Source organism: Lucilia sericata, unplaced genomic scaffold (assembly GCF_015586225.1).
Source record: "Lucilia sericata isolate MDLA Ls3-8-SP2 unplaced genomic scaffold, ASM1558622v1 Contig000031F_arrow, whole genome shotgun sequence".
NCBI classification, from domain to species: domain Eukaryota; kingdom Metazoa; phylum Arthropoda; class Insecta; order Diptera; family Calliphoridae; genus Lucilia; species Lucilia sericata.
In genome coordinates this window covers 451528-739885 of record NW_023994069.1, presented here as the reverse complement: position 1 = coordinate 739885, position 288358 = coordinate 451528, and the positions used below count along the sequence as shown (strand labels likewise).

Sequence of the window (288358 nt, the reverse complement as noted above, 5' to 3'; positions counted from 1 at the left end):
ATGAATTAAATACAAAATTTCGCTTATCTGGGAAACTAATAGAACAAGATTCTTCAAATATTATTATACATATGAACATTTTGGAGAAAAAAGGGCGGACTTTCATCTGAGAAACTATTAGAGATAGAATCTTCAAATTCAACATGAAGATCTTTGACATTAATGGGAACATTTAGAGAATAACGGGCGGACCTTCAATGGGGTCTTGGCCTATATGAATTAAATACAAAATTTCGTATATCCGGAAAAATATTAGATTTTTTTAATTTGTCATCGATTACATTAAAATCTTAATTAACGTTCGGAAAAAATGTATCTCGGGAAAACATTACAGTTAGAATCTTCAAAATTATTAAAAAGATTTTGTATTTATATTGCTTTTAGGGTAGCAAAGCACACTGGGTATAGCTAGTCTATATATATAAAAATGAATGTGTGTCTGTTTGTATGTTTATATGTTTGTATGTTTGAACGTTATAGACTACTAAACGGCTGAACCGATTTTATTCAAATTCTCAGCGTATTCCTGTATATCTGGAATAGGTAATAGGCTACTTTTTATTTTGAAATTCCAAGTGGGCGAGGAGCCACGCCTATATAAAGAAAATATTAAATCCGTATATTTTAGATAATATAACAGTTAGAGTCCTCAAATTTTGTCGGAGCAACTTTAGTGTCAATATAATTATTTAGGGGGCGTGGCGCCTCCAATGTAAATTAAATACAAAAATACGTTTATCTTGGAAACTATTACAGTTAGAATCTTCAAATTTTGCACGAAAATCTTTAACATCCATCTAAACTTTTTGGGTAATAAATTGGCGGACTACCCATGAGGGGAGCGGCACCTCCCATATTAATTAAAGACAAAAATTCGTTTATCTGGAAAACGAATGGAACTAAATTTCGCACGAAGAACTTAAATATTCATCTGAACATTTTGGGGGAAAAAAGCGGACTTGCATCTGGGGGGTCTTGAAGCCCCCACATGAATCAAATAGAAAAATTCGTATATCTGAGAAACTATTAGAGCTAGAATCTTCAAATTTTTCATGGAGAACTTTGAAATTCATGTGAACACTTAGAGCATAACGGGACTTTCAATGGGTGGCTTGGCACAACATATATGAATTAAATACAAAATTTCGTGCATCTTGGAAACTCTTATATTATTAATTTTTTTATAGATAGATAGAAATTGGCGATGGATAGAAACTGGCGAACTTGCAATAATTTGCTTGACATCTTTATATAATAATCCTTTTAGGGTAGCAAAGCACACTGGGTATAGCTAGTTATATATAAAAATAAGTTTTTTAAACATAATCTAGAAGCCTTGACTTAAAATATTTCAAATTTATTTTTATTTTACTATTTGTTATAAAATGTTTGAAATTAATGGACTTTTATGAATTATTTCATGAATATCATTGAAAAAATTCAACATTCAAAAAATTACCGTCATGTATAAGTTCATACATCTTATGAACTTTTAATATTCTGAATGAAAATGGTTTGGGAAGAAAGTCATGCTCGATTCATACAATTTATTACCCCACAGAAAATTTTCAGAGTACTCGGAATTGTAACCAATGTTGTGTTTACTTTATGTTACATACAATTTGATTTACTTGTATATAAAATCTGGATATGAAGTTTACATTTTTTTAAAAAAATTTTTTTTGCATTACATCTTAATATACTTGTGATAAACATTGTTTATGAGAACAGAAAATTAAAATATAAAAAAATCAATTTAATCAACAAAAATTGTTTCATTTATTAAAAAATATTTTTGGATCAACATTTTTTCAATGTTTAGATGAATTTTAAGCAAAATTTGTTGCTTAAAATTTGGATCATGATCTAGCGATAATGAAAACGGCCTTAAACTTATGAATGAATTTGTAGATACATGTATATGGATAGCATTTTAAAAAAATATATATTTAGATACTTCTTAATACTCATGCATGTAAACTAGAAAGTTGTTGTAGATACTTTTTGATACACTTGTGTTCCAGCTAGAAAGGTGTTGTGAAAACAATTTTACTTAATAGGTGTATCGGTAAAGCCCCCTTCAAACGAGCACACAAGTAATATGATCTGTAAAAATTTTGTGTGGAAGAGAACGAATGGGATCGTCTAAACGCAATATGTAATGAAACCATCACACATTGGGAGAAAATACGAATGGAAAATTTGACAGTCGTATGGCTCTCTTCATTTTTTGAAATGATTCAAAAAACAAGCAAGTCGCATTAGATCAGGAAACAGCTGTTTCCATCTTACTTTGTTATTGTTTTATACCAATCGTGTAAACACGAAAAATATAAATCAAACGACTTTTATTCCCTTTTTTGTCATTAGACTTGTCGTAAGTGTGATCGTCTCAAGGGCCCTTAAGAGTGTAGGAATAGCTACTTTTCCCCACAAAAGTATATAATAAAAAAAGTATAATCTACACACCATATCGCTAACCAAGTATATCAGTTAGTGTGTCATTTTAAAGCGGCCATATCCTGTGTAAAGTAAGCCAGGGTGTGTGTAAGTTTGTAAGCACTACGGTGATCGATTATTCGACATTTTTCCAAAAACCGGTTTTCGGAATCCTAACTTATTCTAAAAGCCCTGTTTAGAAAATTTTCATAGGCATTCCAACGCTTCCATAATATTTCAGCCGTAAATTAATTATTGTAATTGGAATATAATCTTTATAAAATGTTTTCAAACAGTTATCAATTTTACAAATAAAATGTTTTAATTAATTCGGAAAATCAAAAAAGTTTATCCAAAGGAGCTGTAGAAAAATATACGCTAGTTCCTCGACTCGAATATTTTTAAAATTTAGACGGGCCGTATTATTATTTACTTCAAAATTTCATTTAAATATTCTTTGAATACAAAGCAAATAAAAGTATTCAAAACCGGTTTTTAAAAAGTAAAAAAACGGGTTATTCGATATTCGAAAAATCAACATTTAGAAAAAACCGACACTGGTAAAGCAGAAAAAACGGTTTTTAAAGCGGTTGAAAAATCGAGTCGATCACCCTTGTAAGCACTTTCGAATACAAAATAAGCAACACAATATCAATTTAGCAATCTATACATTTTCTGTGGGGTATTAAATTCATTCCAGTTAGGCATTATTTTTTCTGTGAAGTTGAAAAAACTGTATTACCTAAATTTGTGTCAGAATTTTTTAATATTTTTGTATTTCTTATGCGTTTTTATGTTAAACTGAAAAAATAACGAAATACTGAACAAATACAAAACACTAAATAAAATACAGAACATTTTTACGTTTTTTTAACAAAGAATAAAGGCCCAAATAGACTACACAAACAGCTTGACAAACATACCAATATTTTACGTTTGTGCAAGCCTGTTGTGTAGTGTATGAGGGTGTTTCGTGTTTGTACAAGTGCTTGCTGTTTGTTTGTACAAAAATTAAAAAATTTTGATTTTTACACAAACATATTGAATTTTTGTCAAATCATTTGTATGGTTTATAATAATTAATAACAAATTTTTCAAAAAACTTACATTTCTAAGAAAAATTGAGATCTGTATCTTTGAAAGTCCACAAAAACGTGAAAAAATAGGTTTTTGTACGAGCAATGTGTGTGTGCGAATGAAAAAAGTATGTTTGATAAGCCGCTTGTGTAGTCTATTTGGGCCTTAATTTATACAGAACAGGACTCTAAAATACAGTGCTGTTCTGTATAATACAGAACGTCTGGTCACCGTACCTATACTATATACATCGCAAAGAGCCAAATGGCGACAAAAATCCTATCAAACCTACCAGTTGAAAATGAGAGTGCTCCAGAAACTGCCGAAATTCCTAGAAAAAGTTCTCCCAGCCCTAATTACAAGTGACTTACCTGTTATTCACATTAACACCGAATTTCTGAAAAAAGATCCTTCAACTTGGCCGCAGAACATCAACTACCAGGTGGGACAAATTATGATAAACAACTTGAAAGTTGTGAACGACATGGCGGAGCAAGGGGTCATGCTAGCTCATCACAGATCCAATTACGTACAAAGGGCGTGCAACGAAAACCACATTATGTCAGTCACTTGAATGAATTTAAGTAAGAATAAAATGAAAAAGACTTGATTGATTTTTTCTAATACATAATTGTTTTCATTCCAAAAATTGATAATAAAAAGAAAAGAAAATGGTTTTTATACCCCTCATCTTCGTGAGAAGGGTATATATAAGTTTGTCATTCCGTTTGTAATTTCCAAAATATAATTTTCCGACCCTATAAAGAATATGTATATATTCTGAATCCTTATAGATAGCGAAGTCAGAGTCGAGCGTTTTTCTAAAAGGAGCATTGTATGGGGCCTCGAGTCAAATATGGATCTATACGTACAAAATTTGTTTGAAAACAAAAACAAAATTTTAAATTTATTTGTTCTTTTCAATATGTTTGTAAGAATGAAAATGTTCTTTTGCATTTAGAGAAACCAGCAAAAATATTGGTCTATACCCACCTTAAAGTATACCAATCGGCTTAGAATCATTCACCTAGCCCCCATACAACAACGAATAGGGATTTCAAGTTTATAATTATGTTTAATATAATCATACCTCGACAAAAAGCTGCAAAACCAAGTTCTATACTAGCCTTGATTACTCTCATGAATTTTTTAATTATAGGGTCTCATTTGACCATAGCCCTTATACAAAGCCCACTTTAAAATTTGACTTAAATTTGACAATAAATGGCTTAAGTATATCTGAAACAAGATACAATAATTTCTTACTTGTTAAAAGATTAAACTCATGCTGTTATGTTGAGGTCCCCATGAATATTACTATTGCGAATGTACCACGGAGCACCTGTTATTGACCTTAACAGCAGTGTGACCATTTTGGCATTTTTGCAGCTAGATTTAGCATTTTTTATTTTGATTTAGCTGTAAAATTTTAATTTAGCATTTGGCATTTTATTTAGCATTTTTATAAAATATTTTTAGCATTTTTAGCTTTTTTTGCAATTTTAGTATACAAACAAAAAAAAAAAAAAAGACAAATTTTTGCAAAAAAGATTTATATTGGAAATAGGTTTAACCGGAAAAAAATCAGAATTAAATGTCTACCCAAACTCTAGCAACAAGAAATATGAGAAATGTAATAATTTACACTGTAATTCAAAATAATGCAAAAAGATTCATAAAGATAAATAACTTAAAATTACGCCAATACAAGTGAATGAATACTTTAAAATGTTGCATTCTCAAATATTTTTCTGGAACCCAATGCTTTTTTAAATTCGAGGTGATAGAAATAATTCAAGAGATTTCATATATTTTTACAAATACGTTCAGTACGCTATTTTACAAACTAATACTTTTTGTTTGCTCATGGAATAAAACATATAATTTTGGAAAAGGCTATATATGACGGTTAATTAACAAATTTTATTTTTTCCTATACGAAATAAAGAGGTTTTAATTTTTATCATCCTTCAGGAGTTCTTGTTAATTTATTGAAAAAAATTAATAATATATAATTAAGACTTTCTCATCCTACCTTCTGTTCTTTTTATTTTTACCAAATTTTTAGTATTTTTTTTGTCACGTTTTTTTTTTTTTTTTTTTTTTATTAAAAAAATACATACATTTCGAAAATATTATTGACAATTTATTCCAGAATTACAAACTTACGGATTTGAATATATCTCTCAATTCATTTCATACATTCTCATATATATTTTTCCGAAAAACTAATCGGTTAAGAATCATTTTCTGAATCGATTAAGCCATGTGAGTCTGACCGTCTGGTAGAGGTTGAAATGTTCAAAACAATAAGCACGTATGCTTTTTGATCCAATCACAAAACCTTTTAAAAATGGTTAAAGTCCGTCCTTTATTTTACCTAGCCCCCATACATATACAAATGTATAAAGCCTTTCTCAGAAAATTAGTTTAAATATATCGGAACCAAGGTTCAATTCAACATAAATGCTTTATTACGAAAAATAAATCAAATTTTATACTCATATGGTCAACCACGGCAGAATATACTTTCTTACTTGTTATAAATTACAATGAATTTCAGTTACAAATTAATATGAATTCTTCATAAAAACACTTAAAAAATTTTAGCATTTTTTTGGCATTTTAAAATCAATTTAGCATTTTTTCTAGCATTATTTTGGATGGGATTTAGCCGCAACATTTTTGAGACCTGGTCACACTGCTTAACAGTGCTGACTGCTTTCTTTGTAATTTTTCAACATTAGATGAGGAGGCTGTTCCCCACAGTTGAATGCCGTATAGCCATATCGGTTTTATAACTGTTTTGTACAAAAGCACTTTGTATTCCAAGTCTAGAGCTGACCGTGGTCCAATTAGCCAGTACATTTGAGCTGACTTTAATTTTATTTGTGTAACCTTGGCTTCAATATGGTGAGTCCATGTTAAGCGGCGATCAAGGTGGATACCAAGATATCTCACATGGCTTTGTTCAGGAATTTTTATATTGTTTATCTGTACGGGAGGACAATTTTCTCGTCTTAAAGTAAATGTAACGTGAGTACATTTTGTTGCATTGACCTTTATTTTCCATTTGTCCAGCAACTTTTCCAATTCGCCGATGTGAAGCTGGAGTTGTTCAGAAGCTATTGAAGGGTTATCATGTATGCTTACAAAAGCGGTATCATCCGCAAATGTAGATGTGTGATTCAGTGCGCTCGTTGGCATATCTGCAGTATATAAAATATATAGGAACGGACCTAGAATACTCCCCTGGGGTACTGCTGCAGATATTTTTCGACGTGAAGAGATCACATCTTTAGATCTGATTTGAAGAGATCTTTCATATATATAATTTTTAAGCAGTTTGTGAACATTCGCAGGTAGTAATGTGATAATTTTGTGTATTAGTCCGTCGTGCCAGACTTTATCGAAAGCTTGAGAAATATCTATGAATAATGCTGAGCAATATTGCTTGCTCTCGAAGGCCTTCCGAATAAGAGTAGTTATTCGATGTACCTGTTCGATAGTGCTGTGCTTTCTTCTGAAACCAAACTGATGGTCAGGAATAATGCAATTATCGTTAAGGTGTAGTATAAGGCTTTCAAGCAATAACTTTTCAAAAAGTTTTGAGAATATAGACAACAGGCTAATGGGACGGTATGATGTCACTTGAGTGACATCTTTTCCCGGTTTTGGTATCATAACAATTTCGGATACTTTCCATGAGGTAGGGAAATATCCAATACGTAGCATCGAGTTAAAGATGAACAAAATAATTCTCAGTGCTGAATTGGGCAGGTTACTTATCATCGTGGTAGTAATTTTATCTATACCAGGTGATTATCCTGCCTTTAGAACCGGAATTTTATTGGGCGTGGAACCACATTATTTATAATGTTAGCACTAATAGAAGAATCTGTGTCATTTTCAGTAAACACATTCTCCAAGTGATTGGCGAATGCTTCAAGTTTTTCTGACGTATTTTTTGCCCATTGACCATTCTGGAGGCGTATGGGTGACTCATATGCAATAGGGCATTGCATATGTTTAACAGCTTTCCAGAGACTATATTCTGTTTTCTTAGTAGGGTCTAAGTTTTTGAGATAATTTCTCAGATTAGATTCCTTATTATTTTTTAAGGCGATGTGAAGTCTTCTTTGGCACTGATTAAGTTTAACCTTTATGTTTGGAGATCGCGATTGTTGCCATTGACGCACAGTGGTATAGGAAAAAAAAAGAGGGAAATAATTCGGTAACTTCTAAACGGTCAATCCGATTTTGATGAAATTCGGTTTTGAATTTGGACCTTATAGGCCAACCAGGGGCCCGGCGGGGGGTCCTCAAATTAGGGCACCTCGGCTATGTTAAATTTTTAAAACGATCCTATTTCTTCATATGAGTTCCGATTTAAAAAAAAATTTCGTATATAGAATCTACTCATCGAGCACTATAAAATTTTAATTTAAATTTTACCGTCCTTACTTTAGTTTTTTGATAATAGCGGGTCCAAATATTCCTGATTTTCGCCATTTTTTTTTATTCGCTTAACAACAAGTTTATATATCAAGCAGTGAAAGAATTATGTAAAAATCATGACTGAGTCCATTTAAAAAATTAAAAAAAGGCGATTTTTTGCCATTTTTTTTGGGAAAAAAGTATCTTTTTCTTTTTAAGTTATCTAAAAAGTTTCTAAGAAGATGTATATAGAATTTATACTTTTTGGAAAGCTGACTTTACATAAAATAGGATAAATGACACAAAACCTAAAAATTTTTGATACCGAGGGGACCAGGTCCATCCAAAAAAAACCCTATTTTTTATGGAAAATTCAATTTTGAGCAAAAATTCTCAAATCGCATAGTCGATATCAAATTATAGTGACCTGTTTTATATGACCCAATATGTTCTTAATCATTTTGTAACGGGTTTCGATAACACCGCCCCTGGTATGGATATAATAGGCAAAAAACCAAAAAATCCCATTTTTGGGATTTTTTAAAACTTTTTTGGGAATTCCGGGATTTCTAATAAGAAAATTCGAAATTTTTATTTAATTTTGGATTTTGAGTAAAAAAATCTACCTAACTGTAAAATTTCATCAAAAAATATTCATAAATAAAATTTTTATTGCAATTTGAAAATTTTGTATCTTCGCAAAAACTGAATAAAAAACATTTTTTAATTTTTTAAAAAAAAGTATTCCGCGAATTTTTTAATTGTTATAGTGCTCGATGAGTAGATTCTATATACGAAATTTTTTTTAAATCGGAACTCAAATGAAGAAATAGGATCGTTTTAAAAATTTAACATAGCCGAGGTGCCCTAATTTGAGGACCCCCCGTCGGGCCCCTGGTTGGCCTATAAGGTCCAAATTCAAAACCTAAACTCGACAACACCTCCTCTTTGTGCATACCGAATTTCATCAATATCGGATTGACCGTTTAGAAGTTACCGAATTATTTCCCTCTTTTTTTTTCCTATACCACTGTGTGACGCCTGAGTGTTCTCTTTTCTTTAATTAGAGACTCAATGTTCCTAGGACATTTCGAATTTTTGTAGTATCCCAAGGTGACTGGGGGTGTAGAAACTTTGACAGCATCTTGTAAGATATCCGTAAATATATCGACAGCGGATTGTATTTCATGGTCATTTTTCAATGAAATGTTTTGTGGCAAGTGTGAGCTGACATACATTTTATACTTTAACCAGTTCATCATCTTGTTAGGGAAACAAGAACAATAGTTTTCCAATTTATTTGGGGTTTCTAATAACGTTAAAACTGTAGGCGAGTGGTCTGACGAGAGGTCCAGTGAAGGGATCACTGAAATAAATTCTCGTTTTATGTTTTTAATTACAGCAAAGTCAATTAGATCGGGAATCTTATTGAGGTCTGTAGGCCAATAGGTAGGTTGGCCACTAGATATGGCATCTAGTCTGTTATGCGATATTGCTTCTAGCAATTGTCTGCCTTTGGGAGTAATGAGGCGAGAGCCCCAAAATGTATGTTTTGCATTATAATCACCAGCTGCTATGAATCTTGGTCCAAGAGTTTTAAAGTAATCGAGAAACTGCTCTCGATTAATATTATACCTAGGAGGACAATATATTGAAGATATTGTAACTCTGCTATCAGGTATATTTATAGAGGTGGCCTGGATATGGTCCTTTTCTGGCATAGAGCTTTGAGAATTTGTTTCGGGTGCGGGTACACCCTCTAACGTGGTATTATTTTCATTATTTGTTTGCAGATTTTCATTATTTTTATTTGTAAGACTTCTATATTGGGCACTAGAAGTTTGTTTTGCATTACTTTGGGTAACGGAACCCTCTTTTGTCGTATGGGCATACGATTTATTCTGATTGCTTTTATTTGTGATACTTCTATATTGAGCACTAGAAGTATTTGGAAGACTTGGGAAGTTAGAAGCTTTATATTGAGCATATAAAGGTCTTCTGGCCTTATTTAATTGTTGAATGTGTATATATACTGGACATCCGCAATAGTTAGCAGTGTGATTTTGACCACAGTTACTGCATTTTCTTTTATTGTTATCTGTTTTTTGGTGGGGACAATCTTGGCTTTTATGGATGTCTCCGCATCTCACACAAACTGATGGTAATTTGCAGAAAGTTCTGGTGTGACCGAACTCTTGGCAATTTAGGCATTGAGGAGGACCTCTGCGTTTAATGGGTTCCTCTACAGTTGTTTTGCGATTAAGAAGATATCTTAAACTATATATGGGATGAGTATCACCCTTTTTCTTCAATTGTGAAGAGTTAAAAGTAATTTCAACTCTAAACATTGGTTGAGGAATTTTGTCCTTGTTAAATATATTGTGAATGGACTTCACTTCATAACCTTCAGTCTCTAGCGCCTTTTTAATGTCATCATTTGGTAAAGAACTATCTACACCTTTGATAACTACTGCCAAACCCTTTGCACTTTTTAGTTGATATGTGTAATAATTTCTTTTCTCAGAATCAAAACTATCAGCTATTGTTCTAAAAGACTTTTCTGAATAAGTCTTTATTTTTGTTTCCTGTTTTCTTTGCCTACAAGTTGGGACAACTTATTAACCAGTAGATTTGTGGTAGGTTCGCGCAAATAGAGGGGAGGTGGCTTGTGGTCTTTTAGAGGCATGGATGGTGCTTTTTCACTTTCCTGGTTGTCAAGGAGTGCAAAACGATTTTGACTTACCGAATTTGTTTTCGCCTGTTTTGGATTTGGTTCCAATTTTGAAGTCCTAGGGCTGGACTTACGTTTTGTATAAGTGACATAACGGTCCATTCCAGTTTGGATCTTTTCCGTTTTATGCGAGCTCAATGTATTTGGCTTGTTTTTTGGTATGGCACCAGTATTCTTTGACATTGGGCTTGAGTGATCTTCCTTATCATTAATGGTTTTTATAGTGTTAATATTGTTATGTCCCCATAATACGCGAGGAAATCAAATTCTCTTGTTTAACCTACTTGTCGAAACTAATGGATCACCCAAATCCCCTTGCCAGGGAGTTGCTGTCATTTGAGGGTCATAGACGACTGAGAAGAACGGAAACATTGGATTTTGCCAAATAATCAAATTATCGAGAACTTTGGTTAAAATTGCATTGGCAATAACAACGTTAGTTATAATTTAGGTTAAGATTTTGATACTTATTGTAAATTTCTACATAAGAAAGATTCAATAAAGAATAAATAAAATTAAAAAAAAAAAAAATGCTGTTATGTTGTTATCATTAAACAATCTTGTATATTTTATAATTTTAATTCAGAGATGGGATTTTTTTAAATCAGAGAATTTCATTTATATAATTATATAAATTATTTATTTATTTTATATATTTAAATATTGGTAGAATTATTAACGCTATTCAAAAATATAAAGTATGGTGAATAAACATAAATGTTATTTGGCCCATTTGTATCGTTAAGTTGGTTTTCATTCTGTGGCTGATTCAGTAATTGTGCAATATGTAGATGTTTTTCTAAATCGCTTACTTTAAATTTTTGAAGTTGTTTTTGTAAATTTTCTAGTTCTTTCTGTAAAATTTGTTGCTTTGTAATTTCAACTTGTAGCTTCACTTCATGTTGGTTCCTTGTTTCCGTTTCTTGTTCTTTTAACTGTTTTATTTCATTTTGCAATTTTTGTATTTCCATTTTCAAATCTTTTTCTATTTGCTTATTTTGTTCTGTAAGATTTTGCAACTGTAGCAACAATTCATTTTCGTTATCTTTCAAATCTATAATTTCTTTCTGTAAGTTATTACACTCGGTTTCTTCTAGGTCGTCCAATGCATTTAATTCTTCCTCTTTAAATTGTGGTTCATATTCCAATTTTTTTGGAATTTCCATTTCTTTGCTGTATTCACACACAAAGCCAAGCCTATTTGTACAGTCGATATCATTCCATTTCCAATTTTCACGTTTAATCAATTCGACACAAAACTCATCATTTCTGTTAAAATCTGGATTGTAATCAATCCAATTAGTGTAACTGAATTTTTCCCCTGTATACAGCCAAACAAGGTTCCTACTCGGATATAATGTCCAAATGCCGCCAATCCAAAGATTGCCTATATTAGTTTGTTTTTCAACATTTTTGAGTACCATGTTAATTTCATGGGATTTTGATTCCGATTTTATTTCCAGCAGATTCATATTCATTTGTGTGCAGGCATAATTAGCATCGAACCAATTAAACTTTGAAAATAAAATGTTATTTAACACTTATTTTATAATTAATAATTAATTTTAAAATAATAACAAACTAATAACAAATATTTTACAACAAAAAAAATTAAGTACCTTTTGATCAAAATCAATGTAATAGTTTTTATTTGTAAATGAGGTATAAAGTTGTCCAATTGCATTAATCTGAATAATTTTCAAAATTAAATTTATGATCAAGAAATAGTAATAACTTTCAAAATACATTTTAGTTATTTTCTGCAATTAGTTCCAATTTTAAATACTCGTGCTACTTTGTCAACAATAAAGTGTCTAGTAAAATAAAAGTGTGATGCACATTGAGAAATACCGGAGAAATGTGAAATACATTTTAAAACAAACTTATCAGTTCCCTGTCAGCTGTTAATACAATAAGTAAAAATATTGAGTATGTATGTATATTACTGAAAAAAAAGTATTCTGTATTTATGCTGACATTTGTGACGCCAAAAAATAATTGATTTTATAACCGTTTTAAATCACTTGCCTGTAATCAATTAAAATATTGTGTGTAAGATACAGGTTTCAACTTTTAAGAATTCGTGGTATATTTGGTACATACGTTCTACTGAAAGTTGACACAGTTACTCAGATATAAGGATCGCTTCAGAAAATTAATTTAATGTCAATGTTAGTGTCGTATCAATATTCGATTGGAATAAGTTTTTTAACGATCCTTGATTGATTGATTAAGGGGGGCACCAAGCACTACGACCCATACAGATGGAATTTTATTTTACTTTTTCATTAGACTTTACGTCCGTAAAGTGTGATCGTGTAAAGTCCCCTTAAAATCGACTATAATTCTACAAAAGTAGAAATACAAAATATTTTCCTATGGAATCTCTTAATGAGTAAATTGAACTGATAAGTTGTTTTGTTGTTTTCTTTTATAGGATCGAAAGATAGTGATACAATGTAGAACAAGTAAGAAAGTATAGTCGGGCGTGGCCGACCATATGATAACCTACCCTAGTTATAAATATTAAATGTGATTTAATAATAAAACATTTATCTTGATATTAACTTGTTTCCGATATATTTAATATATTTACGGACGAAAAACATATTTTCTAAGACAGTCTTTATATGGGGGGCAAGGGGCAACTATGGATCGATCCCGATAACATTTAGTGCATAGATTTATATTTACATAATATATATTTTTGCGCGATATTTGTGTTTATAAGTAAATTGTGGATATTCAAGTAATTTTCTGAAGGGGTCTTTGTATGGAAGCTAGAGTCAAATAAAGCCCGATCATTACCAAATTAGTCAACGTCATCAATTCTTGTATAAAACTTAGTTGTACCGCTTTTTATCGAGATACAAGTATATTTAACATAATTATGAGCTCAAATGCACTTTTCAGGGGGCTCTGTTGTATGGGGGCTAGGTGAAATAATCGACCAATTTTAACAATTTTCAATAGGCTTCGTCCTCCCCACTAAAGAGTTGTAGGGTATAAAAACCTAATTAAATGTACATGTTATTAACTTACACCAGCAATGATTTAGTTTAAAGTGATTTTCTTAATTAACAAATATTTTAACGAATTATATATTACTATAAAATTTATGAGCTGTTTACAAAACATAGGTTTTAAAAGAGTCACAACTTTTTATACCCTACACCACTATAGTGGGGAGGGTATTACACGTTTGTGCTGATGTTTGTAACACACACAAATATTGGTCCTACACCCACCTTTAAGTATACCGATCGACTCAGAATCACATTTTGAATTGATTAAGACATGTCCGTCCGTCCGTCTGTCCGGCTGGCTGTCCTTGTAAACCTTGTGCGCAAGGTACAGGCCGCAATTTTCAAGATAATTTGATGAAATTTGGACCAAGGACGAAGCCTATTGAAAATGGTTGAAATCGGTCCATTATTTCACATAGCCCCCATACAACCGTACCTCCCGATTTGGGCTTTTTATGCCATAATTACGTCAAATATACTATTATCTCTAAAAATTGGCACAAATAAGTTTTATATAAGTATAAATGACACTGCAGATTTTCGTAATGATCGGCCCTTATTTGACCCTAGCCCCCATACAAACCCCCCTTCAAAAAATTTCTTAAACGTCTAAAATTGACTTGTAACCATTTGTATCGCAATGAAACTCAACATAATTAACATTAATAACCTATACTCCTATATAAAGCCTCATTTAGAAAATTTGTTTTTTATAAATAAATTGCTTAAATACTTTGGAATTAACGTAAAATTCAACATAAAAGTTTCTTTGTGAAAAATAAAAATTTTTAAAATATACTCATGGTGTAAGGTATTATATGGTCGGCCATGCCCGACTATACTTTCCTACTTGTTTGTTTATTAAAACTTAAATACTTTATGAAATCATTCAAAAACATATTTTTTATTTATTTATCTACAAGACAATTCTGCAAGGAATATTTCTTATCGATTTTTGACTACAAATACTTTTTGAATTTTTATAGGTCATTAGAATGCTCAAGTGTTAAACAGTTGTTATAAAAAGATATAAAGGTTTATTAGAGTAGGGCGACAACGATATCATTTAAAAGTACTTTGAAAGCATATCAGGCAGCAATCGTGATAAAAATTTTCAAAAATTGTTTTATGCTTGTTTGACATATATGATATATGGCGGACATCGAACCATAATTGACTAACCCCAATATAAGGCCTACTCAGAAATGTACTCTAACGCTCATAACTGATCTAATAATATCAGTATAGCGAAACAATTCGACACAAACATGTATTATTGGAACAAAAATCTCTGTTTCTGTTTTCAAATAAACCACGTTTTACTTCGAAAAGCACGAAAATTTCGTAGGAGCGCTCATATGATACCCCATTTGTTTATAGAGAACTTTTCGATTAAAAATTTAAATAATTAAACAGTTTCTTACAATACTAACTTGTACATAGAACAAATACATTGGGAGTGATAGGTTTGTATAGCTTCAGAAAGTTTGGATCATAACTTGTTGTTTAAAGTTTCAAAAACGACTATAAATTTTCATTTGTTAGTTGGCTTCTTACCTAACTCTTCCCACTTGCATTTAAACTTGGACAATTTTCCACTACACAAAGCTTTACTTTTTAAATTAATCAACTGCATTTCTAGAGATCCGGTACCGATTCCAAATGGCTCAATGGGGATTTATTCTCAAATGTACGATTGCCAGGGCAAAAAAAAATCAAGGACATGAGTGAAAGCTAATGGTGTTGTTTCCGTTCTTACTCAAGAAGAATTTTTTTTGTTTTGTTCATGTACAGAACGATTAAACAAAGTTGAATAGTTATGTATATTGTAGAAACGTTTGCGAATTGTTTTTTAGTTTTAATACACTGCTCTTTAATCGATTCAGAAAGATTTTAAATTATATAAATATATTTTTTTATAAAATAAATAAAATGTGTGTATGGAACTAAAGAGCCGCAGCTCCACATCTAAAGAGCCGCATTTGGCTCGCGAGCCGTAGTTTGCCGACCCCTGTTCTAGGGAACAGAATACCACAGATTTTTATTGAGTTATAAATTTTTTAGAATAAATTATTTATGTCGTTTATCTTAATATGTATCTTTGTATGTATATTTAAACGATTTTTAACAGATTTTGTTTACGTTTTTTTTTCATCTATTTTCTTTAATATTCATTAGTCATTTCTGAAGTGAACCTTACTTGGAGGTCAACTATAACACAATTATTGCTATACTTCAAAGTATGATTTTTTTATACATATTTAAAAATGTTATTATAATTTCTGCACAATCAACATTTTGAGAACCAAAGCCTATTCGGGGGTTCGATTGTAGAAATAATGAACCGATCTGAACCAATATCAATATGGTTCTCAAGCCAAATGTGGTATAGGACCAATATGTTCGCGCGTTACAAACATCAACACAAAGCCATAGCACCCTCCTAAATATAGTGCTCTAGGCTATAAAAAGTCTGCCACTTCTTATCGGTTAAATCATGTAGAACAAATCATATATTTTTGCCACTATAAACAGAATTTGCAATAAATACTTTTAATGCACATTTAAAATTAAAAATTATAACAATTCGCAATTTTTCACAGTTTGAAACGTCAAACCAGGGTGCACTTATAAGGTGAAGTCAATTCTACAAAAACAACAAAAGTAGACACTTCTGTCAAAAAATTTACATGTTGCCACCGTGTTTTTTTAATTTACCTTACAAAAAGACAATCCCACATGCCCAAAAATCTTTTCACGTAAGTAAATATGTATTATAAGATAAAATTTATTAAAAATCTCAAACAAAATTTTTATTTTATAAACGGTATTTTGTATGGAAAAGAAACAACATTTTTTGAATTTGATAATAATTGTGTGGAGAGCATAAATTTAAATAATTGACTATAACCTCTTGTCAACAATATTTGTTTAAATAACTTTTATATGAGGAAAAGTTCTGGTAAGAATAAAAAAACTTAATTAGTAATAACAATCAGTTCTAATGAACGTTAATTAATATTTAGGAAAGTTGCGAAGAATAATTTTTATAGAAGTTCCCTGCCTTTTAAAGAACGAAACCGTAGGCGCACACCACTGGCTGGAGCAGGGCCAGCCAAAGTGGTTTTTAATGAAGATTGATGCTATTGAATCTTAAATACTAATCCTCCCAAAGAAAAGAAGACTCAAACCAACCTCTGGCATAAAGTAAACACCTTGATTGAGCACAAATAAAGAGTGAGGAAAAGTGTAGCCAAGTGGGTCGAAGTAATATAAAGAGAAGATAAGAAAAAGGACAAAAATAATAATAATACATCCCTATATAACCATAAAAAATTAATAATATTATATTCTATTGTCATAGTATTTACGTAGTTTTAAATATTAAGGTTAGTTTGTAAGTGAATCTGTTGAGTGTAGTCCCAAATATTTGTTTGTAAATCTCTTGTATGTATGCCAATTTTGAAAACCTACAAACAAATAGGATACTTTAAAGGAGAGTTCAGTTGGTAAAGTAAACAGGATATACCATAGAATCTGTGAGTAGCTTTTAGTATACTGAGATAAATTAATGATATCTGAAAATCCAGTTGAGTGAGCTCATTCAGGTGTAAAAAAAATTAGTGATTTGTGACGGTGTAAGTTGTGTATCGAACATTACTATTGTGAATCAGGTTATATTTTCCTTCCCCTTTTGATAAGAGTGAATAGTAGATACTCTTTGTTTCGGTGTTTTCCCCTACATATGTGAAAGAGAAACATTAGAATTGTAATTTTTATGTTTGTAACGATAATTTAAGTTTTTTTTAATTATTAACATATTATTAAGAAAAGAAGAATAACAAAAAGGGATATTAGAAATATAATATAGACCGAAAAATTTAAAATTAGATTGTTGTTTCAAGTCCAACGCCTGTAAAACAGGATTCGATTTAATTTGGCCATTTCGGCCTGCAAATAAAAATAAAAGAAAAGAGAATTTTAAATAAAGAAAAAAAGAACAACCTATTGTTAGATTTAAGTTAAGAAATAAGGAATAAGCATTTAATGAGAAATTATAATAAATAATGTGAGACTAGATTAAGTGAAAGATGAAGGCTTAAGTATTTTTATATGGGTTGCTAATATGAAGTAAGGGAAGAGAAAATGTATGACATACGGGGGTCGTCCGAAAATATGATGGCATAGAGAGACGACCAAGGTTGGGAAGGGCGGTTGGAGACTTACACCTGTCTCCCTATTCTGCTGCATGTGAGTGTAAAGTAAATTCTTAATGTTTTCATCAATTTTTTTTTTTATTTGTTTACGGTTCGGGACGAGAGTGAGGGAACACACCCTAGAAGATACCAAGTGCATACTAGTCGGCGGATCACTCTACGTCCGAATAACACGTATCGTAACAAGGTACGTAGGAGTAGGCCATCACAACATATTATTATTTTCTTACCTTTCCTTTGCCTCATAAACCAGTTTCATTAAAAAGTTTGCGTCGAGTTAATTCCATGTTCAAAATGAGTTAATTTCAGAGTAAGAAGAGCGTTCAAATTGATTTCTCTCCCGGGGATATTAATTCAAGCGAAATTCAACCGGTTGCTTACAGAAGCTGTAAAGGAAGATGGGCGAAAATTTCAAAAGAAAATTATGGTTAATTTTTTTTATTTTCGTTCAAACTGTTAAATTATACTTTTATTGAATTATAATACATATTAACTTTATTTGATGATAATTTTTAAATAAACTTGCATAATTTTAAAATTAATATAAAATAAAAATATATATTTTTTCTATAATAAAATCTGAAGGCATGGTACTTTAGCTTACAGATGCAAATAGGATTGTAATCTACATACATTACATTCTTATTTGCAAGCGTTTTAGGCGTCTCATTAACTTCGCTTAGAACTCCATACATTATATAAGTATAATTTTAATTTGTCCTAATGATATTGTGGCTTACATTCTAAGCGGGAGCACACTGATGAGGCAGCCTAGCACACTTTTATGTTAAGTCTAAGTGGAAGAATAAGTGAAAGCATCACCACTGACTGCCACGAATTATAACATAATGTGTGAGTACATAATGTGTATTTTTACCGCTGGTTTATTGTGAATCAGGGATGGAAAATGAGATTTTGTTTCAGTATCAAAAAACATTTCAGAAGGTACTTTTTTGGATCTGATAGTACCTAAATAATATTTTTGCTAGTATCGATTGTTTATTGCCAATAAATCGCTTCAATATGTGTTATTAAATTAAAATCCGAAGTATGAGTTCATTTGTTAAAAAATTTATTATCAAATCAAATTCGACACATTTCGCTCCATGACGTGAGACCTTACTTAGGATATTTACTCGTACATTCGATTCTGAATATGACATGAAACAATAATTTGCTTTAAAGTCCAAATATTTCTAACCAGAAACTTCTAATATTATCTTTGGTTGAATGCTTTATTTCAAAACATATCGTTTTATATTAAATAGAAATTGAATCCTTCAAGTTTCTATCATTTGGAAATCATTTGTTTTAATGCCAAATATTTTTCCAAAATTGAAATGGTAATTTTCTCATAAAATATTGAGAATGAAATTTTAATTAGATTAATATATTCATATAATGTCAATCAAGAAAGAAATAAATACAACTTCCGATTCCAAAAATTTTAAATTGACCAATCCTAAAATTTAATATGCAAATTAAATTTATATTATTAATTGCATCTATTTGAAGTATACATATGTACAAATGTTTTCGATAAAACAAAAACTTGAAATATCAATTAAATGCAAATGCTTTAATAAGAACAGCAAAAACAATTAATAAAATCGTATACATATTTATAATATTTCGAGTTTTCGGGACCCATTGCATTTGTGATGTAAGACTAATGGATGTATGCACAAATGGAGTGTGTCTTATTCGATATTTCCCCGGCTGGTACGTATTTTAGCATTAACTTTAAACAGAACTTTAAAATTATAATAATGAAAGACTTTAATGAAATAAAAACAGGAAATTTGAAATAATAAAATTTTGAAATAATAAATTAGTATAATATATACATATTCTATAGACAACCACACAAACTTTAAAGATTATTCTACTTTTTAAATTTAATTTAACTTGGGGCTATAAACCAAATTGATATATTGAAACAAAAACTAATCTGAGGAAATAAGTCGTATTTTCAATATTCGACACTTTTTAACTATCGGCACATTTGAATGGTTATGTTAAGTTGATATGAGGATGTGTCTACACTAAATCCGAAGAAATACACCTAGGCCCGTATCGGGCCTGTTGTACGTTCCTCTTCGTGGAAAATGTTTGTTTGTAAGAACAGAAACCTTATATAGTATTCACTGCATGTATTATTCGATGTTCAGAAACTCAGATTCCGGGATGTAATTTCTAAAAATTATCCAATCAGTGTTCGTAAGGGATGTTATATCCGGAATAATATCACTCCCGAGATATTTGAATATAATTACTATGAAAGCTTGGCAATGTCAAAGAAAGTTCTACATAGCAAAGAAAGTGCTCTAAATTCGTCTAAACTCGCACGTCCAATTTTGTATAGCTGTGACGACAATCCTGTGTCTCCACTCAGAATACGTAACCTCATACTTGCTCATTTTGAGGAGACTTCTCCTCCTGCTCTCGTTAGGGTCACCCCATCTTTGTGGTTCTACCCACCGTTTTAATATTCCAAGAGGCCTTATGGGATTCTCTCACCCATATCCTTATACCCTTCATCTTCATAAGAATTTCTATTATATAATTTTTCGACCCTATAGCGGAGTCGATTATGCTATGTATGTTTGTTGAATTCATTTTGCTGAAGATCCCAGATATCTTCCTTTTTAAAATTTCTGTCAGATATGTTTTCGAAAAGTTAGCTATTAATTAAATTAAACACGCATCATACTGATTTAATTAAAATTTATAAAAGGGGAGTTTCTCGTACTTATGGCCGATCATATGATACCCTACATCAGTGGGTATGTTACATATGTATCTATAGATAAAAGTATATTAAAGACTTTAATATGACAGATATATATTTTCTAGTACTCCGTTCAAAAACCCCAATTTTGGATTATTCCCGTCTTGTATTTCGCTACTAGTGCGAAATTTTCGAATAATGGCGTAGTTATAGAATCAACATAATTACTTTGATACGCAATATTAAGATAAGCGAGTATCTAAATATAAATATGGTATAACAAATTGTCGTATTATATAAAACCCCTAAAGACTTTTTTAAAACATTGTTTTTTTTTTTTCTAAGAAAGAAAAAAAAACAAATTAATTTAAATAGAAAATAAAATTAATAGAATTGTTTTTTAATCGTAGAAATTAGAACTATAAAATCAATAGTTTGATACGCAATATTAAGCGGTATCTAAATATAAATATAGTATAACAAATAGTTAGATAAATTATACCAAAAACCATAAAAAACAGATTTAAAAAACAACACATTTTGTTTTCAAAAAAGAAATCAACAAATTGATTTAAATAGAAAATAAAAAATTAATAGAATTGTTTCTTTTTTTCAATCGAAGAAATTGGAACTAGAAATACAATATCAGATCTTGGTAGACGATCTTAAACTTCAAAACAGTTAATGTTTCAAACCATTAATTAATTTTAAAAGAAGCATGTTACGAGTATCTGCGTCGGTTTGTCTACAAACACGTTCCGATATTTGATTAAAAAAAAGAACAATAGCTTCAGTAGAATTTCCAAATTGTTTGTTTGTATGTATGTAAGTATGTAGTATAATTTAACTTACTATTAAAAGGGGATTTGCATAAAAAACAAATAAATTAAAACAGGTTCCAATCTAATAGATATTTTTCTTTTAGTTTTTATTTGTGAATTGTTGTTTTAAATTAAACTTGTTTAATAGTAAATGTCTTTTTAAAAATGAAAATAAAACGCGGATCCTCAGCAGAATTAGAAAAGTCAACACACGAGTAATGAATGAGACTAATGGCAAAGTAAATGGTAATAAAAAATCGCTAAGTCTAATCTTATAAATAGGATTTGTTTCCTGACAGGAGCAGATGATGTTGAAATACTGGAGCACATTCTTTGTCATTGTCTTTGTCGAAATTTGTTCCAAACACTATGGGAACCATGTTATACCCAATATAACATTGAAAACATGAAACTTCAAGCCTTTCTTCTTGATTTAAATTTTGCTATCCTAAGAATTTTCCAATCAGTGTTCGTGGGGGATGTTATATCTGGAATAATATCACTTCCAAGATATTTGGATCTAATTTCGGCGAAAGCCTAACAATGGCAAAGAAAGTGCTCCAGATTGTCACTATCCTCTGTACATGCTCTACATTCATCTGAATCCGTAATCCTGTGTGTCCACTCAGAATACCTGACGTGTCCTTAAACTGCTTTTGGTCTGTTCACCTAAAGTTATGAACCGTTTGGCTGTAAGTGACGCCTTATATCTTAAATATGTTTCAATGGGTGGAATATCTAGCAACATTTCCAGAGCCTTGATTTACGTATTGCTCATGGCACCAATTGTATCCAACTGAACTCCCTGTAGTAGTTGATATTACACGTTTTGTACAAAGAAGTCCACCAGATTATTAGCATAAGTTAGAATTGATATTATTACACTTTTGTAAAGCCAAAATGTCGTAATAGAACTCCAAGCACCGATGTGCCTTGTTGATCCTATCCTCAATACGGTGCCTCCATTTTAATTTTTCTCCAAGGATAACACCTTAGTACTTAACTCTGCTGGTATTCCCTTGCCCAGGAAACAGGGTTTAGTAGACTTAAAAATGTTTGTCTTTCTTGTGAAAAGACAGATTTCCATCTTCGACGGGTTAACATTGAGGACTCATTGGTCTCAACCCCAGCTCATGGCCGTATATATAGCCTTTTCAGCTCTTCTACACAAGAAGTACTACGACATCGTCTGAATATCAGACAGGTCTAATTCATTTCTCGTTTAGGGTCCTTAGGAGGCTATTAATTGTTGCCCAGAGTAAAGTTTTTGTATCCTTTACTTTGGGTAACCACCTTGTGCGGTACCGCGAAATACCCTTTTTTTTTGATAGTTATATTGTACATCTCGCAGGTTTTCCTGGTTTGGGTATAAATATTACCCTGGCATCCTGTCATTTAATTAGTGTATATGTCAATTTTAAACATGCAGTGAAAATCTTTGATGTACGGAAACCAGTCCTGCCTCCATCTGCAAAAATGCCGTGAAAATTCCATCCGGTCCTGTAACTTTATAGGGTACAAAGCTCTCCTTAACCATGTCAGATGTATTAACAATCTCTGTTCATCAAATATCGGTTTATCTATTGTAAGCGATATACCAGGTGGAAATGAGAGTACATTAGGAGTTTCATCGTTTCCTCCTGCCTCCTGCCCATGTCATAGAATCCGGTTGGGCATAAGTTTTGGATAGGATTTTTTATTTTCGTTACTTCAGAACGAATCAATATAACAAAGAATTATCATCTGTAATATAATGTAGTTTTCAACTTTCTGTTAAATTTGAAACATAATTGTGAATATAGTAATATTGAATATAGTGTGCTAACTCAGCTACAGCATAAAATGTTGACTTAGAGTCCCCAAACCTTTGATAGCTGTTATAAAAAATACTTGTTTTTTTTAATATTAATAAAATTATTAATTAAATTTAATAAATATACATAAATAAATAAATATGACTTTAATATTTACATACAAAAAAATATATTATCATAAGAATTGAAGTTATTAGTAGCGGTACTTTTTTTTAAATTTGAGATATGTATTTACAGTATTGTGCGAAACCTAAGTAAATCTTTCTACTATTTAAGTGCGTATTGAAAGTCTGATATATTTCAAATATTTATGAACATTTATTATAATTATATTTCATTTATTTATAATTATATTTCAATAAATAGTTCCGAACTTTGACAGTTTATTTAAATGAATATTTTTGAAAATCTGTTGAGGTCTAAGCAAATAAGCCACAGCAACTTTTAAAGCCGACAATGGTCAAAATCACCATGATTTATGCTCCAGAATAGAGAAAAATTTAACATTTTAGGTTAGAATTTATCTTATTATGTTCAGATGGAATATGTCACGCACAATGAGTCGCTCTTCGTAAATCTTTAAGATAATGATAATATAAGACATAGAATTTGATTACTTATTAAAAAATGCTTAGTTTTCGAACAACACTGCGTACATAAAAATGTGTACATAAAGATGGCTGGCGGTAGTTTTTATGACATAAACGTTAATATGTATTATTTATTACAAATATTTATGTAAATTTATCACAATAATAACAGATATCAGAGAGTATTAACTAATATTACTAATAATATTTATTTCTTAATCCAAGCTTATGAATACAAGCAATTATGACGTTAATGGAAAATTAAATTTGCGTTTTACAGTGTCGATTTATTTACTTACATGATAACAAGAAAACATGCATGCTTATATTAAGAAGGCCCCGTTTGTTTATATGCCCTTTAAATATTTTAACCAAATAAGACACCAGAGTCCTAAGGTGTTTTCAAAAATACACACTAAAGTGAAGAAGTGTACAGTAGGACAAAATCAAAATATTTTAGCAATGAATAAAAGGATAAAAAGGTAAATAAAGATAAATGTTTCTATGATTATTATACATATACACTGAATCAAATAAGTCTCCGTACAGAATGTACATATTTATAAACATAATTTGTAATATTTTCTAAAATATTTGTCCGATTTACAAAAAATTTGTTTATTATCATAGGTAATAATGTCCTAAGTATATCTTTAATATCGCTGTAAATGTGCCATAAATTGTTTCTGTTCAAAATGAGTTCAATAAGATATGTATAACGTTTGTTTTAACCCATTTGGTCTTAAGCATAAAGCAAGTAAGATTTCAGTACCGAAGTAGATAAGGGAGACTTATATTAATATTGAACCAAATGCAAAAATATGTTTCTCGTGCAGAAATAAACATTCTGCCCAAAAAAGCACAGAAGATACCACTAATAAAGAAAACCCTGACTTTGAATTCATCCCAAAAGAAGAAGCTTTATACCACCTTAATCAATGTTTACAGTTAATTGGGGAGGCAAAAATAATTAAGGAAGTTATTTTCGAAAAGTACATACGTCACAAAATAAAAAATGTTAAAAAAAATATTTGGATTTGACGAAATACTTAGTGATGATGAAACTAGTTGCACTGCAATAGTACATGCTATAAAGGAAGTACACAACGAAAATACTGAAAAAAATGTGAAGGCAGACTTAAAGTTTTAAGTCATCAATGGTCCAACAAAAGGATTAAGAACGAATTACCAACTTCATCCAATTATTCCATTAAAAAGGCTAAAAATTGTTCAAAATCAACTAGCATCGATCAAGAAAAGAGAAATACATATTCGTCATTCTACATAAATAGTTTAATTTCAAGTTTTTATTGCAACAATGAATATAGCCGTTAAATGCCGGGTAAGAAAGATTACAAGACTGTCAAGGTAAACAATTTTTATACCAAGCAAAATCTTGTCATTTACAATTTCTTATGCAGGTTGATGGTAAAAGATTTCAAATGCAAAAAAGATTATTACTTTTAAATTTAAAAGAATTGTATGATCAGTTCAAAACACATAATCCTAACGTCAAAGTTGGATTCTCACAATTTGCATCATTAAGACCAAAACAATGTGTTTTAACGGGGAGTAGTGATACTCATTCGGTGTGTGTGTGTGTGTAATTCATCAAAGCTAATGTGTGAAGGAGGTTTTAAGAAAAAAATTAATGAATTTGATTTAAGCGATTATCATATATGGCTTAACCTATGCATTTGTGATTAACCTATATATATATAACAGGGTGCACTTATAAGGTGAAGTCAATTCTACAAAAACGACAAAAGTAGATACTTCTGTCAAAAAATTTACATGTTGCCACAGTGTTTTTTTTAATTTACCTTACAAAAAGACAATCCCACATGCCCAAAAATATCTTTACGTAAAGTAAATATGTATTATAAGATAATATTTATTAAAAATTATACATAAATTGAAAAATAAGGGGGCTTACCTTATTCAAAAACAAAATTTTTATTTTACAAACGGTATTTTGTATTGAAATTTTGTTTTATAAACCTTTAATAAAATAAAAATGTTATTTGTGGATAAGGGGGTTAGAATATTATTTATTATTTACTTATTAAAAAAGTAAATAAATTATCAATTAAAATAACAAAAAATTAGTATTAGATTACAAAATTGTAAGTATGTAGTAGCAAAAATACAAATTATATACATATTATTTTTTATCAGTCAATATTGGGAACTTATAATACCGTGTAGGTCTCTACTATTGTCGTATAAGAAATATATAATGATCTTTATAGAAATGTGACCAAACCACTACCATGGAAAGTTGTTAAAAATTAAATAAAAATATCTATGATAAAATCAAGTTTAAATAATTTTATTTACAATTGTTGGATATTTGTACTCTCAATTGATTAGTAAAAAGTTCCCAATAATTGATAAAATAGATGCATATTTAAGACAAATAGTTTGTGCTATTTTTGAGTATTTCGCATAAATTTACTACGGATTAAAATGAATTTAAAATTTATTTATTAATTTTTTGTCCTAAAAATATAATGAATCCCTAGATAGATGTACATATTTTTTCGGACTGTGGCAACTCTAAATGGTGTACATTGACAGTTGTATCTACCTCAAATAAAAAAATGAGTGATCAGCTGTTGAATTGACTTCACCTTATGAGTTCACCCTGATATATAATATGGGAGAGTGTCCAAACTGCACTAATATTGAAATTTTAAAAGCAACTATGCAAAATTATTTTGATAATTTGGATATGGAAAGAATAGAATACAATATGTGGACGGCAACTGATAGGTCAGAACTTGTTTAAAAAGTCGATAACCAAAAGTACTAAAACATTCCTTTATAACTAAAAACAAAACAGCTATTTTAATTATAGTAAGGAAAATTTGAAATCGGATGAAATTTTAGTGGTTTTAGATTTTTCCGAAAACTACAGTTTTCTAGTGCAGTCCTATTACTGGAGCAATAGTGAAGCCACTGTTTTTGCAAAATGTTCTTAAATTGTATCTATGCTACTATCCGGGAAATTTAGAAACGTCAACATATAGAGGCCGCTGAAAATTTATTGATTTCCATTTGGAGCGAAAATTTGAACAGATATGAGACGTGATTCAGAAATTAATTTCATGGAAATAGCCAAGAGTTGTACAGGAAGTGAAAATGTATCTTCAAATGCACTAACTAGACAAAATTTTCATCATGTGAATCAATATAAGGCATTTGTTACACCTAAGAAATTGTTTATTTCAGTAAAGAAAGTGGAATACAACTGGAAAACTATATTTTTTGACATATTAAAGTATGTAAAACATTTTCGGATCAGAAAGCCGAAGATTTGTATGGCGTGAACAAAATATCGTTTGTGAATTAAAAAAATAATAAAGCAAATGTGAAATCTCTTGGTGGTATAGTGATGGTGTGGGGTATAATGTCTGTAGGTTGTTTCGGAAATATCATATTCGTGAAAGGACAATGGACAATATAATTAATTAAATATTTTAAAACAGCACTTGGAAGCCAATGCAGTAAAATTAGATATAGGAGACGATTTTCAGTTCGTTTATGATAACAACCCAAACCGCTCATTGAGAATGTAAAGTGAATGGTTACACAACGTTAAAGAAGTACTTCCTACCCTTCTCAGAGCCCAAATCTTAATCCCATAGAACAAATATGGGGAATTTTGGAGAAAAAATTAGTCAATATACAATTAATAACAAACCAATGTTAAAAAATGCAATTTATGCGGAATGGCGGAATTTTCGCACTGAAATCAATAGTAAATCAGTCGCAATCTGTGAAAAATAGTTTTTGAGATCTTATTCCAAGGCGAATTTCTTTGAACTCGCTATTAAAACGACACGTTTAAGTTTTAAGCATTATGATGTTCCGAAAATTTTTTTAGTTTGATTATAGAGGTGTTGCACTTAAGAAATAATTTACAAAAACATAGAGTATTATTTGAAATTTTTGCATATTAGGACATTATCACCTATGATAAAACACAAATTTTTTGTAAATCGGACAAATATTTTAGAAAATATTACAGATTATGTTTTTAACTACATACTGTACGGAGACTTATTTGAGTCAGTGTAAGTACAATAAAATATGTAGATTAATAAGATTTCAAACAATTATAATATATTCATAGATTTAAAAACAATTATAAATTCCCTTGCATCAACATATAACGCCAGTTAAAATTAGATTTTAGTTTTGTTTTACTACTAACTAATGTTTGTGTGAATTTATTTCGCATTATTTAACTCTTGGATTCTTATTATAATAAATAATTTGTTTATTTTTGCATTATGTTGTGACGGCTATGTATTGCCATCATCTCATCTAAATATTATGGAAAGTTGTTTGTTCTACTTGGCGCGAGCATTATAATTAAAAATTTAACTTCAATAAATATTAAAAACCAGAATTTTATGAGAATTTAAAATATTATAGAAGACAATAAAACAAACTCTATGGATGTATATTGAGTTATTCGATTATCTGGTATTTTGTACTGTTAGAACGGATTAAAAACGCTATCTAAAATCAATATTTTATCTATCCATCCATCTATCTATCTATCTATCTATCTATCTATCTATCTATCTATCTATCTATCTATCTATCTATCTATCTATCTATCTATCTATTATCTATCTATCTATCTTTATCTATCTATCTATCCTATCTATCTATCTATCTATCTATCTATCTATCTATCTATCTATCTATCTATCTATCTATCTATCTATCTATCTATCTATCTATCTATCTATCTATCTATCTATCTATCTATCTATCTATCTATCTATCTATCTATCTATCTATCTATCTATCTATCTATCTATCTATCTACCTATCTATCTATCTATCTATCTATCTATCTATCTATCTATCTATCTATCTATCTATCTATCTATCTATCTATCTATCTATCTATCTATCTATCTATCTATCTATCTATCTATCTATCTATCTATCTATCTATCTATCTATCTATCTATCTATCTATCTATCTATCTATCTATCTCTCTATCTATCTATCTATCTACATATATTCCTTAAATATATCTAAAAACTCAGTTTTTGGAACACATTTTCCCCGCTTTAGGAATTTTGGTATTTGTATACAGAAAATTATAAGAAAAACAACAGCATTTTTTTAGAAACATTTGGATCTATATACATATGTATTACACTAATTCAAATTCTATATTTGGATATCTCCATTAGTTCCAGAGATACTGAATTATTTCAAAAAACAAAAGTTTCTCAACCGCTGTGGGACTCCTAATAGACACAACATCTTCGTTGCAAAATGTTTTTTTTTTTTTCAAAAAAATTTAACCAAAAATAAAGAATGATGTGTTCTGTATCAACGCAATTTATTAAATAATTTACGGATAATTTCATTTTTAAATGAATTCTAATTAAAATTTTATAATAATTAATTTAATGTACTATGTATTATTTTGAATCAAAGCCATTCTGAACAATAGATAACAAAACAACAATTAGTATAAAAATATAATTTCCAAATGCAACCGCATTTAATTTAATTTGCATTTAAATTGCAAATTTCAAGCTTGTGTTTCTACTAAAACTGGGTCGATTTCCCTAAAATATGTATATTTTATTAAAAATTGGACAATTTTTCAAAAATATATAAGTGAAAAATTAAACGCAGCAAAAGTGTTTTAGAAGAATAATAAAAATCTAATCAAATGATAAAATAAAACTTATAAATCTGTTATATTAGTATGTATAAAAACGTGTGTTGAATAATTATTAAGGATTTAAACAAAATTATATGTTTTTCTTTGCTTAATTAGAAACGAAATAAAATTTAATATTATTCCAGTAATTTATTATTAATCAAATGTGTCGTTATATCGGCATCTTCCATAGATGATAATGTTAAATAACGATCCATAATACTAATTGTGTACCTTGGATTGGATTTATTTATACGTTTTATTTGTATGATTCTATTTCATGTTAAATTATAAAAAACCGGTAGAAGATGTTAAATTAAATTCATTATTAATTTCATTTGTTGTTGATTAACACCGTTAGTTATTTGCTTAGTTAGTCAGTCAGTCCATCAGCCAGCCAGTTATTATACACTATCCATAAAACTAACAAACACAAACACATACACATACAAACATACGCTACAATGTGCCATTCACCAAACTCTGAAAGAAAACAAAATACGAAAATTTAAAATTGAAAAAAAAATTTAACTAAAATTTATTTCATTTAAGTTGATGAATTATACCAAACATACGTTTGTTCTTTAATATATACTATGTATATATGTACAATAGGTCTGCCCTTAATAAGTTGATTGGTTTTGTTTTGCGGGAATCTAAATATAATTTTTAGTCGTATAAACTAATTGAAACTGATAATAGACCAAATGTTGTAAAATAAAGTAAATATTTGAATCCTTTTTTGATTTCTTGAAAAATAAACTATCCACGAGCTCTGAATATATTAAGAGCTCGTTCCACAGACTATGTGGAACCAGAATTATTCTTGTTACCCAGTGTGCTTTGCCACTCTAAAACAATATTGAAATAAAAACTTTGGGATATTTAAGGATTCTAATTCTAATAGTTTTCCAGATAAGTATACGACCCTTTGTATTTACATATTTCAACTGAACAGATGCCCCGTCAACATCTACGGTACCATAGAAAATCATTTGCCAAATTTCATTGAATTATCTCAAAAATTGCGACCTGTAGTTTGATTACAAGGTTTACAAGCCCTATTCCCCACTAAAGTGGTGTAGGGTATAAAACTCCATAGACCCGCCACATCTAAAAAGTTAAAATAGATTAAAATTTATCAACGTATTAAGTGTGTAACTGAGTGGTATTGTTACCTCGTCCCAAATAATTTGTTTCGCCTTTTAATCAGATTTGTATCAACTGAATTTTCCCGCAAAATCAAGTTAGAAAAATCAGTTAAATACACCGGATATTTAAACAGAAAGTCACTTACCACGTGCCTTTTTCTTTTACCTCTCCGCCCTAACAGCGGATATCACAAATCCAGTTCAATGTTCATCTTTTCCTTGGTCCGTACAACATGCATATCAATTTTCATATTTCTAGGACATTCAGGGCCATCTAAACTAGTTAAAATGTAAAAAGCTCTGGATAGACAAAAAAGGGAACAAACAGTGAATTTTGACACGCCCCTTCTTCCTCCTAATTATCCGCCCATAGACCTAAATCACCGGTTACTTCAGGATTAGACCTATTTTACTATAACTATGTTAAGTTTTCTAGCCCATCTGTGGGCTTCAATAAGCTTAAGATAGAGGAAATTTAGATAGATAGATAGATAGATAGATAGATAGATAGATAGATAGATAGATAGATAGATAGATAGATAGATAGATAGATAGATAGATAGATAGATAGATAGATAGATAGATAGATAGATAGATAGATAGATAGATAGATAGATAGATAGCTCGCTCAGCTTCTATCGCTCGCTGCTCTCTCGCTTCCTGCTCGCTCTCTCGCTCGCTCCTCGCCCGCTGCTCGCTCGCTCGCTCGCGGCTTCTCGCTCGCTGCTCGCTCGCTCTCGCTCAGCTTCTCTGCTCGCTCGCCTCGCTCGCTCGCTCGCTCGCTAGCTCTCTCGCTCTCTCCCTCGCTCCCTCGCTCCTCGCTCCCTCCTCGCTCTCTCGCTAGCTAGCGTCGCTCGCTCGCTCGCTCGCTAGCTCCTCAGCTCGCTCGCATCGCTCGCCTCCGGCTCGCTCGCTCCATCAGCTCGCTCGCTCGCTCGCTGCTCGTCTCGCTCTGCTCGATTCGCTCGCTCGCTCGCTCGCTCGCTCGCTCGCTCGCTCGCTCGCTCGCTCGCTCGCTCGCTCGCTCGCTCGCTCGCTCGCTCGCTCGCTCGCTCGCTCGCTCGCTCGCTCGCTCGCTCGCTCGCTCGCTCGCTCGCTCGCTCGCTCGCTCGCCTCGCTCGCTCGCTCGCTCTCTCGCTCGCTCGCTCGCTCGCTCTCGCTCGCTCGCTCGCTCGCTCGCTCGCTCGCTCGCTCGCTCGCTCGCTCGCTCGCTCTCTCGCTCGCTCGCTCGCTCGCTCGCTCGCTCGCTCGCTCGCTCGCTCGCTCGCTCGCTCGCTCGCTCGCTCGCTCGCTCGCGCTCGCTCGCTCGCTCGCTCGCTCGCTCGCTCGCTCGCTCGCTCGCTCGCTCGCTCGCTCGCTCGCTCTCTCGCTCGCTCGCTCGCTCGCTCGCTCGCTGCTCGCTCTCTCGCTCGCTCGCTCGCTCGCTCGCTCGCTCGCTCGCTCGCTCGCTCGCTCGCTCGCTCGCTCCCTCGCCCCCCCCCCTCGCTTCTGCGTCTTTCCGCCTTCCCTTCCTTGTCCGTCTTCCCCTTGCCCTTCCCGGCCTTCCGCCTGCTCTCCTGTCCGGCCCTTTCGTTCTTTCTTCTCGTCCCTCTCTTTCTTTCATGGCCCCCAACACCTATTCACAGTACTGTATGATATTATTTCTTTAAATTTTATTTCAATCAACTAATAACAGCGCACGTTTTTCTATTTTGAACATCTGTACAGATTTAAAAATTTGCTGATGGATTTTTGTTTTCTAACAACTTTAATTTCCAGATATTTCATTAACTTATTTTTAGTTGTTTTATTTGTTAGATCCAAATTCAATCTAAAAGATAGAATTGAACTTGTTTTAGGAAAACCTGAACTTAAGAATCGATAACTAAGTCGCATGCTGATAATTTCAAAACCCTGGAATAATTACGCCATGTTGGAATATCTTCGGCCTGTTTGAAATAATTTGTTTTGCTGTAAAATTGTATTAATTCAATGTATCCGGTTTAAACTTTATTCAATCTAAAGTTATCATTAAATTCTCATCTAATAGATTCAGGATTTTTTACATTATAATGTATGACTTTTTGATCGATAGGACAGATAAGCATTATAATAAAAATTTAAAATATAAACGTCTTCTTTCATGTTTAGATTATATTCTAATTGCTCAATCAAGTTTTTGTCATTAACAATATCACATTTTGCCAAAAACTTGATTTTGTTAGGAATTTTTTCTTTTTATTCCTTATACCGAGTATAAAATTTCTTAAACGTTCGCTAAATAAGGTAGTTAATGTTAAAAAATTGTCTGTTCGTTATATCGGATTTCGTTAAAGTAAGATTCGTTATACCGGGATTTGTCTGTAGTTGTGAATCACATACATAAATTCAAATAAATCTCTTAAAATTTCCAATTTCTTCACTATCGATCCACAAATAATCATAGAACTCATATCAGGACCAATTTAAAAAAAAAAAGCACTTCGTCTTGTGTAAAACGATTTAATATTTCGGCATCAGGATAAAATTCAACACGAATGAATTCTATATGTATTTACGGATTTTTTCGATTATAGATCTATAATTTAAAAATGCCCCACTAGTTTTTAAAGATGCAAGGTATCGGTAATTATTATTTGTTTTATCCTGGAAAAAATTTAAGATTTTTTAAACAGGTTAATTTTTTGAGTAATCAAATTTTGACAGCAATAATCGATTAATGGCCATAATCGAAGTCCGTTTACTGACAGCAAAATTTTTTAAAAATGTTTTACAAATCCTTTATAGACATAATTTGTTCTACTTTAAGGTGAAAGTACACAACACGCGTTGTACGCGGCAGCGCGTTATAGGCTTCTGTCAAAAAAAGTTAAAATAGTGTATTTTCATTTAACACGTTACACACTGTAGTTTGTAACGCGTCTGCAGCGGAAAGTTCAGCAACTTTCAACTTTTGACGCGTCAGCAGCTGATCAGGGTTGTATTTTGTTTTGTGTAGAATAAGAATAAACTAAAATGAAATAAGTTTCACCAACAATGAAAGAAAACTATTAAAAAATAAACAAAAACTAAAAATTTTGATTTTTAAAACAGTAATATTCTTAAAAAACATTAAAAGAAAGATCAAAATGACGCGTGGTGTGTAACTTGCTGCTTGTAAAGCGCGAAAAGTTTGCGTAAGCGTAAAACACATTTACATACTCGACGATTCCGTAATATCTATTAGCAAAATAAAACTTTATTCCCACTCTTAAAAATCTCTTTTTAAGGACCGGTCTAATATAGAATATTTAACGTATAAACTTATTATATATAAAGAAAACATATTTCAAAAAAAACAAAAAAATTATACAGTAATGTTTTTATGAATAAAAAAAAACACATTTTAATTGGTTTATTTATTTAATACAATTATTTATTGAGAAAGACGAAAAACAAGAAATTTCACTTGTTATATTAAAAAAACACAAAATGAGACAATAAAAAAAGAAATCTCTTCTGTATAATTAATTTGAAAAAATAAAGTGTTTACCAAATCCCCATTTAATTAATAAACAAATAATAATTTGTTTTTATTTTTTTCGCATAAATTTGTATACTAGTTTATACTGTACATAACTTTTTCTGTTTTATTTCACAATTCGTTCAAAATATTTTTTTTTCATATTTTGTTTTTAAATCCAGAATACAATACACAGATGGTAACAGAAAAAAAAACAAAAAATTTTGGTAGTCGTTGGGTTCTATAAAAACAAAAATATTTATTAAAAAAAAAGAAAGAAACAAAAACCAGAAACTTTTCAATATGATCATAACTTACGTCAATTTTTTCGAGTTTGTGTTTTGCTCTCTCTTTAAATCACCAAATAAAAACAATTTTTTATTTTGACATTATTTATATGTTTATTATAAATTTGTTTTCAAAATTAATTACATACACGACGCAAATAATATATTTTCTACGCATATTATCCCGGATATGACGAAAGGGACTAAAATTATATACATATGTACATACATACATCCATGTATAAAACATACATATTTTTATATTTATTTCTGTTAACAATTCCATAATAAACATACTATTTAATCAGTGGAGAACGTATTATTGGTTTGGGCTGGATGATGTTCAGTATTTAACAAAAATATGGATTCTTAGCGATGTCCATCCTTTCAAACTACTTTTGGTAATTTTCAAGAAACTTTGATTTAATTTGGTACATACGCTGCTTTTGACTCAACGATTGAAAATGTTTGAAATCTGTCTATTATTGAACCTAACAACCGGACCTTCTCAATTGGTCTTTTTAGAGCATAAGTACATGAAATATACTAGGCAGAGATGGGGGTAGTGCACTATTTTTTTAGTTAAATCAATATTTCACTAGCACTAAATATTATTTCAAATAATATATTTTTCACTAATTTTCAGCAGCTTAGTGATAGTGAAGCTTATATTTTTAACACTAATATTTTTTAGTGATAATTTTATTTTTTTAACTATAACTCAATTGAGTGGTAGAGTAGAAAAAAGCACTACACTCAAATAGTTAAAAATTTGAACAGTAACTAACAAAAGGCTGCAATAATTTTCTTTGCACTAATTTTTTTAAAATGAAAATTAAAGAATTTTTAAGACAATAAATGATTAAATTTTTGTAAAGATACATCTATTAAAATAGAAAATACAGATTTAGATAGCCAGTTGCAAAAATGATGCGGTTAGTGGATATTTTTTAAGCAATAGCTTGGAAATGTTTTAAATAATGAAAGCTTTATTCATTAATAATATTCGTCCAATGAGTTTTTGGTTGACTTGATCCATTTCTAGACTGACCTATTAACTTAAACTTTCAATTGAGTGAAACATTTCTCCGTAGAAAAAAAATAGTGCAGGAATATTTTTTGAACTAATTATTTAGTGTAGAAAAAATTATTTCACTAGGCTGTAAAAACAAATATTTTAACTATTTTTAAAATATTTTTAGTTAAAAATTTTAAATATCACTATCACTATTATTGAATGAGGCTTATATTTTTCAATTCATCACTAAACATAAATAAAAGTAGTGAATAATTTTGAACTACCACTAATTATTAGTGATAGTTAAAAATTAGTGCACTACCCCCATCTCTGATACTAGGATATCTTTAAAAATCGAAATGTATGATCGATGACACGGGTAGGATGCTGGAGGATATGGAAGAGACCATCAAACTCCTAATGGAGTTTGATGGTCTCTGATATATCGAGTACCATAGATGAATCGATATTGGAGAAAAGGGTTTCTAATATTTATACCCAAACCAGGAAAGCCTAGTTACGCGACACCTAAGTTCTATCGACTGATAAGCCTTAATTACTTCTTACTTAAAACCTTGGAACGGATAGTCGATAGTATGGTTAAAAGCAGTATACCGGACAAAAACCTCAAATATAAGCAGGATGCTTAATGGGACGATCGATGGAACCGCGTAAAACGAAGTTGTCCACTACATAGGTGAATTCTTCGATAGCGAACTGTATACACTAGCGATATGCATTAACATCCAAGGCGCCTTCAACTGATACTTTTATCCAATTCTTAGACCAGTTTTGTTCTTGACTGGGTGCTCAGTAACTGGATCAACTACATGCTAAGGAACAGTTGGATTAGCTGTGTATGATATAACTCTCCGGAAAAGGGTGTTTCGAGGTACACCACAGGATGACATTTTGTCTCCTTTATTCTGGGTTACCACGATTAATAGCCTCCTAAGGACCCTAATCGAGAAAGGATTTAGACTTGGCTGCTATGCAGACGATGTCGTAATATTTTTAAAGGGAAAGGATCCAAATTACATGACAAATTGGCTTTATAAAACTGTAATTAGACCAATTCTAGCTTATGCTTCAATACTATGGTGTACTGCTTTGAACAAAAAGTGTAATATCAAACTACTACAGTTGGATCAGCGTACATGCTGCTTGGGTATAAGTGGTGCCATATGTACTACTTCAACAAAGGCTCTGTAAACGTTGCTAGATATTCCACTCATTGAAATATAAAAATTAATACAATTTTTATAAATATGTATAAATAATAAAATGTTCTATTTTTTTAGTATACTTTATATACACTTCAAAATACATTTTTTTGTTTTAAAGTTAAGTTTTCATTAATTTTCATATTAAGCTCCTTGGCGACACATCAAAATTGTTTGACTCAAACGGTAAGTTTTTTGATTGTGTTAGACCTGGTCCACACTAGGAAACTTTTGTTGAGAAACTTTTTCTTAATTCTCTTTTGAAGTTTCCTTAATATCCACACTTAGAAACTTTTGTTTCAGAAACTACGTATTAATTGCATTGATTTGGTTTTGTACGAATGAGAAGAATAACAAAAACGAGTACGAGAAACTCCGTACCGCGAGAGAGATGAATGATATTCTTTCTCTTTCTCTCTCACGCAAAATCAAAAGTTTCCCAAAAAAAGTTTCCTAGTGTGGACCGGCAGTATGTGGACCGGCAGTTAGTAAAAACACTCACACCACATATATACATGTGTGTTTTTTCACTAACACAATCAAAAAACTTACCGTTTGAGTCAAACAAATTTGATTTGTGGCCGTGTCGCTTTAAATTTACAATAGTCTTCTTCTTTTTTATAAAACTAATTTGATTGCCAACTCAAAAACCGGCTCTTAGTCAAGCGAAAAAACTAGAGCAAATACCATTAGGTATCCGTTATTACACGGATGGCTCTAAATGGGGGGGATAAAGTGGGCCTGGGGTTCTGTATTGAAGACTCAGAAACAGAAATATACCACCGTTTACCTAATCATAACACAAGCTTCCAGGCAGAAGTCCGAGCAATAACGGAATGTGTAGTTAGTTAGTTTGAAAGGAGGATGTATACACATCAAATCCGAAGAAATACACCTAGGCCTCTATCGGGCCTGTTGTGCGCTCCTTAACCAGTGCCTCAGGTGGGAATCGAACCCACCACCTCCGGTCTACCAGACTAGAACACTAACCACTAACCTACCGGAGGCCAGGTTAGTGTAAATTGGATTAGAATAAATATGTCGCCCACGGGGCTTAATATATGTATTTATCGACAACCAGAAGGCAATTAGGGCGATATCATGTGATAGAATTAAATCTATGACCGTATTGGATTGTAAGAAAGCTTCAACGGATTACGAGCACATCTATACAAAATTGGACGTGCGGATTTAGACAAATATATAGTACATGTGGGGAGGACAGTAAAACTCGGGAGCACTTTCTTTGTCACTGTCAGGCATTCGTCGAAGTTAGATCCAAGTATCTTGGACGTGATGTTATTCCGGAGACAACATTCCTGAATAATACTGATTCGAAAATTCGTATGTATTACGTCTAGGAAACTGAGTTTCTGAACATTGAAAAATAATACATTCAGTGAACTTTTTTTCCTTGAAAAGGAGCGCACAACATTCGAATGACAACCCTATGCCCGACTATATTTTTTTAACTTGTTTTCAATTGTTATTTTTCAAATTAAACAATTTATTTTCAGTTAGACTTTTGTGAGTATCAAGAGTAAATTCTTAAACGGACAAATCTCAATTTAAATAAATATCACAGAAAAAACTGAAAAACGATTTCAATTACCAAAACCTCGTTTTCAATTATTTTATTTTTTGAAGTTCAACCTATAACAAAAATTGTATATTCAATTACTACTTATAATTGATTTCGTACACAAAATTTTTATTTTTTCTATTTTTGTTGTTGTTAAATACGTATTTGATTATACATTTTTATGAATCAAATACAAAATGAATTGAACCCTTTTAAAATTTTTGATTAATCGTTTAATTGAAAATTTTTTAAAATTAATTTTTTCTGTGATTTTTTGAACTCATAAATTTAAATGAAAATGTTTATCGAATATAAAGTTGTATAGTATCTAATTAGTAATTACACTGGTCTGCAATGAAATTCTCCTTAAATAAAAAAATATATGTATTATAGAATTGAAGGGCAATTTCGTGTCAAATGACCCAACTCAAAAAATCGATTTGGATGACCCCCTCAAAATCCGGCAATTCTTGGCCAATAGAGATGAAAATACTATCCAATACTAACTTTGATGCAAATTTTATCCAAATCGATTTTTTGAGTTGGTTCACTTGACACGAAATTGCCCACATTTGTATGTAAATATTTTTTGCTGTTGCATTGGCGGAAGTATTTTCCTAGAGTATTATAAATGGTAATTTCGATGTTTTTATTACAGTAGAATTAAAATGTTAATGGTTGTTTAAAATGTTAAATTTAAAATGTTTTAATTCAACAACATTTACTTTTGGTCTTTGTATTTCAAAATAAATTTATTTTATTACTCTGTAGGTTGCGGTGTTTTTATTTTTCATAAGATTAAGACATTTATTATAATGAATAGCATTATTTTGGATGGAAAAGTTGTTAAGATGTATTTCTTTAAAATAGTTTCGAAAACTTAAGGATTTGAATATGAGCATTTCCATCGCGACGAAGGTCGAACGTTTTAATAAAATGAAAAATTAGGAAAATAAATACATATATGGGTATTTTCGTGTCAACTGACCCAACTTTTAAAATCGCTGTTTTCCGATTTTGATGATATTTGCACCAGGCTTAGTACTATTTGATAGTAGGCCAGAAACAGCTCTATCGGTCAAGAACTGCCGGACTTAGAGGGGGTCAAAGTTGGACATTTTGGTCATACAGGGTTTTATTCAAATGAGTGTAACTTTTCACTGAAAAATTGTCCCAAGCAGTTCAGAAACATAGCTATTTCTTCATTACATCCAAAACCTTTTTTTTAATATTTTATTATTTTTTTTTTTCAAAAAACTCCATTTTTTTGCTCAAAAATTATTTTTGAACTTAAGAAAAAAATTTTAATAAATTGCAAAACATATCGAATTTCGAAAAACAGTAAAACCCATTTCGGTTAAATTACTTATATGAGGTTTATAATGTAATAATTTCAATCAATTACTTTAAATAATTCTATATAAAAATTTTAAAAACTTAAAATTTTTCCGAAAAGTTGCGATATTTGTAATAATTTTTGAATTGTATAGAAAATTGAGTTATGTCATTGAAACTTTCCCCCAAAGACCTTTCATATGATGCTAAATTTGCATATGGTTTATTTGCCGGAAATATGATAAAAATCATAAAAACCTTTTTTTTGTCCTTTGATCCAGCTCACCAGATATTGACGTCAGGACAAAAATTTTCAGAAATGTAAATTTTCGTAAATAGACCCACAAAAGTATATAACTATTATTAAATTCTAAGACGATCTAGCGATGTCTGTCTGTCTGTTTGCTGAAAGCACTAGAGGCCGAACGGAAAGAGCTGGGGAGTTAAAATTTTCTATAAATATTTCTTATAAGTTTGTTTGGTATTGAAAATGGGCAATATCGATCAACGTTTTCACATAGCCTCTATACAAGTGGCTCCCCGAAAAAAAGCATTAACAGTCATAACAGTTTTTAAAATGTGAGTATAAGCGATGAAATTCGATATAAATAAGTTTCATATGAGCCAAATTCTCTCTACCAAATTTTATGATGATCGGTCCATAAATGACCCTACCCCTCATATATGGTCCCCTCCCAAAAATTACTTTAAGGCCCATTATTGGCTTAAAAATGCGAGTTTAGCGCTGAAATTCGATATATGTAAGTATTTTCCTTACGAGCAGAAATCTATCTACCGAATTTTATGAGGATCGGCGTATAACTTTGCCTAAGGTCCGCTTTTGAATTTGAATTAAATTCGACATAGGCAAGTTTCTTTTGAGTTAAAATCGCTCTACTAAATCTCTTTACAAATACCTATGAGGATCGGTCCACAATTGACTCTACTCCCCATATAAGTTTAACGCTCACTACTAGCTTAAAAATATGAGTATAGCGCTGAAATTAGTTATAAGTAAATTTCTTACGAGCACAAATCTCTCTACCGAATTTTATGAGAATCGGTCCATAATTGACCCCACCCCTCATATATGGTCCCCTCGCCCGAAAAACAGCTTTAACAGTCATAACTGTTTTAAAAATGCGAGTATAGCGATGAAATTCGACATAAATAAGTTTTATGTGAGCCCAATTCTTTCTACCAAATTTTATGAAGATCTGTCCATAATTTACCCCACCGCTCATATATGTATGATCCCCTCCAAAAAATGACATAAGACTGGCTTATAAGTATGTTTCTTACGAGTAAAAATCTTTCTACCGAATTTTATGAGGATCGGTCCATAATATACCCTACCCCCCATATAAGGTTAATAGTCGAATATATCTTACTTCTTTAAAATATGTAAAAATACAAAAATAAACAAAATTTCTGTAACTTAAATAGTGCACTTCATGATATTTCAATGCAAATAACAGTTTTTGCAACAAATTGTTTATGGAAAAATTATAATTTTAAATTAAAATTTTTAATAATAAATTTTCAAATAGCACCATCTGTTGGCCACTACTGACATTATAATTAGAAATTAGTTTAGCCTCGATTAAAACCTTTTGTCTTAACCCCCTGGCGTACAGTGCAAGAACTAAAACTTAATTCAATTGCTTAAAAAAGGCTGTTAATGTTTCATATTTTACGCCATCTATGATTAAAAAATGTGCTTACTAAATATCTTGAACACTAATTTACGACATCTATATTTAGAAAATCACAACTGAGTAAGTGTGCAATAAAAGTACAGCCTTAAAGTATGCTATGTTTGTTTAATCTTAATTTTTCTCAACAAAATTTGACATATAGATGACGCTTATTTTATTCGTAAATAAACCTAAATTTAATATTATCAGTGTTGCCAGAAAATTTTTCACCCACAGTGTTGCCAGAAAATTTTGACTTATGTCCCCAATCTTAGGCTGAAAGTCATGAAAAAATCCCCATTTTTAAATTTAAATACCACATTGTTTGCAAAACAAACAAAAAATATTTTTTTTAATATTTCTTGTAACTGACTGTAATTGGTGAATTTTTTAAATTGTAGAAATATTGTTCAAATTTAATTTTATATTTTTTTGGTTAAAAAATTGTGTTTTTTAGTAGTACATCAATGGCGCTTGGTATCAATATTGCCTTATTTATGTATATCATTTAAGTACAAGAATGTTAAAGTGAATAATGAAAAGGACTTAGCAATATGCGCCGATCTTTCACTTAGTTTTATCTATTTTTAAAAATTTTTAAAAATGTCTACTATTTTCGATGTGACAGGGATTTCTTGTTTTAAAAATTAATACTAAAAATCATGTCTTTACGAATATTGATATGTACATAAGTAAAAATTTTATTGAAAAACAAAGTAACCTTTTCTATCAAAATCTGGTTTCATTTAAAATCCCCAAAAAAGTTATGCGGTTAAATGTAACATTTAACATAATATACTGATGCTTCCGCCGAAAATAAATATTTAGTTCATTCTAAAATACCAAAGACGAAGCCTATTGAAAATGGTTAAAAGGCCCATTATTTCACCTCGACTCCTTACAACTGAACCCCCCTAATAGGGCTTTCGAGCTCATAATTATGTTAAATATATTTGTATTTCGAAGGCACAACTAAGTTTTATACAAGCCTTATTGATCTTGATGAATTCTGTTACGATCGGGCCTCATTTGACACAAGCTTTAACACAAAGCGTCCTTCAAAAAATTACTTTAATGTCCACAATTCACTTATAAACACTGATATCGCGAAGAAATTCATCACAAATACATTTTATTTAAGCATAATCCACAAAATGTTATGGAGATCGGTCCATATTTCACCCTAGCTCCCATATAAAGCCTCTTACAGAAAATTTGTTTTTCGCCAATTAATTGCTGAAATATATGTATGTATATTGGAACCAAAGTAAAATTCAACATAAATAAATGCTTTATCACATTTTTTTTTATTCATAACTATTGTAGGGTATCATATGGTCGACTATGCCCGACTTTACTTTCTTAAGCTGCCTACACACTATGAGAGAAGTCGTTAGATTTTTATTTCATACTGACAAAACAAAATAAAATGAAAATTGGTATGATTATCTGCAGTCTGGTCTATAGTCTAGTTTAAAGTGTAATCAATAGTCTGGTACAGTGAAATAGCTCCCAAACGAAATAACTCCCCATGAAGAAAATGAAATAACTTCCAATTGTTCCAAAAATTTACTTTACAATTGAAATAGTAAAGTTTTGGAATTTAAAATATTTAAGTCCCAAAAATTGCGAAATAGCGCCCAATGAAACAAATCCCAAAAAATATGATATAATTTAAAAAACGATGAATTCATTTGTGCAAAATAATTTATTATGAAATAATTCCCATCAGGAATGAAATAACTTCCAAATAACTTCCAGCTATTTCACTGTACTCAATAATCTAGCCAGAAGTTTAGTCTAAAGGCTAGTCTATAATGAAGTATATAGTCAAGTCTATAGTTCAGTCTATAGTCTAGTCAATAGTCTATAGTCATAGTCTATAGTCTAGTATATAGCCTAGTCTATAGTCTAGTCTATAGCCTAGTCTATAGTATAGTCTTACAAAATATAATATTACGAAATTTTAATTTTTCATGACAACAGCTTTCGATGAGTTGACAATCTATGGCCTAGTAAGTTTCGAGCCGTTCCGCATTGAAGATCCATTTGTTGCGGGAGCGACACGTTTTGTTGTAACAGATTGGCTGTGACTGGATGTTCTTTCCTGAAAATATTAAATAAAATTAATTAATATTGGTGTCATAAGATGTTATTGGAAGCTGGAGAAATTGTGCCACCTCAGTCGGTCTAACCCATAGGTCTATGGGAGTTAAGTTTGTGGGCCTATGGGGACAGTTAAAAAGATGCACTGTGTCATGAAGGCTTTGGAGACAGGCAGGGAATCGGTTGAGAGTGCCTGGAACAATTCGTTTTTGGTAGCAATGGCGAATAGTGCTCCAACCGGCAGTTGACTGTGCGACTGTAGAACGAGTTTGCCTGGGTAATTGCCTCTCACTATCCGAAATCGCAGGTGGATGTTGATTTGATCGGTCGATTATGTATGGCAACCGAACTTCAGTTGAGTTGCCAGCTTCAAAATAAGAGAATGATTTCAGTCTAGAAATGGTTTAAGTCAAACAAAAACTCATTGGACGAAGTTTATTAATGAATATAATATTCATTATTTATAAAGTTTACAAGCTATTGCTTAAAAAACGTTCACTATCCACTATGTGTCGAGAGGGATCTTCCATTAAAATTTAATGGATGGGATGGCTGATGACATGCCACAAGGAATTGTCTAGCGAGCAACACAATATGTTGCTTGACAGACAGCATCCTGGTGTAAGTGATCCACGTTTGTCATCTTGACACATCCGGTTGCGATTCGGAGTGCATTATTTTGGAATGTCTGCAATACTCGCCATTGTGTGTCACTGTGATAAGGGGTCCATATTGGGGCGTACGGAGAGAAGTGAAGGAGGCTGTCGAAGACTACTTCTAAAATTTTCGGGTTCTGAACCGTAGGGATACGTCTGCCTTCGCCTGATATGTTGAGTTCCATTCTTACTTCCTTAGTCCAAGAAGTGAATAGTTACACTGTTAATTTATAAGTTGATAACTGTAATTTGCGTTCCTGAAAATGGTATACAATGGTGGCTATGTATTGGGATATTTTGGGACTTATGTCGTCAATGTTAACGCCAGATGAGAATACAGTATAATCATCTGTATATGACACCTTGAGGTGGTTTAGGAAGCGAGCCAAGATAAATGTTGAAGAATATAGGTGATATCACTCCTCCTTGTGGCACGCCCATTTTTATCTTGCGGTAGCTGGACTTCAGGCCTCTGAACTCAACAAACGCTTGTCTGCACAGAGATAATTGGCAATCCAGCCAATTATCTCTCTAATCAATCTATAATGAGTTTTGAGTTATTCAAAACTTAATTTTAAAAATTTTAAATTTTGTTATCTTTTTGTATTAATTTAAACTTATTTTAGGCGTTATTTTACCTGTCCATTAGGAAACTTTGATATTTGAGACCTTTTTATCTGTCTGAAATCTTAAAACTTAAATGCATAATTTTCTAGTTTTTGTTAAAAATGGTATATCCTTATGTGAAACTACTCGCTAAACACGAATTCGCTGATGATTTTTCCAACAAATTTACCGAAGTCTCAAAAAAATCAGAAAAAGTAATAAAAAGCACGATTTTTAATATAAAAAAAAATTATTTTCACAGAATTGCTGAAGTGAAAATTCTTTTCGCTTCAATAATTTCAGTAATAAACTCTATAGGTCTTATTCATAAACATTTATTAAAGATTTATAGAACAAATTTTGTATGAAAATTTGATTTATAAACCTTTGGTAAAAGTTTATGAATAAGGTAGTATGTATATAACTGTAAAACAGGAACCAGTTGTTAAAAATTTAATAATGATCAAAAGAAAACTATCCAATTGTGTTTTTTATCGGAGTTTCAGTTTTCATTTTATTTAATATTTTTTATTTTTTCATACATAACTTAACATAGAATTTGAAATTTACAATATTAAATATTGAATTTGTTTTTATTACATCATCTTTTTTTAAATTTTGTTAATATTGTTTGCTATTTTGTTTGTTTGCTTGCTGGCTTACTTGCTTGTGCTAGTATGCACATGTACATACATACAATACAATTTCAATTATTTTATCTCTTCTTCATACAATCGTATTTAAATATTTACTTAATTTTTGTTTTAATTTCTAATACCGTCTCTTATGAAGGTGTTAGAATATGTATTTTGCATTTTTTCCTTTTGTTTCAGAATATATAAGTAAATAAATATATTTAACGTATCTTTTGATCTTTTGTATGCTTTATATATGCATGTACCACTATATGTATGTATATTTGTTGAATTTTATCGGTCGGTCTGTAGTTTGTATGTATGTATATGTAGAAGTATGTGCAATAAGTATTTGTATTATTAAATGCGATTTTTTTTATTTGTTTATTTTTTTTTTAATTTTTGTTCATGTACCTAATAGACTTTTACAAAATTAAACAAATTTAAATGGAAATATGGAGAATAGATAAATAAAATAGGAGAGGGGGATCTGGTGTAAATTAATAAATATAAAATAAATAACTAATGGTATTAGTGTACGTATGTTTCAACATACATACATATACACAATTAAAAAAATAATAAGATCTATTGATAATCAATCAATCAATGAATCAAGACATAGTACATATAGATACAAAATAATTGTAATATGGAGAAGGAAAAACAATTACACTCACATAGATAGAATAAACTAAAAACAAAAACAAAAAAAGGAATTTTCTCAACTGATCATGAGGAAACAAGCTGCTCAATGTGTAGTAGAGTGTAGGTGAATACATATACTGGTCTATATATGAATTTCTACTACATACAATATATATTTAATTGAATTTAGAGTTTTATTTTTCGTTTTTAGTTCTTTTTTTTTTTTGTTATTTTTTTGAGTTGTTATTGTTGCAATTGCTAGAGTCGCATAAATAATCATCGCAAAATAGTATACATATAAATAATAATAAATATGCTTAGTAAAAAATATATGTATGTATAATATATATTATGATTAACATATAAGTTGGTTTGTTTGTTTGTTTTCCTATACATAAACAAATAGGCATGCCAAGGAGGATTAGAAGGATGTGGAGCAACCTGCACATTCATGCTTCGTTTTAATTATATATGTCTGTATATGTTCATCTTCATTTGTCTCTTATTTATCATCCAAAAATAACATAATAATAATAATTATCTCCTTATTATAACTGCCTCAAACTTAATTTGTTGTCCGACTTTGTTCGTTCATTGAACAACACAACAGCCCTTTTTCTTGTTTTTCTTTTCGTCTATGACAACATGACTAGCCGATGTAGGTCCAGGTACCACTTGCTTTGAGACTTGAGCTGATGATGTAACACCTTTATTTTCTGCTGGCTTTACAGCTCCACCACCAGTTGTTGCCGTAGATGTTGGTATCCTGTGTGTACCATTCGTTCCATTTTGTGCGGACTGATTTGGGGATACCTTCGAAAAGAAATTAACAATAAATTATAAATGAACTATGAATATAGATATTTAATTTTTTTAATTCCACTTACATTCGATTTTGTTATATCTTCTGTTACCACTGTTCCATTGCCAGCCGTACCATTAGTCTGTGACTTTCCATTGCCTATCGCATGTTCTTCTGTTGGTGTTATGGGTTTACCACCTAAAAAAATATTGATGTATTAAAAATGTAAAATGTAAAAAAAATAAAATGTAAAAATTAACGTTAACGTTGTCTAAAGTCTTTCTAAAACCATAACTTTAAAATGGATTCTATTAAATAAACCTGAACAAACATTGCAAACTTTGTAATCTACTAATCTTCTATTTGTCATTGGTACTATGTTCTCTTTGTTTGTGCACATATGCGACACCGGTGTCCCAAAATGTTTTTAGGGACGGCACATCCCTGCTTATGCTAAAACACCTTGACAAGCAGGTTGTCGACAATAGTTTTTAACAACTAAACTGGAAAAAGGGTAGATTGAACCGGATAATTAAACGAGAGAAGGATATGGGAGATGGATAATACTATAGGCGGATATCCCTCCAGTAACCTGTAGTGAAGACTTTCTTCGCACTCCAGCAATTCGCCACCCAGAGGTATTACGAGAAATGCTCAGTACCACCACAAAAACAAACAGATGTCACAGGTCTTAAAACAACAGAGGCCTTAAAAAGATCAATGCTGTCATGAAAGTTAGCCACACCACTCTCTACTAGGACATCCTGCAGTCCAAAGTGGCCAACAATTTATAGAGATAGATAATGAATTATGTAATTGAGTAGCCGTTAATCGTTAGTACAGTTAGGAAAAAAATTATCAAAATCCCATATGAGGTTAGTTCAGGTTAAGAAGAATTATGCACATATTCTCGCAGACATGAGTCCATTGTTATACCCTTCGTAAGAAGTGAATATCCAAAAATAGAGAATAAAATTATAGAAAACAAAAAGAATATAAAGAAAAGGGAGAACGAACCTCCACAAGAAGTGAAAGGGATCTTTGGAACCCTTGTCGGCTACCTACAAGACAATTGTCAATTGTGGGCTGTAACTTGCAAATATCTTCTGAGTACAATCTAAAAGAGAAATCGAAGGTTCGCCCAGGTAAAGAACATAATAAAATGCTGACTAAACATTTCCTTCTGTTGTGTTCCAACAGTATATTGTTTTCTTGTTGTTGTAACAATTCGATTGTGGGCAAAAGTTCTGGAGAATAAACTTTCGGTTGATACAACCTGTCGCTGGGTTGACAATCTTTGGGCGAATATGACTCGAGTCGGTCCCGTGAAAACGAAAAGTATGCTGACTAAACATTTCGTTCTGGGATGTTCTAACAGTATATTGTTTTTTGTTGTTGTAACTGTTCGACTTTGGTCAATAGTTCTTTCCTGGGGAAAAAAACTTTCGGTTGATACAGCTATCCGAGAAAACGGAAGTTGGCTCAGTTGAAGAACATAATGAAATGCTGAATAAACATTTTCTTCCGAGATGTTCCAACAGTATATTGCTTTGTTGTTGTAACAGTTCGGAACGCGTCGTTCCGGAGCGAAGAACCAATTTTGGCGTGGACGAGTATATTGCTTAAGAGTTGCATGCTTCCCTAGGCATGTCGGAAAGGAATCGCTTAAATCATACATTCGTCATAAATACCGAAACATTTCAATAAAAACAATAATCGAGGAAAACAATGGGTCGGTGTGGAGCCTATTGGTCCCGCATAAAACCTGCAGTTCCTAATATATACTACGCATGTGACATACTACTTCAATAAGGTCAATGAATTTATTAACTAATTTTCTTACACGTCTTAAGATAACTTATTGTTATTTACTAACCACTTATCATTTTAACAATTTCATCAGCCTCTCTAGATAAATCGCCACCAGGGCGAAAGGGATTATCCCAACCGGAATCAGTACTGTAATTAATAGAAAATATAAAATATTAAATATTCTATTATATGGACTAATTTGAGTGTTAGCACAAACCTTTGTTGCCTGTCATAGCCAGGTATTGGTGATGCTGTCGTCATGATGTCTTCTAAATTACAGTTATAGTTACTTAATGAATTATCTAAATTATCTTCAAATTTCGTAAAATATTCGGGAGGGCAAATTTGTTGTGGTTGACTACTTTGGTATATTGATACACGTACTATAGAGCGTTCCGATCTGGAAAACGAAAAAAAAAATATAAACAATAAGATAAATAAAATTTTTTCTTTTTCATTTATAACTAGAAAGCAATGAGTAATTTGTGCCAATTCTAATCTTAAAATTGCAAATCAAATCAAAATTAACATATTAATGTCTTGATATGTATTAAATTCATGTTTTCTGATTTTGACAGTGGGAACCGAATACAATTAACACGAATGTCAACAAAATAGCAATTACTTGTTGAGTACCTAACTGCGCCGGTAACTGGTGTTTTTAACTTTTAATTAAAATTTAAGATCATAATTTGCTTCCATTCCAGAAAGAAATACTTTTGATTTTATTCCTGTTTTTCGTTAAATAAAATTTATACGCATTAATTAAAACTTTTTATAGAATAAAACAAAAAAATTTCAAGTACTTATTATAATTTTCAATTTCAAGAAGCTTTTAAACAGAAAAACACAAATACACAAAAATCTCTAACCGCCTAAAGGAGAACTGTTCTTGGCATGGAGTAGGAATGTAATAATTTTTTTTTATTTCAAAGCCAATTTTATATACAAAACAAACAACAATTATACAAACGTATAAATTGTTGTCGTTATAAATTGTATGATTGCAAATAAATTACCCACTGGGTTGATTCAACTGCCAAAGGATTTAGCAATTATAGAGCAGTGGCATTGAATCTACTTGCATTTCCTTGATAGCCTTCCAAATCAGCTTCCAAGTGTGCTTTAGTTGTTGGTATTCTCACTATGTATTCATTTACAATATATTGTATGTTGTTAACCTTGAAATACCTGATTTGGCGTATGAATCTGTGTCAAGTGAAACCAAATAAGGACATTACATTGAATAGTCTCTTTTACACAAGGACGCATTCAATTGTGCAAAATCTTCCATATACTAAATAATTCCCAATTGCACTTTTTTTTGCAAATTAATTGTTGAAATCGTAATGAGGCAAAATATATAAATATAATTTTAAAGCGGCATTTATTTGGAGATTTCTAATAGCGTAACTTGTTATGTTTATAGAAACGTTTGCTGATAATCGTTTATTTTAATGGAAACTACAAAAACAAAAAATTGCATAACTAAAAATTCAGGTAAAAATAATCAAAACACCAGCAGCGCAACAGAAATATGGAGGAGAGTTTATTGACAATTAACCGAGTGGGAAGTGAGAAGGTGAGAGCAGCAGTAAACGAAATGAAAATATTTAGTATATTTATTTAACATTTTAAACAAATAGCGTCATCCATTGGGGAATGGGGAAAATACTTAATGCTCTATATTTTTTTGTATTTTAAAAATAGCCACATTTGTTGTTGTGTATTTATATTAAAATATTTAGTGAAATAAAAATAAATACATTTGATTTTAGGATGACTAAGTTGTTTAAGAATTGATTTTGATGTGAAACTTTAGAAAAATCCTTTTATTAGTTCGTTAATTATTTTTTTGTCTGTTTGTTAAAGGCCAATATCTTAATATCAATCTGTTTATGTAAACTTTTAGAAAGAAATTTAATTTTCCCGTTTTCACCCAGAAACAGACTTCATTGTGAACAAAATTTTTAAAAAGGGAATTAAAAATACCCTTTTCTTGTATCACTAATAGTCAGTAAGAAAATTAAGAAAACCGGATAGTTTTTCATGTAAATATTCGAAATTCCAAAAATTCATCCTTAATAGATGTATGTACTACAGACTAAGACTAGACTATAGACTAGACTAGAATAGACTAGACTATAGACTAGACTATAGACTAGACTATAGACTAGACTAGACTAGACTAGACTATAGACTAGACTATAGACTAGACTATAGACTAGACTATAGACTAGACTATAGACTAGACTAGACTAGACTATAGACTAGACTATAGACTAGACTATAGACTAGACTATAGACTAGACTATAGACTAGACTATAGACTAGACTATAGACTAGACTATAGACTAGACTATAGACTAAACTATAGACTAGACTATAGACTAAACTATAGACTAGACTATAGACTAGACTATAGACTAGACTATAGACTAGATTATAGACTAGACTATAGACTAGACTATAGACTAGACTATAGACTAGACTATAGACTAGACTATAGACTAGACTATAGACTAGACTATAGACTAGACTATAGACTAAAATATAGACTAGACTATAGACTAGACTATAGACTAAACTATAGACTAGACTATAGACTAGACTATAGACTAAACTATAGACTAGACTATAGACTAGACTATAGACTAGACTATAGATTAGACTATAGACTATTAAATGAAAAATTCACATAACATACATCAGGAAATGAAAAGCAATTCATCTTTTGAAGCCCTTTTTTGGAAAGAATGGTTTTTCTACTTCAAGGGAAATGAACCCTGAAAACTAGACTATAGACTATACTATAGACTAGACTATAGACTATACTATAGACTATACTATAGACTAGACTATAGACTATACTATAGACTATACTATAGACTATACTATAGACTAGACTATAGACTAGACTATATGTTAATTTGGTACAATCGGTAAATGTTCAAAATTTCGAGTTCGAGATACATCAAAAGATATTTTTAAATATTTCCCTATTTTGCTTGGTGATCGTGGTAGTTCATTGCGCAAATTTGCAAAATTACAAATTTATCATTGTAAAGCTGTGTAAGTATACAAATCTGGCAGCACCACTTGAGCGTATTTGAAATAATTGAATAATTTTGAACAAGTGCTTGTGTACTTAAAAAATACTACATAGTATTTGTATACAAAACGCAATAAATAAATATCTACATTTTATTTATTCCTCAAAAAAAAAATGACGATGACGATATTCTAGCACATTATTATAAGTGTAAACTAATTCAGATTGTTTAAAAATAAAAATAAAACATTAACAGTTGAAAAGTAATATTTACTACTTTTTATTTTTATTATAAACAGCGGTTTTGTTTGAAATACTTTATTAAATATTTACTTTATTTTTTAGTTGTACAAAAATTTAACGATGGAATAACAAATATTAAAATATAAACGTCATGCTTGAATCATGATTTAAGTGAATAAATACTTAATTGTCATTTTAATTTAAATTGGACAATACAATAATTTGGTTAAATTAAAAATGCGCATATTTCTATAAAATACGAAGAGCAAATTTTTACTTGATACAAACAAGTGAATATAGAAATTTATTTAATAAAAATCGAAGGCCGACACTTGTGAAAAGTATTACAAAAATGCCACGCCCTTTAGCCTGTGACTTGATTTAATTGCGAAAAATACTTAAGCATGAACAAAACCAATATAAATGATGACTATAGTATGAATAAATTTGTTGGGATAGGGGTTGCTTTATTGGATAGTTGGATGGATGTATAATGATTCGTATGTTGGTGGGCTCTTTGCTTTAGTTGGGTTTGATTATTTTTTTGTTAAGCAAGATATAGTAGCCAACTAACTCACCAGCAAAGAGGGTGTAGTTTGTGGTGCCAGTCGTTGGTGGGGTTGAAGGAGGGAAACAAACAAACAAATAAAAAAATGTGAAATATTCACACACTGATCTACTTTACTACAGCAACTACAATAGCAACAGCAATAATAACGAAAAATAATAACAAGACAAGTGAAAAACAAAAACAACTATTAAAATAAAAAAAAAAAACACTGAATGAATAAATGGGTGAATGAGTAAATGAGCGAATGAATATAAAGAATATAATGTAGGAAAATATTTCTGAAAATATGTATTGAAAGGGAAACACGTATGAATACTTGTGCAATACAATACAATCATCTATCCAGCCAGCCAGCCATTCCAACCCATCCCATCCAACCCTTCATACCAAAAAAATTTGTTATAATTTAAGCATTATTTTCGTGCTTCTTCTTCTTGTATTTGTTTTGTTAGCAGTAGCATGCAACATTATTTTGACACAGACTTTAATGGATAGTTTTCAGTAAGTTTTATTTTGGTGTTTTTATTTTTATTTATTTTTTTTTCTTCTTAAATTTTTATGTTTATTTTTGGAGTGGCACACTATAGTATCTATTGGATATGCTTTTAGAACTTTAGTGTATTTTTGTCCTCTTTCTCTCTCTTTAAATGCTCTCACACACAATCAACCAAATCTATGTGGACAACTGTTATACGTGTGACAAAAGCACGCATTACGGAGTTTGCTCACAACAACAAAACCAACAAAAAAAGAGTCAACAAATGTAAACATGGAGAAGTGTGAAAATAACACTGCATGAAAATAATATATGGAAGAAAAATTCATTATACAGTATATCACAAAATAGTTATCTCTATGCAAATTTTTATACAATTTTATGTTCCTAGCCATATTTAAAAACGACTACGACAACACCCACTTTCAATAATGATGCGTCATTTTGTTTTTAAGACATGGAAATATCCGTCATAGACCCATATTTGTATATTTTGGGTCTCTTTATATTATAAGACGAACTAGCCATGTCCGCCTATCTGTCTGTTAAACGCACATTACGTATTGACGTAATGAAAAAAAGCTTTAATATTCTGTTAATTGTAAAATCGGACATCATTTGGCCCCCATATAAGGTCCACTTCAGTTGATTAAATCAGTCAATAGAAAGCCATGTCCGCCTGTCAGTCTGTTGAATGCACACTAGGTCACATACTGGAGAAATTCGAATTTTCTATTTGCTTTATTGTCGTTTATTTCGTAATAAAAATAGACTTGCTCCCACTGAGGGGACTTATCGTTAACCTTTCGTTTAGATAACGATTTTATTCTGATAAAGGTTTGGCAAGGGTCCAGCAGCGATCCGTTCGTCCGTTTGGTTAAGTTGTGCTCTTAGTCCTATATGTCCATTCAGGACCTATATGTCCAGTTAGGACTCGGACTTGCTCCCACTGAGGGGACTTATCGTTAACCTTTCGTTTAGATAACGATTTTATTCTGATAAAGGTTTGGCAAGGGTCCAGCAGCGATCCGTTCGTCCATTTGGTTATGTTGTGCTCTTAGTCCTATATGTCCATTCAGGACCCGGACTTGGTCCCACTGACGAGACTTCCCATCCTTTTTTTCGTTTGGGTCATACGATTTTAGGGCTTCTACCCACCGTTCCATACAGACATGCTCCCACTGAGCAGACTTCTCGTTATCCTTTCGTTACGGTTATAAGATTTTAGGGATGCGCTTTTAAATGTCGTTCTTCAAGTTCCCTGCTATTAAAAGCAAGTGATTTGCATTTTTCATTACCAATAATTCCCGAGTGGTATTGTGCCCATATGAATAAAGACGGTTATGCCTTTCGTACAGTCTAGTATTGTCGTAGACTAAACCTATTTGGCTGATAGTGCCCTTTGGCAGCCGGGCAATAACTAGTCCAGATCAGAAATAGCATGAACTTCCGCCTGTTTTCTGGGTTTTCAATGAAGATTCCCAAGGACGACCGTGTATCAGCTTTAGTCTTCCATTTGACCATGATTTTGCGAGATCAATGTCTTATAATTGAATGATATGTGCACGGGAACGTCTGATGTTTGTATATAACCGTCGAACATGTCCAATATACACTGATGAACTGATCTATGTATATTCGTCTAGAGATAAGAGTAGATCTGCTGCGAACTCCGCCTTATATCATATATGCGTTTCGATAAGCCCAAACCAGTGTTGCCAAATGGGAAAAATTTCCCTTTTGAGGAAATTTTTGTAAAAATTCTAGATTTTGTAAGGAATTTTTTAATTTACGATATTCGATTATAATTATATTATAATTTCGACATGTCTTTGTAGGGGAATTATGAGATTTTTTTCATTAGTTTAAGAATTCTTAAAGATATTTCTGGCAACACTGGACATGGCTAACAAACGTCCAATTTTTGTTTTATTTATTTAATGAAAATCATTACGGTATTATAAATAATACTTGGACAGTGTTCAAATATTGTTAATTTTGAGCACTGTGTAAATATTGTTGACATATGTTGTGCAAAAATTTATATAAATAACAACAAAACAAAAATAAAACGCAAATAATTACCATAATTTTTTACGCCATAAAGTAATTTCAGTTCGTGCTCAGGGTTTTAATGCAGGAAAGCTTAAGAAAAACAGTTAAAATCTTACTGGAGCAATGTTATTTAATTCTTCAAACTTAGGTTTCGTGTTTTAGTTAACAATTAGTAGGATTTTTTATATGTATGCATTACACTACACATTCAGCATATAAACATAAACACATACATACATATTATTAAATATACTTTCATTTTCTAAAATACATTTATATATTATGTTTGTGTATTTATTTCTTTTCAATTTTTAACAGAAAATGCTTTCTTGCATGCTTCAGCGAACCTTGGGTCTCATGAATGAGATTATATACATATATATTTTTTTGCCGAGCGGAAATTGTAAACAAATCTTGTTGTTTAGAAAATGGATATTTGCGAAAAATTTCTTTATGAAATGATTTTTTTGACATTTGCAAATTGACAAAGACATAAGAATTTAATAAATAAACATTAAATAAAATACATAATACAATTTATTTGCCATGTTTATTAATTTGCTAGTTAAATAAGTAAACTAGTAAAATAAACAAATAAATAGTTCAAAATCGAAATGTAAATTATGAGATTATCATGTATTAGGTATACATGATAATCTCAGGTATAGGTAGTTACATATGTATGAAAATCAATTTTAAAAATGAATCGATTGGATTTCTATATAAGTGATTATTATTTAAAATTCTGTTTTTATTGATTTTCACTAAAATTTATCTTATTTTTTTAATAATTTTACAAGAAAATATTGGTGTATAACTTAAAAATGCGGGAATTGCTTGAAACATTTCTTTTTGACAAAACCACTTATTTAAAAATGTGAATTTTACAATTTTAACATGACAAAAAATGTTCCAAATTTCAAAATGAGTTGATTTGATCGGTGTCATATCATTAGATCTAGAGGGCATAGACTTACCCCGACTAGACAGAAATAACCGCATTTATATCACGTTGACTACAAAAAATTTCGGAAATTGTTGTATGTCGAGATAAGTGGTATTGTTAACTGTGACTTTTTTCGAGCCAAAAAAAAAACTACTCATCTTATGAGGACAAATGATTCAAAAAAATTTCGGATTCCCTGTTCTGAAGTGTAGCGTATGCAAGAGAAAGAGTGTTTGGCATTGCTCGAAACAAATAATAGTCGATCGGAGCAAAATCTGGACTACAAGGCGCGTGAGGCAAAACTTTTCACCCACTTCTGTTTAAATAGTTATTAACAGACAAGTGTGGATACATATTTAGGGGTTTATCGGCTAATGCTTGCTTCGAACTAATAAGATGCAATCGGTGCAGGTTTCATGTGGTCTGGTCTGTCCAGATTTTAACAGCTCATAATAGATAGGAACCTATTGGTACCTTGGCGCCATAAAAGGCGCGTGAGACAAAACATCTCAACCAAAATTTTATGCCTGGACAAATATTTTGGGAGTTTTTCGGCCAATAGAATGCAATTGATTCGTTTAGAGAATCAATTGCATTCGGTACAGCTTCCCCGAAATGCTCTAGCTAGATTTTAGCAGCTCTGGCTAGATTTTTGCAGCTCATATTACCTTGGACATATGGATTTGGCTTTGGGGTCGATTCAGCTGTTTGGCCGTGCTTCGCTTACAATCTCCTACGTATCGGGTTATCGTAATGGATCCATTTTTCATTGCAAGTAATTATTCGGAGCAATAATGATATTCTTTTATATCTTTCAAGCAGAATTTCGAACATGCAACATCGTCTTTCAAGTCTTTCGGTTTCAATTCGGACCCAAATTGCCTGCTGGCTGCTTGAGTAGCTTCCAATACTTTTACATGTATTTGTTGAGTTTGACAAGAGTAGTGCCTCCAATTCTTGGTCTTCAAACTTGTTTGGTTGGTCTAAGCGATATTTGACTTCCGTCTCAAAATTAGTACTTTTAACATCCGTTGTCAAAGTTACGGATAGTTGTCAAATTAACAACAAAAATATAAACAAATACACGACTTTATCCAAAGTGACAACGCTATGGTTTCAAACAGAACATTGCGTTTTCAAAATGATAACGATTTGTTGTCGAAATCACAACGATGCATTGCCGGAATGACACAAAGCGTAATCGAAATGACAACAATGCGTTGTTGCAATGTCAACGATGCATTGTCAAAATGATAACTGGGTGTTATTTAAATTTTATACACATCCGTTGTAAAAATGTTAACAAGCGTGGTAAACCCACTTTTGACAACGGATTGTATCAATTTCGGTCATTTTCTACAATCTGTGAATGCTTGGAATTAAAATTGCTAGTAGAAATGAGATCTAAAATGAAAATCCCTAGTCTTTAAACCTAATTATTGTTAAAACTTAGAAATCTCCAAATCTTCCTTATTTTTAATATTTTTCAAAACTAATGCTGTCATTTTTTACTAAATGACGTACACATTTTATTTTAACACAAGCAAAAATAATTAATTTAATTAAAAATTAAATAAAATTATTTATTTTTATTCCACTTTAAAACTGGTAAAGATATGTTAGAACTGAATTCCTAAACATCAAATCTAAACAAAATAAATCAATATAAGAACATTCATGTTTAAAATGCTGATAAGAAAAAACTAAATAGATTTATTTTTTAAAGAAAACTTTAACGACATTGATGATTAATCGCACTATAAATGTATTTAATTTCACGGCCTTGGCAATTAATCAGTTAATGTGGGAAATGGAGAAGTATTGATTTTTTTATTTAGTAAAAAGAAATATAATAAACGATTTTGGAATAATAATAATACTATTGGTCGATAGAAAACATTAAAATATGTATGTATATGATGTATTGGATATTAAAACATTAATATTTTGGTAATTAAAGACACACATTTAATACAAGTTTGACTTTGATTTTTTTTAATGAATGAGGTAATAAGATTTATGTTTTTTTTAATCCATTTAATTAATTATATAGTTTGTATTATTCAAATATTAACCACTGTTACCAGCAGTTTTATAAATAGTTCAGGAATTCATTTTGCTGGTGTCAAAACGGTGTCCATTAGACTCTGCTTGACTCGTTTGCTACCACGTAAACCATTCCTTTCGCTGAAGAATTTTTTTATTAATGTCTGATTACTTAGCTGCTACCAATTTATATAGTTTTAGTTTCTTTTGACACTTAAAGTGACACAAGTAACTAGTTGTGGAGCTAGTTAACACCATATAAACCCCAAGTAATCTGGACCGAAACCATTTTAAAATTATTTTACATTTTACTTTAGAACTTTAGCATTGGAAGTCACTAGTTATAGAGTTAATTCTATAAACACTATTGGTCCTATATAGTAGTTCAAAAACACTGGGGACAATATCTTGCAGAACTGCTGGGTTATTTCTAAAATATTATTTATTGGTGGAATCACTCACACGCACACTCACACATGGAAACTCACACTATTCGTTAGAATATTAAGAGTATAAGAAGCAGAGCAGGCAGTCAGTCAGTCAGTGGTAGATTTGATTATATTTTTTGCGATGAACTCAGCACTCAACACTCACAACAACTGTTTTTTTAATTAAATTTTTTTCATTTCATTAGTTTTGTTTAAAAACGCCCAAAATCAATATAATTTGGAAGCTTGGAAATATAATTAATATTTTTTCCATTTATTCATTAAATTTCTTTTAAATTAATCCATTTTTTCTTTTCAAAATTTAAAACAAACAACGCATTTGTTTTTGTTTTAATAAAACATATTTAGTATATGGTTTTATTTATGTAGATGTGTGTATATATATAATATTTTTAAATGTAAATAAAATACATATACACTTGTAACTGTGTTTTTGCGCCTTCTATTATTGAAGGAAGAAGAAAGCAAGAAAAACTTACACTTGTTTCCAACTAGGAGTATTTTTGTTGTTTGTTTCCTTATTACTTTCTTTCCTTCCGTTTCCTTAGCAAAACGATAACATTCTCAATTCGACACACTAATTTAAATCAATGTTTATAACAGATACAGATACAGATACAAAAAAGAAGTATGTATTTATGTTGTGGTCGTTGTTGTTTTTTTTTTTCTCCCGTTTGTATGTATGATTATATTTAGAAGGTTATTTTGTACAATATTTTATTACTATTGTTAGCAACAACAAAATAAATCCGCTTAAAAAAAGGAAAATAAAACATTAACCGCATTCAAATCGACTTTTATTATAATAAAAATATTTCATTTATTTGATTTTATATTAACCGTGTGTATGTATCTATGTACTATATATTGTGTTGTTCACTTTTTTTATTTCAAATTATAAACACGCAATTTGTTGGCGAAATTGCTTACAATGAAAAGATGATGTTGTCGATGATGACGATTTGAATATGTCAGAAACAATTAATTAATTTAATTTAATTTTATTTGAACTTCGGTTTAATTGGACAATTTGTGACCCGTTCGCGTAGTGTACGTGCGTTCATCTATTGTGAAAAATATAAAACTGTATGTCGTCTATCATGCTTTATTCTCTCTCAAAATAACTGAATATATTTATTATATCCCCTACTCTCTTCATCACTCTCACTAGATTTTTATACGCTTCTCATTATAAAAGTTGCCAGACCGTCTGCTCTGTATAGTTTTTTTTCCAATAAAAATAATATCAAATAAGTTTTATTTACATATATTCACATATAAAGAGTAAATTAATGTTAAATATTTTGTATTTGATGTTAAGTATACGTCTGTCGTCTTGTTTTTAACGTCATGCTACTATCAGTTTGATATTTTTGTTATTGTAGAATGCAACAGGGTGGCATCATATAGCATGACATCACTTTTTTTCTACCACAAAAGATACACACTTACGACAAGTATCTTATAAATTGTACATAAATAGAGATTACACGCTTAGTTTAGAGAGTGTTAGAGAATAGGAGAGAGTAGTTTAGGAGAGCAACTTGATTAATACTGTTATACTAATTTTAGCTACAATTGAAAATTTATTTCAACTTTTATACTCGTTAAGAACAAACATTATTCCCAGCAAAATATTTAACATTTGATATAAATTATCGAAAATATAATGAAGGCCACTGGTTTTCTGATAATGTATGTTTTGCTTAAAAGTATTGGTCTTACATACCAATTGGATCAAAATAATTTTCTGATTGGAGTAAATCACATCCCTGTAAACCGTTACTCATACCACTTTAGTGTAAGAAATAAATATTTTAAAAATGATAGAAACCGATTCGATGCAGACGTTGCTGACAATCTTTGATTAACTATAACTCCGGAAGCAAATGCAATTGCCTTGGGTATAGGTTAGGATAGGTTGATAGTAGGACTTATATTACATCAAATCCGAAGACATACACCTAGGACACTATCGAGCATGTTGTGCGCTCCTTTTCATGAAAAATGTTCATTGGTAAGAATAAAAAGCTTATATAGTTATCAATTAAGGTATTTGGTATTGGAATTTTCCAAGAATTTTTCAATCAGTCTTCGTGAGGGAAACTATATCCGGATTAATGTCACTCCCAAGATATTTGGACCTAATTTTGAAGAAAGCCTTACAATGACAAATAAAGTGCTCCAGAGTTTCACCGTCCTCAATTCAAATTTGGTATAGTTATGTCCATAATCCTGAGTGTTCAATCAAAATACTGTAGGTACCATCATACTAATCTCAGACTTGCTCATTTTGAGGAGGCTTTTCTCCTGCTCTCATTAGTCAATCAGTCTTCGTGAGGGATACAATATCCGGATTAATGTCACTCCCAAGATATTTGGACATAATTTTGAAGAAAGCCTTACAATGACAAATAAAGTGCTCCAGAGTTTCACCGTCCTCAATTCCAATTTGGTATAGTTATGTCTATAATCCTGAGTGTTCACTCAAAATACTGTAGATACCATCATACTAATCTCAGACTTGCTCATTTTGAGGAGGCTTTTCTCCTGCTCTCATTAGGGTCACCCATAGGACCTTTGTGGTTCTACCTATCGTTTCATTAGGCTTTATGGGATTCTCTCGCCCATATTTTGAATTCAGCTTTCGTTAGGTCGAATGGTTTTGCATTCGCCAGAAAGTACATTCGCTCTTTCGTTGACGACTACTACAGATTGGCCTGGTACCCATTCTGTTAAAGCTTTCTTACAATCAAATCGGTCTTATATTTAACCGTATCACCTGATATCGAACGTTATTGCACGGACTTATGTCTGGAAGCTAGTTTCAATATATGTATAACTCCAGTCTCTTTTTGTCCCCCAGCTTAGAGTCATCCGTGTATCAACGGATTCCTACGGATATTTGATCTAATGTTCCGCTTGACCATGACATTCTATCTGGGATCAGTGTTTCAAAGATCCCAACATATTCTGTGTTTGGTATGCGATCAAACACGTCCACTAGAACTAGTGTTAATTCTTGGTGGGTGCTAAAAACGTTATTGCCTTAACTGCAACGTTATTGATACCGTATTGACTATTTAGATATAGTAATCCATAAACTCTGGGATTACAGCAACAAAACGAACAAAAATTTAAACAAAATCTGATCAAGCTGAGCATTACAAAACATCCACCCTGTCACAGTCTATCATATTTTCACTTTTCAGAAATAATTAGAGAGCTTTGAAGAAAACATTATACTAAATATGCAGTTAGGGTAGGTTTCTATGCTTACAAATAATGTACAGACATTTAATATTTCCTATTAATACAATACTTATATTATGTATAATTGATTAATTTCTAACATATTTTAAACTTATGAAAGTTACTCAGGTCAGTTATGAGTATACATATCTATATATAAAATAAAACTAACCGTAAACCTCCAAATATATTCTAATTACTAATAACTACTTACTTAATAACGGTATGGTCAAAATTTAAATTTACTATTAAAATAACTTTGTAGCATTTTATTAATAAAAAAAAGTGTTACATGTGTATTTATTTTATAAATTATCTAAAGGAAAGTAATTTTATTATAAAAAAAGTATTTATTTTACACATGCAACATAATTTCACACGTCATACTTACTATGAAATTTATGTATTTATATAAAGAAAAGTTTATACTATCATATACACACACACAAAATTAATTCAACAATTAAATTCTGTTGCATTGTAATTTAGTAAACACATTTTAATTAGGTAATAGAGTAGGCCACCACCACCATCATCATCATCACCACACTGACCACAGCTACAATAGTATTGTTTGGCGTAGTATGACACAATAACATAAAACTACACCCAATCCTCAGCTGACAATATCCAATCCATTAATGTACAATAGTAAATAAAAATGTTATGTAAGCACATGTCTCGTGAAACTATTCTATGTATTCTAGTTTATGTAAGTTAGAGAAGAAGGATTATAATGATTGGTAATTCACTTAGAGAAAACAGTCGAGTCTAAGAACCCGTTAAGAAAAACACGAAAATATAGGTCCAAATAATTCACCAATGTTGTTATTTGAATTTTTTTCTTGACATCTAATGTCGGGTATTCGCAGAGATGATGGAAAACTGTTTGTTCTTTTTCCATGTCATTGCAACTACAACCTAGAGTGATTAAGTACTAAACAGCCAATGCCCCTTTATAAAGTATCTGAAGATACTATTTCTATTAAGCCTTAAGGGTGCGGAGCATTTCTGTGTTATTCGCATAACATCGGTCTTCAACGATAACCCCCAAGAACCACAAGTCTCATCGCAATTCCGATGTGACCAATTGACATGACAAAGACGGCTGATAACACGATTACTGAACTTAGTGCGCTAATGATCGATTGTTTGAGGAGTTATATGATATGCTGCATTGTCTTGCTGAAACCAAAGATTATAAGAGTTCATATCTTTCATTTCAGTAACGATGAACACAATGGCATTTCCAGCAGCAATATCAAAAAACAAAAGTCAATGATTCCACCTTTTTAAAATCCAAACCAGACTCATACTCTCTGTGGATACATTGTCTTTCTTCAAATATATACCGATTTTTTTGGCCAAATTCTAAGTTCAATTTTCTCAAACTGAACGTCACTTAACTCTAGGCTAATTCAGTTACAGGATTCTTACACACGAACACAAGGCGTATACGTTTTCACGTCGTATACAGGGGACTTGTGTGACATTGGTTCTAGATAGAAGCTCGCGATCAATCGGCCTATTAGAGCAGACCTATGCGGGAATCTATTGTTAAACGGATGCCTCTAAAATTGGGGATAAAATGGATCTGAAACCCCTGAAAACCATTTTTCTAATCGTAACACTAGAATCCAGGCGGAAGACCCTGCTATCACGGAATGTGTAGTATGGATTGGATTGAATATGACTCCAAGAAAGGTTAACATATTTTAAGACGTATGTACTTGTTATAAAGGAAAAAGAGTTTGAGCAAGTTAACCTGACGAATGCAAAACCATTCGCCGCAACGAGGACTGAATGTAAAACATAGATGAGAGAATCATATTCTTTCACTTGGAATAATGGAATGTTGGGTAGAACCACTAAACGAGAGCAGTACTAAAAGCCACCTCAGAATGAATAAGTCCGAGAAGAGTATAATGGTATATATTCTTAGTGGATACGCAGGTTTACGACCACAACTACTTATATTATATGAAATTGGATATAACTGTCTCTATCATTGCCAGGCTTTTATCAAAATTAGATAAAAATATTACATCCCTGATTGGAAAACTTTAAGGAACTACGTCCAAGAGACTGAATTTCTCAGCATTGAATGATAATTCCTTTCACAAATCGATACATAAATATATAAGGTTTGTGCACCAACATTTTCTATAGAAGGAATATTTGAAAACAAACCTGAAATTTAGGAAAAACCCGACCGAGACGATTTTAGATATTCAGTAAAGAAAATGTAAACGAACTTCAAATTCTTGTTAAGATTGGCACTCATTTGAGAAACTTAAAACACATTGTCAGTTTTCGCAGTAAAATGAGGATTAAGTGTGTATTTAGCTATATACTGTATTTAGTGCATTAAACAATTGTTTGTAAGTCATATTAAAAGAAACTACATTCGAAATACAAATAGTATCTAATAGTGTATAAAAATATCTATGTTGTCTGCACAAAATATCCAATCGCCAGACATTCAAACAACGAACGGAACCAACAAAAAAAAAAAAAAAATACAAACTAAATCAACAACAACAATTGAAAACGAACAAACTATGGCAACTATTAGCTGATATTAAGTTTTGTAAATGATTATGTTGATGATAATTTGTTAAAAACATGCAATTTAGGCGCAATACCAATAATTTCATTCTTTTTTTATATACGACTATTTTACTTAAATTTTATTTTATTATTTTCTATGGCAAGCAAATAAATTCATAAAAAATAAGCACAAAAAACAGAAAGACAAGAGTGTTGTAAATATTTGAAAAAAAATGTTTTTCTATCACGAGAAACTCACAGTGACTTTAAGAAAAATGCTTCACATTTGGTTGGTGGATTATTGATTGTCTGGCTAACTGACAGAATTTTAACTTAATTAATTTTTGTTATTGACACATACGCACTCATTTGGTATTTCAGTGAAAACTCTAATTAATTAATTCTTTAATATTGATTTGAAAAGTTTTTGTTTATATACACACACAAAACAAAATAGCGGTATTTTATCGATATCTAGATGTGAGTATTATTGTCTATTGGTTTGAACACAATAAATTATAGAAAATATTTCGAAAAAAACCTTTATTAATTTTTAGAACGACATACTTTACGCTTGTCCACTACTAACTACAATACTATTTTTTGGGTTGGGATTTCTAACTCACAAATGGCAAAAATAGCAAAAAAAAAAAAAGCAAAAACAAATATATAATGAAAATAAATGGCAAAAGTCTTAACTAAACTTTAACTAAATGTAAAAGAAATCTACAACCAAAATACAAAAATATGACAACAATAACAGCCAGTGATGACATCACTAAGCTGAAACGACTAAAACGTACAACAAAAAGAGCAAAGTGAACGAGCGAAATAGCGACGAGTGAGCGAGAATATTAACTTAGTTCACGTGTATCGGTATATGTACAAGCATTTAGTCGTGGTATAGCGTGTTAAAATGAACACAACATTTCTATTTACTAGAACACAAACTATGAGTATACAAATACATACAAATGTTCCTAAATCAGATCTATTAAGGTATAAATTCATTATAGTGTTATAATACTATTATAGTTATAACTACACCATTTCCAATTGCAATCTCAAGTGAACAGGCTCCACAACCGATCCACAGAAAATCCAGAATATTATGGATTTTGGCGTTAAAAAAAAATTCTCAGTATTTATTCATGATAACGATTCATTGAATATCTTGACGATATACTAAAATCATTTATCTACAAAGGTTAGATTTAGACTAAGAAGGGTTAGATTTACTAAGAAGGGACTAAGAAGAAGATATATTCTCAAGGGGTTTAAACCCAGAAGAATTACCAAGTCAATTCCTTAAAGAAAGAAATGTGGGAAAAACACAGTCTCCCTATAAAACCCAGTCGAAGAAATGACAAATTCCCTTTATAAAACCTAGAAGTCTATGAGGGTTAAGTCCCGCAATTTCCTCCAGTTCGTCATGGAACCTATTTCCCAGCTATTTCAAGATTCTGTATTATAGGATCATAATTATATGATCTATCGTCTCAAGCTCCTCTACAGCTTCGCATAACCGATATATTACTGGCAAAGGTTCTAATTGAGCAATGCCCCATTATCATCTTTATAAGAATCATTAGACTGCGTTTATCCAGTCCTATAAGTATCTTGGTAGCTCTCACGTCAAGTATTGACCATAAGGTCTTTGATATTTTCCAATCCATTCTCTCGAATATGAACCTATAATACTGACAGATGGGTGGTTTTTCCATCCTAAAATTCTACATTTGAAACAGGGTAAGTTACCCGGAAACTTAAATCGAAATTCAAAAAACGTTAATAGAGTTAATGCGCCGTATGTAAGGTGAAATCAGAATACGCAGCTTCACAAAGAAAAAGATATAGTAGTGATAGTTACATGATTAGGTAAGTATGTCTGCTGCTTGTACTATTAAGTTGGCATATGTAAACATTGACATGTTCATGAAACATTATTGTAATGAAAAATGGTTAGGATATATGGGAAGTTCGTGATTCAGTGAGAGAACTTGTGATACCCTTAGGATTATTCATCCCTACTTGGGTGGCCATGAGATATATCAGTCTACGCTCTTGTAGAACGGGACAGTCATACAAAATATGTTGTACGATGTTGAACGATTATTCTTCGTCTAAATATCTTCTTCAATAACTTTTAAAAGTACGTACAACACATACAAATTTTCACCCGGAAGTTTTGAAAAGTCTGCCAGTACATACATTTTATCATCCATCACACAAGTTTTTTTGCTTCTAAGTTCTTTATCGAATTGCGATCTGAAATTTTCTGAACTTTATACGACTTGAACCCAGTATTAGTTTTGGCACTGCGCACAGAGCATTTAACTTTACGAGCTGATTTTCTGATAGAAGTGTTCGGTGAATGAACTATTTGACTTCTTTTGCCTTCCCGATTCTGGTTTTCTTTAAATGGTCAAATCTTCCTTATAATGTTAAATGGCTTTTTGAAACAGTGTGACGATGAAACTTCAGATTTTTGTCTTTTTTTTAAGTCCATATTGAATATTATTAAAGTTTTAATTATTTTTTCGCGCACTACTTCTCTTTCTTTTTAGACCGAAATAACAGTTGATTAAACAAATAATAATTTGTGCGACCAAGGATCAATTTTTGCAGTCCTTAAAAAGCTTTGACGAAATAGTATCATGGCCCAATAATGTCTAGGTACTTTTCCATGACAGGTCAGAGTATTTCTACAAGTGGTTATAGTGGATTTTGAAGAATGCCCTTGTGTCCTTAAACTGAATTTCGTCTAAGCAGGGAAAGGGAGCGAGTTCAATTAAGAATACATTTCAATCTTATCACGTCCGAGGTAGGATCTTGAAAGACTTAATGGTTAACGTCTCGAGATTTAGTTCTCGGATGTTTCTAGCAGCCCTATCGAAAGTTTAAATTACAGCCTGAAAATCAGTAAGTGCTGGCATTAAGTAATATGATGTAAAACAAGACACCAAGCTTATTGGATACAATTTTTTTTGAAATGTCAATGTAAATTGAAATCTCGTCGTCCCGAAGAACAATGTCTGCTGCTGATTTGGAACGTCCTATCAAAGCTTAATTAAGCTTGTAATATAATCCAACTGTTGTCCCAATTTGAATTCGATCATATTTCAAAGCCTCTGACTATAGTATATAAATATAAATTATTTATTATTTTGATAAGCCTTCGTCAAGTTTGAAATAAGCGTTAACGTGTTGAAACATACTAACTTAATTTATTCGCAAAAGAATTTATTTATCAAAGCTCTGAAGACATAAAACATTTATATATTTACTAGAATGTTAGTATTATATACAAAAAAAAAACATTTTGTTTGAAACACACATAATGTATGTGAAAAACGTAAAGTTAAAAAAAAAACAAAAGCAAACTTAGACATAAAAAAACACAAATAAATAGAAAACAAATAAGAACAAAACAAACAAAAATATAAAAAAAGATAGTAGATAATATAATTTATTGTAATATGAATGATGTCAGCATCTTTGTAGGAAATAAAAACAAAATGTTACATTTAAAATTAAAAAAGTATTGTGAACTTGTTTCAAAATATGTACCACAGACAAGAACAATACATTCGTTCATATTCCCTGGTTCAATGGCTGCCACTTCTTTTTTTAACCAAATAATATTACAAAAAAATTTCTTCTCTTTAAAAATATAAAATTATATTTATAATTGTTATTTACTGAAAGACTAATGGCATGTAGTTGTGTGGACGGGCATGTTTTAAACAATTTATATATTATAGAAGAAGAAAAAATGCCATAATTTTTGTTTTTTTGTTATTATTTCAAAAATTAAAAACATTAAAAAAATGACTTGTACCAAACAAAAGAGAGTAATACGCGTAACCGGATAAATTCAAGGTTTTTAAAATTGTATAATTAAATTTAATAGGTTTTTATACACATCATACAGTAAGAACAATTATATTGGGACAATGAATTATTGTGGTTTTTTAAATTATAAACAAGTATTAAAATTATTTTATTGCAGAATATAGAAGAATATGAACAAAATTTAAAATATTTCAGACTTTTTATAATTTAAATATATTTTAATAATAAGACAATATAGAATAAAGCATGTTTGGTAACAGGTTTGAAACAGTAAAAAGCGCCAACTTTATTTATTTGTAACTAGAGCAATGTTGATCTCCTATTCCAATATATTAGTATTTTATTGAGTCTTTTTTAACATTTATCTAATTCTTAAAATGTATAAATTGCTCTTAATTTTTAATCCTTCAAAATCCTATTTCGTCCGAACCCCAAAAAAGAACGTTAAAATATGGAGTGACGAAAGACCGCATTGTGATACCTTTCAGAGAATATAAAATACCATGAATAGAGAATAATAAAGAAAAACAGAAAAAGAGAATGAACTGGCACTAGACTGCGGCCCAGGAGAATAAACTTAATTCTTAAAAGTAAATGTAATCCGATGTCCATTGAGATTCCTTAATTAAGAAAACCAGAAAAAGAGTAAGGATGGCACTAGACTGAGGCCCAAGGGAATTAACCTGTATTCTAGGACAGTGGAAGATGATGTGATCAACTGTCTCTCGTTCCTCGACATACTTTCGTAATAGTGTTGGTATAGTGTTGTCCCTCTTACTGACGAAAGCCCTAATAGAACAATGTGATATTATTATACCTGTGAGAGTCATAAAACTACATCTATTTAGTCCAATATGTATCCAATTTGCTTTCGCATCAGCAATACTGTGCAATCCATTTTACTATTCCAGAACTGATATCAACTCATAAAAGTAACAAATGCATGGTCTTAACCTCCTGATCCTTCCTTGTGAGTCAAGATTCAAATCAAATCTAGGCAGTTCTTCAGCTTTCTCATTACCTGGTTCATTGCAGTATGTTGGTACCCCACATAGCCTTATTGCAAACAGTATCATAATAACACTTAGAGAATTTCTTCATAATCTACGACTATGAAAGAATGCATCGTATGTGATATTAATGCTTTATGTGTAGCCTGACTATCGACTGACCACACACCACAGATCAATGTGATTTCGAATCAGTTCCGTCGTTTTCCAGATTGCTAAGAACTCCTCATGGAAGATACTACACTATTCCTCCGAAAGTCTGTAGGACTTTTTTATTTATGAATTAGCAATGTAGATGTAGTATCCATCTTACAACCTCTTGCCGGTCTTGCGTCTTTCTATACCTTTTCGTTCTTTAAGACTCTTATCAAACAAAACATTTATGTATAAGAATGAAGTTATCTACCTTAATATCACAGATCGTAGATCAGTAATTTTGTTTTAATACTAACGCTACTTTATCTTCATAGGCAACGATCTTTAGATTCAAAAATCCATAGAATGGTGTTAGCCGCTAGTAGTCGCAGAAGAGGCGATAAGTCTTCTGCTAGTAAGCATGCAAACTATACACATCACCAGGAAGTCTTGAACTCCTAGCTCTACAAGCCTCAATCTTTTATTATTAATTTCTTCCTCAATATCAAAAACCGCGGCTAATTGCATCGAATTTACCTTTAAGGTAGGCCTGTTGAGCACTGCTGATGAGGCGAGTATAAATGTTAACTCTTAGAGATCTATCAGTCTCTCAAGTGTCTTCAGTACAAATAATGATAAGCTAATACTTCTAAATACTTCGAGTTTTGGTGACTCGTCCTGCCGGACTTGGGTATAAAAATTACCCTTAAAACCCTAACACAAAAAAATTATTAGCAATTTCAATTTGACTCTAAAGAATGTATTAAAAAGATCCATATGTTTCTTAACTTATTAATTCCAATTATAAAAATTAGTGTCAGGAAAATAGGACAGGAAGCCACAGTTGTGACAGATATAGTATTATAGACAGTGCGCATGTATACAACATAAGGAAAAATAGCAAATCTATATCAGGCAAAATGATTCTACTCCCAAAGTATAAGAAACTCCGTATTCCCAGACCATTGTCGATCTAGTATGCCCAACTACTGACTATAATTATATATTCAAATATATCTCGTCAGATATTCTAAAATGCTAAATTCAAATAGATTAATTTTTATACTTCTGCCTGAAAAATACATAAAAAAATCTTACATTTTTAACAAAATTTAATATCGAAACTATATTTGCTATCACTGATATTTTAAATTTAATTTAAACGCATTAAACATACAGACATCGAATGGTTAAAACAATAACGTCATAATGCATTAATTGATAATAAAAATAGGCTTGTGTCGTAAGATTATAAAAAAGCTATTACATTTGTGGTATCGATAAAGTCCGCTCCTTATATTATTAGCACACATAATAAATCTTAATTTTAATACATTAAAGCACGAAAAAGAAAAGAAATATTAGCATTGATTTAAATTATTAACTTATATCAGACATCAATGGAAATTGTGAAAAGTTTAAGATTACCTACTGTATTATACAAAAGTGGAAAGTTGAGACAAAATAAAATACACAAACTTATTTATTACGTTCTTTCGGCAAAACGAATATATCGAATTTAATATGTGTTTATCTACGTAAATATACAATCAATGAGTTATATACACATGAGTTTAATTAAAAAACACATATTTTTTGTATTTTGCCAAACCGCTTTTAACCAATCAATTACTAATAAAAATTGTATTTTAATTAAAAACAAGATTTTTAAATAAATCTATAAATAATCTGCAATCGAAAAAAAATAAATTAAAAATAAAAAGTTGTATACAATTGTCTGTTTATCATGTTTTTTTAAAAACTTTTATCTATTTTTAAGTTTTTAATCCTTTTGGAGATATTTATTATTACTTATAAGGAGGGAATTTATTAGAATTAATTTATATATGTACGTAGCGTGTATACAATATACTTCAAATAAAGTCTTATTGAATACAAAACTGAAATAATTCAAAATTTGAGATTTTTAACAAACCATATGCATATCTCAACTAACTAATGTTTAATTTTTACTTTAATTTAAATTTACATGAATAACATATTAACCTTTACTACCTAAGTCTGGTTATATTTCAAATTCCATTATTTGTTTAAAAGTTATTTAAGAAATTTTAAAATGCCATAAAGCATTCCAAGCAGTTTTTCTCGAAACTACCTTTTTTTGAATTATACCATTCTTGTAGTAAATGAGCCCTACTATTACAGTGTTTTATTATGTCCAATGTCTGTAAACAGGATTGAAGTCGAAGTGCTTTATGGAGTACCTGCCGTGTTGGCCTATCTCATGGTGGTCTTTTTCAACCACCGGGTGAGCTTTGTGACGACTCACCACCGCCCCTTCAATCTTCAATGAAGAAATCAGGTGGCAATTTCTGTACATGGCTAAAGCCGGTCCATGTACAAGCACTTTGCTCAAGTGTTCGAGCTATCTAATCTCTGACCATTGCTGCCCCGTTGTTTAAATTCCGAGCTGTAAAACATCTCTTCCATTTACAACCACGCAGATGGGATGGCCTCTGTTGATTCGGCAACAACACCGTAACCGCAGACGTAACCGGTAGACCGAAGTACGAATCCATCAAATAAGCCTAGACTTTGTTCTTACTCACAGTGACACACTGTGGTAATTCTGATATGAACAGAGTTTACTCTGAACATATCTGGACAAGGAAGGAAAATTCAATGGTATCATTTCTATATGATACCTTTCATCCATCATCATACAATCCAGCACACTTCTCATTCATCCGACACATTCATAAGAGAAAAACATACGACACACTTATTCTAGGTAAACGGGTGTGTGAGGCCCGCATACCCCACATTCATCCCGTACCATATACAATTAACACCAACTCATTCCCAACGCTTAGTCCCACAGTCACTCCTCTGTGGGGTATCTGTAGTTTCGGCAACAGCACCGAACTCATCCCGAAATATTGACTTTACCTTACACCAGTCCTTTAACCGCCACTTACTCTTCCCGCGAATTTGGGTTTAAACTACAGCCACTACGTGGATCCCGAAGGAACCTCAACCAACTGACCAGCCAGGCGTAGTTTCGGCAACAGCACCGAACTCATCCCGAAATATTGACTTTACCTTACACCAGTCCTTTAACCGCCACTTACTCTTCCCGCGAATTTGGGTTTAAACTACAGCCACTACGTGGATCCCGAAGGAACCTCAACCAACTGACCAGCCAGGCGTGCAACTGGCCACCAGAGTTGGTCAGTTCCCAGATTATGTGGTTCTGTCAAATCATACCAAGAACAAGCCGAGGAGTGAAGTGACATCACCAGTTTATAGTTCCGGCAGACTAGAGGTACTGGTAGCACCTCTATACCCCCGGATTACAAAACACCAAGATGGGATCTATCATCAAGGAAACATGCCCGCGGGGGGGCTCTGTAAACAGGATAAAGAATGATATTTCTCTAAACTTTACATGGAGTAAAAGTGATTTTCCAAAGTCCGTCAGTGAATTGTCTAATCAATTCTTTCTGCCGCCATCTTAAACAGTATTATTGAGTAATTAGCTTGCCTGGTTAGGCTCAAAAAAATACTTATAAATTGTACACATATGTTTATACTCAAAGTAAATTAAAAGCAAATAAAGTTATTACTTATAAACTTTAAAATTTGTATTAAATTGAAAAATTAAGTGGAATTTTTTTAAAGCAAATATATCGTGAAATAAAACTTTTATCTGTTCATATTGTTGCTAGTTTTTATAATATTTCAAAAATGCTGATTTGATTTAATTCTTTTACTTACTCTTCTTGAACCTCTATTCCACTATCATCCATATTTGCTTTGTAGTCTGTGTCAGATCCAAATCCAAAATTCGGCTCCACATGTTCAGACAATGGTGTTGGCGTTTCAAATACCAATGTCTCAACCATGGAGCCTTTGGAGGAACCAAATGATACCCTGTAAAAAAGAAAAACAAAAACAAAACTTTAGAATGTTTGCAATATTACAAACTGCAAAGAAATCCTAGAATAAATATACATATCTATGTGTGTAGATATACTTGTTTGATTTTAAACGCAATTCAAATAAATCAAAATTTAAATAATTAAAATCTTTCAACAGTTTGATGTTTTTGGTCTTTAAATCTTCCCTCGAACTATGTAGTTCTGAGTTCTGACAAATTTGAACATAAAATATTGATTAAAGAAGGGCTTTCAGAATAGTTACATAGAATGAATTTCGACACTAAAACGCTTTCACAGAACCAGTTTCGTAGATTAAAATTCGAGCAAAAATTATGCTTTTTATAACTATTTTTCCTGGGAAATTATATTATATTTTTAATAAATAAACATTATAAAGGATTATAATGAAGAATCAGAAGTTACAATGAAATACTGTAACTTGGCAACCATTACAGACTTTTTTCTGGAACGCAAACTTAGGTTATCTGCTTCTAAATCCTCGGTATCACTTTTCACCTCTTGGAACAAAAAAGTAAGGGCTCCGTCGAAGGACGTATTATCCCCACAGTTCAAAACCCGAAAATATTAGGGGTAGTCTTTGACAACCTCATTCACTTCGCAAGGCACGCAGACTACATCAATCAAAAGGTTCGAAACAGAAACAAGGTCCTTAAAGATTTAGCTGGCACCTCTTGGAGTATGGATAAAGAGACGATTGTAGCGACATTTAAGGCTCTCTTCTCAATTATGCTGCCCCAGTATGAACCTCTTTCCTCAGTGATACCCAATGGCGAGGTTTACAAACGGCTCAGAATAATCCACTTCGTATGTGGATCATGAACACCCCCACCTGCGATATCGGATTGTGATAGACAATTACACAGGAATTCTAGAACCATCTTGGCACAATTAAGAGCCGGCTGGTACAGTTTTCTCAACTGCTACCGTGAACGTATCGTTCCAGTCACTTTTAATCGTTGCCCTGCCTGTCATCCAAGACCTCATGACACGGTGCATTTATTCAATTGTCCCGCTAATTCTACAAATTTGCGCCCCATAGACCTATGGTTAAGACCGACTTAGGTGGCGCAGTTTATCAAGCTCTCCCTTCCACCCACAGACACAAACTCAAATAATTAAGTTTTTATTATTCAAATTTCAGGAAAGAACTATCGGCCACAGTCGAACTGTTACAACAACTGTAACTGCTGACAAACCTAGCAAAGTGTCTACACAATATTTTTATTTCAATACCAATTTAATTTTACTGTTATTGCCTTTTGTAATGGTAAAATTGTGAAATAAATTGTATAACAATTTAATTCAAGTGCTTGATTGATAATTTAATTTTATTTAATGTCAAACAACATGCAGTTTCGTATGTTTGCAAGACAAAAATAAAATTAATACATAGAATAAAATGCAACAAATGAAATGCAACAATTTCAGATATACATTCAAACATTTGTATAAAGTTTAATATAAGTAGTTGAGTGTACATCTGTCTTTATCTATATGTGTGCTTGCATAAAGTTATTTGAACTTTTAAACAATTTCTATCTCCAACAACAACAACTGCAACAAATGCAAAGAATATCCACAGTAATATGTTATTGTGTAAATAGGTAAAAATAAAGACAAAATTAAATGACAACAACAACAAAAATAAATAAAAAACGCAAACTAAAAAAAAGAAACACAGTAAAACAATATATTTGTATATAGTAGATAATATGTACATATATGTAATGGGTTAAAGACGATCAAACATACACAAACATAGATACAAATTATTTCTTATTTTCTGCATGTAATTTGTAGATATTCATGCGATATGTAAGTTAGTAAAACTGTGTGTTCAGTTTAATGTAATTAAATAAAAAAAAAGAGAAAATAAACTGAAACAGAAGAAAGCAAAGATGAAGACGATGAAACAAATGAAATACATACATATATATTTATATACAAAATGCACTCGAACTTAAATACATACATACATTTAATGCAAAGGTACGTAGTAAATTTCTGGACAAGTGCCAACGAGTTTAACGGAGCACAAACAGTGTACCTATTTTCCCTCCATGAAAAAATTGTATTTATTTTTCTATATTCTACCAGACACATTTCTGTTCAAATACCCATTATTGTGATGTTAGTATGGCCAACTTAAACCTAATGTCAGTCAAAGAATACCCTACAGCAAATGTTTAATTAATTATAAACTTGCAAGTTTTCAAAAGAAAAACCTCGAATATTAAACAATATGTTTTAGGAAAGAAAATAATAGTTAAATCTAGTGTAGCTTTATAGTAATTTATAAATATAGAACATTAGAAATGATATAACGTAAAACTGCAAAAGCTTAAGAAAAAGTTGTTTTGTACATACATACATACATACAAACGTATTATACCAAACAGGAAGTCTAATCCCAGCAATTAATACAAACTTCTCTACAAGAGTTACAGCAAGATGTTGAGGTTTTTTAAACATTGCTCTTAATTATTAGTCACTACTTTTTCCTGAACTCTTTAAACAAATAATTATTTTAATAACTTTAAATTGCAAAGCGAACTAAATGGATTTTCAAGTTTTTTCTTCCTTTTTCCCAAAGCTGATGAATACGTTTTCTGTTGGAGGAATTACTAATACGAAACCAAATTTGGTAATTCGTAGTTTTAAACTTAAATTCAATATTCTTTTATTAAGACTTGATAGTCAGTTTTAAAATTATATACAAAATTGTTTCTTTTATGATCCAATATAGAAATAAATAAATCCAAAGGCATTACATGCTTTCAATGGACACACTGCACGAAAACATCAAGATCGGACCCTAATTTACAAAAATTATAATCGAGCCAAAAATTTAAAATAGACTTGAACGAATTGCAATAATTACACGTTTTGACAAATTAAAAACGCATTATGACCAATTGTATTTTGATTTTATTTATTTTAGTTTCTGAAAGATATTCTAAATGTTACACATAACATTTTGGTAATTTTTCAGATACTATACAGTAAACATAAATCAAAATAATAATATATACAGATCCATTTCTCACATATATATTTTAAGTGTATTAAATTTCCCATATAGGCTTTAAATGAACGTCCGAATTGAGACCAGTTTTAACCGGCTTCGAACAATCTCTTTGTAATATAAATCTTAAGCGATGCGAGAAAAAGCAACACATACAATACTTTACACCCCATTATTATGTAGACTATATAAATTGAACGAGCAATCAAGCGTAAGTACCAACAACTTGTGACGAGGTGCGATTCGTTTCAGTGCACATTATTACTGTGACATTTAATGTAGCAAAGAGAAATGTAAAAAAATCAAAGACACGACAATGATGCAAAGACCCTTTAAAATTACAATCTTAGCATTTTGGTTTTTTTTGAAATCATCTTATCTTTTAGAGAAAAAAAATACTATTAAGAAAGAGAAAGTCTTGGCAACAGTAGCAAAACAACGCAGAAACAGAAACAAATATACACCTAAATATTAGTACATATAGTAGTTAAATCAAATCAAATATGTAGAATCGAGGAACGAATACTAAACGCATACAACGAAACATATAATGTAAAATATTTATACAAATAGATAGAGAAATAAAAACACATGTGGACAAGCAAATAGTTGTGGGATTAAATTCTATTTTAAAGTTTTTTAAAGAATTTGTATAAATTTATTCTATATGAATAACTGCTCTAAAATAATAATGAGGATAGAAATACATATAGGCATGAAAAGGTCTGAAATTTAGTTTTTTGAAATTGTTTTTAGTGTTGGAATTAGTGAAAATCTACAAAATTATATTAATTGAACACAAACTTTAGGATCCATATAAAAGATAGGTAAATAGTTCTTCAATTTCGGTAGCATTCAGACTAATTTAGTTAAATTATCCCTTGGAGTGACGATGGTATTACATATAAAATTTACCAAATACCATCGTAAAACTCCAATGGAAACGTCATGACATCACCTATTTTTCGTTTCACATGTGTATGTACCATATACGAGTAATGTAAATAATTGTGCTGTGGCATTAGAACTTGTACAAACATGAACTCGTAAATGCAAGCATTCATAAATAAGTATGTGAATAAATATTTGATGTGACAAATATTGTAAAAAAACAAAATGCTAAACAAACCTTTTTAAACCGACTGTTTTATTTGAACCCAATTTGCTTAGTTTTTGTTTTTTAGTTGTTGTTGTCATCGTTAGGCGGGGATTTGAGGAGGTGTTCTGATGCAATGACTGTCTATCACTTATATCGGAATCTAAAGCATTCACTGTCATTTCGTTTGCGGTAACAGCATCATCTGAGAACAATTCGTCATTATCAATGCTAACATTTACATTGACAACGTCATCGCAGCCATCGCGGCGATCTAAAGCACTACAACTTCTGTCATTGTTGGCATTGTTATTCAAGCTGAACGAGTTGTTGTTATTGCTGTTGCTAGTGTTGCTATTCTGGCGTTTAATACGTGGAGGTGGTGTAGGATTTGCATCGTCGTTTAACAAATGGGTGCGTTCATCGCAGGATTCGGCCACATTTGCCAGTAGAGCATCAACCTCTGTTGGTTGCTGTTGCTGGTGCATTGAATACTGCTCTCCTCCACCTGCACTTACACCACTGATCGCACTGCCACCAGTGTTATAGGATGAATTCAGTCGTAAACTTAAATTTCGTGGTGGAGAAGGCACTTGTTGTCTAACACTGCCGTTTTCACTCATTGGACGACCATTTGAAGCCGTTGTTTCCTGAGCAGGTATAACGTATGAAAGCATTAAATCACTGTTTGCTTTTTATTTTGTTTTCTAAGGACGTTTGCTTAGCAGGGATGGTTTCCTTCTTTGTCTATTTTTTATTTTATTTCTTGTTATCAGCTTTTTGTTTGTTTATTTATTTACCTTGCTCTTCACTTTGAGGGACTACAACGTGACGTAGTCTTACATATGTACATACATACATATAATTTTATGCTATTACTAGATGTCAGCGACCGGAAGAAATCTCATTTCCGGATTGACGACACAATTAGTTTGTTTTTTCCTTTTCTTGGTTAATCGTTATTTAAAAGTTGTTTAATACTCAGTCTCCACAGCCAAAAGGCGCATCACTACTCAGTCTTTAGATAAAATTTATTTAGATTTTCTGTAAATATTCCAATTAATACTATTTTATTTCTTTTTTCTTTGTTTAATTTTTTCGCATTTTCTTCTTTTTTTTTTTGGTTTTTTGTAATTGTGCAATTCATATATCTTTTAGGTATTGGTTTTATTGCATTCCTCCACTATTTCGCATACACTCAACTTTGTTATAATGCGCCTTTTGTTTTTCTTTTAATTTTCCTTCTGATTGGATTGTGTATAATAAAATGCCCTTTTTAGTTCAGGCGCAAATGAATTTTATAAATAATAATTTCTTTCTTTAACTTGTGTATTTCGTTTCAGTCTGTTAGGAATTACTTGCGAATTGTTCTTGTTTATTATATTTAACATTTCACAAAAACATGCAAATTTGTTTACAACGTCAAACACCAAACTTATAAATTTATTCTCGTCACACAACAAAAAAATTCGTTTTGATTTTTCAATAATTAGAAACAGAGCCCTGTGCCGACAAATTTAACGGAGGCGGCGGCGACTGACACTAAAAATGTCGGCGGCGGCTTTAAATCGACTGGAATCCGTCTAAGTTTCAGTTATTTTAAACGATTTGAAATAATTAGAAGGGGAATCCGAGAGATTAAAAAGTGGAATTTTGAAAGAAAATATTTAAAAAATGTTTTTGTAATACTATTTTATACATTTCTCTCGTTATACAACTCATTTCCACGAGATTTGTTTTTAAACTCACGAGAACTATTTTTATTTCAACTCTTCAATTGTATACCCTTCACCTTTGTGAGAATTCATTTAACTACATCAAAAGATTTAAGAATTAATTATTAATAACAAAGGGAATGAGTTTAAAAAATTGTTAAGTCTTCAAAAGTTTAGGGAATAAAATATTTTAGACTCTAAAATTTAGAGCATTTATAACATTTGTTTTTCGAGCATTATTAACAAAAATAAAGTATTTTCCGTAAACGCAAGAATAATGCATGGCATAATAGTTCTGCCATGAAATAGCGCAACATTACTAACAATTTCTTAATTTACAATCTTCCCAGCAAAAGTATTCAACAGAACTCGCCTGTCACATTTTTAAAGCAAAAAACTTTAACAGCCGTATCTGCAAGAAGAGCGCCATGTAGATAATACGGATTAGATGAGTACGAGATGACAAAAATTAATTTATTTTCAATAGCGGTTGGCGATAACATGGCAGCCAGTAGTTCCCAAAGAGGCCATCCTAAAGGCATTATACACTAGTTCCATGGAACGTATACTAGTTCCGAAACTTCTTAGAATCAGTTTAAAAAAAATTTTAAAAGTTAAAAATTCATAATTCATATTTTTATCGAAATTGAAATCGCATTCATATGTACATATTAGGATTCACGCAATATTTTTTTGAAATTGTGATATCATACCTTTTATGACAGTTTTTGGAACAGCGCTAATATTGGCGTAATTATTTTGTTAAAATTTCAACTCCTTCATCTGCATATCTGCGGCCAAAATACCGATTTTGGGCGACATTTTTTTATAGTCCGAAAACTGCTGTATATATTTCAAATCTGACTTTAGTATACTATTCTACAGGAAAATTTAAGATATATAAACTTAATTTGACAGAATTTAGATGCACTATAAATGCATAAGAGCAAAAGAAAATATGCAATTAAAAAAAAAAAAAAAAAATCAAAACCTGATTTTATCATTCGTAAATATAATATTCAATGCCCTTAAAAAAATAGTGTTAAAATTTTTAATTTATTGTAATCCCTTTAGGAGTTATGATGGTTATAATGTTGGCTTGTGGTTTAATAATTTCCCATTAAACAATGGTGTTTTTCATCATCATCTCCGAATTTAATAAAACTCCATCCAATTAATGTTCCATATATAACTTGTATAATGACAAATTTAGGGCCTTATAACTTTCGTGGTTTTCGAAATATAGCGTTGTAAAGTTTAAAATCTCAAAATTTAAAGTCTCATCACATCTAAAGGGTTAATGATAAAATTTTTGTTTTTGCACCATTTGTCTCAGCAAAAAGCATACTTTGATTATGCACAAAGAAAAACATTTTTTGAAATATTTTTTGAAAAAAGTGCATCTTTGGATAATACTAAATGCACTTTTGAAGCATTATAAAAGTGTGAAATTAAGCTCATTCTTATTGATTTTTCCTATAAAATCAATTATTAAAGCATGATTTCCTATAAATTCTACAGTTTCTGTGCAGAGGAAGGAGTTGGAATTTTGAAAAAATTATTACAGCATAGTAATTACTGATGCAAAAACCTTCTAAAAAGTTGTGATATCACAAAAACGGGAAACATTTTATTTTTTGAAACGAAGCATAGTACATATGTATGTATATTTCTGCATAAACTGAACTATAAGGAATCGAAGAGATCCCCAATTGAATTATTCTGGGAGAATGGACAGTTATCGCATTCATATGTACATATGTATGTATATTTCTGCATAAACTGAACTATAAGGAATCGAAGAGATCCCCAATTGAATTATTCTGGGAGAATGGACAGTTATCGCATTCATATGTATGTATATTTCTGCATAAACTGAACTATAAGGAATCGAAGATATCCCCAATTGAATTATTCTGGGAGAATGGACAGTTATCTGCTGGATTCGTATATCCTGTAAATATTTTAACAGACTAATGGTGTGACACAATAATTATGAATTTTTCATTAGTGTGTACATATCGTCATATGAAAAGCAAAAAGGCTAAGTTACATTAAACAAAGCAAAAAGCCTAATTACATTAAACAATTTTTTCAGGAGAAGCAAACAACCTTCTAATATTATAAATAAACCAAACATTTTCCACATTTTCTCACGTTAAGCTTTTTTATTTACATATTACTATTTGAAGAAAAATTTGTAGTTTGTGTTTTACTTACGGAGATATGAAACTTACGCCCTTGAGCCAAAGTTTTTTCTGAAATCCAAAAGGGCGTAAGTTACATAAAAAAATAGTAAGGCTCAACATTTTAAACTAAATTCAAAGCAGTTTTTGTTGCTCAAATAGTCCGAAACTTGACAGGAATAAGGCTTCTTTGTTTTTTATAAAGATTTTCGAAAATTGGAATTTTTCTTTAAAAATATTTCAAAAGAATTTGCAATTTTTCATAAATTTTAATGTATTTCTAGAACATAATCATTTAGAAATTCTTCGATAGAGACGTTATTTTTAGTGTAGAAGTTTAGCAGGAACATGTATTTTTATACGGTACATCAAAATCAGTCAAAAGTCGAAAGTAACTTAGGGCTTTTTGGATTTCATATGACGATATGTACGTGTTTTCTAAGTGCCGGTTCACACAGGCAAACTTTTTATGGGAAACTTTTGATTTGTGTGTGAGAGAAAGAGATGGTTGATATTTCTTTCTCTTTCTTTCACACGCACTAAATAAAATTGGTACAATAATAATTCCCCAACTGTTTCTCAAATTTTTGCCTAATCATTATAATTTCGAACAAAAAAAAACTAATTTTACATAAAGCGTATATATTAGAACAAATATCATTGATTTAAGAACTAGTTTCAGAACTGCTCTAAAAACGCTTCCTCAGAACCAGTTCCGAAGGTGACAATTTCGAACAAAAAGCATTGGTCTCAAAGCCAAACTAAAAAAAGTTCAGACTAAAAAATGAGTTCTAGAACTAGTGGTGGAACTAATTATATTTTTTACACATGTTTGATGTCCTGGTCCCTTACGGTTTGTCAAGCGATAAATGTATTTTGGTTCCGGACGGTTGATGCTGCCGACGCTTTAAACAAAACTTCTTTCAAGGCGCATAAATTCTAATATATCTTAGGCGAAACACGCCAGCCAAATTTCAAAGATATTAGATAAAAGAAAACTTCTTTAAATTAAAATACATAAATTTTATATTGTAAAATTTTGTAAATTTAGCGAATTTGTTCTGTATATTATTCAAAATACAATAAATTTTCAAGCCGTCATAAGCTGAAAAATTTTCGACGGCGGCTTTGACATTTTGTTCGGCGGTTAGGCTTAATCGGCGCAGGTTTCTGATTAGAAATTTACTCAATATAAGTGCGTTGCCAACTTATTTTACATTACAGAAAGATACAAAATTTTGCAGCGTTGCTTATTGCGCAAATATTCAGTGTTACCATGCAGTTGTAAGTGTTCGCGTTAACCGTTACTAAATATGATATGATTTTTTAAAATAGAAATCAACAAAATACCTGTTTCCAAAAACTATGGGAATTAAACATTTTCCTAACTTTGAAATACAATCTCGACTAATTTCAAAGTAAAATTTATTTATTTTTATTATCAGTTCCTAATAACTCACTTCTGTTCGAACAGAATATAGTGGAAATAAAACTTTGTCCTTCTATTCCCGTAAAAAAATTAGTTAGATACAATACGGGTTGAGTAAATACCAACTGTAACCACTGGTGCCAACTGTTTATTGGTATAGATGTTTCTATGTTACAATGGAATGTGTACTTCTGATATTATTTATAAACAACGATATTCATTAAGAGCGAACACGTTTGTTGTCAGTTGGCCAGGGGAAAACCAATCACTTTACAGGAAAATCGGGTCTTCAACCGGACTGCTGTAATGTAAAAAAAACTTCCTGCACAAGTATTTCTTGTGACTTTCGATGTGAAAAGGTTTAAATTTTTTTTATATAGGCTATATTATTTATTTTGAAATTTCAAGTGGGCGAGAAGCCCCGCCCATATAAAGAAAATGTTAAATCAGTATATCCAAGATAATACAACAGTTAAAGTCCTCAAATTTTGTCGGAGCCACTTTAGTGTAAATATGATTATTTAGGTCACCTCCCATATAAATTAAATACTGAAATTCGTTTATCTTGGAAACTATTAGAATCTTAAAATTTTGCACGAAGAACATTAACATCCATGTAAACATTTGGGTTATAAATTGGCAGACTACCAATGAGGGGAGCGGCACCTCCCATATGAATTAAATACAAAAATTTGTTTATCTGGGAAAATAATAGAACTAAATTCTTCAAATTTTTGCTGGGTTCACAGAAAAAAGTTTCACCATAAATATTATGAACTGCTTTCATTGATAAAAGTTTATAATATTTAAGAATAAGTTGCTAAATTGTATGAATTTTTTAATTTTAATTTTTTCAAACATAATCTAGAAGCCTTAAAAAATTTAAAATATTTCAAATATATTTTTATTTTCTATTTGTTAAAAAATGTTTGAAATTTTCTTATACCCCATTTACACATACACGAAATCTAGTAGATTTCATTTAAAATCTTTTTCCAAATCTAGTCCGTTTACACTTACTATTCTTGACATTTAAGAAGATTTCATTTTTTCTAATATTTCTTGAAAAAGTGTGTGATATGAAAAATAAGAAGGTAAAATGGGATATTTATCAAAATTCCATTTAAAATAAAAAAATAGATATTATAATATAACATTACCTTTTATTTAAGATTAACTTTTCATTCATGTTTTTCAATTTATAAAAATTTTGTCGACATTTGAATATTTTTTTTGTTTGTTTTGTTTTCCTCTTTTTTCTTGTGTAGTGTCGTATTTTTTAGTATTATTTAGGAAAAAACAGAGTTGCATCACTAAAAACTATTAGATTTTGAGTAGATTTTAACGAAATCTAGTTACGAAGTAGATTTTGTTTTGTATGGGAAATCTAGTTAAAATCGAGTAGATTTGGCTCGAAATCTCATAAGTACTAGATTTCGTGTATGTGTAAATGGGGTATTAGGAAAATTTTGTATTTCATTATGTTTTTTCAATTAAAATTCATGAAATCTGCTCGTAATTGGTGGGATGATGATGATGTTTTCTTGTTTAAGATATTGTTTTTCAGCATTTCAATTTCTATTTTTTTATTATACAAAATAAAGGATTACTATAAACTAAATATGGAAACAGATTAATAGATCATAGACTTTGTTAAGCTGTCTACACACTATGAGAGAAGTCGTTAATTTTTATTTCATACTGCCAAAACAAAATAAAATGAAAATTGGTATGATTATCAAAAAAATCAAATAGAAAATATATTTTGTTTTTACACTATCAGATTTGAAATAAAATGAAACTTCAATTTGAAAAAATTCAAAGAAAAAACGTAAATTTTCGTTTTGTTTCTATTTTTATTTGAAATTTGTTTCTATTTTTATTTGAAATTTGTTTCTTGTTTTATGTTTTTCTTTGTTTAAATAAAAATAAAACTCAAATAAAACGAAAAATCCAATCGTTTTGATATTTTTCAAAAAATTTTAAAATATCATGCGATTTTCAATTTTCCATCCGTATTTTCATTAACTTTTATTACATTTTGTATCTACACTATAATATTTTTAATTTTATTTGAAAATTTTGACATGTCGTTTTACTGAATATTATAGTGTGTAGCCAGCTTTAGCAATTTTTTCATGAATATTGCAGAAAAAAAGTAAAAATTAAAAAAAAGTTCATCATGTACAAATTAATACATTCTATGAACTTTTAATATTTTGAATGAAAATGGTTTGGGAAAAAAAGTCATGTTCGATTCATACAATTTATTACAAAATTCATTCCAGTTATGTATTATTTTTTTCTGTGTTTATCTGGGAAACTAATAGAACTAAGTTCTTCAAATTTTGCACGAAGAACTTTATTATTCATCAAAACATTTTAAAGAAAACATGGCGGGCTTTCATCTGGAGGGGTTTGGAGCCCCCATATGAATTAAATAGAAAAATTCGAATTGGAGCTAGAATCTTCAAATTTTACATGAAGAACTTTGACATTCGTGTGAACATTTAGAGAACAACGGGCGGACTTTCAATGGGGGGCTCGGCACCTCCCATATGAATTAAATACAAAATTCCGTATATCTGCGTGGCATTTCCCATATATATCAAATTGTGTATCTGGAAAACTGTTGTAGTTAGAATCTTAAATATCGTTAAGTTTTTTAATTATATTGCTTTTAAGGTAGTAAAGCACACTGGGTATAGATAAGTACCCAGCAAAAAATAATTGATGTCATACTTTACAAACGACATCTTAATCACTTCTAAAAATGCGATTGCATACTTTTCGCTTTTATAAACCAAACATATACTTACAAATTAAAACACAGTTAAAAATGAGAAAAGAGATGTAGAAAAGTCACTACAAACAACATATTCGAAGTACTTCAAATTTTGATGAAATTTACATAAGCGTTTCATTGAAAGAATGTGGTTTATTTTTGACATACAAATATCGGATTTTTACAGCTTCTAAAGATAAGATTAGATGTAGTTCAAAGTTGTCAGAAATGAACAACATCCCTCCAATGACACGCTAATGTAAAATTCATAGGTTTTTCACCTGAATTTGAAGCACTTCGGGTTACTAGTTCCCAGCAAAAAATAATTGATGTCATACTTTACAAACTACATCTTAATCACATCTTAAAATGCGATTACATATTTTTCACTTTTATAAACCAAATATTTCCTTACAAATGAAACCCCAGTTAAAAGTGAGGAAAGAGATGTGGAAAAGTCATTACAAATAACATATTTGAAGTACATCAAGATTTGGTGAAAGAGTAGTGAAATTTACATAAGCGTGTCATTAAGAGAATCTGTTTTATTTTTGACATCCAAATTTCGGATTTTTACTGCTTCTAAAAATAAGATTAGATGTAGTTCAAAGTTGCCAAAAATGAACAACATCCCTCCAATGACACGCAAATGTAAAATTCATAGGTTTTACACCCGAATTTGAAGCACTTCGGGTTACTAGTTGTGATGAAAATTCTACATCTTTTTCCACACTTTTTTTGCTGGGTAGTTGTTTTATATTTTAAATTTTACTTTGCATCCATAACAAAAACACTATTGTGTGTTTTCATTAGACCCAAAATATTGTGATAGATAACCTAAAATAAAACTACTTATTAGTTTAAAACAAATACAATATACCTACATATAGTAAGTATAATTTGCATCTTTCCATATTTTTAGCTGTCTCTAGTCGCCGAGTCGCTATACAACTTGATGACAAAACAGGCGGGTTCCTGTTAAATATTTTTGCTGGGAAGATTGTGATGTGCTAAATCTTATATACCATACCATAATGTTTAATTTGATTTTTTTAATTTCTGTTTTGGTTTCCCGTCCCTGTTACAAAAAAATAAAATCAAAAAATGGTATGGGGTCTTACGGTCCCTGATACATAAGCACAAATGTATGTATATACCCAACAACATGTTGGTAATGTTGCATTATTCATACGTTTACGGAAAAGGCGTTATTTTTGTTAATACTGTCCGAAAAATAAATAAAAAGAAAAATAAATGTTTATTTTGATTTTTTTTTTTTACATAAATTTTTTACAATTATTTCCCTAATTATTTTTTACTGAGTTATTTTTTAAAGAATTAACAATTCTTCAAAGTTTGAAGTTCAAACTCAATCCCTTTGATGTCTATAATTAATTCTTATAGCTTTCGATGTAGTTGAATGAATTCCCAAAAAGGTGAAGGATATAAAAATGAAGAGTTGAAATAAAAATAAATCTCGTGAAAATGAGTTGTATAAAGAGAGAAATAAATAAAATAGTATTACGAATACAAAAATTTCCTACTCAGGTAGGCAATCCCAATTTTTGAGATATTTGCTTCTTTGCTTTCAAAAACCCACTTTTTAATCCCGTTTTTAATTATTTAAAATCATTGAAAATTTAAAAATAACTGAAATCTTAGCCGGGTTCGATTTTAAGCCGCCGCCGACATTTTTAGTGTTAGTCAACACCGTCGTTAATATTTGTCGGCGCATGGCTCTGACCCTGACCTGTGTTGCCATATCGGTGCTTTTCGGGTAATTTTGGTGCCTTTTTAAAATTACTTAGAAAAATAAAAGGGCATTTATAGTACTTTTTCGGGTATTTATAGAGCTTTTTAAAAAGCTATTTTATCTAAATTTTAATAAATTTACAAAAAGAAAAATGTTTTAAGTTTTACATTCTATTGTATTTGTAAAATTATTCAAAATTATAAATGGTGCTTTTCTTTGCACAATTTTTACCCGATTTTACCCGTTTTTGAGCCGCTCTTGGACGAGTTGGCAACACTGCAGTTGACTATAAAATTTAATTAATCGTATTGAAGTATCAAAGGCCTTTGGGAGTGTTTTTAAGTAGCAGACAAAAATAATATAAAAATTCTGTGGAAGAAACTAATCTTTGTCTTTCTTTTTAATTTAAATACATACACATTAAACCAAATAACATGTAAGTAAAACAATTGTAATTAATTAGTTTTCTATTAAGCATATAAAACATATTATTTGTCGGCTCTAATTTACATTTTCTTGTATTTTTTTGGTGATGTGTAAAAATTTGTGGGCTTAATTAAAAGATATCATGTATTTTCTTCCATTACATTTTAATGAATCATCCATCATCTTGGCCTAGTGTCCACATTTAAGAAAAACAATTTAATATTTAAAGAATGAACTTTACATTTCATTCTATTTTTGTTATCAAATAGAATTTCCAAAATGTTTCTCCAATCGACTTTGCATTCTTTAGTAGGTATAAAGTTCGTGTTTTTTGTGTGTGAATTGAATGTTAATGTTATTTTAGAATCTGTAATGAATTTTTACCTTTTATGGTATTTTATTTACAAAGTTTTTTTGTAGATTTTGCAAAAACAAATAAGAAAAATAAAAACATTTTCACCCAAAAGCAATGAGCAATATTTGTTCCACAAATACAATTTGTTCATTGTTTTTTTTCTTATTGCAGCACACAAACACACTTGCGAATTCTTATGCATACAAAACACACACACATATGTTTGAAATATAACAAAAACATCTACGAAAATTGAAGTTATGACTCATTTACTAAAAATTGTGTTTATTATTCGTTCAAAAGTTGTTGACACAATTTACTGATAATGTTTTCTTTAACTATTTTTACTAATTTTGGTAAAAATTAAGTAACAACAACAACAAATAAATAAAAAACAGATTTAGACATAGTTGAATAACAGATGTTTGAACTGACAGACGGACAACCATTTTGTTAAACTTAAGTAAGTAGTGCTTACTTACTAAGTACCTCCTATTCCTTTAAAGATTCAAAATGTTTGTTTCATGTGTAAATCTGTTTATCCTAAACGTATGTAGTGGGCTTCAACTTTGACTGTAGATCTTTAACTTTGACTTACATAGAGTAAAAGTTAATATGAAATTCGATCCACATACATACCTATGTATGTATCTAGTATGTGGTACCTAAAGGAACTATTCAGTTAAAATCAGGTCGCACTGAGCTTTGATGCATCTGTAGTGTAAAAAAATAAAAAAAAAACAAAAGGCTAAAAAGGCACAGATTAATCATAACTTCTATAATCGGACTTTTTCAACTTCTCTGGAAGTGATGTTTAGTAAACACTAACGTCTGTTCGGTTTTGGAGTTGTGCATTAAAGTCCAAAACGATCGTATCCTCTTCAGTGAAACCTTAAGTTCAGTACGTTTTAAGGCTCACATTAGATATCAAACTGTAACAAAGTAACTGTTGTAGTGGAAACATCATTTTCTGTAAACAGTTTCAAAGTTCTAAACTGTGCAATCTATAAAGTCAATATCAATAATAGTTCAATTCTTACAATTTAATAGTGTGTATGCATACATACATATGTATGTATTTATTTTAATAATTTTTAATTGGTATAAGTAAACACTAAAGAAAATATGAATCAAAACCATTTAATTCCCTTTTAATTTTAGAATCAAAATGTCTTCACGTAAAACTGCCGGTCGCCGCGCTACAACCAAAAAACGTGCTCAGCGCGCCACATCCAATGTTTTTGCTATGTTTGATCAAGCTCAGATTGCAGAATTCAAAGAAGCATTCAATATGATTGATCAAAATCGTGATGGTTTTGTCGAAAAGGAAGATTTACACGATATGCTTGCATCTTTGGGTAAAAATCCAACCGATGACTATTTAGAAGCCATGATGAATGAAGCACCTGGACCAATTAACTTCACAATGTTTTTAACATTATTCGGTGAACGTCTACAAGGAACCGATCCCGAAGATGTGATTAAAAATGCATTTGGTTGTTTCGATGAGGACAATAATGGTGTAATTCCAGAGGATCGTTTGCGTGAACTACTTACCACAATGGGAGATCGTTTCACTGATGAGGATGTACGTCTTTTTTTGTTTATCACTATTTATCATTAGCTGTCTTTAACTATATTTTGTTTATATATTTCAGGTCGATGAAATGTATCGTGAAGCTCCTATTAAGGGTGGACTCTTTGATTATATCGAATTTACTAGAATTCTCAAGCATGGTGCTAAAGATAAAGACGAACAATAAATGCCACTATTCGTAAAGACATTCCCCCCTCCATTTTATAACCGAATACTTTTTGTTCATTTTACTGTAAAAATTATCATTAATACAAGAAAAAAGTTGACATTTCTCTACTTGTGAATGTACATTTTTCTCTTCACTTTTAAAGGCATCTTGGTGTTATATCTTGTAGAAATCCTTTAAAATTATGTGAAAATTTATTGATAAAAAAACAAAAGTCACCCTACCCTATTGTATTTATATAAATTATTTTATTTTTGAAATATTTGCTGTCCTACTAATTGATCCACATGTACTATATCTTCAAGTACATTTGAGTACTTAATGTTACTATTATATAATTTACCATTATAGAACTCTGTATGCCATTTCAAAAACAATTTTAAGAATATCACATTTATAAGTATTAACGTGAAAATCATTTATATCTAAATATTGAATAAAATTTTATACATAATCCATAAATACATTTTTCATTTTATGTTTTTATTTTCTTCGATTACTCACACCCATTCGCTAAATGGAAAAGTTCGTAATCCAATGCCTTAAATTAAAATATGTAATTGATTTTTTTATCTGTGAAATTTGTAACTGAAATAAATGTTATAATAAGCGTGAAAAACCATATGTTGTCCATCTTTTACAAATGTTGAACATTTATGATAAAGTATAAATAATGAAATAAAGTAAAGTAGTACTTACAGCACTAAGTACACAGGTATTACCTACAATAATCCGAATAACATTCTATTAAACGATTGGTTTCATCTTTTATATTTAGATATTTTTCATAGAAAATAAGTGTTCTAAAATATTTTGTAGTTGTGTATAGCACAATATCCTCTAATATATAACCAAATAAACCCGGGTTCCTAGTTTCGAAAACATAAAAATTATATATAAACTTAAAGATAAACAGCCAAATGTTAATCATTAATCTAAAAATAGAAACTAAAAACTTGCCATTGAAAGTTTTCTAAATAAACTACTAATGTCCCTTTCGCTAAAATCTAAATCGCCTACAAATAAAAAACAATTAGAAACATTTTTATTTTATAAATTAAACAAAATAAATTTCTTAATAGTTATTCTCTATCCAAAAAGGGACAATAATATGTTCCAGGTGTCGTGAAGAGTCTTCCCGAAGCTGTCAAACTTCATATAAAAAATCTCTCATATATAAAAATTATGGCGAATTTGCGCAAAAATTAATGACTTCACTGTAAAATCGATACATCCCATAGATGACGTCAACGATCTTTGGACGTCTTTTCAATTTTTGTCCTAAAATATAGTCTATTTATTGACTTTTTAAACTTTTTTTTGACAAAAAGTCGATTGTTCGGGTCTGAGTTGGAAAACAGCTCCCGCGTCATCGCCATTTGATAAGTACTCGGAGCGTTTTTACCATGGTAAAAACTCTTCAACTTTAATGGAATCTAAAAATTTAAATAGCGCCGCATAAAGCAAGCATAGTGCCAGGGTAACAATCCAAGAAGCCTTGTCCAAGAAATACCGAAACGACCTATACCTTTGTATAGGAAGCCAGATCGCTCAGAATTAGGTAATAAGTTTTATGGACTCCACCAAAATCCAATGAGTTTTCTATAGTTCTCCACCATGTATCAAAGTAAAAAAAAGTTTGGTTATAAATCCGAATGCATATGGTTAATATGTAGAACTCGAAAAAAACACTAAACCAATGCGGTAGTGAAACGTAAAACTCTCGAAGGCAGAGCAAAAACGACGGCCTGATTACCATTAAGAGATAATGGCAATGATGCACGACGATCTTCCTTCATCCAGAGCTGAATTATGAATTATGCATTGTTTTGATAGCAAACAGGACGTTTTCTGTTGTTTTGTATGGCAATACTGCGAAGTTTAATCTTATACTTAAAAACATCAAAGGGGATTAACATTATAAACATTTATAAATTAATTTATGAAAATAATGGTTACTATATATTAATTTTTAGATAAAAATAATAAATTATCCAACTGTTATATTTATAGCTGAAAATTGTTAACCAATAGGAATACAGATTGTGTGACCTCAGAATTCCTATATGCACAGAAAGTTTGAATCAAGAATGATAAACTAAAGATTACGTCGTCAGGCGAACATAATTTAAACTTTCTGCGCATATAGGAATTAAGCATTAGGATAATAAAGAGTAAAATTAAGCTTATTCTTCTTGATTTTTTCTATAAAATCAATTATTAAAGCATGATTTTCTATTAATTGAGCAGCTTCTGCTCTGAAAGCGAAATCAATGGCTTCTTCCGCAGATAAAGGACTTGGAATCTTGAATAAATTATTACAGCATTGTGATCACTGATATTAAAATCTTCTAAAGGACTTGGAATCTTGAATAAATTATTACAGCGTTGTGATCACTGATATTAAAACCTTCTAAAATTTTGTAATGGCACAAAATCTGGAAACATTTTGAATTTAAAAAAAAAAAAACAAAGAATAATACATACATTAAAACCGTTCATTCAAATGGTAACTTTTTTAAATTACAGATCAAAGTAATGACAAAAAACAGTGTAATTATAATTAAACCTAAAAAATAAGATTAAAAGCATGAATGTTAAGAAAAGACGGAAATTGGCTTATGCGAAAGTCAATCAAACTATTATGTGTATATTAGGGTGTAACTAAAATAACACCATTGTAAATGCATTTATTTATTTATGTATGTATGTAGTATGTACATATTTATAAATTTAATGCAATATTATTTTAAAAACGTATTTCGTTTGTACATAAACAATAAATTAAATACTTATTGGTATTGAAGTCACGTAAATATATTGCATTTAAAATACAATATATTCACATACAGTGAATCAATTAAGTAATTTGCCTATGTAAAATTTTATACATTTTAAGAAAAAACTTTATCTGAACAATTATTTTTAGCAAAATAAAGCAGTTTGTTGTACTTTTTAAAGAATATCTTATATTTTAATTTTCTACGTATTGTTAATTTTTAAGGTCAATAAAGTATTTAGCTTTTTTAGGTTTTTTGTTCATTTTTTTAATATTGCTGCATTATTTTATAAAATTTAATATTTTTATTACTCCTATGTATTAGAATAACATTTTTTAGATATTTTAGTAGTGCAACGACTAAGTTTGGACATTTCTTAACCGATTTAATATCTTATATAAGAATTTTTCAATATTTGACTTAACATGAAATCTATCGTTTCTTTGATTTTATTTTGAGAATAATAAGTAATTTTGAATTGGATACATGATATATTAGGAAATCAATGGATTTGGACCTAGAAAAAAATTTCAGTGGGGTATAAATCTATAGATTATAACAAAAATAATCTGGCTTTTTGGTCATTTTGTATTGATAAACAAAAACTACATTACGGAAACCCCATCTATTAGGGGAGTACTGTGTGTATTTCATTTAGAATTGTATAACATTGATTCTTTTTCAATAAAGCTAACACTAAGTACCATCCTAGCCACTCTAAGTATGGGGATATCACCGTATACCACTATAGAACTATTACATGCTAGAATCTTGATATTCTACCTCATATTTTGAATGCATTATTTTATGAATAAAATACAGTAGGCGTAGTTGGATTTGGATAGTTATTCTTGATTTGCGTTCTAACTATATATAAGTGTATGTATTAGCTGAAAAATATTGCTTTTGTGGATCTTAGGTGATGAGAACCGCCTCTATTTGTAAATATCTAAATGAAGTATTTTTCCCGTACCACACGATAGTTCACTTTATATTGTTTCCAAGCAACCTAAGGTCTGTTTAGAGGTCTAAATTTAAACATAGTGTTCTTTTAAGTTCGTATATGGACTTTGGAGAAGAAAAATGAGGACTTAAATGGTTTTTGCTTGGGTACAAGTCGCTCTCCTTTGGCAGTTAAAGATTTTGAAAGACAACTCAGTGCGTTTTTTAAATAATTCTTTTCTATATTTTTTAATGATTGATTAAACATCTCATAATTGAATTTCATTGATTTATACTTGTCCTAAAAATCTAAACTAATTTTTTATATTGGAATTGCCTCATTATTTCCCTTTAAACATTTTTGACGCAAATAACTACAGTTTTACACAATAAGGATATGATTTTTGAAAATTACAATTGAAAAATACTTAACACGTGTGCTTTTAACAATAAAACAATAAATTCCAAAAAGCAATTAAAAAATAATTTGAAAACCCCAACGAAATTAACTGGAAATTTCAATATGCAAAATACTTTATTGACGTGCAAATTCTGATGAAAAATAATAAAATGCAACAACAAATGCACCAAAATGTTTATTTTAATATTTTTTTCTTGGTTTTCCCATTCTACATAATCTCTATTTTCAATTGGAAAACATAAATTTACTTTTTACCTGTTTTTTTTTTTAAATTTTATTTATGAACAAAAAACAAAATTCTCTTAAGAAAGGTAGGCAAAAAACTTAGTTGATTCACTGTACATACTTACATACATATCTATTATACAAACACATATATATATATATATGTAGTATATAAAATATAGAAACCGCTTATTTCGAAGGTGTTAGGTAAGCTGGTCGTCCTCAAAATGTCATCACTGGGGAAACATTTGGGTCCAGTATATTAATCCCATTGAGGTAGCAGATTCAAACTCTGATCCGCTAGCGCGAGGCAATGGCAGAGGAAAAGAGTGATAATCTCTTCTTCCTCCACGTCCTGACAGCTTCTGCAGAAGTTATTACTGGGTAAGTTTAGTTTTCTTGCATAGCGCCCCAAGGACCAGTGGCCTGTTACTACTGCAGTCAAGTTCCGTAGATTTACTCTCGGGATCGTTGTGGATTATATGACGAAGGTGTTACAGTCCACTTTTCAAAAAATTAAAAGGATGAATCTTCGTAAATAGTTGCAACTATGAGTTAAAAATATTATAACCTATGAAGCTAAAAAGCTATATTCACCCCTATTCTGACGGAGACTGAATCCTTTTTAAATGCCCGAGCAAATACATTTTCCAAAAAATTTCGATTCTAAGTTATTGATAAACCATTCTGATCTATATGTAAAAATATATTCTGACCAGAAGAGTATCTGGAAGATACAACAAAAAATCATAAAGTATTATTGAAATTCCTCACATATTTTAGCAAAATCTATAACAACACTTCAAACTGGTCTTAAACAGCAGTGTCGATAACCTACTTCCTAAAAATCAACTTCCAAACATTTCGATACGAAGTTATTATGTAATATATAATTTATAACTTTATGAATAATAGGGTTAGGTTTTTAACAACCAATCCCCTTCTCACTGCGAAATTTCTATAATTATACACAGCAAAAAGTTACATGACAAAGATGTTGTTTAATAAGAGGTGCAAGTGATGACGAAGTGGTTCGATTTAGGTGAAACATGCATGATTTTAACATAAGCGTGTCATTGGAGATCATATGTTTATGCGAGAATTTCGAATAATCGATTGTATTTTTGGAAGATATTTTAAATATTTTTAAGGAAAATATTATAATAAATGTGGGAAAACGTATAAAATAATATTAATAATCAAAAATATCTCTAATAACACATAAATTTCATTTGATTAAATTAACAATCTCAATTTTTGAAGTTTTAAAGGAATTTTTTAACTGCGGAATAGGCTGATTTTATGAAGGCATTTAGAATAAGTTGTATTAGCACTGTCATTAAAGAAGCTGTATATGAAATCTTCAGCTATAGCTGAAGATTTATTGAAATTCCTCAATTTTTTTAGCAATTTTCATAACGACACTACAAACAGGTATTAATCAGTAGTGTCGATAACCTACCTCCCCATTAAATCAAAACACAATAAAGAATTTTATAAAATTTTGTATGAAAATGTTATTTCTTTTCTTATTTTTTCTTCGATATATAAATATTTATGTACGCAAAATTATAAATGCTTTTACAAAGTAAAGTATGTCTTCTTTCAGTAATATTAGATATTAGGAATGAGTAAAAAAATACGTCAACCAGCAGTGTATGCAATATGCGTTTGCAATTGCTACTGGTACGGCTGCTGAGATTGCCACAGCACCGGCTGCGGCATGTTTTAGATTTTTTTCGCTGTTGTTGTTGTAGTTGATGATGATTTTGTTGTAATTTTTATGTTTTTTGTTGTTGTTTTTATTTCTTTATTATAATTATTATGTGTTTATGATTTAAAGTAGTATTTTGCTTCATGCTTGCATGACTTTCTTTAACCTCTTTTTTCCTCCTCGATTACCTCTTTGGTTGGCAATGGATTCTTTTCGCATGTCTCAGTATGTTTCAATTTTTTCGAATCGAAATTTTCAATGCCAGCAATGAAATTATTTTTCTCCTTCTCCTTTTCAATGGCTGAAAAGTAAAATCGTAATACATTAGATTTGGAAAATTGATTTCTAGAAAAATTCATTGTAAAATTTTACAAAACATATGTCAGTCGTTGAGTACATGTATTCATTTAATTATTTGTTACTGCTATAGAGTTGGGAAAAATTGTAACTACATATAGATGTTGTTGGAATACATTACTATAAATGGTATTCAAAGCAAAATTAAACAAACATTCAACAAGCATCTACGGTGATCGTGTATGTAATAAACAAAATTGTAAATTCCTTATTAGGAAGATTGATTTACGGCAAGATACATACATACGTACGTATACAACCACAAATTTATACTCTATAAGGTAAAATCACCTCAATATTACGAGTACATATTATAAACATTATTATTATTATCATTAGTTAGTCATAGTTGGTTATATATATATTTTATTTATAGATTTGAGGTCAAGATCGAACTACTATTGACACATAATGTCATACGTATGTACCTACCATATGTATGCCTTTAGTTTTTATTATTTTTTAACAACTTACCTTCTTTGTCTGGCAATGGATTCTTCTCCTGAGTTTCAGTATGTTTTAAATTGGATGGATTAAAGCCTTCGATGCCAGCAAAAAGAGATTTTTGAGTTTTTTCTGCTGCAACATCTGCAAAACAAAAAAAGTTAAAAACGAATTTAAAGCATTAGAGATACATTTATTTAAGCAAGAATTAAACCCTTACCTTCTGCTGTTGGCAAAATGATTTTTTCCTGAGTATTGGCATTCTTCAATTTATCAGGATTGAAGGTTTCGAGTTGGCTTTTAAGGGTTTCAGCAACTTTTGGAAGATCTTTTAAAGCAGGTGATGCCATTTTTAAACTATAAGTAAATAAAAGAAAATGTTATTATAATTATAATTGTTATAAGGTTAGCTTATAATAAATTCCATTTATAACAACTTTTTAAATAAATTCAATTGGAGTTTTGCCAAATTGTTCAATAAAATAAAATAAAGAGAAAATAAACATATAACGTCTTAGATATTTGAGGTAAAAATAACTATTAATACTATTTGTAAGCTCAATTTATAACTGTTTAAGCCGAGATAGTTATGCTAAGCATGTTAATTTAAATTTAAAATTTAACGGTAAAAATCCAAATGTTGAAGTACAAAGTTTCTTATTAGAATTCTAATATTTTATGTAATACACTTCCTTCCGCTTGAATAAGATTTTTAAACAATAAAAATAAATAATGAAATTCGAGTTGTGATTGTCAAAGTAATGATTTATGTGATTTATTAAATGCAATAAATATCTTTTAATGTTTATTATTTTAAAACGTTTTAGAAATCAATTTATAATTTTACCGTAATAAATATTTATTTTTATGGAATTTTATGTATCCAATAACCACAGACAGAAAAAAAAAATTAAAAAGTATTTAGAAGAAAAAGTCAACTTCAAATGAAAAAAATAAATGAATACATATATGACTTGGTTAACTTTAAAGCGAAGAAGAAGGAGGATGAGGTGGTTAAGTAAGAAAAGAAACCACTTGAAACAAAGAAGAAAGTATAAAATAATAAAAAAAACAAAACAAATAATAAAACTTCGATGTTTCATACTTTCTTAATCATCGCTTATGGTAGCTGTTTGTTTCTTTCGCTAACGACAACGACCACGGCCAGTGATGGTGCTGGTGGTGGTGTGCCGCTGCTGCTGTTGGTGGTACTTACATGCATGGATGTTTTGTATGATTCATGACATTTTCTTGTGTGTATATGAAAACTAAACCGTTTTTTTTTTTTTGGTTTATTTCTTTACATTATTTTTGGGCATGTCCGTCTGAATGATTGCTTTGCTTTTTTTTCGCTCATATTAATAATGAACAAAGGGGAGAATAAAATAAATGAAGTGTGTATGTAATGTATTTTATTCATATCAATATAATACATACATACATACATACATATGAATCACTTGATTATTTTTCAGTGAATTTATAAAATGTAAGTTTAAGGACAGTCGAAACATAAAGAATAAATTAAAACGGATATGCTAGAGTCTCGCTACAAAAAACCAAACCCTCCTTAGCATAATAAATAATTTTAGAAACAATATATTGTACATAAAACAAAAATGTATAAAATATATACATACATATGCACATATGTACATATGTATGTATGAATAAATGTTCATATGTAAGCACATAAAAGCCGGCATAAACATATGCGCTTTTAATGGTTTTTTTAGTTGTTATTTTATTTTTCCGCCACCACCACCAACGCCAAAAGAGCATTACGCATTTCGGAAATAGAAATAGCAACAACAAATACAACCCAAGTCACAGCAGTTAAAAATAAAATAAATATGTAATGCAGACTTGCATTGAATTTTAAAATATATTTTAGTTAAACAACAAGTATATAAAGAATACATTTTATATTTTTTTTGTACATACACACAGATCCATACTTACATAGATACAAATGTCTATATGTATATATAAATTTGTATACATTTAAGAGAGGGTGCAATGTATTTTCTTTTTGGAATTAAAAAATATTGTACATACAAACGAACACACCACAACTGTTTTAAATAAATTTTGCAAAAAAAAGAGAAGAATTGAATAAAACCAAACAAATACCATATTTTTGTTATTCGCTTTTAAAATGACATTCTTTTATTTTGATAATTATTGTTAAAAAGGGGGAAAAAAACTTTAAAATAAATTTGTTTAAACTCATTATCTTTGTTAGTTTTCACAAAAATATCTAAATGTTTTCAAAAGAATAGAAAGTTGAAATTAATTCGAAACTTAATTGTAATGTAAATAAATATTTTGATAAAGAAACACAAATGTTTACATTTAAAGAGCAGCTTTAGGCAAAAACTTGATAAGACCCACCAAATTAAGATGTTGAATAAAACTTTATATATTTTAAAACTTGGAAATTTTTAAACAATTTATATAGTAATACAGACTTATCTATAATATAATTATGAAATTTATCAAAAGTTTATAAAACTAAATTTTCATAAAAAATGGTTCATAAAGTCTGACTATGAATAAGTTCGCTCAATTTTTATTAAAAACATAATGTTTGACATCGCATAACTGTCAATTTGATGAAATTCTAATAAGGATGTTAAATACAAAGGTAATACTTAAAAATTTCCATTAAAATATCAATCAGCTGACTAACTCAGGCCAACTTATGTTAAAATTATGAGAATTTTCAGAATTTCGGTTGAAAACCTCTTGTATTTGTACCCCTTTAATCATAACAATTTTCAAATTTATTAAAGTTTTATTAAAGAACTGGGAACTTTATAACATAATTTTTGAAAAAATTTAATGATTTACTAAAAAAGTCGAGTTTTTTCATTAAGTCAATTATTTTTCTATTTTTATGAAAAAGTTCTATTATTCCAAGACGGATTTATAATAAAAAAATTTAATTTATATGGGGTTTGACAGTATCAGCTGTAAAAGAACTTTTTATATATGAAGTTTGACAGCCTCGCTAAAACTGTTCAGAAACAAAGAACTATCAGCTGGTGAAGTGAGGTTACCTTATATAAATTCGCCTTAGATTATTTAAGAATTTAAAGAACTCTAATTAATAAAAATATTCTAAATAATTTTATCGAAATTTGTCATTCTTTTGTCATTCCTATATCACCTACTAAAATAAAACAAACTTAGTATACGATACCTACATACATACATACTTGTATTTTAATCAGAATTATCTTTGTTATATTTGATAGGGAGATATCGTTTTGTTTAAGAAAAACAATATTAGTATTAAACTATTTTTAAAAAAGTGACCGCAATTTTCTAATTGCAAACACAATAAAACCACGGTGATTATTAACTATTTGTTTAGAAGTTAAAAGTGTAGGCGGCAAAGGGAAAGTAAATTAATTTGCAATATAAATAAAAAAACACAAACAATTTTAATAAAATTTTTTCTCTTAATTTGAAAGATTCAATTAACAAGCTCTACACAAAAAAATGAATAAATAAAGATATTAAAAAACGCAATATTTTGAAAATGGTTTAATATTTAAATAAATATAAATTAAATAACTTTAAGGGTGCCACCTATTTCAAAACAGATTTTGAATAACACAAACCCTTTCATAAATAAGAAATCGAATAGTTTTTTATCGCTTTTAGGTGGGACAGAAAATACTCGATTGCAGTATTGACTTTGTTTGATAATGACGATGAATCAGACGATTTTGCGCCACTCTTTGTTTAAGGAATTTTTGCCATTTATAAAATACTTCATGCAATACCCTTCTTAAAACGTTAAAAAACCACGCCTAACTTTTATAAAATTGAAATTTCTGAAACAGGTGTAAAATTTAAATAAACAAAATTCTTACTGCGATTTTTGTAAATTAATGATTACGCCCTCAGTTTTATCTGGTGACCCTGTCTGTCTGTCAGTCAGTTAGTCTGCCCATCTACATACACAAAAATGTACATTCTCTGTTAACTGTTCAACCAAATAATCAACCCACTTGGCTTCTGTCTGGTCTGCAAAACTCAAGTTTGTATGTATCTCTCTTTTTCCAAACGAACGTAAACTGCATTTAATAAATGTCATGATCACGTATGAATTAAAACAAAAAAAAAAAGAACGTATTTAAAAAAGAAACGAAATAACAGCAATAGAAAGAAACAAACGTTATAACTGTGCAAATTGGAATTTTTCGATGTATTGTCTTTAAAACATCCATCCGTCTGTCTATCTAATTATCTATTAGAGCACAGCTCTAAATTTCTCCAATTGGAATTAAAGCAAATATTCTTTCTTCATCATCATTATCTGTCTATCTCAAACTGTATACTTCTGCTTCTGTTTCTTTAAACATCATCACCATTAAAAACTCCTCAACACTCAACTCAACATACGCCAATAATATTAAAAAATATAAAAATAACAGAATAGACAACAAAAATTACAAAAAATGGCAAAGAATAGAAAAATATGTAAGTGTAAAAGAAACCAGTTGGAAATAATAAATGTACCAGAATATATACAAGACGAGTGTGTGTATGTGCATATTTAACATTTCTTTTCTTTGCAGTGAACTTTTTCTTCTACTTTTGCAAACTTTTTATGCAGACATCACTCACCACCAATTTGCCGGTATTTAAAAATATTTAATATCGTTCCTAACATCTAATTAAATTTCAAAATACTTTAAACTTTTCATTAACAAAACGGTTACTTTCGAGTCATTATTTTTTTTAATTTCAAAAAAGGTATATATTTTCAGACTTACCTTTTTTAAAAAAATATATATGTATTGCAAATACAGATAAAAAATTATTGTATACTGTTTTCAGTGTTTTAGCGTTAACGACCACTCCTATTCGAAGGATTACTCACAACTTAATACTGGAACTTTAAAATATACTCTGTCGTCGCTTAAACTTAACCAGCAGTAATGGTAACTTAGCTATTTCTTTCTTCATTTATATTGTGTACGCTAATATCTAGCGATTTTTAAAAAAGTTCAGCGGAAATTTGTTGGCGATTTTAAATAATTTTTTTAATTGTCAACATTGTGTATATACAGAGGAGACAGACTAAAATTAACTAATCGGTATTGTCATAGAAATGGTTTTCAAAATGATAAAAATTATACATTGATCTCATGAAATTCAATGATATCGGTCTTTTGTTCGGGAAATAATTGACTCGATTTTGTTTACTTGTTTAATTTTAATGGGTTTACATTCCGTTGAATTAATTCCTCTGAGAATTCATTCATTTTATTTTAGAAATTAATTCAATTGAACGATGATTCTTATTTGCTTAATTCCTTCTGCTACAAATTGAATGAAAGAACATTTTTTTTATTCAATTATTAATATACAGAATGCTTTTGAATTGTAAAACAAAACTTTCATTCAGTCTATTTCAAATTGAATAGCTTAAAAATTTTAAATTCAATTTGTAATTGATTGAATTTAATTAAAATCTGAATTCTGAATTCAATCTAAAATCAGTAGGAATGGTTGAAATTTATTTGATTTTAACAGATTGAATGCAAAACAAAATAAATTCATTCAGAAGGAATATAACATGCTATAGAAATTGATTTACTAGGGACTTATTTAATGAGATTGATTATAGGGATTAAATCTCAGGGAAAATGTTTGAAGAATTTTTAGTTATTTAAAATATGTATAACTCAATTTCAAAAAAAGAATTAGAAAATTAATTATTTTACAGCTTGGCATAGGAATCAATGCATCAGCAAATTCTTGTACAACGAAAGCTTTAGATTTTATTTAGATTTAGAAATTAATTATTTAAGCTTTTGTTGCAAACATTTATCCAATCAATTTCAAATTGAATGTTTGAAAGAAAAACTTGTAATAAATATTGATGTGTAGTATCCCATATCGCAGAACAATTTTTTTTAAATCCAAAATCCAACACAGATGTCGTTGTAACTTCACCAGTTGGGCATGTCTTTATCATCCTCAACGATGGATACATGACAATGTAAAGTCCTGGAAGACAAATGTAGGACATCCGGAACAAATCGAACAAGTGTCGCGAAAATCGTGGACGACTCAATGAGAGACAATGTCGCTCAGTTTGTCGTTCACGCAATAACAGTGAAAACGTCGGCTATATATTCATTGACGACATTATAGAGGATTAAATCCACAACTTGATCGTCAACGATTATTTAGATGACAATGCTCCCAGCTTTGTCGTTAACGAATATATAGGCGACAATATCGTGAACGATTATATTGACGACAATGTCGTATAATAATACATAACTAGAATGAATTTTGTAATAAATTGTATGAATCGAACATGACTTTTTTTTCCCAAACCATTTTCATTCGGAATATTAAAAGTTCATAAAATGTATGAATTTGTACACGAATGAACTTTTTGTTTTTTTTTTACTTATTTTCTTTGATTTTCATAAAAAATTGCAATAAATATCCACATTGCAATAAATATCCAATGTTCCATTTTTTTAGAGAATAAAATAATAATAATTAGCGAATTTTTATGAAAAATAAATAAAAATATTGGAAAACAAAATATGAAATAAAAAAACATCAGCAATATAGCTAAACATCCATTCTTCAGACAATCCTGCAAGTTACGCGCATTTTCATTGTTTTCAATCTAAAAATCATAAAGAAATAAAAAATTTTCCAAAGAAAATTTCAAACATTTTTTAACAAATAGAAAAATAGAAAGAAAATTTTTAATTTTTTAAGTCAAGGCTTCTAGCATAGAAAAATAAATAGAACTGAAACTGAGAATAAGAAATATTACTCTCTCACATGTACAGGTTCTGTGTGAATTTAATATAATTGTATGAGTATTTTTATTTTTGTTTACATAAAATAACAAAAATATGAAAGTACAAAATGTATCCGAATACATCATACCCTACCACATTGCGAGAAAGTAGCAATAAGTTATTTAGTATTTTTTAATGTAGAAGTTATATTCAAGAGATTGATGTTTGCTTAATTAATAAATGTACTACTCATTATAACAATATATAGTCAAAATTTCGTATATATAAAATTTGTTGAGTCGAATTTTATAAATACCCTATTCTTGTATAGCATGTACCGCTTACAAAAAAGTTCAATAGGCTAATTTATGGGCGGATTACATCATTACATCGACGCAGGTGTTACAAACTTTAAGACGTAAACAAAATACCGTTCCCATTAGTGTGGTGTAGGGTGTATTTTGACTGCATTTGGCTGCTTTGAAATTAACAATAATCGTTCATATCAAGCGTTAATTTTAGCATTAGCACAATTCCTTTAACAAAATAGCCCCTGCTGCTGCAATAAACACTGCTAAAAGTTATGTTTTCCCATAAAATTATTGAAAACATTTTCAGAAAAAAAAACAAATTTTTCAATCGTTTTTATTTTTTAATATTATTTTCAAGTGTCAATATTGACTCAACCCAGCAACCACAAAGAGTTTATTTAAAATTAAAAATAATTTTTAATGAAGATCTTTCTTACATTGGTCAACTGATATTGAATAAAAATGGCTAATTCAAACCATTATTTCATAAAATATCGAAATATAATATCAAACAAAAATATAAAAACTTTTTAAACGAAAGAGTTTGTGTTTGTTGGGTTACATATTTTTCAACTAATACATTCTCACGACTTAGGTTTTTGACAGCAGACTTAGGTTTTGTCATACTCAGTTTCAGTTCTATGTATACCTTTTCTATGGCTTCTAGATTATGTTTAAAAAAATAAAAATGAAAAAGTTCCTAAATTGTATGAATTTTTTCATTTTTATATTTTTAAACATAATCTTGACTTAAAATATTAAAAATTTTCTTTATACTTTTCTGTTTGTTAAAAAATGTTTGAAATTTTCTTTAGAAAAATTTTATTTCTTTATGATTTTTAGATTGAAAACAATGAAATATGCGCGTAACATGCAACATTTTCTGAAGAATGGATGTTTAGCTATATGCTGGTTTTTTATTTCATATTTCGTTTTCCAGCATTTTTATTTATTTATCATAAAAATTCGCTAATATGTGATTATTTTCTAAAAAATGGAAGATATTAATAGGTAACGGTTATTTATTTATTGCTTTTTTGATGAAAATCAAAGAAAATGAACAAAAAAACAAAAAAATCTTTCATGTACAAATTCATACATTTTATGAACTTTTAATATTCTGAATGAAAATGGTTTGGGAAAAAAATCATGTTCGATTAATTCAATTTATTTCAAAATTCATTCCAAATATGAATTATTTTTTTCTGTGTATGTATTGATGTATTAATTTTGCTCGAATTTCTTCAGAAAAAGGTGTATCGGTGCGTTTTTCTGAATATGTCGTAATCCATATATTTCAATACATTTTATTAAAATAAGACTACCTACTCTGGGCCAAAAAAAAAAGTTTAATTCAGATGAAGAAGAAAAATTGGTTATGCATTCTTAACCTGGAGGCTTTGGAGTTTTTTATCATTGTGAGTTACTGCTTTCTAATGGCATGAGGTCAAACTGCCATATTGGATCCGTCATTTTGAATTTTTTAAAATCAAATTAAGATTTCTTAGTGTTATACCCCAATATACGTTACCCAAATAAATTTAATTTTTGATTATATGTATTTGATCCGCCATCTTGAGTTCAGATCATGGAATTTTGAAAATCTGTATTCGCACTTGTAATCTATGACCATAGATTTACAAAACAAAATCATTAAAAATTCCATTTAGTCAATTTTAAAATATGAAATCCGCACTTGTAATTAATGGCATCGATTTACAAAACATAATCATTGAAAATTCCATTTAATCAATTTTAAAATATGTTACTGCCATTTTGGATCCACCATTTTAAATTTGAATCTAAATTATTTACTTATTACATAGATCCACCACTCTATTTATTGCCAAAAATTTAATTTTTGGATATGTTTGAAACGCCATATTGGATTAAGTTTATGTATTAAATTTCTAAAATTTCAATTCGCATTTTCAAAACGCGTTCATTTTCGATTCGCCATTTAAAATTTTTTCTCACAAAATTTTAATCAGCGTTCCTTAAAAGCTAAATATTACATATATTTATTTATTACTGTTCTGATTATGGACAAAAATCAATTTACCTGGCCCTATGTGAAATATTCTTATATTTCAATGTTTTTTATATCGACTCGAAAAATACAGAACACAGGCACAGACAGGCATGAAATTTTTTCAAACATAATGATTTTAAATAGGGAGCTAAACGGGACTAGCTTTTATAAATCCCGGAATTCGGGATTTTGGAAATTGCAAACCCGGGATATTTAGTAATCCCCGGATTTATCGGGATTACATAAATTTTATTATTCAATATACGAAAATCTTTAAATCTTCATATTTTTAAAGATAATTGTTTAAATTTGTGGAAATTAAGCAATGTGGAAATTAAAAAATATACATACCTATGTACATATTTAAATTTGATAAAGTTATTTAATCCCAGAAACTACAGACTAGATTAGACTACATATATACTAGTATATAGACTAGACTATAGACTTGAATATAGACTAGACTATAGACTAAACTATAGACTATAATATAAACTGGAAAATAAACTACAATATAGACTAGATTAGACTACAGAATAGATTAGACTGCAGTTTTAAAGTATAAATTAATTTTCCGCTAGACTACAGATCAGATTATAGATCTAGAGGAGACTACAGACTAGATTAGACCGCAGATTAGAATGGATAATAAACTAGACTACATTAGACATAGACTAGTCTGGCTATACTATAGACTAGGATATTGGCTAGACTATAAAATAGACGTTACAATAGAATATAGATTTACCAAATGTTTATAAGTTAGAAAAATTCTCGAAAATGTCAAAAGTACTGCATTATACCAAAACGTAAAAACTTTGCTTGTTTTACATACATATTTGTAATATCTGTAAACGCAGTATTCTTCTTTCATTTCTCGTTTTTCAATACTATTTACGAAATAATTGGTTAATAGTGCCATTGGAGTCTTATGACGTTTTTTGCTTCTCTTGCAGAATTTATTGAAAACGACTTCGCACGTTTGCATGCTAAGCTAACGATTGGTTCATGATTCGAAATACTTGTATAAGCACAAGATCTCCACTGTATCGTGTTAAAAACATGAGAAGGGAAAAAATTCTCCGGGAATATTTGAAATTGGGCGGTATATTTTTTATACCTATAAAGAGCTTGACAGGGTAATCTGATTTTAAGGTAAAACCATTAGTTCAGCTGATCATTGTTTTCTAAGTCTATATTGAGTTTGTGTTGATGTTTATAGCGCACAAAAATATAGACCATATACCCACTTTAAAGTGTACCAATAGACTTAGAATCATTTTTATTTATTTTTTTTTTTTTGATAAGGCCATGTTCGGCTAGCTGTCCGTGTAAAGCTTGTGCGCAAGGTACAGGTGTACCCCCATACATCTGAACCCACCATGAAAGGTTTTTAGACCATGATCATTATAAATACACTAAATATCACTATGTTAGAGTTCAATAGACAAACTTAAGGTGTCCAAATTCCGTAATAATCGGTCTATAATTAAACTTGCAGCGACAAATCCATTATTAGGAAATCTGTTCAATCTAATAATTCTGGCGAAAAATTTCCACAGTATTTCTATAACTAATTTACAATACTATTTTCTTGTACTGGAACATATTTATTTACTTACTAATTATCCAAATAAATAAATTTTTATTAAATGCTTAAATAAACTATTTTAAACTTTAAAAATTCATAAACACACTGATTATTTTATTTCCACTAAAGTCTTCCAATAAGATATTGGAAGTCTACGAAAAATATCAACTCTGCTAAAGCAATTACTCGCTGTTGCCAAAAAAGTAGTCGGTACAATTGTCTAGACGAAAGTGAAAATTGACAGAAAACTGCCGGGCAAATCGTCAGATTGTTCTGGTCTTCTGAGAGTTAAAAGTGTTTTTAATTTGTTGAGAGGTTAAATAATTTTTCTGCACGTTTTAAATCGTGTAACGTGAAAATATAAAAAGAAAAATCCCAACAATTAAATATAAGCTGCAACTTTGAATTGAAATTATCTTTGATTTTGCAAAACACACACAATCAGTGTAAGTAAATAATTTCAAACGTCGAAAAAATTCAAATTTTGTGCAACACATTCCCCTCCAAGTGATTACATAAGAAGTTTGTCCGAAGAATATTATAATGTTTTTTGGAAGAGATAATTTTCTAGAAATTTCATCATAATTTCCATTGTTGACAAAGACTCTGAAAGTGAAGGTCATATTGCAAAAAGGATCGATATTAAAATAAAACAGGTTTTTCATTAATAATTTTTGCATTTTCACAAAGATTGAAATTTACCGGCTAAAGTGATTAAAAAAAACATTGTGTGAGAAGTGAGTGATAAGCAGAATGTTGAGAAAGTCTGATTAATTTTTTTAGTGCCTGCCATGTGTTTTCATGTTTTTCCATTCTTTGTTCTATAAATTGTCTTTAATTTAAAGAAAACCAAAACCCGCAGCTAAAGTGAAGATTATTAATTAAAAATTGTCTTGTGGTTATATAAATACGATTTTTTATTACTCTATATTATTTACCTTTGTCTTCTATATTTGGAACAAAAACTAATGAATGTATGTGTGTGTGAGGGTTTGGCAATCAATATTTAAATTTAATAAAAATTATGTAAAATTATTGTTCATCATTTAATCCACGATTGGACTCGTACATTCTAATAGTCAGTTCATTGAATATTTTGTTATCTTTAAATGTTTATGGCTTTTTGAGAAGATTCTCGAAAATACTATAGATTACAGCGTCAGATAGGTATTTAGTTTAATTAAATCATTGTTAGTAATAAAGTTTTTAATAATATAGTACAATATGTTAGAAAAAACACTTTATACCTATTAATTAATTAATTTTTCCTTAACATTCTAAACTAAAACAAATTTTAAAAAATAATTTACATAACCCTACATCTATTGATTTAATTGAGATTTAATACTTTTAAAATATAAATAAAAATCAAACGTTTCTTTTGTCACAATTTCAGATGTTCCGCCTTCCAGTTACACTTGCCCGTTCCTCCATTGCCCGCCAATTGGCTGTGCGTGGTTATGCAAAAGATGTTAAATTCGGTCCAGAAGTCCGTGCTATGATGTTGCAAGGTGTCGATGTTCTTGCCGACGCTGTTGCCGTCACTATGGGTCCCAAAGGCCGCAACGTCATTATTGAACAATCCTGGGGTTCTCCCAAAATCACCAAGGACGGTGTTACTGTTGCCAAATCGATTGAATTGAAAGATAAGTTCCAAAACATTGGTGCTAAATTGGTTCAAGATGTTGCCAACAACACAAACGAAGAGGCCGGTGATGGTACTACCACCGCCACTGTTTTGGCTCGTGCTATTGCCAAGGAGGGTTTTGAAAAAATCTCAAAGGGTGCCAACCCCGTCGAAATCCGTCGTGGTGTAATGATCGCCGTTGAAACCGTCAAGGATAACTTGAAGGCCATGTCACGTCCCGTAAACACCCCCGAAGAAATCGCTCAAGTCGCTACCATTTCTGCTAACGGCGACAAAGCCATCGGTGATTTGATTAGCGAAGCCATGAAGAAAGTAGGCCGTGATGGTGTCATCACCGTCAAGGATGGCAAGACCTTGAACGATGAATTGGAAATTATTGAAGGTATGAAATTCGACAGAGGCTACATCTCACCCTACTTCATCAACTCCTCCAAGGGTGCCAAGGTTGAATTCCAAGACGCCTTGTTGCTTTTGTCCGAAAAGAAGATCTCCTCTGTTCAAAGCATCATTCCCGCCCTTGAATTGGCCAACCAACAACGCAAACCTTTGGTCATTATTGCCGAAGATATTGATGGTGAAGCTTTGAGCACTTTGGTTGTTAACCGTTTGAAGATCGGCCTCCAAGTAGCTGCCGTTAAAGCTCCCGGCTTCGGTGATAACCGCAAATCCACCCTTACCGATATGGCCATTGCCTCCGGCGGTATTGTTTTCGGTGATGATGCCAACCTTGTTAAATTGGAAGATGTCAACATTAATGACCTCGGTAAAGTTGGTGAAGTTGTTATTACCAAGGACGACACTTTGTTGTTGAAGGGCAAGGGCAAGAAGGAAGACATTGAACGTCGTGTCGGCCAAATCAAGGATCAAATCGCTGAGACCACTTCCGAATACGAAAAGGAGAAGTTGCAAGAACGTTTGGCTCGTTTGGCTTCCGGTGTTGCTTTGTTGCGTGTCGGTGGTTCCAGTGAAGTTGAAGTAAATGAGAAGAAGGACCGCGTACATGACGCTCTCAATGCCACCCGCGCTGCCGTTGAAGAAGGTATTGTTCCCGGTGGTGGCACTGCCCTTTTGCGTTGCATTGCTAAATTGGAAAACCTCAAGGGACAAAACGAAGATCAAAATATGGGCATTGAAATTGTCCGTCGTGCTCTCCGCATGCCATGCATGACCATCGCCAAGAACGCTGGCGTCGATGGTGCCATGGTTGTTGCTAAGGTCGAAAGCAAAGAAGGTGACTGGGGTTATGATGCATTGAAGGGTGAATACGGTAACCTCATCGAAAAGGGTATCATTGATCCCACTAAGGTAATAAACTTTGACAATATTTGCGAGCAAATCGAATTGGAATTTTAATTTTTCAAATATTTTCAGGTTGTACGCACAGCTATCACCGATGCCTCCGGTGTTGCCTCTTTGTTGACCACCGCTGAAGCTGTTGTTACTGAACTTCCTAAAGAAGATGGTCCCGCTGGTATGCCCGGTATGGGTGGTATGGGCGGTATGGGAGGAATGGGCGGTATGGGTGGCATGATGTAAAATATTTAAGTTGCTAATACTGTCTGTTTAACTCTTCATTCGTTAACTTTAATCTTACTATAAATTTTAAATAATTTTAATTTTTAATCATAATTATCTAAAAAAAATACCACACATACCACATACGAGTACATACATAAAATTTATAATTATTAATTAATTTTTATAATTATTTTCTTCTTTTTTTATGATTACTTTTCTATTTTTTTACATGTTATATATGTAAATGAAAATAAATCTAAAATACATATACAGATTAATTATTTTTGTTAGTTGTAAAGAGAAATAATAGAAATTTATTAAATAAAAAAACTAATTTTTGTTAAAAACAAATAACGTTTATTTTTTATTTTTCAAAGCAAACCGAGAAGTTGCATTTGTTTTTTCACAACACTATACATTTGCTTTTATAAGATCTACGACAAAACATTCTGAATTAAATTCGTTTTTTAAAACAACTGAACTGGTTTCCTTAAAGTGAAAACAATTCACTGTATCATCGTTCATCGTGTGGATGTTAAAACATCAAATGCCGCTAAATTGAAAAAAAATGTTTGAAGCCCGGTTTCAATGGTTTTAAGAATTTTACGGAGAATAAATTTTAATCACTCCTATTCTGCATTTCAATTCGAATCGAAATTTTCTCCGTTTGGCAACTTTGGTATTCTACATTTCAATTCAAAGCTCCGCCACTAAAATAACAACTTACAAAAACGTAGTTACGATCGTAATGAAGAATACACACAATCGTAAAGCATTGAAATAATATTGAATTGCTCCTTTTTCCTACGAATCCGTTTTTTGTTTTAATACCAATTTTCGATCGTAGCGTAACTGAATGCGGAAACGTATGTATTTGTAATCTTAATGATTTTCTCTCCGAACAAATGACCACAATGGATGGACCCATCTACTGAAAATGTCTCAAAAATTAAAATTTGTTCAAATAAAACAATTATAAGTTTGTATGTATATTTTTTTTATTTATTTAAAAAAACAACACTAACTTAAAAATATAACGACTACATAGAATTGGCCAAAAGTTGTGCAGCAATAACTTCAGCATCATCAAGGGTTAATTTTGAGGTTACTTTAGACTTTTTCGCTATAGGTCCTTCAAAATCTTTATCATCCTCACTGTCGTCTTCACTACTGCTCTCTTGACTTTGTTGTTGTGGTCGTTTTTGTTGTTGTTTATGATTAGAATCGCTTTTAGCGTCATCTGATTCAGAGTCGGAATTAGATTTTTTATTGTAAACTTTAGTAGGATCTGGAAGCCATGATAAGTCAACAGAAGCATCATCATCATCACCACTATCATAATAATCATCCTCCCCAGCATTATCGTCTTGATCCTCAGCGTCATCTTTACTTTCGTCACGTTTCTTAAGTTTCTTTTTAAGAGCTTTATGTCTAAGTTTTACAAGTTCTCTAAAGCGTTGTTTGTCGTATTTATCTTCCTCCTTTAACAGCTGTCTGGCCATCTCAATGTCTATACCTCCTGTAGGTAGTTCCTTGTTTTCATACTCCTTGGCCAATTCAGATTGCAACTGTTTACGTGGATCTACTATTTCTTGGCCCTCCTCATCGAATTTAACCTTCTCATTCATTTGCAATTTTTTCTTTAGAACCTTTTTCGCTAGGGCAGCTTTTGTTACAAGTTTTTCCTTCTTTCTTAGCACCGGTGGAGGCAGGTCTTCCTCCTCATCTAGGTCATTATTATTACTATGATGATTATCCAATATTTCATGATCAGCTCTTTTAATTTTAATAAAATCATCATCGTCTGAGCCTGATTCTGTATCACTGTTGGAAGCTTTAAAAAGAATTCCATCTTCATCATTTTGTTTTACCGATTTCTTTGCTCGACTTTCGCTTTCATTATCATCTTCAGAATCATCATCCGATTCATTATCTTGTTCGTTTTTATCGGCTCCTTTGTTGTTTAGTTTCTTCAGATATCGGTCTAAGAAGCGCACTCGAGGTGTTACTACAAGGCCCAATGATTTAGCATATCCGTCGAAATTTAGAGCAAGTGCATTAAATACTTTTTTGTTTTTCATAAGAAACACTGACTTTATGTACGCCACGAAGGCACGCTGTGCTGAGGCCTTTAACTCCGGATTCTGTGCCAGAAAAGCTTCAATTTTAGCACGTGGCGAAAATAGTTTCTTAGGATCAATTTGAATCTTTCGTAGACTTAGAAATTTACGATTCAATTCTTCTATCATGCCTTCCTCCTCTGAGGGCATCAAAACCAAAAGGCACTCACCACGAGTCTTGTTGCGAGCTGAACGACCAGCCCGATGGATGTATTGAGTGACGTCTTCAGGACAATCTAGTTGAACCACCCAATTAACTGAGGGAAAATCAAGACCGCGCGAGGCTATGTCTGTGGCAAACAGGACAACATTACTCTTCTTAACAAAGTCGTTGTAAATGGCGATTCTACGATCTTGGTGCAGTGTTCCATACAATGCCAAGAGACTAGTGCCAGGTCTCAATTTGCAAAATATTTCATACACATATTTAACCTGCTTGCAGCTAGAGAGAAAGACTATAATTTTCTGTTTCAGATGATTCTTAATAAAAGACCACAACATGGTTATTTTGTCCTCTAGTTCGACAACGACATAGTTTTGTTGCAGTAAATCGGGTACAACGCTTGTAACTGCTTTCTCCGTACCCACATTTTGTGGTTGCCCGATATAAACGGGATCCTTAAGATTTAATCTTGCCAAGTCTTTTACAGAATTGGTTTGTGTAGCAGAGAACAACAAAGTTTGTCTATCGGGAGGGAAATTTTCAACAATAGCATTTAACGTTTGTTCGAAGCCCATATCAAGACAACGATCTGCTTCATCCAAGACCAACATTTCCATAGTGGTTGCATTAAACAGCGGATTCTCGTCCATGTGCTGCAGCAATCGACCGGGAGTACATATCAAAATATTGCATTGATCCATACGGCTTCTTTCGAATTTTAAATTTTTTCCACCAATTATGAGGCCAGCGGAAAAATCATGATACTTGCCAATTTTTTTTAATGTTTCGAAAATCTGATATGCCAATTCTCGTGTGGGAGAAATAATTATAGCAGCTACTCCATCCGTTCTTGTCCATTTTGAAACATAAAGATGTTCCAAAATCTAATTAATAGGAAATTTATTTTAAACATTTTAATGACTTCTTCCTCTACTTACCGGTATAAGAAAAGCCAACGTTTTGCCACTTCCAGTGATGGCAGCACCTAAAACATCTTTACCCTGCAAAGCAGGTCCAATACTCTCACGTTGTATGTCGGTGGGTTTGATAAATTTGGCATCTATTAGTCCCTTAATGGTCTTTTGGGACAGGGGAAAATCCTGAAATCGTTTTATAACATCTTTTCCGCACGATATTGTCTCATATTGAGATCGTAATTGTTCAATTTCTTCATCTAAACGATTTTTTAAAGATTTTGGTTTTTGAAACGCACGTTTTTTTTGCTTCATTGTGTTGTGAATGAATAATATAAAGAAACTGAAAACTAATGCAGCGTCGTATTAATGAGTAGTAGTAAATAGTTGACAGTTTCATTAACCCTTGAATTTCCGACAGTAATGGTATATTTTTGTATGTACGCAGCAAAAATAAAACGAAGTACTTCTAAAGGCCCAAATAGACTACACAAGCGGCTTGACAAACATACCAATATTTTACGTTTGTGCAAACCTGCTGTGTAGTGTATGAGGGTGTTTCGTGTTTGTACAAATACTTGCTCTTTGTTTGTACAAAAATTAAAAAAAATTTTGATTTTTACACAAACATATTGAATTTTTGTCAAACCATTTGTATGGTTTATATTCATTAATAACAAAAAATTGAGATCTGTATCTTTGAAAGTCCACAAAAACGTGGAAAAATCGGTGTTTGTATTTGGGCCTTAAAAGAATAACATTTATCACCACTTTAAAAGTAGCACTAAGTGAATTTTGTTACCTTCTGTGGAAGTGATGTTTATGACTTCTGAAGAATCGAAAATAATTCTATTTTTTTCAATGCCGAAGATATGTATATGTTTTGTTCTTTAATTTTTATGAGGTAAAAAATTTTATTTTTGGGTTTTTGTATTAAATGTGTCTATTATCCTTATTATTGTTAATATTATTTAAGTCAAATTAGTTGTATTTTATAAAACTAAAATTTCATTCCGAATACCTTCCAAAAAAAGAGCATAAAATTTACTTCTTGAGAATGACTTCAGAAGTAGTGAATTTGGAATCAAATAAAAAGGACATCCTTCCTATGAGAAACCTATGTTAAAATCAATACTTCTTTAAGTCTTTTTCAGTACTTACATGGAGTAAATTCTACTTTTTTTCGCTTCTTTGGAAGTTCTTTTTTTGCTGGGTACTAAAATAAAATGTTTACAAATTTGAAAAATTGGATGATTTTATATTTTTCATTAAATGATGCATAACCCTTTAAAATTTTATAAAACTATATGAAAGACTTCAGTATACGGCATATTTTGTAGCCCTCAGTTCAAAATACCCGAATTTTTGATTATTGCAGTCTTGCAGTAAATGAGCGATATGTATGTACATACATGTATATCTGAAAATGTTTTTTTACACCGTTATCGAAATAAACCACAATACCGTGGTCATTGTTGGGTCTTTAAATTATCGCGTATCTGTCTTATAAGTTACAACTTTAGTTGTTGCAGTCAGTCGTCGCAATTGTAATTTTATTTGGTGTGTGTTGGGTTCGTCATTCGTTATCATGTTTTTTGTTTTGATAAACATTTTCGCTTTCCCAAGAGTTTATTGGAAATTTACTTTCAGTATACAGAAAAATAGCGCCATCTACACACAGCGAGTTGGAATTATGTGAAAATATTTTTGCTTTCTTATTGGTTTTGCTTTATATCTGTGGTTTGTTTCGTGACCTCATCCGTCTGGTGCATATTTTCGTACAATATTTGTCAAAAGAGCAGGAAAAAAAGTTTAAAATAAAAATCAATGAACATATTTATGTTCAATCCGCGAAAAACTACAATATAAAGTGATTAAAAATATTTAAAAATAAAAATAATAAAAAACAAGTGGTGGCTAACTTTTATTAAGTAGTCCAATGTAAAAACGAGCGAAAAACTCCCTCTTATTGTATTCTTTGTTTTTATTTTTGTGCATGTGTTGACAATATTTTAAAGAAAAAATATTTTGAAACAGGTGGGTGCTTAATTATTAGAGCAAAAATTTGATTTTTGTTTTTTACTCTGTCTTCTTTTCCATCGAATGCATTTGGAAAATGTTTTAACAAAAACAAAAATATTGTATCCACAAGCCAATAACTAGGTATTTATTAATAAAAATGCAACCGATGATGCCTCATTATTTTTTTATTTGTATTATAGGTATTTAAAGTTTTTTTTGGAATTTCTCTATCTTTACTCTATAGAGAAATGAAGAAAAACAATCAGCTGTTAAATTCTGTGTTTGTGTAGTACCTATTCATCAATACTTTTGAATTGCTGAAAAAAGTATCTCGTAGTACGTTTGTAACCAATACACTCTAGAGATTTGGTTACAGATACAAGATTTTAGTTAGAAATGAATCACATGAATATTTATTTTAAAGCACGTAAAAAGTTCTATAGAATAGAACCAATAAAAAGATTGAATCATTCAGGGTGCAAATATGTAATGTATTTTTCAGTTATAGAATGTATAAACAATATTTTTATATAAAGTTAGTGCACAGGGATGGAAATGTTCGTATGATCGTACATTTATTTTAATTAACTATAGGTACCTACATACATACATATACATACGTGCGAACATAAACTGTTCGATTCAATATGAAATACTGTTCCCTTTTGGATGTGTCCAAACTTAATTTTAAATGATATTTGAAAGGCGGCCAAAGGGAAAGATACTGGATCCGATGTACCTACACAATTAAGAATTAAATATATTATACCTATATTATAAAATATAGGTACTATGATTAGTATAAGATAGAGATTCATTAAAAAAGATATTATATCCCTTCGCTATAGAAAATATGGTTTGGAGATTTCAAAACTTTTGGGTTGTAATCGAGTGGTTAGACTCGAAAGTGATACGTGAGTTGGGTCAAAAGATAAAAAGGTGCTTTTAAGAGGTTATACCAATTTGTTCATATTATTTCAAAAATATTGAAAATTTCGGAGATATTAAATTTTTTAAAGGTAAAATTAATATATTGACACGTGAAATGCAAAAAGACGCAACAAAACTTTTAAAAATTTTACAGGTGAGACAAAATACTAAACAAAATGAAAGCATTTTGTCTTGTACACAGAGGAAAAAATAAATATACACGCCTGGTACCAAATTAACACCAAATTTTTTTAATAACATCCGTTGTCAATGTATATACATACATACAACAACATCATATAATGTAGACCACTCAACTTTGTCAACATTGCAACAATTCGTTGTCGCAGTCTAAACTTTATGCACATCCGTTGTCTAAAAGTTAACAAACTTGGTAAGCTCCAAATGCGTTGCCAATAGTGAGTTTACCACGTTTGTTAACATGTGTCAATTTGGTACCAGGCGTGTTTATTTTTTTCCTCTGTATTTCATGTAAATAAAGTTGATGTTTTTGACAATAGAATTATAAAAATTTGTGACAACATGTATTTTGATGCAGTGGACCATTTTCAATCAAAAGGTCGATTTCCAATTTTTTGGTTGTTACGCCCTTTTGCACTTCAGGTGACGACATACAACATAAATCTCGTTAAATATTACAGAAATTTTATTTTATAAACGTTCTCTGAAATAAAGGCATATGTAAACATAGCCCGGAAAATCTTACTTAATTATGATGGCAAGTACTGACTGAAGTACGCTCGCTTACAAATAACTACTTAAATAAGCACTTACAAATAGAGAGCTTAAAAGTTATTTTGTTCTCAATTAGAAGGCTTAAATAAAACGGCAAAACTCAGAATAAAGTACTTAGGTTAGGTTGATTGGGGGATGTATAGTACATCAAATCCGAAGAAATAGGCCACTATCGGGCCTGTTGTGCGCTCCTTTTCATGAAAAAAATAAAGTACTTATATATCCGATTGTAAGTCAATATAAGAGTACTGAAAAGTAATGCAAACGGTATGCAGTAGTCATTGAAAAGTAAGTGGTTATGTAAACACAAGTCATTGCCGAGTTTTGAAAATACAAACTTATTTTCGAAGTTAAAAATTTCTAAAAATAATTTGCACATTTTAATAAATAATTTCTCAAAATGTTGAAGCTGCTTTATTAAAGCAATATTTTAAATATGTATGAATTTTTATTTTTCGTCTTAAAAATTACACATGTTTACAAATTTATATTTTTTGTTTGCTCATGGAATGGAACATATATTTTTGGAAAGAACTTTGTCCGGTGGTTAATTAACAATTTTTATATTTTTTCCCAAAACGTCGAAATTTCGATATAAATTGGTTTTTGTTAAGCATCCCTCTTTAGTAGTGATAAATATTTGAAAATGAGAATTGAGGTCTAGATTTTGGTTGAAGATAATTTTTGCATATAGAAGGTTCTGTTGTTTTTGTTAAAACTTTAATAATTTTGTTGTAAACTCTTTTAATTCTAATTAAATTGAAACTCTAATTAAATTGAATGCTTGGGAACATTTAGCACATTTTATTTAAATTTACTCAAGATAAATTTTTAAATTCCCGCAAGATAGATTTAGATTAAATTTTGATTATATTACAAATTTATCATCACACACTCTATACAGCTGTATGTATTCACTCATGTAGATCTACTAAAAACAGATTTTGGGACATTTTAGGGAGTACATAAAATAGGTTAAATTCAGTAACCTTATATCTCCTAAATTAAAAATCATTTGCATTCTCGAACAGTAATTTTGAAAGAGATCCGAATTTAGCAGGAAATGTAGTGAATGGATAACAATATCGGAAGATATTAACAACATATAATACAACTGATGAATAAATATCGCTGACTTGCGATTATATTGTAATATCGAAGCCGAATTCGACCAAACCTGATGAGGTGCAGTTTGCTGGTACCATTTAAAATATTGTTGATAAAATAAATATAAATACAATTTGCTGGAATACTCTATTGTGAACATAGATATTACCGTCCTATTAACGCGCCAAAATATATAACACTTATAACCGCGTCTGTCTGAAGGACAATCATTTTTGAAGCTATTATAATGTGGCTTAGTAATTAAACTAAACTAGTATTAGGTTAAAATAATCGTTTTTTCTTAGAGCCATTTTAAAAACCTTCCATAGTCCGTGCACCCATATAGAAAGGTTAAGAGACGAAGTTTTTCCTTTTGATAATTGAATGAAAATGGGGCTTTCTGGAACTTTTTAAATTTTCTATAATATTGAGATTAGAAACATAAAATTTAATTTAAGAGTTCGTTGTTTAAACGATACTTTTTCAGTTTCCTGCAATATTGAAACTAGAAACAGAAAATTAAACATATAGGGTCCTGATTGCATGAAATCCTATAAAAGGCGACATTCTAGAGCATTTTTATTCTAAGCGTGAACGGGGAACTAGTTGTACTTTTTCGTAAATAAAAATCCTCAAATAGTAAAGCTCTATTTCTTATTATATTTTCTTTATTTTAAGGATAATGCAATACATACATATGTATATTGGCATCACTAAGAATTTACAATAATTTTTCTATCTGTATGGATATACATATTTACATACATACATATGTATGTATGTATATTAAAACCCGTATGTACGTATTGCTATATGTATGTATTACAAATGAAGATGATAACGGAAGTTATAATAGTTACGTAAATAACAAGTTGTCATCTCTATGTACAATAACATACATGGAAAACTTTTAAAATAAAAGCTCATGTAAGAGCTTTATCTTCTGTTATTACCATTGATAACATTTCAGTATATAACAGAATAAAAAATTAATAAGAACAAAAGGAATAGTTTAACATGATAATATGATGAAAACTTAATTGAAGTTTATGCTTTAATAGCAAAATATTTTTTAGTATTTGAAGTTTTATTAGAATGCGAAATTAAATTTTTCAACATACAGGAACCTTTTTAAAAAATGTACTTAACTTTTCCTCCTCCAAAGTATTTTTATTTAAAAAAGATAATTTTTCAAGTCATAATAACACTGGTTTACAAAGATTTTGCTCATGATATAAAACCTATATGGATTTCTTTATTTTGGCCGTCTATGTCCAGAAAAAATATTTAAAAAAATCTAGGACGTAAAATTTTTGAATTATTATTAATGAAAGAAAATGCTAAACGGGTTAAATCAGGAGAAAAAAATTAAATAATTGTTGTTATTTCTTATGTAAAATTTTTTACTGATCTTCCTCACAACTCTCTAACAATGAATTCCTGTCACAAAAATATTAAAAATTACGTTGCAATAATTTTAAATTTTGGTGAATAGATGACATTTTTATCTCTCACATTTCCAAGAGTTTGTCGGAAAAAGTATAAATAGAAATGAACTATGAGGGATAAATTCAGATCTGCAAGTTTGTAATTTACAAACAAAATGTCAATAATATTTTCGAATTTAATTTTTTTTTTTTTTTTTATTTTTAAAAAATTGTATCAAAAAAATTACTAAAAAAATTGGGCCAAAAATAAAGAAATCTCGTAAAAAGTGAGTTAATGAAGACCCAAATTTGATATTATTGAATTTGTTCTGAGTTGATAGTTAGGTTCCCAAGATTAAAAGATAAGATACATATTTGATTGATTATTGTAACCTTTGATATCCAATATCCCGCTAAGCGCTGATTATATTTATGGCGATTTTTGGCGATTTTCGCTTCCCTGTTAAATTAAATAATTCTGATAATAAAAATATGTATGTAAAAACACAAACAAAAACTATACTCCAGCAGATATGTGGTGCACTTCTCCTCTCTTTTTTCAATAAGCTCTTTTGTTATAACATACTCCACTATAGTGGGGAGGGTATTATGCGTTTGTGCCGATGTTTGTAACACCCAAAAATATTGGTCGTACACTCACCTTAAAGTATACCAATCGGTACACTCAGAATCAGAATCACTTTCTGAGTCAATTTAGATTGTCCGTCTGTCTGTCTGCCTGCCTGTCTGTTCGTCTGTGTGTCCATGTAAACCTTGTGCGCACTCTACAGGTCGCAATTTTCAAGATAATTTGATGAAATTTGGCACATACTCATCTTTTGACCCAAAGTCTATTGAAAATAGTTAAAATCGGATCATTTTTTAGTATAGCACCCATAAAACCGTACCACCCGGAGGGCTTTTGAGCTCATAAATATGTTTGTTAAATGTTCTTAATGATATTACTGATTTTCGTCAAAATTCACTTATAAACATTAATATCATGATGACAGACGTAAATCCCTCTACCAAAAGTTATAAGGATAGGACCATATTAACCCCCTGCCCCCATATAACCCCTCATTAATCCATTTTTGTCAGCAAATTGTTAAAAAATTTCTGAATTACCAAGCCCGACTATAAATTCCCGAGGACCAGCCTTTTTAATAATTTCATGTAGGAATACCTCTCAATCGATACATATTAATGTACTGAACACGAGAAAAATAAACAAATATTTTTTTTCGAATGGTCCTCAGTTCCCTACCAGCGATTGAAAATCCTGACCTCAGTATAATTTGTAAAAAATAAAATATTTTCTATTTTTTTGAAATGGTCCTCAAAAATTCCGTAATTTTGAGCTGATTGCGGGAAAAATAATCTTAAAATTTTTGTATAGTATTTTTGGTCCACAATATGATTTTTAGTGGGTTGGAGAGGCATGTTATTTTCACTTTTTATGGAAATAGGTGTCAAAGTTGTCGAAATTTTTAGCTTATACAGAAAAATATTTGAAAAGTAGTTTGGCATTTGGTTTGGTCCATTATAGAATTTTTTGAAATTTATATGCCTTTTATAAAACACTAAAATTCGTTTTGCGCACCAGTAATGCAATAACAAATATTTTAATTATTTTTCCCGCGATAAGCTCAAAATTACGGACTTTTTAAGACCCATTTCGAAAAGATTGCAGAACATTGTTTTTGAACATATTGTACTGAGATCAAGATTTTCAATTCCGGGTAGGGAACTGAGGACCTTTTCAAAAAAATTGTTTTTTATTTTGGTCCACGGGACATCCTAAAGTACGTGTGACTTTAGTTTCTATGTATTATTAACAATTTTAAACGCTTATAGCTACCAAAATTCTGAACCGATCATATTAATATATTGTGTACATCTGTGCACAAATAACTAAAAAATCGCCTTGCCTATTAATTATATAGATAACGGTAAGGAGAGGCTATATCATAATTTTCATATAGGTATCAAAAATTCTGCACTAAATCCCTTATTACTAATACATAATCATTCCTTATTAAGAGGATAGAACAAATATGGCACATTAGTGCCGGCGTTATGTTGGAGTATCATAGGCACAAATACACTGGCTTTACAAAAGCGTTATTAGACCTATTCTGACTTGAGCTTTAATAATCTAGAGGTTTTCTCTGTACCATATATATAATACTACTACAGCGAGTTCAGCGTACACGTTGCATACCATACCTGGGATTGAAGTTGAAGAGCTTTACGTGAGTATGGCCTATCTCACGGTGGTCTATTGCAACCACTGGATGAGTAAAAAATAAACAACTCACCACTGCCCCTTTGTGTATCTTACACACAGGTTGCAATTTTTGTACATGGATGGTCCGGTCTATGTACAAGCACTTTGCTCAAGTACTCGAGCTATCTAATCTCTTGCCATAGTAAACACGTTGGGGAAATACAGGTGTCATTAGCAAGCTCAATCTATCCCGACATAATGTCGCCCAACCACACTTCTATGGCTGTGTTGTTTCGGCAACAGCACCTAGAGGGACGTAATTGGTAGTCCGAAACACGGATCATATTAACTGACAAGACTTTATTTCAGTTGTCACAAAGACCCACTGTGATAAGTTGAGCATGCACTCAACCATGTAGGAAAATCGCCAATAAATTAAAGAAAGGGCAGTGACGACCTTTCACCACTTCTATCCTTCAACTCTTGCTAGACCGTAGTCCAACATCATCATTCCATCCGTCAAATCCATCAATTACTCCATTCTCTCTATAGAATCAGAGTAGACATCAGAAAACACCAGAAAACTCCACCTCGTATACCCAATCTTTCATTACCAGCTCAAATCCAACATTTTATTAATCCACAGTCATGCACTGTAATTTGTACCGCTCCAGCATCTAGGAACGATAACAGAAATGTATCATGCAAATTATATTTCACCTTGTATAAGTCTTTTATCCAAGCACCCTCTTTCCGCGATCTGGGTTTAAACCACAGCCACTACGTGGATCCCGAAGGAACCTCAACCAACTGACCAGCCAGGACAAGTCCTGTTGGCAACTGGCCACCTCGTTAGACCTCTTTTCAATTTATACAAGGACTAGGCCAGGCAGTAAATTGTAAACACCAGTTTATAGTCACGGCAGACTAGAGGTACTGGTAGCACCTCTATACCCCCGGATTGCAATACACCAAGATGCGGTCTATCATCAAGGAAACATGCCCGGAGGGCACTATACCTGGGATGTGAGCACTACGTCGAATAAATTTCTGAAAATATTTCTGTGTATTCACCGAATCGTAACGTTCATTTAATATAGGTCGGCATTCATAGCCGATAGGCTCTTTTTAGTCGAATTTTTACTGGTCTTGATCCAATAACAGATACATCAATTATTAAGTAACCGTGAGTTATTGATCCCAGATGAATGACCATGCTAAAGTGGAATATTAGATCAATCATCCATGGGAGCCTGTTGCTACGCAAATGACTCTTAACTGTAAGATAAAGCCGCCTGCGGATCTACATTGAAAACCCAAAAATCGATATATGCTTTGTCTACCTTCACAACACTATATTCCAGATGGAAGTCCGTGTTATAGCAGAATTTGTTAAATAGATTGGATTAAATATGGCGTCAATAGATATTGACATATTATCGATATTCATAATGCAATTAAGGGACTTAAGGGAACCTTATCCAATTACTCTTCCAGTGGTAAGTTATTCGTATAACTTGAGGAAGTTAACATGACTATTATATAATGTTCGATGAAAGATGGGCGATAGAATTCTAGTGACCACTTGGAATAATGAAACGTGATACAAACGAGAAGAGGATCAGAAGTTTCAGATTGAATACGTTCGAGGTTAGTATGATGGTACATATTATTAGTGGAAGATAATGTGGATAACACAGTGAAACAGTGTTATTGCCATGTTATACCAAATATAACTACCCTCAGAAACACTAATTAGACAATTCTAGGAAACCAAGTTCTGGAGATTATTATTTTTTCATATGACACTAATTAGGTTTTTCCTCCGGCTATCAAAAAATAATTTTAATCAAAATTCGAGTTATGAATATAAAATTTAAATTTATAATGTTCAGTTTCAGGACTTTAGGTATTCCGTTTAAAAACACTGAATATATTTATGCAGCTTTGATTACAATTGTGCAAATTTTATACAATAAAAATGAATAATATTTTATAAATTCACCACTGTACGAATAATTGTAGATACTTTGATTTGAATGTTTAATAAGTTGTCGTTGTTGTTTTGATTTTGGTTTAATATGTTGTTTGTTATCTCGCTGGCTGGTAACTTTTAAGTGTATCTATCTATATAACCAAATAAATACTAATCTGAGAATAAGGATGTGAGCGTAACGCTCTGAAAGAGAGCGTAAAGTGTGTAACTGAGATGAGAGATGAGGAAAATGCATTTATTAGGCCAAATGTGGTAAGTTTGACTATAAGTAGTATACTACAAACTATTTAGCATTTCAGTTTTATATTATCCTTTGAAGTCTGTTGGTGTTATTGAAATGAAATACGCACATTTATAATAAAAAATAGACATATGTACTACATATGTATATCTACAATATATACATACAATATTAAAAAGAAAAAAAAAACATATAAAATAAATACACACAAATTAAATTATTAAAAAAAGTTGTTAAATTAAAAATTCACAAAGAAAAACAAATACATAGTTTTGTATCAAAGCTAATAATGACAATATTTCTCAGCTAAATGTATATTTTCTACGTTATTTAAAGCGAATTGTGTTTTTAGTGCAAATGCCATTTGTTAGCAAATGGCAACAAAATATTATTAACAAATTATATAATGATGGGATAAATTCTACGAAAAGATCTAAATAATTGGTTTTGCAAAAAAAAAAAAAAAAAAATATAAATTCAATGTACGTACCTAAATGTAGATATAAATATATGTATATTTGAATAAGTATGTAGTAGAGTCATGTGACTTGAAAAAATAACAGAAAAATTGAGTATTTTTTTTTTTTTTTTGAAAGTTTCACACACAAATTTGAAGGAAACAAAGAAATTAATTCACCACTCGCACAAATTGACAAACGGATGGACGGACGAAGAACAAATAAAAGATTTGCAGAAAATTCACCGCAATGAAAGTTTTGAAACATGCGCATTTTGGCGAATACCGACACATTAACACACATACTCAAACACTCACTCACTTATACATTCAGCCAACCAACCATCCATCTAGATATACGTGAATATCTTTTCATTTCATACTCTATATACACATTCATTTTTGTGGATCCTTATAATTTGCAACTAAACAACACCAATTAAAATTTTTAAAGATTTTTTTAATAATATTTTCCTCCAATCAAGTGTACAAAAAATTATTAAAATCGGTAGTAAAAAATACCATAAATCTTTCGTACAACAGATACAAAGTTATTTCACCAAATTTCTTGTTATTTATTCAAGTTTTTGATAATTTGATTAAATCTGTTAACTTTTTTTCTTTCTTTCTATATTTGCTCCTTTTTTAGCACAAGTGAAAAAATTTTGCTCACCCATAATTTTTGTGTTACATATCTAAAGTGAAAAATCAATTGATACATATTTTTTCTAAACAAAAGAAGTTTTTTTTTACTACAACTACTACGTATCCTATTTCTAAATAATTTACTTTTTACAAGCATAAAATAATTAAAACTAAATACTACAAAACGAATAATAATATAATAATAAAAAAGTAATAATTAAAGCTTTAAATAAAACCGAATTAATTTACACTACGAGTAGAAATAGAAAAAAAAAACTGCGAAAAAAATACTTAATAAGTATAATATGTTTTAAACAAAAAACTACGCTTTTCTTTATGAGTATTCAAGAAAACGCAATTAACCAACTAAAACATAAAGTATGTTGGAATGTGTAAGTTTTATATAAAAGAAAAACAAATACAACCCACCTCCTAACTCTCCCCGAAAAATAAAATAAAGAAAAACCAAAACTTAAAAAAAATATGCTAAATTACAAAAAAGAAATTAAAAACAAGGTGAACGGGAAGTGTATAGATACATGATGGCATCAAATTAAATATAACAGTTAGGCAGCAGGCAAGCAAACAGCCTTCAACATCATCATCATCGCCATCATCATCTTGTTGTTTCTTTCCTTTTTTCTTAGTTGTTTTATTTGAATATGCCAACCATCACTATAAAACTATGTGTGTATATCAGGGACCCACCATTTTTACACAAAAACAACAGCAACAAAGTCATCGTCATCTTTAAATTCCCCACTCAACTTCCTTTTCAATGTTTCCGTTTCCCACCATTAGCAACACTAATACTACTACAACTACAATACCATAACAAGACTAACACAATGTGTGTGTGTGTGTGAGAGTGTGTTTTGCAAGTTTGTAGGTATTTTTTTGAAATACAATAGGGATTTTACATTTTGTTAGTTGGATGGATGGTTGTATGGCTGTATCGTCGGTTGTTTGTGTGCCCTGTTTGATATTCATACAGCAGCATCTTTTTCAGCTCTGATGATGACGATAATGGTGATGATTATGATGACGAGTTGCCTGTTATATTTTGACCATAATTATAAATCGTGCCATCATTACACGTACAACATATATCATACAAACTCAAACACACATTCATATGTATGTATGTATGTACTACATACTCATACATTCCTATTAGAATGCGTAAACGTGTATCTATGTGTGTGTTTGTATGTGTGTTTGAATATATCTATTTAATGTATTTAAATACGTTTTTTAAACATGCAATTTCGATTTCTCACTCTCTTTAACAATACACTTTTCATTTTTAATTCTCTACTCGACTCTATATTGTCAAATAGAATTGGTGTTGCCATATGTAACGATTTATCTTAGTGTATAGCATTTTTTGTAATTTATGCTCGTTTATTAAAATTTAGGCAATCCAAAAACGAATCCGCTGCAAACATTATAGGTGCACATGATCATTTTAGTAGTCCTATGTAATGCAGGCATGGATCAGGTTCATTAGTCTGATGTAATGCATGTGTGGTTTACTTGGTCATCACCTATAGGACATCGATACTTTAAATGTTTTTTTTGGATTAGTTCCGGATCAGTCTCAATTTTTGAAGAAGAAATTTATTTTGAAACAGTTATTAACTATGACCTTTTCCAATCATTCTGCCAATATATGGACTCCACGCTAAAAGAACTGTTTATGTTTTGATTACAATAACGAATGAATTCAATTTCGCATATACTGTTCTAAAGTCAAGCGTATCCCAGAGAAAGCTTTCTGCAACGATAGAAACAATTAGTAAACGGACGGGGAAAGATCTGGACATTAAGGTGGATGAGGAAAACTTATCAACCACTTCTTTCTTAAAGTTTTTGAATGGAACCGCAATATGTGACTGAACTTTGTCAAGATATGGCCACATATCATGGGTATTTATTGATCAATGCTCTAAAGGAGTTATTTGCATTCGGTGCAGGATCCTTGAGCTGGTGAGGATGATTATCAGTAGATAGAACTCTCTTAGTCCCAACAAAAACACAGCATTACCTTAGCACCATGGATATTTAGCTTTGGTGTCGCTTCGGTTGGTTAGCTTCACATACAGGATATCGTAAAGCAACTAATGATTCGGTGTAAACATGGTTATTATTCATATTGTTAAAGCAGTATTTCAATTTGTATGAACTGTGCAAGCTTTTGTTGAATTTGACAGTAGTTTTCATGGAGCAATTCCTTAAATTTTTTGCATTTAAACTTTTATGGCTGATCTAAGCAATTTTTGTCTTTCGTGTCAAGTTCACCACTTCTGAAATGTGAACACCTGCCTTGAAGACCCAATTGGCCTTTTCATCCGCAGGGTGTGCTTTTTGACCACTCACCCTTTGTGTTTCTTATACCCAGGTGGAAATTTTTGTACATGGTTCTGCCGATCCATGTACAGCACTCTGCTCAAGGACTCTAGGTATCTAATCTCTGACCATTCCTACTCTGTTGCTCAACTTCCGAGATGCAAAGACATCACTTCCGTTTACAGTCACGCAGATAGGATGGCCAGTGTTGAGTCGGCAACAGCACCTAGTGACGTAATCAGTAAACAGAACCACGAATCCTTACTACACTTGACACTAACTCATTTCTAATGTTTAGCCCCACAGTCTCTCCTCTGTTGTCTCGGCAACAATACCGAACTTATCTCGAATTATAGACTTTACCGTGCATAAGTCTTTGAAACAACATTCTCTTCCCGCACACCCCGACGGTACCTCTTCAATAACCAAGACAAGACAAAGTGCGAAACTCTGTCCTATGAACTGCCGGTCCCCTTGTACCAGATTATGTGGTTCTCTGATTCGACCGCATGATCATCACCAGTTTATAGTTCCGGTATAATATAAGACAAAGTCCGAAACTCTGCTCTGTGAGCTGCAGGTTCACGTGGTACCAGATTATGTGGTTCTCTGATTTGACCCCATGATCATCACCAGTTTATAGTCGCGGCAGACTAGAGGTACATTAGCACCTCTTTTCCCCGGGATTGCAATAACACCAAGATGGAGGAACATTAAGCAAGGTAACATGCCCCCGAGGGGTCTGAAAAGCACACGTTGAAACCGAATGATTAAGAACGAATCATTAAGAAACTAGAATTATTTCTGAAACATTGTTATAATTCTAAAATACTTCTAAAGACTTTTCTAGGAGCAAGGTTATAGTTTACACTAGTTATATATTACTCTAGATCAATAGAATTCGAACTAATTCTGTAATAACTTCTTGGAATCAGTTGAAAAAAAAAAATTAAGTCAAGAAATTGGAATAGAAAATAAGATTAAAACATTTGTATTCAGTTTTAAAGGTGATAATTTCGATCAAAAATCATCGGTCTAAATTCCAAAATCTATAATCATTCGTTCTGGAATTAATACATTTGTATTCAGTTTCAAAGGTGATAATTTCGATCAAAGATCATCGGTCTAAATTCCAAAATCTATAATCATTCGTTCTGGAATTAGTTATGTATTTTTGGGAAGTTTTATTTTTGTAAAATATGGCAACACTGCACAGAATACATATCGTTAGAATTTGCATGTATGTATTTGCATACGAGTACAGTATTTTAATTATACAATATGTATTTTTTTTACCTAGATTTCCAACAAGGTTTTCAAATGTATACGGGTATTAACAGCAGCATTATGCAACTTACCTTATAAAGCAATTTTTAAATATCCTTTTAAACCTTCTTCTGACAGAAGGCTGATTGAAATCTTTTATGAAGACTGAAAAGTGAAATACATACATAATATTTTCAATGCATTCTAAAAGCTTTTGAACAACCCATTTCCTATAAATTAATGAAATTGAAATTATAAATTGTCAGTAATCCTTTTTTGTTAATTATTTTTTCGTTTTAAATTAGGGTTCGCATTTTGTAGAATAAGAAAACTTATAATTATTTAATTTAATTATGTTAAACTTTTCCATACAAACTTTGTTTTATAAATCTTTGATACATTTAAATATCTTTTATAAATGGGTGGTTTTTATTATAAATAATTATATGAATTAAATTGTTTAAAAAGTGGGACAGTTTTAATAATATTTCAAACGTCAGGGTGTGAAAGCGCTTAATAAGTTATACATTTCCGTTCCAATTATTAAATCCTTCAATTATATATTGACAACAACACATAAATATAAGTATTTAAACGTCAAATTAAAAACAATTATCACAATTCACTAATAATTATACACATACCATATGTGTGTATGTGTGTACATTAGGGCACTTGGTTATTCTAATAAGTGAAAGTTTCAAAAAAAAAAAAAAAAAAAGACTAAAAAGTGAAAAAATCAAACTAGGACAAGTAAATTTGATAAACGTATTTTCTTATAAACAAATCGGGCCACCTTAATGTACATTTAATGTACAATTATTTGTATATATGTATGTATATTGTTTCGAATTCAATATTTCCGTAAGAGTTCACCTTAAAAATAAATTTGTTTTGTGTTTCACTAATTCAAAAACAATATTTTGTTTCTTCAACCGCATACAAGTGCTTTGGTAACTGACCTTCGCTACCAGGTTTAAGTAGGTTTTGAGTGTATTTTAAACATGATTTTTAATACATAAATAACAATATTATAGTATCTAACTGTTTAAGAAATATTAAAATAAAACACTTAGTAAAAAATGCATATCGACCGTTTTAATGCAAAAGGCCTAAAAAACTTAAAATTTTAAATATAATGTATTTAATTTAAAACCTTTGAAGTAGTAGACTTTTAGTTGATTTATTTTGGGCGTCTAGCAAAAATCGCCAAATATGACTGGAATCTATTTAGCTTCATAAAAGTAGGGTACCGGACAATTTTAATTAAATCATCATTACAAGTGAATAGGGAATAATTGTGTGTTTATACCCTACACCACTATAGTGGGGAGGGTATTATGCGTTTGTGTTGATGTTTGTAAAAATATACTGATCGATAAATCTGCGTGTATCGGGAACAAGATCTCTTATTTTAAAGAACACTTTCCATTGTAGTATCGATAGAACTGTGAAAAGCAACCCTCATTGCGACGGTACTCCAAAGAATCTCTCAGGTACGCGTTCGAGAAACAACAAAATATTCTTTGAAACATACATGAGAGTTGTATTCAATTTTTGTTCGAATATAAAGGGTGTAAATAGTAAGAAGATCAGATGGATTGAAGTATTTCATACACCGTTTTCGAAAGCCGATTCACTTTAAGGCTTCTTACGACACTTGAAAAATGTGTTCGGTCCAGCGGACATCATACTGTATTCTCATGCCTAGAACGTCAAGAGCTTCTGATTCCTTAATATTTACACCATCCATAAATATGGATAAAGCAACATGATCTGACGTGCGTTAGATCTGAAGGGTGAAACACACTCCAAATTGCGACGGTGCTCAAGAGAATCAATGGATACCCTACTGTCACCGATTAGTACCTTCGCTCTCTACTGTACGCGGTCGAGAAACCCCAAAATAGACTTTGAATCACCAACCCATACATGAGCGTTGTATTCCACTTTTGGTCGAAAATTAGTGGTGTAAATAGTAAGGAGATCAGATGGAGTGAAGTATTTCTTACACTGTTCATGAAAACCGAGACACTTGAAGGCTTCATTCGACACTTGAAAAATGGGTTCGGTCCAGCGCAGTCATTCATGTTTTGTCTAATTGCCCCAATCTCCAAAAGCTTTGGCCTTTAATTGAATGAATAGGAATGGCAAACGTTGCTGTCATCTGCAAAAGGGTTGGAAGTATGACATAGAAATTACTTTAGAAATATAAGAAATAGAGTAGGAGAAAATACAGAGCCTTGCGGTACCCCTGAATTAATCTTGAACTCGTTGGATGATATCCCATCTATAACAACTCGTATAGTGCGATCTCTGAGAAAGATATAAACGGAGAGGAGTAATTACCGACATCAAAAGCAATTAGTTTTGATAAAAGTGTACCATGTCACACCTTATCAATCGCCTTGGAGAACCACTAGAGTCACCACCTTACTTTCGCCGAAATGATGACTGGAACTGCACCTGAAGGCTAGTAGGTCTCCCGTAGAATGACTTCTACGGAAGCCATATTGGCGGTCGTTAAGTAAATTGTTGGACTCTAAATACTTGACAAAATTGTAATTTACTATGTTTTCCATAACTTTGGAAAGTGCAGAAAGAATTGATTTTCAGGGTCATTGGCCTCTCCCATTTTGGGGATTGGCGTTACATTAACAACCTTCCAGCAAGCAGGAAATTCACCGGCACCGATATAAGTGCTGAAAAGATTAGCTAATGGACGAACTAGCGTCGAAGAACACTGCTTCAAGACTAGTGCTGGAATGCCATCTGGCCCAGCAGACTTGTAAACGTTGAGATTCGGTAAACCCCTTTTAACTGCACAAGTTCGAAAGAATATTACAGTTCTTAAAAACCTTATATTTTGAAATTACACAGAAAATAGTTCAAAATTCATGAATATTTTCAAAATTATTTTTTAAAATTTCCTCATATTAAAGTTAGAAGGCTCAAGGAAAGTTATCACATAGCATCTCCTTAACATTATTAATAAGGAATTAAGGAAAAGAAAAATTCCACTGAATTTCATTTAAATCGTTGATAGACAGTCATTACACTATGGTCCAGAGAGTGATTCTGAGATAAAACATTTGACAAGCTTATGAATTAAGCAAAATATGTTAAGTTTTAAAAATATCAGAGCAATGGAAAAGTAATGCGCTATAGTTCGATAACAGGATGCAAAATAATCGGAAATTTTGTAACCTTGCTTAGCGTATCTGGATTCAGTGGTAAGTTAATTGAGAACTCAAGACAAAGATCTGTGACAACTTTCTTTCAAAACTCCCTATATCGCTTTTTTCGACTAATTTTGCTGGACTGTATATAAGAAATTGATTTCAAATAGAACTAAAATTTTATGTTTTATGATTGGGCATCGTCATGATTTAGAGATAATTTTAAAATCTTAAATATATAAAAATTAGAATCCTAATGATCAGGAAACACGTTAAAAACTTAAAAATCCGAACAAAACATAGAATTTTCCAAAGCCCACTTTTTAAAAATATAAATAATAGGTTTTGAAAAAGAAAAGTGGGGTTAGAGAAAAGAAAAACTGAATTACTGTCCTGCATTAACCGAAATTCGAGAAATAATATAAAAAATTGATTTACAAATAAAAGCAAGTGACAAAACCATAAAATATTAAATTAAAGTCAATGAAATTCCAACGCTCCTTTTGGTAATAAACAAATTTTTAATTATTTTCTTCTCCCTATAAAATAATCCGAATGTCACGTAACTATGCAAAATAATCCACATGAACTAACTTTATTAAAAAAGCTTAATTCCACAAATAATCCATACATATGTACATACATACATACATACATAAATACATATATACTAATTTATTTTTATAGATGTATGTGTATAACTATGTTTGTTTGTTTGTATGTAATTGCGTCGTATTATACCTTTATAAGGCTTTGATATTCTCAAATTAATTTAATCTACTTAAGCTCAAAGTATTTTCTTCTTCTTATTTTTGTTTCACCTCCTTTAGCTGCGGGTGGTGGTTCGCAGAACTCTATTAGTTTAGTTTTCAACCAATATTCATTCATATTATATCTCAATTATGCTGATGACTAACTAAGATTGGCCAGGTCAAAAAATATTAAGGGAGTGGAAAATTTCATATTATATTTCGTAGAAAGTAGAATCCTGTTAAAATATATTTAAACAAAAAAACGTTTATTAAGCATTTCTTTCATTCGCACACATACACATACATACATACATATTTGACCTTTCCCATGAAAAATAAATAAATAATTGCTATTTAATCGAGCTTGATACTGGTAGTATTTTGTTTATATATGTATGTATATGTAAATATACACACAATATGTTTTCTTTTTCAATCAAATATTTGTGTGAATAACATCCTCAGGGGGTTTATATTACGTTAAACTTAAATCAGTTTGTTTGTTGGTAATTTACTTATTGAAATAAATTAATGCAAAGTATTTTGTATGGAGAAAAATAAAACAACAACAACAACAACTTTTGACTTTTCCTGATTTGATTAGATCCTTTACATATTTACATTTATTAGTCACGCGCATTTTTAAGGAGCCTTAATTGGATATATTCCCTGATGATACTAAATGTTGTTACTTTTTCATTTACTTATGAGACGTTTAAGTTATGAAACGAATTTAGTTATTTGCAATACAAAGTTCTCTCTTGAATTTGTAATTCAGCGATTACTACTGATTTTGACAAGATTGAAGGAATTAATTGAAATCCGGAAACATTATCACTTCTTTACTAAACAATCTTAGAATGTTAGTTATCTATGAAGATATTATCGTCCGATGTTCAGAAACTCAGTTTCCTTGACGTAATTCTAAAGAATTTTCCAATCATCGTCTAATTCTTAGAACACATGCCAACGTACTAACCACATTCTGAGGTGGTTTATAGTCCTACTCTCGTTAGGGTCTTTGTGGTTCTACCCACCGTTTCATTATTCCAAGAGGGCTTATGGAATTCTCTCGTGCATACTTTAATTTAACTACCTCTAGTTTCCTTCCCTTAAAACAAGTATATTTCACTCGGCTTTTTCGTTGCCGATTATTCTCGTTTGGAAATTGTTGAAAAATGTCCTGTCCTAAACGGACAGGTGTCAAATATTTTCCAATTAGTTTTAGAATGCTTCCAAATCTTATTCGGATTCGGTGGTGGCCTTAGTATTTTGGATCTTATGTACCCATCCTATGCGAATGGTGCTACCGCAAGCTACATGGTGGGAGTTAGAATCACAACTTATAACTATTTCTTGCTTTTTCTTTGAGCATCTTCAACCAGTTTCATCAGATCCGACGATGGTGGTAATCTTGGAGTTTTGAAGTTTATTTGAAAGACCTCAATCATGGTCATCCTAAACTATTTTCTAGAGAGTTGGTGATTACCTCTTCGCTCTTTGGATTTGACACCTATATGTATTTTGAAGTAACTACTGATGCAGTGGGTACTATTGTTGTTATTACTGTAAGTAGTGATAACTGTTCTTTTTACCTCACACCTTTACAATTTTAAAAATATAGTTTCACTGCGTTATGGTTTGACTCGTCAACGTTACCAGTAGATGGCTAATGATGCAGTGAGCACCTTTTTAACTGACACCTTTAGGTATTTCAGTGTCCTTGTCGGGGCTTTTATAACAGTCCTTCTAATTGGCACCTTTCCAATTTTGAAGATGACAGTTTTAGAGGCGAAATAAGCCCTAAATTTGTTCTAGCCTTGGAGTTCTGATCTATATCTACCACAAAAAGAATGCTCTCAGGTTCCTCTTTTCTGTGAAAGAAATTACTCCACGGCCAGTCGAGCATTTTAACTTCCAAGAATTTCCAATATGCGCTTATTTGCAATCAGATGTCCCATCTTTTTATGTAGGCAGTAAACTTTGAGAGCATCGGAAGATCCTTAGCGCCGTCACAGTGAGGTGGGATAATTTCCAGCAAGTTCTTCAGGGTACCGGAACATTGGTGAGATTCCAACCTCATCAACATCAGACCCAAGTTGAACTCGCATCTGACGCTCTCTATTGATTGTTAGAAGTGATTGCGTGGCCCACTATATTATGTGACTATTATTTTTTGATTTTACAAACATAATGCCGCCACATAGTTACTGCAGAACTTGTTTTGATGAATAACGTCATACGTCCACATCGGGAGCACAACAGGCCCGATAGTGGGCTAGGTATTTTATCGGATTTGATGTAGTATACATCCTCCTATCAACCTAACATAACCTGTTGTAGTGCGATGGGTTAGTCATGGATCTTATGAATAATGTATAAGTGCAACTCATGCCCGGAACTTTCGAAAATTAAAGTGTAACTGTCATTTATATAAACCTGGTGCGAAAGTCAGTAGCTTTCTTGGTATTTAACGAACTTACGTCCAAAGCACAGCTTAAATGCTTTACATTCTGACTTTCTCAATTTCAACTAAGAAGAAAAACAATAACAAACAACAAGTATGTATTTGTAAATTTAATTTTATTTCAAAGTTGAACATTTATATCTAAATCTAGCTGTTAGTTGTTTTTTTTTTTAAACTGTCTTCACAACATGCACCTTCTTCTGCATTTCAATTAAAATCCAATCAACTTGTCAAATAAATAATGTTAAAAAAATAAACAAATGAATAAATTCTTTAATAGTTGTGAATAGTTTTTAAACCTTTGAAATATACATATGTTAGAAAGCTTACATACATACAGTTAATCTCAAAAATAAGTATACAGAAATACTGACAATTGGTTTTATTTAAAGAAGGATATTATTTTTTCAAAAACCAAAAAAGTAACACATTTATTTATTAAAAAAAATTATGATAATTATTATGCACTACTTTTTTCCAGATTATTTTGGTTATTTGAGCTCTCATTTAAGGTGGAGTTAAATAGGTGCAAAATTTACGTCACAAAAGTAAGTATACAGATCATTTCAATATGTATTTGGCTTAATGATATTAACAAAATTTACGAAAATTTTACCTGTTTGAATGTAATTACTTTATAATAAAATATTTTGTACACTATAACTTGGAAAAAAATCACTTTTTGTTCCGAAAAAATTGAAATTTTTGGCAATTGATCTGAATATTATTTATAGGAGCATTTTTTTCTATTTAAGAAAATCTGACTATTTAAACCCTCAGATTTTTGGTTCGGGTATTCAATAATATCCCTCGTTTGTTCATTATGATGCATTGGAAAACGATATTTTAATTTTTGAAGTAATTATTTCTTTACAATAATTGCAATCCATTGCGGAACATTGCCGTTTTTAACATAGTGTAGCGTTCATATTGGATATTAAATGAATTAAATGATTTCCTAAAATTTATATCTTAAAATGCGAAATTAATAATATTTGTACTAGTATCCATTAATTAAAACAAGTTTTTTGGTTCCAATAATCCATTACACATTCCTAAATACTACCAATAATCGTCAAATGGTGACCATGTCAATAATTTACATTACCTATCTGTTATGAAATTGGTTGTTGTCCAAAATAGTAAGATTTTTATATTAAATCAGGCTCAATTAGTGGTATGAATACAAATTGAATAATTTTGAACACGAATACATCTTAATTTGTTGCTAGAACAAATAAAATGTCCGATCCATAAAACATGGTTATTGTCTCGAGTGTGTCAATATATGATTGGTAGCATTATTGTATGCTTTGGAAATCGGAGGATTTGGAAAACCTGTTTATTTTAAAGGAAATATATAGAATTATCCAAATTTTCAAGTTTATGTTATAAGTCTTAAGAAATCGGAGTTAAATTTCAGTTAATAAGAACGTACTGTGTTCAAAATGGCCAAATCCAAGCATATCACATTAATTTCAAAATAACAACTATTTTCAAAAGTTAAAAATTCTATTTCCAATGCATCATTTGGAGGGTTCAATAACCACCAGATCCAAAATCCGGGATCTAAAGTGGAAAAAAATCGTAAAAATTAGAAAAACTGTTCTACTAATTAATTCTGGAGCCAATCGGCCCAAATTTCATGATTTCGGAACTAAAAGTAGATTTTTTCCAAGTTATTGTTTAAAAAATATTTTATTATAAAGTACACAGAAAAAAATAATTCATATTTGGAATGAATTTTGAAATAAATTGAATGAATCGAACATGACTTTTTTTTCCCAAACCATTTTCATTCAGTATATTAAAAGTTCATAAAATGTATGAATTTGTACATGAAAGATTTTTTTGTTTTTTTGTTCATTTTCTTTGATTTTCATCAAAAATGCAATAAATAAATAACCGTTACCTATTAATATCTTCCATTTTTTAGAAAATAATCACATATTAGCGTATTTTTATGATAAATAAATAAAAATGCTGGAAAACAAAATATGAAATAAAAAAACCAGCATATAGCTAAACATCCATTCTTCAGAAAATGCTGCATGTTACGCGCATATTTCATTGTTTTCAATCTAAAAATCATAAAGAAATAAAAAATTTTCTAAAGAAAATTTCAAACATTTTTTAACAAACAGAAAAATATAAAGAAAATTTTAAATATTTTAAGTCAAGGCTTCTAGATTATGTTTAAAAATATAAAAATGAAAAAATTCATACAATTTAGGAACTTATTCTTAAATATTATTAACTTTAGTCAATGAAAGCAGTTCATAATATTTATGCTGAAACTTTTTTCTGTGTAATTATATTAATACAATTAAAATTTTCATAAATTTTGTTAATATCATTAAACCAAATACATATTGAAATGATCTGTATACTTACTTTTGTGACGTAAATTTTGCACCTTCTTAACGTCACCTTAAATGAGAACTCAAATAACCAAAATAATCCGGAAAAAAGTAGTGAATAATAATTATCATAATAGTTTTTAATAAATAAATGTGTTACTTTTTTGTTTTTTGAAAAAATAATATATACTTTTAAATAAAACCAATTGTCAGTATTTCTGTATACTTATTTTTGAGATTAACTGTATGTACGTGTCTGCATTGTATGAAATTTTATTGATTAATTTTTTCCTAAATCTTAATATTTAATTGTTCCCGTTTGTGGCACTAAGACAGGCTAGGGTTTTCGAGTATCAGGCAGTTGTTTTCAATCATCGACCATTTTTTTAAATTTGTTAGATGGCGTAAAATGCAAAGGAGGTTTTCGAACATGAAAAGTCGATTCTCGACAGACCTAAACTAACACTGCCAACATGAATACACTTACACCAGTACCTCCTGATATTCTTCATAAAGTTAAACTGGGAGAGACGTAGAGTCTCCGAACTATACTTTTCATAGCTGACGAAATCCAAATTTAGACTATGAATTGTGTTAGAATATTGTTATAACGACATTTCCATTCCAATTTCTTAAAACTTTCACATTTACTTTTGTTATGCTTCACTCCCGAACGATTCCTAAACAAAGGTTTTAATGGAATGAAAGTGGAATAGGTTAAAATGTCTTTTTAGCCAGATCACCATATTCATTTGTATGTATACATATGTACATACATATGTATTCTAAATTGTTAAAATCATTTAAAAATTGTAAATTTGAAGGTTTATACTCTCGTGCATAAAAATATTTCTACGTATATTTGCTCGTTTAGAAAAATAAAAAAACAATAAACAAATACAATTGTTGTAGTTCATGCCAAGGATATGAAATAAAATTTTGTACCAACAATTTCGTCAAGTAGTTCTATTGTTCCATTGATAATATAATACTAGTATATAAAGAAAAGTTGAGTGTTTTTTTTTAAATCAACTTTTGTTTGGTTTTTGTATTTAATTCCGCCTCATATAATCTTTGTCATGCTTTTTATTTTAAACTTAAAGGAAAGTTTTTTGAAATGTTTCCCACAGAAAAATATATACTAGGATTTGTTACTGATTTTGTGGGCTTTACTTTGGGTTGTTTACGATTTGATTTAGTTGTATATAAAGTTTAAATAAAGTGAAATAAATTTGTTTTCAATAAAATTTGTTTACACCTTAATATATTTTTGATTAACATTGTTTATGAGAACAAGAAAATAAAAATGTAAAAAACATCAAGTGTTTTGCAATTTAATCAATATAAAAATTATTTTATTTATTGGAAAATTTGGCAAATAATCTGTGAATTTAGAAGTTTGAAAACAGCTTATGGACTCTTATTCATAAGATATAATCTAAACTCGCTTCGGAGACTTATGTTTATCTAATTTTTTAAAACGCTTCTCGATTCAATTCTTGAGTCCACATGTGAACTAAGTATGGCTGTGTCATCTGCAAATGTGGAAATTTCTAATTTGTCTCTTAGGCAAATCAGAGATGTAAAGTAAGCAAAGTATTGATCCTAAACCACTTCCCTGTGGTACACCAGCATTGATTACATAGTCATTCTATTATATATGCCTATTAAAGCCAGGGCAACATGTAGAAAGATTGCCGAACAGTACTTTTTTTGTTCAAATGCTTTTCTAACCTCTCCAGTTAAACGATTGCTCGTTTGTACCGTGTTGCTCACGGACGCCGAATTGGTGATCTGGGATAATGTTTTGGCTATTCAATAATGTTAATATTTTCCTTTCAAACACTTTCTCAAATAGTCCTGATAAACAAGGCAGTAGTTCTATACGAAGATATATCGTCAAATCTTTTCCTGGCTTCGGAATTATTGTTATTTGGGAAATTTCCAGTCTTTTACAAAAACTTTTATAGACAAGATCGCATTGGATAAGACTATAGACTAGACCAGAGGTTCCCACCGGTTTTTACTATAGACTAGACTAGACTATAGACTATAGACTATAGACTATAGACTATAGACTATAGACTATAGACTATAGACTATAGACTATAGACTAGACTAGACTAGACTAGACTAGACTAGACTAGACTAGACTAGACTTGACTAGACTAGACTATAGACTAGACTATAGACTAGACTATAGACTAGACTATAGACTAGACTATAGACTAGACTATAGACTAGACTATAGACAAGACTATAGACTAGACTATAGACTAGACTATAGACTAGACTATAGACTAGACTATAGACTAGACTATAGACTAGACTATAGACTAGACTATAGACTAGACTATAGACTAGATTATAGACTAGACTATAGACTAGACTATAGACAAGACTATAGACTAGACTATAGACTAGACTATAGACTAGACTATAGACTAGACTATAGACTAGACTATAGACTAGACTATAGACTAGACTATAGACTAGACTATAGACTAGACTATAGACTAGACTATAGACTAGACTGTAGACTAGACTAGACTATAGACTAGACTATAGACTAGACTATAGACTAGACTATAGACTAGACTATAGACTAGACTAGACTATAGACTAGACTATAGACTAGACTATAGACTAGACTAGACTAGTGCTGTTAAAGTATTGAGTAGTGGGTATCGAGTATCGAGTATTTGCCCTATTTTTTGGGTACTCAATACTAAAAAGTAGTTACTCAATACTTTCAGACTTGTATATGGATTTAACTTATTTAAATTCAACGGCTATGATGTGAAAAAATACAGCTCTAAAATCTAATATAGACCATATCATTATTAGAAATGCAACTCTTAGCAATATCAAATCAATGTAAAAATAATTTAAACACTGCAATAATAGTTAAAAAGTTACAAATATTTATCGACGCTATCTAAAAAAATAAAATGTCTCAAAAGAGGTGTGATGTCTGGTCTAACTTTACTTAAAAAAAGGAAAAATTCCTCGTTTTTAATTTAAAATAAAACCGTTAAAAGTATCGAGTAGTATTGAGTACCCAAACGAAAAGTATTGAGTAGTATTGAGTAATCAAAAGTAGTAGAATATTACAGCACTAGACTAGACTATAGACTAGACTATAGACTAGACTATAGACTAGACTATAGACTAGACTATAGACTAGACTATAGACTAGACTATAGACTAGACTATAGACTAGACTATAGACTAGACTATAGACTAGACTATAGACTAGACTATAGACTAGACTATAGACTAGACTATAGACTAGACTATAGACTAGACTATAGACTAGACTATAGACTAGACTATAGACTAGACTATAGACTAGACTATAGACTAGACTATAGACTAGACTATAGACTAGACTATAGACTAGGCTATAGACTAGACTATAGACTAGACTATAGACTAGACTATAGACTAGACTATAGACTAGACTATAAACTAGACTATAGACTAGACTATAGACTAGACTATAGACTAGACTATAGACTATAGACTAGACTATAGACTAGACTATAGACTAGACTATGACTATAGACTAGACTATAGACTAGACTATAGACTAGACTATAGACTAGACTATAGACTAGACTATAGACTAGACTACTAGACTATAGACTAGACTATAGACTAGACTATAGACTAGACTATAGACTAGACTATAGACTAGACTATAGACTAGACTATAGACTAGACTATAGACTAGACTATAGACTAGACTATAGACTAGACTATAGACTAGACTATAGACTAGACTATAGACTAGACTATAGACTAGACTATAGACTAGACTATAGACTAGACTATAGACTAGACTATAGACTAGACTAGACTATAGACTAGACTAGACTATAGACTAGACTATAGACTAGACTATAGACTAGACTATAGACTAGACTATAGACTAGACTATAGACTAGACTATAGACTAGACTATAGACTAGACTATAGACTAGATAAATGGGTTCAGATCAATGTAGGGCAAACAGAGAGGACCGTGAGACTATTGAACACTTTCTCCGTCACTACCAGGCTTTCGTCGATAAGGATTCCAAATAGCTTGGATATCCCTCACGAACATTGATAGGGATATTCTAAGGAATAACGTCCGGAAAACTAACTTTCTAAACATCAAATTCATAAAGCACTATATATTTTTTCAGGTATACGAGCGCACAACATGCCCGTTAGTGGCCTAGGTTTATTTCTTCGGATTTGATGTATCCTCCTTTCAGACTAATTATCTAACTAAGTTTATATATAGGCATATACATAAGTATATATGTATGTAATACATATTATTTGGCTTTTAACATCTTAAATGTACAGAAAAGCTTTATATGTATGTATTTCAACAAGGGTGGTCGATTTTATTCAAACATTTTCTTTTTACAAAGAATATAACGTATGCCGTCATACGTTGTTTTAACAGCATAACAATAAATTTCAGTCGCCATAACAATATGTTTTTCATGCTTCTCCAGGTATTTCCTTCCCTTTGGGATTTTACCTCGAAATTTTAATTGCTAAAGGGTAAAAAAAAAACACAACAAACGTGAAATATTTTGGCTCTTAACAAAACTTTGATTTTATGACATACAAATATGGGCTCGTTAAATTGTAACATTCATCATGAATGTATGTATGTATATTTTTAAATATACATTAGGGGGTTACCATTTCTATAAAGTCAAAAAATATAGTTGGAAATATAGAAGAATTTCTTATATGATTGCACATGTGAAATTGGGATCCAGAGTTATAAGGTGCTCCTTAATACACATTATTATTATTGTTGTTATTACTGTTGTTATTTCATTATCCTTTTCGTCAAAGGATTCGTTTTTAGCTGTTGCGTGTGCCATGAGTATTTGCAAAGTGTTGAAATATTAACATGTTTCATTTAATTCTTTTTATTTGCCGTTTTTTGCGAAAAATCGATTCGAATATTTCACAATAACAAAAAGCGTGAATAAATTGTTCTTTTTGTTTTTTGTGTATATCTTACTTTTCGTTAACAATAAATCTATTTAAGCGAATGTCATAGTTTTTGTTTGTGACATTTGATTAAATTGAAGAAAATCATTAGCGAAAATTTGATTTTCTGATTGTGTTTAAAAGAACCTTTAACAAAGAATTTTCAAAATGTCATAGAAAGCTATGTTATGAATTTCTTTGTTTAAATTTCAGTTTCTATGAAATCGCAATCTTCTTTTCAGGCAAATCTGTAAAAAATTGAACATTTTACAAAGATTTTTGTTTATATTTTACATAAATATTTTCTTCTTTCAGGGGTTAATGGATTATTATTGATAAGAACAAAAAGAAGAAAAAAACATCAACAACAACAACAATTAATTGTTAAGCTGAAAATCTTCGACATATTTTCAATAAATACATTCTATATGTAAAAATGAAAAAGTTTACCTTTAAAGGAGTTCTGGATGGATTTCGACAAACTGTTCAGCCCCAGGCCATACGGCAGGAGCAAGAAATTCAGGAATCTTTAAAAACTGAACATTTTTCTGCTCGTAAGGTAACTAACTACTTATTGCATATTAATATATTATCTGCTATTTAATTGTGTATCCTGTTTTAAGAGCGAAACTATAAAATGCAATTGCAATAGTTAGCGTTTGTTTTATTTGGTAGTGTTGAGTTGAAAGCTATCATAAGACACACGCGGCTATTGCAGCTGTCAAAAAAACCGAATATGCAATTCAGAAAGAAAGTTTTATTGTGAAAGTGAAAAACGATAAAGTGGCTAGTTTATATTTGAAAGATTTTTTTAAATCATTGTTCGAGCCTTTAATAAAATCTCTAAAAAAGGTCCATATTCTTCATAATCAATATAATGGCTAGTAATTACCCGATTAGTATTAGGTTAGGCACTTCAATCTCTATTTGAAATGCATTAAAAATTGTGATAAAAAGCGATAATGTGGTACAGTAAAAAGGGTATAGAAATTGATGTGACCGGTAGTTTGAACAATAAAAAATATTAATGGCAACTATTGGTGTAAACTGATGTTTGATATTTCGGGAGGACAACCTGAGGGGAAACCTTGACCAAACCGGAGACTAAGTTATATTTTTCTAAAGGATTGTGCCGCGCTGATTCTGAATAATCATATCTGGGATTTGAGATATGGTGTCCTGAAGTTTAAGAAACACCATTTTTTGAAACGTTATAACAGATGACATGCTTTTTTGAATGAACAGTTTAAATGAGCTAATTATAAAGAGACAGTGGAAATCCATGTATTCATCTGCAATAGAATTGCCTATTTCCATGTTAGCGCTATTATTATATGCGTTAAACACATCCTTCAAGGATTTTTTAGCAACCTTAATATAGGTAGAAGTATATTAAATATTATTGATTTCATATCCTCATAATCTCTGAATTTCAGAGACTATAAAGAAAAAAAGTGCAATAATCAATACTGGAAGGAAGTTCACGATATACTCCAATTATACTTACGTAATTACACGATCTGTATGTTCTGTGGCCTTAGTTTAGGGCTCTTAATTCGTCTGCATTTCAGTTTATCATCATCTCTTTATCGGAGTTGTACACAAAGCACCTGTTTCAGCATTAATTTTCTCCTTATAACTCTTTCCATGAGTGAAAAATTTTATCATCTTGATCAAATAACCTTTTTGAAAATCCAGTTTATATGCATAGGTTTGACTTCCAATCTAATACCTATGAGTCTTTTACATACCATACATTGCGGTTATGTCATTAGGTCTAAATGATAACTAAAGAGCCTGTCTGTTATATCCCATTATAGAAGATTTGAATGTTGAAATCTTCAAGTCTAATCTTTAAGATATTGTACTTAAATATACATGTAGCAGAAACTTCCACTGCGACGTTTTATAGTTTATGGAATACAATCGTAGCTAAGTTTGAAAGAATTTACGGCTCAGTCGCTGACGTTATGGGATGGTCAACTCCCTGTGGATGCTGTTGTCAATATTGTTAATATCCAAAAGAGTGATTGGTCGACGATAGAAGCAACCTGCAGTCTGAGTAAAGTTGGAGAGTGTGGTATTCCGATAATATAGGCGCTCAAATCTTCAGAGCAAGTTGCGGTTAAAGGATTACCAACCAAAGTTTTATTAAGGCGTCCAAGATATTAGGAAGGCATAGAAGACCGGCATAGATCGCTGGGTTGACAACCTTTGGCCGAGTATGACTCGGGTCGTTCCGGAGCGAAGATCCAATTGTCGTGGGAACGCTTTTGCAGTGGTATTCGCTAGAAGGTGGGTAATAGATAAGGCTCTGGTAGTGAGCAGTCTTCCAAATCGGTGGTGTCAAAGTCGCCGAGAACTGCGAAGAGGTCAGGTCCATTTCCGACTAGTGCTCCTAAATGTTACCGTAAGGATACTATGAAGAGAGTCATAACTGGAGATATCTTGTCTATCTCCAGCCCGGAAGGCGTTTAAATAGACAAATGTAGCGGCATTAACACTTGAGGTAATACAGGCTTTCGAACTACCATTAAGGACAATAGTGACAGTTTGAATTCCAAAATCCGTAAGAACCGGGGAAACCATATTGGCTATATTGGCAAAACAGAACGGTAAACCCCTTAATCAACCAATAGAGACGTGTGAAATCATGTTAGGACCAAATAAGATGTATTTTGTTATACATGTACGACCATAGGGACAGTCCTGGTAGATTTGAATCAAATACGGAGTAACAAATGCTAAGTTATTTTGTAAGTCGGTATTATACCATTCTGAACCAGATTTTTAAGGCCTTTCACGTTGAATTAGTATCCAATTAGTAAATATACACAATTCTTATACTACGTTCACATATAGTGTTTTTTAATACAATAGAAATCAAACGGTCCTGTTTAAATATTTTGTTTGTGTGTGAACATGAAATTGAAATTTACAATTATCAGTTATTGAAAAGATTTATCGATCTACAATATATTTTTTTTACTTTTCTTACATTTAGACCTTTCGTCATGGTTTTCCGTATTCTCCAACTGCTTTCGCATTCGATCCTGTTCAAAAATTGCTAGCAATTGGTGATAAAAATGGGAGTTTACGAATGTAAGTATTTTTCAGTAAGACTTTGAAAGAATTAGTTAAATGTTGTTTTTCATTAATTTGTTTACAATTTTAGTTTGGGCCGGCCTGGTGTTGATGCTCATGTTAAGCACGAAGGTGAATCCGAATGTCCTGTTATTTTAGCGGAATTCATAGTCAACGATGGAAAATTGGTGACTGTAACTGTTGATGATACAATTCATTTGTGGAATCTACGTCAAAAAGTACCACAAGTTATTCAAAGTTTAAAATTTCAACGCGAAAGGTAAGATGAAACCTAGTTATGCATGTGATAAATTGTTAGACTAATGTTATGATCCATAAACTTGTCAATAACAATCAATAACAATTGACTCTATAATTGATTACTTGAGGGTGATTAGAAGCAAAAGTTAATGAATATTTCCTATTTCTTACAGAGTTACTTGCATACATTTACCGGTGGCTAGCAAATGGTTGTATGTAGGTACAGAAAAGGGCAACATTCATGTGGTGAATGTTGAAACATTTGCTCTTAGCGGTTACGTTATCAATTGGAATAAGGCAATTGAAGTGTAGGTTTCCAAACAATCTTAATTTCGAGTTAATTTATCAATATTTTAATAAATACCTAATAATTATTTCAGTGTTAGAGCTAGTCATCCTGGTGCTGTGATTGCATTATGTGATAATCCGTTAGATGCAAATAAGGTAAGCTTTAATTAGTTAGTTTAATGATAATTATCAATTAAATCGCATTTTATTGCAGTTACTAATTGCATTCGAATGTGGTCTGCTTGTGTTGTGGGACTTGAAAGGCAAGTTTGCTGAAATGCGATGGCAGTCGGCGGAGCCAGTGAAATCAATTGCTTGGCATTATGAAGGAAAATATTTTGTATCCTCGCATAAAGATGGTTCCATTTGTTCATGGCCTACAAGGCCAACACCTAAACCTCAGTCATTAGTATTTCCTCATGGTAAGAACTATTCTTGATTATTAAAATTTTATTCATATAGATGTTTTTTCAATAAAATTTTGATGAAATTATACAAATGATTATGATTAAGTTCAAAATAACTTATCTTCTTTTCAGCCAAAACATCGAAAGATGGTACATTGGAAAAATGCAATTCCATTTATAAAGTTGATTTAAAAGCTTCTCAATCTGGGTAAGTTTAATTATAAATACTTCTAGAATTTCTTATACATACAAAGAAACCCGCTCCAATTTTTATTACATTAAGGGGATAATCTCAATCTTCGGTTATCCTTTAACCAGTAGATATTCTGTCGGTTAAAATATTTTATTGTTAGTTTTGGAGGTTCTATTATAACACATAACTCTGACAACTGTTTAGTAATAATCTTTGTATTTTTGTTTTTAATTTACAGTGAAACATTTACAATATTTTCGGGCGGGATGCCAACGGAAAAAGGTGCAAAATCCAACTGTATTACTGTAATGGTGGGTAAAACTACCACTGTTTTGGAAATGGAGCATGCTGTTGTTGATTTTATAACACTATGTGAAAATCCTTGGACATCTGGTAATTAATATAATGTTATCTATATAAACAATTGGGAAAATATGTTTTTTTTACTATTTATTGTAGAAACCCAAGAGCCGTATGCGATAGCAGTGTTGCTGCAATATGATTTAGTATTAATAGACTTACTTACACCCGGTTTTCCATGTTTCGAATCGCCTTATCCTATGGACTTACACGAATCACCTGTTACATGTTGCACTTACTTAACTGATTGCCCCTCGGATTTGGTTCCTGCGTTTTACTCTGTAATATAAAATAAACAAGATTCTTTTAAACTAATAGATATTCATATGTATGATCTTTTGAAATAATTTTAGGTTGGTCGTACTACGACATCTAAAAAAACTGGTTTCTCAGAAAGAGAATGGCCGATATCGGGGGGAGAATGGTCACCGGCGTCTTGTAGTTATTCGGAAATTGTTATAACTGGCCATCAGGATGGTAGTTTAAAATTTTGGGATTCTGGTGCTGGCACATTACAGGTTATTATTACATTTCCATATAATAAAAAGTCTATATTATAACTATTGTGTTCCTTATCTATCCCTCTCCCCAGATTTTATATAAACTTAAGACGGCAAAAATTTTTGAAAAATCGAAAAATTTACAATCTGAAACCACTGGTATGGATCATCCCCTGGCAATTCAATTAATATACCTCTGTTCCGAATCAAGACGTTTATGTGTGGCCGGTTCAATGGGACAAGTTTTGCTATTTAAATTTCGCAAAGTCGAATCAACTTCTGACGTTTTAGTTTTAGAAATACCAATACTCTTCGAAAACTACGAGGATATTTATGGTACTAGTCCCGAATGTGATTTTATTCCACATCAAGTTCAAAAAACTGAATCCAGTGAATCGGATAAGGTAATTTTTACTTTAATTAGTATTGGATATTTACTTATATTTATTTTATCTTGATTAGACGGATAATTTATTGCGTGTAAAAACAGGCGCACAGCGTAAACCGCCTGGGTTTCAGTCACAATTGGTTTGTTTAACGACTGGACCAAACCGAAGAATCGTTCAAGTGACATCACTCTGTATCAACTCAAATTATGGACTGTAAGTACAAATTTGGAATTTGTGTGTAAATTATGCAAACGAAAAAAAAAACCGCAGGATTTACTGCGAAAACTGACGTGTCACTTTTTAGATAGATAGATAGATAGATAGATAGATAGATAGATAGATAGATAGATAGATAGATAGATAGATATATAGATAGATAGATAGATAGATAGATAGATAGATAGATAGATAGATAGATAGATAGATAGATAGATAGATAGATAGATAGATAGATAGATAGATAGATAGATAGATAGATAGATAGATAGATAGATAGATAGATAGATAGATAGATAGATAGATAGATAGATAGATAGATAGATAGATAGATAGATAGATAGATAGATAGATAGATAGATAGATAGATAGATAGATAGATAATAGATAGATAGATATAAGATAGGATAGATAGATAGCTATAGGTTGCCTAAGCTAAATTGTTAAGATTCCTTCCTAGATAGTAAATTAAAAAGAATGAAAAATTCTCAGTAAATCACGAAAGTGGAGCCATTAATTGAAGTGCTTTACGTGAACACCTGCTGTGTTGGCCTGTTTCACGGTGGTTTTTTCAACCACTGGGTGAGCTTTTGTGACTACTCATTGCTTTACGTGAACACCTGCTGTGTTGGCCTGTTTCACGGTGGTTTTTTCAACCACTGGGTGAGCTTTTGTGACTACTCATTGTGTTTGTACACGCAGGTGGCAATTTACGTATATGGATGTTCCGGTCCAGTATACGTGCACTTTACTCAAGTACTTGAGCTACATAATCTCTGACCATTGCTTCCCCGTTAACATGTAAAACATCACCGGTAGACCGAAATACGAATCCATCAAATAAGCCGAGACTTTGTTCTTACTCACAGTGACACACTGTGAATGACAAAGTCTACACTCTGGGTAGGGCCCGCACCAACCAACTCTTTTCCAACGCTTAGTACCACAGTCACTACTCTGAGGGGTATCTGTTGTCTTCGGCAACAGCACGAAACTTATCCCGAAATATAGACTTTACCTTACATCAGTCCTTTAACCGCCACTTACTCTCCCCGCGAATTTGGGTTTAAACCACAGCCACTACGTGGATCCCGAAGGAACCTCAACTAACTGACCAGCCAGGACAAGTCCTCCCGACAACTGGATACCCGTAGTACCAGATTATTTGGTTCTCTGGTTAGACATCACCAGTTTATAGTCCCTGCAGACTAGAGGTACTGGTGGCACCTCTTTACCCCGGGATTGCAATACACCAATATGGGATCTATCATCAAGGAAACATGCCCCGGTGGGGACGAAGTGGAGACTAACGCCAAACTTGATATTCTATAATATTTATTCTTTATTGGCAGCTAAGGATCCACTAAGACTCTATGGGTCTTCGTTAGTCAAGCATTGGAGAGATAATCACACAAATATTTTATACAAAAAGCTAGAGTCGTAGTGTTCGTAGTGATTCTCTGATCTGTTGTGATGTCATGCGGTGGATTCTAGATGCAGATTTCTAAAATGCTCTAGGCGACCTTTAGCCACGAATTTGTCACTATTTTAGGATGATCTCTAATATATTCCGGAAACTAAGAGAAGTTATCTGGTTTTATTTAGCAATTAAAATATTTGAGAAGAATTTCCATGTTATTTTACGAAAAAAATAATCCAAAATAAAAATAATAAATCTTGTACATTCCAAATCTCTTACTTTTCACTAATTTGTTTTTATTGTTTTCTTATAGAATGGCTTACGGTACCGAATATGGACTTGTTATAATAGATATTATACAAAAAGTTTGTTTGCTAAGCGTAGCATGTCCCGATCTGTATGGTGCCCATGATCCTTACTCAAGAACACCAAAAAGTCCAAAACGTATTGAAAACAAAGATGAACAAAGTCGTTCGCCCAGTTCTGATCAGGTAAGTTAACTACATGTCGTAATATGTTTTCTTTAATTAAATTACTTTTTTCAAATATAAATTGATGCTCTCTAAGAATATTATTTATTTTTTTAAATTTTGTTTTCGAAATTCTAAATTGCATTCTGTAGTTTCTTAAGGCAGCATATAAAAATGCATTTGTAATAATTAATTTTGAATTTGCTTCTTTGTACGAACTATATTATTTTTTTTGTAATTTTCTTTTAACTTCCTTTTTTGTTTGGGTTTAAATTATGCCTTCTTTTTCTTTTAGTAAGAATTGGTAGTTATTTAGAATTTTTATAATTATGAATTTTTTATCTTATACGTTTTCTTTTTTTTATTATTAATTAATTGTTTTCAATTGGAATGTTTTTTTACTCATTATTCCATTAAAAGTAAAGTGGAAAGTATAGAATATTTAAATGTGTTATCCCCTCTATTCCCGATTTCTTCTACACCCCCTCCCCTTTCTGTGTCTTATTATTACTATACATTCTATTTTTTTTTTTTTTTCGTGAACCTTAATAAAAACAATCATTGAATTCAAATGCTTTTTGACAATTGTGTAGAGTGTGGCTTATTAATAAATAATTAAAAAAATACAAACAATTATTTTTAAAAATCTAATTAAAGCAATAATTCCCTCTTACGCATGCAAATAATTTTAAATGTGTCCATTTATTAATTGATAATATTATTTATTTTTTCTCGTTTGGGGCAACTTTCGCAATTTACAATTTAATGAAACATTAAAAATAACAACAACGCCAACTGAATGATCGGAAAATTGCATTATAATTGATTTACTGTTGAGAAATTAAATAAACAAATATTTGTTTAATTATTGTGGAAGAATAAATGGGAGATTAGGAATTTGATGTGATCTCTTAGATATTATAAGTTGTTTGGGAAACAAATCAATTAGATTTCCTAGCCATCATTCCCTTCGCGGCAAATCGATATTTTATAAATATTCTAAAATTAATATGAATATTGAATTATGTCTAATAGTGTAATCTGCATGGAATTTGGAAAAGGGTTGAAGAGTTTTTCTCCATGCAACTATCTTGGATCATGTATGACACTTGTTTATATCACAAATTATAAATTTTATATTAATAAATTCAAAATTTTCTTTAAGAGTTAATATCGTAAACTTACTTTTCTATACTCTATATAGAATGGATAGGGCCGATTTGATATTGAAACAAAATATCTTTTCAATATCCAAACTGATAAAATTGTACTTCTTTGAAATTGTAAAATTCATATTTTTTATGGCAACAAGGAACAAATTTATAAGTTGTTTTTAGGAATTCAGGAATTTGAATTTAAAGTTTTAAATTCCAATACAAAATTATAGTAAATCACATATAAAAATGTCGATATTTCTAAATTTCCGATCCTATTTTTATAGAAAATTGAAAGATAATATACAAAGCTTTTGTTTTTATTAAAATATTTATAAGAAAAATTTTAAAAGAACAACCCACTATGGGCCTTATTGCAATATACTTATTGATCAAATTTAAACGTAAACAGCTTTTTAAATCTTAATTCTATATTTTGATATTTACTCTGGTCTCTGGCCATCACATCTGATTTTCGAGATATCTAAGACTAAAGTTTGAAAGAAACTATCTCAAGAAAGGAACAAGGTATAAAAGAGGTTTAACTTATATATTGAAGTCAATGCACAGTGCCACATAGAGTTAGAAACCCACCACACCCACTTCGTATGTTAATGCTATCTATGAATCGTGATATCGTAATCCTACTAAAATTATTGGAGTACATGATCCATTTAAGTAATCTACTCCCTAGTAAACATTATTGTTGTTAAAAGCCCAACAAAAAAAGTGGCGGTTATATCATGCTCACGCCCACTTTCTATGTTAATGCTAATTTTGGTATTATAGAGCGCAATAGAAAGCGATAACTTAAAAATACCCAAATTGAATCAAGTCTTATAAGATCAAAATGCTTGAAACAATTGGGCGTAGTTCCAAAAAAGATACGCCCATTTTTTGTATAGAAAATTTAGGCTCATGAGTAAAAAATATATGAGTCAATAAAGCAATAACTTAAAAATAAACAAACTGAATCAAGTCTTATAAGACCAAAATGCTTTAAATATGTAGGCATAGTTTTAAAAGGACACGCCCATTTTTTTCTATAGAAACTTATAGGCCCATAAGTGAAAAAATATAAGTAAATTTCACAAAGTATTTTTAAAACGTTTTAAAATTTATAACAAAGAATAAACATTTATAACATAAACTAACATAATTTTTATGATAACTAAGCCCACAATCAAATAGTTCGCCCACTTTTCGTTATTTTGTTATTAACTTAATTTATTAATTGACTTTTTTAAACATTATAGAACAATTTTAAAATTTTTAAAAGTGGGCGTGGCCAATACAGAAATTTTAATTAAATTTGTTAAGCTTAACCGTGATCAAAAGATAATTAAATCAAAATCCACAACCTCACACATTTTTTAGTGGATTATCACTACGTTTATGTCAAGCAAGTGCATTCGATTTTCGATGATAACTTTAAAATTACAATTCTGATTATTGTATTAATAACTCTAAAATGTTCGGAGTCGAAAACGGTCACAGAAGTTAGCTTTTGAAATACATACTACTATTAGTTCGACAAACACATCGGATTTAATTTTTACGGTGGAATTTCAGCTTCACATTTTTCTATGAGCAAATATTTTATCGAATTTCCTCCGATGTTTTCATACTACTGGAAGTCTTAGGTCACATTTGTATAGAAATCGCGAAAATCGAACACCTTTTTTTATTTTGACTTTTGTCGTTCTAAATTGGATAAATGTGGCACTGTGCAATGGATAGGAGTAATTTGTTAACAAACTAGTTTATAATTTAAAGAATAAAATCGTTAACTTGTTAATGATTTTTTAACTAAACATAAACAAGAATAAAATTAAAAATTACAAAAGGTAATTAGCGACGTTAATGATTAAAATGTTAATATATAAGTAGGTGTCTAATTTTGTTATGGTAGTGTGTATGTATAATATACAAATCAATAATATTCTAAAATTCATGTTTAATAAAAATAAATAAATTGACATTTCCTGAGCTGTGCCTCCCTCTTACTATCTCTTGTACTTATGTATTTGTCATTTGAATGTTTTTGAAAATGTTCGTTCTAATTTCTTTTGTTATTTTGGTGTCTAAATTCCAAAATATTATAATAAGTTTTTTTTCTTAATACCGATATCCAGACTTTTTATAATTTTCAAAAAGGTTTATTCTTAAAATCTAGATTTGTAATGTTTATGAGCCATATTTTTCACAAAACAAACTACTAACATTTTTTTCAACAAAATATTGTAAAGTGTTTGAAGTTGACGTGAATCTTTAAGTTCATAAACAATACAACTCTGTGAAAGTCCTTGTGTGAGTTTTTAATTAAAATGTCTTATCTGCAAAAATTATAATATAAAAACTAACTATGAATGTAATAGTATTTGGTATTATTCGATTCAATATGATTTTGTAGATTTTTGGTAAAAGTACATATTTAATGGACAAAACATGATTTTAAAACTTATTTTTTGTTCTTCATTGAGAATATAGACTATACCATAGACAGACTAGGCTATAGACTAGACTATATACTAGACTCTAGTCTAGACTATACACTAGACTATAGACTAGACTATAGACTAGACTATAGACTAGACTATAGACTAGACTATAGACTAGACTATAGACTAGACTATAGACTAGACTATAGACTAGACTATAGACTAGACTATAGACTAGACTATAGACTAGACTATAGACTAGACTAGACTATAGACTAGACTATAGACTAGACTATAGACTAGACTATAGACTAGACTATAGACTAGACTATAGACTAGACTATAGACTAGACTATAGACTAGACTATAGACTAGACTATAGACTAGACTATAGACTAGACTATAGACTAGACTATAGACTAGACTATAGACTAGACTATAGACTAGACTATAGACTAGACTATAGACTAGACTATAGACTAGACTATAGACTAGACTATAGACTAGACTATAGACTAGACTATAGACTAGACTATAGACTAGACTATAGACTAGACTATAGACTAGACTATAGACTAGACTATAGACTAGACTATAGACTAGACTATAGACTAGACTATAGACTAGACTATAGACTAGACTATAGACTAGACTATAGACTAGACTATAGACTAGACTATAGACTAGACTATAGACTAGACTATAGACTAGACTATAGACTAGACTATAGACTAGACTATAGACTAGACTATAGACTAGACTATAGACTAGACTATAGACTAGACTATAGACTAGACTATAGACTAGACTATAGACTATAGACTAGACTATAGACTAGACTATAGACTAGACTATAGACTAGACTATAGACTAGACTATAGACTAGACTATAGACTAGACTATAGACTAGACTATAGACTAGACTATAGACTAGACTATAGACTAGACTATAGACTAGACTATAGACTAGACTATAGACTAGACTATAGACTAGACTATAGACTAGACTATAGACTAGACTATAGACTAGACTATAGACTAGACTATAGACTAGACTATAGACTAGACTATAGACTAGACTATAGACTAGACTATAGACTAGACTATAGACTAGACTATAGACTAGACTATAGACTAGACTATAGACTAGACTATAGACTAGACTATAGACTAGACTATAGACTAGACTATAGACTAGACTATAGACTAGACTATAGACTAGACTATAGACTAGACTATAGACTAGACTATAGACTACTAGAGACTAGACATAGACTAGACTATAGACTAGACTATAGACTAGACTATAGACTAGACTATAGACTAGACTATAGACTAGACTATAGACTAGACTATAGACTAGACTATAGACTAGACTATAGACTAGACTATAGACTAGACTATAGACTAGACTATATGACTAGACTATAGACTAGACTATAGACTAGACTATAGACTAGACTATAGACTAGACTATAGACTAGACTATAGACTAGACTATAGACTAGACTATAGACTAGACTATAGACTAGACTATAGACTAGACTATAGACTAGACTATAGACTAGACTATAGACTAGACTATAGACTAGACTATAGACTAGACTATAGACTAGACTATAGACTAGACTATAGACTAGACTATAGACTAGACTATAGACTAGACTATAGACTAGACTATAGACTAGACTATAGACTAGACTATAGACTAGACTATAGACTAGACTATAGACTAGACTATAGACTAGACTATAGACTAGACTATAGACTAGACTATAGACTAGACTATAGACTAGACTATAGACTAGACTATAGACTAGACTATAGACTAGACTATAGACTAGACTATAGACTAGACTATAGACTAGACTATAGACTAGACTATAGACTAGACTATAGACTAGACTATAGACTAGACTATAGACTAGACTATAGACTAGACTATAGACTAGACTATAGACTAGACTATAGACTAGACTATAGACTAGACTATAGACTAGACTATAGACTAGACTATAGACTAGACTATAGACTAGACTATAGACTAGACTATAGACTAGACTATAGACTAGACTATAGACTAGACTATAGACTAGACTATAGACTAGACTATAGACTAGACTATAGACTAGACTATAGACTAGACTATAGACTAGACTATAGACTAGACTATAGACTAGACTATAGACTAGACTATAGACTAGACTATAGACTAGACTATAGACTAGACTATAGACTAGACTATAGACTAGACTATAGACTAGACTATAGACTAGACTATATACTAGACTATAGACTAGACTATATACTAGACTATAGACTAGACTATAGACTAGACTATAGACTAGATAGACTAGACTAGACTATAGACTAGACTATAGACTAGACTATAGACTAGACTATAGACTAGACTATAGACTAGACTATAGACTAGACTATAGACTAGACTATAGACTAGACTATAGACTAGACTATAGACTAGACTATAGACTAGACTATAGACTAGACTATAGACTAGACTATAGACTAGACTATAGACTAGACTATAGACTAGACTATAGACTAGACTATGACTAGACTATAGACTAGACTATAGACTAGACTATAGACTAGACTATAGACTAGACTATAGACTAGACTATAGACTAGACTATAGACTAGACTATAGACTAGACTATAGACTAGACTATAGACTAGACTATAGACTAGACTATAGACTAGACTATAGACTAGACTATAGACTAGACTATAGACTAGACTATAGACTAGACTAGACTAGACTAGACTATAGACTAGACTATAGACTAGACTATAGACTAGACTATAGACTAGACTATAGACTAGACCATAGACTAGACTATAGACTAGACTATAGACTAGACTATAGACTAGACTATAGACTAGACTATAGACTAGACTATAGACTTGACTATAGACTAGACTATAGACTAGACTATAGACTAGACTATAGACTAGACTATAGACTAGACTATAGACTAGACTATAGACTAGACTATAGACTAGACTATAGACTAGACTATAGACTAGACTATAGACTAGACTATAGACTAGACTATAGACTAGACTATAGACTAGACTATAGACTAGACTATAGACTAGACTATAGACTAGACTATAGACTAGACTATAGACTAGACTATAGACTAGACTATAGACTAGACTATAGACTAGACTATAGACTAGACTATAGACTAGACTATAGACTAGACTATAGACTAGACTATAGACTAGACTATAGACTAGACTATAGACTAGACTATGGACTAGACTATAGACTAGACTATAGACTAGACTATAGACTAGACTATAGACTAGACAATAGACTAGACTATAGACTAGACTATAGACTAGACTATAGACTAGACTATAGACTAGACCATAGACTAGACTATAGACTAGACTATAGACTAGACTATAGACTAGACTATAGACTAGACTAGACTATAGACTAGACTATAGACTAGACTATAGACTAGACACTATAGACTAGACTATAGACTAGACTATAGACTAGACTATAGACTAGACTATAGACTAGACTATAGACTAGACTATAGACTAGACTATAGACTAGACTATAGACTAGGACTATAGACTAGACTATTAGACTAGACTATAGGACTAGACTATAGACTAGACTATAGACTAGACTATGACTAATAGACTAGACTATAGACTAGACTATAGACTAGACTATAGACTAGACTATAGACTAGGACTATAGACTAGACTATTTAGACTCGACTATAGACTAGGACTATAGGACTAGACTCTAGACTAGACTATAGACTAGGACTATAGACTAGACTATCGACTAACTATAGACTAGACTATAGACTAGACTATCAGGACTAGACCTAGATATAGACTAGACTATAGACTAGCCTATAGACTAGACTGTAGACTAGACTATAGACTAGCACTAAGACTAGACTATAGACTAGACTATAGACTAGACTATAGACTAGACTATAGACTAGGACTATAGACTAGACTATAGACTAGACTATAAGAAGTACTATAGACTAGACTATTAGACTAGACTATAGACTAGACTATAGACTAGACTATAGACTAGACTATAGACTAGACTATAGACTAGACTAGACTATAGACTAGACTAGACTATAGACTAGACTAGACTAGACTGTAGACTATAGCCTAGACTAGACTATAGACTAGACTATAGACTAGGCTATAGACTAGACTATAGACTAGACTATAGATTAGACTATAGACTAGACTATAGACTAGACTATAGACTAGACTATAGACTAGACTATAGACTAGACTATAGACTAGACTACAGACTAGACTATAGACTAGACTACAGACTAGACTATAGACTAGACTATAGACTAGACTATAGACTAGACTATAGACTAGACTATAGACTAGACTATAGACTAGACTATAGACTAGACTATAGACTAGACTATAGACTAGACTATAGACTAGACTATAGACTAGACTATAGACTAGACTATAGACTAGACTATAGACTAGACTATAGACTAGACTATAGACTAGACTATAGACTAGACTATAGACTAGACTATAGACTAGACTATAGACTAGACTATAGACTAGACTATAGACTAGACTATAGACTAGACTATAGACTAGACTATAGACTAGACTATAGACTAGACTATAGACTAGACTATAGACTAGACTATAGACTAGACTATAGACTAGACTATAGACTAGACTATAGACTAGACTATAGACTAGACTATAGACTAGACTATAGACTAGACTATAGACTAGACTATAGACTAGACTATAGACTAGACTATAGACTAGACTATAGACTAGACTATAGACTAGACTATAGACTAGACTATAGACTAGACTATAGACTAGACTATAGACTAGACTATAGACTAGACTATAGACTGGACTATAGACTAGACTATAGACTAGACTATAGACTAGACTATAGACTAGACTATAGACTAGACTATAGACTAGACTATAGACTAGACTATAGACTAGACTATAGACTAGACTATAGACTAGACTATAGACTAGACTATAGACTAGACTAGACTATAGACTAGACTATAGACTAGACTATAGACTAGACTATAGACTAGACTATAGACTAGACTATAGACTAGACTATAGACTAGACTATAGACTAGACTATAGACTAGACTATAGACTAGACTATAGACTAGACTATAGACTAGACTATAGACTAGACTATAGACTAGACTATAGACTAGACTATAGACTAGACTATAGACTAGACTATAGACTAGACTATAGACTAGACTATAGACTAGACTATAGACTAGGACTATAGACTAGACTATAGACTAGACTATAGACTAGACTATAGACTAGACTATAGACTAGACTATAGACTAGACTATAGACTAGACTATAGACTAGACTATAGACTAGACTATAGACTAGACTATAGACTAGACTATAGACTAGACTATAGACTAGACGAGTGGTTCTGTCAAAACGGACATCCTCCTCGTTGCACCATCTGCAAGTAACTTGCGATTATGGCTAGAGTAGCAAAAAATGTTTTTATATTTCTGGACAGAGTATTTCAAACTTCGCAATACAGAAACGAGGTGCACGATATCTCGTATTTACACAAAGACTGTCATAATTCAAAATAACATAGTTTTGATAAAAATGAATCCCGGCTCAGTTTGGCCAAATGTCTACAATGATGTCGAATCGAATAATTACTTAAATTTGAATGTATATTGTTGGTCTGACGGACTAGCAATTAAATAGACAAAATAAAAGGAAGCATGGTAAATAATACATATTTTTTTAAATTATTTTAGTGCACGGAAATATATATTTTTTTGTGAATTTGGTCTTGTTTAAATGTAAACGAACGTTTTTCATTATAACGAGTAAAAACTTTTAAACAGCAACTAATATTTAAATAAGAAAATACTTATAAACAATTATTTATTTCGTGAAAGTATTTCAACAGTTAACAACTAAACTGAAAAAACTAACTCACTTATTAAATGAATGAATTGTATAAATTTCATTGAATAAGTTTCATTTTTTTTTAAATGATTGTTAATTTTCTGTAATTAGCCAGAAATACATAAGTTAACGAAGAATAAATTGTATTGTTATTTTAAATACATACATATAGTACAAAGTAAAGTAAACAAATTATAAAACAAAAACAAACAAAAAAATAATAATTTTTCTTAGGGCAAATTATTGATGGTTCCTTATTTTAATTTGATATGAATGATTTGCAAATCGATTTAGCTCAACGACACCACAAGTCCAGATAGTCCATCAATTGAGTATATAGCGGAGGCAAATGAAACACACTCATCGAATCAAAGTCACAGTCTGGACCAATCGAATTCATCTCGACCAGTATCGCCGGATAATGAGAAGGGTGCTGTCGGTGGTATAGGAACGAAAAGTCCCATGCGTGATGAAGTGTCTGTGCCACCCAAAGAACTACCGGAGAGACGAATGTCCATGTCATGGAAGAAGAATTTAAAGCGTCAATTATCAAAAGTCAATATGAAAATAGGAAAAAATATGAATAATGAAAACGATACGGCTCCAAAGAGCTCGTCCGTATTTTATACTCAAAAAGAATGTTCTCCCGAAGATGATGAGCAATCGCCGCCAAAAGATCCCGTTGTGTTGGGGGTTGAAGTGCGCGAAAGCATGACGGAAAGTAATATAGCTGATGCAATAGATGCTCAGGCTGAAAGCGGTTTCTCCTCCGAGGAGAAAGAAACTGCTGTTACCCCAGAATATCTATTCGAAACGGTACAACTAGCATCGAAACGTGTTGATTTTGCGAATGATATAGCCAATCAGAGTCCAAGACCAAATAATTTACCACTCATGTCTACGGTTGCCTCCGGCAGCGGTACAGAGGCTGTAAACACTAATGATGCTGTACCGCCTACCAGACCTCCGCGTCAAAAGTTTAAAGAAAAACGCGATCAACGTCTACTCTCTGTACCAAACATTAAATATCAAATGCGTGATATGCGCACTCGACCAAATCGTAACGATTCGTCACCTTCGATGGGCGGTGGTGCCGTCGGTGGTGTTGTTGGTGGTGGAGTTGTTGCGAAAAAGACGCGTAAGTATTCGAATTTGCTCTCACTAACTCTCTCGAACACAACTACTCTATATGTGTATGTGCTATTCCTCCAAGCACGACTATTAATTAATTAACAAACGAATGTGTACTTAATTTTTTTTTGTTCAAACTCTGTTCACCAAATCTTCACAGAAAATAATCTTTTTTATAATATTTCGTTATAAATTTAATACGAAAATCTTAAGAAAAGTGTTTCGGGGTTTAAAGAAAAACACATAGCAATCCTTTGATGCTTAGACGTTCATAACTAAAGCATCATTACGAAATAATGACTTAATTCTTAGTAGATTAAATGGGATGGATTAAAAGAAAGAGAACACTAAAGCAAGTAGTAATTAAAGTGTATGTCCGTGTGATGTGTTGTGTTCTGTTTATTATTATTAATTGCATTTATTCATAAATACTTATGTGTATGTATGTATAATGACAAAAAATACTTCTACCATTTCCTCTTAGATTCCATTAAAATGTCATCACTTTCATTCATCCGTTCGTATTCATATTCATTGAAATGCATTCTTTCATTCGTTGTTTTAAGTTTTAAGTATTTAAGTCGAAGAACAAACACAATTTTATATAAATTGCTGATTATTTAAGAAAAGAAATTGTGTTATTTCTAATAAATAGGTAATATACTCTTCTATTTATGATATAGTGAATATTATAAACCCCGGTATTCGGGAATGGAACAGAAACGTGGGATATTCTAATTAAGAAAAAATATTTAAAGATTTTAATTTCATTTTCATTTCCAATGACAAAATAGGGGGGTATCATTATTTTGTCATTTTTCGAGTCCATGTGATCTAGATACATACATATATTTGATACGGTTAGGAGGAAAGATCATAGGTGAGTGAAATTGTTCACTCTGCTGATTACAATACTTCGGTATTAAAATTGTTCATAATCGTCTTATGTAAGATTCGCACCCTATGCCATGGATACATTTAATGTTATCTGTGGCCAAAGGATATAACCGCAAAGTATATATACGCGCGTATCAAAAAAGTAGAATCAATGTATATGTATGCTGCAAGTTACATGTACAAAAGCTTAGGATGCCTTGACGCGTAGAAGGCTTAAAGTAGATCAACTTTTATAAGCGTCACAAGCGGCTCACGAATAGCCGTCTGATTTTGCTTTAGTGTTATTTATAAATAAAACAATAAATTGTAACTTGAAGCCTAGAATTCGAAGAAGGTATGAAAAGCACGCAATGCTTTGACGCGAAAACTCGTTCTGTGGACCTCCAGCTTAAGATCAAATTGAGTTAAATACGTCACCGTATTTTACGAACAATCAGTGACACACAGAAAAGAGCTATGTAATGTTCTTGCGCTCCTAACTTCATGCGTATGTGTACCTACCAGGAATGGTAAAATGAACATTCAAATTGTACAAAACAGCATTTAAAATTTTACTTTTTTAATCCGTTTGTACTAAATCTATATTAGTCTAGCAATAGGCTAGTCTAAGACAAGACGGTAGACATATATACTTTAAGCGTCTAATCAATAATAAATCATTAGTCTAGTCAATAAACAAGACCTCGTAGTCAATTGATTACTCTTTAGACTAGTCAATAGTCTAGAAAGTCGATTGCCTCTCTATGGTCTAGAGAATAGAGTCTATTAACTTCTCAATAGAATAACCTATACTAATACATAAAATAGTCCCTAGTATATACAAGACCATAGAATACGGGTCGGTAAGGTGTAATTTCTCTCATGAATTTTACTTAATTTGTTAGTTAAGTTTTTGCTGGGAACATTTGATTTTATTCGTAACAGCTGTTTATTGTTTATAAAATTCCATCAGTCGTAATTCAGGTCTGAGTTGGGGAACAACTCTAGCGTCATCGCGATTTTTTTTAACGCGTTCAGGCGTTCGCATTGGTGTAGTGTATTACTTTGTATAACTGTTCAAAATTATTCGTTGTCTACATTAACCGCGTGCTTTCGTATCACCTATCAAAGTGAGGTTATGTTTTATTGGTGAAGACCATAGAATATTCAAACGTTTATACGCTGGTGGAGACCATTAAACCTCAACTGTTTATACCCTGTATGAGATCATTAAAACTCTTTAACTCTACTGGTGGAGTACCATTAAGAACACAAATTTTATTTAAGTGTTTAAAGGTTTCCAGTTTCCTGTATGAAAATATAGGTCGACTGGGAGGATAAACTGGCGTTTTGCTTATTAGCTCAGCCAAAAAATTAAATAAAAAAATTCCATTAAAGAATATCAAATCAGGGTAAACGTTGGCGAACAAAAAAAGGAAAAGGGAACATATTTTACGTGAAATGTTCATTGTTCATGGCGATGGGGGTGACTGTGATTGCCACAATGAGATCTATTGAAGAATACTATCGGTCAAGAACTGCATCTGGCCTACTATCCAATAGTACTGACCACGGTGCAAACTTCATCCAAATCGGAAGACGTCGATATTTCTAATAATAAGTTATTTGTGTTAATTTTATGTATATTAAATCAGCACATTAATTATTTACTACAAGATTGGTATAACTCAAGAAACATCGTTGCGAGAAAAATGTTTTATAAACGACATTCAAATATTTTAAAATAACTTTTGAACAAATTGTGAAAATTTAAAAATAAAGCCGGTTCAAAATTGAGTTTCTTATTTGAATTTAGACAAAATTAAACTTGAAAACAAGAGTTTTGATTTAGTCTTGTAGTAAATGAGGGATGTAAATGCGTTAATATAACAGTTTTTTTATTTGGAACCTAAAAATCAATTGGATTGTATGACACGGAGTAAATTTTATTAACAAAATAATATAATAATCATCCATTTTGTTTGTGTTTTTTTCATATGTATTATTGTAAACTAAAAGTCATTGGAAGCGGGAAAAATTGATGAAGAAAACGATGATGAAAATTACAACTGTCTGTATGTAATAATATGGAAAGTTTTTGGTAATTACCAGACCAATATTTACTGAAAAATAATTAAATACCAACATACCATACTATACGTACTTAGTACAAACACTTTAATACAACTTTTTATAGTTTGAATAGTTAATTAATTCATAATTGTTATTTGTAAAGTAATTGTATTTATAAAAGAAAGAAATACAATATAAATACTATTATGAATTGAATAACTATTTGTTTAGGCTACATTTCAGTGTAGCATTTTATATGGATGATTTTGTAAACAAGTAGTAAAACTTTAGTTTAGTTACTAGTTTTGTGTTGAAATTACACTCTTCAAATGTACCTACAAACATATGTACGAACTTTAACAAATAAATATTTAATTACGTATTCAACAGTAGTAATTCCCCCCAACCAATGATTTGACAACAAGCAAATGTGTAGCACCAAGAACAAAAATTCAATTTTTTTTTTAAATGTTGAAAACACTTGTAGCTCTAAATGTATTCTAAATACTAAAGTGCACATAAATAATTTATACAAATAATAAATATAAAAGAAAATTATCAATGGATATTATTCCCTTAACTAAAAAGTGGCACAAACGTATTGTTTTTATCTACACAATTACACCTATCCCTCCCTTTTTGTCCATAAAATATGTACCTATGTTGTTTATGATTACGAATTGAAAATTGATGAAAAGAATTTTAAATTTCATAATAAATATTGCTGAAATTGTGTAATTTTGATGGAAAACTTGAAACGGTTCTATATGTATAATATAAATTTACGTCCGCAGAATGAATATTTATTCAATTGTTATCATTATATTTACAAAATTTTGATAGTTTTTTTCCTTAAAATAAACTTGTTGCGTTATTTGAATATTTTTAGAATTTAGGCTAACAAAATTTTGTAACCCAGAGACAAAGTACAAAGAATTGAGAGCTGGCCTCCTAATTCCGCAATTTTTCCCCATTTTTGATATGTTTCTACTTTTCGACTTTTTTTTAATTTTCTCAGTCTGTGTAAGGCTGCCTTCCTAAACTTCTGATTGCTATGTCAAATGATTATGCGCTTTTTCTACTTGAACAACATATTCCAAGGAAAATACCAAAAAACAAGAATTTTGCATCTGCATAGAAGAAATTTACATATAATTAAACAAAATTTTGTAATTAAAATAATATACCTTTTTTTATCCGCCATTGCTTACAAAAAGCATAAACAATTTAAATAATGCACCAGTTGCGTTTATTTGCGTTGCAACTGAAAAACAAATGTCTTTAGGAATGTAAATGCATTGTCAACATTTGCACAGGAAAGTATCCTTATTCTTTAAAACTGATTTGAAAAGAACTTTCTTCAAAATATTTTTCTTAAATTTATAAATTTGATGTTCAACCGCACTTAACAGCAAAAGTAAAATTTATTTCAATTTTATTACGGATTTTCTCTGTCACATTTAGAGTTGCCATATTTTAATATTTGATATGAACAAAAGTCATTTATTAACTTTCTGTAAATGCCAATAAGGAAGAATATAAAATAAACTATGAAAAACAACAACAACAAAATAAAAATGGGGACAAATCCGCAACTGCACTCCATTTAATTTGCATTCCAGGAATTAGAAACCGCAACCCAAGTTAGCATTTCTACTCTTAAACATAAATTCGAATTTTCGAACAGCCGTTGTATTTAAGAATGTCATACGGACTATGGGAACTGGATCGAATCTAGTTAGAAATTTTAACCTAAATTCACATACAAACTAACTTTTGATTAGATATTTCAAAATCAGCTCAAATCCAATAAATTGTTTGTTTTAGAAGTACTGACTGATATGTAATTTATATAGGAAATAATATATTCTCCTTAAAAGGAGAATTTTAAAAAAATATTTATATAAAAAGAAAAGTTTGAATGTGCATAGATCAGTTTTATAATAACTTTTGTTCTAATTCGCAATCATTTATCAATAAAAATATATATGAAAATTTGTTTTTTTAAAAACCTTTTATAAATTATTATGAATCTTTTTTATCCTTAAGGGACTAAAACTCTTATTTTTCAATTAAAAAACAATTTCTCTTTCCCCTTTATTTTGTAATAAATTGTACAAAGTTTTTGCAGCAAAATAAGAATTGAAAAAATATTTTGTAAATTTTTTACAACTACATTACAACTGTAGTAAGCCGAAGTGTTTAAAATTTTTTTGTAGAACCTATGAATTTTGAATTAATATGTCATGTGAAGGGATGTTATTAATTTTTAACGACTTTTAACTAGATGTTTATGATAAAGATTTCGTTGGAATAAGTAGTACGACTTCCTTTATAGTGGGGAAGTTATTTAGGTTTTGTGCTAATGTTTTGTAGCGCGCACAAATATTGGCTGTAGATCTTATTTGAATCGACACAGTATGAATTCCTGAATCGATAAAACGATGCACGTCCATCTATGTAAATCTAAATTTTGAAGAAATTTCGATACCAGTACAACCAGTTACAACCGAACACCACTTTTTCATATTTATTCTAAAAATATGTTTTATAAATAAACCTAAATGATACTACCGGTTTTCGTAGTCTTATTTGACCAAAGCCTTTTACAAAATCTGCGCAGAAAATGATTTGTTGTATATCATTGAATTGAAAATTGAAATACTTTTTCACAAAAACTTCTTTTTTAAACATTGTTAGTTGCAGGAATGTTCCTCAGGTTAGATCTGATGTATCTGTCGTGCGTTGAATTTTTTTTTACAATTTTGAAAAACCCTTACATATAGATCTATTTTATATAAATTATCGTATAATGTTCAAAAATCCAGTTTCATGGTACATAGGTCCTTAGAATGTTTCAATCAGCGTTCCAGAAGAATGTAATATCACAGGATATTTGCATCTAATTTCGACGAAAGCTTGTCCAGCAATGTTTCTAAACTTTGGTGAAATTTGTGCTGAATTGTAGTGGTATTATGATTTACATTTTGTTCAAAGCAGTCCACCAGATAATAGCAGCATAAGACCTCATTTGTTGCCTACGGTTTTCCTACTCAAAGCCGAACCTCAGCTTTATATATATAGCCAAAGTGGTCTACTATGGGGACCTCCGGATCCGAACTGTTAAGTTTACTTGATTTTAATTGAACATTTTCCCTCCAGATATGTACAATTTTTGAAAAATCAATCGTTAAGAAAAAATCAAAGCTGTTTAAAAAGAAAATGATCGTTGGAAATTGTGTAAAAAGCTTTAATAGTTTCATTACAAAATGGTTTAAATTACTAGTAAACGTGTAAATCTTGTTGACTCCTTTAAATGAAATATCTTGACATTGTTGATCCTATATTTAATTATGTCATCGAGTTTAATTTTCAGAAAAGAAATAATAAAAAGCTTTTAATTAATTTCGAAAACGGGTTCTGACAAATAGAACTTTGAAAGTGTTAATTATTGACATTGGTTTAAGAAAATTATACATAACAATTACGATTATGGCGTTTTTAACAGAATTTGAATGATTTTGGGATTTGGTTTAGAAGGTCCAATTCGATTAATAACCGGTTTGGTAATTCAATCAGTAATAACCTGAATGTAAATTGAATACACCAAATTACTATTTATCACCCCTATCGCCAATCAACATTTCGCGTGAAATCAGTTTCGCTTATTTCGTTCACTAACATTTTTGACGGGAAAAAATTCCCCTGTTGTGAAATTTTCTGATGGAATTTTGTAAACAATGAACAGCTGTTGCATACAAAACCAACTATTGTGAATGAATTGTTTACAACAAGTTCATGATAGCAATTTCCCCTTCGAGGGGAATGAACATTTTAAGGGAACAAAAATTTCACTTCTATTGGCGATAGGGGTGATAATGTTTTGCAAACTATAAGATATAAACTTTAATTAGATACGCCTAATAAATAAAACAGAAAAAATAGCAAAGAATCCATCGGTAATCTTTTATGCATGTTAATTTTTTTTACAATTATTGTAAATACAATTTTTAAATTGTCCCTAATCTGGTCTAATCGAAACAAAAAAAAAAACTATGTATTGTATATTACATTTTATCAACAATTATAAATATTTCTTTTTATTAATTGATTGAAGAAAAAACTGAACAAATTCAATACAGTTTGAAATACTTCTACTTTCTTTTACTGATTATTCTAATTCTCTCTTTTCTCTCTTTCTACTTTCAATATCAATCTCAACTGTTTATCTCTTTGCATCTTTGTTTCTTTGTACATATTGTTGACCACCAACTTATTCTCTTTCTTACAAGCATTTCTCATAAATCAATTATTTTTATTAATATAATTTTTTATTATAAATTTTATTTTAATACAAAAAAAGAAAAAAGCTGAATCTAATTCTTTTCGTCAATTTTATGTTAAATTTATTTTATTATGATTTTATAGGAATTTGTATATTTTAAGCACAATAAGCAAATAAATATCAAATAAAAATTTTATAAAATTGTAAATGTATAAAAATAAAATAAAATAAAATAAGAACAAGAAGTTATGTATTTATCTATAAATATAATCATGCACTATATATTTGTGAATGTGTGTATTATGTATTTACAGTGAAAGTTGGTTAAAACTATCCTTCTAACTGTGTAACTGTCCCAATCATTTACGTCCATTTTCATCATTTAACTAAAAATTTACTAAACTTTGCTAATTTTAATTATAGTTTTTAAATATTAAGAGTAGTTTTATATTTCAGAGAGAACATGCTAGGTTAGGTTTCCAGGTGGGTTCTGTTGGTTCCTTTCTGTTACCATTTTTTTCTTCTTCGAGATTGACGTTCAACAAAACGTCAAATAAAAAAAACAATGTCAGATGATTTAAAAAAAACCCGTGGAGTCCTTTAATGCGGAATTTGATCCAATCCAAAAACGACAGTTCCAATTTTGACTTTCTGTTACCTGTAAAGATAATAAAACTGAATAGAAGAGTGGGTGTTAGTATGAAGTTAAATAGGAAGAAGTTAAGTGTGATATAATTCGGCTAGATGATTTCAAAACCAATCACTAGGCTGAATAATTCCTGAATAACCGCTTTTCTAAGACAATGACATGGAGGGTGTTAGATATATTATTCCTCATCTTTGTCCAGACAGCTTCAACAGAAGTCGTTATATGGTCCAAGACCAAGTCTTCTTGAATGGTTTCCTAGTGTACTGTGTCCCGTAATGACAGCAACTAGGTTGCTCAAATGTGGACGACCTAGTTGTAGGAGATATGACGTGTGTTTACTATCCAGCATTTTCCATATCTTCCTGTTAATGATGCATGTTGGATCGTTGAGCCATTTTACTTGGGAACTTTCATAGAACCTTTTATATAGTCTTTGTTTTAGCAGAATGCCACAAAGGATATCTATGTCCAAATCAAACATTGAGGCTCCTATTTTCGCTAATTCATCACAGTTACCCATCAAATCACACTGTCCCCGTATCCATTTGAGTACGACTGTTGAAGGTCTTGCCATCCTATTTAAGGATGCCCGGCATTTCTGGACTAGTTTGGATGTAGTAAATACATCAATCAGGGATTTGATAGCAGCTTGACTGTCAGGATAAATTTGATTATCTCTGTTTGATATTCTGTAATCCTGCTTTTTTATAGCTGATAGTTCAGCCTGTAGTGGACTACATTATTTTTGTACCCTAAAGGTTTTTTTTATCCCAAATTTAGGAATGAAATTACCACTGCTAACATTCTTTTTTTAACAATCCGTGTATACGGAAAGGTTTCATGGGGAGCAATCTCTTTCCAGTACCAATTTGAAGATCATATAACCGAAACAGTTTGAAAACGCTATTTTCTGTTTAGCAGTGCAAGTAGACATTTAGTTGAAGTTGTTCTCAATGATCCCGTTTTAGGATTGCCACTCCTTTAATAACCTTGTCAAAGAGTAGGTTATTAAAGTTTTTGTCCAGTAGTTTCTTCAAGGCCAGTACTCCATATAAAACAACCGGTTTAATAACCGCTTCAAAAATTCAGTTCCCAAGTTTAGGGTTTAATCCCCATCTTCTACCTATAGCTTTCTTGCACATATACGTTGCTATTATAGCCTGTTTACCCTGGTTGTGAGTTAGGTTTCAATGAAAGTTTGCTATCAATGAAAGTTTGCTATCTAGGTATTTCGCATTATCCGAAAGTGGGAGTTCAGCCCCGTTCAGTCAAGGTAGCGTGAAACTATCGATATTGTATTTTCAAGTAGTTCAGTTTTGCTCGGATTTAAAATTAAGTGCTTCCTTTAGTATTCGAGACATCGTATTCAGATTAAGCCCAAACACTTCTTATAAGTATTATATACATATTTCGTCAGTTTTTCAGTTAGCTAGCAAACTTTTTGTAAAATGAAGACATGATCAATACAATCTGGTCTTAATGCGCCTTACTCTGTGATCCTAAAACGCGAATTATTTCTGTGGATCCCGTGGAATTTTGTTGAGTTCCAAAAAGAAAATTTTTACTTTGAATATTTAAAAAAATACAGATTACAAGTCGGGGAGTTTTCCCGTTTTTTCTACCGAGCGCGTCGAGCGGTGGCGAAAATGTACATATGATTGTGATGCGTAATACCTTTTTCATTAAGGGATATAAAAAAACACCATTTAATTTATTTGATGTTAAAACAAAAGAATAGTTTTAATCCACTTTCAATGCGTATTTACATATCAATTAAAACTTTGCTGTGTTGAATGGCGAACCACAACAAAACAACAAACGAAATGTTGAACTATTAATGCTGCAGTGTTGCACTTTATTTTATTTTTTTAAAGTTAATTTTGTTGCAAAATTATTTTTTCATTTTGTTAATATATAATTTTGTGTTTGGCTTAAAAATCGTATTTATTATAATTTAGTATTAATGTTCACTTTAATTTTCTATAAATGTGCATTTTATTGTGTGTTTGTGTGTGTGTGCAAAATTGTTACAAACCGAACACATACATACAATTTAAAAAAAAATCAATATAAATATCTGTGTATATACTTAGTAAATCAAAAAATAAAATATATATTAAAAATTAAAAAAAAAAACAATATTTATAGTATAAAATATGAATTGAAATATAATGATGATTTCTCATTACTGTCATATGCCCATCTGTTTGTTTGTTTGTTTTGTTTGTTCTGATTCGATATTTACCCCAGATAAATGGATCAACCACAGCACCTGTAGCCAGTGCATGCAGCAGTGGTGGTAACAAAGTAGTTGTTTCAGGTAGCCCCAACAATCATCTTCGCTCAGAGGCAAATTCATTATCTACCGATGAGTATTTTAGCGGCGCTGGTGCTGGTCCTAGTGGCGGTGGTGGTGTTGGCAACGTTAGCGGTAGTGCTGGCACTGGAAGCGGTGCTAATGTTGGCAAAGTATCATTTACGGAACAGGCATCCACATCGTCAATATCATTTGATAATGCCGCCGACGCTCAAGCTGCTGGTATTTATATAGGTGATACAGGTGCGCATCATTTCAAGCACTATTTGCTAACAAACAAAAAAATAAAACAGAGTTCTTTATCAAACCAGTTTATTGTTCATCACAACCTGGAGAGGAGTACATAAATGAACAAAAACAAATTAAAGTTATAATGTACCAACTACAGTCACTACCTTGCCACTAAACACGCGTACATGCTACATGTATCTGCATATGCATTACACATACATTTTTACATACATACATATACGACATACATATTTACATACAATTTACAAATTACATATCGACAATAGGATAAATCTTCTTAAAAAATATTTCACATCTGTTTAAATCAAAACATTTCAGCAGTATTGTGCAGAATATAAGCCACAAGAGTTGGGTAAAGATTAAAATTATTGTAATTTTATGCCCAGGAACTTAAACAGACATTGGACATTGGAAAACGTCTCGAGTTTAATTTCTTAGATTCTTTTCACAACCGTCTTAAAAAGTGTGCAATCTGAAATTGACCAAGTGCAATAGAGAAATGTTTCGAGCTAAAATTTGTAGCCTGGTATGCAGCCCAATCATTTCTCATCTGATACTCTCGGGTCCATCTTATAAAAGCAAATTGTTATTTGACTTTCACGTTAGTTTTATCATACTATTGTTGCTTTTGCTCTGAACTGTGCTAAATAAATTTCAGTATAGTTATTTTTATCATTCACATTTTTAGGAACGAACTATATATTAACTAAGTCTGAACCGCTCACGGACTGAAATCTGACTCTGTTGGGATTTTTAGCAAAGAATGTACAAATTTCGTTGGAGAATAATAGGTCATGACGTAAAAACTGCCCAAAGTCCAACATAATGATTGATGATTATTTTGAAGCCAAAGACATTGTCTTTAAAATGATGTAAAAAACTATTAACTTCAATAGACAATAGAATCGTTTTCGATTTTTATGATAAATGCTATGTATCTCTTTAAATCTTTAACAAATCCGATTTAAATGTACTCCGTTATCACCTTGAATTATGTACTCCGAAAATTGATTTTAAACCTTCTGAAAGTATATAATTTTAGGATTTAGGATTAACTTTGAACGGTTTCAAAGTTATGGGCAATTAAGCGTATATACTTTCAAAACTTTCTTACATATTTTCAATTTTCCAAAATTTTCGATTTATATCGGAATGAATTTTCATTCAAAAATATACTGTTTCGACAAATTTTATTAAAATTGGAAATGTCAAATCCTATTGCTGTCCGGTTTCATATGATTTTTCCACTTTTTTGCGGTAAACATTTATATTTTAATTGCAAGTGCAATAGCTGTCATTATCTATAAGATAATGACCTTTATGTATATGACGCCCCTAGGCTTACTGTTAAGCCTTTATAGGAAGCAGATAAGAACTCTATAATAAGATATTGGCAATCATGTCAGAGATTGGGTCTCGAATATAATGACTACTGCAGAAGTGGTCATAACGAAGAGAAAGTGTGTCATTTTCTCTGCTACTGTCGTACGGTATGGTGGAGCAATCTGGAATAAAACTTAAGAACATCATAAAATTCGTACATGGAACCGGTTGGTTTAGCTCTGGAGGTAGTGAGTGGTACTATAAAAGGACTCATACGACCACTAGGGTATCACAGATAGATCCAAGTACCTAAAACTACTATCTACCCTTTGTACCTAAACCTATCTACAACAGCGCTGCACAGTGGTATAGAAATAAAAAACGGGGAAATCATGCTTCTAAAAGATTTGTCCGATTCTAATGATATTTCTCATGCGTAAAGAGGAAGTGTTATCGAGGTTTTTAATTTGAACTTCATAGGCCCAAAAAATGGAGTAGGGTGGTTAAAAATGTTGAAACTTTAGTTTTCAAATGCGAATATCTCCTAAGCCTAAGAGATTCTATATATGTATTTTATTCAGATCGGAGCACGAACGAAGATATAGGATCGTTTTAAAAATTTAGGAAACCCAAGGATCCCTGACTGGGCCCAGGAGTTCCAAATTCAAAATCCAAACTCGACAACACTTCCTCTTTCCGCATGTTTCATTAGAATATGACAAACCGTTTAGAAGTTACGTAATCATTTCCCTCCTTTATATTTCAATACCATGTGCGCTAATAAAGATATCACTTTACAAGACTCCTTTAGGATCTGAGTCCAACTTTGCGGAACCCTGACTGTGATCCTGGTAGGCCTATGAGGTCTAAATTCGAAACCAGTCTTTTATTATGACTTGAACTGTGTCAAGATGCGTCACTAATCTAACAAAATGTTTTACTCAGGGAATTCAGAATTCTAAAGAGATTTCAACGCTGCGCGTTATCACATCTAGTTAAATGGACACAGTCTGGGAACTAAATTGGGTTATTGAATTTGGAAACAAAATTTCACATTTAAATAAATTTAAATTTCCTGATATAACTTTTATTTATAAAAATGTGTATTTTGTACGTACTGTAGTTTCCACTGTCAACAACCATAAGAATAAAAATTCATCACAACTATTTACATACACACTTACATCTAATACATATGTAATTTTTTACACACACAAAAACAAACAAATGATATTTTTTATATGTTGCTGTATTTTTTAAATACTATTTATATTTTTTTTTTGTAAATTAATTTATTAATAATCTTTATAATTATTTATTTTTGTTGATATCTAAGTATAAAAAAATTGACGAATTGAAATATTAAAAAAAAATATTCGATTAATCATTAATTGATTGAATCTTATAAATACGTGGTGTATTATTAGAAATTTAAGATTTTTGAGAAATCATGACTCTTTAATTCATTGTTGGTACAATTCACTTTCTAAATTTTGTTGCCTTTCTATAAGTAAACTTCTAAGGGACCGATGTGCCTCAGTTTAACGTGTAACATTTTAGTTATAGTTTGAATTAAATTGGTGCTGTGTTCTTACGAATACAATCATGTAAAGTATCGCTAATACTGTTATAGTTATATTTTTATAAATTATTTCTTTTCCATTTCTCTTGCTTGGGGATTCTTTAAAAAAGCGTATCATATTCGTAGAAAATTGTATAATTTTTTAAATATTGCATATTTAATTATAATTTAATTATATATCAATTATACCTTTAAAATCATATTAAAAAAGAGTCACTGAACACGTTAGAAATATTAAATATCAGAACAATGCTCCACAGAACTGGTTCTAATAGTAAAAGTTCAAAAAAAAAAGATTCATGATCAACAGCCTTGTAAAAATATGGAATAATGTTATGATAGTTAATACTTCTTAATAAAATATTTCCTGAATATTTATAAATATTTAATGTCCATGGACGTTATGTTAAACCAAAAAGAGTCATAGCGTCCATAGACGTTATAACACTTTCAAAAGTGTTATAATGTCCATGGAATTTGTGACAGAATTGCTCGTAACTTTGATGTCTGTTGTATTTTGAATTCATTTAAAAAAGCGTGCTAGATAGCAGGAGTTCGCTAAAAAAGGACTAGTTCCAGATCAAAGAACGAGTAACGCTACCGCAGAACTTATTCAAAAGGTGACAATTTCAAATAAATATTATTGGTCTAAAATCCAATTACACGTTATAGAACTAGTTCTGGAACTAATAAAATATTTCCTGAATATTTATAAATATTCACAAACAACATTTTTATTTTATAAAAGGTTAATAAAACAAAATTTTCATACAAAATTGAATTTATAAACCGTTTATAAAATAAAAATTTTGTTTGTGAATAAGGGGGTTATGTCCATGGACGTTATGTTAAACCAAAAAGAGTCATAGCGTCCATAGACGCTTTCAAAAGTGTTATAATGTCCATGGACTTTGTGACAGAATTGCTCGTAACTTTGATGTCTGTTGTATTTTGAATTCATTTAAAAAAGCGTGCTAGATAGCAGGACTTCCGCCGGGCGCAGTGGAAAGTCCTCTTTTCAACTTTTGTGGTTTATGAAAAGTCGTCTTTTCGACTTTTAAATAAATACTTCGCTATATATATTTGTAACGCGACTGACTGGTTCAAATTTGATTTTGTTCTATTCTGACTTCGTTGTATTTCGATATATTGGGTGTTTCTGGCTCAGAATTTCTTCAATATAGCTATAGCGTGTTTTTGTATGAACAACTTTGTAATAAAGAGGGTTTTTCAAGGGACCTCGAAAACAATTCGTTATATTGTGTCTTTCTTAAAACCAGGTTCGCTATATCAAAGTTTTACTATATTATATTAAAAAAACAAAAATGCAAAAGTATGAAGAATTTTGGAATATCATTTAACTTAATTCAAATTGCTTGAAAAAAACTTAAAATTTTCAATTTATTAACTTTTCGACTTTTTCCGAATTTCCCTTCTTCTTCTATTATTTTAAAGGCGATTTATAAAACCCTATAAAGATTCTTAAAAGTAAAAATACTATTGGCTGTAAACTTAAAAATGCGGAATTTTTTAAATTTAAATTTTTTATTTCAAAACATTTGTATATTATAAATTTATTTTATATATTAACCCATAATAAAACAATAATAAGGTAGAATCAGTAGAAAAGTACGTTCTCAATTATACATGCCTTGAATTGTCATAAAAAAGAAAATTAAAAAATACAAAAAAAAAACATCAAATAAAAATTATTGAAAATTTTTTTGTGAAAAAAATAAAATTGGATAATTTGAAAAAAAAAAGATCGCAAAACCAATAAAAATCATAAACAGAATACAGAAGAGTGGAATGCTGTTTGCGTGTGCCGTTCAATAAACATTTCATGGTATTTTTCGTGGTTTTTCATTTGAAGATTTTGAAGCTTTTCCCTTTTTAGTTCTTTTTTGTTTGACTTAACAAGGCAGAGAATTGATAACTCTCCCTACTGATTCTACCTTTCTATGGTTGTATCATGATATTGACCAATGTTGCCTATGAACCTGGCAACATATGACTAACCAGCCGAATCGATACTAAAGCCAAATATCCATGCCACTAAGGTAATGCTATGTAATTTGTAGACAGGGAACCCGTACCGAGTGCAAGTGATGCTTTTGAAGCGAGCAATAGCCCAAAAACGCTCAAAATATACGGTCGGTCACCTGTTAAAAACTATTTCTATCGATCGATGTTCAGAACAGAAGAAGAGATGAGCAGCAAGATTTGATTAAAAAGTCTTTAGGTACATTTTGGTGAGAATGGATTTCTATTCTGAACTGTATAATATTTATGCAATGTTTACGCGTTAACGATATTTACAGTTATTTCGGTAACGAAATTTATTAATTAAAATTGTTTGCACTGATTTAGCATTTAATTGATTTATAGCTATATTTATATACTTATAATTATACATATATTTTTCTGGGTGTTATTGAATCTCTAGGGTCTGCTCTGAATTGATATTAATTCCTACGTGGCAATTTTGTTTATTAATAAACCTGGTATGCCAAAAATGAGCCCCATCGCAGAACATAACTTTGTGATAAAACATCGTGTCAGTTTCGATGATTGAATTCAAAGTACATTTTGGATAAATTGGTGGGTTTTTTAAGCATAAATCAATTTATGATGATTTGACAAAGGCTACTCATCATAAATATCAAAAAGTGAGATGATTTCGTTAATCCTTTTGTAAACTATCAGGTTTAGAAAACACACTATATTATAATATCATAAAATATTCAAAGCTATGTTTCCTGAAACGATGTCTTTTCTTAAGTTAAGTCAGTGGTTTAGTAAATTAGAGGTATTCCAGCAGTTCAACAAAGTCAGCGCATCCGAAAATGACAATAACTTCTATCATCGTTCTAGGACGACGCGAGTCATACTCGGCCATAGATTGTCAATCCAGCGACAGCTGTATCAACCGCAAGTTTGTTTCCCCAGGAAAGAACTATCGGCCACAGTCAAACTGTTACGTACGCGAAGTTCATTGTCATGTATTGACTCCTTTGGATTAGCTTTCCCTTTTTGGTAATCTATGGACTAACGATTGACTTCCACCTAGGAGAAGCACATGTTAAAATAGTCTCTTAAGTAGATGATGACTAGGGGTAACTATTCACCCGAACTGCTGGGATTTATTTACATACAGTGGCGGCAAAAATAATAGAAACAAGGAAATTGTGCAGGGGAAATTTTTCCTAAAACTACTTATTAGAATTTGATGACCAATATTTTAAATGGATGACATTCTATATCCATTATAATTGTATAGGTATTGGGACTTAAATATTAAAATAAGTTGAAATAAAAGAAGTGTCCAAAAATGTCCTAGATAGAATACCTGTTACAATTTAATACCAGCATTAAAATGTGATAAAAAAAAGGTATCCTATAGCTTAAAATAAACTTATTAGACATAAAATGGTAATCAATCCAAAATAAAACATTTTCGAAAGTATTTTAATTGTGAAACATCATATTATTAAAAACATGTTTTTTGTTAATTATGACCCCCTTGTCGCAAATGAACGATATATAATTATGAATATTTTATTTTTTATTAATTTGAACTAGAGCTAGAAGTACCTGAACTACTACCCTTAGCAATTTCCACACGTTTGCACGTAACATAAAATGTACTAACAGATTTTTATTAAATGGGATTTATGTCAGATTTTTTTAATTTAGAGAATTATGAAATAATACGTATTCACCCCTATCAAAATTTCACGTGAAATATGTTCTCTTTTCACTTTTTTCGTTCACTAACTTTTTTGACGGGGAAAAAATCCCCTGTTGTGAAATTTTCTGATGGAATTTTGTAAACAATGAACAGCTGTTGCATACGAAATCAACTATTGTGAATGAATTGTTCACAACGATAGCAATTTTCCCTTCGAGGGGAATGAAAATTTCAAGGGAACAAAAATTTAACTTCTATTGGCGATAGGGGTGATTGTCATACACTTTTTAGAATCAACGATTTTTGAAACTTGAGAAACTCAATGACCCTAAGGGGTTTTCAGATTGAATTTCCTATCAGGCATGGAAAATTGAACATTTTACTAACTTATAACAAATATAGTAGTTTTTAGATTTAGACTATAGATTAGACTATAAACTAGGCCATAGACCAGAATATGCACTAGACAATAGAATAGAATATATACTAGACTAGACTATAGTCTAGACTATATAGTATAGCCTATAGACTAGCGGAAAACTAATTTAGTACTTTAAAACCTAAAAAGTACTATTTTTGTTACAATACGGATGAGGCCATAATAATAGTTAACCAAGAGCCGATTCCAAGAGATCACTAATCGTTGGAGGAACTTGCTACTATCTTGATATCTTTCTGAATTTGACAAGAATTTTATTTACATCAAACTTTCATAAAAGAATAGTTGTGACTCCACCTTGCGGTGTACCTTATTTTACACGGAATTATTCGACCTGCTCTCCTCAATCTCTTTATATTCACGTTCTTAAAGACACGCTCTATAGTACACGAATAAAACATTATATATTCCTTCTTGTTAGATGTTTCCACTGACCTTTTAATCTTTCCACTGTTTTCAACAATATCGATTGCAGACTCATTGGTCTATCATAGGTTTTTCTTTCCGAAGATAATACCATTTTTTCCAGAGTTTTACGATTTCTTTTCGTGAAGTTACCATCCGATTTCATTAAGAATTCTGGTATGATGAGGAAGTACTTTTCGCAGGCTTCCGTAGTATTTCAGAACTATTTCCATGATTAGCATTTAGTCATTCTGGTTTGAGCAGTTCTCTGAACTATTGCGTTTTGATATACATATTTTCCACAAACTATCACTATATTCATTGCCTTGGATTCCAACATACTCCCTATACAAGGCATATAAAGAAAATACTAAAGTTCGATATAGAAAGATCACTGAGCTGTCTAGATTTCAAAGAAACTAATGAATTGGGCTAAGAATTCCGCTTATGTAGTGTAAATTGTATCATGAACTTTAACCTATAATAAACAATTTTCTCGAAATTTAGCTTCAAAAAGTGTTTGATAAAAAAAAATTCTGACATAAATTTCAATTTTTAAATAAATTTAGATTTTCGCCTACAGTACTACAAAAAAACAACAATATTTTATTTTATATTTTTATTATATTTCTTTATTTTTTTAAGTAATTAATTAAAAATATATATTTTTTTAAGTATGAATTTGTTTTAAATGAACACTTAAAAATCGGTTTAATTCAAATACGGCTTTATATCAAACATTTGTATAATTTGTAGTGTTTCATATATAAAGTACGAATACTTAGTTAAAACAGGCTTCTTAATTTTCATATTACAATACATATTATTGAATGAACAAATATGTTTATAAAAAAGCAAAAAAAAAACATTTATAAACAAATATTTATAAACAAATTAAATGAATTTAATATTTAATATTGTTGTTATTACAATATATACACACACATTTGCATTTAGGTCCGTTTGCGAAAACTTACTTTTTTCATAATATTTTGTAATAAATTATTTAAAAAACGTAAGTAAATTTCTTAATTTAAATACAATTATTTTTTATATCATAAAAAGAACAAAAAAATAGAAAAACACAATTACATAGTACATATAAAATTACAAGAAAAACAACAAAACACATTTACATACATGTATGTATTACATACGTATATTTTTTTTTTGGAACATATACTAGTAATATAAATATTTAGAAAACATACATTTATTCATTTAAGTCCAATTATGCATACATATGTAGATAATAGTTTCACTTACAATAACATACAAAATCATTATTAGGTTCAAAATTTTTTAAACTTGATCTAAGATTCCACTGGCTTAAAATTTTAGTGAGGTCTCTGAAATATGAAATAAAATTTTTAACATATTGGAAGTTAATCCTTTTTGAGTATAACAAATTTACAAATTGTTATACTAAAATTTGACCCCATGTTCTATTAGGGTTAATTCTTAAAGTTTTATACTTAATATGTAATTTTTATGTAATTACTTTATATTTTTTAAACAATGAGATTATTTTCTTGCCATTTAATTTTTTTTATTTATTTATTAAAAAATAAATCAAAATTAAAAGTATTGTATTCGGCTATGCCGAATCTTATATACCTACCATTAATATATGTGCTGAATTTTATTATTCGAAATTAAAATACACATCAGAGTGATTTTGGGAATAGGGCATTTAAAATCATTTGGTTTAAATTATGGATCAAGTATGGACTGAGCCTCATAAATTTTGTAAGGAGAGTCTCTTCCTTATCGAATTTGGTAAATAGAATTTCGTTCTTAAAAACTTGCTTATGGCGAGTTTTGCCGAAGTAATTTTCAGAAAGGGATCTTATATGGGCGTTAGGGTCAATTATAATCTGATCCCTTTAAAATTTGGAAGAGCAATTTTTGTTCTTATAAAACGTGCCTGTGCCGAATTTCGTGACTGGTATTATGAGATCTAAAATCACTTTCTGAAGGCACTCGTATATGGAGAGTAGGGTTAATTATGACCTGATTCTTATAAAACTTGGCAGAGAGATTTTTGTTCTTGCAAACTTGTTTTTTTTTCTAATTTCGTGACTATAAAAGTTTTTTCTGAAGGAGACCGTATATGGGGGTGGGGTCAATTGTAAACCGATCCTTACCAAATTTGTTGTATTGAATTTCGTCTTCATGCTGCTATTATTATGTCAGTTATGAACGTTCGAATCATTTTCTGAAGGAGAACTTATATGTATGTGTGTGTAAGGAGAGTATATGTATGAGGGATAGTTTCAATTATGGTCCAATGCTAGGTGAAATCGTGGACCCATATTCAATACCACACAAATCTTATTAATAGAGAATAACTGTACAAAATTCCAACCTTCTAGCTCCTCCTATGTAGTCTCAATTGAGCTTTCAACAGAAAGATGGACATGGCTAGATCGTCTTAAAGTTTAATAAGGTCCCAGAATATACATATATACGACCAATATTCCGATATTTAACAAACGAAATGGCAAAATCTATGTACCTCCAACTCCCCCCCCCCCCCTCACGGGGCATGTTTCCTTGATGAAATCCCTTATCTTGGTGTATTGCAATCCCGGGGTAAAGAGGTACTACCAGTACCTCTAGTCTACCGGGACAATAAATTGGAGATGGCAATGCACTCCCTGGCTGGTAGTTGCTGTTGTTTAACCTCAAATTCGCGGTGCTTGGTTAAAAGATTGATTCACGGTGAAATATAAATTTTCGGGACAAGTTTCAGTTAACGCTCCTGTGGAAAATAAAAAAAATGGTGGAATTGAGCTGATAATGCAAATATTGGGTATGTGATGAAGTAGGATCTACCATTCGAATACTTGTATCTGATGGAGAAGAGGGATCCTGAGTTGTATCTGTGGAGATGTCGAAATGATAGAACGTTGCGAAGTTGTAATACCTTAATCTTTAATATATCGGCGATTTTCCTTCGTTGTTGAGTGTAATGATATTTACTCTAAACATGCTCAACATTTCACAGTAGGTCCTTGTGTCCACTGAAATAAGTCTGGCTAATTAAATATAGTTCCGTGTTTCATACTACCAATTCGTCCCCCAAGTGCTGTTGTCGAATCAACAGAAGCCATCTCAGTAGTGTGGTTGGGCGACTTTAAGAGGTCCAGGAATGCACTGGGGTGGGTCTTTAGATGATGAGAACGATTGTAGGGACAGAGCATTCCTCATAACATCAATGGGGTGTTTTCTCCTGATGTTGGGTCCGCCCCTTCAATCGTCTCTAACCATTCTATTCTTTTGTCAGTGTTAGATTGAGCTTGACTCATGACACCTGTCATTCCCCAACGGAAATGAAAAAAAAATTAAAAAAAATCTTGGTACACCGGTATTCCGTATACGTGGAAGAGTAAACATTGTCCGATTTTTATTAAACTTCAGGTTCTCGAATTGTCCTCTAAATCTGTTTTTAAACTAGAAAATATTTTAAAGATTTAAGTATGCCTTTATATTAGGTTAAATTTTCTGAATATTTGCAATGACACAAATGTTAAGAATAAAAAAATAAATTGGAAAATAATCGAATTATACATTTTAAATGAGTTTCTTTATAGTTTATAATTCGATTAATTGAAGACTTAAAAAACATTTATAAACAATATTGGATAAATATGTAAATACATTTATTCATAACATCAAAAAAAACAACTTTTAAATCATGTGTTTTTGTCTCAAAATTTGTATATGACTAATTTTTGAAAAAAAATAAATTTTGTAATCTAAGCATATGTTTTGTTAATTCAATTTATGTATTTGTTATATTAATTCATTAACGAACAATATTTAGCAATATCAACATATTTTATTGACCATTTATTTACAATAATTATATATACTTTGGTAGGCTATTTGTTAAAAGTTATTTTTATACTATTATTTAGTATTTTTTATTTTATTATTTTATTTTATTACACAAAATCATTCATAAATTTTCATTAATTTCAATAATAACGCTATAAAACAACGCAAATTTATCGTTCTCGTGGACCTAGTGGACTCGGTACTTCAAGTTGGCCACTGCAATAATAATTGGAATTTAAATAAATATACACATGTCAATTAATTACTTTGATATTGTCAATCCCAAATAATAGTTTTCAATTCATATGTCGTCTGCTTGTATTGATTGCATTGTACACATTATATAATAAATAATTTATAGTTCTAAGCTAAGTCTAACTAAAACAAAAATTAATTATGTAGTCACAATTCACCTTCTTAGCATTTCTATCATTTCTAACATTAGTTTACACCAAAACACACCTAACCATCCAACATATTTTCTATTACTATTTACAACAATTAGTGCTACTATTACAACAACTACTACTACTCCTCTGACTATCTAAAACACACACACACGCATACTTATATACCTATACTACTACATCTATCTATTAATCTATCTATATCTATCAATCTTTTAACACATCATACAAATTCGATCTATTGTAAAGAAAACTGCAAAAAAAAACAATTATCATTATCATAAAAACCTCCTCTCTCTCTCTCTGTCTTTGAGCATGCGTCAGTAAAATTGAACTAATATATGTTATTGAAATAATTCCAGACAAAGTGGATGGTTCATTCTCCAGATCAAGATCATCATCTATGTCAAGTATAGACATGTCTTCCGCAGAATCTGTTACATGTTTAGCTTTTATTGAAACCTTTGCTAAAAGAAGTGGTAAGTAATTATATGATGTTTTCATTTACTCTAACGCAGATTAACATTGTTATATTTCAGACATATTATCACTAGTACCCACACTGTGGATTGGTACTAGTTTTGGTTCAATACTTACACTGGTGGTTAGCATGCCCGAACGAGAAGTTCGTAAATCACAACCAGTTTTGGTTACCATAAATGGTATGTATTGGTCGAATTTGTGATATAAGTCTATTAATTAGCCTAGGCTAGTGTTGCCAAAGGTATTTTTTTAAATGCCTATGCTGATCGGAAAATCCCCATTTTTCCTATGCCAAATATTGTAAAAATTGAGCTTAAAATAAAATTTAGGTTAAAGAGGCAGTTAGGCAAAATTAAAGTCGACTTAGTTTAGTTTAAAAGGGTTATATATGTACATCCACTCGGAGACTCACAAAAGCATCCGTTGTGATCTCTTTAAGAAGAAACTAAAATAAACTGAAAGAAGATATGAAAGTTAAAGAGATTAATCTGAAACTAATGAACTTATGCCCAGATAGAGAAAGAATATTGTTAGTCTTGGAAGGGAATTCTACAAAGTCCGACACCGAAATGACAAAACCCAAAAGGTCGCTAATACTACACCTAGCTACATATCGTAAATCATCATGGAATGTTTTTCTCAGCCATTTCCGTCTCAGACTTTGTGCACTGTCTCTAGCTCATCTTCGTGCCCACACAACCTACATAAATCCTATGTGATCCAGACCCAATCGCCCAAAATGGCACCAATTATGCAGTGACCGGCTATCACTGCTACTAGATTTTTAATACTGCTCCTATCCAACCATAATCTTATTCCGGTTGCATCTTGTACACTCTACAATCCATTCTACTGACTGAGGATTGGTTAAAGATCCTGAACTTTTCGGAGATCAACCTATAGTAGTGACAGATAGTAGGTTTCTCCGATCTAACTCCACTATTAGTGTCAGATATTACCCTTGCCTTGGAACGAATCATAACTCGTCCCACTATTAAGACAAATGAGTTTCTATAGTAGGAGCAACAAACCAAAACAACCTGTGGCTCAGATGATCGAATCAATCTTACGAATATCAATTCGGAAGAGGTCCGATAAGTTGTGTAGACAAGGAACGCAGAACACATGCAAGAAAAGAGTTCGTCCGTCTCTTCTTCGTCCTCATTGTTATAACCTTTGCATAATAGGAGAGATTTAGTCTTCTAGCATGCGCTAACAAATTTTTAACCCAGATACCAGATACATTTCTAAAGGATTGAGCTGTGTTGAATCCGAATCTGTCATCAGAATTTCTCCATAAATTTAGAATTTAACCACATTTGAAAAGTTATAGCCTAGCGGAGACATCATTATTTATAAATTCTGTTGTGTTATCTGAATGTCCAAACTTTTAATAATTTAATCTCTGTTATATATTTTTTTTCTTCGATTTGACATGGGCAATAAAAAATACCCTGTCAACAGGCTGTCAATATCCGCATCCGCATTCGTAAAAGCTTCATCCATTTAGACGAACAATCATTGTCATAGAAGAGTCAGGTCAACCTGTTCTGAGTAGACCTGTACTGCTCCTGCTGTTTTTTAACACGTGAACGAGATTCCGACTAAAGTGTCTATATCACTATCATCGATGTGAGAACCAGTTTTAGCCAATTACGAAAAATTATATAACGGGGAATATCAGAGTGACCCTGCACCCATAGCAACTTCAGGTTTTTTCGTACAGTTTGAAGCATACTTCTCTTTTGAAACTAGGAATGTAAAAGCAATCATTTACTCCCTCTTAGACTCGATAGATAGTACCTCGTTCTTTGTCCTTACAGTAAATATTTTGTCAGGGAGAAGAATTGGGATGCAGTAATCAATGTTGATGGGAATATAGTAGATATTTTTCAAGATGGAAGTATGACCAAAGTTGTTCAATCTATCCGTAGAATAAAGGTGCTGTTGTTTGACTGGTGTATTGGCACAAAAGGAGCACGTTTTGGCGTGCTCCATAACTCTTCTGTTATTATAAGGTCAGAGCTTCAAAGTTTTCTCAATAATGCTACTGTGGGTTGGCCAGATATCGAGCAGATATCATTGATTAAAATAACAAATTCTTAAATTGTTTTATAGAATGAATGATTGGTTTCTAAGGAAACCAACGCAAATTTGAGTTTTTGGGATTTTAATTGTTTTAAACGAAATATTTCCGAGACTTGTGAAAAAATTATAGTAGCTGATCCATCCAAAAGTGTTAAAATGGTAACAGTTTTGCTATTGCACCTCAAATTAATTCTAATTAAATCTAGAAACCCAAATTTTAGTCAATTTCGATGACCAAAACGGATTAGAACACCCAAATGTTTTTAAAATATTTTTAATATACTTTTGATTAAAATTGTAATCGCAAATTTAGCTATTTAACATAATTTTATTTATCTTTTAGGAGGCCCTATTTTACGTCTTAAAGGTTCAATAACATCCATGTCATTTTTGGATGCTTTTGGCACAATCATACCCTTTTCGTATGAACCATGGCGAGACGATAGTAGAGATGCAAAAAAAGATCGTATGTGAAGTTAATCCTATATTTTTCTCAATAAAATAAAAATATTTAATAATACACTTTAATTAATTGATTAATTATTTTATTTTTTTTTTTTTTAATAAACATAAAAATAGGAACGCCCACAAAAAGTAGCAGTCGAACGAGTCCTACATTTACACCAACAACTGCCAATACAATATCAAATACAACTGGTGGTAATGTGAGTACTAGTGCTAGTAGCAGTGGTATTAGTGGAAGTGTTAGCACTGGCCTCGATACCATAGCGGATAGACAATATGTCATCATTGCAAGCGAGAAACAAACTAAAGTCTACGACATTGCAAATCAGTGTTGTATCAATCGCATTCAATTATCTGAAATGGATTATGCAGTTAAAGCAGCAACTATCACAATGAAAGGTAGAATTTATTCTCAAAAATTTCCTTAATTTCTAAAATCTATTATTTTTTTATTTATTTTTTTAACATTCAGGTGGAACTTGCTTAGCAACCTATCTTTCGAATGGCCATTTAATGGTTCATAGTCTTCCTAGTCTAAAGATGTTATTGGATACAGAATTCTTACCAATTATGAACTTAAGGTGAGAGAGAAAAATTAGCATTTTCAACTTTTTAACCTAATTTTTTTGTATAATTTTTGTAGTTTTCAAACCAAATGCAAACAGGGAATTGTGGATCCAATGCTTTCCATATGGGGTCAACAAATCATTGTTCATGAAGATATAACACAGTATGTATTTTTTAATTAATTTGTATCTAGTTATATATATTATTTTGACTAATTTATTTTTATGTTTTTGTTTTTTTTTAGAATATCAAAAATATTTTGCTTTAGTAATAAAGGTCATGGTTTGTACATGGCATCACCCACCGAAATACAAAAGTTTACAATATCGTCAGAGTTTTGGTAAGTCTAGTTTATTTAGTTATGCCCACTGTAAAAAAGATTACTCTGTGTTTACTCAGTGATACGAAGAGAGTGAAGTGATACTATTTTTTCAACTGTAACAGTAATCATGGGATTTTGTAATAGTAGATTTTAATGACTGCTATAAAAGTAGTCACAATGAAGAGATAATGTGACTCACCTACTCTCCTATTGACCGACATTTACTGAGAATAGGGAGCGTCACTTTGCCAGTCTTAAATCATATCCACAACTTTATTAATGCAACCGGGTGGTTTAAATCTGAAAACATTGAGTAACTGTTATACAATAGGATCAGCAATTAAATGAACCCAAATGAGCTGTTCATGGATTGACTGGCCTTTGAATCAAACCTAAGTAACCTTGAGAAAACTGTGGGCATTTCTGCAGCAAACATATTATTTCACAATGAAATGGTTACAATGGAGACAATCTATGAAAGAAACATTTAATTACACAGGACGACAAAAATTGAAAACAAGTTGGAACCCTGAGATCAAGTTGTACGGATTGAGCCGCTTTGAATTTGAATCTGATTTTCAGATTTCTCCATCACATCTGGAATTTGAGATATCGCGTCCTGAAGTTTGAATAACGCTGTTTTTAGTCCTTTCTGAGACGTTATAACAGCGCCAAGACAACTTTAGTTATAAAATGTTATATGCCATATCAAAGTCAATTCTTCTTCAAGATTCAATGATGTGATGGAGAAATTCTGAGTGCAAATTTTTTAAAAAAAGTATACTTTGGTCTCTGGGTTAAACATTTTGTGTTTTTGTGAACAATGTTAGGTTTTACTCATAAGTAAAACTTTTTTAAAATTGGTAAACAGTTCGCTTCTTTTATCTTCGTAACTACAGATATTGGAGGTATTTGGCAAATCTTGAAAACAGATTCCCTACAACACTTACCAGAAAATAGTATCGCTTTCCATATATTTTTATCGTTTTAATAACACTTAATAATGTTGATGTTTTATTCATGTACTTTTTCTCCTTTGTCCCTTATTTCACTCACAATCCAAATTACATTAATAATGAATAATACTTGTCTATATGTATAAAATCATAAAAGAACTATAAGATTCTAACGCAAATACTTTATTTACTTTCAAGTCAATTTATATTAGAAATGATGGGGAACTTGTACACAGTTCAAGAGATGCCAGAACAACCGAAGGAAAGCTTTTTTAAAGGTTTATTTGGCGGCGGTGCTAAAAATTTGGATAGAGAAGAATTATGTAAGTTCTTTAATATTATTCTTTATTTATTTCAATTAAACAATTTCTATCATTTAGTTGGAGAACAAAGTGGGAAAGCAAATCGTTCTATTGCTAAACACATTCCGGGCCCTACTCTAGATCAGTTAAATCAAAGAGCTTCAACTGCAGCTTCTGAAATAAGTCGCGCCCATTTATTGGCAATGGAACGTGGTGAAAAATTGAATTTGCTAGAGGAGCGTGCCGAACGTATGGCCAATCAAGCTCAAGATTTTAGTGGAACAGCGCATAATTTAATGCTTAAATACAAGGATAAAAAGTGGTATCAGTTGTAAAATATTTATTATAGGAGCCAATTCTACTACCACAGTTATTGTAATATTGCTTTTATAACAACAAAAACCCAAAAATAACAACAACAAACACTTTCTACTACATTAAAAAAAGAGTACACTTATTTAATTTCTGTTTTCAAATCGTCATGTTATTTATATATTAAACAAAACAAACAAAACCAAAAAAAAAAACAAAACGTAAAGTATATAATGATTACAACAAAAAAATGTTTTTAATAAAATATAGACCAATAAAAAACGTGTTACAGATTTACAATATTTGTGTTTTAATTTCATCGAATAGTCTATAGTTAAGTTTAAAACTCATCAAATGCAAGGTTCCCATCCATTATTTTAGTGAATACTACAGTGACTTGGCATTATATTTGTGTTTGTAAAAAAGTATTAAGCTGCTCCCGCAAAACATTCAGTCATTAAACCATTGTATGTCTCCAACAAATTTAAATAGATTCGTCCAGATCACGAAAGAGAATTGTACCAGAATATCTCAGTCTGCGCTTTTGTAAAGTGGGCCAATTATATAAAAGATATTGTACCGATTCTTCCATGTCTAAAAAACGCCCAGAAAGCGTGTCTATAAGAAGTCTTAAACAATTTATTTAAAAATCCAAGATTGATATTGTTCTTTTCCGTAAAAGACAGGTCAAGAGCTTTTTCGATATTCTGCAATAATGGATCATATAAGTTCCGTTTTTTCGTCAATCATATTCGATACCGTGGTTAGGGGAATATCATCACGGGTTAACGTCGTTTAAAGTTACGGATAATCGTTTTTCCCCCTTATACGAGATCCAGTTACCCTACTCTACATAGATATTAATTAAAAAATTTCGGCCTGAAACTATGCAGACATTAGACCAAGAATCATTCCAAGCCAGTAATAAGCCCCAATTTAATATTTACCGGAAAGAGCTCTAGGGGTCAATCAATTTATTTATAAGGTTCCATAAGAGAACAGATATGTCGGTCTGTTTAAACTGACCGCCTCTTAAGGTGTGCGTGTTAAAGTAGTTAGTTAACGTAAGGATATTTCTAACATGGACGTCAGTATTTTTAACAAAAACGATATCAGATTTATTTGTATAAAGTCTCAGCTATGTGAATTTGGAATTTCCTCCGCAGAACTGTTCCCATTGTTCTCTTTAAGTTCTTCTTGTTTGCCCTTCTATACTGTTTAAACTGTGACAAAAGTCGTTCCATCTCATTGAATTGCAATAATAATTCTCATAAAAATTCCAAAACTTGAGGAATGACGTGTGTTACGCAAGAATATACGGGTATCGGGAACAAGTTCCCTAATTTCAGAGGAACACATTCCATTGTAGTGTCGACAGAACAGTGAAATACACCCCACGTTGCGGCGATGCTCCAGTAAATCAATACAGTTGGATACCCTACTGTCACCGATAAGTACATTTGCCCTCTCCTGTACGCGGTCGAGTAGCTCCAAAATAGACTTCGAAGCTCCGAATAGTAAGAAGATCAGATGGAGTGAAGTATGTTTTACACCGTTTCAAAAAACCGAGACAATTGAATGCTTCTTTCGACACTTGAAAAATGTGTTTAGTCCAGCGGACATCGCACTGAATTTTCATGCCATCAAGTGTTTCCGATTAATATTTGCACCACCTATATATGTATATAGATGGAACAACAATATCTGCCAAGCGTTTATGTGTTAAAAAACAACATTGAGTCTTGCGGGCGTTAAAATCGATTCTGTTAACACGACCCCATTCAGAGATTTTTATCAAGCGATTCAATCACATTGCGCCTCATTGCCCCAATCTGTAGAGGGCTTGGCCTATAATTTAATGAATAAGAATGGCAGATATTGCTGTCATCCGTAAAAGAGTAGACAGAGTTGGAAGTTTGACAGAGAAGGTCATTTATGAAGACAAGAAATAGGGTATGGGAAAGAACGGAGCCTTGCGATACTCCTGGATTAATCTTGAACTCTTTTGATGAGATCCCATCTTTAACAACTCGTATAGTGCGATCTCTGATAAAGCTCAAAATAAATCGAGAGAAGTTATTACCGACACCAAATGCAATTAGTTTTAATACAAGTGCACCATGCCACACTCTATCAAACGCCTTGGAAATATCTAGAGCCAACACTTTACTTTTTCCAAAATGGTGAATGGAATGACATCATTTCACCGAAAGGAAGGCTAGTAGGTCTCCCATAGAGCGACATCTACGAAAGCCGCCAGTATGGTTAAGTAAATTGTTGGTCTCTAAATACTTGACAAGATGGAAATTGACCAAAATTAGTAATAAAACAAAAACACATCGGGTTTTCAACCGGTTAAAAAACGAGTCGAGCACCCTAATATGTATTATGCATGTATCCTATGAAACTATTTTTATGGCAGAAAAGCTTATAAAGCTTTTATAACTACATATGTATGTATTTTAAACAGGGAAGAATATAGACAAAAGTGATTGTGAAATATGTATTGTAAAAGAATTAATTTTATTTTTCAAAAACTATTATTAAAATTTACAATGGTTAGAGAGCACCTTTTCCACATAAAAAATAGTAAATTTTTTCAAAAGCAAAAAAGAATATTAAATCAACGCAAACAAATGTTTAAATTAAAATATTAGCTAAGTAATACAATAAATTTTAAACCATTACACACATCCCAAAGTAACCGTTACATTTCTTGCCAAAATGGCAAAAGCTCCGCATCTGCTTACCCTGACAAATGTATAACTAGTGAAAATGTATTAATGGCATTTTGTTATTGCAACTCCCATATAAGTGAATAATAAAAGCTTTTTATGACCACCATTAGAATATATTAAATATGGTATTCCGTTGACAAGGCGAAGTCGATAGCCCAGCTGTTGCAGCGAAAAATACAACACACGTAAACACAACAAAAACAAAGGCAAATTTGACAGTATCCAAAACAACAAATTGTATCACTTCTCAATTATGCTGCCCCATTATTGACTTCTTTCCTCACTGATAACCAATGTCGAGGTTTACAAACGGCCCAAAATATTACACTTCTAACTGTAACTCGATGTGTCAAGATGGCGAATGTGTATCATCTACATGATGATACACAGTCCCAGCCACATCTGTATAGACTTCCGACGCTTCTGCGTCATTCAAGACGTCATACCATCGGACGTCGACAGAATGTCAAATCGCGGATCAGGGATTGCGAGAGATAACTACTCAGGCATTCGATAACTATATTAGCACAATTAAGAACAATTGTTGCAGTTAACTAATCGTTCCTAGCACTTTAAACCGTTGCCCCGCCTGTTATCAAAGTCCTCATATTGCATTTGTATAATTGTCCCTAAGTATACAAATTTGCTCCTCATAGACCTATGGTTTAGACCGACCAGTTATGAAAGAATAGAAAAAAAGTACATGTGATTGTTTTTTGATTTTTCAACTAAATGGCAGAGCTCATATAAGCAAAACACCAGGGTATTCCACATTGGTTTAAAGGAAATCCTCAAAATCGAACTATATCTTCATATTGGAAGCTGGAACCTTCAAACACTAAGTAAATCTTGAGTTGAGCCCTTGTTTACCACCAGGGCAAAGACGTTTCGATTATTAAATGGTCTCCACCAGGGTATAAACTGTTGAGTTGTAATGGTTTGAGTATGATACAGACAATTCATAATTGAATAGTTACACAAAGAAATGCATCAATTAAGTGCGAGTGAGACGAACTTAATTGATGCAAAAGAATGGCGATGAAGCGTGGGTTGCTTGGTCGATTAGAAATAAGGTTTTAAAACAAAATCATGTCACAAGAACTTATGTTTTCTTCTCTTAACAGGGTTGTCAACTTCGGATACAACGGTACTAAAGCAAGGTAGTGACAACAATTACCTTGCATCTGTTTACCTGCCTACGCTTACGACTATCTTCGAAATTTTTAAAACTAGTTGATGAGACAAAATTAAATTCTTGAATTCAAAAGCCTTTATTACGATGACATTGGCTAATAAATCCACATTTGTTAATATCAGGGAAGAAGTAGTTATCAATCATGTTTAGTGGATCTTAAACGAAGATCCAGGATTGGAGAGTATCGGAAGAAAACTCCTTTGCGAATCATCGGTATATGAGGTTCAAAATGCGCTTTGGCGGTGAGCGAAGTACAATCAGAAATTTAGAACTTTTCAAATGTCTGGCTTAAATCGTTTGAGGGCTGTTGTTCTCATGACAAACCCTTTGTAACTAGTCAGATTCCCGCAAAATTTTCAACCGGGAAGGACGTAAAAAGACTGCAATACATTGGGATGAATATACCAGGAAACTTGGTGAATAAATCAAAATCATTCGACTCCTGGCAACTTTTCTCATTTACTACATGGTGTAACGGGTACAAGGGATAAAAAATATACCCAAAGCTGAAAAGTTGTACACTACATAGAGAAATCCTTCGAGAGTAAATTATACGTATACACTTGTAGTCCGTATTGACCCTAAAAAAAGCCTTTTGACTGGCCTCAACCACAAGACGAAAATTTAGATTGGTGGACTGCTTTGACAGGGACTTCTGCGTGCATTTTGCTTGAGTGTAAGTGCGGTCATAAGCACTACGTCAACTAAAGCTTTATAAACATTGCTGGACATTATTATGATCGAAACACATGTAACATACGAGGCGGAACTCATAGCCGAGCGTCTCTTATCTTAAGGCGAATTGAACAAAGCCGGTTACAACACACGTATACACACGTTACAATACGTACGTATAAAGCTGTGTGTTGTTATTGCCAAAATCAGAGATGGAAAATTGTATGTGGAAAATTAAAGCTTGGAAGGGAAACAATTTTTATTTTTTAAAATTTGAAGAATTTAATATGCTAATAGTGTGTTATGTGTAACTCTGGTACCAAGGACTATTTTTAGTACTTTTTCATTACTTAACTAGTATTTTTTGAGTTTTCTATAATATTGGACCTAAACATGAAATTATGCATGTAGAGCCCGAAGTAAATGAGAACATATAAACGTTGTTTAAAAGGTACTTTTGAAGAACTTATTACTTATTGAAACTAAAAACTTAAAATGAACAAATGAAAGAATGGCACTTGTTCGTTCTTCGACTGGTACTTTTTGGTTTCTCTGCAATATTGAATTTAAAAACATATAATCAAGACATATAAGATCCTAATGGAATGAATACCTATAAGAGTGAATTTGTTGGTACTTTTTGTACTTCAACTGGTACTTTTTGAGTCTTTTTCAACCTAGAAGCACAAAATCTGACATACATATATTATCCTGATGGAATGAAGATCTATAAGAATAAATTTGTTGGTGCTTTTTGTTCTTCAATTGCTACTTTTTGAATATTTTATATTATAAAACCTAGAAACGCAAATTTAAACACAGCATAGGCGCTAGTTTAATGAAAATTTATAAAAGGGGAGTTTCAGACACTTTTCCGTCATTCAAATGGTACTTTTTTGATTCATTGAATTATTGAACAGAGAAACATAAAATCATATACATATATTTATTAGGCTTCGTTTCGTTTGTGATATTACAACTTTTTAGAAGGTTTTTGTATCAGTGATTACTATGCTGTAATAATTTTTTCAAAATTCCAACTACTTCCTCTGCATATCTGAGGCGGAAACCACTGATTTTGAGCGACATTTTTTACAGAGCAGAAACTGTAGAATTTATAGGAAATCATGCTCTAATAATTGATTTTTTATAAGAATGAGCTTAATTTCACACTTTTATAATGCTTCAAAAGTGCATTTAGTATTATCCAAAGATGCACTTTTTTCAAAAAATATTTCAAAAAATTTTTTTCTTTTTGCATAATCAAAGTATGCTTTTTGCTGAGACAAATGGTGCAAAAACAATTTTATCATTAACCCTTTAGATGTGATAAGACTTTAAATTTTCAGATTTTAAACTTTACAACGCTATATTTCGAAAACCACGAAAGTTATAAGGCCCAAGATTTGTCATTATACAAGTTATATATGGAACATTAATTCGATGGAGTTTTATTAAATTCGGAGATTATGATGAAAAACACCATTGTTTGATGGGAAATTATTAAACTACAAGCCAACATTATAACTATCATAACACCTAAAGGGATTACAATAAATTAATAATTTTAACACTATTTTTAAGGGCATTGAATATTATATTTACGAATGATAAAATCAGGTTTTTGATTTTTTTTTTAAATTGCATTTTTTCTTTGGCTCTTATGCATTTATAGTGCATCTAAATTCTGTCAAATTAAGTTTATATATCTTAAATTTTCCTGTAGAATAGTATACTAAAGTCAGATTTGAAATATGTACAGCAGTTTTCGGACTATAAAAAATGTCGCCCAAAATCGGTATTTTGGCCGCAGATATGCAGATGAAGGAGTTGAAATTTTAACAAAATAATTACGCCAATATTAGCGCTGTTCCAAAAACTGTCATAAAAGATATGATATCACAATTTCAAAAGTATTGCGTGAAGCCTAATATTTATGTATAAGATCCTGATGGAATAAAAATGTATAAGACTTAACTTTTGTCGTACATTTTTGTTCTTCAACTGGTTAGTACTTTTAGAAATATTAAACCTGGAAGCATATAATTAAAGACGCAGCATCCTGATTGAATAAAAATTAATAAAAGTCAACTTTCTGGTTCTTTTTCGTTTTCCAACGTATGTATGATTGCTTTTTTAAGATTCGTTTCCAGACTTATCTAAGGCGTCAGTTGAAATAAATTAAGACACATTTTGTTTTTTCACAGTTATCTCAAATTTTTCATTTTATTATTTTTTTTCTTGGCATTTCGCATCAGTGTGGCGGAGATTTTCAATCACACACGCACATACTCACATCTAACATACATACATAATTATATACATTATATATGTATGTATGTTACTACATACATAAGTATATTCGAATATGCGTTGTAGGTGTGTTGATAAAAAAACCGCTATAGTATATTCTTATATGCTTTTTTTATTAACTTTTTCCTTTTTTTCTTTAAAATATCAATACACCACATCACATTAATTAGTAGTAAATATATAATATATTAATTAATTAGTTAATTATAAATTATTTGATAATTGTTTTTTTTTATTTTTTGTTTATGCAATAGACACAGACACATACATATAATATTTTTTTTGTTTTTGTTGTATACATACAAATTACACTAAATTATTTTTAATACTTAATACAATATTTGTTGTTGTTGTTGATTTAATATCTATTTTGAATATGTTTTTTATTCAAATTATTTTTAATCAGGAAGATTATGGTGCGTTTTAGACACATACATATAAAGATTTTATATAAATTATATATTTTATGTATAATTGTTAGTCAATACATTTATTTTGAATTTGTTATTTTATTAATTCAATCATATTATTATTATTATTTTAAGAAATAACACCTATGAATATGTATTTGTTTTGTAATTAATTTTTTATTATTTTTGTTTTCTTCTAGTGTTTATTTAATGCACACACTTAAAAATTACGAGTATAGCATTTTATAAAATATTATTTATATAAATATTTTTTTTTTTAAAAAGTACATACACATACAAAGGATGATATTCAATAATATAAGTCCCTTTTACTACTTTCTAAAAATTTAAAACCCAGATGTTTCATATCTTAACGATAAAAGCTCTCCTCCTCGATTCCATAATGATTTCAAATGTTTGAGAGAATTGTTGTTTCATTGAAAATGACATCTCAAAGATGCATCTCATTTAATATGGCCACACTTTTTTTCATAATTTGAAAATCGTTTTTTTGTTTGTTTGTATAAAAAAATTTCATTAATACTAGCAAATGGCACACACATTATTATTGTTAGTTTTCTTCTCACACTATAAAACTTTCAATGAACTTTTATTTGGTTTTTTAAAAACGTCTGTCGTGTTGAGTAAAAATGTAACAAAAGGGACAATTATAATTATGTATCTTCCACTACACAATAGAGAGAAGGAGAGATAGATAGAGAGAGAGTAATTGCAATAGTTGTTTACAAATAGGAGCAAATAGAAATAACACAGATATAAATACAACATAAACATATGAAACATTAAATAGTTTAGAGTTTCGAACAACTTTTTCCAACAAAATGTCTTCTATCAATATTCGAGTTAATTTGAGTGAGTTTATTATTATTTTTATTTTATTTTTTTCATAGTTTTTGTTTTACTTGTTTTATGATATGAAATTATGTTATCGTTTATCTTCAGCTATACATTTATTTGAAGAATTTTTAATTACTATTAATAAGCGTATTAATTAATTCACGTTTCTTTTTTTTACTTAATTTTTTTCGTTTTGATATTGGAGCAAAAACTATTTCTCAACGATTGAAAATTACAAACAAAATTTATATGAGTACAGCGGCAGAAATAACAAATTATAAAACAGCAATAGAAATAAGGAATAAATTTATAAAATTAATAAAAAAAAAAAAAAAAAACGAGCAGTTGTTTGGAAATTTTTGCAAAATCTAAAAATATTTTGTTGTTTTAAAAATTATTGTCGATTTAGGCTTTATAATAATGTTGTAGCAATATTTGAGCAGTGCAATTTAATAATTTCAATATCGACTTTAATTTGTTTATATCTTGAGAATGTTCCAATTATATCTATAATACCATATTCTAATTAAAAGGTGCTTTTATGTACTCTAAAATTTACGAAATTAAGATGGTTAACAGAAAACTTTAAGTCTGGCTTTTTATAAACAAAATACATCAATTCTGTTATGTTTGTTTTAAATAGTAATAATTTGAATTGGAACGCCTATAAAAACTGTTCATATTGTAGAGAGGTTTCCAATCGTTAATTTTTGCTTGTTTTGAATAATGCTCGCGTTTAATTGTTCTGTTCGGTTTTTTTCGTTTTAAATGTGTTAGTAATAATGAGATTCAATGACAAATTGTAACCAGAAAGAGCAATTGATAGATTAAACTAAATTTGTAAATACGAGTAAATATGTGGATATCCACTGTAAGAGTATTATTATTGACTTTGTAATAGGTGTTGGGGTTCTATCTAGATTGACTTTGATCATGTTTTCAGCGGGAGAGGTTTTAATTAATTTCACTTTCGATTTAACTACAACTAATATGTTTTTTGTTTGTTTTATTTTGTTTTAAATTACTTTCGTTTCAATTCTTTTTTTGTTTTTCACATACACACAAACATTTACATACATTTATCTAATCGAATAATTTATAATTTAAAAATCAACTATTAACTAAAATTTTATGAATTACACATACACTCACGCACAAGCATACATACATTTTCATCTTATTAGCTGAGCATAATTACTTTTGTTTTTTTGTTTTCTCATCAGTATATTAGTTACATACTATTTAAAGTATTTTGTTGTTTTTGTGCTGTTTTTTTTATGTTTCTTTCAATAGAATTTGATGTGTTTGTTGTTAAACAACATTATTAAACATATCTCGCACATAAACATACTCACACGTACACAATAAATATAAAATACTGCTTTGATGTATATTTAAATTATTTATACCATTACGAAGGCATCTTCGCCACAGAATAGATATGGATACTGATCGATCATGGTTTGCACAATATCTTCTAAATAGGGACGTAATTGCTCGAAATGACCCATGTCTGTAAAATCTATAGGAATTAATGTTGGCCACCAGCAAATAGCTAAATTTTTACTATCCATGCTATTCAATTTGGAATTGTCGGAAACACTGTAAGTGAAAAAAAATTCATATTAACATTAATATTTGGAAGACAGCAAAGTGATATTTTATGATTAATAACTTACTGGACAAAATGCTGGAAAATATATTTTAAGATTGCAAAATTAACTGGTGGCAACTTCTCCAATAGTGTCTTTAAAGCCATTAATCGGCAACTTCGATCCGTTTTTACTTCCACATTCATTTTAGAACCAATACCACGGGAACCTAAAACAAAAACTTATAGTTTTATTTTTAAAATCGAATATCAATCGAATATATTGTTGGATATTAGTAAGTCTGTAAGTTAGTAACATAAAGTGCTAAGTTTAAAAGCTTCAAAAAAGTTAATTATGTTATATTCACCCCTATTCTGCATTTCGATTACGTTTCCGCATTCAGTTACGCTACGATCAACAATAGGTATTCCAACAAAAAACGGAATCGTAAGAAAAAGAGGAAGCAATTCCATTTTATTTCAATGCTTTACGATTCTGAAAATTTCGATTCGAATTGAAATGCAGAATAGGGGTGATTATTATACCCTACACCACTTTAGTGGGGAGGGTATATTGGATTTGTGCTGATGTTTGTAACATACAAAAATATTCGTCCTAGACCCACCTTAAAGTATACCAATCGGCTTAGAATCGTTTTCTGAGTCGATTAAGCTATGTCCGTCCGTCCGTCCGTCCGTCCGTCCGTCCGTCTAGAACAGAACCCCCGAAAAGGGCTTCTGAGCTCATAATTATGTTAAATATACAGAACTTCGATAAAATACGGCACAACTAAATTTTATAGCAGTCTTGATGACCCTGCCAAATTTCATAAAGATCGGGCCCCATTTGACCCTAGCTCCCATACAAAGTCCCCTTCAGAAAATTACAATGTTCCAAATTAACTTATAAACACAAATATCGCGATGAAATTCAGCACAATAAAATATTATGTAAATATAAATATATTCACAAAATTTTATCGGGCTTGGTCCATATTTGCCCCTAGCCCCCATATAAAGCCTCTTTCAGAAAATTAGTTTTTCATCCATAAATTGCTTAATATTCATAACTGGTGTAGGGTATCATATGGTCGGCCACGCCCGGCTATACTTTCTTACTTGTTTTATTTTAGTAATGTTTAAATTAAAAGCAATAGTCATCAACAGTTATCTAAAAACTTCGATAAAATTAAAATTTTCTGAAAATTTAGACATTTTTATGCTAAGGAAACTGATTCAAAATTCAGTTAAAATACTTAACAACCATAAAAATGTTATACAGAACGGGTTCCAGAAGTAATGCCGGCATTATAAGTTCCAAGCAGAGTACAAAAATAAAAACGTTTGCAGTTAAACAGAAGCAAAAACACAAGTAAGAAATTATAGTCGGGCGTGGCCGATCATATGATACCCTACACCAGTTATGAATATTAAATTAGGGTTCTATAGTTGAAATGAAAAGTCGACTTTTCGACTTTTTTCATTTAATTAAAAGTCGACTTTTTTCGACTTTTTTTTTCGACATTTTCCGACTTTTTTTTCGACTTTTTTCGACTTTTCGACTTTTTTAGACTTTTATTCACAAAGTCAACTTTTCGACTTTTTTCATAGACGATAGTCGAGTTTTCGACTTTTTTGGAACAAAATAGTCGACTTCGACTTTTTTCGACAAAAAGTCGATTGTTCGATTATTCGAAAGTCGAATTATAGAACCCTATATTCAATATGATTTATTTTTCATAACAAAGTAATTATCTACAATATAACGAGGGACTATATTCAATAGTCTCTATCTAAAATAACACAAGTTTTAAAAGAGCAAAAAAACTGTTTATTTCGGTAGTTCGTGAAGATTTTAAAATTTTTTGTTCTACAATATATTTTTACGATCATGTTCTAAATCGTTATATAAAAAGAATTTAAAATTTTGCATATTTGCAAAATTATTCACAAAATTTATATCAGATAGAGCTTTTCTTTCTACGAAAATTTTTTTACAACCTTCAGATAGAGAGGTTTTCATAGAAATATAAATTGTTTATTTAATTTAATATCAATAAATATTATATTTTATGCAATTTAATGAAATAATATAAACCAAATTGTTGAAAAAGCAACAGATTATAAGATTTTGGACCAAAATCAATGTTATATGGTTAAACACGGCTATAAAACTAATCAAATTAGTGTCATAATGAGCGATATCTCGATAACTATTAGACCGAATTGAAATATTTTTGCGGATTTGTGTTCAGCATGTCGAAATTAGTAAAAACACTTGTTTTGCAACAGAAAATTATCGAAAATAATAGAGTTTGAAGCAATTTTTGGATAAGATAGAGAGTTTTTCATTCAGAATTTTTCTTTTTTTAAGATACAGAAATTTTAAATTGTTATAAAATAGCCAAAAAAAATATATATATATTTTTTTTTTTTTTGAAATTTATGTCACTGATGCGGGATAGTTTGCCATAAAAATCTTATTTTCTTGAAAATGACAGATAGAGACTATTGAATATAGTCCCTCGATAATCTTGTTTCCGATACATTTAAGCAATTTATGAAAGAAAAACTAATTTTCTGAAAGAGAGTTTATATGGGGCTAGGGCAAAATATGTACCGATACCGAGAAAATTTTGTGATTAGATTTATATTTATATAATATTTACATATTTGTGCTGAAATTCATCACGATGTTATTGTTTATATGCGAATTTTGGGTATTCAAGTCATATTCTGAAGGGGACTTTGTATGGGAGCTAGGATCAAATGAGGCCCGATCTTTATGAAATTTGGTAAGGTCATCAAGGATTGTATAAAACTTATATGCGCTCAAAGGCTCTTTTCGGATGGTTCTGTTGTATGGGGGCTAGGTGAAATAATGAGCCGATTTTAACCATTTTCAATAGGCTTCGTCTTTGGGCGCTTGTACCAAACTTCATCCAATTATATTGAAAATTGCGAGTTGTACCTTGCGCACAAGGTTTACATGGACAGCCAGCCAGACGGATAGACGACTCGGAAAATAATTTTAAACCGATTGGTATACTTTAAGGTGGGTATAGGACACCCACTAAAGTGGTGTAGGGTATAACAATAAGAAAGATTTTGTCATTTGATTTTCTATTGTATTTTCTCTCGAACAAAACATGTTCATTAATATGAACTACGAAGCTGGAAAACAAGAATAGCATAACTGAAAAAGTATCGAGCAAAACTATTGGCGAACATTTCTTTATTGGTTTGTTCATTACAAAGAAATATTTAAGCAAAATCAAAAGAACTCTAGCAAAGTTTTTAGATTTTGTTTTGTTTGTTTTCATAACACAGCTTCTGTGAAGTAAAACCACAATATATCCTAACAACTAACAACTTCTAAGAAAATCAATAATAGTTAAGAATTTAGAATTTCAGAGATAAAACCCATATTATGAAATATTCCATTACCAATATTATAAATTAATTAATATTATACATACCAGCAACTTCCTCTAGTTCCTTTATAATATCCTTGCTAAACAATGCTGGTAATCGCTTGGAGAAAAAGTCTTTTAATGCTGTAGCAACTGCATTAACTGGAATGTCTAATAACTCAATCACTGTATTGGTGTCTAAAGTTAATAGAGACAAAATTAAGATAAAATTAAGTTATTTATTGTCTTCAGTTACAAAAGTTAACATTACCTTCTTCGAATTTTTGAAACAATAAATCAACGTGAGCTCGACTGCCGGGTACTCTGTAAATGCCTTCGGAATCAAGCCCCTCTTTTTCTATGTACTCTATACATTTTATTAAAAATATTGGAATTTCCACTTTGTCCGAGATCATTAGTTTATCAAATTGAGATTCTGTATCGGGAAAACCTTTGGAATTCTGTTTAAGTTTTCGTTTAAGTTTCTTTTCTTGTTCTTTTTCTTTCTCTTGCAGTTTGCGTAATCTGGCGCTTTCCTCTTTAAGACGACGTTTTTCTGTCTTTTCATATTCCTTTAAACATTTTGCATTCATATTAAATTCGCTTAGGTTATCTGAAGCGAAAAGTGCCGGTGCTTCTGCAACCATAGTATACTTGAAAGGGGGAAAAAAAGAGGAAATTATATAAAAACTTAAATTAAAATGTTTACAAAATGAAGCTTACTTCTGGTGATTTATCTGTTTTAATAATATCATTAATACTGGGAGGTTCGCCTATTTTCTCTGAAATAAAAAACACGTTAAATGTATACACATCATAAATGCTTTTTGTAAAATTTAAATTTTAACTTACTTTTCTCGGTGCCAACCATTCTCTGATAATGAAGTGGTATTTCCGGTGGGCTTACATATGAGCCAAACATTGGAACACGTGGAGTCTGAACAGGTATAGCAACTTTCTTCTTCTTGGTCTTCTTATTGGCTGGCGGTTTCTTGTTTATCTGCTTGTAATAAGCATTTTGTTGTCGCGCCTTACGTTCAGTAGAACTGGCACAACTATCCGATTCGGTGCAGTCTGAATAGAAAATATATATAAACAAATGTTCTAAACATGTAAAAACTGCTAACATTTTTAAATTACCTTCGTTTTCATATATTTGCTCATATTCAGCTAATTCTTCTGAATCATCTTCATCACCATCCAATTGGGAATGATCGAATTGTGTGTAACGTTTAGGATCCTTATCATCGCAGGGTAGATAAGTTTCACCGCCAAAATTCATTTTTGCTACAGCATCACTAACTAGTTGAAAATTTTTTAAATTTAACTTTCCTGGTTGCTATAATATATAGAAAAATATAGAATAGAAAAACAAATCGCCTAATGATTTTATTACAATTATAAAAATTACCTTTAGGGTCTGACTTGGACCTTTTGGACGAATTTTATTCAAATTAGAGTCTATGTGCCTACGACCAGTTGTGTAAGCATGTGTTGAGCCACCAAAATTATTCCAAATAGAATTTTTATTTGCATTACGGCGAACATCTGTTTTATCATCTAACCATTCTAAAATAAAAATAAAACGTATAAAAAATTAATAAAATAAAATTCATACATTTTTTTCATCGAAATAATGAATAATATCTACAAAATGCATGCTAAGATACAAATAAAAATCTCCCCTACATCCAGAACGGAAAAAGTCAAATTAAATTAAAATTATAGTTAAAACAATAGAATTAGCCATTACATTTATCAATAAAAATCATTCTAGAAATTAAGAGGAAGAATTTTACAATATTAATTGAAAAAGGTAAACTTCCCAGAATGCAATGTTTTGCGAAAAAAATGTTTATCGAATTGACCTCGATGATGATAACATGTACTTTTAGGAAAATAAACCATTTCCAATACTCCATCCATTCCAATTTGTTAGTTATCTTACATTTAATTTCGTGGAAAGTAAAGAAAATTCAATTATCTCAAATTAACATCTATTACTGAATTTTAAATTTTGAAATTAGGACAAATATTGAGATAAAGTGATTGCGCACAGAATTTAATTTGCAAAATTTAAAAAAAGTTTTCGCAGTTAAATTAGACAATCTTATTAAAGTTAGATTAGATTCGAACTTTAATATAGATAATAAAGAAAGGTGGTTCAAACCACCCATCAGTCACTTTTATAAGTTGATATTTGAGAGAATCCGTGACATCATCAACCAGTCTTGGAACACCAGAATGGATTGCAAAATATCAAAGGCCTCATGGTCAACACTTGGTATGAAGGCTACTTATAGGACTGGATAAGCGCAGTTTAAGGATTCTGACAGGGATCTTGGGCCTTTGTCATTCAATGTTACAGTAATTTATTGGGTCATTGCAGATTTTACGAATACGCATAGGAGCACACAGTTGATATGGCTGGGTAATAGGTTCCATGAGGAACTGGCGAAATTGCGGGACTTGACCCTCGCAGTCTACTAAGTTCAATTAGGGAAATTACTCATTTCTTCGACTCGGTGTTATAGGGAGATTCAGATTCTCTTATTCTGTTTTCTTTAGGAAATCGATTCGATAAAATTTCTAGGTTGAAACCCCTTGGAAATCGAACTGTTTTCATTCCCCTCTCCTCATTATTATGTTCTTTTTGTTTTTCTAGTGTTTTGTTTCTTTATCTTTATATCTAAATATTCTATGAAAGGGGATCTCAAATGACCCTTCTTAACTTTAACCTATTATTCTGAAACTACATCAGATCAATTGAAATACACCTACACCGCTCACGGACATGTTGCGCTTTCCATTACATGTTAAACATTGTTGGGAAACAATCTTATATAGTGCTCTATGAAAGTATTATCGTCCGACATTCAGAAACATTGTTCTCTGGAGGTAGTTCCTTATTTACAAATCAGTGATCCCAAGATTTGGATTTCGAAGAAAACTTGCTAATGACAAAGAAAATGTTCCAGAGTTTCACTCTCCTCTCCGCATGCTCTAAATTCTGAATCCCTGCATTTGTATAGTTGTGTCCGTAATACCGAGGAAACTTCTTGTCCAATGATAAACGTACGGCCTTATTCATTATGAAAACATGCTGCTAACTTTTTTGTGTACAAATTCTCGCAGCACGTTTACATTATAAATAAGGCCCTTAATGCCTACAGAGATACATATATCCCATTTATGTGGAGTAGTCGGTTTAACATTAAACTGGATCGTATAGATAGAATTACAAATATTTATCTTGTTTACAAAATTTTATTTACGTTGTTAACAAAGACAAAACTTTCTTTCTTTGTAATTATCTTTAATTATTTTCAGATAACTTGAATGAGCTAAACTCCCAGTAACAAAATTTTCTTAAATTTGCCAAATTTGCGATTTAGAATTAGAAAAATATTTTAACTAAATATATATAATTTGACAAATACTAGTCGCTATTAATATTCCCGTTTTTAGTGATTTGATATGATAGTTTTTCATCTATTTTATTAGCAAACGAAATTAAAATAAAATGGATTACAAAAAAGAGTCAGGGGGTGGTTCAACGGATTTGTATTAAAAACATCTCAACAAATCCATTCAATAGCAATATAGTACAATAGAATTTCTACAAGACTTGGGTAGAAAGAATAACATCTAACGATACCAGTGCTGATTTAGATAATAGACAAATTTAAACTAAAGTGCAACAACTAAAAAAAAATAATTAATTAATAATAAATTGCCTTGTTTTCAAATAAAAACTTTTGATTTCTAAATAATCTCAAAAACAACGTGCATTAAATGAAAGGCTTAGAAAAACTGAAGATGAGAACAAATGTTTCTAATACAAACAAAAAATATTATAATTGACAAGATCATTTAACCTGCATCATGTGTAGCCAATGAATCCTTTGACCCGCTGACATCCGCTGCTTATAAAAATAATTTATTGGAAAAAGAAATGAATGGAATACAAATAAACAAATTAAATAAATAACGAATTTTGTTTAAATTATAGATTAATGAAAACGATCAATTACATGTTATTTCTTCCAAACTAGACTCGGAAGCTGATACGAATTGGCTCTTATATGAGCATGTAATGAGCTGATGATCTGGAGGAGCTGGCTCTGGAGGAGTTGTTGGAGGAGGAAATATCTGGAATCCTTTATGACAATAACATACATTAACATTATTATTTTGTTTTAATGTGCAAATAAAATAAAAATTATCTTATAGGTATTTTCACTGGGGATCTTATGTAAATTAAAAAATAAATTATATCACGGTGGCTAAAAGAATCAACTAAATTATATACAGTAGTATGTATGCCAAAAAAAAAAAAACAAACAGACATACCCAACATTCTGGATGAAGGGTGCGATCGATTGATACATATGCACAAATACGTGGACATATGTTTAATGATTTTATAAATAATAAATGTATGTAGTTATGTAGTATATGTAATGATATTATAGCAACAAACGTAGAATAAATAAGTGTCAAAACATTCTGTAAGTGATCACCAACTTTGTAATTATTCATTTGTCTATCGAACATAGTTTAATTCTTGAAGACTAATATTTGAATATAAGAAAACAGTTTTCCAAAAAATACATTAATATAATAGTAATAATTGACCTACGAATAAAGATATTAAGCCACTTGGGTCCTAATGGTCCCGTTGTGATGCCCTGTAACGGATCCTGCGAAAAGAAAACCTTCCTAAGGACATTAAATGTCCGTTATTGACATGGTATTAAACCAGCCAGATCCACGAATGAACGATTCTATCTTATATATGTCTATATTAGATAGAGCCGCAAGTTTATGAAATATTGGACTTCATATAAATTTAGTCCTGATATTTGCCAAGGCAGGGCAGAGGAATTGTTCTATGGTTTCATCTTCACTTTGACAACTCCTGCAATAGTCATTGTTTGGAAAATTTAGTCTTCTTGCATGCGCACCTATAGTACAGTGCCCTGTTAGGATGGCTACCAGTACACGTAGTCTCATCCTGGAAAGTCCCATCAAATAAATAAATAGACCTTCGCTCATCATAGAGATGCCAGGTCATTCTTGATGTTGAGCAGTGGGTCAGTGATGACCATCTGGTCTGAGCAGACCCCTATGTGAATGATCCGGTACACAGAGCAGTTCCAGGCGCGATTGGTTCGCCATCTCTTCAAGAGACACCCGACATTCGCGAACCAGTCTGGATGTTGTGCAGACATCAGATAAAGATTTTATAGCTGGTTTACTGTCAGTACAAATTCGAATATTCCATTGCATATCCTATAGTACCTCATCCAGTAAACCGCTCTTTTTATAGCTGAGATTTGAGCCTGTAAGACGCTACAGTAGTTGTTAAGCCTAAAACACACCGACTTATTTAAACTGGGAATAAAGAAACCACCACTCACGCCTGTAGAGGACTTAGATCCATCAGTATAGATGTCAAGTGTTATGCCCTCTATGAAGGATGGTTCGTTTGACATCTTAACTGTGAATCTTTTGTCCGGAAGGAGCGTGGGAGAGCAGTAATCGATATTCTCGGGGATGTAAGTCGTATTCCCCAGGATAGAAGCATGACTATGTCAGTTTGGCGTCCATATCCCGGCAGCATGTAGTCTAACTGTCGGTGGGCAACCAGTGCATAAGTGTAAACAGCGCCTGTGATGAAGTGCTTCGAATCATTAGTGCAGAAGCTCGAATTATTCCTTCTGTATGATTGCAATAGGCTTATTTTTCCAAAGCTTTACACCAGACAAGTGATCCATACATGAGAATTTACTTTATAACCATGTCGAAGATCCATTTCGCAGTCTTGGGACTAATTTCCCAGTTCTTATCAATGGCTTTCCTACATGCGTATATCGCGATAGATGCCTTAGAGGCTCTCGCTTTGATATTCAGATTCCATAGTAGTTTAGAATCAAGAATGATACCTAAGTATTTTGCACTATCAGAGAGTTTAAGCTCTACCCTGTTTCGGCGAGGAATAGAAAAAGCAGGAATCTTGTATCTATTCGAGAATAGAACAAGTTAGGTTTTTCCAGGATTAACACTGAGACCACTTTTGACTACTAGTTCTAATAAGGGGAATTAGTCATTTCATCGACTGGGTGTTAAAATCGACCTGTTTCAATTCTATGAAGGGAATCATCTTATAGACTCCGACTAGAGTTGCACTTTTTTATGGTGCATAAACCATCTTAATCTAAAATTGTTTCAACTAACATATGGAGTCGTAGAATGAAGTTGTATATATGTATCCCCAGCAAAAATAATACGAAGTACTTCCAAAAGAATAGCATTTATCACCACTTCAAAAGTAGCACTAATTGAATTTTTTTCCTTCTAAGGAAGTGATGTTTAAAGTCTTCCGAAGAAGCGAAAATAATTCTGTTTTTTCAATGTTGAAGATATATTTTTTGTTCTTGGTATTTTGTATTAAATGTTTCTATTACCCTAAATAATGTTAATATTATTTAAGTTTATTTAAGGACATCCCTCCTATGACAAGCCTGTGTTAAAATCATCACTTCTTCAGGTCTTTTTCAGTACTTCCTTCTTTGGAAGTTCTTTTTTAGCTGGGTCTATTTAAATAAATATTTATTTAATGACATTTAATAGGAGAAAAATTTCTAGCTTGATTGATTTTGAAATTGTAAAATGCTATACATATATTTTAGGCCAAATTATTTAACGTTAGTTTATGCTATTAACGCTTACAAAGAAATTTTAATTAGATCTGTTTCAAATACATGTGTGTATAAATTTGTTGGTGACCATTTGACAGTTCTTAAAAAATGACTTGAGGAAAATTACTTACTTTGATGAAGCATTTTTGGCTTTTCGTTGCTTTCTTCATAGATTTCATCTAACGATATGTCTCTTTCTTCTAAAAACGACAGTGTGAAAGAAAATTCCCCATTGTGTAAGGAGATTTTATAAATTAAACTTACCATTTAATGAATTTAGAGAACGTGTAGGAAGCATTTCGTAATTTTCACTACCAGAGCCATCAGTACCTAGGGTACTTGAAAGCATATAACTTTCGTGACGTGGTGGTGGTCTAGGCAACTGATTTACCGAATTCTCCAGTGTACCTTCTCCTGAATCTAAAGTAATTGACTCCTCAACATGTAAATTTTCAACTTCATACTTGTTATCCCAAGCATTCTTTAAGAAAGGACTGTAGAACGCAACTAAAAAAACAATAAAACCATGAGTAAAAAGATATGTTTTCCTAAAGTTAGTTAAAGTTAATTAGTACATACATTTTACATATTGATCTGCCGAAAACGTCATAAAACTAGCTTTGTAACGATCTGCTAATGAGTTACCTTCCGTTATTAAAAATTGACAGATTTCGCTACTGAAAAATGCATTTGCACCACCACTTTCTGTAATCGCCACAATTTGTAAGGGTATATTGGAGTTTTGGGAGACTAAAACACTGAAATTAAAATTAAGAGAAATAAATATGTATTTATTTATATTTGTAACAAAACCACTCACTTTAAATTGGCCAATGAAGAGCGTCTTTTGGCTGAATATACAAAAATAAAACCATGTATTAATTCATCGCGATACTGATTTATACCGTGATATGATGAAATTATAAATTCGACCCGTTTCTTAGAGTCACCTATGAAAACATCAATTACAATGGAATGTTCAGCTGCTTTGCAAAATGTCGATTCAGTTGTTAAGGGACTTATGATATTTTCAATATCATATTGGTCACCACAGAACATACAAACTAATATGCGTAAATCGGTTTGATTAGGTGGAAATGATTCGAGAGATTTCATTTCTGTAACCCTTAAAGAATCAATCACAATATTCAAGATGTCATACACATATTTCTGATGATTCTGCTGGTGGTCAATGAAATCACAATGCAACATTTCGGCCAATCTTAAACCTTCGTTGCGTAAATAATCTACTTCGTTTTCTTTTAAATCTTGTGGCTGGTAAACTAGAACAATTGGTAGATTTTCGAATTTATCTTCCAACTCTAAATTACAAAGCAATGTTCGTTCTAGATTATCCTTAAGTGTTTCGAACGACTGTTGATTTGAATAAACACAAATTAGTCCTGTGAAAAGGTTAAAGCTCCATTAGATGACTTTATTTCGTTTGTATATCAAAGCATTATTACACTTACCACTTGAATAAACATCGATGGCCTTAAAGGCTTCCATATCGCCATTAGCAATGCGATAGTTAAGATAATAAGTCTGATTTTCATAGATATATTCACCCTTAGAGCCTGTACACATGCGTATGTCATTGAGCAAATCACTGGCTAAGTGTTCAGAGCCCACAATGAGCAAATTAAGTGTTTTGTCAGTACTTTGATTCTTCCAGTTGACACCTCCACCGACACCACCCAACGTTTTAAGATTTCCACCTGATTTGTCAGCTAGTATTTCCTCCACAAAATTATCAACACAACTATGGTAAAACGGGCAATGGTCGCGTATGGGACAATGCATAAAACCGAGATGCTGAAACAAAATAACTCGTCTCTCCTGATCCAAGCGATCTAATATCTTATATCTGAAAACGATATAAGACGATTACATAAAAATGAAGCATAGTTTACTCATTATATCATTACCTAGAGTCATCTTGTAAGACATCTGTAATTTGTCTTACGTCTTCTTGCGTTATAATATCAACATTTTTGAATTGCTGGAAAAATTGAGCATGTTCTAAGAGTAGTTCCACAAAGTTTTGTTTACTTTTTTCGATAATTTCATCCTGGTGAATATCATAAATTTGCTGGCAGTCATGTTCAGATAAAGCCTCAAAACATTCACGCCCCATAAAAAGAACACGTACTTCTGATAGTTGTTTACCCGGGGTAACAAATCCAGATTCTTCCAACAACATTTTAAATTGTTGTTTCCAGCTTGAGAATAAATTTAGAATGTTATTTTTCTTTTTGTTTTATTTTTACTAAATGTATGCAAATAACTTACCCGATTTTCTTTTTATCTTGTTGAACTGAATTTAAGAAGTTCCTAAATACTGTCTCAGCTTCTGATGTTTCCAAAATATCAAACGGTATACGATGTTCATCTTCTGTTTCGTCCATATCAACCAGTTCTTGCCAAGACGCCTGGGGACACTCGAAGAAATATTGATCAAATTCTAAATGATTTCGTATATAACCCTTGGCACATTCCCAGACATCGTCATCACTTGCTGATATGGCATTTATGTCCGGCAACATGTATTCGAGTGTACGAGCGAACTTATCCAAATATTGGTGTAATTTCTTATTCATATGGTCGTCCCTCAATTTCTTCATATGTCGTCTAAATAGCTTCTGTCCAGCATCGTGACCAAATATATTGAGAAACTCCGTCCACTCTCTAAATTGAGCAAGCATTTTTGAGCCTTGTGACCAAAGTATATGATAGTCTGTAATTTGATTACGTATGAGTCGAGTCACGGCTTCTGAGCGGCTTTCTAGCAATTCCTTTCGTGATCGGGCAGCCTCATGATATGGTATAATTTTGATGCGATTTTTTACTTTCTCAATCATTTGCGCCAATACCAAAAAAGCCAAGTCTGTATTTATGGATTCATGTGCCGATGTTTCAATCAATTGCACCATTCCTTTGTATTCCTTACGTTGGCATATTTTTTCGGCTTCTCTTATGTATAATTCACTTGAATCGTCATTTTTTGTTGTCACCAGTACCAGAGGCTTCTTATTCTTTAATATTAAAGTAATGGCATTTTGAACAAACTCTACTTGCTTCTCAATATTTCTATTTGGCACAGGGCTAACGTCGAATACAACAACAAAACCATCGATAACCAAACGTCCTTCTGGCATTATTTTTTGTTCATATTCTTTTTCGATGCCCAATTGATTTTTACAAATGTACATGAGCTTTTCGGCTGAAAATACTTTTGTCGCTGTACATCTCTTTATATAAGGTTCCATTTTGCCAACCTTGAATGGCTGAAATGTCGAGTCATCCATGAATTCTGTTTGCTCGATTATATGAAATGTATATTCCGTTCCCTCGTCGGTTGTTTTGTGTACATCACCCCAATAGAGGAAATGATCATTATTCACAATTCTACCGCTAAAATCACTCTAAAATTTAAATAAATTTTATTGTTTTAATGCAAATTGTTAAGATACGTTATGGTTGGTTGTTTATTTGGCTGCATCTTACCTGACTTAACACTGATATGTGATCTATGAAATAGTCATCAGCCATAGGCCTTATAAATCGATTGCATAAGCATGATTTACCAACGCCTACTTGACCTCTATCCTTTTCAGTCCCGGACAAGCCGATGACCGACACATTAAACTGCTTCATTTTTGTCTGAAAAAGGAAATCAAAAGTTAAATTAAAATCCAAATAAAAAACAATGTCAACAAGCTTATTAAATCCGAAATATCAGAGTTTTTCAAATAACAAAAAAATTAATGCAAATATTTCCGTTTGGCAATGATGTATTGAAATCTCACTTAATGATATTTATGTGATTTGTAATGAATAAGGGATAAATGATTTTTATACTACTCTTGGATTATTTGAAATTACATTGAATTGAATTGTCTTTTAAAGTAAGTCTAGAGGTCGTTTTGTGGGTTTTCAGCAGATTGTAAGTACACATATCGGAACAAAGAAAAGTTACGGAGCGATTTCAGGATCTGTTCAATACTTGTGTTAGTGTCAAACAAACTTGATTAATATTATAATCTTTTGTAAGCTGAGTTTTCTCCACTGGTCTTACTTTAAGTTCACCTCTTTAAATTTTACTTTACTACATAAGCAATAATGTATATAAGACTATCCATTATTAGATTGAAACATAATAATATGATTTTCTTTATGAATTTTATAAGACGATTATAACATCCTTGACAGGTACAGACAATCTTTGTTCTGTTTTGTTTACATATACACACAGGATACGACTGTTGACGATTGATTTCTTATCATTATTATAGCAAAAAATAATAAATAAATATGTATATTTATTTTACTTTTTAATAATTGTAACAATGACTTTTTAAATCTTTTTGATATATAAGACTCTTACCGGTTTTTACGATTTTGTATACATAAGATGCATATGTATGTATGTTGTATTGCATACATATATTCTTGCATGAAAAAGTACAAACTAAATCGTAAAATATACGGGTGTGTTTTTAACAATTATGTCCACGTAAGTACTCATTCAAAATAAAACAAAAAGAACGACAAACAGCTTGAAATAATTTACTATGATACAGAAAACTCAATACGCAAATTAATATTTTTATAAATTATTTTTATATATTTTAGAGATTCGATAACAAATTATAATCTAGCATTAGAAATTGTGTATAGAAAATGAATATATAAAATTATATTATTCCATTTCCATTTCAATTTGCAGGAAAAAATCAAAGTGACATTTGTAGACATCCAGACAAATTTTCACCCTCAAAAGAAAAAACACACATACGCACATATTAAAAAAACAACAACAAAAGGAAGCAGCCCCATTAGAATTGTAATATTGTATAAACTTAATATCTTACTTTTATTTTAAGAAGCACTAAACATTATTTTTAAAATATGATAAACAGTTTTTTATTATTTTTTAATATTCAACAGTTTTTAATATTTTTTGATTAGGAAAAACTTCAGAACAATATTATTTGCGAACTTTATTTATAGACTTTATCTGAGACGCATACACAAAAAGATGTCCTTAACTCTTTGCTAATGCAAATGTTAGCAAAAATATCCTTTTGAGCATGACAGAGAGTAAAGACATTAAAAGAGAGTAATACTAGTAATAACGGAGAAAAACACCTTTGCAAGGATAAAAGTTGGCAACAACAAAAGTAAATTCAACAATTTTATATTGTATGTATTTCAAAAAAAAAAAAAAAAGTTAAAAAACAGGTAAACTTTTAATTCCATTCAGCTCTTGTTTGCTATTAGAATGTTTTAATGTATTATGGGTATGTAAGTAAATACGTTAAATAAGAGTGCTTCATCTATGTACATATGTAAGAAGTAAACAAATGTTTTGGCTACAATTCACCACTTGTGGTGAATGAAGCTTAATAAAGTTTATATTTATAATCTGATACTTTTAGTCCTTTAACAACTGTGGCCATTTTATTGCAATATCATTAAAATTTCCAGGACTACTTGGCTATTAAAATCTATAATATATTTGTAAAACACTAAACGTACGTACATTGGTGACAGAAAAATTGTATACAGCCGGGGAATATACATATGTATACATATGCATTTAAAGATAATATTCTAGTTTGAGGGTTTTATATTGAAATACAAAAACAACATTTTTGAAAATGTCATTATTTTGTAGCAGTAGGCAATATTTGAGGGCTACAAAACAAGTGTCACACTAAAAACGAGCTTTTAGCGCTGTCTCATCCTTTAGAGAATATTGTGCCACTCAGAAGATTAGGGTGGTCAGAGACATCCCTCTCGGAAGTAGGTCGTCCACATGGCGCAAAGGATGCCTACCTTGTTCGCATTTTGATAGGAATGCTAACGGGACATTGCTCAGTTAAGGTATTTGTCAGTAAGTGGAACAGCAATATAACGGACTATTGCAGGTTATGTGAAGATGAAGACGAAGTAGAGTCGATCGAACATATTATTTGCTACTGTCCTAGAATACAGAATCTTAGGCTGAAATAGCTAGGGAAAAGGTTCCATGACGAAATGGGTGATTTTGTGGGTCTTAACCTTCGCAGGTTTTGTCAAGGGAATCAGTCACTTCTTCGACTGGGCTTTATAGGGGTACATAGATTTTCTCTCTCATCTCTTTATTATTTAGGGTACTGACTTGGTAATTCGTCTGGTATGTAAACCCTTGTCCATTTATCTATCCTTTTTTACCTATCTTCTTTCTTGTTTTCTTGTAGTCTTTGTTTTTCTATCTTTAAGTATTAAATCTTTGATGGTCACAGAGTCGATATGCATCATCTTATGGTGCTTAACCCTTCTAAACCTAAACATAGGCCCTCCGATATACGATATACTTTCAATGCTAGCAGAACAAAAAAGACAGAGAACAGCACTCGGAAATCCCTTGCCTTACTGGTTAAGATGGAGCAGAGATATCCGGCGTCGTTCTCAGCCAAGAAGAGCTACCTCCTCAAGAAACACAAGCTGCTTACAACAACGACGAAATTCAACATCGTCGACATTGACGACATACATAATTGCTAAAATATCCTAATACCTAGTCACCATCGTAGACCATTTTCAGGAACGCAAATTACAGATATCAACTTCCAAATCAACAGTGTAACTATTCACTTCATGAACTAAGGAAGTAAGGATTGTTATGGTTAGTCTTCGATAGCCTCCTTCACTTTTCTTCGCACGCCACATACATCAACCATAAGATGAAATCCCGAAATAAAGTCCTAAAAGAGTATTGCAGACATCAAATAATGCACTCTGAATCGCAAACGGATGTGTAAAGATGACAAAGTCTGTCAAGCAACATAATGTGTTGCTGGATAGACAATTCCTGATGGCATGTCATCAGCCATCCCATCCCAACCATCCAATTTTGATGGAAGATCAACACACGATCAACACTGGGCACCCAGAGACAAGCAAAGCGAAACGAAGCCTTTTTCCCTAACTTCACAACCTTCCAGTCACAGTCATAACACAGCCCTTCACCCCAGCTGAAGTTTCAGATATCATCAACAATGTGAAGGGCCACAACCTTGATTAATTTTGCGTTCTGGTAGATGGTTATCTCAATATATCAGTTCTTCACAGCACTTAACCTGCCACTGCAATCACTCATAAATTGCGAAATAGAAACAAGATCCTCAAAGCGCTAGCCGACAGCACTTGTGGTATGTATAAAGAAACCTTAATAGCTACATTTAAAACATTTGGTCGGTCAGTGGTTAATTATTATGGTTAATTATGTCACCTTCGCTTAGTGATACCCAATGGAATTCAAAGCTGTCAAATTGCTTCACTAATGACTGTAACTGCCTTAAAACTACATCAGAACATCATTTACACGAGGAAAGGAAGGTCCTCGCAGTCAAGGAACACAATGTCATGTGGACTAAATACCTCTTCCAGGGATGTCATCGGAGGAGTCATCCCAACTTTAATATCACACAGTTGGATACTCCCCTGAGCCACTTCAGGAAAGATCTTCGTATATACAAGGAGAACATACTCAGTTATGTCTAGGGTCTATTAGATCAGTTGTCGTATACGGCAGCTTTGAACGACATACATAGAAACGCCATCAATACCGCAGTCGCACTATACCGCATGAATGTCGTACTTCGAGGTCGACCACCGCACATAGCAGACACAGAAGAAAACCTTCGACGAAAAACAAATGTAGATCTGGCACAATTGAAATCGTTATGGGGCAACAGGCTTAATGCCTACTGGTCACGCATAGACCATGTCGGGTCCAACGAATGTCCAGCATGTGTTCATCTGCTTAGCCAACAATACATCACTTTTTCCAATGGATTTACGGACACATTTAGTATAGCACAATTTTTAGACCTATCCATTGATGTAGAAGCCCCAAATAGATTATTATATATTTTTAGCTGTTAAAACAACAATACAAATAGGAAGAAGATGCTACGGAAAATGGTCAGAAGAATTTCTTTCAGATTTTTGTTGGTTTATTAGTCGTGGAACAGCAATGAATAGAAAAACAAATACAAAGTAATATGTTATATAGACCCAAACATCCTAATAGACAATTTTACATGTTTCAGTTGTTATTGCTTTTCTAACAGAAGATTTAATTATTTTTAACACTTTTTTGGATTCAGAACCACTAAATCTATCCCAGTCATCCAATAAAATTTAAAGGAACGCAAAAAACTATTTTTGCGTTAAAACACAGTCGAGAAAATATCACTCGCCTCTAATGTACAGAATGTGGTCAAACATTCCACTTTGAAAGAATGCTATTAATTTTTCTTGTGGTTGTATTTAAACGATTTTTTTAACAATTTATTTTGGGGTAAAGTGAAAAAATAAACAATAAAAGTACTTAAATCAAATTTAATTGCTTTTAATAGTGTTTAAATGATAAGCTAAAACATTCTATATTACCCCTCTAGTTATGCAATGACAACTTACTACGTGTATGTGTAAAATTTTGCATTTGAAAACACAACATTTTTAAATATTCTTAAATATAAAATAAATTTAATTTCCCTACAGAAAATTATTTTGTAAAATTCGTAAATTCCTCAATAATAATTTTGCTACGACAATATTATTGCTTTCAAGGAAAACCTACAAGATTTGTAAAAATATATAACTCTTAATCTAATTTCATTAAATTTCAAAACAGATTAATTAGAAAAATTTTGTATGATATAAATTTTCTTCAATAGCGCGATTTTTTTATCATAAAATCAAGGGAAATTCATAAAAATTTTGTACATAAAAACTAACTTACTTATGCTTATATAAGAATTAGTATAAGTACGATTTTTAATTTATTATTTATTTTATCACAAAATAAATCGATTTAGAAACATAGTTGAAATAGAACCACAAGAATTATTAAGTATTCTTTAAAAGCGCCATGTAGTACTATGTATCATATTTTTCTCATAGAAATTATTACCGCACTCTTGCGGTAAATTATATAACAATAAAAATAAAAAACTTCACACAAGTAAATTTGTAAGAAGTCAAGAAGTTTTTAGACTAATTAAGTCTAATGACAGTGAACCGAAAAACGTTCGGGATTTTAACTGGTAATTCTACATCAATGTCCAGGCCTAAAAATGGGGCTACTTCAACTGGATGCGTCCATAAATCCCTTGGACGGAGTGAAGTAGGGTTGGCTGGGCAGTTGAATATGTGGTGGGCGTCATGAGGACCCTGACCACATGCAGGACATTCGTTGGAGACGACACGGTCTATATGTGACCAGTAGGCATTGAGCCTGTTGTTCCATCCCGATCTTAGCTGTGCCAGAACTACTCTTGTTTTCCCCGGCAAATTTTCTTCGTGTCTGCTATGGGCGACCTCCAAGTGCGACATTTATACGGTATCCTGTGACCGCGGAATTTATGGCGTCTCTATGAATGTCGTTTAAAGCTTTCGTATAGGAGGACTGATCCAAAGGATCCTGCACATATCTGCATATGTTTTCCTCGTATATACGAAAATCCTTCCTGACATGCCTCGGGGGAGCATCCAACTGTGTAATTTTAAAATTGGGATGACTCCTCCGATGACATCCCAGGAGGAACTGTAATTTTTGTGTAAATCCTTTTGGGTTTGAAAGTGATATTTTTCCATTGTAACATATTGGGTCTGTTCAATACTTAAAGTTGTTACTACTTTTTACAAATTTTCACAAAAATATTTGAAATTTGTATTGAAATACAAAAACAATTTCCGATAATTTGTAACAATTTTTTGTTGCTGAACAGACATATTGAAAGATTGGCCGTACACCAGCGGTAGCCAGAGAGTAAAAAATCTTCAACTTATTATAAAAAAATAGCTTTCTGTCTAGTTTTATTTGACAGCGATACGCAATGAGCTCACATGAGCTCATCGCTGTCGTAGACTTCCAAAAGTATAGGGTAGCCCAAAATAAAATTTTAGTTCATTCTAAGACATTTTCCAATATTTCCTGAGCTGGATCAAAGGATAAATAAATATAAATAAATTTTGTATAATATTCTAGTGTCTGTGTATATAGATAATATATTTTTTTAAAAGAAATAGTTCGCTGTAAGCTATTAACTGAAGAAGAAAATGGCAAAACTTAAGCGTTTTTGGAAAATGTCCTATGTCAATGTGAAAAAACATCAAAAGAAATACACATAGAATCATAATAAAAGCAGAGAGAAGATCTTTCATAAAATCTGCCTCCTAGTCAAGAGAGGGGCAAACCAATTTTGTGATTTTTAAAGAGCTCTACCATAGCTTTGGAGCAATGACGCGGATTTGAACATTATAATGCCCCGATCCATAACGCTAGGGCCGTAAAAGGGTGAATTTAAACCCAGAATGTAAAAAGTTTGAAGTGGCCTACATACTCTCCTGACCTATTTATTATTAAAACAATATTTGGGATATTATTTCTTGTAAAGTGTATACATCGGGGAGACAGTATTGCACAAAAAACCCTAAATTGAAGGAATTAAAAAAGCTTGCATTAAGTTTTGTCTTTCTACATATAAGACATCATTTTACTATGTATTTAAAATTTTAATATTTAGCAATTACAATTGCTCTATTATTTTTTACAAAAAATTAATTTGAATGTAAACAAAGGATGTTTTAGTCATTTATAAATTGTCTTAATTTTAATAAGAAGTTTTGATATTTTCTATAAAACATTTTACTAGCAAAATTTACAAATTTGTCATTATTGTGAAATTTAACGTCAAGAATCTACATATAGTCAGGTATAGCAAAATATATGTATGTACATATTTTTTAGAAAATATGTGGAATTTTAGTCTAAAAACAATTAAAAAAGTATAGTCGGGTGTGGCCGACCGTATAATACCCTACACCAGTGATGATTATAAAATGTGATTTATTTTTCATAATAAAGCATTTATGTTGTATTTCAACTTAGTTCCGGTATATGTATTTAAATAAATTAAATTTTTAAAAGAGGCTTTATATGAGTTAAATTAGGTATAATAATAGTGGACCAAAAATATATGTAGGAAGGTAATAATAAAATTATGATTTTTTCAATCAAAATTAAATAGTATTTTCTTTAAAATAAAAATTAGAAAATTATTAAAATAAAAATTAGAAAATTATTAAAATAAAAATTAGAAAATTATTATGATTATTAGATATGGTATGACAAAATGAATTATAATTTAATAATAAAATGTATATTTAAATCATGGCTATTGCTAGTGTAGACAATATCATTTATTTTATCACATTTACTTTTCTAATGATGATGATAATAAAAATATAAACAATATTTTGAAAAAGTTTCAGTGATGCATAATACATATAGAAACATGTGTGTATGTATGTAAGTGTGCTTTTCTATACCTATTATTTATATAGGTAGGTATAAAAAATAAATAAATTAATAAAATTTGTTAATCTTAACGATTTATGAAATTGTAATTAAGATACGGTAAGACATTTCAGATTTTGACTAAAAACATAGAAACTGAATACATACATACAAATGTTTTTTATGCTTTTAATAATTAATTTTATTTATTTTAGACAACTTACTATAAAATATAAATATTCTGCTTAAATTTATAAGTTGCTGCTTGTAATTTCAAAACACTTGTAAGTGTAAACGTCATATTGTCCTAAATAATGTCTGAACATATCTGAAGTTGTTGGTCAAGGCATAAACTAAATATATAGGTATTGTTTTTGAATTTCACTAGTAATAAAACAATTAGATCATTCATAGGATAAATTATAAAAAATAATATGTATTATAATGAATATTTTGAAACACTACAAATGACATGGATATGCAGAAATTGTATGTAAAAGAAAGTGATTAATTCATGCAAATTAGATGGCAGAACAAATATCTGGCAACTCTGATAAACTAATAATAATTTGTAAGTAAATCTTTTGTTCCGGAGACCGGACCATGTTTTTCGAATATAAAACTATACCGTTTTCAACATTTCTCCTGTTCCTGCGCACAAATAAAAGAAAAAACTTCCAACAATGAATTACGAAGACGGCGAAGATTTTCTCTTCCTTTTTTTGTCTGGACCAATTTATGAAAATCTTTACATTTTTATTATTGTTTCACTTGATACATTTAATTTATGTTATATAGGTATATATTTTTTTAATTTTCGATATCTTTTTTGTTTTTGTAACTTTTTTGGGGACTTTAAGATGAATTATGATTAATCATAAATTTTATTAAATATTTTCTTCATTAATTGTTGTACGTTGAAATGTGTGTATGTGTCGAAGAGCATTAAACAATATCCATCCAATGAAATAGACAACAAGCAACTTTATACGTCGGACGAAACCACTTTTAACATTGCACTCAAACCACGATTAGAAAAAATTCACATTTTCATGGCATTTATTTAGCGAATATTTTCCTCGTATTCCGTTTGTTTAATTAATTTATTTTTTAACACTTACTAAATTATGATTATTACTAAAAGAATGTGTATTTTTCTCAAATTTTAACTACTTAATTATTCGACTTCCACTTTACAATCGAGCTCGCGAACATCACTACCGCCCAGAAGAGCACTGCGCCGACAAATATTAACTACGGCGTCGGCTGACACCAAAAATGTCGGCGGCGGCTTAAAATCGACTGTAAGCCGCCTAAGTTTTCAATTACGTTTAGTTTTTAAATTTTCAACGATTTTGAACACAAACGGAACCCGAGAGATTAAAAATTGCGATTTTGGGGCTTAAATTTGTTATACGTATAACTCTCGAATCTTCAAAAAATGTACACCACTTATAAAGCTTTCAATTCTTAAATTTGTCATATATGTCATTTGGGCAACAAATGTTTAGTTTTGGAGTTATAGACCTTCAAAGTTATATTTATAAATATTCAATATCTTCCCTATTCATGAACCGATCCGGACAATACATATATCGTTTAAAAGAGCTTTGAAATAACTTTTCAACAATATATAATTTGATGACCAATCCTACAAATTTGTAGAGTTTTTTGATAAAAGTGCCGTTATTTCACAAATCCATCGATATAACGGTACCTATAAATTGATTTATGGATATATGGGGAATTCTCAAAAACGTTTAATTCCTTTGTAATTTAATTTAATTTCTTAAAAAATCGCGCGATTTCTAATACTGTTTACTTTATAAATACAAAAAGAAAATTAATTTACAAATTAAATTAAAAAAAAAAAACATTAAATTTATTGTGTATTTTGTAAAGAAAAAACAGATTTTAAACATTTTTACATTTCAAACCATGGAAAAACGCATTTCAAACTACAAAATGTTTTAGATACATTTTCAATTAATACCTTGCATTAATACAAAATCACATTATGTATATTTATTACTTAAAATCGATTGAGATTCAACTAAGTTACTGACTTATAAGAGGAAGTGTTTGGCATATTTCAGATTCTTGTTCTACTTGGATCCACCTTTCAGAAAATGAATATCACTTCCCAGGTATTTATTTTGGCCGCTTACCCCTGTTAACACCAACTCCGGTTATCGTTAGGTTTCGGATCCTAAAAAAGTTTTTTTCGTCGAATATCCTTATTTTCTGAAAAAATCTCATATGGGTTTAGGGTGAATTATGCTTCGATCGTCATAAAATTTGGTATGGTATTATTAAGTACGTAAAAAACGTTAAAATCAATTATTGAAGGTCACCTTATATGGGGACAGGGTCAATTATGGGATATAGAGATTCCGAGAGATTTTCTGTAAGCAACCTTACAACAAACCTGCAGACAAAGCAACTGTAATGAGCGTTTTAATATGATAAACTTTTGAATCCAATACACATACATATGTATATTAGGATACATCCCATCATCAAGGGCGGCTTTAGTCATAGAGAAACAATTCGATTTGAGATTTATATAATGCATTCTAAGATCACCTTTGCTATTTATTAAAATTGTGATGGCTCCAAGGAACCAACCAATTGAGTACGCATATTGCAGACCTGTTCCAACAGGCCATTCGAAATGAAATGATATTCATTCAAATCCAAACACATTTCCTAATTTCTTCTAAAGTTATTTTGCCATTCTTGATAATACAAGTACATCAAGTGATCAGAAGGAATACCTTCAGATAAACGTTGTTTTTTTTTTTTTTTTCTTTTATAAAAGATTTATATAGAGTGACCACTCTAAAGGATATAAAGTCGACATAAAGCCCACAATTATAAGTACCGGATCCAAACATTGCAATAAAATAGCAAACACCAATATCATCGTCATCGAAAGTTATTGGCACAAACGGTACATCCATGTTGATGCTGAAAAATTTGGATGAACCGAGAGTTGAGTACCTAACAAAAGTCCTCAATTTGTCAATATCAGCTCTGATAATACCCGAGGTCTAGAAATTTAATAGGGTTCCGTCTAAAGCACAGTACAACAACAGATTTAACTGTCATCACCACACAAGTTTGCCCGACGAACAGTTCTTTGACACTCGATCTATCAAAAGCATTTGATACGGTCAATCACGCCATACTCCTCCGAGATATATTTACATCTGATGTCTTCGACAACACCTAGAGATGGCTAGTGAACTACGTGGGTGGACAACAGTCATTCGTAAAGTTTAACAAGTCAAAGTGCTATATTTGGCTATGCCGAATCTTAAATACCCTCCTGTAAGCTACTTTTTATGAAAACCCTTATACATATTACTAGATACGTATTTAATAAATTGTGAAAGTTTAAATTGTGCTTCCGTGATGAGGGTGCTATCATTTAGAAATCATATATATTTTTTATGAAGATATGGCCAATTATTGGCCAATCCGAACAAAATTTCGCAGAATGATTTATCGATAAAAAACACACTATGTCGGATTTTATCCGTATATACATATTTATAATTGAATGAAATATATTGGAAAAAGTGACTTATGGAAATGGGCCTTATATTAGAACTAAGACCAATTATACATTGATCCTAATTTTTGTTTTAAGATTTCTTATATACACAAAATATACTTATTCCGATATCTTTATTTATCAATGAAGTGGATCTTATATGACAGATATGAACAATTATGGACCGATCAGAAAAAAACTTATTTATATAGCCTATTTTTAAAATATCTTTATTTCTTAATTGGATATTTGCATTTAAGCGATTTTCGGAACTGGTCCTTATATAGGAGCTGTGACTAATTATGGACCGATCCGGAAAACATTTCGCAGGGTGTTTCATATCTACTTTAGACACATTCATGACTAATTTTATACCGATATCTTCATTCAGTTATGTAATATGTGTGATTACGTGGTTATCGTAAATGGGCCTTATATGGGAGCTATGCCCAATTATGGACCAATCCGAAAAATATTTTGCAAAGTGATATATGTATACACAAAACATATTTATGTTGAATATTATTCCAATATCTTTATTTCTTAATTAGTTATTTGTATTTAAGTATTTTTCGAAAGTGGACCATTAATGGGAGCTGTGACCAATAATCGACCTATACAGATCTACGTTGGTAATATGATTTTTGTACTTATTATATACATATGTGCAAAATTTCGTGGTGATACCGATATGTTTGCCGAAGTTATTAACGATAAATCTAAATCGAGAATATGTGCCTTTGTATGGGGGCTATGAGAAATTTTGAATCGATTGTTTTGAGTTTGAACATTTTTGATCCCTGGGTAAAGAAAATAGCGTGTAACAAAATTCATTCTACTATCTTTAGTAGTTTCTCAAGAAAAAACTAAATTTTTTTCGAGGTAGTCTGAAATTTTTACTCATAACTTTTTACGTTGTGGACCGATTTGGCTGATTTTCAATACCAAACTGCTTAGGACAATAGTGAATATTTTCAGTGAATTTGGCTGATTTATTTTGCTTAGTTTTAACGTGAGAGTGTTTGAGACAGACAGACGGACGCAGCTAAATCGACTCAGAATTTCATAAGGATCCAGAATATATATACTTTGTTGGGTCTCAGATGAATATTTCTTGGTGTTACACATGGAATGACAAACTTATATATACCCTCTATCACCACTGATGGTGGTGGAGGGTATAGAAACCAAAGATCCAAGTCTCGTAGAATTAAATAGGGAGTACCCCAAGGTGAAGTCCTTTCGCCTATCCTGTTTAATTTCCATATGTCTAAACTCCCAACACCCCCGGGCGGCGTCAAATAATATCCTACGCCGATGACTGCTTGATATTGCCACGGGCAACAGTATTGATGACTTTTGCAGTCTGTTAAACTGTTACTTATGAGATCTTTCCTGCTTCTTCCATTCGAGAAATTTAAAAATATCCTCAACATAATCCTCAGAAACTCTCTTTATCACTTGGACAAATGAAGTAAGGCTAGAATTGGATGGCCAAAATATCCCGACGGTAAATCACCCCAAAATACTTGGTGTCTCATTCGATAGCCTCTTTATGGCCTCCGCGCACACCACTGCAATCTGCAACAAAATGGGGAATGGATAAAGAAACCTTTTAAACTACCTGCCAAACGATAGGCCTGTCACTGGTAAACTACACAGCGCCAGTGTGGCCCCCTAGAGTTAGCGACACGCAATGAAGTGTCAAAGCTGTCATAACGCATCATGCTATCAAAGCAGTTCCTAATGAGATGTCATGGGAGGGGCCACCTGAACCACCATCTAACGGAATTAGAACCCCCTCGAGGCATGTCTAGAAAGATCTTCGTTTGTATGAGAGCAACATCCAAGAACACCTGGATAACATCGATAATGAAAGCTCATACAAAACTGTTTTAAATACTATCCACCAAAAAGCGGTGGATTGTATTTAAAGCTATCGTCGTACTGGAGTGGGTATATAAAATTTGGTACAGTAAAATATTAAACTCTTAATTGTTTATTATGGCCAATAGTGATGGATTTGTTTTCAATTTTTGTATGAAAATATTAATCAATACGCCAACAATATCTATTTTGTTTTAAAATTGTTAAGATATACCAAAGTTTGGAATCGAAAATTATATATGTATAAACCACTCTTTCTCATTTTTTTAATGATCAGTGGGTCACAACAATATACTCAATATGTGTATTATAAATTTAAAATTGGTTCTCGTGGAATCCAAAAGATTTGCAATCAAAACAATTCTCAAGACTTTATTAAATTGGAAAATTCGTCCATTTGAATGGCGTAACTGAGGTACTCCCTGTTTAATTCAATGAGTCTTTTAATTTATAAACTCCGCTAATTCTCACATCCATGCTGATGATAAAGTGCTGTTACATGGCTGAACAGCTGGGGGAGGATAGCCTGTAGGATTGACCCTCTGTCTATTTCTTCCCTGCTTTTAGTATCGGGATGACTCTACCCTATCAGACCACTCCTTGACAGGTTAAATACCATTGTCAAGTTCTCGACTCCCCGCACGACAAAGTGTTTCAGAATCAACATGGAAATACCGTCGGGGCCAATCGCCTTGCAACTTAAGACTGGAAGTTTGTGGACTTTGCGAGCAACACTTCGTTTCGTTTTATCTCTCTCTGGGTCCTCAAATCCTCCGTTCACACTCTCATCCTTCTTCGTTGGGCTGCTGTTGCGATTACAGTTTCACGGAATTTGCTCTCTGCTTGATGCACGTTGGTTGGAGCTGAAAGATCATTGAAGATGCGATCAGTGAATTTTCTGAAGCTACTGCTCTCCAGGTTGCATAGTTTATAAGACCAGGGCTCGATATTGTTATATCTTGAGAGCTGACGCAGTTAGCCATAATTCGTGTGGGGGCATCATGATTCAGTTGCGTAGTTGTTGCTGGATTTAACAGCCCTTCTCCGATAATTTCGGGTGGCATTACTTTGTGTAACTCTGCACTTGAACATTATATTTTAACTGTTGGAAACCATAAAATACTTAAACCATAAAATACGACGATGGTGCGCTGACACAGTCGTTGCTGATTGAGACCATTGGCGATCTGTGAGGTTATCTGCTGGTGATTGGCGAGCGGGTTGGTAGTATTTGTGATTCTAAAATCTTTGCTACAGGTGATAATAGGGTGAGATAGGGTGGTAGGATTCTCCTTGAGTAGCAGAATTGTGTTGAGCATTTTTTGGCATCTGTATGCTGCAATTTGTTAAACGCAATAGCAGCGATGTTTTGATTTGACAGTTTTCCTTAATATTGCTTCATCTCTTAAGGCAAATGCGGGGGCGGCAAGTGACATAATGAATCGTCTATGTGGTTCGTAAAGCCGTTCCAGTCGGCTTTGTTGTAGTTTACGAACGTGCGCTTATCTGGCTCCACGAAGTCTCTAGGCTTCTCTACCGTGATCAAGATTGGTATGTGGTCTGGGCTATACAGACTATAGAAAAGTCTGGGGAGCTTGAACTGCTAGGAGTTACTCCCGTAGAGAAGTCTTTCCCAGCTAGCATTTGGAAGATTGTTGGATGATTAATCAGTAAACTGACTCATTTTTGAATCCTTTTGATGACCTAAACGTGATTAATAAGTTGAGCGCTTAAAAAATGATTCGAAAATGATCCCGATATATGATTGAAAACTGATTATTTGAAAAACAATAACAAAATGTATAGCAATCATAAATTGATCATTCTGGTGTTTAAAATATGATGGTTTTAAAAACATATTTTATGATCATATTTCGAGTAGTTGGAAGATAAAAAATTGTTTCTGTGTAATTGTTTTTGTTTGCAATGGAATAACAACACCTACACTTAAAAATTACACAAACTGATTAGAAAATGGACTCAGAAAAGACTCTTTTAAAAGAGTTGGCAAAAAAGTTTCTGTGGCCTAAAATAAGTTGATATAATTCTCATTTCGTTTATAAAATTAAATGTATAAATATTTCGATTTGTGTGATATTTATAAAGTCGATTTTCATAATTTTATATGTTTAATGATCTACGGAAGATAGTTGGGTGACTAATCACTTAACTAAGTCTAAATAATTCCAATTAATGTTTAAAATCTGATTTTTTTTGAAAAACAACAAAATGTACAGTAATCACAAATAGGTCTTTCAGGTGTTCGAAATTTGATTGTTTATAAATTTATTTTGTAGTTACATTTCGAGCAGTCGGAAGATCAAAATGTGTTTTCTGTTGTATTGTATTTGTCTGTAAGAAACATAAAAATTACTCAGACAAGACTCAAAAATTACTATAATATGATTCGAAAATAATGTTTAATGATCTACGGAAGATAGTTGGGTGACTAATCACTTAACTAAGTCTAAATAATTCCAATTAATGTTTAAAATCTGATTTTTTTGAAAAACAACAAAATGTACAGCAATCACAAATAGGTCTTTCAGGTGTTCGAAATTTGATTGTTTATAAATTTATTTTGTAGTTACATTTCGAGCAGTCGGAAGATCAAAATGTGTTTTCTGTTGTATTGTATTTGTCTGTAAGAAACATAAAAATTACTCAGACAAGACTCAAAAATTACTATAATATGATTCGAAAATAATTCTAAAACGACCTTATTAATGACTCAAAAAAGATTAAAAAATGAGTCAGAACTGATCAGAAGTGGGGCTCATAAAAGACTCGTTTAGAAGCGTCGCGGGTAGGGTACCATTTTCTAACGACGAATGTATCATTTATGATCAGAAAATGAGCGCGTATATGATCATTTTAATCGTGCAGAAGAGTCATAAATGACTCGAATGTGATCAAAAATTTCAAAAAATGCTAGCTGGGTTATTTATTGCAGCGAAGTCCGATTCGTCTATCTGGTAAGAAATAGAAATACCGCGTGGATCGTTTAGTAGCTGTGAGTACCAACTCTCGTGATAAGCATTAAAATCCAAGTATTATTCTGTTATCTCCTTGCAAAAGATGGGAAATGCTGGGATGATAACTAGCCCCAATGTTTTTAACGGGCGAGATATATACATTGATGGTTTCTAACTCAATATCTCCAGTGTTTATTGAGATGCTCATTGCTTCCAAGGGTCAAGGTGGTGTTGTCAACGTATAGTTGATGTTTCGATTTATGATAACAGCTAGACCACCGCCACGATCACGTTCTCTGCCTCTCCTTATGATGTTGTAATCACTGGAAGCCGAGAGTCTACAATCCCTGGTTAGCTTCCAACACCATCACAAATGCCATATACTTGGCATTTGTGATGGTGTTCTTACCGGGGGTTGTTGTTGTAGTTGGGGAAGATTCAGGTGAGTATGCACAGTCCTGCGTGGGGTATTTTGCACAGGTGTGACTGGGGTGGCAAATGTCGCCGTGGGATTATTTACGCAACAGGCCGCTAAGAAGCTATAACTCCAGTCTTTGTGCGAGCGTTATGTACCTGCCAATTACATCCTGACAGACAGAACATCTCCAACGTACATGATATGATTTGCTGTTTCCGGGGGTTATATTATGAACAATATTTGGTCCGTGGGATGTTGTTTGGACAATAGTCAGTCCGGGGGTGCAGTTTGGACACGGGAGTGTGGGAGTAGTGTGGGGGTTTTGGGTCTGTGAACTTCAACTTGTTCCTAAGAAGCTATGGCGGTGGCAGGTTAGTCGTGAGCACCTTTTCAGGTGACAACAGTTATTACAAACGGTGCATTGGACTGAGGTGGTGTTACGCTTTATTTGTTCACGACATTTTGAACAAAAAAGGACCTGGACTTTGTTCAACGCCGGCTATAGTTAAGAGGAGTTTGAGTAAAATTGCCGACATGTTTTGCTCACCTAGGGAAAAAAACTTTCGGTTGATACAGCTGTCGCTGGGTTGACATTCTTTGGCCGAGTATGATTCGGGTCGTTCCGGAGCGAAGATTCAATTATCGTGGGAATGGTCTGTTTTTGTTGTAGCTGCCGCATATGGTGTTGTGATTGCGGGAGTTGTTTTAGTCTATGTAATTGTGTTTGATGTTTTTGTTGGGACGTTTACTTACTCGATTACATCGATGTTTATAATGTAGAGAAGCATCGATGTTGATTGGAGCAACGTAAGGCAATGAAAAATATGGAATGTAAACTTATAAAGTTTTTGATGCTCCGTTGACAATCTTTAAAGAAAATATTTTCATTGGAAGGATATAGGACTGTGTTGTAGTTGGCGATTTGATTTTCACCGCATTATCACAAAAATGGTATGAGTTCCCGATAAAAAGTGATCGGCGGATTGATCATAATTCCTTCATATTACATTATAACACGCAAAACTTATCCATCTTATTGGGTAAGATCTGCTGTGTCCATCGGTGAGTTTTTTTATTTATTTTCAAATTTTGTATGGAATGCACTCAAAAAATATTTAAAAATTTAGTAAATTTCATATAAATTTTGAAAATGAAATTTCCGTCCGAGATACTGAATACAGGACTTCCCGCCATTTTTGTATAAAAGAAAAATAACTTTATTTAAATACACGTACATACATACATATTTATACTTATTTTACTAATATAATTCGATCTTATTTATTATTTTCGTAATTAACATTTCAAACGCCTCTTCGATCATTGCTATATAGCGGGGTGCTTCCTTGAAGCATTTGTGCCTAGAGTTGGCTGTCAACTGCATATGGGTCGAATTAATGCCAAGCGTTGACTGTGAATATAGACTGCGACCCGTTAACATTAAAATATTAATACAATCGTCGGTTAGAATAGGAAAAGCTTCGGCAAAACGTATAAGAGACGGTAAAATATTACATAGATATTTACATTTGGCCTCTGTAGAGAGTAGAGATAGTGCTGAATGAATAGTGTTGACGCAGAATTTTGAGACACTTAAACTTTTTGGAATGGCATATTTTAAGACTAAATGAGATGTCAAGTCGATTGTAAAGATCTGTTTATCCATTTCCGGCATGCTAAGGAATTCGTGTAGGAAATCTATACAGATATGCATAGAAGGAACTCCCTTAACCATCATGGGTATCACTTCCCGAGGGTATGTTTGAAAGTGTACAAGTTTTGCCAAAGATGGCTCAGAAATGAATGCTTGATGAATAAATGAGCATATAATACCCTGAGCTTCGCGCAGTTCAAACGAAGAGACACGTGTATCTCCATTCGCATACATATCAGCTAGAACTTCGAGCAGTATATGAACTGCAGCGCTCTCTTGTGATGCTATTAAAGCGGTCTTAAGTTCTTCCCTATCGGTGTCACACTGTACTTGTCCATTTTTATCTATTATTTGTTTTGATTGCATTTGTATGCTTAGATGAGCTTTTGATGCAGCCAAACTTCCTTGAAGAATACGCAACAATATTATCAGAGTATGAGGGCAATGAAATATCTCTCTACTGCAACGCAGAACCTGCAATGGATCCAGCATATTTTCCACAACGAAAGAACAGCGATTTATGTAATCCTCTGATGCCATAATCGAAGTAAGTGATTTTTGCCAGAAACTTATAGGCAACACACCATTTAAACGAAGCCAAATATCTAAATATAAATTTTTAATTGAACGTGGTACCTTACGCTGGAATACTTTTGGTAAGTTTTCTACTATTAGATCTGCATTTCGAGCAATATCTTCAGGCGGCATCTTAAGCAAAGCCTTCAATACTGGAATTGCTTTTCCGGGTTTCGTATCTAATTTATTGAAATCAATTCTTTTAAGGCATTCTTGAATTTGTTCAACCGAATTTTTAGGCACATTTATATTACGGTTACGACAAATTCCTGAGCTGCAATGTTCTTCGAGCCAATCATCTACCATACTCAGGTGGGGATAATTCGATACAATCAAACGCAATAGGGGATGAAATATGCCCACATATTCATTATGATAATGTTGGGCCTTTTGAAGCAAATATTTCATTGGTAATTCTGAAAGAAAATTGTTTGTGTATTCTTTGATTTTCCTTCCACTCAGTGCAGCATTTGATAAATTGGAAATACGAGTGTCTTCATACAATACCAAATAATAAAGTATTAAAAGCTGTGCAGTTAAGGGACACTGTACTTGATATTTGGACAATTCATCACTATCTGCTGACGACATATTACCACCTAAACTACCATACTGTGAGAAGACATTAAAATTGGGAGTCGAAGTTATGTCACCCAATACATTTGTGCCATTGTAATTGGACCTAAATATGTGAAGAATTTCCATTTCAGAAAACGACTTGTGCATATGATCGACATTAACTTTGCCCTGTGGATTTGGTACAATCAAGGTGTTTACATATACTTCGATTAGGGCCGGCATGACTGGATGCAGTGGACGAACCGAGTTGCATATCTGTTTGTAAATCCAAGATTTTATAGGCACCTTATGTTTAAGGAAGGCCCTTGATTTTAGCAGCTGATGTATGCAATGTACCGGCAAGTAACCAGGTATATTAGCATTCAATTTCGGTGTGACCGGCACACGCACTGCATGTGATGCTACTACTTGCTCCGTGAAAAGATCCTGGGTAAAAACTTGTTTTATACGATTTGTACTGTTCGGCCGTATAGGAATTTTCATGGCCAAGGTCGAGCAGACGAGCTCCCCTATGGCTGATATTTGATTTCCATGAAAGTGTATGGCTAACAACAAAAGCATCTCACCCAGGGAAGTGCTGGCATCAGATCTCTTGCCAAAGAATACATCCTCTTTTATCAGCCACTGTAGCCATTCAACAGCCTTGTTTTCAAGAGCTGCAGTAGAAACCAATGACGGACAGGCAATCAACATGCACAATGCTAGTGAAACAAATCTCATTCCTGACTGAGTAGGTTGCGGCTTACTCGAAACTAGCTGGGCCAATGCATTAATTTCGTCATCATTAAACCTTAAAGAAAAACAGAATTACAAAAACCTATTTCCAATAAATAAAACAAATCTTACTTTAAGCCAGCAATTCCACGCAATGCACAGTACAATCGCATCAATACAGCCCCTTGGACAGTATAGTCCTCTACGTCAGTGTTTTGATTTGTTGAGTTATTAACGATGTTCAGCAGTTGTTGCAATAATTCGGCTCTGACCAGAATTAATGCATCTCCTTTACGTTTTTGACTGGAATGAACAAATTCTGCAAACCATGTACGCACATTTTGATCATTTCCCAGCAACATGCCTGTTAAGAAAGATATCTAAAGAAAGATAGAGGATGACACATAAAATCCACATAGACATAACTAGATGTATTAAATATCAATACACAATAGAATGGTATAATGATAATTAGCATTAAAATAATTAGGAAGACTGTATAGTAAATACTTACCAAATCCTGTGGATATTTAAGACAAAGTTTTAGCATAAATGAGGGTACTTTCAATATCTCCACACATATTGCTCTTGTTGATAAAGCTTGCGAAGGATTTATTTCGCTTAACGCCATCAAGAGTACAAGTTTTTGCTTTCCTTCGTTTGACTCTTCGTCACAGTTGATTATTACATGGGTAACGACATCACGATAACAATCAGGGAAATTTGCCACTAAAGCACATATAATCCGATGGCCATTTGGTACTTGAACCAAAGTGTCAGTCAGCTCTAGTATATTTAATAAAGATGGTAGCTCAGCTAAAGCAATGCACAGAATATCAACGACTTCTTCCAAATATATACCATCGTCTAATATTTCAGACTGAACCGGAGTCTTCTGTTCCGACAACTGCCATTGAACGTTAAATATTTCCGATAAAACAACACGAACTTTACGTGTCACATCCGCTCTTTCGAATCCCAAAGCTATGCCTGTTTGTAATCCAAACTCTGACTGTTGTCCATCGTAGTACATGGATTTTTGCCGGGCCTGCAATTCTTTTTTCAGCTCTTGTTCGAGCTCATGATAATTGACTTGTAAATATGACACTATACTGTTTACCACCTCAATTCCTATAAGAACTGCTAAAATTTGTTTGCGAGATTCCATGGACGATTTTGTATTGTCGAGTGGTGACAACAGGCTCATACGCACTAAAGCCGGCAGTACAGGTCGAATTTCATTTTGGGGATATGTGCTCAATGCTGTTATATCAAGATTTTGCATTGCCGCAAATACTCTTGCAGTTACATCTTGCATTTTAATTTATTTTCTTTACTTATTTTCCTTTAGCAACAGTTGAGTAAACGTAAAAAATAAAATTATGAAAATCAAACTTCTGTCAAACAAAAAAATCAACAAAACATATGTTTGCGTTGCCAACCATATACAATGAAAACAATATATTTCGTATAGGTGGTTGCAAGGTCCATTAAATAAGGTGACAGGAGTTTTAGGTAGCAGCAGTTTTAACGCAATCTATAAAAATTTCAGTTTAATTAAATTTATAATTTTTAAGTTGTTTCCATAAATTTATAAGTTGTTTCCATAAATAATTCTATAGTATAAATCAGAACTTATCAGTATCTGTAACAAATATTTTTAACTTTCTTACACCCTTCACCTTCATGAGAAGAGTATATATAAGTTTGCCATTTCATTTGTAATTTTTAAAATATAATTTTCCGACTATTTAAAGAATATATATTCTGGATTCTTATGATATGAGCAAAGATCCGAGACAACCTCTGAAGATTTCGTCAAAGAATTGAAACATTAACAACGAAAGTTGTATTTGGGTAATACAGTGTATAATATACACCCAATATTTGTTTGCGGATAGGTAATACAGTTTCATTTGTTTCTGCGTGCTATAGCTCAAGATATATTAATTATAAGCAAGGTATATTTATTTTATAAGGTAGTGTTAAGGGCGAATTCAAAAAAACTTGGGCGAATCGAAATACAACACTGTACAGTATTTGTTTTTGTTTAGGCGAATTCTGGTGTAGGCACAATGTCAAAAACAGCTGATTTATAATATGAGGCGAATTTGTAAAAATTAAAAAAAAAAAGTTGTTTGTAAATAAAAGATTTTTTGAAATATAATAAAATTGTTAAAATTCTTCGTAAGTAGCCAAAGAATTTGTCCAGCGTTTAGAAAGTTGTTTAATGATTTTCCCTATTAGGAACAATGCATATACGTGCATTGGAGGTTAGAGTCATTTGGCAGACCTCACTCCATTTTTCTCTTTTTTGAATGTCTTTGGGCACATTAAAAAATGTCCCACCTCCAGCCTCCACTTTCTTCCCACATATTTTGCAACAACGCATTGTTTTTTTTTTAATTTCACAATAATAACACTTTTATCACTCACAATTTTTCACAATTTGATTATAAATTTAGTTTTACTTTTAAAAGCACACTTTTAAATGTCAAATTAAAAATATAAACAAACTTTGACATTTTGCATACATTAACCAAACGTAAACAAAGTTTGACATTAACTCTACACCGCGGCGAAAAAACATGAATGTGAGCAAAAAATAGTCAGCTGTTTTGTTAACACTACCTTATAAAATAAATATACCTTGATTATAAGGTAGTGTTATCAGAACAGCTGATCGTTTTTTGCTATTATGTTCATTTTTCGCCGTGGTGTATAATTAATGTCAAACTTTGTTTACATTTTGTAAATGTCAAACTTTGTTTTCATTTTGTTAATGTCAAGCTGGTTTCATTTTGTATATTAAATTTTGTGATTAAAGTGAAATTGTGTGATTAGGGTATATTTTTGTGTTTTTAATCTTTAAAAGTTAAAACATCAAAATAAATTATAAACAGATTCAAATTTATAAACATTTTTTGTTTAATTTAAATTCGCTTTGATTTATTTGTCAGCTGTTTTTGAAAATTTTCCCTTACAGCCAATTCGCCTTCAAGTGCAGGCACAATGTCAAACTACATATAAAAAAAATATAACCAATTCGCTTGGTATTCTGAATTCGCCGATGACACTACCTTATAAAATTAATATACCTTGCTATAGCTTATACCAAGGCGAATTCAGATAAGGTTGCGAATTCAGATAAGATAAGTTCTACAACAACAACATTTTACATGTATTTTGTTTTTGCATTTGGTTTACGTAGATGTCAAAAACCATAAGTACGGAGAATTCATTAATGAAAAATTTTTGTAAAATGTTTATATTTTATTAAAAAATAAAGATAAAGATATTAAAATTTGTGAGGAAAATATATTCTGAATTGAATAATGTTTGTTTCAAACGAAAAATTCTATTCCGGCAGATTAATTTGCAAAATTTAAGTGAGTGCCTGAAGTTAAGTAAATCTTAATTTTTTGTGGAAAATAAACATAAAAAAGTACATATTCATGAAAATATTATATTAATGAATGAATATTTGTTGCGAATGGATAATTCTACTCCGGCGGAGTAATTTTCAATATTTGGCCATAATGTAGCAGCCGCCGGACGGGTAAATACCTCATATGTGTTTTGCTATATAAAGCGTTCCGGAATAGACTTTTTTTAGTTAATCTCTTTATCTACACAGTGTATATATAAAACTATATTGTTTAATTTGTTAACATTTAATAGATTTCAAAATTAAGCCATAACGTACAAGTCAGCTGCCACCAGCCGGGTAAATACTTCATATGCGTTTCTTAATATTAAGTGTTCCGGAAGATATTTTTTTAGCTAATCACGTTATCTACACAATTTTAATATAAAATATAAAACAATATTGTGTAATATGTTAACATTTAATAGAAAAAAATATTTTTCTTAAATAACATATTTGTATACATACCAATTATACCATTATTTAAATAAAATGATATTTGTTTACGACATGCTTGGTATTTTCAGATTTTTTACATAAATAATTAAAATTATTAACGAAGTTTTACTACATTTAACGGACATTTTTAAATATAAAAATGTAAACAATAACAAACTTTTACAGCTACGTAAACCAGGCGAATTAAGACAAAAATTATCAGCTGATTGAATAACACCACCTTATATGAATTCGCCTTGGTCCAAGGCGAATAGATTATAAGGTGAAGTTAATTCATTTTGCGGCGAATTTATTAAATTTTTTATATATGGAGTTTGACAGCGTCGGTTTTGAGAGAGAATTTTTTTATATGGAGATTGACAGCGCACAGTGGGGCAGAATGGAAATTTTTTGGAAATAAATCTGGCATTTCTAAGCGGCTGATCCGATCGGGATAAAATTTGGCGTGAGCGTAGCCAAGGAGTATTCGAGTTTAAGTTTTGAAGATGAACCCTGCAGATGCCCCAGGGACGGCGCTGTGGCGGCTCAAAGTAGGGTACCTACGATATGTAAAATTTTTAAACTCGTGCCATTTTTTTGTTTTTCACCCAAATACAAAGATTTTTATATTTTGTGAAAGCGCTCGACGAGATATTGAAAAAAGATGCTTGGACATACTACTTATCTCTTATAATATCCGAGTTATAGGCATTTAAAAATTTAGTGATACAAAATTTACCATACCTTGGTCCGCCTTTTTTTGAATACCGGGCGTAATTTTGGACCAAATGGGCTCAATTTTTTTTGTTAGTTAGACAACAAAATTTCCAATAATATACAAAAAATTTCAGATCAATATCATTTACAGATCCAAAAATATACGTTTTTTAATTTAAAAATTCAAAAAATTTTAGATTTTTGCCGTTTTTTTTCCAAAAATGTGTCTTAACTCTTTTATTAATAAAATAAAATTTTCTTTAAGAACATATAACAATTTTATAGTTTTCTAAAAGGTATCTTTACGCAGAACGCTTTGGCGTAAAAAACTTGTCCTATTGTTTGAAAATGTTGCCACTGCGTCCTTCCGAATATGACCTATTTTTTATCAAAACTTCAACTTTGGGCGACATGTTCTAAAATCCCAAAGCTGGGATCAGAAAACTGAAAGCAGTTTTGGAAACCTCAATATGTTTTCTATTTACTTCAAAAGTATTTTCCCAGCCCTGAAAGAAATGTGGACCCTATGGGCAAAAAAGTAAAAAATCCCATTTTTGGGATTTTCATTCCTATTTTTGGGAATTGCGGGATGCCCTTTGACCTTTTCAATTTTTTTTTGCATTTTCTTATTTGAAATGACAAATTTAACAAGCGTTGAAAATTTCATTGAGTTTTGTTGATAAATAAAGATTTTGTCATATATTACATATTTGTTTAATTTCTAAAACTATGATTTATATCAAAATTTTAATAGGGTCGCAGATAGCTACAACAATTTAGTCCATATTTATCCCTTAATATCATTTTTTAGTTAGATATGGAAATTCTCGACCCTTTACAAAAAATTTAAGCCAATATCTCAAATACATTCAAAAATATGTTCATTTAAACCTGTGTCCTTTAATTTCATCTTTTTCATATTTTAGTATTAAGTATGACAGACCATACATTTGGTGTTGAATAAAATATTTGGACAATTTTTAAAAATTATTTAGTTAATTATTTTATTAAAGACTATAACATTGTATATACAATAAAAAAATTATAATTTTATTATGAGCCACGCACAACAACACCTAAATCACCCCACACAAACCACCTTTCCCGCCCACCGAAACATAAAACACAATTTAATACAATATCATCAGTTAGTATAATAGCTATTTTTATTTGAACTGTTTATCTTAAACATAATACAATTAATTCTTACAACCTACTTATATAGTTAATTCCTAACACTACTTATTTTCTATAAAATAATCTGTCATATCGGTATACATATCCAGAAGGTAATATAAGTCCTTTAAATCTTCCTTGTTTTGAGATGATAGAGTTTCATAACAAATCCATCTTTTTCGCATAGTTGAAAGAACAGGATCAGAAGATAGAAGTAAACTATTAAAAATATCTTCATTCTGTGATTGCCTGGAGCATTTTCTTGAGCTGACCATGACACAATACTTTGTGTACTGTTGGTGTTAGTTCCCTCCATGGATACAGAGATACAAGTAATTTAGAAATTTCAGATGTATATTCCCCAAATCGATTTTCATTAATTTTATGTTTACTATTCAGTGCCATTAAAATAGTGTTAACTCTTCGAAGCAACTCCTTGTCGATTCCAGTTATTTTTGAAGTAATTTCAAAATCACGAAAAAACCTTCTCGCCGTATTACCGTCATTTGTACTACCGCAACTTGGAAGTGGTTTGTCGATGTTTAATCCCATCTGAACTTTAAATTCTTCTTGGATTCTGCTTTTTTCCGCAGCTCTCAGTTCTTTCAATTCTTCATTATTTTTTGTTGATTTAGTAAGATTCTCTGGCACACTTCTATATTTGAGGTCGTATGCTATGTGTAAAAAGTAATCCAAAAATCGTATTCTGGCATGAAGTGGTGAAATTCCGAAAGACAGGACTTCTTCATTAATACTTCTGCTTTTGTTTATATTTGAGAATTGCGACTTTTTCTCATTACATATTGAGCATCTCCAGAAGGAAGAAGTTTCTGTTATGGCATTGCTGACCTTTCCATCAATCATTGTTAAGCTTAGCTGATATGATACGTTAATAGAGAATTCCTTTATTTTTATGCAAATGGGCTCCAGTGCATTTATTTCATCTTTTAAATATTCCACTAAATCTTTTGTTGTTTTCTTTGACTCCTTTATATATTCAAATCCAATGGGTCTACAAACATTTTTTGAACCCGGAGTTGTATTGATCCATATATCTTCTAATGAATTTCCGATGCTTGACGATGATGGATTAAGGGAATATGAACGAATTCGTAATGGCACTAATGATGACATAAATACACTTTTGAAGTCTGCTAATGTCCGACTTCCACAAGCTTGTTTGTTTGATGCTGTGTTTTCGAGCAAAGATGATATATCAATACAAGCTTCCACATCATTAACAGCAATAGGTGATGGTAGGATAGTTTTTTTTTTTTCCTGGATCGCCTTGTATGATGGTAATATATTGTGTCCTTTTTCATGCAGAGCTTTCCTTAATATTTGGTACTTATTTCGACTGAGACCCAGTTCCAACATAAGCGCTATTGCTTCCTCTTCAGTAAAATTTGATTGTGATGTTGGAGTTGGTATACTTCCCACAATTCGCTTAAGTCGTTTTGGTGATGCATTAGGAAGAATAGTTGCAATATGTACGGCATCCATAGGTTGGTTTTCCTTTTTCAGCATTTCGTTAAATGTATCAGCAATTTCCTCATTTGAGATTGAAAAAAGTTTTTGTGTGACCCTCTTTTTTTTTTTTTTTTGACCTTGAACATAAGTCTTCGTTTGACTTGCAAGGCGCTCCTGTTGATGTGGTGTAAGTTGAGATTTCCGTAGTAGTTTCCATCCAACTACAAAATTTTAATCGAAATTTCTTTTGATTTCCATCCACAGACTTACTTTTTACATCAAAAAGTTATAAAAAGTTTTCAATTTTTGATATGCCTGTTTTGTCTACTTTTCTACTATATGTAGTTTTTATATAATTTGAAATGTCTTCAATTCTTTCTGGCCCTTTTGAAGATATACTCCATAAAACGGAACACAACTCTTCGTACTTTAATGTAATCTTCATTGTAGATTTATTAAATATGGTACTTAAAATCTGAGAAGTTTACTTATATACCAATTCTTGTCATTTCCGATACAGGTATTCCAAAGTAAAAAATTACGAATTGTCTACCTATTAACATTTAGGACTATATTACTATAACCTATAATTCAGTCATTGATATTTCTTATTAGTGAATGAATCGAAATTATCATTACCTGTATATTTTTACCTACATGATCTTAAACGAAACAGAACGAAATGATCTGTCGAAAAAATTTAGGTAAAAAATAGTTATTAATTTTTGAAAATTTAAGCATAATAGGACCTTTCAATTATAAGGATAAGCAAACATACTTAATACTAAAATATGAAAAAGATGAAATTAAAGGACACAGGTTTAAATGAACATATTTTTGAATGTAATTGAGATATTGGCTTGAAATTTTTTGTAAAGGGTCGAGAATTTCCATATCTAACTAAAAAAATATATTAAGGGATAAATATGGACTAAATTGTTGTAGCTATCTGCGACCCTATTAAAATTTTGATATAAATCATAGTTTTAGAAATTAAACAAATATGTAATATATGACAAAATCTTTATTTATCAACAAAACTCAATGAAATTTTCAACGCTTGTTAAATTTGTCATTTCAAATAAGAAAATGCAAAAAAAAAATTGAAAAGGTCAAAGGGCATCCCGCAATTCCCAAAAATAGGAATGAAAATCCCAAAAATGGGATTTTTTACTTTTTTGCCCATAGGGTCCACATTTCTTTCAGGGCTGGGAAAATACTTTTGAAGTAAATAGAAAACATATTGAGGTTTCCAAAACTGCTTTCAGTTTTCTGATCCCAGCTTTGGGATTTTAGAACATGTCGCCCAAAGTTGAAGTTTTGATAAAAAATAGGTCATATTCGGAAGGACGCAGTGGCAACATTTTCAAACAATAGGACAAGTTTTTTACGCCAAAGCGTTCTGCGTAAAGATACCTTTTAGAAAACTATAAAATTGTTATATGTTCTTAAAGAAAATTTTATTTTATTAATAAAAGAGTTAAGACACATTTTTGGAAAAAAAACGGCAAAAATCTAAAATTTTTTGAATTTTTAAATTAAAAAACGTATATTTTTGGATCTGTAAATGATATTGATCTGAAATTTTTTGTATATTATTGGAAATTTTGTTGTCTAACTAACAAAAAAAAATTGAGCCCATTTGGTCCAAAATTACGCCCGGTATTCAAAAAAAGGCGGACCAAGGTATGGTAAATTTTGTATCACTAAATTTTTAAATGCCTATAACTCGGATATTATAAGAGATAAGTAGTATGTCCAAGCATCTTTTTTCAAGATCTCGTCGAGCGCTTTCACAAAATATAAAAATCTTTGTATTTGGGTGAAAAACAAAAAAATGGCACGAGTTTAAAAATTTTACATATCGTAGGTACCCTACTTTGAGCCGCCACAGCGCCGTCCCTGGGGCATCTGCAGGGTTCATCTTCAACACTTAAACTCGAATACTCCTTGGCTACGCTCACGCCAAATTTTATCCCGATCGGATCAGCCGTTTAGAAATGCCAGATTTATTTCCAAAAAATTTCCATTCTGCCCCACTGTGCAGCGTCGGGCTAAATTTCCATGGAAAAAAAACAATCATCTGTTGAAATGACTTCACCTTATTAGTTTTGCCATGGTGAAGTCATTTCATTTTGCGGCGAATTCATCACAGCGTCGCGTTTGAGAGAGAATTTTTTATTTGGAGTTTGACAACTTTGGGCTAAATTTCCATGGACAAAAAAAAACAATCAGCTGTAGAAATTACTTCACCTTATTGGTTTCGCCATGGCTTATACCAAGGCAAATTCAGATAAGGTAGTGGCACTTCGGCAACAACAAAATTTTCCATGTAATTTGTTTTTGCATTTGGTACGCACCAATGTATATTAATTTTATAAGGTAGTGTCATCGGCGAATTCAGAATACCGAGCGAATTGGTTATATTTTTTATATGTGGCGGTTCTCACAGATAAACTTTTGTTGGAAAACAAGGCGAATAGACTATAAGGTGAAGTCATTTCATTTTGCGGCGAATTCATGAAATTATTTATATATGTAGTTTGACAGCGTCGGGTTTGAGAGAGATTTTTTTTATATGGAGTTTGACAGCTTCGGGCTAAATTTCCATGGACAAAAAAATAATCAGCTGTTAAAATGACTCCACCTTATTAGTTTCGCCATGTTGGAAAACTTTTGATTTTGTGTGTGACATAGTTTGACATTGTACCTGTACTTGAAGGCGAATTGGCTGACAAATAAATCAAAGCGAATTTTTGTTAATCAAAAAATGTTTATAAATTTGAATCTGTTTGTAATTTAATTTGACGTTTTTAAAAATAAAACTAATTTCGTGTAGTATTATTATTGATTTTAAAACATAAACGAATTTAACAGCAAAACTGTGCCTTTAAATAACGTTTTCCGAAAGCCTTGAAAGCAAACAAACAAAGCAAAATGTTTCTGCAGAAATTCTACAAATGAACTGCCACCAATTATTGTCATTTATATAAAATTATAAATATCAAATGGATATTTGACATTAACAAAATGAAAACAAAGTTTGACATTTACAAAATGTAAACAAAGTTTGACATTTTTCTACACCACGGCGAAAAATGAACATAGTAGCAAAAAAACGATAATATATCTTGGCTTATACTTGTTTGTGTGTATAATAAGGTGAAGTGATTTCAATAACTGATTGTTTTTTGTCCATGAAAATTTAGCCCGAAGTTGTCGAACTCCATATAAAAAAATCTCTCTCAAACCCGACGCTGTCAAACTACATATGTATATAAAAAATTACACGAATTCGTCGTATTTAAAAATTCCGTTAAAACAGAGAAAAACTTCGTTATTAATTTGAATAATTTATGTAAAAATCTGGAAATATCAAGGAATTTCTAAACAAATATTTTTCTTATATAAATAATGAATAATTGGTACGCATGTACCAGCGTACAAATTAAACAATATTGTTTTATATTTTATATCTACACTTTGCAGATAACGCGATTAACTAAAAAATTTCTGTTCCGGAACACTTTATATAAAAAACATACATGAGATATTTACCCTGCCGGACAAGCTTTCTTCTACGTTATGGCCAAATTTTGAGATCTAAAAAATTTTTAATAAATTGTTTTATATTTACACTGTGTATATAATGTGATTAACTTACAAAATTTTCTTCCGGAATGCTTTTCATAACAAACCCCACTAATAAAAATAACAAACCCCATATTAGGTATTTACCCGTCCGGTCCGTGTAAAACTTAAAAATTACTCCGCCGGAGTAGAATTTTCTATTTACAACATAATTCTTTCATTCGTTATATAATTTTTTCATAAATTTTTAGATTTTTATGTGTATTTTTCACAAAAATATTAATTTTACATAATTTTTTGAAGAATATTCAGTTAAACTGACTACACACCATAATATTCAGTAAAACGACATCTCAAAATTTTCAAATAAAATGAAAAATATAACAGAGTAGATACAAAATGTAATGAAACTTATTTTTAGTAAATTTTTTCTTTAAAATTCCGTTTATTTTGAGTAAACGGAACATTTTATTTTTTATTTATTATTGACATCTATGTTTTGTTGTGGTAGAATTTTAGTTTACAAGCAGAGTTACATTTGTTTGTATTAAAATTCAAACAAATAAAATTTATGTATGTCTGGTAAAAATTTTAAATGCTCAAATACATGTACATTTTTGTTACTAATAAAAATTTAGAGTTAGGTACTTTTTCACTAACACATGCTTAGAGCACTGCTCTTAAAGAGTCGAACTACTTGTTATACTTTGCTAAATTATTATTAAATAGCATTCAATCTTCCTTAAAATTACATTCTTCGCGTTATCTAATGAACAGATGTTCATCTTAGCTATCGCGTATTTGTAAGTGGCATGACCGATATTTCTCCGTCAAAACCGCAAGCCTTTTCTGGATGATGGTACGATAATTGCACCGGTACGATAATTGTGCTATATGGTGCGTGGGAGTCAAAAAGCAGGTTAGTAGTATGTGTTGGAATTTTACTGCCATCAACCACATTACTTATAAATTTTAGATACTCCAAATTCTGTATATCACTCCACGAATTGAAATGTTTTCTACCTGGAACTGTTTTGTCTGGATAAATTTATAAAGAGATTATTAACTGCACTTTTTTAAACTGAATATATATTTTCTAAGTTCGGATTCTGCTGATACTAAACTTTCTGTTATGATCTTCTAGCTGAATTTCTCAATCTTTTCGCCTCGTCACCCTACTAATTCTTAGATATATAATTATTCTTCTCATTAATCTTAATAGTATATGATGAAACAGAACTGGGGCATAGCGCTTTTTTCCATACAAATTGGCATTTTTTGAAGTCGTAGAATGCGTTTGTAAAAATAGATTTTATTTTATTTTGAGAGCGTTTATTTTTATGCTCACATTTTTAGGTACTCATTCTCTCAACAGCATTACCATACTTTCAAAATATTTTCATACATTTTATAAACAAAACCATGTAAATAGGCAACGAAAAATAAAAACAAAAGAAAATAAATAGAAATATGAAAGAATTTGTAGTTACTGCCGTAGCTTTAATTATGGGCCTATGTCGTTTTGACAACGTTTTTGCTTGAAGTTACAGTCGTGTTCTGTTTCATCATTATGTTTGCAATTTCCATCGTTAATCTTCTCCAAAAACTACCTTATATTACTACCAATGTTCAGCTTCCTTACATCCTCCATAAATCTGTTCTTCAGAAACAACCCACCCATCTCTATTAACATACAGTGATTATTACCACAAATTTGTCTATCCTTAACAAACGACACGTCCAGTACGGACGGCAAAATTAAGCTACTCTGGGCGACGGAAGAATGAGCGTCTTTGGAGGCTTTAGTTTAGCATTTTGAATTAAAAACATTTGACACGACTTTCGAACCATTTTCAAAACTCTTTTTAGTCTTCTGGTTTCTGTGTAGATATTTAACATGACAATAAGCTACGAAAAGAGTAGTTACATAGTAATGGACATTAATTTACGTGGAGATACCTTTGTTTTACTTCCAATAAGACAGCACTTGCTTCCACTATCGTACGAAATATACAACACAGCTGCCAATCCATTTTCTGAAGCGTCAACAAATGTGTGTAGTACAATACCATTTCTTTAATATATTCATCCCAAGAAAAGCCACTACGCCAAATTTCTTGTAAAATTACTTCGGCATACATGACGTAAAAACCAACTAGCCCGAGAGGGTCAAAAATGCATATCACTGTGCTAAGCACTTGTATCTTTGTTGGTCTACAGCTATCTTTAAGATGTTTGCAGTCTATATATTTTTGAGAAATTCTAAATGAATAACAATCTTCGGAGACCAACCACAACATGTCCAATACCTTCTCTGGTCCCGTAGCTTTATCTACATCTAAGTTTAAAACATCTGGTTCTGCGTTTAGGGCTTGAAAAAAAATTTTCGAGTTCGATTTTGGTGAAACCTCCCTAAGCGTGTATGAAACGGACATATTTTGCCAACTGTATAACATCTTTTTCTGTGTCCGTGCTGCCAAGTAGATCACCCATATAGTGGTTGTGAACGATAGCTTCCACCACCATAGATAAAAATTCTTCTGCGTTAAGGTATTTTACGAATTGGGCAGCGCTTGGCGAGCAGGTTGCTCCAAAGGTTATTGTTGCTAGAGCATATTCGGTGGGATGCGCTTTACCTTTTTCATACCGTAAAAAACGCTTATAGTTTTGGTCTTTGTGTATTCTTACCTGATAACATAATGTAGATGTAATAATGGAATTCGACAAAAAAACTTTTTTAGGAACCGAAACCTAAAATTATGAGGATCGGTCCGCCAATATAACCCTCTTACAGAAAATCAATTTATAGTTAATACATCATTTTCAAAAAAAAAGATGTTCATTATTTATGTTTTTGACTGAAAAGTTCGCAGTACTGATCCGTTAAAGTCCGCTTAAATTTGTTCCGAGTTTAATCTAACAGCAAGTTAAGCCTAGTTTGACTAAGTAGTAAGAAACCCGCGATTACTTGTTAATTATCTATATACATCTACATTTATTCTAACGTTACTGACTGACTGATTCATCATCGCACAGCCTAAATGGTTGAAGCTAAAGAGCTGAAATTTGGACAGGAGGTTGGTCTCCTACCAAATAGATGCACTAAGTGGGGATTTTTGGAAATTATAAAGTTTAGGGAGTAAAAACGGTTAAATTCGGTAACCTCATATCTCCTTAACTAGAAAATATACAAAAACAGTAAAGCGTATAGTCGTTCATTAAAAAAGTAAGCGGACAGGTGTCTGGCACTTTTTTCAAATTCGACCCCTTTAGGCAATAAACGGGTAAAAGCTGCATTTTGGTACTGTTTTGCATCCAATGTATCTTTTAAGCCAGTGAACATTCAACAATTTTTTTTAATTCCTTCATAACTTAACGAAAAAATAAATATATGAATTGAGTACTTTTTGGATATTCGGACGTTTAAGGGATGAAAATTGTATAAATTTTTGGTAGGTTTTTCATAAAACATTGTTTTTAGTTATTAACTTATACACATATATATATATATATGTATTATGTCTGATGAAATACATAATAACGGGATCCCACTACGATGTTGCTCCTTTTTGGAATACAAATTTTTTTACCTTAATGGGGAGGAAAAAAGTACCGAAAGGGGGTAAAAAATTTTATTTTATTCAAACACAATCCTGTCTGTTCTGTAAACCGAATCCGACTAAATTTCTCGTTTAAAAACGAGTTCTCATAATTTTTCTCGTTTTAAAACCGACTACATACACAAATCTAGTCGAAAGAAAATTGAATTTAATTTTATTCTAATAAACAATGCTATGGACATTTTAGACTCTTTTTCATTTAAATATGTTTATTTTTCTGAATTTAACGTTCAAATAAAAATTCGATTTGCAGAACACAAAATTCGGTTCTCGGTTTTGAAAACGAATCGATTTACAGAACAGACATGAATGTGTCAATTTAAATAAAATTTTTAGATTTAGAAATACTAAATACATATGCTAATAGGGTGTTATTTGGAACCCCGGTAGCAAGTAATATTTTTAGTACTTTTTCGTTCTCCAACTGGTACTTTTTGAGTTTTCTATGATATTAAAATCGAAACATGAATATAATTATAAAGAGACTTTTAGTTAGGTACGTTTTCATTCTTCAGTGATACTTTTTTGAGTTTTCTTTAATATTAAATCTAGAAACATGAAATTAAGCATGTAGGGCCGGAGTAAATGAGAACTTATAAAATGGTATTTTTTGGTACTTTTTCGTTCTTTAAAAGGTACTTTTTGAATTATCTATGATATTAAACCGTATTAAGTAAGAATATATAAACGGGGACTTTCAGATACTTTTTCGCTCTTTAACCGGTAATTTCTGAGTTTGCTATAATATTAAACCCAAAAATTTGAAATTAATCATGTAGAGCCCGGAGTAAATGCGAACATATAAAATTTGACCTTTTGGTCATTTTTCATTCTTCAACTGGTACTTTTTAAGTATTTTATTATAATGAACCTAGCATGGCATAATGATTTACAGGTAGTCCCAATTCTACAACAAATACAACTAAGCAAAAACAACATTGAATTTGTTTTTGTAAAAATATTTTCTAACTGTCAAATGGAAAAATAAATAAAATAAAAAAAATAAATTTTTTTCAATATTTAAATGAAAATAATGAAATTTGCATGTAATTGCAAATACAAAATGTATGTTTCGGTCATTAGTAGGTCGCCTATGGAATAATGACGTTCTTTGGTGTTTGCACAAACATTCCTTGCTGAAGCTCTTCAATTTTTTAGGTGCAAGAGGGTGAGCGGATAGCTTCATAGGGAGTCATATAGCAAGTTCGCATGGCCATCGGCTCAGTTGAAGCAAGTTCGAGGTACTTGAGAACTCGAGAAGCATTACGGATTTACATTGATCTTTTAATATTCGTGAAGATATTGGGGGATAATCCATAATGGATGAGGTTAATTTCTTAAAGAATTGCGCAGCCAACCTTTTATAGATTAATAACAATTATTTAAATTCTGATAATTTTAGTTTTTGAGGTTGCGATTGAGTTGCGTTCCTTGTCTGCACGCCTTGAACCACGTACTAAAGTTTTCTCTGCATCTTAATTTTGTTCGAGGTTTTCTGTGCCGATTTTTCGATTTTTTTGGTCCCGAGGATTTTGAAGAGCTGCGACAAGGAGTATTTGTACAATTATCTACACTTTAGTAATTGTTTTTACACATTTTAATATATAAAAACGAATGTGGTGTAAAAAACACACATTTTTTTAAATTTTTATTTGTAAATAAAACCGAAAAATAATAATAAAATAACAAATGTAAATAAACTTTGACAGTTAGGAAATATAAAACAAATCGAACAAAAAATTATCAGCTGTCTTATTGACTTCACCTGTAAATTAATACATCTTGGAACCTAGAATCATGAAACTAAGCAATCAGGGACTTGAGTGAATGGAAATTTAAAATGGAGTATTTATTATCTGGTACTTTTCCTTATTTAACTGGTACTTTGGATTTTCTATAATATTAAACTTAGGAACATGAAATTAAACAAAAGAGGTCTACTTTGATACTTTTTCCTACTTCAACTGGTACTTTATGAGTTTTCTAAAATATTAAATATATAAACATAAAATTAAACACGCAGTATCCTGATTGAACGAAAATTTAAAAAGGAAACTTTTTGGAAATTTTTTGTTCTTTTACTAATACTTTTCAAATTTTCTATAATATTAAACCTAAACATAAAATTGCACACGCAGCTTCCTGATTGTATAAAAATCTGTATGCGAAAAATTTCTGGTTGAAAATTAAACATGCATCATCCTGATTCAATGAAAATCTAAAATCAAACTTATAGGGTCCTTATTGAAAGGAGACTTTCAATATTGAACCTAGAAACAAGTATGAAAATCTTTAAAAGGGAACTTTTTGATATTGCATTTACAATAATATTTATTTTATTCCATTACGATGAGGGTAGCTAAGCACACTGGGTATAGCTAATTTCATTTCATAAAGAAATTACCGCTAAAATAGGAATAGTCTGCGTTTAGAGTTATGAGTTTTCACACACTCTAATAATGTTTTCAAATTGAAAATGTTGCAATATTTTTAATCTCTTTGTAATATTTTAAATTTATGTTGTTCTGGTTCTCATTATCCCTAACATAATTATTTTTTCTTTTACGGTTGGGGAGCACATTTTAGAGTTTTGTAACATAAAATGTATTAAATATTTTTGTATTTACACTTAGGTTTATTAAATTACTGATGTCTGTTCTGAAAATGGTATCGGTTTCTAAAACCGATAAACTTTTAAAACCGAATTTGAAAAATTATGCAAATTCGTTTTTAAATGGGAAATTTACTCGGATTCAGTTTACAGAACAGACAGAACTATGTAATATTATTTCGGCCAAATTGGCTTTTTTATTACTGAATAAATAAATAAATAAAATATCTTTTTAGTACACTACCGTTACCGCTAAAAAATATGCCAATATACCGATAACACTAAAGTACAGATACCGAAATAAGTCAAAATACCGATACTGCTACCGAATTAAGCCAAAATACCGATACCTTATCACCTTTTCAAAACGGTTGCTATCATTGTTTATAGGTCTTCTTATAAACCTTCAGCGAAAGATCTTCTAATGGGCCTTCAACTGAAGACCGTTTAATAGACCTTTTTGAGCCCCCTAACACAGCTTTTTTAGAATTTGTTGCGATTGCAGAGGGGTGAGTTGAGTATGTAAGCTTATTTTTCGGGAATATAAAATAAGGAAGTTGGACTTCGATGTTGTTGCGGAATGCGTTATACGCATAATATATAACTTGAAATCTTTCTTAAAGTACTCGTGAACAGTTCGGTTATTTCACTGAGACCGGGTTTTTGAGTTGGCAATCAAATGTCAATTAATAATCAGATTAGTTAATCTAAAAATAAATTTAATCCGATGTTAATCGCATTTGATGTTTTTGAGTACAAGATTAAACTTCGCAGTGTTGCCATAGAAAACAACAGAAAACGTCACTGTTATCAAAACAATGCATGTTTTTTTTAAAAAAAAGAAGACAATTTAAATTTAATATGAAAATTAATGAAAACTTAAATTTAAAACAAAAAAAATGTATTTTGAAGTGTCCGTAATTTATCAATAAGTAGAACATTTTAATGTTTATATTTATAAAAATTGTTAATCATTTTTTTTGCATCAGCTGTTTACACTTTTGCGTTTCATGCTTAAGTTTAAACCACCTCCATTGGGCGCTTAAACTTGCAAACAAAATTAACTATTGACTTCAAGTATTTATATTATTTAATAAAAGAAATTCAGATATTTATTTGTCAAGTCTTAGATTTGGAATGAACAAAATTTTCATAAAAATTTTCATACATAAACATATTTAGAAACGATTGCTATATTAATTTTAAAACAAGTTACATTTCAATACCCTCTCTCAATCGTTGACTCCTAGTTTAGACCGAAGTTCACTAAAACGCTTGATTTCTAAGGCCTTTGTAAACATATCAGCTTCTTGATCTTTTGACCGTATAGACTCAATTTTTACATATCCTTTAGCAACATTATCACGAATGAAATGATGTTTTACATCTATATGTTTAGCTCTTTTGATTTCAGAAGTATTAGCCATACCGATGCACCCTTTATTGTCTTCATATATTGTGACAGTTTCATTTTTAATTTCTTGTAAATCTTGCATCAAACCACGTAACCATAAGGCTTCTGAAACTGCTGCACTTAATGCTATATACTCTGCTTCGCTTGAGGAAGTTGCCACTGTTTGTTGTTTCTTTGAAGACCATGAAACACAACAACCATAAACTTTGAACAGGTATCCACTAACTGATTTTCGATCATTTATATCATTTGCCCAATCAGCATCGGCAAATCCAAATATGGGAATTTCATTATTTGGGGAATATACTAGTTTCATATTCTTTGTACCCTTTAAATAACGTACAATTCTTCTAAGATGTTGCCAATGTGTTTCAGTTGGATTTTCTTGAAATCGTCCCATATACGCCACACAAAAACATATATCAGGCCTACAACTGAGCATTGTGTACATCAAACTGCCAAGTAACTCACGATATGGTTCCTTCACTTTCTCATTTATTTTGTTTCCAGGTAACAGTTGAAGTCCTTTTTCCATTGGTGTTTTTACTGGATTGCAATCAGCCATTCCAAACTTTGTTAAGACTTTTTCAATACTTGATTCTTGAGATAATTTTATTTTTCCTTCATGAAATTCAATTTTTATTCCAAGAAAATAGCTTAACATTCCACAGTCACTCATTTCAAATTTGGTTGATAGATCTCTTTTCAGTTTTTCAATGGATTTTTCTTGTTTTCCCGCAATCAGTAAGTCATCCATATATAGAACCACTATTAGTACTGTATTTTTATCAAATTTTGTATACAGACAATAATCTCTATTCGATCTTTGAAATCCCAACGACAGTAAAAACCCATTAAACTTGCTGTTCCAGCTACGTGGGGCCTGTTTGAGACCATATAATGACTTGTTGAGCTTAAGTACCATTCCCTCTCTTAATTGAACGCCTTCAGGTGGTTCCAGGTATATATTTTCATGTAAATGTCCATGTAGGAAAGCTGTTTTAACATCTAATTGATGGAAATGATAACCTCTGTACATTCCAACAGCAAGCACAACACGTATTGTAGTCAGCTTGGCTACTGGGGCATATGTCTCGTTATAATCGACTCCATACTTTTGTAGAAATCCTTTCGCCACAAGACGAGCTTTGTATCTTGATAGTTTACCATTTGGATCCTCTTTTATACGAAAAACCCATTTAGATTTTAATAGTTGCACGTTCTTTGGTTTGTTTATAACTGTCCAAACGTTATTGTTATCCATTGACTTCAGTTCATCTGATATAGCAGCCTTCCACTCTTCAGTATCAGGTCTTCCAAATATTTCGGCATATTTTTCAGGAACAGCCTTAAAAACATTAACAGCAGAATCTGCTTGTAAACCAGTTATATAATCAAATAACTTACTTGGAAATTTGCGCTCCCGACCGCTCCGCCTAACAAATTCAACACTGTTTTCTTCTTGCGATTGGAGCGCAGTGGATACTTCATTAGAAACTGAATCTTGAATTTCCACCACATCATCATCATCGTCTGTTAAAATACTGGATTCAACTTCGTGACAGTTTTCCTCACTATTTGGTTCTGCCAAATCACAATTTACACCATTACATTCGCCTTCAGCAATTACTTCAGCCGCAATATCATTTTCATCAAGATTATTTTCTATAAGCGACTGAGCCACGGCACCGTTTTCATCATCACTACTCCCCTCTTGCTGGTGGCTTACTATCACACTATTTTCCCGTTGCTTGATATTATCTTTAAAAGGAAAACACGATTCATCAAATTTAATATCGCGTGAGGTTATAACTTTTGTTTTTTCCATATCCCAAAGTCGGTATCCATTATTAGTGTAACCAATCATCACCGTTTTACGACTTTTAGGATCGAGTTTCCATCTTAATTGACTTGGGATCCACGCATACGCCTTACACCCAAATATACGCAATTTTGACAAATCAGGTTTCTTTCCAAACCATATTTCCGCAGGTGTTTTAAAGTTTTGTAGCGAACTTGTTGGGCATCGATTTATCGTGTATGTTGCATTTAGAGCACCTTCATGCCACATGTTTTTCGGTATATTCGATTCAAAAAGCATGGCTCTTACCTTATCCATTAACGTGCGATTGAATCGCTCAGCGACACCATTCTGCTGAGGACTATACGATATTGGGGTCTCAATTTGTATACCTTTTTCCTTATACCAATCTTGCTGCTCTTTTGAAAGGTATTCACGGCCCTGATCAGAAGTAATTTTTGATATTTTGGATCCAAACATTGCTGTTACCATGGCTTCATATTCTTTTAACGACTTAAAAACTTGAGATTTCTTTTCTATAAGATAAATGACAGAAAAATGACTGAAATCATCAATAAATGAAACAATGTAACGAGAACCATCCACTGCTACAGGATCTATCGGTCCACAGATATCCGTATGAATTCGTTCCAATATTCGTGTTGCTTTATTTCGAGTACCATCGAAAGGATCACGAGAATGTTTTGCTTCAACGCAAACATCACAAAAGCCAATCTTTTCAACTTTATTTTTCAGATTTGGTATCATGTTGTTTTTAACTAAGGAATCCAATCCTTGTTGACCTACATGACCAAGACGACGATGCCATAAAACTGCATCATCCTTATTGCATACATTAGCTACAGGCTTTTCAATTACGATTTCAATTTCATATAAGTTGCCATTTAAGAAGCCAGTACCAATCACTTCTTTATCTTTCATAATTAATGCGCGATTGTCAACAAACTTCACTTGAGCACCAGCTTTTGTTAATTTTCGTACTGACATAAGATTGTCTCTTAGATCTGGTGCATATAGAACCTCCTTTATTTCAATATCATACTCGGAATCCATTTTACAATGTATTTGGCCACTTGCTTTAGCTAATACAGATTGATGGTCTTTGGCAATATTGATTTCAATAGGAACATCCAGTTTCTTCAGTTCAGAAATATACCAACTTTCATTGACCAGATGATCGCTAGCACCAAAATCTAATATGAATCTTACTTTTGAGCCTTCATTATTTCGATTTGCACTAGTACCAGCCATAAAACAAAATCTTTTATCGGCAGCACGAGCTTCCCTAGTCTTGCAATCTTTGGCTTGATGACCGAATTTATTACATTTGTAACACTTACCGTTAAACTTTTTCTTAAAATGTTTTTTACTTGCAAATGCTGTCTTTTCTCCAACTTCAGCTTCAACACGATCATTAAGTTTAATTTCTTCAGCTATCAATCTTTCTTTTATGAATCCAAATGTAAGTTTGTTGTCATCGATGTTTTGCAACGCCGTCACTAAGGGATCGAATTTTTCAGGCAACGACAAAAAAATTTGTGTAATTAAATCAGCATCCTCTAAATTTGCTCCAGCCATCTTAAGTTGTCTTATTATATGTTCAAATTGTTCCAAATGTAATTTTATGGAATCCCCAGGCTTCATACGAAGTGTGGATAATTGTCTTCTCAATAGCAATTGGTTTATAATAGATTTTTGAGCAAAAACCGATTCCAAATTTGCCCACATTTCCTTAGCGGTTACCTTGTCCCGAACATAACTTAAACAATCAGCATGAATGTAGCTTACTAAACGATCTTTGGCCTTCTTATCACGTTTAAAAAATTCTGCCCTTGCAGCAGCTTCTACGGGTGGATCATCGGTTAGAACGTCCAATATATTCAAAGAATCCAAATGAATCTTGACTCTGAATTGCCAATTATCATACCCACAACTGTTAAATTGCGGAATACCGTTTGCCAATTCTTTATTTTCGCCCATAACTATTGACTTCAAGTATTTATATTATTTAATAAAAGAAATTCAGATATTTATTTGTCAAGTCTTAGATTTGGAATGAACAAAATTTTCATAAAAATTTTTATACATAAACATATTTAGAAACGATTGCTACATTAATTTTAAAACAAGCTACATTTCAATATTAACTAATTGAGAATGAGAACTTTCGAAGATTAATTTTAATTTAATCGCTAATCTTTTACCTAGGGTTTCCAAATTTCCGACGTTTTTAGATTCCCGAAAAAAATATTCACATTCCCGGGAACCCGGGAATTCCCGATAAAATAAAATAATAATTAAAAAAGCGTTTACGCGATGTTTTATTGAATTTTTGTAACTTAGAAATATGTATATATAAAATCAGGGTTGACAATAGTTTTGAAGCTGTGAAAAGATAAGGGTAACGGTATTTGGATTATTTCTGTAACGTTATTTTAGCGGTAATGGTAGTGAGATAAAAGGGTATTTTAAATATAGGAAAATTGTTTAAAAATAATATAAAATAACGGTAATTCGGTAGCGATATTTTAGAGATAACGGTAGTAGAGCTGAGGAAATGTAGCCAAGCTTTATTTAAATAAAGTAAATAAAATACTTTATTATTTTCTTTTTAAATACATACATATGCGTATGTCTGCATTGAAGTGTCCCTCGGGCAACTTTTTGGAGGAATACCTGTCCATTTTTGTTGTATAAAATGTGTTACAATAAACATGATTGCATTTTTACTAGTTTTTAATTCCCGGGATTCCCGACTAAAATTCCCGGGAATCGGGAAGATAAAAATCACTACATTTCCCGGGAATTTATTCCCGGCGCTTTCCGGGAACGAAACCCTACTTTCAAAATTGGCCCTAATACCCCATTTACACATACACGAAATCTAGTACTTATGAGACTTCGAGCCAAATCTACTTGATTTTAACTAGATTTCCCATACAAAACAAAATCTACTTCGTAACTAGATTTCGTTAAAATCTACTCAAAATCTAATAGTTTTTAGTGATGCAACTCTGTTTTTTCCTAAATAATACTAAAAAATATGACACTACACAAGAAAAAAGAGGAAAACAAAACAAACAAAAAAAATTAAAATGTCGACAAAATTTTTATAAATTGAAAAACATGAATGAAAAGTTAATCTAAAATAAAAGGTAATGTTATATTTAAATATCTATTTTTTTATTTTAAATGGAATTTTGATAAATATCCCATTTTTCCTTCTTATTTTTCATATCACACACTTTTTCAAGAAATATTAGAAAAAATGAAATCTTCCTAAATGTCAATAATAGTAAGTGTAAACGGACTAGATTTGGAAAAAGATTTTAAAGGAAATCTACTAGATTTCGTGTATGTGTAAATGGGGTATAAGTGGTTTTGACTATTTACGCGTAACGCTATGGATTTTCTGAAATGGAAATGTGGCCTGCCAGTGAAATCAGTATCCCTTATTTAATTGTAAGGCAGAGTATTATAGGTTTATATTTCAATGCATATACAGGAAATAAAAATTATATCTGCGACTTTATTTTCATATAAAAGAAATCGGGTAAAATGTCTAATTCTATTTAAAATGTCTATGTTAATAGCCAATGAATTAAGCTTTTATTTAAGGTATTAACCATTTCAGTATCCAGTCAAATGAAAGAGATATTTGATTTCAAAAACCATTTATTTTATCCCCGGCTTCGCTTAATAAAGATTTGCTGAATAGGCGCAAGGATTTTCTCCTCTATGGTATATCCAACACCGGCTTCGCTTAATAAAGATTTCCTAAATAGACGGCCTATGGCCGGGCGGAAGGATTTTCTCCTCTATGGTATGTCCAACACCGGCTTCGCTTAATAAAGATTTCCTAAATAATCATAATTTAATTATTAATATCTCAGGAAGTATAATACTTACAAAAACATATTATACCTTAATAAAAAGCTCAATATCTTAGCCTTTAAACAATCTAATTTATATACATACTTATAAGCGATTTTTTTCCCGATTTTTTAGATAAACCTCAAAAATTATGTTTCCCAAAATTTACCTATAATGGGTGCTTTTTTGTATATCATGTTACATATCATTGGAAAGGTCTTTGAAATACCTTTTATTTTATAATAATATAACTATATTTTGAACAATCGAACTCTCTATGAGTGGTGAAATTTTCGACGTGATTTGAAAAATGTCACTAAAACCTACTTAAGCCTTTTTAAAAATTAATCAAATAATTTTTTTTTTTAATTTTTAAAATTTTTTTTCATCCCTGTATAATTTCTCACACAACTTTTGTGCTTGCTCTATTGTATTGTTATAAATTATATACAAAATCCCACTTAAAAGGTCTCTCGGATTCCGTTTTTATTTAAAATCTTTGAAAATTTTAAAATTAAGCGTATTTTAGAACTTAGCCGGCTTAGAGTCGATTTTAAGCCGCCGCCGATATTTTAAGTGTCAGCCGCCGCCGTTAATGTTTTTCGGCGCAGGTCTTTGGTATACATACATAATTTTTCACTTTTTCAAGTAGTTCAATTATTGTCGTTTCTCAAAGTTGTTCGTTGAATGAAAAAGAAAAAATAATTTATTTTATAAATTTGTGTATTAAATGAGAAAATTTTATAGAACATTATAATAAATTCAATATTTGGGGATAAAACGAACTGTGAATAATTTTATTTTACTGACAAATAATTACGAAACGGCGGTAAGTTAAGAGGAAAATGTTTCATATTTTCCTTTTTTGCGTGAAAATAGGAAGTGAAAATAATAATAAAAAAATTAACTAAACTATTAGGCAAGACAGACAACGCCCAATACAGGGCTAAATTGAAGCGGCTATAAATGAAAATAAACAAGTATAAATAAAAACTGGAATAATTATTCAAAAGTGATACAATAATGAAAATAAGTCAAACTTTTAACAAGACTAATGAATATAAAAAAGAAAATATCTTAAAATCTATAAAATTGATCTTAAAATATATATATGTACTTCAACTAAACCATACGAACATACATCATACATTATCAATCGATTGATTTATCTATGAAAAAAATGAATTCATGAGTTTTAGCCTTTTTTCACATTTATTCTTTTTTACTACATACTCTCTTCACAGTGTTTCGTTACTGTGTTGATGACATCATTTTAATCGGTCGATTCGGTCGCTTGTTCGCTCGTACAACACATTCGCTCAAAAGCTTGTTTGATTGCTTTTGTTATTATTATTTTCTTTTGCACTGTTCGTTTTACAACAACACTGCCGCACTAACCTAGAGAAAGAGAATAATATACCCAACGTCGTATCTTACGTACGTTCATTTTGTTTTTGTGAGTGAGTTTGAGTGTGTATTTAGTGTTCTTCATCATCAGTAAACAACAAAAACAACAATATAATCAAAGTATTCCAAGTAAAATGTATATTTTATAAATTTCACCTTATTTTTGATAGATAAATTATAAAATAAAATATATAAAAAATTACCTCTAAAATATGGAACATACGTACAAACTTAAAAATAAACATTCCAAGAAATAAAACAAATTTAATGATATAGAGAACAATTATAAAATCTAAAAGAGGGATAATGAAGAGAGTAAAAATAAAAGTCATTAATAATAAAAACCTGTGAAAAACAAGTTTAAGGATATTTTCATGAGATCTAAAATCAAAATTATATTATTTGATATAATAAGTGCAAATTTAGTATATTATGACTAAGCAATTAATAAAAAAAGAAAAATGAAAACGATTGGCTCATAGGGCGTAGTAGGTATTATTCTAATTAATTTACATCACTTGTGTCTGGTATGCGTGTTTAAATGTGCGTATATACATTGTATGCATTTCTCTTTTTCAATAATAAAATCGTTAATTACGATTAGGAAATAAGTTAATTCTGTATATAGTGATTTTTAAATAAAAAGAATTATACCCGAATAGGATTTTAATTCAGTAATTAATAAAATATTTAACTGTGATTAAACAAATGCATTTTCCGACATGCCCACTTTTAACTGGGCGAGAAGTTTTAGTTAAAAATAACACTATGTTCGTATGTACGTATGTATGTGTATATAGAAGGACTAGAATATAGATTCATTGAATTCCCATTGAATTCCCATTGAAAATTAAATTATAATTCATTCTAGATTACCGTCCTGGGGTCAATATTTGGTGATCTGGGGTCAAACAATTAAAAGTTGTAACCTATTAATGAAAAACAATTATGAGCTTTTTGACAAGCAGTATATAACTTAGTTTATAGTCTAGACCATAATCTGTTCTGTAGTCTAGTAGATAAATTAGTCTATAGTCTAATCTAGTGGAAAATTAGTTTAGTACCTACTTATATTATTAAAGAGTACTATTTTTGTTCTAAGTTAGAACTATGTATAGCTGCTCTTTAATTCATTACTGAAAATCGAATCACCGGTTAAAATGCGCCTAAATTTGATTTAAATTTAAACTAAAAACTCTGATAAGCTCCAGTAAAATGTGCAGAAAATGTACAACAATCGTGTGAACTTACAATTTTTCTTTTGCAACGTTGTCAAAAAAGCATTACTGACAATATTGCAAGATAAAATTTGTAAATTTACACCGTTGTTAGACATTTTCTGCATATTTTACTGCCAACGTTGTAAGATCCTGCAACCGTGTATAAATAGCTTAACAAATTTTGTTTTTAATATTGTCAGAAAAATGTTCCGAAAATGTCTAACAACCGTGTAAACTTACAATGTTTGTCTTGCTGCATTGTCAGAAATGCTTTTTTTTTTAAACTAAAATTGTACATTTTCTGAACATTTTTCTGACGTTGTAAGATCTGACAACAGTGTATCACAACTTTCAGAATTGTGCCTATAGTTTGGAAATATTGATATGACAAAATTTATTTTTTTATATCAATGCATTGGGTAATGAAAATGCTTTTATCACCACAAAGCACAGTTTATTTTACTGAAATAATATCATAACAATTAAAATAAATGCAAATTTTGTAAATAAATACTATTTCGCTAAAACTTATGTTAACAACCAATCTCAATTGCACAAAAACAAAATTCTATAAGTATAAATTATACAATGCAATGATATCTGTTATCAAGACAAAGTTGTCTAAACAATTGTTTAGTCATAACGATGCTATTAATGAAGGCAAATGAATGGCCATTTTTGTCATGACAACTATTTGATTTATTAAAGTTTAGCACAATAAAAATAAATCAAATCTAGACATGGGGTAACATAAAATATATCGCACACCCAGTACTAAAGTGACTCAACTCAAAATTTTATTTTTGCGTTTTTATATTCTTTAAGCTTTAAGTTTAAGCCTTAAACTATGCACAAGATGCTTGTTTATCTCTAAAAAATATTAGTGTAACAACAGATTCTTGTTTCAGAATTATTCAGAATTTAAAAAAAAAAAAAATTGTTCCTTTCTAAAAAAATGTTGGAGTTGTGTCACTATTCTACTGGGTGTGTGATATGCAAAGGAAAAAATCCTTATTACATACATATGTATGTAAATGTCATCAATTTGGCATTTTTTGTCATGATATTCCATATTGTTAAAGTAACATTAGGTCTGATCAATAACAGAAAGTTGTTACTAATTATAACAAATTTTCACTTAAAATATACCTATAATGATTTGTAAAAGTATTTTGTTATTAACAAAAAATTTGCATAAATTTGTTGACCAAAATCCTTTTAAAATTTTAACAATTTTGTATATAAAAGACTCCATCATTCATAAATTATTGATTATTGATAAAGTTTTTTGAAGGAATTTTATAAAAAATAATAACTATAAATTTAAAAATGCAGCGATTTATCTGAATAAAAACTATTTGTTAATTTAATTAATTTCAATTAGCATAACATGATGTATGAAATTACGTTATCAATCATTATAAGATAATATTTTTGACATATGGATGCTTGACTTGTCAATATAATGTCATTTTTTAAAAATTTTGTGTATATCGCTCATTTACTAAAGACTGAAATAAATAGAAATTCAGTTTTTTAACTAAGTGGTAACAAAATATGTGTCTTTCGTTAATATCATGTTTTCCAAAGTTAGTTAAAGATGTTTGCAATTCTGGCATCAATATAAAGGGGATTCATGAAAAACATGTTCAAACTTGCACAAATGGCTATCTGTGTTATTTAAAGAGAAAATTCTGCTTAAAATGATCAGTTCAAATAGGCGATCAAATGTATCAGTGCTGTGGAAGTAAAATCTCAAACAATTTGTGACAAATTCTAAGTAAAATCGAAAATGCACAGACAGGCAGAGTTGTCAAGGCAGTCTTATAGTTTGTATATTTTTGTAAATATGAATGATGTAATTCATTTATTATTTATTGGTATTAATAGTAATAAGCTTTTGTTAAGATATTTATATTATCGGAGTATCGCATTAATCTAAACCATGAGGGTCTTCTCTATTGTTGTCCAATCAATATACACATTACAAATTTCAGTCTATTTAGATTTTATAAAAAATATTTAGAATAAAGTCGTAAAAAACGCAATTTAACCACAATTGGAAATCAATAAACAAATACTGATTAAAATTAAAAGTTAATTTATTTTAAAGTGTTTTCACACTCTAACTAAAAAATATTATCCTAAATATCATAAACTATTTTCTTTCTTTTCTACTAAATAGGTATATTTCAAATAAACGTGACTTTTACACAAATTCCATAAATAAATTATTGTTTAAAATTTAAAATAGTGTTACGGTTTTTACTAAAAAAAACATGTACATTTTTATATAGTAAGTGAGATTTAACTTAAAAAATATTTTCTTATCCAGTTATAATTTAATATATGTTATTCTCAACTTTTCAAGGAAATATTGATTTAATTATGTATATTGTACATTACCTACCCCAAACCTATGATAGCAAAAATATTAACGTACAGCTGTGGTTAAAAAATAAACTAGGTATTTCTATATTGCGTGCGTATACTTCGAGTAAATATTTAAAAATATTTATCCGCATGCAATATAGAACACCAACAAAATTTCATTTCAAACATCAGCTTTTTAAGGATTTGTGTAATTATTTTTTGTAATTTTTTTAAAAAAAAGCTTTAGTAGTTGAGATATTTGTATGCTCTTTAAAGTTGAATGAATATAAACAGAATTTAGATCAACTTTTAAGAATATTAAAAAGTGTTTGATAGTTTCCAACGAATTTAGGGTCCTGTTTCTGTAAAAACAATCATTCACATTTATTGAAACGGTTACTAAATCTTTTTGGAACTTCATTATTTAAATGCTGCAAATTATTCTAAAGAATTCAGAAAAGTTATAAACTTCCTCGTTTTATGACAATTTCTATAAACTTAGTCTAATTATTTCAATCTGTGGGTATAATTGATCGTAAAGTTTGTATGATATTGTAGTATTGAAGTATTATTTGCATTGATATTATTATTAAATATATTGCATTGAGAATTTTATTCTTTAACTTTCTCTATGACCTAAAAACATTTTGCAAATTGTGCATTTTTTGTTCTCACGACAATGTATGCTCATCGTTCAAGCTTTCAGATATCGTTAGATATTAATAATATAGGGGTCAAAAATATAATTTTAATACCTAAACAGTTTTTCACTTTCACCTTTAAAATAATAAGACATATCTAAACAAGTTCATACCTATAATATAAATGAAAAAAAGATGTTTATTATGAAAATATTGCAAAAGATAAATTGTTAGAAATAATATTTCAACATTCTTTTGCACTTAATATAATTCTTAAAAAAATTGTTTCGTCTCTAAAAATAGGCGGTGACAGGAATACGTAATTTTGTTTTCATTTTATATTTCACTTGTGTTTTTTTTTTGTGTGTTTTCTCTGTTTTTATTCTCTGTATTTATACACGCAATAATTTTGTTTCAATGTTTTGATACATTTAAAAGAATTTCTCAAAAATTGAGTCAACACCGACAGACTTGGCAGACAGACAACAAAATTACAATAAGAATACAAAATAATAATAATAATATTCAGATGTTAGTATATTATGTCGTATATTTTTAAGCTGTGTTTTGAATGAAGGAAATACACGAGAATGTATTACGTAATAGATAAGAGCTAAAACTTTTTTTAAATATTTTTTCTTAATTTTGTTTTCTCATACTCTTTCGTATTTTTGTATGTTTCTCTTTTAATTTGATTCGTTTCTACTTTAGTAATACACCAATACTTCTACAACCACTTTAACCTATAAACAACAACCACAAACGTAAAGTTGTACTGCCTGTTATAGAGTATGAATGAGCTCATTTTTTTTACCCTCTCCACCCAGTCGGATTGAATTTTCACAATGATTTCTAAAGTGTTTGTATATATGTATATAAAATACATATTTATTTAGTTATATGTATGTGCATAAGTACATATTTTTTTTTTATTTTAAATTGAATTGACATGCATAAACATTCATCTAAACATTTATACATACAAACTTACATAGTTATAGTTACTGATAATAAGTAGTACATCAAAATTATTATGTACAATAAATCCATGTATAATAAGTATACATATGTATGTATATCCACATACTTATGTATGTTTTTGCTTGACAATTTGATCTACATGTTGTATGTATGTTTGTTTTGTATAGTGTGGGGCAAAGTCAAATGTCATACATACTGACAGATTCATTTCATATAATTTATATAGAATCTTTATACGACATAAATACATAAATGTGTTGTGTATGTATGTATGTAAGTAAAAAGAATGTTTTATATACATATATTGATTGATTCATTTTTATAAAAATAAGATAGGTATTTCTAAATACAAGTGCAAATTTACATAGAGAAATGACAAATTGCAACTAGTATTTTTTATAGATCATCATTGTCAAAAATAAATTGATGTCTAATTAATCATAAAATCTATTATTTGCTATTTAAAATTTATTTTTGGAGGACTGCCTATATTCAAAATCATATATCTTTGAATATCTAAGTCTTTTTTACGAGGGTTTTAAAATTCCTTTTTACGAGGGTTTTAAAATTCCATTTTGATTGAGAGGCCGATAAATTTGTGCCACTATAAATGTATATAGTTCAGGAACACCAAAAATCTCTCATATCCGTTGTTGTTGTCTCTTCTAACATTGTTCCAAGGGTTCTGGAAGGTTGAATCTTTTCATGATTAAATGGCAAGGTTTAAAATTGTAAAAGAATTGCGAAAACAATTTCATTCCTATACATGAAATGGCGAAAAACAAAATGTCTAGTTCTTAATAAAGAACCCTTTAATATTCGTAAATTTCTTATGATTTAGTGAATGTATATAAAATATGAATTGATATGATGGAAGTAAACAAATTTGTTATGATTGATAATTCAATCAATTCAAATACAATTTGTAAAAAGTACCGAAAACTATTTAGACGATTTAAAAATTGCTGTCCAATTCTTACTTTGTATATTGAAAGTTGTATTATTGAGAAGGTAACGTACTATTCATTAAAATTAAAGTGATTGTACATATGGACAATTTCGTGTCAAATGACCCAACTTTTAAAATCGATGTCTTTCGATTTGGATTAAATTTGTTAGTACTATTGGATAGTAGGTCTCCGATGCAAATTTTCAGCTCTAACTGTGAAGACCTGCCCGGGGTTAGAGGGGGTCAAAGTTGGACAATTTCGTCTTACAGGGTTTTTTTCAAATGAGTGTAACTTTTCACCTATTAGCCCTAGCGAAAATTGTCCAAAGGAGTTTAGATAGATATTTCTTTACTGTTTTAAAAAAACTTTTTCTTAAATGATAGAGAATAAAAAAACTGTTTCTTTTTTCTTAAAAAGTTAATAAAAATACAACTTTCTAGACATTATATTTTGGATATTGCATATGATATCATCAATTTACTTGCATGTTTGTTTTTATACGTGAACTAAATAATATACATCAATTGACCAAAAAAAAAAATAGTTTAAACTCTTTTTAAATTATGTCATCATATATACTCGTATATATGTTTGTAAGTTTGTGAGATGATCATATAGAAAATATAATAATATCTGAAAATATTAATTAATTGAATACATACTAAAAAGTTGTTTAAGCGTAGAGCATTGCTGGTCTGTTGGATTTTTAATTTTTTTGTACAATTGAAATTACTAATTCATAAAATTGTCGAGAGTTTTTGAAAATGATATAATCAGAACAAATGAAACTTCCGATGGAAGTTGTGGTATTATATTTATTATACTTCAATTGTTTATTTAAACTTAAACTAAAAAAATGAATAATTAATTTGGTCCTAAAATGGGGAATGCAATGAGAACTAGTTGCACTAGTACTGCAAAATAAAAATTTATTTGTTTTTGCATTCGCCCTACTGTTATTCGCAATAAACGAAATTTTTAACAAAAATATTTTTAATTTAGTTTCCATTACCACCATCACCTAATAAATACCTGTAACATTTTTATTTATTTAATCGCTATATTTTATCTATTGGTCTTAACTGCCTTAGTGATAATTTTAAATTCTGACAAATTTTTATAAGATAACAAAAAATACTGTTTATATTTATTTAAACAAACAGCAAAAATGTATTGAACATTATTATATTTTACATTTATTCGATTGTATTTCAGAAATATCTAAATAAATGAAAATCTATATTATTTTTCTTTAATTTTGTGTGAAGTACATTCTCTGGTGAATTTAATAAAATATCAAATAAAATCGAAATAAAATAATAAAAACTTTTTCAATTTAATGCTTATATTCGTTATAATAATTAATATAATATTAATTAAATTATAATTAAATTCTTTTGTGTCAACTTAATCTCAGTTAAATATTTTGTTATTTAATTATAGTTTTCAGGAAAAATTACTTCATTTGTTTCGCAAAACTAATTTAATTATGTCAGTTATAACGATATACACACAGTAGTTTATACACAGTTGTGTCCAGTTAGTTGGGGTCAATATTCGTTTCTCACATTCTTTAATATGAACGTAAATTGTCTCCAGTATGGTCTATGTCATCGTTTTGTTTGATTTACATCATTACAAGAATATCTCTTTTTCACTTTCTATATCTATGCTTTCCCACTATTTTCTCCTTTTGTATAAATTTTTTGCTCAATTATGCAATTAGGTTTGAGTTTATTATTTAAAATATTTTTTATTGTTCTTTATTAATTAACACATTTTACATGTTACTTTTCAACGCTAGTTAATACAGTAAAAAACAATTACGTCAACATTTTATACATTTTGCTTCCAAAATTTTATTTATGATTGTATAGAATGACGTGAACCCTGTTAGCACTCAAAGTGTATGTAGGTTAGTCTAAAATTGATTACATATTGGACTCATGGGAAAACTTGCTATTTATTTAATTTTGATTAATGTTAAACAGTTAACCTATCAGTTAATTAAGGCAAACATAACAGTGATTTTTAAAGATAGTACAACTATTTGTATTTTGAAAATTTAATAAAAAATATGTATTTTTTTATTTTATTTTAGAAATTAATTATCGAAAGCGATGACGACGGACATTTCAATTGTTCGATGGGACCCTAGTCAGGGTCCAGGCAACGAATACATCGATGAGTATGAATATGATGGAGGAAATTCGAGTTCACGTCTCTTCGAACGTTCTCGTATTAAGGCACTAGCAGAAGAACGTGAAAGTGTGCAAAAGAAAACATTTACAAAATGGGTAAATTCGCATTTGTGTCGCGTCAATTGCAGAATAGCTGATCTGTATGTTGATATGCGTGATGGCAAGCATTTAATAAAATTGCTGGAAGTATTGTCTGGTGAAAGACTTCCAAAACCCACAAAGGGCAAAATGAGAATCCATTGCTTGGAGAATGTCGATAAAGCTCTACAGTTTCTACGCGAACAGAGAGTACATTTGGAAAATATTGGCTCACATGATATTGTCGATGGTAATGCATCGTTAAATTTGGGTTTGATTTGGACAATTATTTTGCGGTTCCAAGTAAGTATTGTCTAAAACGTGTCTATTCATTTTTCACTTGTTGTTGCTTTTATAAAATTTCAACAAAACTAAACTTCTCCCTTAATTCTCCATAACATTTTTCATTTAGATTCAAGATATTACTATTGAGGAGGTAGATAATAAGGAAACCAAGTCGGCCAAGGATGCTTTATTGCTTTGGTGTCAAATGAAAACAGCTGGCTATCATAATGTCAATGTTCGAAACTTTACCACTTCGTGGCGTGATGGTCTGGCATTTAATGCTATTATACACAAACATCGACCCGATTTAGTGCAATTCGAAAAATTGTCAAAGGCAAATCCCATGCACAATTTGAACAATGCCTTTGACGTGGCCGAAGATAAACTCGGTTTGGCCAAACTATTGGATGCTGAAGATGTATTTGTAGAGCATCCCGATGAAAAATCCATCATTACTTATGTAGTAACTTACTATCACTACTTTAGTAAACTTAAGCAGGAGACAGTGCAGGGTAAACGTATTGGCAAGGTTGTGGGTATTGCCATGGAAAACGATAAAATGATTCATGACTATGAACACTTCACAAGCGATTTATTGAAATGGATAGAAACAACAATTCAAGCTTTGGGTGAGCGAGTTTTTGAGAACTCTTTAGTGGGAGTTCAAGGTCAGTTGGCGCAATTCTCTAACTACCGTACCATTGAGAAACCACCAAAGTTTGTTGAGAAAGGAAACTTGGAAGTTTTACTGTTCACTCTGCAATCAAAGATGAGAGCGAATAACCAAAAGCCTTACACTCCTAAGGAGGGAAAAATGATTTCCGATATTAACAAGGCTTGGGAGCGTCTTGAAAAAGCTGAACATGAACGTGAATTAGCATTGCGTGAAGAATTAATTCGTCAAGAAAAACTTGAACAGTTGGCAGCTCGTTTTGATCGCAAGGCTTCTATGCGTGAAACTTGGCTTTCTGAAAATCAACGTCTTGTGAGTCAAGACAATTTCGGTTTTGATTTGGCTGCAGTCGAAGCTGCTGCTAAGAAACACGAAGCTATCGAAACTGATATTTTTGCTTATGAAGAACGTGTACAAGCTGTAGTGGCAGTGTGTGACGAACTCGAGTCGGAACGTTATCACGATGTCAAACGTATTTTGCTCCGCAAGGAAAATGTTATGCGTTTGTGGAACTATTTACTGGAGTTGCTGCGTGCTCGTCGTATGCGCTTAGAGATCTCTCTTCAATTGCAACAGAACTTCCAAGAGATGTTATACATACTAGATAATATGGAGGAAATCAAACAGTTGTTGTTGACTGATGACTACGGCAAGCATTTGATGGGTGTCGAAGACTTGTTGCAGAAGCATTCTTTGGTAGAAGCTGACATAAACATTTTGGGTGAACGTGTTAAAGTAGTAGTACAAAATTCACAGAAATTCCTTAGCGACGATCCAGAATCGTACAAACCATGCGATCCAGAGATTATTGTAAGTCGTGTACAACAATTGGAAGATGCCTATGCTGAGTTAGTACGTTTGGCAGTTGAGCGTCGCAGTCGTTTAGAGGAAAGCCGTAAATTGTGGCAATTCTACTGGGATACTGCTGACGAAGAGAACTGGATCAAGGAAAAAGAACAGATTGTGTCCACAGATGATATTGGTCACGATCTAACTACAGTCAACTTGTTGCTAAGCAAACATAAGGCTCTCGAGTCCGAAATCACTTCTCACGATCCCCAATTGCAAAATGTGGCTAAAGTTGGTGCTGAACTCATCACTGAAGGTCACTTTGGGGCTGATAGAATCAAGGATCGCCTTAAAGAAATTCTTTCTAAGTGGGACCATCTTCTAGATTTGACCAAGTATAGACGTCAACGCCTTGAAAATGCTGTGGAATACTTCCAATTATTTGCTGATGCTGATGACGTTGATAATTGGATGTTAGATACATTGCGTATTGTATCTAGCGAAGATGTTGGACGTGACGAAGCCAATGTTCAATCTCTTCTTAAGAAACACAAAGATGTTGCTGATGAACTCAAGAATTACGCCGAAGTTATTGATGCTTTGCACAAACAGGCTGAAACTTTGAAATTGAACGATACCGAAAAGGCTAACGTCGATAAACGTTTAGAGGCTATTGATACTCGTTACAAGGAACTTAATGAGTTGGCTAAATTGCGCAAACAGCGCTTGTTGGACGCTCTCAGTTTATACAAACTTATGTCTGAAGCCGATGGTGTCGAACAATGGATCAAGGAGAAGACTAAGATGCTTGACACGATGACACCTGGTAAAGACATCGAGGATGTTGAAATCATGAAACATCGTTTCGAAGGCTTCGATAAGGAAATGAACGCCAATGCCTCCCGCGTTGCAGTTGTAAACCAACTAGCAAGACAGCTATTGCACGTTGAGCATCCCAACTCTGATGAAATCCTCGAGCGTCAAAATCATCTCAACGAAGAATGGTCTGCACTCCGCGAAAAGGCCGAATCTAAGATGGATGAACTTAAATCTGCTCATGGTGTTCAAACATTCTATATTGAATGCCGCGAAACCATTTCATGGATTGAGGACAAAAAACGTATTCTTACTGAAACTGACAGTTTGGAAATGGATCTGACTGGTGTCATGACATTGCAGAGACGTTTAAGCGGCATGGAACGTGATTTAGCTGCAATCCAAGCTAAACTTTCAAGCTTAGGAAAGGAAGCTGACAGTATTGAATCTGAACATCCCGAAGAAGCGCAAATCATTCGTGACCGCATTGCCCAAATCGAACTCATCTGGGAACAGTTGACACAAATGCTTAAGGAACGTGATTCTAAATTGGAAGAAGCTGGAGATTTGCATAGATTCTTGCGTGACTTGGATCACTTCCAAACTTGGCTCACAAAAACCCAGACTGATGTTGCCTCGGAAGATACTCCAACATCGTTGCCCGAAGCTGAACAGCTACTCAATCAACATCAATCGATCCGTGAAGAAATTGACAATTACACTGAAGATTATAAGAACATGATGGAATATGGAGAACGTTTGACTTCAGAATCTAACACTTCCGATGATCCTCAATATATGTTCTTGCGCGAGCGTTTGAATGCTCTTAAAGACGGCTGGGAGGAGTTGCACCAAATGTGGGAGAATCGTCAAGTATTATTGTCTCAAAGTCTCGACCAGCAGCTATTTAACCGTGACGCACGTCAAACCGAAGTGCTTCTCAGTCAACAAGAGCATTTCCTTAGCAAAGACGATACCCCAGTTAATTTGGAACAAGCTGAAAACCAACTCAAACGCCATGAAGCTTTCCTTACAACTATGGAAGCTAATGACGATAAGATTAACAGTTTATTACAAGTAGCTGATACTTTAGTAGAGAAGGAACACTTCGACTCTGAAAAGATCGGTAAACGTGCCGAAAATATTGCCAGTCGTCGTGATGACAACCGCAGAAGAGCCCTTGAGCAGCACGAAAAATTAAAGAATCAAGTCAAGTTGCACGAGTTCCTTCAAGATTTGGATGAATTATCTGAATGGGTTCAAGAGAAATACGTCACATCACAAGATGAAACCTACAGAAGTGCTAAGACCATTCATTCTAAATGGACTAGACACCAGGCATTCGAGGCCGAAATTGGAGCAAACAAAGAACGTTTGTTTGAAGCTCAAAAGGCCGCCGAAGAATTGTCGAAAGAAAAACCCGAATTCAAGGACGTAATTGAACCTAAATTAAAGGAGCTTGGCAAACAATTCGAAGACTTGGAAACTCACACTAAAGAAAAGGGTGCCATGTTGTTCGACGCCAATCGCGAAGTTCTTGTCCAACAAACTTGTGATGATATCGACTCATACATCACAGATTTGGAGAAACAAATTGTTAGTGCGGATACTGGCAACGATTTAACATCAGTCAACATTCTTATGCAAAAACAACAAGTCATTCAAACACAAATGGCTGTTAAGGAACGTCAAGTAGAGGAAATCGACAAACAAACCGAATACTTGAAGAAGACTGTTCCTGAAGAAAAGATTGAACCGATTGTCACTAAGAAGACTGCCGTTCTTGATCGTTTCGAGAAAATCAAAGCACCTTTGCTCGAGCGTCAAAAGCAATTGGAAAAGAAGAAGGAAGCATTCCAATTCTGTCGCGATGTCGAGGATGAAAAGCTCTGGATCAATGAAAAACTGCCAGTTGCCAATTCAAACGATTATGGCAACTCCTTATTCAATGTACATGTTCTTAAGAAGAAAAATCAATCCTTGGCTACTGAAATTGATAACCATGAACCCCGTATTAATGCAATTTGTAATAACGGCCGTAAACTCATCGATGAAGGCCACGAAGATGCCAAGAAGTTCGAGGCCCTTATTAGTGACTTGACACAGAAATGGCAAGAACTTAAAGATGCTGTCGAGAACCGCAAGAAACACTTGTTGGAGTCCGAAAAGGTACAACAATACTTCTTTGATGCTCAAGAGGCCGAATCATGGATGAGCGAACAAGAACTGTACATGATGGTTGAGGATCGCGGCAAGGACGAAGTCAGTGCCCAAAACCTAATGAAGAAACACGAAAACCTTGAGCAGTCCATTGAAGACTATGCTAACACTATTCGCCAATTGGGTGAAGTTGCACGTCAATTCAACATCGATGATGTGTCAAGCGGCGACGCTGTAGCTGTCAAGCAATCTCAGTTGGACAAATTGTATGCTGGTCTTAAAGATTTGGCCGGTGAACGTCGTGCTCGCCTTAATGAAGCCCTGCAACTTTTCATGTTAAGTCGCGAAGTCGATGATTTAGAACAATGGATTGCCGACAGAGAAGTCGTTGCCGGTTCGCAAGAGTTGGGTCAAGACTTCGACCATGTGACATTACTTTCAGAACGTTTCAGCGAATTTGCTCGTGACACAGAAGCCGTTGGTGGCGAACGTGTAGCTAAGGTCAATAGCATTGCCGATAATCTGATTCAAGCCGGTCATTCGGATTCTGCCACCATTGCAGAATGGAAAGATAATTTGAACGAATCTTGGCAAGATCTTTTGGAATTAATCGAAACACGAACACAAATGCTTGCAGCTTCCCGCGAATTGCACAAATTCTTCCATGATTGCAAAGATGTTCTCAGTCGCATTATTGAAAAGCAACACGGAGTATCCGACGAACTGGGAAGAGATGCAGGATCAGTATCAACTCTACAGCGCAAACACCACAACTTTATGCAAGATTTAACCACATTATACGCCCAAGTACAACAAATACAAGAGGAATCCGCGAAATTACAAGACTCCTACGCTGGAGACAAAGCAAAGGAAATTACAAATCGCGAACAGGAAGTTCTGCATGCCTGGGCGAACCTACAGGCTATGTGCGATGCCCGCAAACAGAAACTCGCCGATACCGGTGATTTGTTCAGATTCTTCAACATGGTACGTATACTGATGATCTGGATGGAAGATCTTGTACGTCAAATGAACACATCAGAAAAACCACGTGACGTGTCGGGCGTTGAACTCCTCATGAACAACCACCAAAGCCTGAAAGCTGAAATCGACACACGCGAAGATAACTTCTCTGCTTGTATATCATTGGGCAAGGAATTGCTGACGCGAAATCATTATGCCTCCGGAGATATTAAGGATAGATTACTACAATTGAATAACAGTCGAAACGCTTTGTTAAGAAGATGGGAAGAACGTTGGGAGAATTTGCAATTAAGTAAGTTTCTCTTATCTCTAAAACTATTACATTATATTTACAAAACGTTTGATTTTTCCTCTTTAGTTTTGGAAGTGTATCAATTTGCTAGAGATGCTGCCGTTGCTGAAGCTTGGTTGATTGCCCAAGAACCTTATCTATTGTCATCAGAACTGGGTCATACCATAGATGAAGTCGAAAATCTTATTAAGAAACATGAAGCATTCGAAAAATCTGCCGCCGCCCAAGAAGAGCGTTTCAGTGCACTTGAGCGTTTAACAACAGTATGTTCAACATAATTGTTTTTGTGTTATTTGCAGGTGCTCTAACATACTTCTTATTTTATTCCAGTTTGAGCTTAAAGAAATGAAACGACGCCAAGAGTTAGCGGAAGAAGCGGAAAGACAACGCATCAAGGAAGAAATGGAAGCAAAGGCTGCTGCTGAGGCCGCTGAGCAAGCCAAACGTGAAGCCGAAAGACGCGACGTCGTTGATGTTGCAGCATCTGAAGAAGCAGCTGGTGAGTTAAACAATTTATGAAATAAGTTAATAATTATTATTTTAATTTAAGTTATTACTTCCTTCAAATTTTGGGTGTTTTTTATTACTTCTTTATCATTTGATTTGTGCCCACTGGATCAAGTGGGGACTACCTAAGCACTTAATATTCTTTAAAAAAAAACAAACCTTTCCTCTCTTCAGTTAAACCAAGTTAGTCGCTTTAGTTATTTTAAAATCTATGCATTAAATATTCACTGCTGTATTGAGGCTTTTTAAGCTTAAGTAAGATTTGTGCTTCTTCATACATTCCTTTTTTTCTTTGGTTTATAGTTTGAATTATAACTCTATTAAAGATAGTATTTGGTAACTATTGGGATATCACTATTAGTATCAATAGTAATTTTTAATATTTTTATTTTTGAATGTTAAATTTTTTTGTTTTGTTTTTTTTCTATTTGTGAAATATCTTTTACATACAAACAAATATTTGTTATAATTTAAAAACGTATAAACAATATCTTTAATGCTTCGCGGAAAAGCTGTCGTCGATATCGCAGCTGAAGTCGAACGTACCGCAGAAACACAGACAGGTATTAAATAAAACAGTAAAAAAGTATATTTTATATATGTATAAGTATATATATTATATTATTGTCTAAATTTTCATGATGTTAAGTTTTGGTAACCATATTTTTTAACAGATTTTATTCTATATACATACTTTGTAAACTACCCCCTTATTGTCAACTATAGTTGGCAGTATGAGAATGTGTTAAATATATGCAAATGGTTTGAGCACATTTAGGAAAATCCCAGAATGACTTTAATGCAGTTATTCCTTTGCTTTAAAATTTCCAATTTTTAAATACGTTTTAAAAATCGGACCAATACCCCGTTGCTATAAATTGTAATAAGTTTTCGAATATAAAGAAAAACATGAAAAATTTATTAATGAAGGTTAAATAAATTTAATGTTAACAAAAACAAAACGGGTTTATATTATGTACTCAAAAAATTAATCAGCATTAAAAATTTAAATCATTACAATAAAATTAGTTAGGATTGCGATACAATTTTATATATAAATTTAATATTTTCATTGTTCGTACATTAACTATGTACGTCTGCAATTATACATACAGAAGTTTCGTAAAATATGTTATTAATCTTTTAAATATTTTAATAGAACGTGCTGGTGCTAGTGGAGGCGAAGCTCATGAAGGCTATTTGACGAGAAAACATGAATGGGAGTCCACAACAAAGAAGGCATCTAACAGATCATGGGATAAGGTATGTAACACAATTATAAACTTGTTTTTATAAAATATTTAATTCTTTTTGATTTCTAATAGGTGTATACAGTTGCCCGAAGTGGACATTTATCATTCTTCAAAGAACAAAAGGGTTATAAGAGTAATCCTGAATTGACTTTCCGCGGAGAACCAGTGTATGACTTACAAAAGGCTTCAGTTGAAGTTGCCAGCGATTACACTAAGAAGAAGCATGTTTTAAGAATAAAGTATGTTACATAGAGCATCTCCTTTTGTCATTTCATGAATCAAATTAAAGATTTTTTTTAACTATTTCATTGTAGACTTTCAAATGGTGGCGAATTCTTATTGCAAGCCCATGATGACAATGAAATGTCGCAATGGGTCGCGGCCCTTAAGGCCCAATGCGACTCGGCAGCTGTTGCAGAAAGTAGATCCCAGACTTTACCAGCCACATCGCAAAAGGACGAACCAAAGCGTAGATCATTCTTTACTTTAAAGAAAAAGTAAGACATCATAACAACAATAATATTACACAACACACCCACACCATACACTGCAACATTTATTTAATGCTTAAATAAAGAAGTAAAAATATAAGATTTAATCATTAAATGGAAATAATAATATATACAAATATTATAGTTATTTATATTGCTTATATATACATATATAATAATATATATATAAAAGAAAATCAAGTGCACGATGAAAACAAAAATGCTGCTATTAAATTTAATCTTACGTATATTGTATCTTATTTATTATTTAACAAACAAACAAATAAATAAAAAAAATCGAAACACAAAAATAAAAAATTTAAGAAAGGAAACCAATCAAAAAATTATAAACTCATGTATGCATTTCAATGTATTCAATAAAATTATAAATTTATTCCCTCTAAATATTGTTTTTTATTTAATGAACAATCACAATAGTGACAGCGTATACTGTATGTGATGTTTTAGTCAATAGTGTTAGATTCTGGATGGAAAAAAGCGAAACCGAAAAAATACTTTTTTACAAATTCCTTCGAAATCTAGCTCGAAATTCACATCCTCAAAACAAATGAGTTCGCCAATATCACAAAAATTTGAATTCCGTATTGTCTAATAAAAACTTTTGCAGACGTAGTCCCAAGTTTTGTAGTTCCCCCTTCTACCGTGAGCTCCGCAGAAAGGGAATTCCGGAAAATCGTCCTCGCTTACGCCACTCGTACTATACCTGCTGGTAGAATCCCGCTTATAAGACCAAATTTCCCAGCACCAGCGGCTGAATTAGCAGATGAGCGAGACGAAATCCCAAGAGCCAACGCCAGCGATCCCAGAAATCGACAATTCAACCGGGAGATCAGCAAGTTGGTTAATGAATACAAGTGGGAAAAGTGGGTAAATCACCTAAAAACATTACCTCAAACTATGGTCTACTGTCAGATCTCTGTCGAACCCTGCTCGCGATATCCTTCAACGGAAATACCATATCCGACCCAAGCGCTGCGCGAACTACTTTATTCGTAAGGATGGTACACGAATTTCGAGTCAGTGGCAGACCATATGTTTTTCAATGAGCGAGGTTACGAAGGTTGTCAGAGATGCTAAGTCATCGAAAGCTATTGGCCCAGACGGTATATCCATGTTGATGCTGAAAAATTTGGATGCAAAAGTCCTTAACTTGTCAATCATTCTTTAAATCGATTCGTTTTCAAAACCGAGAAGCTTTTAAAACCGAATTTGATGTTCTGCAAATCGAATTTTTATTTAAACGCAAAATTCAGAAAAATAAACATTTAAATGAAAAAGATTTTAAAATGCCCATAGCATTTATATTAAAAAACGCAAAAAATTATTATTTAATTTATTAGAATAAAATTAAATTACTTTCGACTAGATTTGTGTACTCGGTTTTAAAACGAGAAAAATTATGAGAACTCCTTTTTAAACGAGAAATTTACTTGGATTCGGTTTACAGAACAGACAGGAATGTCAAACCTAATAATACCCGAGGTCTCGAAATTGGGTGGTGTTGTTCCTTTGCTGAAGCCAGGGAAAAGTGCAAAACAGGGAGAATCTTACAAGCCTATCTCCCTTCTGTCACCAATTGCCAGACACTTGAGGCATTACTCCATCCGGAACTGCTACAACACCTACATCTAGCAGAGCATCAGCAGATTCCGTCTAAAGCACAGCACAACAACAGCTTTAACCGCCATCACCACACAAGTTTGCCACGGCCTTAACCAGGCCCGACCATGTGAACGAACAGTCCTTGTGGCACTCGACCATTACGCCATTCTCTTCAGAGACATTTTTACATCTGATCTGTCCGACAACACCAAGAGATGGCTAGTGAACTACATGTGTGGACGACAAACGATATTTGTGAAGTTTAGGAACCAGAGATCCAAGTCTCGTAGAATTAAAAAGGGAGTACCCCAAGGTGGAGTCTTTTCGCCGATTCTGTTTAATTTCCATATGTCTAAGCTCCCAAAACCCCCAGACGGCGTCCGATGACTGCTCGATATTGACCACGGGTAGATTTGGCCGTGTTTTACGTGAGCGCCTACCTTAACGTACCCTACAATAACGACGGGAGGTGTAGGAGTACCAGAATTGAAGTCATGTATTTGGACATGACCTCCCCCTTGGTTTGGGGCGGAGACTATCTAAACTCCTACCGATCTATGGGTAACGGCACCCGGTTGCAATGCAACTCCATACCGAGCTTACGTTCTTCCCGCGATTTGGGTTTAAACCACAACACCCACGATACTCCAATAAATGGCCGCACCATCATCCAGGCTGAAAACTAGTTTCAGGGGCTGCCTGGATCCCGTGGTACCAGATTTAAAGTCTTCCTTCGGACTTCGTAGTTTTAAATAAAACTACTACCAGTTGGCCTCCAAATAGGACCTGACTGGTGGCTAACAGCAGCACACAGAACAAACAACGAAAGGTACACCCATTGAACAGCCGCCCTCACGAGCGACATTTTGTGTAATATTCTCGACACCGACATGAAAATTACGTACAAAACAATAAACGGAGCATCCTCACGGATACCTAGGATAGGCGAAAAGCGTCCTTAAAACAACAAAAAGACGGACTGGGAGAACAACGAAAAATTAAGCAAAAACGAAAGAAGCTGGGGAAGGAAATGCAGCACATATCATCAGGAAAAATCAACTTATCACCGGTCATACAACTATCAACAAACTTATGCCAAGCCAGTGTGCCGAGAATGCACGACACCTGGCGAAGAGCACCACCAACGACTGCCCCCATTAGGGATTACCTCCACTAACGTCAGTCCTCCTCCTATTGAATACCTGCCTAGCATATTCACCCAACCTAGCCACTTTACTATCGTCCTCTAAAGCCCTACTGTCAATGTTGCCGGAACTCCTTCAGAAAAAAATGCAAATTCGTTGAAAAAAGTGCTTAATTCCAATCAAGTTTTTAAAAGCAATTAAGCTATGTAAGACTTATGCGTAATGTACAGGTCACAATTTTTCACATAATTCAGTGATATGTATTTAGCCAAAAGCCTATTTAAAATTGCTCAAATTGGTCCATGATTTGACAGTGCGTATACAAATGTCCCTCTACAATATCGATAACAATATAAGTTTGTTTATTGTGCAATAATTCTAACAAATCTTTTCAAAAGTAAGCTAAAATAAAATCTATGTCAGAGCGTTATTTTGAGTTTATAAATAAATGCAAGTCCTTTTTTAAAATTTGGAGTTATTACATGCTAAAAAAGCTAATATTCTCCGTGCTTATAAGTGAGTTATGGACGCTTAAGTATTTTTCTGAAATTAAACTTTGTATAGAACTAGAGTCAAACGAGGTCCAGTTGCTATGAAAATGGTTTAGGTTAAGTTAGGTTCATAGGAGATTGTATAGTAAGTACATCAAATCCGAAAAAATGCACCTAGGCCACCATCGGGCCTGTTGTGCGCTCCTTTTCATGAAAAAAATTTTTGTTCACTGAGTATATTACATTCCAATGTTCAGAAACTCAGTTTTCTGGCCGTAATTCCTAAGAATTTTCCAATCACTGTTATTCAAGAATGTTATTTCCGGAATAACATCACTTCCAAGATACTTGGATCTAACTTCGATGAATGCTTGACAGTGGCAAGAAAGTGCTCCAGAGTTTACGTACCATCATAATAACTTCAGACTTGCTCATTTTGAGGAGATTTCTCGTCTTGTTCTCGTCAGGGTCACCCCATAGGATCTTTGTGCTTCTACCGACCGTTTCATTATTCCAAGAGGCCTTATGAGATTCTCTCACCCATATTTTTAATTCAGATTTTGTTGCGTCGAATGGTTTTGCGTTCGTCAGGTTAACTACCTCGAGCTCTCTTGCTTTTAAAGCTATTACATTCGCCCTTTCGTTGTCGAATACTCCCGAGTGGCGTGGTACCCATATGATATAAACCTTACCTCTTACAATCCAAAACGGTCTTAGATTTAATTCTATCACCTGATATCACCCTAATTGCCTTCTGGCTGTCGGTAAATATATTAAGAGCTGTGGGCGCCATATTTATTCTGATCCAATTTACACATTCCGTTATTGCTCGGACTTCTGCCTGGAAGCTTTATAGGGAGCAAAGCTCTTGATTGCCCCTTTAACCATATAAGATGTAATTACAATTTCCGTGTTAGTCTCCCCTTCCTCCAATATCGGTTAATCTATGTTATTCGATATACCGGGTGGGAATGAGAGTCCATTAGGAGTTTCATTGTCTCCTCCATATTCTCCAGCCTCCTGCCCGTATCATCGACTATAGATTCCGGTTGGACGAGTTTTGGATAGAATATTTTTATCTTCGATACGTCATTTACGCTGTCTACCTGTTCACAGAAAAGTTTCTAGGAGTCTCGTTTGGTTTTTCGAAACATTTTCTTATTTTCACCAAGTTTACTACGATACTCATCTTTTTACGTCGTGCCCGGTTAAATAGTTTGCGAATAGTCTTCCCAAGGTTCTGGAACACCACGGTTACCGAGGGTTTCTCCTGGGCAGATCTCCGCTATCGCAGACGGCATCTGTCCTCAAACGATTCAACCAAGGCACTTTTGAACATTTCAACTTTGGCGTCTATGTCGTCTTTATTTCGACATTGAAAAGTGTCCTGACATAGACGGTTCTTTAGTAAGGAACCGAACATAGTCCAATTAGTTTAGACTTATTTCGAAACTATCGGCTTTGGTGGTGGTCTTAGTATTTTGAATCTTATATACCGATGGTCAGAAAAAGAGTGCTCGTCCGAAACTCTCCAATCCTAAATTTCGTTGATAAGCTCTTCTAAAACGGTCGAGACCCTGTATCAGAGTAGAAAAGTTGGAAATTTACGTGATTTAATACAGAAACCTTGTTGCGAATCGTTCAAGGTTCCTGGATTAAAGCTATATGTATCTTACCTGTGTTAATTTTAGCCATCAGAACGTTGGTAGCCGTCTCGCTTCGATGGAGGTTTATTTGGATAACCTCAATCATTGTCATTTATTTAAACTGTCTTCTAGCGAGTTGGTGATCACCTCCTCGCTCATTGGATTTGACTCCTCCGGTTAACCTGAAGTGACTATTAATGCACTATTGATGGCACTGCGGTCTCCTTATAAGGCATAGGAATAGCAGTCTTTTTAATCGACACCTTTCCAATTTTGGAAAGCACTGTTGTTCTGTCTTCGGGCGAGTGAGTGATTTCCTCCTCGCTTTTAGATTTGAGTTCTCAAAGTTGCTAATGATGGCTTGGGTACCGTCTTAGTTGTTTTAGTGTCCTTATCGGGCCGGTTTTAACAGCTCTTTCAATCGGCGTCTTCCCAATTTTGGAAACGGCAGCTGCACTTTCTTTTGGCGTTATCGTTATCAATAGTGGCTACTGATGCTGTGTTCTTATGTTTTTAGTGTCCTTTTCGAGGCTTTTTGTAACAGGCCTTCCAATCGGCACCTTCCCAATTTTGAATATGACAGCTTTAGAAGCGAAGTAAGCCCTACCTTTATTCTTGGCAAGACTAGCCATATGATTTCCTGAAGCATCTTTTTCAACTTCCTTCTCCGTGCTCCAGATAGTCTTTTCTTAGTAATAGGTAGTTTAGCTATGCTATCACTCACCTGTTTCACCATTTGCTCTACTTCATCCTTTCTATATTTGCTATAATGGTGTTGTTATTATCATCTGAGGATTCAGAGTCGGAGTCCTTACCTATATTTAAAGGCTGATGTAGCTAAGAGCTCTCTCCGAGTACATCCTTCTCTTCCACCCCAATGTTTTTGATAATGACATGCTGTACACTTGACACTTGGCCACGGAGGCCAAGGTACCCACCTCCGTAGTATTATTTTGCTAATGATTGCAGGATGACGACGACATGTGACTCGCGAGTAGATCAACACTTGCCGCCGGTGCTGGGTTATTTAGGCCCTGCCCCGTAACTTTTATCTTTTTATTTTCCATGTGTTTTTTCCAGTTTTTTGGTCCGCGGGAATATAATGCCCTCCCTCAGCTTAAGTTAGTCTAAAGCTCTAAAGTCCATCACCACCCCCTATCCGCCACTAGGGGACGCGCTCGGTAGAAAAAAATTTGTTGCTATATTCGTATTTTTAAGCCAGTAATGAGCGTTAAAGTCATTTTCTGAAGGGGAACTTGTTTGGGAGGGAGAGTCAATTATTACCGATCCTCACTAAATTTGGTAGAGAGATTTTGGTTTGCATAAAACTTACGTGTGTCGAATTTCGTCACTATATTCATATTTTTAAGCCAGTAATGAGTGTTAAAGTAATTTTCTGAAGGGGAACTTGTTTGGGAGGGAGAGTCAATTATTACCGATCCTCACTAAACGTGTGTCGAATTTTGTCACTATATTCATATTTTTAAGCCATTAATGAGCGTTAAAGTCATTTTCTGAAGGGGACCTTATATGGGGTGTGGGGTCATTTATGGGCCGATCCTAAAAAAGTTAGGAAAGAGGTTTGGGTCCGTAAGAAACTTACTTATACCGAATTTCACCGCTATACTCGAATGTTTAGGCCAGTAATGGGTGTTAAAGTCATTTTCTGAAGGGGACCTTATATGGGGGGTAGGGTCAATTATGGACCGATCCTCAAAAATTTGGTAGAAAGATTTTTGATCTAATGAAACTAATTTATGTTGAATTTCATCCCTATTCTCGTATTTATAAAACAGTTATGCCCGTTAAAGCTGTTTTTTGGAGGTCCACTTGTATGAGGGCTATCCGAAAACGTGGACCGATATTGCTCCATATATTTAAACTTCTACTTCAAATGTCCATAGATAGTTTGACGCTTTTAAAGTTCTCACTCCCCGACAGGCGGGGAATGACCCGAAATTTTTCGACCAAGGGCTGTCAACCCCAGCAACAACTACACATTTTTACCAACTGAGCAACTGATCCGTATCCTATTGGTCAGTGCAGGAATCGAACTAAATCCCGGACCATGGTTCTGTACAGTTTGCCAGAACCGGTTGCTTCATATGTCCACCCAATTAGGGTGCAACGCTTGTTTGGGCTGGTGTCACCTCAGAAACTGCTCTGGACTAAACCATCATCGGGAGTGGTCTGAGACTTTTGCTGCCAACAACAGCGACGAAATTCATTGGCATCATCGACATCGTCGTCATCATACGCCAAGATATAACTTCCACACCTCCACAAGGTGCGGAAGTTATATCTTATGCGGACGACTGTGCCATTATGGCGACGGGCCAATACGTTGATGAGCTATGTGATCGAGTGAATGGTTATCTCGGAGAAATACACAATTTCTTCACTGGACGTAACCTGAAACTATTACCAGCGAAGTTTTCAGCTACACTTTTCACCACCTGGACGAAGGAGGTAAACTTGAACCTAGGTGTCGTAGTCGATGGAAACCAAATACCGCTGTGAACCACCCTAAGATTTTGGGTGTCACCTTTGACAGCCTGTTTACTTCCTCAGCTCATGCCACTTCAATTACGCACAGATTGCGAAGTAGAAACAAGGTCCTCTAAGCGCTAGCCGGCAGCACTTGGGGAATGGACAAAGAAACCTTCTTGGCTACCTATAAAACAATTGGCCGATCAGTGGTCAATTATGCTGCTCCAGTGTGGTCTCCTTCGCTGAGTGATACCCAGTGGAGAAATATTCAAAGCTGCCAAAATGCTGCCCTACGGACTGCAACGGGCTGCATGCAAATAACCTCAGAGCACCATCTACATGAGGAAACGAAGGTCCTCCCAGTCAAGGAACATAATGTCATGCTGACTAAACAGTTCCTCCTAGGATGTCACCGGAGGAGTCATCCCAACTTTAACATCACACAGTTGGATGCTCCCCCGACGCATGTCAGGAAGAACCTTCGTGTATACGAAGAGAGCATACGAAGTTATGTTCAGGATCCCTTAGATCGGAATTCGTATACAGCAGGAGCAACATGCTCAACGAATACTGGTCCCGCATAGACCGCTGTCCCCAATATATGCGCAGATTGTGGACAGGGTCCCCATGATACCCACCACATATTCAACTGTCCAGCCCACCCTATTTCACTTAGCCCAATGGATTTATGGACAAACCCTATTGAAGTAGCCCAATTTCTTGGCTTGGACAGAACCCCCGGATTAAAAATTGTATAGTTTAAGCTGTTACAACAACAACAACAACCGATATTGCTCATTTTCAATACTAAACAAGCCTTAGCAATAGGGAATATTTATTTAAAATTTCAACTGTCTAGCTCCTCCCGTGTGGGCCCTATCGTGATTTCAACTGACAGACGGACGGACATGGCTAGATCGTCTTAGAATTTAATAAGGACCCAGAATATATATACTTTTATGGGTCTATGATAGGGTATTCAATTATTCAGGTTTTTCACTTATTCGGTTTATTTGACAAATACTTATTTGAGGTTTTATGTTAGTCGGTTAGTAATCGGATAACTCAAAATTATTCGGTTAATCGAATAAAAGAAAAATGGATGTTTTCTTATTAATTCTGTTCCTTTTTTACATTATTTTTCTTCCTATAACAAACAAAGTTATAATTTTCCACTTCTTTGAGTTCAAATCTATGTATATTTTTTAATTAAGTTCATTCTCAAATATTCGAAATTATTTCTTTTCATATGAAATTCTTTCCTATATAAAGAAATTAGGTTAGGTTAGGTTAGGTTGATAGGAGGATGTATACTACATCAAATCCGAAGAAATACACCTAGGCCACTATCGGGCCTGTTGTGCGCTCCAATTCAAGAAAAAAAAAAAAAAAAAAAAATTGTTTACTGAATGTTCAGAAACTCAGTTTCCTGGACGTAATTCCTAAGAATCTTCCAATCGGTGTTGGTTAAGAATGTTATTTCCGGAATAACATCACTTCCAAGATACTTGGATCTAACTTCGACGAATGCCTGACAATGGCAAAGAAAGTGCTCCAGAGTTTCACTGTCCTCTCCACATGCTCTACATTCGTCTGAATTCGCACGTCCAATTTTGTATAGATGTGCTCGTAATCCTGTGTGTCCACTTAGAATACGTACCATCATACTAACCTCAGACTTGCTCATTTTGAGAAGATTTCTCGTCTTGCTCTCATCAGGGTCACCCCATAGAATCTTTGTGGTTCTACCCACCGTTTCATTATTCCAAGAGGCCTTATGGGATTCTCTCATCCATATTTTTAATTCAGCTCTTGTTGCGTCGAATGGTTTTGCGTTTGTCAGGTTAACTACATCGAGCTCCCTTCCCTTTAAAGCTATTACATTCGCCCTTTCGTTGCCGATTACTCCCGAGTGGCCTGGTACCCATATGATGTGAACCTTACCTCTGGGAGAGTATTCAGTTAAAGCTTTCTTACAATCCAATACGGTCTTAGATTTAATTCTATCACCTGATATCGCACAAATTGCCTTCTGGCTGTCGGTAAATATATTAAGCCCTGTGGGCGCCATATTTATTCTAATCCAATTTACACATTCCGTTATTGCTCGTACTTCTGCCTGGAAGCTTGTGTTATGATTAGGTAAACGGTGGTATATTTCTGTTTCTGGGTCTTCAATATAGAACCCCAGACCCACTTTGTCCCCTAATTTAGAGCCATCCGTGTAGCAACGGATTCCTACTGGTATTTGCTCTAATGTTCCGCTTGACCAAGACATTCTATCTGGGATTAGCGTTTCAAAGTTTCCGACATATTCAGTGTCTGGTATGCGATCAGGCACGTCCGATGAATGTGTATAACCTTCCAATGTGTCCAGTATACATTGATGACGTGTCCTATAACCGTTTTTGGCCAGTTCGCCTAAAGTAAAGAGCCGTTCGGCTGTAAGCGCCGCCTCATATCTTATATATGTTTCAATGGGTGGAATATCTAGCAACGTTTCCAGAGCCTTGGTTGAAGTAGTACACATGGCACCACTTATACCCAAGCAGCATGTACGCTGAACTCCCTGTAGTAGTTTGATATTACACTTTTTGTCCAAAGCAGTCCACCAGATTATTGAAGCATAAGCTAGAATTGGTCTAATTACACTTTTATAAAGCCAATTTGTCATAGTAGGACTAAGACCCCATTTCATGCCTATGGTTCTCCTACATATCGCCCAGCACCGATGTGCCTTGTTGATCCTATCCTCTATGTGGTGTCTCCATTTTAATTTCCGGTCAAGTATTACACCTAAGTACTTAACTTTGTCTGTCACCGGTATCTTCTTGCCCAAGAAGCAAGGTTCAGTATATGTAGAAATTTTTGTCTTTCTTGTGAAAAGACAGATTTCCGTCTTCGCCGGGTTAACATTGAGGCCTCTCGGTTGAGCCCAGCTCAAGGCCGTATTCAGAGCTTCCTCAGCTCTTCTACACAAGTAATTTGGATCCTTTCCCTTTAAAAGTATTACGACATCGTCTGCATAGCAGACAGGTCTAAGTCCTTTCTCGGTTAGGGTCCTTAGGAGGCTATTAATCGTGGTGACCCAGAGTAAAGGTGACAAAATGCCACCCTGTGGTATACCGCGAAATACCTTTTTCCTGATAGTTATATCGTACATCTCGCAGCTTATCCATCTGTTCCTTAGCATGTAGTTGATCCAGTTACGGAGCACCCGGTCAACATAAAACTGGTCTAGGGATTGGATAAGGGTATCAGTGTGCACGTTATTGAAAGCGCCTTCGATGTCAATGCATACTGCCAGTGTATACAGTTTGCTATCGAAAGATTCACCTATGTAGTGGACAACTTCATTTAAAGCGGTTTCCACCGATCGTCCCTTTACATAAGCATGCTGCTTATATTTAAGGTCATTGTATGGTATGCTGCTTTTAACCATGCTATCGACTATCCGTTCCAAGGTTTTAAGTAGGAAGGACGTAAGACTTATCGGTCGATAGGACTTAGGTGTCGCATAGCTAGGTTTCCCTGGTTTGGGTATAAATATTACCTTTGCATCCTGCCATTTAACTGGGGTATATGCCAATTTTAAGCATGCAGTGAATATCTGTGACAGATGTACGGAAACCAGTCCCGCCTCCATCTGCAAAAGTGCCGGGAAAATTCCATCCGGTCCTGCAGCTTTATAGGGAGCAAAGCTCTTGATTGCCCCTTTCACCATGTCAGTTGTAATAACTATTTCCGTGTTACCCTCCCCTTCCTCCAATATCGGTTCATCTATGTTATTCGATATACCGGGTGGGAAATGAGAATCCATTAGGAGTTTCATTGTCTCCTCCATATCCTCAAGCCTCCTGCCCGTGTCATCGATCATAGATTCCGGTTGGACATGAGTTTTGGATAGGAATTTTTTTATCTTCGATACGTCATTTACGCTATCTACCTGTTCACAGAAAAGTTTCCAGGAGTCTCGTTTGGCTTTTCGAACGATTTTCTTATATTCACCAAGTTTATTACGATACTCATCCCAGTATACTGCGGTCTTTTTACGCCGTGCCCGGTTAAATAGTTTGCGAAGAGTCTTCCCAAGGTTCCGGATCTCCCCAGTTACCCAGGGTTTTTCCTGGGCAGATCTCCGCTCTCGCAGAGGGCAGCTGTCCTCGAACGATTCAACCAGGGCACTTGTGAACGTTTCCACTTTGGCATCTATATCCTCTTTATTTCGACATTGAAAAGTGTCCTGACCTAAACGGTTCTTTAGTAAGGTCCCGAACATTGTCCAATTAGTTTTAGACTTATTCCGAAACTTTATCGGCTTTGGTGGTGGCCTTAGTATTTTGAATCTTATGTACCGATGATCAGAAAAGGAGTGCTCGTCCGAAACTCTCCAATCCTGAATTTCGTTTATAAGCTCTTCTGAACATATAGTTATATCTAATACTTCTTCTCTGATTCTATTGACGAAGGTAGCTTTATTACCTAAGTTCAATGTTATCAAGTCTTTAGTATTAAAGAAATCCATGAGGGCTTGTCCCCTGCGATTGGTGTTTGTACTACCCCAAGCTACATGATGCGAGTTGGCATCACAACCTATTACAATTTTCTTATTTTTCCTTTGTGCCTCTTCAACCAGTTTCATCAGATCCGACGTTGGTGGTAGTGTCGGAGAATCGAAAGGCAGGTAAATAGATGCAAGGAATATGTTGCCACGACCTTGCTTCAGCACCGTTGCATCCGATGTTGATAATCCTGTTGAGAGGAGAAAACATAAGTTCTTGTGACATAAGATACATGTTCTCGGGCGAGATCCTGTATCAGCGTAGAAAAGTTGGAAATTTACGTGATTTAATCCAGAAACCTTGTTGCGAATCGTCCAAGGTTCCTGGATTAAAGCTATATGTATTTTACCTGTGTTGATTTTAGCCATCAGAGCGTTGGTAGCTGTCTCGCTCCGATGGAGGTTTATTTGGATAACCTCAATCATGGTCATCCATTAAACTGTCTTCCAGCGAGTTGGTGGTCACCTCCTCGCTCTTTGGATTTGACTCCTCCGGATAGCCTGAAGTGGCTATTAATGCAGTGAGTACTGTTGATGGCACTGCGGTGTCCTTATGAGGCATAGGAATAGCAATATTTTTAATAGACACATTCCCAATTCTGGAGAGCATTGCTGTTCTGTCTTCTGGCGGGTGAGTGATTTCCTCCTCGCTTTTAGGATTTGACTCCTCAACATTGCTAGTACTTGCTAATGATGCTTTGGGTACTGTCTTAGGTGTTTTAGTGTCCTTGTCGGGGCCGGTTTTGACAGCCCTTTCAATCGGCGCCTTCCCAATTTTGGAAAGGGCAACTATACTTTCTTCTGGCGAGTTAATGGTAAATTCCTCGATTTTAGGATTTGACTCCTCAACGTTATCAGTAGTGGATACTGATGCTGTGGTCTTAGGTTTTTTAGTGTCCTTTTCGAGGCTTGTTGTAACAGCCCTTCCAATCGGCACCTTCCCAATTTTGAATATGACAGATTTAGAGGCGAAGTAAGCCCTTCCTTTATTCTTGGCAAGACTAGCCATGGATTTCTGGTCGATACCTATTACAAATAAAGTTCCCTCAGGTTCTTCTTTCCTGTAAAAGACATCCCATTTTTCCACGGCCAGCTCAGCATTTTGACCTCCAAGAATTTCCAGTATACGTTCATTAGCCAGTTTACTGCCCCATCCTTTTATGTAGACAGTGGACTTTAGGAGCACCGGAAGCTCGCTCTTCTTTGCCAGTCCCAGCCTAGCGCCGTCCCAGGGAGGAGGGATACTTTCCACCAAGTTCTTTAGGGTGCTAACACATTGGTGAGATGCCAACCTCATCAACATCACGCCCATGCTGAACTCGCAGCTCTCGCTCTCTATTGGTTGTTTGCCCTTTGAAGCGATTGCATGGTCCACTATCTTATTGTTGACCAGGTCTTCTATTTTACTCTGTTGGTCTATTGGAATTTTGCCTGTCGGATTACCGGCATCGTAAACTGCATAGCAGAGATCGTCCCGGTGCCTACTTCTGGCAACTTTGGCGTAAGATGGCGGCTCTTTTCCTTTTCCTCCGTCTAGCTTCTCCTTCCTCGTTTTTCGGGGCTTCTTTTGAGATTCCCTTACCTTCGAGGTTGATTTCGCCGACGTGTTCGTCTTCGGAATATCTGGCTTGGCGTTGTCACCCTTACTCGCAGGATTCTCACTTGAGATTCCTTTGAGTG

General features: G+C 31.7%; 10 protein-coding genes across 22 annotated transcripts; 4 read left to right on the top strand and 6 right to left on the bottom strand.

Moving 5' to 3' along the window:
- Positions 1-11225: 11225 nt before the first annotated feature.
- Positions 11226-16451, bottom strand: LOC119611789 (lectin subunit alpha-like). Its single transcript, XM_037967485.1, has 4 exons — positions 16429-16451; positions 16262-16337; positions 12304-12372; positions 11226-12198 (listed from the first exon to the last, which is right to left on the bottom strand). Exons 1-4 carry the CDS (start codon positions 16449-16451, stop codon positions 11341-11343), a joined length of 1026 nt encoding a protein of 341 aa, XP_037823413.1. The 3' UTR covers positions 11226-11340.
- Positions 16452-45557: 29106 nt separating this feature from the next.
- Positions 45558-78822, bottom strand: LOC119611439 (J domain-containing protein DDB_G0295729). The gene is made up of 6 exons (XM_037967016.1): positions 77365-78822; positions 73026-73181; positions 48845-49027; positions 48692-48774; positions 46901-47013; positions 45558-46826 (listed from the first exon to the last, which is right to left on the bottom strand). Exons 1-6 carry the CDS (start codon positions 78006-78008, stop codon positions 46605-46607), a joined length of 1401 nt encoding a protein of 466 aa, XP_037822944.1. The 5' UTR covers positions 78009-78822; the 3' UTR covers positions 45558-46604.
- An 8649-nt stretch (positions 78823-87471) lies between these two features.
- On the top strand, positions 87472-90202 carry LOC119611433 (myosin regulatory light chain sqh). Its single transcript, XM_037967009.1, has 3 exons — positions 87472-87635; positions 89142-89568; positions 89639-90202. The coding sequence occupies exons 2-3, from the start codon at positions 89149-89151 to the stop codon at positions 89741-89743; spliced, it is 525 nt and encodes a 174-aa protein (XP_037822937.1). The 5' UTR covers positions 87472-87635; positions 89142-89148; the 3' UTR covers positions 89744-90202.
- A 5401-nt stretch (positions 90203-95603) lies between these two features.
- LOC119611423 (thymosin beta) lies at positions 95604-101591 on the bottom strand. The gene is made up of 4 exons (XM_037966998.1): positions 101417-101591; positions 96847-96983; positions 96657-96770; positions 95604-96126 (listed from the first exon to the last, which is right to left on the bottom strand). Exons 2-4 carry the CDS (start codon positions 96974-96976, stop codon positions 95987-95989), a joined length of 384 nt encoding a protein of 127 aa, XP_037822926.1. The 5' UTR covers positions 96977-96983; positions 101417-101591; the 3' UTR covers positions 95604-95986.
- A 5972-nt stretch (positions 101592-107563) lies between these two features.
- LOC119611409 (heat shock protein 60A) lies at positions 107564-110795 on the top strand. 2 transcript variants are annotated; one of them, XM_037966979.1, is made up of 3 exons: positions 107564-107797; positions 108748-110304; positions 110371-110795. In XM_037966979.1, exons 2-3 carry the CDS (start codon positions 108748-108750, stop codon positions 110533-110535), a joined length of 1722 nt encoding a protein of 573 aa, XP_037822907.1. In that variant the 5' UTR covers positions 107564-107797; the 3' UTR covers positions 110536-110795. The 2 variants fall into 2 exon arrangements, with proteins under 2 accessions (XP_037822907.1, XP_037822917.1); XM_037966989.1 differs by lacking the exon at positions 107564-107797 and adding an exon at positions 107815-108088.
- Positions 110796-111497: 702 nt separating this feature from the next.
- Positions 111498-114067, bottom strand: LOC119611399 (probable ATP-dependent RNA helicase DDX10). The gene is made up of 2 exons (XM_037966967.1): positions 113739-114067; positions 111498-113684 (listed from the first exon to the last, which is right to left on the bottom strand). The coding sequence occupies exons 1-2, from the start codon at positions 114027-114029 to the stop codon at positions 111558-111560; spliced, it is 2418 nt and encodes an 805-aa protein (XP_037822895.1). The 5' UTR covers positions 114030-114067; the 3' UTR covers positions 111498-111557.
- Positions 114068-115428: 1361 nt separating this feature from the next.
- Positions 115429-189147, top strand: LOC119611356 (syntaxin-binding protein 5). Of its 7 annotated transcripts, none has more exons than XM_037966936.1 (25): positions 124504-124905; positions 125530-125903; positions 143221-143464; positions 145910-146007; positions 146081-146269; positions 146424-146558; positions 146631-146694; positions 146753-146960; positions 147078-147153; positions 147377-147531; positions 147598-147779; positions 147852-148016; positions 148091-148402; positions 148461-148600; positions 150337-150514; positions 160374-161217; positions 183715-183831; positions 183892-184014; positions 186267-186389; positions 186503-186787; positions 186861-186969; positions 187032-187118; positions 187200-187295; positions 188432-188556; positions 188614-189142. In XM_037966936.1, exons 3-25 carry the CDS (start codon positions 143342-143344, stop codon positions 188868-188870), a joined length of 4191 nt encoding a protein of 1396 aa, XP_037822864.1. In that variant the 5' UTR covers positions 124504-124905; positions 125530-125903; positions 143221-143341; the 3' UTR covers positions 188871-189142. The 7 variants fall into 7 exon arrangements, with proteins under 7 accessions (XP_037822841.1, XP_037822886.1, XP_037822864.1 ...); XM_037966921.1 differs by having other exon boundaries at positions 125530-125917; XM_037966951.1 differs by lacking the exons at positions 124504-124905; positions 160374-161217 and adding exons at positions 125275-125388; positions 171344-171653 and having other exon boundaries at positions 125530-125917; positions 188614-189045.
- A 7905-nt stretch (positions 189148-197052) lies between these two features.
- LOC119611325 (rho GTPase-activating protein 190) lies at positions 197053-221348 on the bottom strand. 5 transcript variants are annotated; one of them, XM_037966872.1, is made up of 19 exons: positions 220729-221348; positions 212252-212407; positions 211037-212169; positions 210673-210966; positions 210217-210611; positions 209565-210147; positions 209324-209502; positions 209009-209251; positions 208876-208944; positions 206075-206200; positions 205919-205963; positions 203452-203609; positions 203181-203379; positions 202893-203114; positions 202764-202822; positions 202312-202693; positions 202107-202238; positions 198716-198869; positions 197053-198638 (listed from the first exon to the last, which is right to left on the bottom strand). In XM_037966872.1, the coding sequence occupies exons 1-19, from the start codon at positions 220738-220740 to the stop codon at positions 198440-198442; spliced, it is 4740 nt and encodes a 1579-aa protein (XP_037822800.1). In that variant the 5' UTR covers positions 220741-221348; the 3' UTR covers positions 197053-198439. The 5 variants fall into 5 exon arrangements, with proteins under 5 accessions (XP_037822800.1, XP_037822807.1, XP_037822813.1 ...); XM_037966879.1 differs by having other exon boundaries at positions 198716-198857; XM_037966885.1 differs by lacking the exon at positions 206075-206200.
- An 8760-nt stretch (positions 221349-230108) lies between these two features.
- LOC119611318 (integrator complex subunit 2) lies at positions 230109-233990 on the bottom strand. The gene is made up of 3 exons (XM_037966860.1): positions 232977-233990; positions 232595-232842; positions 230109-232538 (listed from the first exon to the last, which is right to left on the bottom strand). The coding sequence occupies exons 1-3, from the start codon at positions 233778-233780 to the stop codon at positions 230201-230203; spliced, it is 3390 nt and encodes a 1129-aa protein (XP_037822788.1). The 5' UTR covers positions 233781-233990; the 3' UTR covers positions 230109-230200.
- Positions 233991-257251: 23261 nt separating this feature from the next.
- LOC119611304 (spectrin beta chain) lies at positions 257252-275033 on the top strand. 2 transcript variants are annotated; one of them, XM_037966842.1, is made up of 9 exons: positions 257252-257450; positions 266295-266775; positions 266885-272471; positions 272538-272734; positions 272802-272970; positions 273491-273541; positions 274138-274241; positions 274304-274470; positions 274546-275033. In XM_037966842.1, exons 2-9 carry the CDS (start codon positions 266314-266316, stop codon positions 274730-274732), a joined length of 6924 nt encoding a protein of 2307 aa, XP_037822770.1. In that variant the 5' UTR covers positions 257252-257450; positions 266295-266313; the 3' UTR covers positions 274733-275033. The 2 variants fall into 2 exon arrangements, with proteins under 2 accessions (XP_037822770.1, XP_037822777.1); XM_037966849.1 differs by lacking the exons at positions 257252-257450; positions 273491-273541 and having other exon boundaries at positions 266314-266775.
- Positions 275034-288358: the final 13325 nt, after the last annotated feature.

Excerpts from the sequence above, each read along its gene's own strand:
- LOC119611423 (XM_037966998.1), bottom strand. The coding sequence starts at position 96,976 with ATGGCATCACCTGCTTTAAAAGATCTTCCAAAAGTTGCTGAAACCCTT. Across the intron at positions 96,771-96,846 it reads CATTTTGCCAACAGCAGAAG|ATGTTGCAGCAGAAAAAACT; the intron begins GTAAGGGTTTAA and ends TTTGTTTTGCAG. Across the intron at positions 96,127-96,656 it reads TCCATTGCCAGACAAAGAAG|CCATTGAAAAGGAGAAGGAG; the intron begins GTAAGTTGTTAA and ends TTTACTTTTCAG.
- LOC119611409 (XM_037966979.1), top strand. The coding sequence starts at position 108,748 with ATGTTCCGCCTTCCAGTTACACTTGCCCGTTCCTCCATTGCCCGCCAA. Across the intron at positions 110,305-110,370 it reads GTATCATTGATCCCACTAAG|GTTGTACGCACAGCTATCAC; the intron begins GTAATAAACTTT and ends AAATATTTTCAG.
- LOC119611304 (XM_037966842.1), top strand. The coding sequence starts at position 266,314 with ATGACGACGGACATTTCAATTGTTCGATGGGACCCTAGTCAGGGTCCA. Across the intron at positions 266,776-266,884 it reads CAATTATTTTGCGGTTCCAA|ATTCAAGATATTACTATTGA; the intron begins GTAAGTATTGTC and ends TTTTTCATTTAG. Across the intron at positions 272,735-272,801 it reads CACTTGAGCGTTTAACAACA|TTTGAGCTTAAAGAAATGAA; the intron begins GTATGTTCAACA and ends ATTTTATTCCAG.
- LOC119611439 (XM_037967016.1), bottom strand. The coding sequence starts at position 78,008 with ATGCTTTCATACGTTATACCTGCTCAGGAAACAACGGCTTCAAATGGT. Across the intron at positions 49,028-73,025 it reads GGAATAGAGGTTCAAGAAGA|ATCGGAACGCTCTATAGTAC; the intron begins GTAAGTAAAAGA and ends TTCGTTTTCCAG. Across the intron at positions 47,014-48,691 it reads AATTGTTAAAATGATAAGTG|GTGGTAAACCCATAACACCA; the intron begins GTTAGTAAATAA and ends ATATTTTTTTAG.
- LOC119611356 (XM_037966944.1), top strand. The coding sequence starts at position 143,342 with ATGAAAAAGTTTACCTTTAAAGGAGTTCTGGATGGATTTCGACAAACT. Across the intron at positions 143,465-145,909 it reads AACATTTTTCTGCTCGTAAG|ACCTTTCGTCATGGTTTTCC; the intron begins GTAACTAACTAC and ends TCTTACATTTAG. Across the intron at positions 148,017-148,090 it reads CTGGTGCTGGCACATTACAG|ATTTTATATAAACTTAAGAC; the intron begins GTTATTATTACA and ends CCCTCTCCCCAG.
- LOC119611433 (XM_037967009.1), top strand. The coding sequence starts at position 89,149 with ATGTCTTCACGTAAAACTGCCGGTCGCCGCGCTACAACCAAAAAACGT. Across the intron at positions 89,569-89,638 it reads ATCGTTTCACTGATGAGGAT|GTCGATGAAATGTATCGTGA; the intron begins GTACGTCTTTTT and ends TATATATTTCAG.
- LOC119611399 (XM_037966967.1), bottom strand. The coding sequence starts at position 114,029 with ATGAAGCAAAAAAAACGTGCGTTTCAAAAACCAAAATCTTTAAAAAAT. Across the intron at positions 113,685-113,738 it reads CGTTGGCTTTTCTTATACCG|ATTTTGGAACATCTTTATGT; the intron begins GTAAGTAGAGGA and ends CCTATTAATTAG.
- LOC119611325 (XM_037966872.1), bottom strand. Across the intron at positions 208,945-209,008 it reads TTCTCTAAATTCATTAAATG|AAGAAAGAGACATATCGTTA; the intron begins GTAAGTTTAATT and ends TGTCGTTTTTAG. Across the intron at positions 203,115-203,180 it reads GCAAATATATGAAAACGAAG|ACTGCACCGAATCGGATAGT; the intron begins GTAATTTAAAAA and ends TTTTCTATTCAG.
- LOC119611789 (XM_037967485.1), bottom strand. The coding sequence starts at position 16,451 with ATGTGGGATTGTCTTTTTGTAAG. Across the intron at positions 16,338-16,428 it reads TGGGATTGTCTTTTTGTAAG|TGCACCCTGGTTTGACGTTT; the intron begins GTAAATTAAAAA and ends TCACCTTATAAG. Across the intron at positions 12,373-16,261 it reads ATTTTAAATGTGCATTAAAA|ATTAATGCAATTGGACAACT; the intron begins GTATTTATTGCA and ends AAAATTATTCAG.
- LOC119611318 (XM_037966860.1), bottom strand. The coding sequence starts at position 233,780 with ATGCAAGATGTAACTGCAAGAGTATTTGCGGCAATGCAAAATCTTGAT. Across the intron at positions 232,843-232,976 it reads TTAAATATCCACAGGATTTG|ATATCTTTCTTAACAGGCAT; the intron begins GTAAGTATTTAC and ends ATCTTTCTTTAG. Across the intron at positions 232,539-232,594 it reads CGTGGAATTGCTGGCTTAAA|GTTTAATGATGACGAAATTA; the intron begins GTAAGATTTGTT and ends TTTTTCTTTAAG.